This window comes from Fringilla coelebs, assembly GCF_963513975.1.
Source record: "Fringilla coelebs genome assembly, chromosome: 1".
In the NCBI taxonomy this organism is placed as follows: Eukaryota; Metazoa; Chordata; class Aves; order Passeriformes; family Fringillidae; genus Fringilla; species Fringilla coelebs.
This window is the reverse complement of record NC_140028.1, coordinates 8513410-8767401: the sequence shown is the minus strand read 5'-3', so window position 1 is coordinate 8767401 and position 253992 is coordinate 8513410. Positions and strand designations below refer to the sequence as shown.

Genomic DNA, 253992 nt, shown 5'->3' with positions numbered 1-253992 from the left:
AAACCAACCAAAAACAAAACCAAAAAAACCCACACAGATCTATACTAAAAGCTGTCTGACTCAATTTTATAAAGGATGACAAAAGTTCATGAGTCAGCACACTGCAGTGTCTGCTGTGACTACAAGCAGCCAGGGCAGCATCAACTGTTGGCCACTTGTGCTCAAGCAGCATCTGATTTGCAGAGAATAGAAATATTAATGCACAGATCAGTGGTCTGAGCAAAGGATGAGTGGGAACAGGTTTGAGGTGATGTATGAGTGGTGTACACACATGGTTCCTAAGCTCGCAGGCCATCACACTTCTAGCACACATCTACATTTTCGGACACACAGACTGAGAGGGAAAGGACAGGGAGGGGTAGGACAGCATGGGGACAACGTTGGCTCTCAGCTCTAAATGTTAAAACCCATCACTATGTGACCAACCCAGGGACAACCCATAAGAGATGGAGAAGACTCAATTGCCCATACTCCTGTCTCCCATGTCACTGTAGTTAGTGCTGGACACACCACCTGCACAGCAGCACCTGGGTGTTTAAAAGCTGAACAGGCCACATAGATACACACAGCTTTAGGGACCTGCTCTAACTAGACACATAAAATCTCATCTTTGGTTGGGGGTTTTCTTGTGACATTTTGAGTCCGAAAATAAAAATTAATATTCCTCTGGAGGTGGCCAGGCACTGCTGCCCACTGTACCTGGGAACCTGGGTGGTTTCTGTGACAGCCCTGATGAGATCTACATGGAACAGATCACACTGTACTGATGTACAGTAAAGACTTTTGGCCAACAAATGATTGTAAAGAATCATAACATGCTTTATATATACTGAAAATCTGTAGCTGAGAGATGTTGGTCTCACTGGTTCCTGAGACAACAGTAGTGGCAAAATACTGATCATTCTGGTGTCATGGTCATTTCTATAATAAATCCTGCTGAGTGAGGCATAAATGAAGACTAGTAACAACTGAAGTGGTACTCTAATAATGTTCTTTAAAATGCTTGCTCTTTACACAGCAACCTTATCAGTTGTCTCTCTATAGTCTGACACTGACTGAGCCCCTTTCTGCCTGTATACCAGTATTTAAACAAAGTCTAAATTTGTGAGGTTTATACTGATAATCCCCAGGCCTTTCTGGTATTGTTTGCAATTTTTCCAGCCTTGCCCATGCCCAACTCACATTTCCAGCTAGATCCAAAATGATGTCCTGGACTACTTCAATGGCTAGGGAGAGGCAACAGCTCAGACAGCCTCCAGTATCCAGTGGAAAATCATGCACACAAGAGGCAGAATGGTTTTACAGCCTGGATATTACCCAGCATTGCATAAAGATCAGGGATTTAAATGTGGTCTGCAAGGCAATTAAGGACAGAGAGCAGAACTCTGATAGCCTTCCAGGAACATGCCCATGTGACACCAGCACAGACCCAATGGCCAAGTACCAAGAAACAAGTGACTCCTACAATGAGCACGTGCTCCTGTGAACAAATGCATTACAGGCATTTTACAGACAGGGCTGGGCACAAAGGGCTAATCTCACAATCAACAACCATCCTTCAATGCTGAGGACACCCCAGTTTACATGGGACCACAGAGGAGACAGGAAAGTATCACACTAGTTTTACAAAGTGATTGGTATTGCCTGCTGACAGAAGTGATGTGTATTTTTCATTCTCACTCCACCAGGTTGGACATGTAATTTTTGGAATACTGTTTTCCTTCACACAAATTGCAAATTCTGCCCACCCAGAGGTCAGCTCTTAGAAATGCAGACCATGAAAATCTTCCCACTGGGATATGTTTGTTAGTCAAATGCTCTGTTGATCCACCAGAAAGTGTATGCTGCATTTCAGTCTCATATGGAAATAATCTAAGAAATCAGTGCATAGAGCAGGTATTATTACTACAGCTTTTGTTCAACACTGCTCTCATCAAGGCTTTAAAGGAAAATTCAGTAACATATTTACTGATGTATTCCAGTCTACAGAATCTCCTCTAAAACCAAAACACTATTCAACACATATGGCTGCAATATGAAAGGCAGAAGTATGTGACACATTGCACAGCACTATTTCTGAGGCAAAAGCACAATTACATCTCAAGAGGTCTAACATTCACGGCAAAACAATATTCATAGTGTGGTGAATGTTCCTTGTGCCCTCAATAAATATCAAATGATACAGAGAAAGTGGTTTTGTGAGGCTGTAACATGACACAGCAGAGCTGCCTGCAATCCAAAACAGGGAGCTGCTCCCTCCCAGCCATGCAGAGCATCAGGAGGTACCACTCTAGTGAGCAGCAACTTCTGCCTCAAGGCTTTCCTTTAACCCCATCAAATGCCAGTGTTTGCTCTTTCTTCTCTTTCTTTGTGTGGATTTGGGACTCTTGCACTAATGTCAGAACTACCTGCTAAATGCAAATTTCATTACCCACCTGGATTTACCAGGTCTCACTCCTTAGCACTCTCACCTTACTGCACTTCACCTTAAAATACTGCAGTATTTTAATCCAGCAGGGAGCCTTACTTCTGCTTTACAGCTTTATGCCACCTCTCCAGCAACGCAGTGAAACACAGCACCTGTGGGCAAACAGGCAGTTCTCTGAGAGAAACCACTGACAGAATTAAAGGCACTCTGCAAAGAAACAGTGAGCAATTCAGTAAAAATGTCCAGTTTCTCTGTCTTTCAAAACTAGAAAAAGATGGGGTTGATGTCCCAAACTTACAGGGTTACTATTTTGTATGGTGTCCATGGCAATGGCTGTTAGTGACTTTCTTTTTTCATACAAGGCCAGATGCTTCAAAAATCATTCACTTTAGGGTATTTCCCAGCATCTGGAAAATTTAGGACTTTAAAAGGGAAAGAGAAGTGTTCGGTGAGATAATGGAAATCTTCACAGAAGGAGGGAGGAATTTCTGGAGAGGAGGGAGTTTCTGGGATGAAAGAAGAAGGGCAGAGAAACTGAAGAGAGGGCCATAACAGCTTGATGTCAGATATGGAGCCAAAATAGACCAAGGAAGTGGCAGGAGAAGGACAGATGATGACAGAACAGAGCCAGGCCCCATGCAAGCTGCCTGTGCAGATGGATAGAGCAGGGCAGAGGTGCTGCTGCACATTTGCCAGACTGAGGCTGTGCAGACACCATTTGAATACAAGCACCAGCAGTAATTTTAAATATACCTCTCTATTATAATAAGGGTAAAAACAACAATGAATTTTTATTCTATTGACTGTCACCTCACAATTGCAATATCTGACATTTAAAGAAGTTCTTTCATGACCTAACCCAATCGCCCACAAGAAAAAAACAAATGGCAAAATAAACAAACTGATGTCTGGGTTTCTCACCATAATATCTTTCTTTTCCCAGGTGTTTGATCATTCTCCCAGACCTTTCCTGAACCCTTCCCATTTTTGGATGGGTTTTCTGAACAGTCACTTATTTTAATAACAACGTACTGGTGCCAAGTGCAGCGATAATGTCACCTCTCTACTCCTACTCTATGTTTCCATGTGCATGTGCTTTGCAAAGACTGCATTAGTCTTTTCAGCATCAACAGCACATCATGAGCTCATGCTCAGCTGATTATGAAATCCTCTCTCCCCCTCTCCAAGTCTCAGTGAGTCACTGACTGGCAATATAAAATCTCCTATCCAGTTTGGTTTCCAATTTATGGCCTGTATATTCATGACGAAGCCGAAGACATGCTTCGTGACAAGATTAAACACCAAATTGTGTGAGGAGCAGAAATATTGAAATCTCTTTTCCTGCATCTCTGTCTTGTCATGCTCTGGTGTCTGAAGGAAAATAGTCACTGAGTCTTTCCATCGTGGAGAGGTTGACTCAGTGACCCTCCCCTGTCCAGTTGAGCATTTTAACAGAAAAGTTGGAATAATATGATGTGTTTCTTTCTATGTCAAGCTTGAAGTAAGACAGAAGTTTTAGGAGTAAGTGAAGAAAGGGAAAATAGAAGGCAGACAGGCAATGCAGCCATGTAGATCTTATTTTCCTAGAAGACAAAACTAAATATCAGATATGGTTTTGTGATAAAAGAATATAAAAAATGTCTTTACCTAAACTGCTCCTTGCTGGCTTTATGGTAGAATAGTGTAACTGAAATGGGGTCCTGGGCCATGGGCAGAGCTAGGGAGGCACTGGGATAGGCAAGTCAGGGCCAGCAGGGGCTGTGAGTGCCTGTAGGCTACAGCAGGGCAGGGATGGGTATACATGGAAAGGTAGCGAAGAAATGGAGACAGTGACCGGGGCTCCTTGTTCTCCTAAATGTTTTGATAATAGTGCAAGGACATGTTGCCCTGTGCTGCTGGACCACAAGTGGACTTCTGCTGTTCTGAAAGCAGTGTCATGGCACCCTGCATCAAGTGTCCTTTCCGCCAAGATTTTAATTTGGTTCCCACCTGCCATTTGTCACTGTGCTCCTCTGAGCTTGAGGAAATGGGCCTTTGGTGGGCTGATTGCTCCTGGGAGCTGCCAGGGCTGGGGATTTTATGGGCTTGTTCTCCTGTGCTCTTCTGTGTTTGCACATGTGCTTTTAGTCCATACTAATCAATACAAGGGGCTTGCTGTGCCTCTGCCACCTCGTGCCAGCTCTGCCTCCATCTCAACAGCTTCAGCAGCAAAGAAATGGGGTGCCACACACTGTTCTGAGCCCATCCCATGCCATGGCATAACTCAGCCTTCAGCAGTGAAGAGCATGATTCAGTGACTCCCATGTACCCAGCTCCATCCTCATAGCTTTTTATCTTCCCCCATTCTGTCTCCTTGGACAGAAGCACCTCCACTTTACTAATTATCCTGATGCTGCACATTCTTTGCCACTCAAAGAGAGCCCATTCCTTACACAACAACCTTCACTATCCTGTGGCAAACCCTCTAAACCAAAGATTGTATCAAAACTACACCAAGAGTAGAGCTTACTAGAGCTGGAGAATTCAAATAAATGCAATGGCAACTTCTTTTCTTAAAAAAAAAGAAAAATCCTTCCCTTCCCTTCCCTTCCCTTCCCTTCCCTTCCCTTCCCTTCCCTTCCCTTCCCTTCCCTTCCCTTCCCTTCCCTTCCCTTCCCTTCCCTTCCCTTCCCTTCCCTTCCCTTCCCTTCCCTTCCCTTCCCTTCCCTTCCCTTCCCTTCCCTTCCCTTCCCTTCCCTTCCCTTCCCTTCCCCTCCCTCTTTGTTTTATTTTGTTTCCTTTGTTTTCTTCAAGCCTCCTTCTTCCTTCAGTCTCTTCTGTTTGCCACCATCTTCCAGAAAATGGTAACAAGGGAAAATCTAAGGAGGAAAAAAAATATCATAGCAAATACTCTAAAATATCCTACTGAACATTATGTCTATAAAGACTCCTCAAGTGGGAGGCAGCCTCCTGGGGACTAAATGAAGCAGATGGATTGACCTTGAACAGCAGCCAAACGCCCACACAGCCACTCGCTCACTCCCCCAGCAGTGGCATAGGGAAGGGAATGGGAAGAACAAGTGAGAATCATAGAATCATTAAGGTTGGAAAAGAACTCTAAGACAATTGAGTCCAACCATTAACCAGCACCATTCTGTTAACCACTAACCCATGCCTCCCACTGCCACATCCACGTTTGTTTTTGAACACTTTGAGGAATGGTGATTCCACCACTTCCTTGTGCAGCCTGTTCCAATGCCTGATCACTTTTTTCGTCATATCCAATCTAAACATCCCCTGGCACACCTTGAGGCCTTTTCCAAGTCCTATCACTTGTTGCCTGGGGAAAAGACCAACCCCACCTGGCTACAGCCTCCTTTCAGGCAGTTGCAGAGAGTGATAAGGTCCTCCCTGAGCCTCCTTTTCTCCAGGCTGAACACCCCCAGCTCCCTCAGCTGCTCCTCATCAGACTTGCGCTCCAGCCCCTTCCCCAGCTCCTCTGCCACTCTCTGGACACATTCCAGCAACTCAATGTCTTTCTTGTAGTGAGGGGCCCAAAACTGAGCATAGGATTCAAGATACAGCCTCACCAGTGCTGAGTACAGAGGGACAATCTCATTCCCTAGTCCTGCTGGCCACACTATTTCTCATACAAGCCAGGATGCCATTGCTCTCCTTGGCACACTGCTGGCTCTTTCAGTTGCTGTCAACCAGCACCCCCAGAAATGTTTGCAGATCTGGATAAGGACAGTTTAATAAATGAAGGAAAGCAAAAACCCCAAAACTAAACAACACAACCCCAAAAAACCCCCAAGCAATTCAAAGGCAAGGACTCAGCACTTCCCACCAGCAGACCTATATCCCTCCATCTCCCAGCAATGGTCACTCTGGAAGAAAATGTCCCAACAGTCTTCTTCTTCTGCCCCAGATTTGCTTGCTGAGGTAAATGTTTTATGGCATGGAATATCCCTTTGGCCAGTTTGGGTCAACTGTCCTAGTTCTGCCCCTCCCAGTCTCTTGCCCACCCCTTGCCTGCTTCCTGGGGAAGATGAGTGGGGAAAAAAAAGTGAGCCCTAACACTGTGGAAGTGTAATTCAGCAGCAGCCACCACACTGGTGTGTTATCAACATCACCATCAATCATGATCCCCCTCCTTGTCCAGTGATATATGCACAGATGTCATTCCCTTAGTCTGTGGAACATCCCCCAGACATCCATACAAGTGCAATCAATTACTTTGGTCCATGACTTGTGCTCCACCCAGCAGCTTTCCACATCAGATGGTTTTGCATCACACAACAGGAAACATTGGTAAACAGAGCATATTGACTTTCACTTTCTGCTGTTTATTATACTTTTGGGCTTGAGCCACCTCCTCAGATGATGCTCTGAAATCTCTGCCTCCTGGCTCAATGGTGACCTCTTTCAGCATTCAGGGGCACCGGGAGTTCCTCATCTGAGCCCATTTGTGATCAATCCTACCCCCTTATTCCATGTACCTTCAGTTGCATTATGTGTACGGGTTCCCCTTCCTATGACCATCTGGTACACCTCAGAGCCTTTATACCCTCAGCTCCAGAATCCCAAAGGTCAACCTTGGGTCTTTCCAGGTGTTTTCTGCCAGAGGCTCCAGGTAAGCACAGAGGAGGTTTCTCACCTCTGGACAGGTCCAAGGGCTACCATACAAACTGTCCTGTCTGTCCTGCTGTTGTTTAGTGACCTTGTCTGCACACAAGGTGCCCAGCAAAGCCACTCTGACACCGGCCTCCCCAAATGGACAGGGGAGAGTAAATATAACAAAACGCTTCTAGGGCAAGAGGAGAGGTCAGTCCTAAGGATCACTCCTGAGATCACTCACCAGTTACCATCTGAGGCAAAACATTGTTACTGCTAGCCTGAGCATTGGCCAGGGGTCAATCTGTCTTAGACCCAGTTGGCTTTAGCTCTGGTGGACAGGGGGGAAGCTTCTGGCAGCTTCTCACAGACCCCCCCCCACTACCAAAGTCTTGCCACACAAACTCAATACACTCAAAAAAGTTCTTAAAGGTCACTTAATGGAAAGGACTCACAAGCTGACTGTGATCCAGAATGTGCAGTTTCCAGAAATACACTATGCCTTTTTATTACTTGGTGGAAACTTGAAATTTATTTTACTGATCACATCCATGGGGATGTGATGATGCTGATCCTGCCATTACAACCTTGGGAACATCTGTCCTGAAGAAGAATAGAAGGAAAGACTACATGAGATTGCTCCCTGAGCACTGGGATGGCAGCAATGCAGGGGCCAAATGCCAGACTTGGCTCATGGTCATTGCCTTTATCATAGGTCTCTCAGGCAGAGCAGAACCCAGTGATAAGCAGCACAGCAGTCACCACAACACTGGGCGTCACAAGGACAGCAGTGGGCTGTTCACCAGCTGCCAAGCACCCACCCAGCTCTCAGCAGCATGGGGGGAGGTTGAGATGAATAACAGCAAGAAAATCTGTGGGTCAGATAAAGCTGGTTTCATGGGTAAAAAACAGAGGCAAAGACAGGCCACTGTGAAGCTGCTGCTTGGCTGGGGCTGTCCTGTGGCCACCAGCCACAGGCTGTGGCACCTCCAGGACCATCTCAGTGACTGCCCTGAGTCTCTTTCTCCCTGTCACAGAATTACACATCCCAGAGTGACAGAACTGGTCAGACTGGAAGGGACAGCAGTGGGTCACTTGGTCCAACCCTCTTGCTTAAGCAGGGTCATTCTAGAACACAGGATTGTGTCCACTTGAATTAGTGGAAGGACTCCACACCTCTTTAGGCACTGTTTCAGTGTATGGTCACTGCACACTCAAGTCATTCCTATTCAGCTGAAACTCCCTGTGCATCTGCCCGTTCCTCTTGCACTTGGCACCACCGAGCAGAGCCTGAACCATCCTCCTGACCCCTCCCTTGGACACTCCTGGACGAGGTCCCCTCTCAGCCGCCTCCTCTGGGGGCTGAGCAGCCTCAACTCCCTCAGCCTTTGCCAAGAGGAGAAACGCTCCAGTGCCTTGATTAAACACCTTCCTTTCCCTCCGCTGGACAGCACCCTCCGCTGCCCGCTGTTCGTGTGGCGGGGGCTGGTGGTGTGAGGCGGTGCCGGTGTGAGGCGGTGACGAGCCCCCACTGTCGCCGTCCCAGGCCGGGGCCGCCGCTCTTTGTCTCGCTCTCCCCCGCCCCTGCGCAGTCACGTGCCGGGGGCGGGGCGCGTCGCGCGGCGGTGACGCGAGCGGGGCGCGGGCAGGATGGGGCGGTGAGGGGCGGCCGTGCCGGACAGCCCGCGGCAGCCGCGCCGGGCCCCGAGCGAGCCGAGCGGGCGGTAAGGGGCGGCACCGCGGGGGTAGCGAGGAGGGAATGCGGAGGGAGCGCGGGCGGCCGGACTCCGGCGCCCCCCGCACGCCGACCGGGCCTGGCGGGGCGGCGCCCGCGGCTCTGCTCCCGCCGGGCCCCGCCCGCGGCCGGGGGTCCGGCGGGGCCTCCCCGGCTGTGCCGAGCGCTGCGGCCCCGGCGGGCCGCGGCCCTCCCGCTCCCGGGCCGGCTGCGCCGCGCCCTTCGCCTCTCCGCGCTGGCGGCGCTTGCAGGGGAGCCCCGCTGGAGAACGGGGGCCCGGGTGCCGCTCCCCCCGCAGTGCGGGGCTGGGAGGCTCCGACCCCGCATCCCGGCACTCCCGCTGGGCAAGTGGGCTTGGGGTGGTGCAGGGAGCACCGCAGAAAGATAGCGACAGTATTTGCACAGAGAGGTTTTTGGTTTTTTTTTTTTTCTTTTTGATAGTGACTGAGCTGCAAAATAAAATTAGAAACCAGTTGTGACTGTAACTCAGTGCTATGAATGCCACTATGAGTACAGAGAAATACTCAAGATGGGGTTTTGTTTAGTTTTTGTTTGTGCTAATTTAATCTTACTTGTCCTTTAGGCAATGTTTATCTGTTCTTGGTAAGGTAAGTTTTTCTTGATTTGCCTTTTCTTCTCCCGAGAAGAGCACACATGTTAGCTATAGGTAAATTGAAGTTTTGCTTAAAAATGATGTGAAGGAATTACAGTCTAGTACAGTTCCAGAGATGAGCACTATGGGTTTTTCTTATTATTTTTTGACTTAAGGTTGATGACAGATATTTTTGAAGGGAAAGAAATCTGAATAAAAGTATGTATGAAGTTTTTTATGCCTTTTTTTTTGGGCCCTGACTGTATTTCTGTAAGCTAAGCAGTTAATACAAAGTCAGGATCAAAATTTTACATCTTTTCACCCTCTGGAATATATTTGCTGTCAATGACACATTTGAAATGACGTAATGTGTTTTAATGCAACTTTTTTCCTTCCTTCCAAGGTGGTGAAAAAGACAATATCAAGATGAGTAAAAAGCCTCCAAATCGTCCTGGAATCACATTTGAGATTGGTGCTCGTTTGGAGGCACTGGACTATTTGCAAAAATGGTATGGAAGACATTGGGTAGTGTTTGCTGAGAGCATAATTGTTTTGTGTAGTTTGTGTGCTTTGATAATTGATTATAAAAAAACAGTGCATCTATTAATTGACAATTTCCACACGTGAGCTTTATGAATTTCCACCTAAATCCGTTAAAAGTGTTAGCTTTTAGGAAAACATTCTCACTTCAGAAATCGAGCTAAACTTTCCTATGGGTTTGTGTTTATTTGCTCTTGGTGGCTTGTGCAGCTGTAGGAAGCAAAGAGCCTTTCTGGAGTAGTGTGGAATTCAGTGTCATGGCTGAGGTGATCGGTGTGTCAATGAGGCAAACTTCATGATCAAAGACTTCTTTTGTCTTCATTTGAAGGCATGCAAGGGGAGTTGTTTTGTGTTCAGTTGTCACACTTGACAGGTTCACAAAACTGATTCTAAAAAAAAACCAAACCCACATCCTGAATTGGAGTTCATGGGATAGGCAGATGCAGTTGTGTTTTTATTAAACAGCTGGAGGAATTAAGTGCTTAAAACTGTGACTCTGCAACCACCCAGGCGTATTGTGAATTCAGAGACTATAAAATGGAAATTGTGGGCACAAGGACTATGCTGCACAGCATGTGTATTGTGGATGGAGCTGTTCTGATGGAAAAAAAATTGTTAGTAAAAATTTTATTAAAGCAAGTGAGCTAATGTGTTGATGTGTGCTAGCCATGCTAGTTGAGTTTGAAAAATCTGTGGTTTTGTTAAAGTAGGTGACAGAAGTAGTTGATGCTTCTACTTAGAAGGTTTTTCCTAGCTGCTCTCTGATTTATTAGGGCTGGGAAGTTTAGAGGTGTGTAGCTGCTTTTCTGTTGCATTCTTGGAGAGCTCAGCAAGTTCCTGTAAATATCTGATCCTGTTAACTCTGAGTGATGTGAGAGAGAAGTCTGTGTATTATTGACATGTCTGCTCCAGTGTTTATGTGCTCTGTATGAAAAGTTGGGTCAAACTTTTTATTTGTAGAGCTTTGATTTTAATTATAGGAAGAGTGTTTGTCTTAATAAATGGACTCTAAAAGACTTGATTTACAGAACTATTCTTGTTCTTACCTGTTGCTGTAGACTGGGTTTTCAGCATACTGATTCTGTAACTGAATGGCAGGATAAGGAAAACATCCAAAATAGAGCAATAAAACTTTTTATAGCATCTTCTGTGGCTAGAGATAATTGGTTATGTAATCAGATAACAAAAATTAATATGTTAAAATAGCTTAATAGTATGAAAAAAATAATCCCTGAATATCCAGTGTATAGTTTGTGTCAGACCTGCCCAGCTTTTTCCAGGGAAGGGTTGCATGTCAGTGCTGGAGTTCTTGTCTAGGTTTGGATTGTCAGGCGTGGCCATGTCACAAGCTCTGCAGCTGAGTTGCTGGACATTTTCAGGAAGAATAGAATTTATCCTGAACTTTCCAGGATTTGGTTTATTATCTGTACACCAGGTAGACCCAGGTCAAGTTTAAATTCATGTAGACTTTTGTGCTGCCATATACAGAAGAAAGTTATATCAAAATTTAGCAGTTACAGTAACAAGGAAAACAGGACTGTATTTCAAGGGAACTAGTAATACAAAATGAACTAATAATACAAACCCAAATACCTTGTGACAGAAAATCTACTGCTGTGCTATTATTAGGGTGTCAAGGGTTGTAATGATAGTCTATGGGATTTTTTTTTTTTAGTTGGCTTTCTGTTGCATAAGGGGGTGGTGGATGTTTTTAAAATTCTTTCTATATATAATCTGTATGCATTCTGCTCATTTGCATGCACAAATACATACTTCAAAGAAAATAAACTTGCTGAACTTACATGAAATCTCTTTATTATTTTTTGACAAAAGCCAAATTGAAGAGCATTGCTATTGCTTAGCTCAGTCTTTCTGCAAGTGACAAATTGAAAACACTTGCTGAGAAATAGCCTTTAAAAGGATTTTAATTTTTTTCTCCATTTTTCTGAAAGCTTGCTGTCATCTAATGGTCGTGACTAGTTAAAATGTTAATCAAGAAAGGCTTCTAGAGGATGTAAGAAAAAATACAGTAAAGTGTGTTTTTGTTTTCTGAGGTACTTTTGCAGGTCGTCAATTTTCACCTGTGTAGTAGTTGATGAAATTGAACTCCTGGCATCTGGTGTTTCATTTATGTTCTGTAAACTTTTGAGACATTATGAGTGTACCTTGACTACTTATTGCTTTGATGCCCTGTAGTTTTAAATGAAGTTTTTGCAGAGGGTGTTTGGATCACTGGTGTCATTTGTCATGTACTGTGACAAAGTAGAAGAAAGCCTGGTCAAACTGGTCAGCAAAGACAAGACAGGCTGTCAGTGAGCTTGTTTAGTTTTGCTTTATTGCTCTTTTATCAAGTACAGCAGTTACGCTGTTGCAGGGGATCATTTTGCATAAAGAACTTGTACCACTTGTTCCATTTAAATTCACTGAAGCAAGCTATGAACTGAGCTCTAATCAAAACTGATCATCTGTCAGCAGATAATAAATGAGATGGGATTGAAAATTATTAAGTATGTGAAACGATCAGGCTGGAGGAGTGTATGACCTATAAAGAGAGAGTGAGGAAATGACTTCTTTAGCTTGGAAAAGGCTTCAGAAATCCCACTCTCAGCCTTCCAATACCTACAGGGCTGTCATGAACCAGCCTTATCCAAACCCTACAGGTAGTTAGAGAACAAAACAACCGAGACAACAGGCACAAACTGAAATGAGATATTCAGACTAGGTTCAAGGAGAATCTTTTTCCTGTTGGGACAGTCAAGCAGTGGATCAGGTTGCCTAAAGTTTGTGGAGTCTCCATTAAGGGAGTTTTTCAAGACTGGGATGGATAAAACACTGGAAAACCTGGCCTGTTGCAATAGCTGACCCTGCTTTGAGTGGGAGGTTGGGCTAGAGGCTTTCTGAGGTTGCTTTCTGTTTGAATTCTGCTGTGGTCTCATACAAAAACTGATACATGTACATACACCCTCTTCTGACTCTCTTTGCTGACAGAGCAAATGAATAAGCAGTAGAGCTGCACTTGCCTGCAAGTGCATGTGTGTGTATAAGACAGTTCTTGAGCTGTCAGTTCCCACAAGTAGGACACTGTCCCTGCAAAGCTGATGTATTTAAAGATGCATCTCTTCCTTTTTTTAATATTTTTGTGTGGGTTTTTTTGGCTGTAGCTCTCTACTGGCTGTCCTGTAAGCAGCAGATACTGATTGGAAAAAACCCTGTTGTTTTTCTGAGACCACAGTCATTAGTAATTTGCTCAATCTAAACTCTTAGGTTAGGTAATGAAGTACAGATAGATGGCCCTGCTTTCTGGAATGGAAACAGCCTTCTAAAATAGGTTAGTTCTTGGAACAACAGTACTACCTCTTGGTATATTTGATTATCTGGATAGATTTCCACACCCCCCCCACCCCTCAGTATGGAGAAAGTTTTTTCCCTGAAAGACTTTGAGAAATCTTACTTGATACAGTCCTTGCTTTGGATTTCAGTTGACTGGGTTACCTGGCAGGTGTTTGAAAGGGAAATGAAATCTGCTTTATATTTAATACAATATATGTATAATGAATGTGGGGACCTAGAAATAGGTGTTTGCAGATTTTGCAGACACTAGAACAATATTTGTAAGAAGTCAGTATGGAGGGTATTTGGTTTTATATCCTCTATGAGGTGGAAGGAAGCACTTTTTAAACCAGTGTTGCAAAGGCAGGAAGTATGAGTGTGTTTGTAGACTTTGTAGGTACAGACTTAGGCAAATTTAGTAATGTTTTTGTATTATTTTTTACAGTTTGAAATGCCTATTGTCCCATTTCACAAGGCAATTCACCACTTTTTGGTCACTTTTGAAGGGTTAAAAGGATGATGTAAAAAAAAATGCTGTCTGTGTGGTTGTTAATGTGTGTTGAGTGAATTGGAAAAAATGTTCAGTGGTTTGTTTTTTTACACTGTAAAGAAGCAAAGTGGGAAGTTTTCAATTATTTTTTATTGTGTAAATTTTAGAACACTGTTGTTGCCTGACCAGGGCTTCATAGTACTAGCTTTTAAGCCATATCAAATTCTGAGGCTTTCCAAAAATATTGCATAATTCTAATGGGTTGGAAATGCCAAGATTGGAACCTGAGAATGGAGGGCATGCAATGTGTAAACTGGGCAGGTAAATTCAGCTAACAGCAGTTCTCTTGTTCCCGCTTGGAAAAGCAAGGGCAAACCCCCCTGAAATTTGGATGAAACTTCAGTTGTGATTACTATATACTCTTTCCAACTCCTTTTTGAAAAAGCACACCTAAAATTTGCAGAATATTGTTTCTTCCCATAAAAGAAACTCCTTGGTTATTGAGTTTCAGTGTGCTGGTCTGAGGTTTTTTTGGTTTTTTTTTTTTTTGAAAAGTGAAGACTTTTCCCTCAATTTTTTTTCTGGTTTGTGCTGCTGAAGTGTTGTCAGATCCAGCTGTATATCAGTTTCACTGTGATGACTTAATGTGGCTTACTTGCTGGGGAATTAACCTGACTGGAAAGTTGTTTTGGCCATAGATATTATTATTCTTTGGTAGTGTAAAGAATTATATTTGTGTCTCCCTTTGCAGTATTTCTTCAAATGCCTACTTGTAACTTTGTGATGGAAGGAACTTCCCCATAAATGTTCTGAAGTGTAAGAGGTGTAATCATCTTCATATTAATCTTTTTAATTCATGAAATTGATTCTTTTCAGTTAAAAGTACAAAATCACCAGAAAGATCTTTTTGTGCAGGGGATAATTTACAAGAGTAAGTTCTGCAATACATATGTTCTGATCTTTTCCACTGTGGGATCAGTATTGTGAAATATTACTGTTTGTACATATTTGTGGCACAATGTGTGGCTAAGTTTAGTGGATATTGAGGATAATAGTTTGTTGCTAAATACAGAGTTGTGTTTGAGTTACCTAATAACCAATTGCATATGGCTTGAGCAGTTCCGTGTCTAAGGACATATCATGGATTTTTAGAAAGATGTTGATAGCAGAAATTGTATTTAGCAAAGAGAAATTAACCTATAAATACCTTGAGCTTCATGCCTCATCTGAAGTGATCTCTAATGAGAATTCAAATTTTGCTTATCTTCTTTTATTAACTGATGCTAACTTTTTCTCTTTTGATTTTGTATATAAATGTCTTGATTCTTTGCTTGCTGAATTTTCTTTATAATTATCTTAATTTTAAAATATTTGTTTCTAAACTCTGCTCTGCATTTTATTTTCCCCTCTTACGTGGTTTGCTCTTTCCATGTCAGTGCTGTATTTTCCCAATTTGTCCCTCCTGCTGTCTTCTCACTGAGTGCTTGGCATACTGTCTTGACTGCTTCTGAGCAGAGAAAGCTCCTGGCCATAGCAAGGGAACTGGTATAGGGATGCACCATAGTGGGAGCAGAGTGTTTGCATTGGAGATGTGTAGGAAAAGGAGAATTCTCTTTCAGCTGATTGGCCCTGAATTTTGTGAAACAACCATAGTTTTGCATCACTGGTGGCTGGCATGCAATAAACCTAAAATTTCAAACTGTACTGGGAAAGGGCATCACTGTTCTTGGCTTCCATTTCTGATTGCAGCAAAATGAACTTTCTCTCCTGTTGCTTTTCTGGTGGTTTTCCTCCTTTCCCTCTGTTAAATATCTGCTGTGTCGTCTTCTACTTGGAAGTCATTTAGGTAACATTGTTTCTCACACCCTTGCTGTTGCAACAGTAACTTTTTCCTCTGCTTTGCTCCTCTTCCGGCTTATTCTGGTGTTTTAGTGTCAAGTTCTAAGTCTGAAACTGGAACTCTCCAGAAGATGGAAAAAAACCTAGAAACTTTATAATAATTTTTTTAATAATAAAATTTCCAAGTGTAACAGCATATGGACTTAAAAATAAAGTATAATCAGACGCAGGGCTTAGAAAAACCATCTCATGGCTGACTTATTTTCTTGAAGCCTTGTTCAGAGTTAAACCAAAATGTTGCTGCTGGGATACAGGTTTGACCCGAGAGTTTTACATTCTGTTTTAATGCAGTAGATCGTCAGTTTCACCTTTCTTGTTAGATTGTTGTTATTAGTCTACTTTAGAGGGGGAAGAGAGGCTGATCTTGTATCTTTGAAAGACTTGAAAAAGTGACTTGAAAAAGATTTTATTAGGGGAGTGGCAAATGAGAGGCTTCAGTTTTAGACTAAGATTTTGTGGGTTTTTTTGGAAGTTCAGCCAGGAAAAGATGGGGTCTTAAAGAACGGATATAAAAATATTTAGTGTTTCTGAAATATATGGATGAGAGAAATGCAACAAGAGCTTGGAGTGTCTCTGAATTCTGATGTGAGGGTGAAATGTGGCTGCAGTAGTAACCTAGAAAATCAGAGAGATTTTTCTTAATAAGTAGCTCCTGAGATACTGAAATCTTGGGAAGCTGTATACAACACTGTAGTTGAAGAAGTAGGACAGGAGAAAAGAAGGAGCAAATTGAGATTGACATCTTTTGTTTTAATGTGCAGTCCAGTTAGTAAGAAATAAGGAAAGCCTGAACTTCCTGATAAGTTATCTTTTAGTCAGAACATAGTGTTAGAGACTCCTTTAAGAGCACAATCAGTATTTTGGAGAGATTATATTCAAAATTGGTGATGTTGTCAGGTTCCCAATATATGTCAGCCGCCTTTCTAGCTAAAGAATTTGCTGTAGGATTGGAAATTGGTTGCTCAAGCTCTGCTCTTTTACTGTTGGTTCACAGTAGTACTTGGTTTGAAAAACTGCTTGTTGTTGTTTTTCAACTGAAGAAAGTTAAAGGCAGCTGTCTTTTTTCTGTGGTCGGTCTTTTCCATACACATTGTTAACTTTAGGGCAGCCCTAATATAAATGCTGATAAAAAAATCAGTGATGTAATTAGCTTCTTTATTTTGTAGGAGATTCTGTGCACTTTTGAATCTGTTTCGATACTTCTCTGAAGGGCAGGAGGAGCTGAATTCTGCTTGATTCCAATTTTCAATGTTGTTTATAGATTCTTGAACTAAATGTTATCCAATCATTTCAGTTACTTAGCCTTTTTCAGACTTAAGAGAGTTTTCAGTACAAAATGTTAATACAACTTTCTGGAAGGTCATGTAGGCACTATTGTATTTAAACCAAGACAGAAACCTTTGAAACTTACCAGTTGGTGTTTAATACTCAGGTATCCATCTCGAATTGAGAAGATAGATTATGAAGAGGGGAAGATGTTGGTGCATTTTGAACGCTGGAGCCATCGCTACGATGAGTGGATTTACTGGGACAGCAACAGGTTGAGACCTTTGGAGCGACCAGCTTTGAGGAAAGAGGGGCTAAAGGATGATGAAGAATTTGTTGTAAGTGGTACATTTATTTTGTCTTAGACTTTTGTAAACTGCTCTACTTGTTTTCCTTCATTAAATCTCTCTAGCACCTAATACTTAATTTTTAGGAAAAAAAATCTAAATTATTTAAATATTAATTACTAAATTTGTTTAAAATAGGATTTTAAACCTGGAGAAGAAGTCCTAGCTCGTTGGACAGACTGTCGATATTACCCTGCAAAGATTGAAGCCATTAATAAAGAGGGTATGTATTGCAATGCTCCATTGGTAAGGGCTGCTTGAAAGTGCTGTGCTGTAGATTTAGTCTGCTTAAAAAAGTGATATCGCTATTAAGTTTTCCTCTCTACCCCAATGTTAAGTGAAAATGTTTTTATATATCAAATTTAGTAAAATATTTGTCTTTTATCTGTATCAAATTTGAAAACTGAAATTCCTCCTAGAAGGCAAAAGGCTTTTTTAAATGTTTTTACTGTTTCAGTGATCAGAAGCTCCTGTGCACAGTGTTAGGACAATTTTGTACTATTGTTGATTTGAGTTAATGTTCAATTTAAATTTTCATAATTGTTTTAGTTCTCTTTGAAAGAAAAACTCTTTGAAGAAAAACTATGGAAATAGGAAAATAAAGGAACACAGATTAAATACTTCACAATGATGCTATTTCTAATGAACTTAAGAAATTGACATTTATACTGTAGTTTAGAGCAAATAAGGACTTTGATGTAAGGTGAACTGTTTCCCTAGTGTGCCATCTTAAATATTACATTGTTGTTTCAATGAATTATGAGCAGAAGTGACTCAATAGCTTAAACATACTTGTAATTGCCCAGATGGACAAAGAGTAACAGTATTAAAGCAGGGTTTCAGTGAGGCCCTCATTTATGTTTTTTTGTACCTCTCTTGAGCCTATCTAGTGGTAACACCTGGTTACTCTTGTCATACAAAGTAACATGCAAAACATAAAGCTTTCATAGTAACAAAGTGTGTTTGTTTCTTAACTCCTCATGGTGATTCCATCAATCATTTCTAGGAACATTCACAGTGCAATTCTATGATGGTGTCATTCGATGTCTTAAAAGGATGCATATCAAATCTATGCCAGAGGATGCAAAAGGGCAGGTAAGAATACTTAAAGCAATTGCTTTGTTAGGTTTTGTGTAGTTGTTTGGGTTTTTATTGTTTTGTTTGTTTGTTTTTTATATCATAAGACAGTAGAAGTGTCAGTAGCATAACTAGATTTGGATTAGTCTTTCTCTGGGCACTGCACTGCCTTGCTTCACCGGTTTATGGATGATGCCTCAGAGTGTGCTGTTGAAGTGGCCTTGCCTCACTCAAATGTCTGGCTGTTGGATGCTCCATTGCCAACTAATCTCTTCACAAAGCCTTGTCTTACAGAGTTTACAAAACCAGGGGCATCCAATGACTTTTCCCTCTGGTGTCTCTTCAGGAAAAAGGCCTTAGTTTGTCAGCAGTCTGTGCTGCTGATTTTTTTTTTTTTTTAAATTTTATTTCCCCACCCTCTGCCCATGTCTTTTGTTTGCTACTATGAGAGCTTTTTGTCCACGTGTTCTTACAAACATGACTTTGGGGTTTTTCCCCCGTATCAGAACTTTGGGGCAATCAGACAGATAATTATTTCTTGTCTCTTACAACATCCAGTTGCTGTTAAAGAAGAGATTCTGAATAGAAGCTGAGGGAGACTATGAAGTAGAGGACTTGATTTAGTCACCAGGCCTATCTTTACTTGTGAAAAGGAAACATCATTGAAAACTCTTATGTGCTTTCAGTGCAAATGCCATTGCATTTATTTTGCATGGTAACTATGTTTAATATTTAATGAGAAATTACTCCACTGAAACTATTTGAGACAAAATCTGTGAAAACTGGTCTTTGCTCTTAGTTTTCTTCAGAATACTTCTAACTTTGCAGACTTCAAATATTTCTTAATTACCATTGTAGCCATCCATATTGTGACCAGGGCAGATGGATAATTGAATTGGCTTGAAAGCATCTCCACATCCTGGCCTCCAGGGTAAAGGTAGCTGTATGGTAGAGTTGATCCACTATGCAGAGGACACTGGAACTTAGTGCAGACACCACTGCATTATTTAAAAGATGTTTCCTGAAGGAGATTAAACTGAAATCTATAGTCACACTAACCCTGGCTTCTTGCTGCAGTCTTAGAGTAACTCTGTTGAACCAGTGTGTAGTATTTCAAGGAATACTGTCATTATGACAGTAAGTTAGGAAGCTTGAGTGTTCCTTTTTACTTACAAAAAGCAAAACTTGGGTAATGTGATTGTGACCAAAAAGAAATAAGCCTTTTGTGACAGTGGAAAGAGCTCCCTGATTCTGTCCTGTGCTTTTCCTAGGGAGCAATATTGTGTCTAATTCTGAGTTACTACTCTTTAGGCCACAGGCAATGTCAGCTTTAAAAAAAATAGTAAATCCATTACTTCACAACCATTATGTTGTCCAGACTTTGTTTGGTGGCAGTCCAGCTCATCTGTTATTTCTAATTTTTCTCAGTAGTTCAGAGTTATGGTGCCACTTATGCATCTTGGGCGTTGAATGTAGGCTGCTTCAGTGAAATCTTGAGAAGGAATTGGGGGCACAAATTTACCCTTTCTGAGATGGATTTAGAATTTTAAGTTGTCTGGATACAAGAACACATCCAACTCTGCTTTCTGCAATTCTGCTTGATACTAGTTGTAGCATTTAATCCTGCAAAATAAGAAATAAGCACCAAAGCCTGTAGCTTTCAAAGGCAAAGATATAATTTTTCTTGCAACTTCTTTTGCATATAATGCAATGGAAAAATGTTTGTTTTTCTGAGTGTTTTTGTTATTTCAGAATAAAAACATAAACTAAAATGAAAATAAATAAATTGAAAATAAATATATTAAAAATCAGTTACCTGAGACTGAGCTTTGCTTAAGCCTCAAACTCCCATGGATGTTTTTGTTCTTTTGCATTATGTGTTTTGTAAGAAAATATTTACTAAAATTGAGTATAGGTTACAAAAACTCCAAGACTGTAAACTGATTTGAAAAATTAAGTAGAGTTGTCAGATGCAACACTTCATGCTTCATTTAAACTTACAGCTTGTCTTTTCTGTGTATCCAAACTAAAAAATAAATTTCCAGAGATGAGTGTAAGCTTAAGATGCTTCAAGTTCTAGTACATCAATAAATTTAACAAATTTTAAGATCTTTGTGGAAGGTGTGTGCTAAGCATGCAGAATTCAAATTACTTGGAGGGAGATAGAGATTAGTTAATACTTTGATTTGAGCTTAGTGTGACTTGAAGGAAAAGACTCTAGGTGCTGTAGCACTCAAACTATTTCTGAGTTGCAGCAGATGTGTGTTTTAATAAAATTCAGTAATGAGGATGGAAAGGCAAAATTTTTAAAGAGTGAAAAATATTTGTCTCAGTGCAATGAGTCTTGAGGCTCAGGTGTGGTTCAGATAAGCACAAATTACTCAAAATCACACAGATCTGTGACTAACATAGTACAGAGAGGGGAAAAAGGGATATTGAGACTGCCCTTGTGAGAGCACATATGAAGTATTTGGATAACTTACTTTTTCTGTTTCATGTTTTTTGTTTTATCTTCGATGTAATCAGGCGCGCGAGAGGGAGCAGATAGCGCCGGAGCTGAGATTAGTGACGGAAATCGAACCAAAAGAAGTGAGTTTTGAGGAGGGATTTGAAGGAGAGGGAGGGGACTTGGCACACAGGAAGAGGAAGCTGAGGAAAAAGCATGGATTTGCGAATGGGCCAGAGGAAAAAAGAAGATGTGACAGGAGACAATGTGAGCCGAGATGTAGGTGGGGCAGACTGTGTAGAATTGAAAGGTGAGGGTAAGGAATCCAGGCTTGATGTGGAATCAGCCAGTCAATAGATTCATGTTTTATGTATGTGTATGTATGAACGTGTGGGAGTTGGAAGTTATGGTGTGACAGAAAAAGGAAAAAGCAGCAGAATCTTTAGTACTGTGGAGAAGCAAAAAGGTGGTGGTTGTAGGCAGGTGAAGGGAGAGCGATGTATGTGTGAATTCTGCTACTGACGCAAGGGTTGGAATTTGGAAATTCTTCTGGTTTTGCCTTCCCACTTTTGCAGGATTATGGTTACACAAGGAATATTTTAAAACACAAGTTTTTTAGTCAATTGATGTGTAAGGCCGTTAAGTAATTTCTGCTGATGTATTTCTTGATCGTGCAATTTCCTGTGTTTTGATTTAGTGAATCTAATTAGCATAATGACAGTTTTCCTCAGTAGTCATAAAGTAATGCTTTGTTTTCTAACTGTTGTGGGCCATTACTATTCTCCTGTCAATTTTCTCAGCTTACTGGAAAGCTGAATTTTAGTAAGAAAGAAAAAGAAGGAAATACACATTTTGGGTGTATTTTATTTTCTATTTTTTTAAAGTTACATATGTAAATGAGAAGCTCACTGAGGTGAGATACTGAGGGAAGTGGGAAATCAGGCTGGACGATGCAGAGTAGCTGGTTTAGAGTTACACAACTACTTCCAATAGAGAGACAATGTCAGGAAATGAAAGAAAAGTAGGGAAAACTTCTCTTAGAAGGATTTTGCTTTTACTCTATTAATTTTAAATGTGTTCATATTTGGGCCCTTGGCTTTGTATGATCTGGGAAATTGTCCTACTATTAAAATTTGTTGCTAGTTTCTGTGGTTTCTATGATATTTAGTGTCCTGCTATTATGGTTGATAGAATAGATTACATACTATTAGCCTGAGGCAGACTTCAGAATTTATTGTTTTAGGATCCCACTATTGTTCTTCAATTATTTTGTTAATTTCTTGGTAAAAATTCTGAAAAAGACACAAATGTGTCCTTTTGAAGGAGGAATTCCTGTGCTCTACAAAAGAAATATAGTCACCTTAGCATCTTAGATGCTAAATAATTCTCACATGTCAAGAGCTGTGCTGCTGAGTAATCACTCAGCAGTAATTCAAGGTAAAAAAACAGGCATTAACTGTCACTTTATTGATGTAGGCTGTGCCAGGGAGCCTGAAGTTTGACAAAAGAGTTGCTTTATGTTTACTCCAGAGCCAAAACAAAAATCGACCCACAGAGTTTCTGAACAATTCAAAATAGTTTTAAGTTGGAAGGAATCTCTTGTCATAATCTTGTCCATCTCAGCTGCTTCAGGTTCTCTTCACTGAGTTTTAATTTACATTTTAATCTTGGAAAAAAGTATAACTGTCACCGTATGAATGTGTCTCTTCTCTGGTTTCTGAGTGTTCAACCTTTGTTTGCTTCATTGTTATGTGTCCTGCTACTGTAAACTCCATGTTGTAAGAACAGTATCCAAACAGTGAAATGAAATACAAAGAAAACCACAAAACTCCTTTCCATGTAGTACCAGCTGCCCTTAGACCAGTATACTTGGTTCAGCATCAACTTTTGAAGCTTGGTATCTTCTGAAAGCTTTTGATTCCAGGGTGCTTAGCTTGGCTGAAAATTAGGATGCTCTTTAGAAGCTGTTTTGACACAGGCTGCACTACTTCCCCTTCCCACTTTTATCAAATGATCTAATCTCCAGCCATGTTACTGATCCTCTTCATCCCTTAGCCAGGGTACAGTGTAAGACTTCTACTCTCAGGTCTCCTAATTCCTTACCACCCATCTGTCCTGGTAGATGGGCAAGGCTCTGGATGGACTGGAGCTAGTAGGTGTGCTCATTTTGGCTGGCCAAAAGAGAGGTTTTTGTGCTTTTGACTGACTATGCAGCTGGCAGTTAGACACGCTCGTTTGTGCTGGCATGTCACCAAGTGGCCTCAGTAGTTGCCTGTTGTGTGAGCATTTCCAAAGTGCTTCCAGACTTGGCTGCTGGCTAGTGTGTGTCTGCATCTTGCACTGACAGTGTGGACATGGAACACTTTATCTTAGAGGAATCAAAACTGTTGCTGTTTCTAAGTACGTAAGTTGGTGCAAAAAAGAAGCATAACCCATGTAAAGCAGTGATTTAAAACTACTGAACAATGGAAAAGGAAAAGCATAATGCAAGGAGAATTAACTCTTTTTTTGTTATGATTTCCTCATATGTCAAAGAAGGCAAAGAACAGAAACTTGCAAGGCTTATAATATGTAATGAGTGGGGAAAAGGTTGCATTGAAACAAGATCTGTAAAATCAAGCTACTTTAGGTATCTTGTATGATGACATAACAACAAGGAGATATTCCAGAATAAAATAGTCTGTATGCAGTTGGAAAAAAAGTACTATTTATGAAGCATTCATGGGTAACTAGACAAAAAGTCTTTTTCATATTTTTTTTTTGTGTGTGGTAGTACTTGTAATTCAGAGCACTCAGATGCTTCATTCTGACTGGTTGATAATTTCTACTGCCTTCTATATTGCACATAACTTCTCCATGGAAGAATTATGTACCTCAATGTTATAGAAAATTCAAAAAAATACTTCGGTCAAAAAGATCAAGTTACAGTTTTGGCAGTCAGATTGAACCCTGACATTCAGGAGACTTAAGGCTGGAGTCTCATTGCTCTAAACTAGTGGAAAAAGCTTGGCTCAGCCTAGGAGGTTCTCTCCATTGCCTTGTAGGGTGGCTTGACTTGGTCTAAATGCCATAAAGTAGATTAGAGTGGGATGTATTGTTCACCCCTTGAATGTTTCTGTATGGTACAAATAAGCAATTATGCAAAATGACAGTTAATTACCTTAAATATAGATGGTGAAATTCAGTCATATTGTAGAGTACTTTATTGAAGTTAATGAGGGGAACCTGTAATATGCAATACAAAAAGAGCAAAAGAGTCTGTAGCTGCTCTAGAAACAAAGGTGTAATGAGATAGAGTTATCCCTGGTTTATCAATTTCGTTCAGGAGGAATTCCATGCAGCTGGACACTGCTTTGAGGCGGTTGTAGCTTTGCATAATAGGTCAACAACTATGGAATTGTGTGTTTCAGAGCCAGAAGGGTAAGAAAAATGTCAGTCTTCTGGGACTGGGAGCTCCTGGGTTTCTAAAGCAATGACACAAAACGTAATTTAACAGGGAATGTGTACAGCCAGATTTTTATATACAGTGGTTTTTTTTGGAAGATTTTTTTTCTTTTTATTCACATGGCATACTGATAATGCTTCAAGTTTATTTGGAAATTTGGGAAGGTCAATTTTACCACTCTTTGAGTAGTAACTATAAAAATAAATTGAATTTCATTTGAACATTACTAGATAAAGTTCACTGGGTTTGCGAGTATTTTCTGTTTGAGTCTTAGGCACTTTATAATACTTACTCACCATTTTTTCCTTTTTGGAGGATTGGATAGCTTTGGTCAAAGCTGCTGCTGCTGCAGCAGCCAAGAACAAAGCAGGAAGTAAACCTAGAACCAGTGCAAACAGCAATAAAGATAAAGAGGACAGAAAATGGCTAAAAGTCCCTTCAAAAAAGGAAGAAACCTCAACCTCTACAATCATGCAGGAAGTCCAAAAAAAGGAAGAGGAGCCTACATCTAGTGACACATTTGGTAAAAGCACATTCTATAAGCACAAAATGGGTTTTTCTGTCGTGTTGAACTCCTGTTGCTAATTTTGCAGTTAAGTAATAACCAATATTTTTAGGGGAAAATGTCGCATTTGCTGTTATGATAACCTTCTGATACATAATAGTAATCGGTTCAGAAACTATTTTTATCAGATAAATCTAGTTCAGTCAGCATTTACTGCTTGTGCTAAACTTCTGACTAACTTAATCAAGAGCAGAATATAGATTTTTATTAATGATTTCATTGTACAATTTGGTTGATATTCCTGGATATTCTCTTCCCTGTGAGATAATCCCTGACCTTGTTTTAAGAAAAAAAAAAAACTCCAATATGCATGATATATCCATGTTCAGGGTGTTTGAAACTGTATCTGAGTTGATAACATTTGTTCATGTTAAGTCTTTAATTCTTATTTCTCATAACATTCAGTAAAAATTACAAATTTTTAGATAATCTCTATGTATTGTTTCAGTGTGTAATTCTAGATCTTCAGAATGTATAATTTTCCTTTTCTATAAACATTTAAAGTTTCTTTACTTCACTATTCTATTAGCAGTTCTGAAATATTTAAGTATTTTGGGTGTTATGCATTTATGAAATGTGAGTTAATGAGATTTTTCTTGTGTTTAGAAGTAGGATTTCCTGTAGTGGATGTTCCAAAGATGGCCTTTGTGCAGGCAGAGAGCACGTTATCACACAAGAGGAAAAGTAATCTAGGCAACTCATTTCAGGCAAAGAGAGCTCGCCTAAACAAGATCACTGGTAAAAGACTTTTTTTGTTGTTGGCTTTGTTCCTTTTTCATGTAGTGAAATATTCATGCTTGTAAAGAAGGTGCTGAAGTGGATTGCATAAAGCACATTCTTGAGGCAGATGGTCACTGCAGTCACTACATGTTTAGAATTTTAAAGGAAGTCATAAATAGTAAAATCTACCTGGTTCATAAATTGGTCGCAGACTGTACTTGGTCTTTTTAGTTTTTTAGTATAGTAACCATCCAAAATTGATGAATTTCTTGAGCATATTTTACCTCCAGCTGTATAATTTTCTTCATTATTGGGTGATATTGAGTTTATACAACTTGTTAAGAATGTCATGAATTGCATACTACTGTAAATTAAAGCTAGGGTTAGCTGTGGAGAAACAGAAAATATTTTTTCCTGAAGTGAAGTTGTTGCTAAAAAGAGTTTCTCATTTAGAGATAAACATCCCTACAAATTGAAGTTATGAAGATCTGATTTTTTTTTTCTAAGCATTAATTCCCTTTATTGCTCAAAGATATTAATGGAAAACAGAGATATTACTACAGAATACATTCTATACAACAGGAAATTAAATAATTGGTCTTATCTTTAAAAGCTGAGAAAGGCATTTATTCCAGAATTTAATAGAAATTTACTTACCTGTGAAAAAAATATTTCAATTTATAGTCCTCCAAATAAGAAAGCTGTGTTGCTAGCTTTGATCCTGTCAATATTTAGGACAAAGTCTTGTGTTTGCACGTATACTAGGAAAGTATCAGATGCATTTCAAAAGCTGGATTGAAAAAAGTTGTGAAGTCCCTCCTTTAACAGAGGAGCCCTTGGACACACTCTGAGATAGAAATTAATTCCACTCATTATTCTAGTCAATAGTATTTCATGTGATGGTTAGTAAACTTTTCTGTGCTACAAGTGAAGGGGTTTTTTTTGGTGTTTATTTTTTTTTTTTTTTTTTTTTTAAGCTAGATAAAAATTCTTACGTGTTACTGTAAAACAAAAATAACCTAATTTGCTGAACTGCCCAGTGAGACTTTTTTTCATACTTGTTTTGGCTTATCCAGTCTTTCATTTGTCTGCAGTGGAGGATGTTTAGTCAGTTTTCTTATGAGAGTGGTTCTGTTTCAGTGTCTCAATCAGTAAAAATAAAATGGTACAAATCATGGAATGGTTTGGTTTGGAAGGGACCTTAAAGTTCACCAATTTCAAACCTTGCTGCCATGAGCAGGGACACCTTCCACTAGACCTGGTTGCTCAAAGCCCCATCCAGCCTGGCCTTGCACACTTCCAGGGATGGAGCATCCACATCTTCTCTGGGCAACCTGTGCCTCACCATCCTTGTAGGAAAGAATTTTCTCCTTCTATCTAATCTAAACTTACTCTCTTTAGGTTTGAGTCTATTCCCTTTTGTCCTATCACAACATGCCCCTCTAAATCTTCAGCTCTCTTTAGGCCCTCTTTAGGCACTGGTCTATAAGGTCTCCCTGGAGCCTTCTCTTCTCCAAGCTGTACAATCTCAGTTCCCTCAGCCTTTGCTCACAGGAGAGGTGCTCCAGCCCTCTGACCATCTCTGGTTCCCCCCTCCAGACTCACTCCAGCACGTCCATGTCCTTCCTGTGCTGGGACCCAGGAGCTGGACACAGCACTGCAGGTGGGGTCTGAGCAAAGCAGAGGGGCAGAATCACCTCCCTCCTCCTGCTGCCCACAGTGCTTTTGATGCAGCCCAACCAGTGTTGGCAGCTCATGTCCAGCTTTTCATCCAAGAAAGGATGAAAAGGATCTGTTCTTTTTGTACAAAGGAAGCAATCTTTGGAAAAACCCATCTTTGCCTCCAGGATTGTCATTCCTGGAAGGCTCCTTCTTTGGTTCCAAGTTTTGTTAATGGATGTTAGATTTATCAGCCCCATTTCTCTTCTCCTTTCCCATGCTACGTACATTTTCAGTTAAGTTCCAATTTAATTGCTGCCATGAGCAGTAGTAGTAGTAGATGTAGAGACTGGAGATGTATATTGACAGAGCCCTGTTAATTTCTTTCCAATAGCAATTAGTAGCAATAGATACCAAAACCAGCTGAAAAACCTTTACCTTTAGAAATCATATTTGCCTGTGCTTGTGGATAGATTCTTATTACCTCAGGAGCATTAGGAGAATCATACTAGTGACACAGGTTCATTGAGACTGAACTGAATAATCAAACCATGATTTTGCAGCCATTGACTGTTATCATTTTAAAAACAGTGTGTCTGTCTCCACAAGACATACTTGGCTAGCAGAGGATATGTTACCTTTCAGTGAAAATTTATTAATCCTTTAACTGCAAGAAATTTGTCTTGCCTTGTAGATACTTCGTGTATCTGTTCTCAAATTTAACACATTTCTGCAGTTCATAGCATAGTAGGTCTTTTATACCAGTACATTTTGAAAATGTGACTGCTAATGAGCAAATTTTTTTATTGGCACATGTTTCTTTCTCATGTATTAAATGCTTGTATATACAATATACAATATATTGTATATCAGTGTACACTTGCATTGTGACATTTTTGTCTCCAGCACAAGCTTTTAGATTTGAAGGAAGGTTGGGAATATAATGCTGGTGCACCCACTGGAGTGATTACAAAATAATAAAAGAATTGTAGCTGTTAGAACAACATTTACCAGGTGTTTATGGCTGTGTTGGGGAAATAGTGCAAAACACTATTGCCAGAAGCTCTATGAAGGGGACTGTTCCCTGGATTTCAGCATTTGATGGAGAAGGGTCTTCTTGTCTGCCACAAGGCCCACAGCTTCATCAGGTGTTCTTTGCTCATCATTCAACAAAATAAAGTTGCTTCTTTTGCTCTTTCTTTTGCTGCTAGCACTGGTAGCAATTACATTTCCCAAAAGTGAAGAAGATTCCCTGCTAAGAACATATTAATGTTATCTTCCCATCAGTTTTTTCCTCTGTTGGAATGTTTGCTTCCACGTCTTCTCCTGCTGTGTTGGTACCTAAAACCAGATAGTAGCTGCAGTGAGCCTGCAGAACAAAACATTCCTGGTTCACTGTGCCACTCCCTGCCTTTGCTTTGTTAGGTGCTCTTACAGACAGGGTGGTGAACCTGTTGTCCTGGTTTGCAGTAGCTTGTGAAGATACTTTTTCCTACAGGCATGGTGCCTGGTTAGAAAAATACTTCATGGTGTAGAGAAAAAAAAAATAATAAGGGTTATGTAGTGACAGATCTGACTCTAGATTGATTTACTAGCTTGAATTTCTGAGCAGGGATCACCTAACTAAAACTAAAAATCAGAGAATCTGAGAATAGTCTGGGCTGGAAGGGAACTTAAAGGTCATCTAATTCCAGCATTATCCACTAGACCAGCTTTCTCTAAGCCCCATCCAGACTGGCCTTGAACTCCCCTAGGGATGGGGCACTCTTCTCTGGGCAGCCTGTGGCTTACAGAACCACAAACGCTTCCTCATAAACTGAAGCTTGTTTGTCTTTTGTATTTAAAACTCAACTTGACTTGACTTTGAAAATGATTTTACACTTTTTGATATAAACACATGATTGCAAAGACAAAGAACACTGCGATCTTTGAAACTTGATTTAAATAGGATAAGTTGAGTTTAAAATGTTTATTTAAGTCCATAAAACATAAATCTTTTATGTAATCCAATGCAGAATTAAAATCTTACCTAATAATCTCATTTTTATCTAATAGGACTAAATAAGTTTCTGCTTTTCAGTTAACCTAAACTAAAGCATAACTTAATCTAACATAAATAGTAAATGAGATAAACCACTTGGTGTTTATTGTTGAATGCTGAAATTTTTTTGTTTTGTTTTAATGTCTGGAATAGTTCCTGAGAGCCTAGGCTTCACCAATTTGTAATTCCTTGGACATTGTGAACCTTAAATTAATTTTGGCCATATCTCATTTTTATGGAATGCAATAGCAATTCCCTCTGAATTTGTCAAGTTAATGTTGAGGACTTTAACTCCTCACTCCTAATATTGATGTTCCCAGAGATCATAATAGAAATTTTTATTCAGATTTGTTTTTTAGGTTTTATCAGTTCCGTATTTTCTTAAAGGTGTAGAACTTGTTCTGTCTCTGCATTGTTAGGCAATTAAAGTTACTGTGTGAGGTACAACTGAAGCTATTGCCATATTTCACTAACAGAAAGCTTTCTTGTATTTATATTCCCCTTGTCTTTACAGATTCTTTGTAGTAATGATATTTTACATAAGTTGGTGAATGAAGCTACATATTCTAATATATTATTTGCTCCCAATATGGTAATTTTATTGAGGTAATTTGGGAGCTCCACTGCTGAGAATATTTGTGTGGAAATTAAATCTCTGGTTCTATTATGTCTAAGAAAGGTTAGCATGTGTTATAATTAAGAAGTGGTAATACAAATTCTGGTGTGAATTTCTCAAAGACTGGAAAGGGGAGAGAGTTTTGTAAATAATTCTGATTTCAAAATTAACTTGTATATCATACATTTGGTTTTAAAGCTCAAGTGCTTGGGCTTTGGAAGAATGGCAAGGCCTCATTTTAGAATTGATAATTTGATTTTCTTCTTGTCCGTAAATATGCCAAAAAAATGCTTCCTATGTAAGCATGCCATTGTTGAGATGTCCTTTAACTTTTTGTTTGTTCTAATTCAAAGTGTTCAGCTTTGTGTGGAGCCATTTCAGAAAGACTCATGTTGTAGATTTGTGCAGTTCATATTTCTTGTCTGAATATTTTACTTCTTTCTCTAAGAATTCTTGTTGCAAGGTACTTCTAACTAAAAATATCTGCAACTTTTCTCCTAAGGTTTATTGGCATCCAAAGCTGTTGTTGCAGATGGTGCTGAAAAAAAGGAAGGCAACAAAGAAACAGCTCCAGTCCTGGAGCAGGTATGAAATGGTAGAGTTTGATTCTTTTGCAAAGTTCCCACTGGAGTGTGCCATGGAGATGTAGTACCTACAACATAAAAATTTTCCCCTTCAGATATAACAGGGAACTGAAAATTTATCTTATGTTTACATTTCTGGCAGAGCCAGAAGTATGGAATTTAATTGTCTCTAAACACAGTGTTAACTCGAATTTCAATAATGAGCTTTTGTGTTAGAAAACTAACAGAAAACAAAATAAAGTCTCCATTCAACAAATATGAGGAGACCAGTGTCCCAAGGTCCAGTTTTATAGCTGGAATGATGACTGGCTTAGAAACAGGCCCTTACACAAATTTGATTTGTGTTTGAAACAGGGTTTTTGACATCACTTAGAACTTCTTTTAAAAGAAGTTTCTTTTATATTGTAAGAATTTGGTGTTGTAGGCTTGTATGTGTTTTATGAACTGCTCAATGAGCCATACATTTTGCAAGAGTGTGTATTTTAATAAATACAAAAAAGAAACTTTTAAATAATGTTAAGGATCTGATTTTTAAACCTGCATATTGGCAGGATCTGGAGGCTGCCATTTTGTCTTTGGCTTATTGCACTGTGTTCAGGCATTGCTTGACTCCGAGTTGTGCATTATCTTGCATTTTAAAAGGGCTGAATGCCTGAGCATGGTAAAGCAAGCTAAGGATGAACAGTAGTCTTGATTCAGGACATCTTTGTTTTCCAATTATTTAAATCAGAGCCTTAATGTATCTTTAATACAGCTTTTTTGTATGCATTTTCATTCTTTAACAGCAGCATTTGAACCAAGTAGCCTTGCTGCCTGCAATTCTTTAACAAGCACTTCTGTTCTTTAGCCCCGGCACACTCTATGAACAGTCCCTCCCCCAAACCTGATTTGATATTTTGGTTGTACTGGTTCTTTAGAGCTGATATATTAATTGCATTGCTCTGGTTTTTCCATTGATGCTGCATTGGATGAGAGTCAATGGAACCTGATTTTCTGTTTTTGATGCTGTCACTGTCAGGGCTGGTGGAGCCACTGCGGTGCCGATGCATTGACCGATATTTTGCATAAAGGTTTACAGTGTACTGACATGACATTCCATTTCTCAAATTTTTGCATATTAAAGATGCTATGATTTTCTTGCTACTGTGTGTGATATTTTCAATGTGCAAAAAACTGTGAAATGGCTTACAGCATGTTGTTTTTGGGAGAATCATTACAATGTAAATCTTGCCATGCAGAATCCCATTGCGGTGAATGGGACTTTGTGGTTTACATAGACTGTGTATGCAACAGTATAAACTGCAGTGCATATTTACTATAACCTTTTTGTTATTTCTCAGACTTAGTAACTCGGCTGTTCCTGTTTTATTGATCAGATACGAAAAATGAGATGTCTCTGTCATTGTTTACATGCTAATGGTCTGAAAAACCTCATTTTTTGGAAATAATAGTTAAGCTCTTTTAAAGAGGCATCTAAAATCCCAAATTGTCCTATTCTTTTGTGTTTAACCAAACCAGAAACCTCACAAACATTTAAACGATTGACTGTGGGGAGGAAAGTTTTTGAGCTTAAAGCTTTTTTCACTGAGTTCCTGTGCGAAGTGAAATTAAAATGGCCGAGTTATAACCCTCCCCAAAAGGTTTTCTGATAGTGAAGCTGACATTCCTTAGAGGCTTTGTCTGCTACTGCTACAAAATTGAATGGATAAAATATCTTGTAGGTTTTTTTAATAATGTAATGCAGAATATGGTAGAAATATTCAGGCCAATAGCCGAAAACTGACTCTGTTGATGCAAGTTTTTGTTGGTATTTATACATTTTTAGTTTACAGTTGTCTTAAACCCAAAACCTCAGATGATTAGTTACAGATACAGTAGTTTATTTAATTGTATTAGGGTATGTCATGTTATATTTCCTTTTGACCAAGACCTGAGTAGATGGATAACATTAATTCATTAAGGTTTTTAATGTTAATTTGTCCTGTTAAGAGGTTAAGCACCTTATCAAAATCTTAATTTAATTTTTTTAATCTTGTTTAAATAACTTTGTAATTTGAAAGTAATGGATGCTGTAGTATGTCTTTCACATCTGTGAAGATGAACAATAAAATTGTTTATTTACAAGTTACGACTCTAATTAATTTCTGGTAATGCCTCTCATAACCAGCATAGGTATACTCTACAATTCATGGAATATTTTATTTAAATGAATAAACTGCACTTAGTATGTGTGTAATGGAGTTATGCAAGGTAGAACTGATGTCTGCTGAACGGGATGTTTTGCACTGCATCTTTACAGGATACTCCCAGCGAGCCATTCATTTAGCATTCAGGGGCACCCTTTTACAGTCATAGAATGTGCACTTGTGGGGTTTTGTTGTGCCTTTTTTTTTTTTTTTTTGGGTTTTCCTCCATTGGAACATGGAAAGTTCTAGTGGAAAATAAAACTGCAATTTATAACAAAACTCAATAATATCCTCAAATCACCAGATGTTTCTAGTTTGGATAAAGTGGTGCACATGTTCTAGAAGTACCTCTCTGCTTTGTTAGTTATGGTTTTATTAGATGGTACTATGCTGTATGATGTAACTGGGATGAGAAGGGAGACAGGCCTAAGAAATTATATTCAGATATTGCCTTATTAGGCAAGTTGTAACACATGCACAGTTTTGGTAATGTAGGAAGAACTTCCAGTGAAAAATTTCAAGTGCTAATGTCTGTCAATGCATGCTAATAGTCTAATAATAGTACTGTTTGTGTTAAGAAGGATGAAAATTGAGGAATTTGGAAAGATGTGTTATATGTTGACTTCTTTTCCTTCAAAAACTGTTTTAACTCTTCATCTGCCAGTTTTCCTCTGACAGTTAGCAATCTGTCTAACCCTGTGGTGCTAGAAGCTGTGATTTCTTCATGTTTGCACAAACATATAATGTGGTGAAATCCAGACTCCCAGCACTGAAAGGGGTTGTGGGAGAGTGTATTGGAAAATTTCTCATTGTTTCAGACATTCCTTAAAGGAGCATTATCAACTTTTTCAGTTTCTCAAAAATCAAAAATACAAATTCCTTGTTAAATATAGTTTTCCTAGTTTTCCTGAGGAACTGCCTTTGGTTTTTTTGGGTTTTTTTTTGTTTTTTGGGGTTTTTTTGCCTCTGGTTGGGGAAATGACTGTGTAGGGAATCCTTCTGAGGAAGGATTATTTGCTCAAAACAGTGCCAGAGTTCAAGGAGTGTCTAGATAACACTCCCAGTCATGATTCAGCAGCAGGCATCCCTGTGAGGAGCAGAGAGGAGGACTTGAGGATCCTTCTGGGTCCCTTCCAGCGTGAGATGCTCTGTGATGGTGCATCAGTGTGTGTGTTCTGGCTGGGAACAGATGCTCTCCAAGTTCTGCTTGGAGACTGAACTGACAGTGAAGATGAAAGAGAAAACTAAAAATACTTTATTGCATTTTTAAATTGGGAATAGAGGAAAAATGTTTTATTTTCAGTTCTGTTGCAGGTATTCAAATAGTAAGAATTGAGTATTCTGAATACTGAAAAAAATTGGTAGTGCTCCTTTTTAAAAAGCAAAATTTAATGTGATGCATTTTAAATAATTTTCATTTGTACTTAAAATAATGTTGCTTTATTATATGTTTGAGTACTAAAATTGTTTTTAAAAAGATCAAAATAGAATACAAGAACTACAACGAAGAAACTGAAATAAAAGTATCAATTTTTTATTATTTATTCAGGAGATTTCACCTAAACCACAAAGTCAGAAAAAAAATGAAGCTGATATTAGCAGTTCTGCCAACATTCAGAAACCTGCACTGTTATCCTCAACTTTGTCTTCAGGAAAGGCTCGCAGCAAGAAATGCAAACAAGAATCTGGAGATTCTTCCGGGTGTATAAAGCCCCCTAAATCACCACTTTCCCCAGAATTAATACAAGTCGAGGATTTGACGCTGGTCTCTCAGCTTCCTTCTGCTGTGATAAATAAAACTAGTGAGCACAGACATTTTAAAAAAAATTCCGTAACTACTTCTAAGAGATATACAGAAATTTTCTTTGGTTGTAAATGGCTATTGCTTTTAAAAATGAATCTGCTTTAAATAAAATGTCCAAGCGGGAGAATTAGGGGTAGCTCACTATTTTAAAAGTCAAGTCACATAATAAGGCATTTGAAATACTCTATCAGAAATAATACATTTAAATAATATGTTGATATTTTAAGGGTTGGATTTCCCTCTAGTTTAAATCTCCACGCTAGCATTAACAGTTATACAGGAAAAATCAAACCTCCCTTCTGAAAAGGGCCTGATTCATTAAAAAGAAAAGACGTACACTTTGGTGTGGATCTTTCCTTCTCTGAGAACCTTCACCTTCAGCAGGCTGATGTTCTGTACCTGTTGGCTGTGGCATTCGTCACTTTATGTGATATTTCCTCCAAACACGATGTGAAAGAGAAGATGGGCTCAAGACCTGTGCTGGAGAAATGTTAAAAATTGTGTTTCCTTGTCCCAGAAAAATTCCATGGTGTTCAGCTTCTTAATGTGTAACTGATTTGCCAAACATGAAAATACTGTTTATCAGAAGAATAGGGAAAGCTTTATGCTGCATGCTTGAATATGCTATTTTTTGTGAATATTAAGGTATTTCTATGGGGTTTTTTTTGAGATTACATTAGATTTTTAGTGTTGCTTAGTGCCAGATTCTTTGCCTAAAGAATATTAAATGCTGAGGCCAAAGGCTAACATAAATGCAGGTTTCAATAAGTCAAAAGCTGCATTTTTTTTTTCCACTTTAGTATAGAGATTGAGGATGGAAGACTCAACCTGCATCATGTGTTCCCCTCAACCTTGATTTTGTATTTTCACTTATGAGATAAGTTTCTTTTTAATCTTTGCTCATAGATAACTTTAAATGAGTGGGAGAGGGAGGAGTGCAAATTCAGCCTTCTTTATTCAGGACACATTGGTAAAAATTGAATTTTGTCCCCACAAAATGTTAGCAGTCATCCTCATTGTAATACGCCTTCCATCCCCACCCCTAGAGCAATGGTAAGTAGCTTTCCTGAAGCATGCTTTTATTTTGGATTAAGTTGGACATCTCTGTAGCAATATTTTTTAAAACCAGCAAATTTAAATCTTGGTTACTTAGTAGCTTAGATCTTGTTAGTGTGGTCTTTAATCTTTGGCTTTCAACTTTTTTCTCCCTCTAGTGGAAAGTTAGTTTTGCTGTGTCTTAATTTTAAAATCTGTATATCTGACTCTAAAAACTGCTTACAAAAAGGAGAGAACAGTGATTTACTCTGTAATAGTAACTTAAATGTTTTTCTAAGGCAAAATTTTGTGGAACTGGATAATATTGAAGAGAAGTAGGGGAATGTGGGTTTTTTGTTTTTAATGAATCAGGCCTATATTAACCTATATCAGTCCTCCTCCCCCATTTGTTTGGGTTTTTTTAAGTATTACGTTCTGAAGCCTTCTTACTGTGCCATGCATTGGCAGTGTGTGTTAGAATTTTTCAGTTGGGGTATTGATATCAGGTTATCAGAAGTCAGGAGGTAGGATATAAAATTAAACACTGTTTTCGAGTATTTTTTTAAGTTGTATGTTAACACTATCCTTGACTTTTTAGATCTTTAACTGTAATAATTTGTTCTGCTTATTGTTAAATCCTTTTACCCCCCTTCCATTATAAGTAACCTGCTGCCTGGGTTTTATGGGGAGGGTTGCTTAGTGTAAATACACAAAACAACAACCTTTACCAGTGGGGAAGTAGGTGCCCTAGTAATTTATAATAAGCAAAACCCAGAATCATGTCTTGAGCATAAATCTTAATTTGCTCCTGGTAGTCACAGTTCTGTAATTACTTTTACCAGTTTGGCTGTGATTACCAGCTTTGCAAATAAGAGCTATTAAAAGCCCTCCCCCTTTTTAGATCTCAAATGCTGCGGTAAGATGATGGTGTATCTCTCTGCTTCATGAACATTGAAAGATCTCTTTTTAGGTCCATCACAGCCAGTGAATTCCCCTAGATCCTACAAACATAGCCAACGGAGAAGAAGATCACAGCGTTTAGCCACTTGCTCCTTGCCTGATGATTCTGTAGAAAAAGTTTCTTCTCCCTCTTCAGTTACTGATGGAAAAGTGTTCTCCATCAGTGGTCAAAACCAACAGTCATCAAAATTGGAGGGTAATGTATCTTAATCTAATAAAGAACTGCCCAAGAGAAATTGAATCATAAAAGTTAGATCTTTCATGGTTTTCAACTAATGGGATATTTTGAACTGCTGTAGCTAAAGCTGATTGCTGTTCCTATGTTATGTAACGCTGCAATCCAGACTGTTGATTGTTGGACCCATGTGTCTTTTTTAATATGACATTTTTTCTTTTATGTAGTACCTGATGTTGATCATGTGTCACTTGAGAAGCGTGGACCATGTCTCCCTCTTGATTTAAGCCGTAGTTCGGAAGTTACAGCACCATTATCTGCAGAATCCACTTTCCGTAATGAATATTCCAGTAAAGACAAGGAAGATATTCAGATGATTACATATCTTCCTTCCAAAGCAGTAACTGATGGAAGAGTAGCTACAACAGTGTCAGGTAAAGAGATTCAGTATACAACCAGAAAGATTTATAGTTGTAGGCTTAAAATGTGTGTGTATTCAATCCCACAGAAAGAGGGGATACTTTTTTTCTTCACACTCAAAAACCTGCCTCTCTTCTGGACTCCACTCATCTGCATATTCTTTGTCTTCACTGGCTTAGAGCTGCTTTGGCTCTTCTAACATGATTTAAGGAGAATGTGAGAGTGTGAAATGTAGTAAGCAGTATTTCAAAAATATTTTTGCTATTGCTAAAGGTTGTAAAAATAATTAACGAAGTGAAGTCTTTACTAACATACTAATTTGTGGCTTCAGCTTTAAAACAATGGTGTTCTCAAAGACAGCATTCTTCTGCTTCCTGTGTCTTTGCAATGGAAATTCTGTCCTTCACTTGCTACAAAATGTTACTTAAAAATATTTCTGAAAAATCCTCAAAAACTTTGTCATAGACTTGGTCACCCTCAGCACAGAGTCTAGTGCTGCAGCTCTGGGCTGCCTCTCCCTTTGTAAGAGTTTACTGACTACTGTGCTTTACATGAAGCACTTGGATAGAAGTAACTGAGAGATTTGGGGAAGGATTTACACAGTGTTTTGCAGACCCTTAGAGTGGGATGTTTTCATCCAGTGTAAGCTAGGTGTCCATATAATTTTTTTATAAGACTCGTATGAGGGTATCCTACCATTTTTAACTGGCTTCCAAGAAAGAATTCTTTTGAAGCCTTTTTTTTGTTTTGTTTTGTTTCATGAGAAAATTGTTCAGAAAAGTAAGAAGAGGGGGAAAAAAAATCAAATTGTTATATTATGCTCGGAAAGTTTTTGATAAATGTGATTGATAGTAAGGGAGGACAGCATGACCTTAAAAGATAGAGTTATGACAGTTAAACTGTATCTTGGTCTATTAATCTATGAATTTCTTAAACTGATTTGTCAAAATAAGGGTTATGGGTGTCTCTCTTGAGCCACCACTTAAGCTTTTTAAAATATTAAAATACTACTTAATTACTTGAGTGAAACCATGTCACAGTCTTCATTTGCCCTTCATACATGCCATAGCAGCAGAATTAGAGATTCCTGGGAAAATTACTTCTATAAAAGTCTTTTTTATGTCATGTCTTTTGCCACTAAGAGAAGTGCTTTTGGGAGTTTTGTATTTGCCCACTCATTGAACAGGATCATAAAAGAAATCAACAGCTTTCAACAGCCATCTGTTTCCTGTTTGGTAAAACTCATTTCAGTTACTAGAAATTTAACTTCTGGCTTTTCTGATATATTTTCTCGCTCATTTTATGTATAGTTGGTAATGCTGGAAGTTGCCTGCTCCTGTCATGGACCTGGCTGGGGACAGAGTGATCTGGTTCTAAACCCAGCACTCAGGAGTGCACTTTGGACATGTTGATTGAGCTGAGTCTCGGTCTTGGCCACAGGTGAAGCAATAAAAGAAAAAATAAGTTTCATTTAGAACCGCCTTGATTTAATGACTCAGAATTATGTGACATGTCCATACAGTTTGTGTCAGAGAAAAATGCCATGATAACATGATCTGTTGTTACTACTGAGTCCCTAGTGGGAAGCCAGAAGTGCTTGCAACCTCTACCAGACAATAGAGTTTATACCGTATATAACGCTTAATGAGTCTTTTTTCATATCTATATAATTTTAAGTTATAAGCTCTTAAGGAACTGATCTGCCAGCTACATTTCTTGTCTTATGAGTTTTTGCCTTCCAGGCTTATGTGTTTTGTTTCTAATTTTCATGTATTACAGTTTTCCATCATGCAATAAATGGAACTGTGTCTTGAGCTTTCATACTGACTTTTTGTCCAAATGTTAGAAGTCTTCAGTAGGTTGCAGCATGTAGCCCAACAGCTTCTTGAGTATCAGCTTTGTGACCTGAAAGACTAAACTAAGCAGTTTGGTATCTTTAATTCACAGATGTCATTGCAGGTTTTGGAGCTATCTGCCTCTGTCAGTGGTATCATTAGGACTCTATAAGTAAAATTCATATGTGTTTGGGGTTTATCCCAGTCTTCTAACTCTGATGGAGCATGTTTATCCTCATAATCTTAGAAGAAAAAGAAAAATGTAAATTTAAAGTTTAGGTTTGAAGCCTCTGGAATTAGTCTACACTATTGAATAAATTTGTTGTGTTCTCTGCCTTAGAAGGCATCATGTTGCCTTTGAAACAGAACAGGTTCTCAAGTCACATTCCTGAAGCACACATAATTACACCAAGTTCTTGCATACTTCAGGAAAATTAATAGGATTCACTCTATCAGTACTTTCTTCATTATCTGTTTAAACAATAGCAAGCAAATATATACAGGAGAGGTGCCCAAAGCTTTCCTTTCTCATTCCTGTCAATTCTTGAAATAATTGAGAGAAGTTAATTTGCATTATGCGGAAACATCTACCTAAGTGCAGTTTAATGCACTGAGTTGTTTAAATGTATGCATTGTGACCCTATCCATTACAAATTGAGAACTTTGGTGTAAAAGCCAAACTATTATGTAATTGTGTTTTCTTGATCTGAAAGAACTATTATAAATCTGCATCTCTTTATGGTATTTCTGCTGCTAAGACTTTATTAACACAGTCAGGACATATTTGGAGTTCTACATTTTGACATCACTGCAGGTTGTCTTAAGTGCACTCAAGTTAGATCTGCTGTCTTTGTAATCACTGAAGTAGATAACTGTGAATAGTTTCAGAGATACCTCACAATGGTATTTAGCCTGGAACAGCCTGGTCTGATCTCTGATCCTTCTGTAACAGAGCTAAGCTGGTTTAAGCCCAGAGATTTGTGATGTTGTACATTGTGACTTCTGATGGAGGCTATCAGTTGAGTCAATTGAAAAAATTATTTGGTATTGTTAAAATTATGCATTTTAGTGACTTTATTCAGAAGGTACTGACATGGTGTTTTCAGAGGAGAGACTAGGTGCACTGACGTGCAGATGCATAAATGTCAACTCTCAGTATTAGCACACAGATTTCAAATTCATTGCTCAAAATGAACACCTTAACATTTTGTAGAGGCAAAACAAAAGCTCTGTGTTAATTCCTTCAATCCAAAGGCTCCTTGGAAGTACTTTGTACTTTGCACTTTGGTAGAGACCTGTACACTACCCATTAGTTATTGAACAGAGGTACTTTACTGCTTTACTAAACTGTTGTGAGGTCCTACTTGTGATCACCTGATACTGCACGCACATAACTTAGAGTCTTTGCTTTTATTTGCTAAATTGCTTAAAATGCAGATAACTGGCATTTGATCACTTTAGCATTTCAAAGATTTTAAATCCACAGTCAATCAGAATACTTGCAAAGCACAGTAGTTTTGCCTTTCTGAATATATGAAGTTCAAGTCTTTCTGTAGTTGTGCTTCTCTTTAAATTTGTGATCTTTTCTCTTGGCTTCTGTAACCCTGAACCATGTTACTTTAACTGTTAAATATTGAGCAAACATAATTTCAGCAAGCAGTCTGAGTTTTGAAGTTTAAGTAAAAGGAAAATATTGTTACACTTTCTAATCTAACAATGTAATATTTGTAATGCTGATATAACAATATTATCACTAGCTGTTATTTTCTATTCTAACACCAACAGATGATTTTGCTGGTCGGGTAACATTAGGTTAACTATATGGGAGAAATTTGAATTTAAGACTAAAAGAAAAAAAAACATTGCATACTTATATATAATTTCCTTGGTAACAGTTTACTGCAGCAGGAACAAGAAACAGCTGATGTACAAAATTTTCGGAAAATGAGATTGGTCGCTTTTTAAAAACTCTTGCCAGTGTTTCTGGTCTACCTTGCTTTTAAGAGGGATGAACTATTATTCATCTTGTTACTTTCTCATGTTACTTTGTGGCTGTTTGTTTTACTTCAACCATCTATTAACAGTCTAATTTACTCCCTAATTTGAATGACTACCATTCTAATCTCTGCCCTGAAGTTCCCAGTTTGGGCTGGTCATGAGGCAAGCAAGAACTGTTTTATCAGCTTATTCTTCCTAAAGACATCATTTTGGGCAGGCTCCAGTGTTAATCTGTGATATGCAATTAAAAGTCTGTTTAAATATAAAATTGATCTATGCACTGGAAATTAAAAGCACTAAATTACACATGACCAGCATGATTGATGTTTCTATTGCAATATGATTTAAGTTGTTTATTATTGCAGATAATGATATTTATGATATTATTTTAAACATGGGAAGCCATGAAATAGAATACCACTCAACAAAATAAGTTGCTTCAGATTGCTACAATTCATTTGAACTAGATGAATTGCAGTAGGCAGTACCACTGCAAGCCCAGTTGTGCTGTTGCACTTGTGGCACAACATCCTGTCCTGTGCCTGTACTTGCATGAGGGGGCTTGGGTCACTTCTCTGTTCTGTAACAGGAGAACTAGAACAGGAAGCATGTTATAAACTGGACTGGGAATGCTGTGGTTTGCATTTCTTTTTAATCTGAAATTAGTCTTCTAGTGATAAAATTGATTCTGGAATGGTGACAAAATCAGTAGTTTACCAAGTCTAATCTCTGGTTGTCTTTCTCTGTGCTGAGTGTTAACTGCAGACCTCCCACGTTCTCTGTGTGGGAGGTGGCTGGCTAGACTCCTTAACAGGAATAAATTGCAATTAAAAGTAACACTTCAAAAAAAAAAAAAAAAAAAGTAGTATTTCCATAAAGGAACTAATATTTCCTGGTTGTATTTGTTACTTGCCCTTCTGACTGACCACCTTGTCCAATTTTGTGGTTATGTGTAAGTCATAGTGATTACACAGTTGAAAAGCAGACTTTGCAAGCTTTGACACTTTATGTAGGATTTGAGAATTTAAGATTCTTTATCTAAAATGATTTTCAATTAAGAAAAGTAAAAGCCAAGAATAACATTGCAATGTATACAGGCATAATAGCAGTTTCTATTTTCGATTTACTATAGAAAGGCAATTTGGGGTGTTCTGACAGCAAGATGGGTATTTGCTTGACTGGAGAGATTTCTGCCCAATATAAGTGTTCCCTCAAGCAGTTACTAATCACTTTGTCAGTTGTGCTTGTGTTGAAAATTATTGAGATACCAACATTTGTTGTGTTGTGACTGTTGGTATTAAATTATATTTGGATGTCAGGTCAGGATTTCTTCTCAATAATAAAGTTTAAATATTACTAATTCATCCAACATTGAGACTAAATTTCTCTTGAGATTGTTTGGATGGAGTGTTCTCACATCTTTTCATCAAAATGGCAGTGACCTAAATGAATTACGTGCATTTGGGTGATCCTTTTGAGCTCTTTTTAGAAATGAGACAAGACGTTGATAGCATGATGATGTGGGAAAGTGTCACTTTTTTCTTTTAGTAATGTGCTAAAATATACTTATTGCTCTACAGATGGCAGAGCAGTTCAGTCCTGTAACAGAGACAAATGGCAATTAGGAAACCTAAGAAAGGAATAATTTGGGTAGTGTTTTGTGTCAATGATAAGTATTCCAGCAAGCTAAATGCACTTGAAATACAGACATAGGCAAGAGCCCGAATCAGTCTTAAAAGGATTATGGTCTTAGGTGAGATGATTGATTTGGCAGCTGGAAGGACTCAGATAGCCCCAAGTGTGGCTGTGCAGGTCGTGCTGTGTGGTGGGAGCCAGTACACAGAGCTGAGCAGCTGCTGCTGCCTGGGTTGCAGAGCTCAGGGTTGTCCTGCAGCTGGGGACACTTGGCATTTAGAAGTGCTGTGTGCTGTGAGAGGTGGTGCACCACTTTCTATTGTTCTTGCTGGCCCTTCAGCTTTCCAACTAGTGGCATTGTGTTCTCAGGAAGGCTCAGCAGTGGGAGCAGGTGTAGTGTGAGCTGTGTTCTATCCCAGTAGAATTGGGTTGGTCTGTCCCTGTTGGGAAGGCTTGATGTGTTTTTGCCTTTTCCCCAGAATCTTTCTGTGACTGATGAATTTACTAAATTATCTTAATGCAACTTGTTTAATGCATTCCAGATCAGCTCCATATTTTGTCTTGTTGAATATATTGGCCAATAGCAGGTATTTTTCAGGACTTTTTTTTTACATGCTTATGCTTTTCTGGGGCTTTTCTGTTGAGAGACACCAAAGCTAACTGGTGCCTCCAAGATTTTACAACTGGCATGGAAAAACCTGAGCCCTTTGTGACTTCACAGAGCTGCATTTCTGTACAGTATGTTGTTGGCATGGTCCTAAAATATGGACCAAGGGTCTGATGAAAATTAGGCTTTCCTAATTATATTTTTATGAATCTTGAAGCTCTAACAATATTGATGGGCATAGTAATAGAGAGTTTTGAATTAGTTCAATAGTGTTCTTTATAAAATAATTTTATTCTAGTTTGATTATTTAAAAATGATTATAAATATTAGCAGTGAAAATTGTAATTTCAGTTTTGCTTTGTTTACAGTTTGTTAGTTTCTAACTTGCATCAGATAAAGAGCTAAAATAACAACTAAATATTTCACTGAATAAACTTTTCTAAATAGTACAAGAAAAGAATTGTCAGTATATGATGGTGAATTCTGACAAGTCACGGTACTTTTACATGTTATTTAAATGTGGATTAATGAAAGAAAGTGAGTTATTTAAATATTATTAAATGAGCAGAAATGTTTTATACATAGGACTACAAATATGGTACCAGAGCTTAATTTCTGTTAACATAATGTAGAATTAACTTAAATGCTACTGACAGTGTCAGCACCTTTAACTGTTACTCTTGTCATGGGTTCCTATTACAGTGAGCAAAAAAAAAGGAAACAAAAAGTCTGAAAAGTGTCAGCAAAAGTACATTTTAACCAGTACAGGTAGTTTAAAAGTGAATGCAAATTCCAAAACATAGAAGGAAAGCTTCTGTGGCATGTATTGTCTTGTATGTAGGACTAAGATCTAGGCATTCATGTGCAGTAATGACCTGTTAAATGTGATGATGGTATGACCAGTATTGAGATTTCAGTGATCTGACCCAGCCCTGGCTGGCTGCAATCCTTCTGGAATGCCGAGTAAATCCATCTTCTTGTTTTCAGCACCCTCGTCCCATGTACATGCCTTGCATCTGGAAATGCCTTTAACCAATAGTCTCAAGTTATCCAAAGGGAATAGTAAAAAAAAGAGGTCTTCCACATCAGTGAGCTCTGAAGGGACAGAGATACAGTGCTCTGTGCCCGTAAAGGAGAAATGTTTTGAGAGTCTGAAGGAGAAAATATTAAAGAACGTGATTGAGAAGGACAAGCATTCAGAAGTTGGTAAACTACAATACTTTTTGTTTCCAGTGCTTTAGACAATAAAAATAATTGTAAAATGACATTAAAAATAATTATTTTATTTGTATGTTTCTTAATATTGTGTGCCGTTAGGATGTTTTACAGTCTAATGACTTTTACAAGAAATTAGGTCATCAGTCATTAGCCTTATGTGATACATTCTTCAATTTGCAGGTGCAGCTAGAATGGAAAGAAAAGGAAAAGTGGAAGAGAAGAGTTCTTCAGCATATGGTATGTAGAGAGCAATATTATTTTTACAAAAAAAAAAAGAAAAATTCTCTAACACTTCCTGTCTCTGAAGAGCAAATGTGAAAGCATAAAATATTTCCTGGGCCCAGCTGCAGTTTTTGTTTGTTAAGGTCCTAAAAAGGGTTTTTGTGCATATGACAGGTTTGTAACAGAAAATAATTTATAAGATAAAATGAAAGTGCCCGTGGCAAGAAGTTGAAGGATCCTAAGGTATCTATGAAAGGCCCACTGCCTCTGGGTTTTCATTTGATTGGGGTTTTTCTTAGTGGAATGAGTAATGCTGGCTGCTTCATTGTACTGTCAGATTTGAGATGAGAACAGCAAACAAGGGTTACTAGCAAAACATGTGGCAATTCATGAAATAAAGTGCAGATTAAGAGGACTCTGTTTTTATCCTGTTTCAAAATAAAATAAGTTATTAGGGACTGGCAAGAATTGAGAAGTGATTCTACCTTGTTTTTCCAGGAGATAAAAGCTTTGTCTCTGTGTTCCCCAAGAAGATAAGACTGCTCCAGTTTGTGTGCAGGAAACAATCCTGGCTTTCAGGCTTATTTTTTGTAACAAGTTAATTTCCTTGTTATTTTTCTCACTGCTGATAACTTAAAAAGTTATTGTGGAGTGAAAATGGGGCATGTATTTTGTCTACGGAGAATTAACAGGATGAAAAAATTCTTTCAAAGTCAAAGTGCTTGTCCTTTTATATACCAGCAGTGGTTAAAAGTGAAGTGCAGCATAAAAAATGTGTCAAATTCGAGTCAGAATCAGTTTTCTGTGAGGATGCCACTGTATAGTGCAGAGTGCTGACAGCAGCACTCTGATACTGAAATTTCCTTCAAATGTCTTTCTGTAGGCCTAATATGTGTTTCTAGGACAATGTAACCTTTATAATTGGGAATTTTGCCCTTGTGAGAGCTTTTTCTCTTGTCCAAATGTTTTTGTTGTAAACTGTGAGTAAAATAAAAGTTGCAAGCTATTTATGTGATGCTACATATTTTGTGTACTTTGCTGTATTTTTTCTGCCTTGATATCTTACTTGGAAATACTTAAATGATAAAATATTATTTGTCAAATGAGATTTCTTTGAACTATTATACCAGCAATTAATAAGAGGTGTGTCCAAGATATCAAGTAAATTAACTGAGTCATTTTGATCTGACTAGACAACTAGAGCACTTAATTTTGAATGCCTTGTTTAGGCTAAGCTGCTTTAAATTGTTTACTTTTTATTTCAGGTAAAAAGAAAGAAAAAGAAAAGGAGAAAAAGGAAAAAAAGGAAAAAGATCATAAACCAAAACAGAAAAAGAAGAAGAAAAAAAAGAAGAAATCAAAACAGCATGGTAAGTTCAATTTATATTTTTTTAACGTAAGTAAAACCACACAGTGTATTTCTATCATTAAATAGTAAAACTTGTTTGTAAACAGTATGAATGTAAAATTCTAGAAATGTCCAAGAGTAATTTTTAGCCTTAAATATGAAAAGGACACTTGGGACTTCTTTTATTTCTTGCATTTATAGCCTGTCTCTCTCTATGTGATTGACACACATATTTCACAGCTTTTTTTTCCTTCTTCAAAAAGATATGCTTATTGTTTTCATGTCTTTAAATTCTTCATTTGAAGCTCTGTATACATGTCATACCTATTTTGCTTGGACAGTAAAATCATTCTAGTGTCTAGTTTGTTGCTGCATTTCAGTGGATTGCTGTATGCAATGCACTCCCTCTTTAACAGTTAACCCTTCACAGTTGAGGTTGGTGTCTCTGTTATAACAGCCTTGTCTGTTGCCTTGGCAAATGGGGATTATATTTTGTGGGTTATTTGTTTCTCTGTCCAAAATTTGTGCTATAACATGAAAATGCTTCCAGATCATGCAGTGCTTTAGTGTGAAGTGCAGTATTGTAGGTTTTGTGTACTTCATCATCCTTATACTGGAGTAATATAATTTTAAGCTATAAACTTCAAATGCTTATCTACTTAAAAATCATTGGGAGCTTCTTACTTGCACTCAGAAGGCATCTAAGTATTTGCAAGAAGACACTAGGTAACAACATGATAGTAACATGAAAATGCTAGGTATGTGTCCAGTATTGTTCTTTGGTTTTATCTTTTTGGGGTCATAAGGTGGTTTGTTGTGGGCTGGGGTTTTCTATTTCTTTTTTTGTCTTTTTATTCCTTTGGTCTTTTTGCCAGCTTGTCTTGAAACTAAGAAGCTTAGCAGAGGTACCGTGATTAGGTTCCAATTTCTAGGAGCCTTATCCAGTGTTTGTAAATATGAGAAGAAAATATGCCCAGTGTCTCAACAAATAGAAATCTTAAATCCAGATGCAAAAAGCAGTTCGCATAAAATTTTAATGTTTTATTCTTTGCAAATTCATCTTGTGAAAATCCGGGTTTAACAATCCAAACATATTCAGTTTGGACTTTTTTTAACTGGGGAAAAAATTTGAAATACTCCAGTGGATTCTGACTCCTGAAAAAGCCCATCTGTCAAAAGAAATAGGACTCTCTCCAGGACTAGGTCACTCTACTCCAGATGTGGACAAAAGTGTAAAGGTGTGAGGCAGTCTCCTTTTGTTTCAAATAAAGAAGAGGGATCAGGTACATTGTGTGCCCCAGGTAAGTTTTGAACAAGGCTTTAAGACAGAACAAAAACCCCAGCAAAGACTGGTTTTGTTCTCCAAGTGTGTGCATGGCTTGTGATGGCATAAAGCCCATGTGTAACAGAAAGTAGCAGTGCCTGTTATTCTTGCTGCTCTGTTGCAGGGAGGTTGACAGCCATGCAGGTGAAGTAATCAACTCAGCTGCTCCTTGAGTTCACTACAGTGCATACACTTGGGAAATGCTGGAGTTGCTGTGCTTTGGACAGAGACAGTAAAGAGGAAGGTGGCTTCATGGAAGATGATCTAGGAGAGAAGAACCCATAGCAGGAAAACTAGTGATAGGTGGGAGCAGGAATGCTTCCTACAGAAGGATGGAAGTGCAGTAATCTGATCACTTGATTATATTTGAAGTACTAATTTTTCAGAGTAGTAAATGGGTAGCTACTCCTAATTACTGATTGAAGCCATGGGCATGCTTGGTTAGGTCCAGAGAAAGGCCACAATGATGATCAGAGGGGTGGAAAACTTCCCCTGAGAGAAGAGGCTGAGAGCCTGTTTAGGCTCTCTTATACAAAAGAGAATGCTGGGGAAAGACCTTATAGCAGACTTGTAGTATTTTGCAGGAGACCTACAGAAGGGTTTGGGAAGGACTCCTGAGCAGGGAGTGTGGTGGTAGGACAAGGGGTAGCAGTTTTAAACTGAAAGAGGGTAGATGTAAATTAGTTTAGATTAGATATTCAGAAGAAATTCTTTTCTGTGGAGGTGGTGAGCCACTGGAATGGGTTGCCCAGGAATTGTCTATGTCCCATCCTGGGAAGTGTTGAAAGCCCGATTGAATGGGCCTCTGAAAAACCTGGTCCACTGGAAGGTGGGGCGGGAACAGGATGATCTTTAAGGTCCCTTCCAATCCTAACTGTTCAATGATTTGCAATTACATGACTTTCCTAGGACAGTCTCTTCGGTCATTATGATTAGGGACAGTCAAATGTGTTTGTAATGTGTTAGAGTGTTGCAATTTGCATCTTTTCCTCTAACAAACTATGCTGGTTATCAAGACAAATGTCAGTACCGCTGTGTGACCAGAAGGCAGAAACACATGATGTTGTCTGTGCTTGTGTGTGTGCTGTGACAGCCTCACCCTGCTTGTCTCTCTGGCTGAGCAGGAAGATAATACAGAGGTGTGTAAGTACAGTGGGGATTTCTGCAGCAGGTGGGCTCAGACACTGTCTGCCCAGTAGCTCCTCTGGATCCCAGTGTTTCCAATTTCTGTGCCTGCAGATATGAGCTCATGGAGCAGCAGCCCCACTGCAGTACAGACAGTCTCACTTCCATGTGCATTCTCACATCCTCCCAGTGTTGGCCATGACTCCCTGGGTCCCTAGAGCCCCCCAACCCAGCTTTCCTGCTTAGATCAGACACTTGGACTAGCTACAGGTGCTGTAGCATGAGCTCATGGGCCTCTGTGACCAGAGATCCATGGCATGGAGCACTGTTGTCACTGCAGTCTCTCTTGAGTGCTGGCACCACAGACACGTGGACCCTTCGACCTGCAGGGCTACTCCATTTGCTGGCACACAGAACATGTACTTGAACCCTGAATGGAGAGCCCCTTCCCTAGGTAAGAGATGGAAATGAGGTTTAATAAAAGGTACAGAATAGTTGGGGTTGGAAGAGACCTCTGGAGGTGCTGTGGTCAAACCCCCTTGTCCTGGTTGCCCAGGGTTATATCCAGACAGCTTTTCAGTGGCTCCAAGGAGGGAGACTTAAAAACCTCTGCCAGCAGAGGCTGGATGCAGGGCCTGGCCATGCAAGTGTACTGACCACAAAACTTTATGCATATGTGGCTTTTTTTAGTCCTGTTATTCCCGTGTTCTGTCCATAATTGTTCCCCAAATCACTTCAGTCCATCCGTTTTCCCCACCTTTATTTTCTTCTCCAAATATTTCATAAAGTCATTCATAAACCCAAAATTATTTTCCCCCATATCCCATAGTGTCCTCCATTGGTGACCCCCAGGCTGCAACTGCGCTTAGTCCAGGAAATGATCCAGAGAGCTGCCATGGGTAACACATCCTGATGGGTTTCATGCAGTGGAGGTGATGGCACTGCAGGGAAAGTCTGAGAGGGGCCTGGCCAGGGGGTGTTTGTTGTTTGCCTGCTCATCCTCCCCCTTTGGCCTGTGTATGTATACTCTTCTGGGATGCTCCCTATCCCATCCCAGGACCTGCTGGCCCATTGCTGTCTCCTGACACAGGCCTGGGAACATACAAAGACAATTTCCGTTGGGCTCCCTGTGCTCCTCTGCAGGGGTGCTGACAAGCTTTCTTCACTTGAAGTGGCAGGGTCATCTGTGGTTGCTTCTAGGTAGCAATGCTGGTAGTGCTGCAAGCAGACTTAAGGTGAAAGGGAGGCCAGCCACCAGCAGCATCTCTAAGGATAGCAGATGGTGCAGGATGAATTGTGGAAAAAAGAAGACTGCATTAATATTCTAAGAAAAATTACTTTTCTGTACATTCAGAGATGGTGGAGTTGCAATTGGTGATGCTTATCTATCAAACCTGATTGTTTCTTACTGGAAATTTTCTAATACAATGTTACAAAGAGCTTTTGCTATTTCTTATTTACAGTTTCATCATCCTGATACATCAGCATCGATAGTCTTTGCTTGTCAACATAATGCTGCAGTAAAATCTAAACACTTGGCTTTTTTTTGCATTTGTTATAAATTTTACTTTTGTAAGAATGACTTCTTTCAACATTTCAGATTACTCAGATTATGAAGACAGCTCTGTTGAATTCCTGGACCGGTGCTCCTCTCCCTTAACGCGCTCCTCGGGCAGCTCTCTGACCTTGCGCAGTATGTTCTCAGAGAAGAACACCTCATACCAGTATCCAAGAGCCATCCTGTCTGTTGACCTTAGTGGAGAAAGTAGGTTGAATGAACAGCAAATTTCAGTTAAGAAAGAGAATTTCAAAGGAAATAATGTGGTTTATGTTTGGGATTGTAGCTATAAATATGGTGACTGATTTATCCTTCATCTATTTAAATCAAAAAGCTTGCACTCCTCAAGCTGTTCTACATTGCGCTTTGGTTAAGTGTTGCTACTCTGCATCTGAGGAGAGCATGTTAAAGGTAATTTGCAGAATTCATCTTGAAATCTCATGTATCAGCAGTGTGTTTGAGAGTGATTTTTGTTGCTAGTGCAGATTAAGATTTTTACCTGTTGAAGCTCCCTGTATTTCTTTCCATTATTATGTCTCTCCACACACAGTTTCACATGTATTTATTTCTATTAGACCTTTCAGATGTGGAGTTCTTGGATGATTCTTCCACAGAGAGTTTGTTACTTAGTGGTGATGAATACAATCAGGATTTTGATTCAACTAACTTTGAAGAGTCTCAGGATGAAGATGATGCTCTCAATGAAATTGTTAGATGCATTTGTGAACTTGATGAAGAAAATGGCTTTATGATTCAGGTAAAGAAGTTTGGTGTGTGGAGTTACATTTTCCATGTGAATGTTTTGCTTGTGAAGGTGCCCTTTTGATGTGTCACAGACTGGAATTATGTAGAGAGCTGTACATAAGTGAACAAGAACAAAATATTTCTTGGTTCTGCACTTGGTTTGGCTCTGTTCAGTGGATGCAGAGATGTTTCTCTAGGATGGGGTTTCTGTAGCAATTTGATACATAGGACAAATTGCTGGGTAACCTTTTTCTTTATAGCCAGTTGATAAATTTGGAATAAAGTATCCTCAGCTACACACAAACCATTCTGCTTCTGTTCCCCAGACCATCCTGATTTTATGAGCCCTCCTGGTTTGGCCCTTGTGCTTTGCAGTACCACTTGTAGAAACCTCTCTGCTCACTGTAAATGTCCCTCCTCTGTGTGCAGCATGTCTCCTCTGCAGACTCTAAATACTCTCAGTACTGTGAGGTGGGTTTCATCTTTAGAACAGCACTTCTCACACTGGGCATTACTACTAGGTTTTAGAAACTGCTGAGAATTTACATCTCAACTTGGTATAGATAAAAGGGAAGAAGAGTATACTGTGTCTGCACAGCATTCAGGTGTTGATAGATTGCAGCTCCTGCTGCTTATTACTTTGTAGTCCAATGAGAGGAGTGCATTTCCCATCTATGAGTAATTTCAAGTATTTTTTCTCAAGCAATTTATAATGCAGTGATTAAATCAGATGCAAGAAACAGTAAGGAAGAACTCAGTTGTCAACAACTTTAAAAAGGTCATGAACCTCCTGTGTTTTTTACCCCCATTCAAAATCAGGTTTGTATTCAATTTCTACTGTGGTACAGTTCCAGCTGATAGTATGGAGCTCTTTAGTCAAGATTTAAAGGAAACAAGTAGAGCTGTCATGTGTTAGTGGACTCACTGTTCTGGAACTGACAGAGCCCTGGAAATGAAGGGCACACAGGCTGTCCTGGGGAGCAGACTAACAGGCTGTGCTGTGCTGGAGGAACTGAGCAGTTCAGCTGTGGTAACAATGTGGAAAAATGGACTGGTGTAACACTCTTTTGAGACAGGAGGGGACACGGTGGCTGTAGTGACAGGAGAAAAGGTGACTTCAGTGTCTTGAACAGGTTGGTGCTCAAAGGCATGTCAAAGCAAAGAAGAAAGATTTTCAGCAGTCAGACAGCAGATATTTAAAACACTGGCAAGCACAGAGTTGAGAAAGGGAAGTATCTTTATAAGAGGCAGTTTTTGCCTGTTTTTGAAGTCCAGTGGCAGCCTGGTTTTTCCTCTTCATGCTTGTCTCACTGAGAGCAACCAGTTTGCTGTTTCTAGGCTCTCATGTCTTATCACTTCTATTTTGCTCTCCTATTCTCTTGTTTCTCCTCTTTCATTTTCTCTTAATTTTCTTTTTCTTTTAGATTTTCCATTGGTGCGATATTAAAAGCACATCTTTCTAGCGCACTGGAGAGATGCTTTGTAAATATAAATAATTAAACTGAAGAGTTTTCTACTTTTCACTGTTATGCTGTAATGTATTACATTATCTTTCTACTTTACTATAATATTATACTCCTGTCTTATGTTTCACTACTAAATATGTAGGTGCTAAAATACTGAATGTTGCAATAAAATACTATTTAATATTACATCTTCAGTTTCTTTTTTTTTTCTTCAGTCTGGAGTTTGTGGTTGAGGTAACTTTCAGATCTAGAACTCTTTTTTTTTAGCTTGATGTCTTTGTCTACCCAAACACAAATTGCCCAACTAAAATAATCTTGCTCAAGCCAGCTATTTAAATTAAAGTGCTGTTCTCTGCATTTTGATGATTCAAGAAGTAGCTTCTGGGTTTTTGCATCTACTTGTCTCAGTTTTAGTTTTGCTTTTGTTGTGTTTTTTTCTGATGTCAGTGTGAAGAATGCTTGTGTTGGCAGCACAGTGTATGCATGGGACTGTTGGAGGACAGCATTCCAGAGCAGTACATCTGTTACATCTGCAGAGATCCACCAGGTATGGATAAACCACCTTTATCTGCAGCCCTGCTTGGGATTTTTGAGCAAAGATGTTATGAATTTGCTTAAATTGTTCAAGCTTTGTCTGTTTTGTGTTACATGTGATGCTTCTTTGGGGCAAGTGATTCTAAGTTTGGCTCTGAGCAGAAACTCTGCTTTTGTCTTAGTAGCATCATGGTCAGCTATGCTAGATCTTACCCATGAACACAGTTACCATTGTTTTATTTGCTGAAACTTAATTTCCCCTAAACCTTAGCACTTTTTTATGTCAGTGTAGTCTGGAAAGCCTTTCTAAAGAAATAATTTTTGTTCAGGGATCTGTTTTGCCAATACTTGGAATCACATTTGTTCATTTAAATATTTTCTTAGAGGAAAAGGACTCAGTACCACAGTACACTCAAACATGCTGTGAATGGCATTTCATAGTAATTGCAATTTTATAATGTTTTCATTAGCCCAGAACTGTGTAAAAGTGTGGAACTGAATTTTTAAAATACAGAAAATCCATTCCATCTTATAGTAAACAATAGTGCACAAACAGCATGTGTTGAATTTCAGATAGATCAAATTCATAAGAACTATGAAAACTTTACTTTTAAACTGAATACATTTGATTAGGAAGATGTTGATTTAAAAATTATTCTGTGATTAAACCCATTTTTCTTAACAGTTATATGGAGAAAAAGTAAAGAATTTTGAAGTTAGTTTTTTGTATTTTCTTCTGACAGTTGATACAAATGCACATACCTGTCCTGTGGTGAAATATCCAGCACTCCAGCTGTTTCAAAAGGGCAATGAGACTACAACCTCAAATTTACTGTCATTCTAAATTTAAGAAATGAAATATGAAAATTGTTTGCAGAGATTTTATTAGCTATTTTTGAGATGAAATATTAGGAAAGTAGAGCTGGTTCCATATGTCCCAGTGTGAATCAAAACTGGTGGTAGAGAGTCTTGTCTGATAGTTCTGTGTGGTGTCTCTTTGAGCAGCCCAGCTTCTTCTTACTAAACCCAGCTAATTTGTCTTGTGCTCTTTCCCTGCACTGTATTAGGTACTTCGTTTTCCCCTGCTATGCAGAGTCTGTGTCCCTAATTTTTATCTTCTCTCCCTTCCTAACCATTACTTCTTTTCTTTCTATGTCAGGAGAAAAAAGTCATTCTCAATGTCAGTATTTTAAAGTGTATTGGGATAATGGGCAAAAAGGAGATAGACAGGGTATTCTCCTGAAAGGTATGAAGGGCTTCCATCAACCCGTTCTTTGTTCTGTCTATGATGATAGTATGATTTGAAATCGACTGTAAGATATTGTCAGTCCGTCTGGGTGCCTTGTTGTAAACAATAACATTGCAATAATTAGCATTATGCATTTCTAGTTTTGGGTGGGCATTTTGGTTTTGTTTTGTTATGGATTTTTTTTAAAATTTGTTTGGGATTTTTAGTAGTTATTTAGCCACTGTAGAAGCCTTAGCTAAATACTCATTCCTGCTGGATGGATTAAGACATAGCAGGGGAGACCTGAGGCCCACATACATCAATGCCTTCTCTACAAGTCTGGTGAAAGGCACCTCAAAGGGGAGTGTAAGAGCTCTGCTGTCAGATAACTTTGAAATATCTGCTTTTCCTGAAGCCTTTTCTTGGCTACTAATAAATGGATAATGACTTCCGTTTTGAAGCAAAACATTTGTCTTTTAGAAACAAACTGAGTGTTTTGGATATATCCATATAAAATCCACTCTAATATTTCTCTTGATAACTTAGGCTTGCTTTTTTTTTTTTTAAATGTAAGTTTGACTGCTTAGCTAAATAAAATGTCAATGTAATTTTTTTTTGTGATTTTTATTTTGATAACAGCATAGATCTTAATATCATATAGTTTGATTGCAAAAGTGATTAGATTTTAATTTCAAATGCCATTTAGAGGGGTCTTGAGGTTTCAGGCTGATTTTCTTTCTCATAAGTTTTGACTTTCTTCTTAATCCACAAAAAATAAATTCGTATATTTTAAGAGCAAAATCCTGAGTCATCCTTTCATGGATGTTAGGAGATATTTAGGCAAGTACAGCACATAAATATAGCACTCTAGTTGTAAACATATTTCTGCTGTGGCTTTAGATGTCCCTCAATTTCTTTATTGCTTACCCCAGGACAGAGGTGGAGTGCCAAATATCTTTATGACAAAGAGTGGCTGAACAATGGACACATGTGTGGATTATCATTTTTGAAAGAGAACTACTCTCATCTTAATGCCAAAAAGATCGTGTCAACACATCACCTACTGGCAGATGTATATGGGGTAACTGAAATTCTGCATGGACTGCAGCTGAAGATTGGGATACTGAAGTAGGTATCACTCCAGGCTTTATTTTCCAGCTGTATATATTCAGGTAGCAAAGACTACCATTATTCCATTTGCATTTTTCTCTCACATTAAAGTTCTTTCTTGTATAATATTTTAAATAATTCAAGTGCAAGATGTGCAGTACTCTCAGCTTCAGCAGGAGCTAGGTGTTCAGCACCCAGGCAGCTCTGGTCTGTTGAGATTATTGGTGATTTTTTTGGTAAATTTTGTGTTAAAGGGACATTTTGGATTGATCTTAAATTGATGAATAACTTAGGAATTCTTTTAGTTTGAAAATGGTGCTTTTCAGTAGTTAATATCTAGGAGAATTGGATGCTTAATAGTTCAGTCCTCTAAGTGCACTAAGTTCTCTATAACTTGCTTTTTTTCCTCCCCTTCATTGCAGAAATAAACATCACCCAGACCTTCATCTCTGGGCTTATTCAGGGATGAGAAAAGAACAAGAACAAAGAACTCTTGGGGTAGAGAAAAAGTTAGTGACTTTGCAGGATGCTGTTAATCCAGCTGAAAGGACGTGTCATAGTCAAAACCATAAAGAGCCACCCAGTATACCCCAGAAGATGGAAGAAACATACATCACAAGTGAGCACAGTTACCAAAAACCACAGAGTTTTAGTCATGACTACAAAGCAGTCACTGACCCTATGAGCTCAGATGATGAAGACACAAGTAGCTTTGAGGAAGATCAGGAATATCACACAGAGAATAAAAACTGTTTACAATATTCTTTTAAAGATGGTGGCATGAATGAGCAGGTAAGTATCATTCTTCATCTGGGAAATTTTATTTGGAAAAGTACGTTCAGTTTTATCAGACTGAAGTACATACAGGTATTTAAAAATCTTTATTGCTGTAAGTCAACATATTTATTAAATAAGTCATTAGAAGTCACTAGAAGCAAACTTGGATCACTGAAATTGTTCCAGGTGAAGGATGTTCACATCAGCTGGTGTATGAAATAGAAGGTATGGTTTAAGGTATTGCATATACTAAACAAGCCTTCTCAATCCAATGTTTTGAGAGAAAGGAAACCCCATTCTTAAAATGCAGGGTCTTGGAACAGAATTGACATGGTTTTTACAAGGTGAGGAGAATGGGACAGGTTTCCCTTTTCTCTCAGTTTGGTTATCTACATGTGTTAGACGGTTTTGGTTATTGTTTTTTAAACCAAGGCTTTTTTAGTAGTGTTTATTTTTGTGCTGTATTCTTCTTTTAATAGCAGTGCTACCTAGAATGCCATCCATTTACTGACCAACTAATTTCACCTCATGTGCAACTGCTTTTCAGTCTTCTATATTGCATATTTCTTCTAATGAAATATTTTTAGTCAGGATTATATTTGCTGTTTAAACATCTCTCATTTTTACATTAATTGTTTGAATCCATTATTTGGTAGAAAAGGTCTGAAACTTGTTCATCTGGTTGTAGTGAACAGTTCTCAGAGCAAAAACCAAAGAGAACCAAACCCTTCTGTTTTCTGCAATACCAGCTGTGTGAGTAGAAATCACCCAACTGATCCCCCTTTAGAAGTACAGTTTCTGGTGTGGAAGAAATGAGTATGATACATATTTTTTCTTTTTAATTTTAGTTCTAAATGTGGCATGTAAGCTCTATAGTCTGAATGGGGAATTTTAGGCTCATTCTAATTAAAAATACCTGTTTCTCTGCTAAATTTGCTACATTGCAAACTATATTCAGATTTCTAGTAAGGAGACATGCAGCAGTGTCAAATACTTTTGCCTTCCAAGAGTAGTTTAAATTGTCATTTAGTTTAAACAGTATAAAAAATATAAAGATATTTAGAATTAAAGAAAAATATGCATGAGCAGTTAAACAAAACTAATATTTCCTTCAGAGGTTCAAACATATATCTAAAAAGCTGGGTGCTCTCTGTTTGGCACTGGCCCAAACAGATCTCTTCTTGGTTTAAGAGTGTTCTTTCCTTTGGGGACACCTTGATCACCTTTCCAGTAGTCAGCCTTGATACTAAAGTAAGGCCTTCTGCCTGAACATGGTAGGCATGGAAAAGGTCTTCTTGGTTTCTCCATAAACCTGTTTGCACTTACCTTAGAACTGACATCAAAGGACCATTTTTGAATCATCTGACTTCTCTCTAAGGTGCCTTTTCTCCTTTCCTTGTCAGAGTTTGATTGGGGCTTTGAATCTTCCTTTCTAGCATCTTTCAGAGCCTTTTAATATTCTGGTTTTTGACACTGTTTTGTTTTACCCTAATCTTCAGTTCTGCTACATAATTCCATTTCTCTTACAAACCGTGTTTGGATAAACTGTTTTTAAGTCCCTTTTTGGGCCATGCTTTATCTTTAAAATTGTATTTAGTTTCCTTGGTTTTGCTTCTGAAAGCACAAGACTTCCCCACCTGAACCTCCTGTTATTTCTTGTCCATGAGCTGCATCCTTAACTCTTCTCTTGACATCCCTGCCTGGTTACCTACATTGATCTCATAGGTTAGAGGAGAACCTGTTGGATTTTGTGGGTTTTTTTCAAGGAGCCATTTGAATAAATATAGAGGTCATTAGAAGGAAAAAAACAAACCAACATTTATGATGTTATTTAGATATTCAGTTCCTTAGCTTTGAAATTTTCTCTATCTTGCTGAAGCAGGCTGAAAGATGATTTTGCTTTTAGAATTATGGACTTGGATCCTTTTACAGCAAGGGAAAAATTACATTCCTGTAGTTTTGGAAAGGGTCTGAAAATTATAAGGAATACATAATTTCTTACTTATATTGGAAATATTTTTCATAAGATTATGAAAAGTTTGATTACTGAAAACACTGTGGAAGCAAACCTGATGCCTTCAGAGAAGGGATTTTAAATATCATAAAGGCATCAAAACTCTCATACCTTTTAAATAAAATCTATATCTGATACATAATTTTAACTTCTTTATTGAACATTATGAATATTAACAGTGCTTGTCCCATCTGAGTTGCTGATAAAGCTGCCTGCTGGTCAGTCAGAGTTTTATTGGTTTGGTTGGTGTTTTTTAATTGATTTTAAGTCTTATAATGAAAGTTGGGTTTTTTTGCTTAAGTTGTATCATAAAACCCTTCAGTTCTTGTTTTCTTCTTTTACCTCTCTTCTCATGCTTCCTATACTTGACTGGAGAAAAAATATCTTAATAGCAGACCTAACACCATTTGTTTTCTTATGTGGAAAATTAGCTGAGCTCTTCACAGAAGTGTGTTAATACAATTAAAGTCATTCTTTGCTCTGGCATTTGGCATGAACTGACACTGGGTGAGCACATCTATCTGGCATTCTAGTCCTTAAAGTAAAATCTTCAATAGTGAAAGAACTTCATTGGGTAGGAAGTCATAGTGGATATAAAATGGAAGCTGTTAATCATCCTAATTACCTGAGATGCTGAGTATTTTCAACTCATAAAATCTGATCTTCTTCCACTCAGTAGCTGAAACATCAAATATAGAAAGATTAGGAGCTTGTGTATTAACTCTGGCATGCTGTGAAGGTACTAATTATATTGCAGAAGTCAATCTTCCTCAGATACTCAGATGTTTGCATAACTCCACATGTTACTATAACTGTCCTAAACATGTTCAGTTCTACCCCAGACTTGTGCCTGGAAGGTAGGTGGGGTAATAGCAGGTAGGAAGTTTTGTCTTAATCAGCCAGCAGAACAGATTGCTCAGAGAGGATGTGAAGTCTCTCCCCTCACTGGAAATACTCCAGAACCATCTGGACACAGTCCTGTGCCATGTGCTCTGGGATGACCCTCTGGGACGAGGTGATCCACTGTGGTCCCTTCCAAGCTGACCCATTCTGGAATTCTGTGAAATAGGATGTCCAGCTTATTTGTGCACAGTAGTGACTGTTGACATCTTAGATACTTCTGCATTGTGGAGAATTTTCCATGGAAACAAACCTTAGGATTTTGCTCATTCTTGGTGGCAGTAGACCCATGCAGTTCAGCACTCTATGATTTAAGTTGCTATTTACATAAAAAGGGCACATAAGTACAATCTGTTTTACTGCATTGAAGAAAGCATTTGAACTGGTAAGCTTCAGTGTTAGGGAAATGAGGCAAAAGGTATAGATGCTTACTTATGTGGAATCTGCATTTTGTTTAGGTTAGTCTATTGGTGTGTCATAGTATGTGGCTTTCTGAGTAAGCTTTTTGTTGTGTATACAGAAGTACAATTTTAAGCCAGCAGAGTTTATCATGTGACTCAAATGTTGAAATCAACACCAGAAATTAAAACAAAGAAAAAAAATCTTAAATGGCAATTTTTTTCTTTCTGTTGCCCCTGTGAAGAATTCTGCTGAAGGAAACACTGTGTTTGTTTGTAATGAAAGAAAAGGCTCAGAAGAACAAGTGGACACACATCTTCAATGGCAGCTAAATCTCCTCACCCATATAGAGAATGTACAGAATGAAGTCACCAGCAGAATGGACCTGATTGAAAAAGAAGTTGATGGTAACTGCATTGCCAGATTACTTATTGATGTACCTGTAGCAGCATCTCTCTTAACTAATGTGTTCAAAGTGATCTGAGGCACTGAGGATGGATTTTTAAGTATTGTGTTCAAATTTGGGTCCCAGAATTATAAGCAGAGCTTGTACCCTTGGTCTCCTCAACCCCCTTCCTCAAGTTTTCAATGCCCAATAAAGTACATTAAACACTCAGGCTCAGACTTCAGAAAGCTTAGATAACTTGTCTAGTCTTTGTCCAAATATCCTAAAGTTGATGGCTTTTTCTACACCTGGAGTGGTTTTTGCCTGATTGTTCTAGTAATTGACAATATGTAGGGGGAAAAAAAGGTGTTTATTGTGCCTTCAACTTTTTTTTTTCCTTATTAGTAAGCAAGTGGTTTTATGAAGACAATTCAGTCTTCATGGGACAACTTGAATGAAATTGTATTGTATGAGAATATTGTAGCACACAAGTGTCTGTGACTTGCCAGTCATAGAAACTAGTAATTAAGGGAGCTTGTAGTCTAATTCTAGGGCTCCTTAATTAGTCTTTTAACAAATAAAGTTGTCTTATTTCTATTTGCAGTTTTACTTCCAGTATCGCTGCTTTTCCTAGATTCAGTGTTTCTAAACTAATAGGATTGACCTTTTCCCTACTCTGTTTCTACAAGCAGAGAAATTCCTCAAAAACATTTGTTAAAGATTGGAAAACCATTCTGTGATCTGGACCTTGTCCACAGGAGCCTGTTAAAGTGGCAGAAGCAAATCTTGTGTTTAAGGGTTGCATTTTCTGTTTCAGAACTTTAAGAGTAGACCATGAACTGAAGTTGCTTTTATGTGTTGAGAGGGTAAATTGTGAGCCAAGGGTAAAATTTACTCCCAGATACCTTCAATCAAATCAGAAGTTTGGATTTTTCAAGAGAAATATGGGATTAGTTGGTGTTTTCCTAACAAAATTTCTTCTCTTGAGTAAAAATCACAGCCTCAGTGTATTTTCCCTTTTTTTGAAAGACAAAGTAAGAAAGAAAAGTTTAATTTTTATGGAAACTGTTTCTCAAAGAGTTACTCTAATCAACTTCTTCCTTTCCCTTCTGTAGTTTTAGAAAGCTGGCTTGATTTCACTGGAGAACTGGAACCACCAGATCCTCTGGCAAGATTGCCTCAGCTCAAGCGACGTATCAAACAGCTCTTAATCGACATGGGAAAAGTACAGCAAATAGCAACACTTTGCTCTGTATGACAAAAGGAAGAATATAGAAGTAAAAATAGGCTCTTTACAATGAATTTTCTTATTAGCCACAAGACTGACAGGAAGACAGCAAAAAGCTGAGCATTTATCTGGTTCTTTGCTGATTACATTAATAGGCTGAAGCTTTAGAAAGAAGAGAGGAAGTTTAGAGTCAGGAATCTGTTTTATTGAGAATATGAATATTCAATGTCCGGGCTTCAAAATTTATATATATATACTTAGACATGTCAATTTCTCAGGATTTTGACATGTTGAACAAGTAAATCCCCAGATACGAGAAAATCCCACAAACAAAAACTCTTCGAAGAGCAGTGCTACTATTTTGAAAACATTTCTAAATTAGCAAAATTCAGCCGACTAAAAATGCAATCCTCTTATCTTGCTAGTGAAAGATAGATACAGAGAGAGCTGTATCTTCTCTACAAGGAAGGTTTTTAGATTGTTTCTTTCTCTTACAAGTGTTCAGGAAAACAAACATACTAGCTTTGATTTTTGAAAAAAATTACTTGTCATGGTCTCCCTTTTAAAGTATTTTTTTAAAATAGAAATCCCTAGAACAGCACCCCTAGGCTCCTTTAAAACAGAAGTGGAAAATAGTGGTCAGATGTGCCAAATAATATTAAAATCACTGGGATGAGTTTAATTATGACTTAGGCGAAGGTTCTTTCCAAAGTCCTACTTGGTGCCAGCAGTCCATCCAAAATTGTATCTATATTTTTTTATGTTCTATAGCAGTGTTCAGGAATCAAGGTACAATTTTTGTCCTGGGTAGCTCTATTCTGATGTTGGCCCTCTGAAAACTTCACCATCCTCAGTGGGGATGAGGAATGACAAGAGCAGCAAAACTGCTTGTGGCTGTGGAAATTCTAAACCATTAGAGGCAAAAATCACAAGATACCTTATCCAAGTTGTTTTTATAAAATTTTTCAGCTTCAGTGAATGAAATGTCATGAAACCAAAGGCAACCTACTTGCTCTGTTAGCTCTTGCTGGATTTTGAGGCCAGGACTTCTCCTGTGCTGATAAGTTGCCGCTGTACCCAGTGCTACATCCGTGTCTGTGTGTGTATGTATATGTGCATAGCTATGTGTACATATATACATGCCATACACATTTCTATCCACACGTCTAGTTTTATTACCATAAACAACAAGAACTGGTGGTTCATATTACCTTTTAACAAGCAGTTTCTAAAATTGAAAATAATGTATGTACAGGTTTTGAAATTTGTAAAATATGACTGTTAAAAGGAGGCTATTTAACTGAGGACATTAAGATACTTGAACATTTTATGCCTCGTGTCTGTTTATCAGTTCTAGTTATCTGTATAAATGCATTTTAGAACCGATAGACAGTAAACTTGAATTTACCTTTTGATAAGAGTACAAGCCACTGTACATTCAAAAATTATTTAAATTTGCAAACACACTGTTCTATATGTAAGGTACTGTATGTAAAACTCTTTATTAAAACTATTCTGCATACTCTACATTTTCCACTTTTCTTCCTGATCTACATACAAATGTAAAAAAGAAGTGATTGTTATTATGTACAGACCATCAAAAAATCTTGGAATGCCTTTTAAGGACGCATACAACTGAAAAATGTGCCAAAGATGGATTATCTGGGAAAGACTTTGCAACCAGTGCATTGAACTTTCATGATAAAACCATTATTGAGAAAGAAAGCAGCGTGGCTGGTTCATTGCTAAAATAAACCTACCCTGACCTTTCCTCTCTGTCTGTCATACCTGAAGTGAGTTATCACTCCTGATGGCCAAAGCAAAATGTAAACCCCTTTTACAGAGTGATTGCTACCTAAAAAAGTCTTCCCACATCAAGCTTGTAGGAGACATCACAGAGATGCATGAAAACATGGAATTATGGAATGGTTGGCAACTCCATAATGCAGAAAGAACATTAGAGCTGTGGAGTTGTTGACATTTTATAGCAACTGTTAATAAATACTCTGTGTTATATAGATGATGCTTAAATAACTGCTTCAAACATGAATAGTTGAGTGACCTACTTGCTTTTGGATATGTGAGACGTTTCTATAGACTATTCACTTGCTGCATATCCTTGAATGTGGTACTGTGTGTACTGTATAAGAGAAGTGTAAATCCAGATGAATTACTTTGAAACAAAGTGGAGTGTATTTACAGAATTTATACAGCATACACTGTAGCAATATTATGCAATGTGTGTGCATGTGTGTGATGTAATATAATTGTAAATGTTACTGAAGGTGGAGGTGGACTTGGAGAGTTCAGGGGGGAGGACAGAGGTTTTATTCTTACTACAGAGATGGAGGAATGGTATCCTGAAAAGGAAATCCTAAGGTCAAAGTTGAAGTTGCCCTTGCAGCTTTAATGTGTCTTCTGTTTGTATGTGTAATAGCCTCTTAATTTACACAAAAATGTAATTTTACCCCTCAAAATCCTGCCTTGTTCAGGATGGACTGTGCTTACAAAAACAATCTGTTCAGTATTTTTTTTAATGTTCATTGTGTAGTCATGTATTATAAAAACTCTCCTGCAATCATTCATATCTTCTAAGAAATACAATCTCAGTGTCCGTACGGACCATGCTATGTATGCTACATCGTGTCCTGCTCCAGTGTTTGACAGACTTGTCTGAGTTTGCTTTCTCAAGTTGTGGTGCTGGTCTGTAACATGTGGACATTAGTTTCTGACCCCAGTTTCTCAAGTATTCAAAAGTTTGGGATGCTTTTGAAGTTTTTCTTTTAAACACAAGTCAAGTGCCATAAAAATGCTGTGTTTTGCACAGAATGTAGCCTACAGTTGATTGCTTTGCTCATGTACCAGTCAATCCCAGTGTGATCTGGCTCTTACCAGTATTTCTTCCTAGTTGGCCTTATCAAGAGAATCTTATTTCTGTAGGCATATTTTTCCATCTGTCTTCCTGCTTCCTCTCTAAATAAGCCAGGGATGTACACTCAGTCCATTTGCAGCATCATTTATCAGGGTGTGAATTGTGACTGCATTGTTTTGATGAAGGGGACAGACCCTCTCTGAGGGAAAAGTAGTAGATGGCAATGTAAGGACTGTTTGGTACGTGTGCACAGAAAGGCAAAATGTTTAAAATTGAAGCCGTCTGTCACTGAATAGGAGTTCTAAATAGTAGTAGACAAAAGGGAAACGCCATATTACAGAAGCCTCTTGTGATTTCACAGAGCTAAATGGCAAACTTTTGGAGCCTTTGAATGCCCAGCTTTTTGTCTGAGGTTTAGTTAGGGGTTTGCCTGTTTGCTTTTTTAATGGAGGTATCAGGGTGATTTCATTTCAAAGGCTGCTCCTACTTGTGACCATACCAGAGGCATCTACATCAGGAATTGTGTTTCAGTTGCAGTGATGGCAGGACAGCAGTATTGCAGTCATAAATGAGATGTGGTGTTGGTGCTGTGATCTGGTATGACATGATGGGGCTGCCACATTCTGGTTACAAAACAGACATACTTCAGGTCATATTGCAGGGAATATTGCTTCCTGATAACCCTTTTCTTGGGTAGCTGTAGGTTGAATAGTGCCCATATTTTGGATATTCTGGCCTTAGATGCATAGATCTTTGTTCAGCTGTGTAGTGATTTACAGTGGTAGAAGCCTGTCATTTTCTCTCAAATAGACAAAGAAGATGGGTTGCAATTTTCTGATAGATTTCCTGGGTTTTTGCTGGGTGGCAAAGAATTGAAACTGTTCTTCCAAGGGTGCAGTAATATTGTATGGCTGACAGCCACCTGTCTCTTTTAATTTTATCTCTGAGCTTCTACATGTGTTCATTATTCATTCTGCAGCTTGCATCTTTTTCTCCTTTCATTCTTCAGCTTTCTGCACTCTGGCTTCTGAGGTGCCTGGAGGGTGTCACTCCTTTGTTCTCATGCCCAGTTCTTCCTGGCTGCTGTGGGAAGCAGTCATGGGGAAAGGCCTCTTTGGCTCTTCTGTCCACAGCCTCGAGAGCATCCTGGGACTTGTGTACAGTTGGAGTGTGTGCACCATAATCAAAATCTCCAGGTGTTTTTGATGCCTTTCTTAAGTAAGCCTCCTCTGTCTTGTGCAATTGGTGATCTTCCTCTACTCCCATCTGGCTTCTAACTTAAATAGGCTTAAATTAATATTACAGCAAAACCCCTCTGGCACTGCTGGGCTCCAGCACTCCTTACCTAACTGAGGGCTGGGATGCAAAGGAGTCAGTCAAACATTACAGTAAAATTATAAAAGTATTTGATGTTGTAAACCACACTATTTTTCCTTTGTATTTAAAGGGAAGCTGTAACCATTTTTCTTCACTGGAGCTCTAAAGGCACAAAACAGATCCTGAACTGAACTGGAGCTTGGTGTAAAAATCAGCAAGTGGAGGATGGGCAGGACTCTGCAGGCAGGGGCTTCACAGCCAAAAGAGCAGTCAGGCTGTCCCAGCTGCCTTGCCCTGTTGTAGCTCTGAGGAGGTGCTGGTGTGGAAAGGGGGTGTGTGCAATGATGGCATTCATTTGCAAGCAGGATTGTTTAGAACACTGGAACTATAGGTTTTTGCTCTACTGCTTAAAAATGTTTCAGTATATGCACCTTAATTTTGGAGTGCTTATTAAAGTCAGAGGCTTAATCACTTTTGAAATACCTGTTGCTATTCTCACATTTTATTAGCTCACATTTTTTTTTCTATTGTACTGATTGCATATGGCTTGAGGTGAGGATTTTGCAGAGGCTGTTTGAAATGCTTCAGTAATGGTTTCTATTATACTTTGTTATGTCTTGGGCACTGGGTGTGGGGGGTCTGTCTTTAGCAATAAATATTATACACTATGTGTATATCTGTTTGTATATGGAAAACAAATACAGAGCATGTAACGATGGTGAAAATACACTGCACCGAGTGCAGACTGTGCATTTGGCAGCCATTCTGCACCACCCTGAACAACCCAAATGAAAAATTGGAGACCACATGGAGAAAATGAACTAGCATGAAAAATCATTCAGGACAGAAGTTCCCTTCCCTTACTCTGTGGGTGGGATAACTAAAGCTAGTTCAATTGCTGTTTGCTTCAAACAGCTGTCTTCCTTTCCTGAAAACTGGCCGAGCCTCCTGTGTTCAGCTGTAGCCACGTGCATCAGTGTATTGTCACTAAAGACTCTGAGAGGCAGCACTGCACTATGATTAAATCTTCTGTGAGAGAAGCAAAATACTTCCTTCTGTGATTTGTTTTTTATAATAGCAATAATGTTGACTGCATTCTAATACTCACAATAAAGGTCTGTTGAGATTGTTACGTGCCTGGGCTCCCTTTCCATGGACTTCTCTTCTGGTGAGCTAGTGATTGTTTGCATGTGTTTTAAAGCATTAGGGAATCTTCAGTTGGATGTTTAGCCTGTAGTCCTTGGGTTATGTGCAGTCATTGGTACTCACCTTTCTCCATTGCAAGGCTTGAGGGAATCTTCAGTTGTATTTTAGCCTGTAGGCAAATGATACAATCAGTAAATTATTCACAGTACTGAATTACCTAATGTATGTGGCAAAGTAATTAGAAGATATCTCTGTTCTTGGACTGTTTTGGTGTTTTAACAATTTCAGGGTTTGAGTTTTGCAATACACTTTATTCTTTACAAGTCATTGTCTTTCAACAATGTGTTCACAGTGATGGAATCTCTTCTTGTGGGCAGACATGTGCCTGTGTACAATGTCATTACAAAGTAACTTTAATTTGCTTTTAGTCATTTATTTTAATATCATCCACAAGTTGTTCAAGACATTACTGTGGTAGAAAACAAATGAGCTAACAATGCTGAGCAAGTTCTTTTCTTAGACATCCTGTGGACAAGGGCACATATGATCAGCAGCAGATGAATGAAATTGGGCAGAATTTCAGTAAGTTACTGACATAGAAAAACTTTTTCATTCACAGAAAAAGTAGATACGACAATAAATAATAAACTTAAACATTTTAATTCTGAAACATTTTAATCATTGTTGAAGGGACAGTCTCGAAGCAGGCTCTCAAACAAGATACAAGACCAGATTGAGGCTTGGAGCAACATACTAAAACACTTTTTTGAATTAGCAGACTTTCTGAAGAAGAATTTTCCTGAGTTAGACCAACCATCTGGCCAGCCCAGGGTGTTGTCTGCAGTAGAAATAGGATATTAGATCTGTATGAACATACTATGAAATATTTGTGCAAGTTGCCTTTTCCTGAATGTGTCTTTCACTTCTGACAAACTGAGGATTCCTTTACCAAAATTTTTAGGTCCATTAGTTGTATCAGTCACTTGACAGAGATGGACTCCTCAAGTTTAATCCATCTTTTTCATTGGTGGCTTATGGAATTCACAGCTTTGTTGTGTGGCAGAAGCTGTGTTTGTCCTTGAACTTCCTTTCTGACTCCACTGGCTCTGTACCGTTGCCTTTAGTTCAGAGAAGGTTAAATATTGCAGTATTGGAAAGACCCAAAGCAGTTTTGTCCCACCAACACCAAGAGTTTGGCACCCTGTTGCTGTCCTTATGTGACTGGTGGTGACTTTTCTCATTGCCTCAGCTTTTTTTTGTCAAATACTGAATTGATTCAAGTTGCAAATCCTGTGTGTCACTGTGGTTGCAGACCTGGGTCCTACCTGGGGTTTCAAACCAATCTGCATTCCTGGTGTTGTGAGAATAAAATACCTATTTTTCTACCTGGAATCACTGTGGTATTATTGGATAGAGGAAAACTCTGTTATTTTCAATAAATAAGTAAGAAAAAAAAAAGTCATTTTATTTGTCCTAGAAATGGTCAATTCCTGCAGGGACAAATGCAAATTCAAGTATTCTTATATGGGCTTCTTTAGGTTCTGTCACCAAAGGCACTTTTCCAAATGGAAGGTTATAATTTAAGATTTGACAAGTCCTGTGCCCACTTTGCTGATCTTGCCAAGTTTAGCATGGGAATGACTAAAACTTCCCTATTGTTCTTTAAATTTGAAGACTATGTCACATATAAAGTGAATACACTGAAAAGTGAATTATCTAGGGCTGTCATCTGGTTGTCTTTTGCATCACATCAGGTCTTAATCAGAGATGATACAGATGCAGATTAGTGCTTCACAAGATCTCGGAAAGAAATGTGCTGCTTAGTTCTATAAGTATAACAAACGGTGTTAACCTTTTTTAATGTAGCTTTCTTAAAATATGTGAGAGGATTATCCAACATTGGTGCTTTATGTAACACAGAAAAACAATTTATTGTTTGAAATGAATGAAGTGGTTGATGTAAGCGTAATTTCACAATGTTTTCCTAACACTTTTGCTTCCAATTTGCTGCCTCATTTGGGAAGCTCCCTCCAGTTCTTTTTTTAAAACCAAGGTTGACTTTTCAGGCTCAAATTTGATTGGGGTAAGAGTAACTTTTCTGTGGGTACAGATGTCTGTGCATTTATATATATGAATCTTTTATCCCTGGGCCTTTCAATATGTAAAATTGCAGTTGCACAAACTGTCTCTTCTGCTAAGAAAGTGTATGCAAAACTGGAACAATGAATAAATTCTTCTTCTTCTTTGAGGTTTGTGATTTCAGTGTCTTATCCCACTGACCTTTATCTTTGCCCCAGCAGTTGTAGTTTGTAGTATAGATTGAGTAGCTTTTGCCAGTAGTCACAACAGAAAAAAACCCTCATTTCCAGCACTAGAGCAATGATTTTGAAGACATGATAATTGTAAGGCCATACTGGCCACAGGGACCCTTTCCACTACTTTTCTGCTCTTCATTGGTGAGCTAATTTAAGATGTTACTCCATCTTTTCTCAGGTCCTAAAAATAGAGGTCAATACCATTGTCCTTTCACTGAAGGTTATGCAAGGCTTTTCTTACTTTGTATTTGATCAGCCATAGATAGACAAGTGCCTCTTTTCTCTGATGGATGTGAATTCCACACGTTGCTTTGTAAACAACTTTTTTCCTTTTTAATCCATGGGCTCTTGCATCCCCTCGAACGTTCACATACCAAGATGCCCACCTTGGTTTGACGCACATCTAGAAGTGGTTTGAGTGATGCCAATTGCCAAAATTCCTTTTCTCACTTAGTTTTTTAAGAGACTTTTAAGACTTGGCTGTGCTTCCCAGCTTGAGTAGTTCATAGGTTGTTTTTTTAGTGTTTCTAAAGGAAATAAACATCATCTTGGCAATCAGCAAAACATAGATATTGTGAGTTTGTGCTTCTTTCTGATAATAATAGTCCTTTGGTACTTTGTGCTTTCCTGTCTGCCTTCCTCCATTATCAGCCTTTTATAGCAAAGAATAAAGAAGGAAAGTGAATAGCAACCTTAATAAGCTCCTTTCCCCATTTGCTGTGCAAGGAACCTGAAAACACTTTTCTAACAACTTTAGAAAACTGGGCTAAATCAGTATCACACACAGACCCCAACACACTCTGGAGATGTTTTGTTGGCTTGAGCACATCACAGGACCCTGCCAGCACCGAGCTGCTGCCCCTGCAGAGCCTGTCTGTGGCACTGGGCTGAGCTCTCTCTTGTTGCTCTCCCGTGTCTGCCCCACTGTGTGGGGCTCAGACACAAACCGGAGGCTCTTGAAGTGTCCTTGGGTCAGAAATATATGTATGGTCAAACTTTTTTTCTTTCCTGATTTAGCCATGCTGGTGTTAATACTGGTTATTTAGTCTGATTCTTTCCCTCTTCGTGGATGTTTCCCTACAAATGCTGTGCTAATCCAGAAATTTGGGTTTTTTCTGTCCCTACTTATCAGGGCTCTTACAGGATTTGTCATCTTTATGCCTCTAGGTGTTGCCTTTTTTTGGTCTGTCATCTATGCTGGACATGTTCTTCATTTTTTCTTAGCTTGATCTTTCTGTAGACTGTTGACTTTGAAGTTTACATTCAAGCAATCTATTCTGGACTTGAGCAAATACAGTCCTGCTAATTTTTAAAAGCCTAGTCATGCTAAAGCAAGCTTGTGCTGTTCTTGGAGATCATATTTACCATAGCCATCAAAGGCCATGGCATGGCAGTGGTGTACAGACAGCAGAGAAGGATGCTTGGATCACTGCTGTCGTGATCTTAGTCTGTGGGACAGTATCAGCAGAGTTGTTTCTAGGCTGTCTAGTACCCATGAATCACAAACAGGAGTGATGCTCTCACTTTTTCTTGAAATCAAGTTAAATCCAGCTTCAAACATGTGCTGTTATTATTTAAGTAATGACTTAGGGCTTACTTATCCAACCACCTTTGTTACAAGTGAGGGTGAGTTCTCATAATTCCTGGTGCAAGTAAATGCTGACTCACAGTTACAAGAGGTGGCCAATTAACAGGTGAAATTCTGGAAGCAAGGAACTAATATTTCTCATATGTTTTATGTATTGCATGTAGTTAGTACCAAAAAGCTTAACCTAAGAAGCTTCATGGTCATACTGATCTTACAGCTGGAGGATGAAGCCCAAGCTGTGCCTGTCAGATACTTGCCTGTGTTAAAGTGCATGGTGCAAGTGGAAGTGAAAACAAAAGATAGAATGTAATTGAGTCTGATCCTCAATTCACTTTAGCCAGTGAGTGCATCCATCCTGTTCTTCACTTGGTAAAAAAGCACATTATGAGTTATATTCAGTCCTGATGTGCAGTACCCAGAGGTCTCAGGTCTGTCCCTCAGCAGGCTCAGCTCTGGGAATGCAAAATGTACAATTCCACTAGGGAGCACAGAGCCTGGCTGCACCCTGGGGCAGGTGAGAGCCAGGGCTCTGCCCAGGGTCACTCCAGTATCCCCAATTTACTTGCTGGAATAACTGAGCCCCCTGCCCCCTGCTGTGCCTGCTGCCCCTTGGCTCAGCTGTGCTCCCTGGAGCAGGGATGAGAGCTGCCTGAGGGCAGCCAGGAGGGCAGTTCCAGCTGAAGGAAACTCTTGAGTTCGCTCAGAAGCCTCGTGTGCGTCACTCCCCCAATTGTGTGCCCAGCCAGCAGCACTGAAGTGAACCCATCCCCACGCTGGGCGCTATAAAAGGGCAGCAAAGGCTCTGTGGGGTGAACAGAGCTGCCTCAGGACAGAAGGGGATGGGGCTCCCCCACTGCAAGATGGGCTCCATCCCATTTTGCACCCTCTGTTGCTTTATTAGCATAGCAACAGCCAATATATTTGGTAAGTACACTTGTCTTTTTCCTCTGCCTGTGTCCAAGGGTGACTGATCTTTGTGCTGCTCTGTGTGTTGTCCTGATGAAGTATATAATGGTCTTGAATCTTGCACTCTGAAAATTTAGCAGTTTATTGTGTGCTGTGCAAACTAAGGCTGGGCTCCTGGTTGAATACTAAACTATCAGGATCTTTAAGTGGTCAGGCTTACCTGAGTTTGTACACCTAAATTTTAGGTGCAAAAAACCGGTTTTCTCAAGGGCTAGAGAAGGAACACAGGTAAGAAAAGGTGCTGCTGGAGGGTTGTGAAGTTCCTCAATCACATCTACTTGTAGGTGCCATCATCTGATTTAGGCTTGAAGCTAAAGATACTGGATAGTCTGAGTGCTGCCCCCAGTTTTTTGGCCTGAGTTTGATAGCCCTGCACGCCCAGTGATTTGAATCACTGAATTCATTAATCATTTAACTCAGATGTCTTGGTAGGCCCTCTCTAGCACTGTACAAAGGGATCTCCACACATCCCAGAGCAAGTGATGCTTGAGGTGAAAAGGGGGAGCTTTGCCTATGTGACATTGTCTATAGATGAGATCACCTGAAATTTTGCAATCTCATGAAAATTTTCACATGGTTTTAAGGGGACACAGTAAAAACTCAAGAAACAGATGTGATTGAGAAGCATTAGAAGTACAGGAATGGTCTGCAGCTGTAGAAGCTCCATGAGTTGCAAATTATTTCAGGCTGAAAAGCATTCAGGATGCTTATGATGTCTTTGCACTACAGTGTATGATCATGATCAGACCAAATACTGGCTTAAGCAAACATTTGGACTAAATTGCTGTGGGTTTGTTTGCTGAATTTTTATAAACTAATCCGTGGTATTAAGAGCGTGACATTCATCAGATTTTAAAGGATGAGCAAAGTGTCAGATCAACTAATCTGCTCTGTAAAAGAGAACTTTTGATTTCATCATTCTACATTCTACATCTAAAACAAGTAACTAGTGCAGCTTTGAATGCATTAAAATTTTGCTAGGTGGCTTCAGTAGTTGATCATTTGCCCCATTGAAAACTGAGAGTGCTCCTAATATGAATTAGGCTGATGCTACTGCTTGAAATTGATTATTTAGTATCTTTTATGAGATTAAGAAGAAATACCTCTCCTTTTGGTGAAATAGTGAGTGACTTAGCTTCAGTAAAGAATAATTACTCAGAAAATTTGATAGTGGTGTGTGTGGTTATGCAAAGGGCTCTTTTGTGGTGATAGGCACAAGTAAGTAAAGAACCCTAGTCAGGCCAGGACAGAACAGAGCTGAGACTAACTAAACACAAGCCTGGCAAAGGGTTTCATGATCATCTCCACCATGTGCTCATCCTGCAGCTGGCGGAGCAGCGGGTTTGTTCAGTACCTCTCTGTGCATGGAAATGCACACAGGGAGCAATGGGAAAACAGCCAGAGAGGACCCCCAAACCTGTTCCCCTGCAGCACTGGCACTAACAGGGTTTTGATAAGAATGGGTTTGTGGTGAGACCACCCTTAGGTGTTTATCTCCTTGCTGTTTTCAGAGTATCAGACCGACTCCCAGCCGTTGCGTCCGTGTGAGCTTCAGAGGGAAAAGGCTTTTTCAGCAGGAGAAGCCTACGTTCCTCAGTGCTCAGAGGATGGCCAGTTCAGGTAATTAATCCCTGCCATTAATGTGCCACCACATGATGTGACCTTTCATTGCTAATGAGAGTTTAACCTGTCCTGAAGAGCCACTGCATCAGTGGACTGGAGGATGAGGGGTGCAGGAGACTTGAAGGGACTTCACTGAGCCATGTTGCAGATTCAGCCTCTCCCAAATGAATTCCTTGTTATGGGAAGTAATCTCTGAGTTAAGATGTCTATCTAAGATTAACAGGCCAATCTTGGCAGCATTATTTGCATGTCAAATAGCTGGTGCAGTTTGCAATGTGGTGCAGTTTGCTGTCTTCCTACAGGTGCTCACGGGTGAATGTGTGTGCCAGCAGGCACAGCTCAGCCAAGTGACTGAGAACTTATCCACCCTGGTCAATGGCACAGTCAGGTTTCCTTCTAAAGGCAGTGAAGGAACTAAAAAGCACACAGAGAACAGTGATTTAGAGGGTAGCATGTTGCTTGAAGGTGCAAGAAGCTAACAAGTTAAAGCTGAGGCTGAGTACAGATTCTAATTTCTCTGTTATCTTTTTTTTTTGCCAGTGGTTGCAGCTCTGACCATTCTAGATTTTACTTTGAAACTGTCTCAAAATGTTTGGTGAATTTCAGATAATGAGAATTAGGGTTCTGTCCAACCTGCTTGCTTCCTCAATGACTTCAATTCACATGTCTGCAATTCCTGAAGAGTTCAGAAAATTACTGTAATTAAGAGTTTCCACTGATCAGAGTCACCAGAAATGAAGCTCTTGCCAGTTCCATTATTTGTGATTTTGATGTATTTGATGTGGTTTGTTTCGCTCTATGTTTTTTTTTTATGTCTGACTGAGAACTCTACCCACACAAAATAAAATGTTACTTGTGATCTTCTTCAGGACAGTCCAGTGCAGTAGGAATGGCCTTTCCTGTTGGTGTGTAGATGAGAATGGTGTTGAGGTTCCTGGCAGCAAACAGAATGGATATCCCATATCTTGTAAGTAAAGAGTTTCTATCTTTGCTCAGATTGAGTAAAGAACCATTTAAATCTGCATTTGAGCTGCTAATCAAGAAACAACTGAAATCAAGAAAAGGCTAGCCCCAGACTTCAATGGACTCTAGTTTGTGATAATTTGCTAGGTCTTCTATTGAAAGTTCTGGAGTTTCTTCAAGACTTATCATGGAAACCTGATACACCTGGATGTCTGTATTTATGAAGGTCCCAGTAAGACAAATTGTGAATGAAAGATTGATTTAGTGTAATGGCTGTTGAGTTGGAGAGCTTCAACTCCATCTGTGGTGGGCTTCTCTATACCCATTTTCATAACCTCAAGTCCAGCAATGCCCTCATGCCACCTGGGTGGCAGACTTAGAAACATGTAATTCTGAGAAGACTCAGATGTTGCCTCAATTAAGGCCTCAGTCCCCAACAAGAACCTCCCTCTAACAGTGCCCCTCTCTGGTACCACAGGCTTGTCCTTTTGCCAGCTGCAAAAGCAGAGGATCTTGGTGAGCCGATACATCAATGGCAGCAGCATCTCCTACATCCCTCAGTGCCTGGATTCAGGGGCTTTCGACCAGGTGCAGTGTGACACAGAGCTGGGGCAGTGCTGGTGTGTAGATCCAGAGGGAATGGAGATTTATGGCACCAGACAAAGAGGAAAGCCAGCACGGTGTAAGTGATATTCAACAAAATGATGGGGTTTGTGGGTTTGAAAGGCTTGGTGTGAATAGGGATTGATAAGATTATTGAGTCCAACTCCCTGCTCTTCATAAAAAGAAGATGATGTACCTCAGTGTCCCTGCTCAATGTAACCCCCTTTTAAACAACAGGGTGGCCATTCAGCTATTTGGGGAAAGTTAATACACAAATAAAAACATTATCTCTTTTCTCGTTAGGTCCAGGGAACTGTGAGATCCGAGACCGTCGCATCCTGCACGGGTTTGGGGAGAAGAGCCCACCACAGTGCTCAGCAGATGGAGAGTTTCTGCCTGTCCAGTGCAAGTTTGTCAACACAACAGACATGAGTGTTTTTGATCTTGTTCACAGTTACAACAGGTAAGAGCTTAGGCTTCTGAATCAAGAATGTGATCCTGCATACCCCTTCAAGGCACCATCTGACTGCTTTTTTTGTGATTTTTGCTGCATGCAGCCCTTATCTGTAATTGCACATTATGATATTTTCTATTAAAGAATGGACCAAGTGAAAAATTCTTCTTCTGAATCAAATCTGCTGATTAAAAAAAAAAAAAATTATATTCCATCCCTGCAGTCTAATTGGTGTGTCCTCACGCACATTGTGATCTGTAGTTAGAAAGGTAGCCAGGGTTCCTTTTGAGACAGACAACAGCAAGTGAGATAAATGCAGAAGGAACTGAGGAATTTGGATGTATATATGAGGTAGGAAAGACAATTCCATATGAGAGACAAGAATAGATGAACAAGTGATAACATGCAAAGATGAAGTTCCATCTGATGATGAGAACCTCTTACCTACCTATATATTAGGCAGTGCCAGGGCTGCTCACATGGGAGAACGAGCAAATGATGAACAGCTGTGCTGGTGCATAGCTGGCTTCAAGTGGTTGCAGAGGGCTGGGGAATCCAGGACACTGGATCAAATCCTTGTCTGTGGGGGCAGGAAGCAGTTCCCCTGTGGAGGAGCTGGGAATTAACACTGTGGTGGAGTCACAGGGATGGGCAAGGGGAGCTGACAGGAGAGGAGTCTGTTTTGGTGCAGATGCTCAGACTCTCCAGAGGAACCTTTCAGTGTCTCATGAAGTGCCACTGACTTGGCTCCTCAGTCAGCATCAGTTTCCCTGGTGGAGGGCAGAGCACTAAACATAACATCTCATTGTGACCTGGCTCCGTAGCAGTAAAGATGTTCTAGTGTAAATGTCAGTTTTGCTGTGTGGAGGGGTTTCTTTTTTTTTAATTTAAGTAAAACTGAAAGACAGGTCTGAATGCACAGTGCAAATTTGTCAGAGCTTCAAGAGAGGTTATTTTGGTGAGAGCAAAATAATCTGGCTCTTTTTTTTGTTGGTGTTGAAATGCTAAAAAGCAACCTACAGTGGAGAAATCAATGCTTTAAATTGACATTTTTTTCCTCCCACTGGGAGATTTGCTTGCAAAGACCTGTGAGATTGGATTTATTTTCTGTCCGTGTAATGTAATTAATCACAGCAGGATCATTTCAGTCCCAGCTGTCTACCTTCTAATTATGGCATTGGCTTAACCTATTGCCATCATATCTGGGTATTTCAGGTTAGTAATATATTTATTTTCACACTACTCCTGTCTGAAATGTCATTATTCCTTCCCCAAACCAGGGCAGAATGTGGAGTTGAAGGGATGAGTTACACAGCAAAGGGCTGTAGCTCAACAGGGATTTTAACCCATATTTTATGTTTATATGGAACCAGTGGAGAAACTTTCTTTGGTTCCATAGAATGATTTTTAAAATGTAGGCATATCATCCTACCTCTCTTTCCAAACAGTTTCCCTAGACCTTTATAAATATTCCAGAAAAAGCCAGTATGTTAAACCACCTCTCCCAAATTAAAAAATGGGGAAACTCAGAAGTTTAGAGCTGAGACTTTTCCCAAACAAAAGACTTCCAAAAAGAAAGGTGAACCTAAATTTCCTGCCTCACCTGCAGGGCTTGGCTGCTGTTTCTTTTTCTGCATGAATTTGTCCATGTCCTGCCTGGATAGGCAGCCATATAGAACACCCTGTAGCAGATTGATGGGAATTATCAAAAAGTCAAAAGCCAAGGAAGATTTTTTTTTACTTTCTTGCTATAATCAATAATGAGTTGTCTTAGCTGGAAGCCAAGAACAGAGACTCATATTTTGAAGGCCAACAACTTCACATTTATTTATTTCCCTGTATTTTTTGAGTGTGAGCATTATTGTTGAAATACATAGAAACTAGAAATTTATCCATAACTTAAATGTAGTCACAGTTGGTTTGAACTGGCTCTGAAAAATGAGGAATTCTGTGTTAATGCTACTCATCTCGATGGCTGTGGTTAAAGAGTCTGAGAAAATAAAAAATGTGGTAAGAATTGTGTTTTCCACATAAGGTGAGAAGAGTTCTGCCCTCTTGTTTGTGTGGGCCTAATTTATATCTGTTTGTAATTTATTTAGCTTTACTTGGAACAAAAATAACCAGAATGACAAGATGTAACTGCACATCTGCCCCATATAAAGTAGTGTGTGTGACTTTTTAATGTTGAAAATGAAAGAAAGCAGGATGCAAATTTTGCCATTGAATCCTGTGTCACTCAGAGGTTGAGATACTGAGGTGATGAGCTCCAAGAACATGAGCAGTGCAGAAAAAAGATCATATTCCTGACTGGGCAGGGGACACTGCATGATAATCCAGGGCAGCTGAAAGGTCTTAAAATACTCCAAGCTGTTTATGCCTGTGTGCACATTGAACACTATAGAAATATGCTATTTATATGTTTATACCTTAAATTGTATTGTTTTCATGCTGCCAGAAGTCCCTCTGTGCTCTGAAATGACATTTTGATCTCTCTCAGCATGCCAGTGTCAGCAGTGCAGCAGGATTTGACAATCCAAAGTGGAGGGGGTCAGTGGACTTTGAATTTGTAGATGTAGAAGGGCGCCAGAGCAAAGCAGCACTACACAAGGATGTACAAATTCTGAGACAGGAGCCCTGCTGGGTAACCCTGGGACAACAGTGAGGTTACAGCCCCTTCCTCTGACAGAGCTGCTCTTGCTTTGGGCATTCCCAAGGCTGTGCTTTGATGTCCTGTGGAAGCAGAAACATCTCCAGCTCTCCTGACAGGAGGTGGTGGAGCTCCCAGGAGTCACCTCTCCTGTGAAGACAGGCTGAGGGAGTCCACCCTGGAGAAGAGAAGGCTCTTGAGAGACTTTATAGCACCTTTCAATATCTAAAGGGGGCTACAAGAGAGGTGGAGAAGGACTTTTAACAAATGCAGTAGTGTTAGAACAAAGAGGCATGGCTTTGGACTGAAAGAGGGTGGGTTTAGATTTAGATATTAGAAAGAAATTCTTTCCTGTGAGAGTGCTGAAGCACTGGCACAGGTTACCTACAGAAAATGTGGATGCCTCATCATTAGAAGTGTTGGAGGCCAAGGCTGGATGGGACCCTGAACAACTTGGTCTAGTGGAAGCAGCCCCTGCCCATGGCAGGGGGGTTGGAACTAGATAGTCTCCAAGGTTCCTTCCAACCCAGAATATTCTATGATTCAGGCAAAGTCTTGGAGGTGGCAAAGACCCCTTGCTCTGCTCAGCTGAGCACCAGCTCTGAGCCAGACAAGCATTTCACTGCTGTTCTCAGGCTACACGTTCTAGAGCATTCCTGAGGTTGCTGGAGGGTGGCACTGAATTGAGCCTGGTCACAGTTTCACAGGGAGGCTGTGAACTGCTTTTCCCCAGTTAATCAGTGCCTAATCCACCAATATTCTTATTGCTGAGTGTCCATCCTTGGTAAAAACCTAATTTGTGTGACTCTCTGGAGGTGTTGAGCAGAAAATCCCACTTCCTTGTGGCTAGGTTTTTCCAAATAAGCCCCACACCTTTATAGTATTTCAGAGAAAAGGGATGTGTCCATAAAATAATATGATTGTTTTAGAACTTGGCACTTTGAAACTAGAACGTGAAACTTATCTTTTGCTTGGAGAAACCCTAGGATGACTGTCAGTTAAGACCACATTTATTATGGTTTTTCTAACTTGGACCCTATTAAGTTTCTTTCTTAAATAATTGCTTTGCTGGAAGCTGGCTGTTGTCACTCCTAGAATATTACACTAGGAATCATCTCTTTGATCTCCAGAAGCCAAAGTCAGTCTTGTTTCATATTAAAATCCCTTTCTCCTTAATCTGTTGAGCCATGCCTTGAAAATCAAAGATATTAACGAGGTTTCTATCTGCTTTTGTACTTAATTCAGTGCAGAAATTGTATGTGGCATGTAAGGAAGGGGAAGCAACCTGTTTTTTTGGGCATTCTGCCATCTCATGCAGATTTGTGGAAGGAGCTAATGAATGGGTGTTGTAGTAACATTGAGACAACGCCCGTCCATTTTACACTCTTTGACAGGCTTCTGAAGATGAGAATAAAATTGAAAGTGAGTTAGATGCTGGGTAAATGCTTAGGAGGACTCAGAGACATGTTTGAAGGGAGATTATCCACTGTTTGTTTAGAAAAATGGCATTTAGCAGAGTTGTTATCCTGCTGAAACAGCACTCTGGATCATGTCAGAGCCTGGTTGCCAAAAGAAGACCAAAGCCTTTTGTAATGGTCTTGTGCTCTGCAGGCATCCTTCTCCTATGAAATCAGGAAGGAAACAGCTGATTCTTTGTTGTGGTTGATGGGCCTCCCTGGGCTCTTCACAGCAAATTACTTTTTATTCCAGGCTTCCAAGGGCTTTCCAAAAATTCAGCTCGGTGAGGGAAGCGTTCCCGGAGATCTCTGGGTACTGTTACTGCGTGGACAGCCTGGGGAGGGAGTTAGCAGACACAGGTGAGTGCCTTCCAGCATCTCATCCTCTGATCTGGGGGGTGTTGAATTCCCAAGGGAAAGGACAAATAACAACTACCAGTCTTCAGATTCATTTGGAAGTTCAATTTCACTCTTACAAGGGGTAAGACCAATGTGACCAATGTAACGCCCATGGGAAGGGCTGGAGCTCACTAATGGAATCCCACCCTTTTGAGCAGAGCTTCAGTCAGCAATGAGTGGAGTTGGTGCCTGGGAGCTGATTCTGTCCTCTTTGGGATGTGGAATGGGATTTCTGAATGTCCACTTTCTGCCCACACTAGGAAGCTGTGTCATATTTGATATGTCTTATTAGCAAATCCAGGGGAATATAAAGGGCCTGAAGAGTGAACTTGTTTCTTCTTGCTTAGGTAGAATCTAGAATTGTTTGGGTTGGAAAAGACCTTTAAAGAACATCTAGTCCAACCTGTCTACAATGGGTAGGGACATCCTCTTCTCTCATAACCTCAGGATTTAGGCATGTTAATAGTTGATGGGATGCTTTAGAAGAAAGAATGTTCTTTTTTCAGCAGGAGGAATGAGGAGGTTGAGAACTTCCAGACCTTCGTTACATACTGTGGTTTTAATTTTCAATTTTTTTTTAAGGTGAAAAATACAAAGCACAATAGCTTGAAATTTAGATGATAGACAAAAACTTCAACATTTAATTCCCAGAGAAGAACAAGTTCTCAAAAAATCTGTGCACTCAGAGAAACTACTAAATGTCTTGGTTTTTAGTATGCAACCAAAATGACTTGTAGTTGGTTTTGGTAGCATCTGTTTCCAAAATTCCATCAATTTCTGTACTGCAGGCTGAACCTAACAAAACTACAGCCTATAGCCAGGTATGGGATGTTTCTCCTGCTTGTTTTGGTAGAGGTCAAAGCATAAAGGTGGGCACCCAGCCCTGGGTGCAGGGTGTGGTGCATTAGGGTTATGCAGTATAACTTCATATTTGACTTGTTTAGAGAACTGGATTTATTTTTCCTGAGAATCTCCCAGCTTTGTTCTTCTGAGGTAAGGGTGACTTCTGTCTTAAAAGCAGACCCTGTGCTAAAAGTCTGTCTTTCTCAGGCCTGGAGCTGCTGCTGGATGAAGTTTACGACACAATTTTCTCAGGGCCGGAGCCTGCCCGCACGTTCACGGAGAGCAGCATCCATCGGATCCTGCAGAGGCGATTCCTGGCGGTCCAGCTGGCCACCTCTGGCAAGTTCAGGTGTAAGTAGCACCCAGGAGATGCCCTGTAAATCAGGTGGCAGTTCTGGAGCTTTTATGTGACAGCTGCTGTTTGGGAGAGTTGTTCTAGGAGTTTTTTCCTCTAAAAACATTTAATATCACAGTTCCAATGCAAGAATCAAGGTCCCTGAATTGCAGATGGCTTTTATCCTCTGCACTGTACATTCTTTACCAGCAGATTGTCCCTTTCCTCTGATCAGTGCTTTCCCAGATGCCTGCAGATCACATTGTTTGAAATCCCATGAACTCTCGTATCTCTTGCCCTGAGATTATAGAGATGGATTTGTTGATTTATTAAATTAAAAGCCCGAGAAAATAGTCCCTAATTTATGTTGGTAAACTCAGAAACAGGAAGGACTTTACACTGACCACAACACACTCCATTCCCAAGAGGCCACACAAAAGTTTGTAGAGCCTTGGCCAGCAAGGCTGAACTTTTGGATCTGCCCTTGGGCCCATTCCTTCCCTGGTCAGGGCAGGCATGTGGTGGGGGGAGAGAGTTTCTCCACCTGCAGTCAATGAACTCTGCAGGACAGGAGGTCAGGTACCTCCTCCCTCCTAGACCAGAGCCCAAAGCAAACTGCCTTGGCTGGGGAGAGTTTGAATCTTCTGTGTGATACTTCATCCTCCCATCCACAGACCCAAACTCCTCCGACATTGCTTTCTGACCCTTGCTAGGGAGTTGCATCACCAGAAATATGAAGCAGATACTGATGTCAGTCTTTTGGCCATAGAGTCACACAGTTTTCCTGGCTTTAGGACAAGCTGATCTTTCTGGGGAATCTTGAAGACTTCTTCCCTCTGCACTGCACAGTGGTTCTGGCTTAGCTCTGGCTGGGGCTGCAGCAGCTGTCAGCGCAGATGAAGCTGTACCAGCCACAAGATGGAGATGTGACCTTGTTCATCAGCCACTGAGGGGGATGCTCTGGTGACTTAGTGACTCTCTCACTGTCACCTGAATCCACTCAAGCTGGGGAAGTTGTCAGAGTTCCCTGGATGAACAGGTTGCTCTGACATGGTGCTCTCACTGCCTCAGAGAGGTAGCTGGGTGTAGCTGGAAACTTCTTGAAGGTGAAAAGTGTTTAGGCTGTAGGATTGCAGGTTAATATAAACAAGAAAAATTTCTGTTCAGAGAGTGGAGTCTTGTATTGGAGAGACCATATCCCAGAAAAATTACTTGCTGAATTTTTGCCCTCTCTGTCTTTAAGGCCAGTTTGACAGGAATAGGATCTTCAGATCGTTGCAGAGGGAAATGGAAAAATGGGGAGAAATGGAGAAATTCTCAGCCCAAATTTCCACAGTCAGGTGCAGATCTGTTTGCAGGAGCAATGCCTCATTCTCTTCAGAAACATTGATGTTTGCCTTCAAATCAGTCCCCCAGGCTGTACATCTGTCTCTGTTGAACAACTTTGCTTTTGCACTAAGGTCTAGAGCTCCCCCAGCCTCCAGCATGGTTCCCTGGGAGAAATGTGTACTACGGGTACATTATTTACCATAACTTCCCAATACCTATCATCTATGTTAGACAGTGAGTTTCTACTCTAAACCAATCTAAAAACGCCAACATCACCCAGAAGATGGAGGAAGAAGAAGGAAAAAGGACAAGGCACGCCCAAATTCCTCCATCTTGGGACCCTGAGCCCTCATTCTAAAAAACACAGAAATCTATTTTTCACCCCATGATAAACTAACTATTATTCTACTTAAACTTTCTTGACTTGTAATTCTTCATATAGAGGTTGGAAATTGTTTTTCCATGGGACAAGATCAAAGGCACAGGGGTCTTGAGCTCTGTGCCAAGGTCTCCGAGCCCCCTGTTGGCGTCTCGAGTCCTCCAGGGCAGCCAGAGAGGAATTCCCTGGGTTCCAACCCCCAAACAGGCAAACAAGGGGATCAAACAGAGGTGGCTCTGAAGCTTTGAGCTTTCCGTGCCTAACGCTGGCTGTTTTCCCTCAGGCCCGTCGCGCTGCGAGGCGGAGCGCTCGGCCGCGCTGCGTTTCCAGGAGCCGCTGGTGCCGTCCTGCGTGGCCGGCGGGGCCTACGCGGCCCGGCAGTGCCCGCGGCAGGGCCCGTGCTGGTGCGCCGACGGCCGCGGCCGGGAACTGCCGGGCACACGGCGGCGAGGCCAGCCCCCGGCCTGTGGTACGTATGAGACTGGCCCAGGGAAAACCCCTCAGTGTCTTCAGATGGGAACTGAGCAGAGCAGCTCCTGTCTCGGCTCTGACGTACTCTGGTGGTCAAAGGTCCTGAAACCTCCCCCGGGTTAGGGGTCACATTCTAAGGAATTATTGTTATAAATGATCAAATCTGCAGCCAAATTATAAAAAAAATTAACAAAGATTTATTAGATCAATGACAAAATGTAATTTTGAAAAACCCAAGGCAGCGTCAATTCTGGAATTTGGCGCTGGGTGAACCTGGATCCGACTGTCAGAGTGCCAGCGTCTCCCCGGTGGTTCACCCTGACTGTCTCATACAGACAGCTTATATCCCGTGTGTTCTGCCTGGGCCAGAAATGACAGAATGTCCTTTTGTGTCCCTTCACATGGAGAACTGGGGCCATATAGATACAAAGCCAGTCCAGGTGTCCCAATGGCTGTCTGAGTTTCTCCAGAATAGCCTTCTTTCACATGTACAACTGGGACCATACGGATACAAAAGCCAGTCCAGGTGTCCGGATGGCTGTCTGAATTTCCTCTGAATTTCCTTCTTTCACATGTAACTGAGTGGTGCCAGTATTCGAGATGGTAGATGCAATCTGCTCCAGGTGCAGGTCCTCGTGAAAGGCTCAGGCATTCCTGGGAAGCTCATGGTCGGGGAAGCCTTCATTCTGAAGCTAAAGGACTTGATATTATCTTTAACATTGTCTGGGAACTAATTGAATAGAAATAGGCCTCTGCTCCCAGCCAGGGTGGTTAAAGACATGAATTGGATTTTTACAATATTTTATATACATGTATATATATAAATAGCATGAATTAACTCTCTCTATATAACATTATTAAATTTCATACTGTTTTTATCTTCTGTTGTGATCTTTTAGTTTTGCATGCAACAAGGCTTTTCTTTGCAGCTCTGATATCTGGATATCATCTCCACTTGCACAAAGCCCCTTTGCCAGCCAGACTCCTGATCTAGAAACCACCCTTAGTGAAGCCATCCCAGGGATGTTCCCGTCCAGGGAACTGGCTCGAGTGGCACTGCAATTTACTGCTAATCCAAAGCATTTCCAAGAAAACCTCTTTGGAGGAAGGTTCTTGAAGAACTTGATCCAGTTTAACTTCACAGGGATCCTTGGCACTAATGGGAAGTACAGCATTGGCCAGTTTTTCCTGCAGGAGGATCTGTTTGAGATAGATAATGGCCAAGGCCCTCTGGAGTCAGCTGAGGCATTTTCACTGGACTCCAGGAACTGAGGTGTTAAGTGAGAATAACTAGGGTAATATAAGGAAGCAAGTGATGATGACTTTGTGTTTTACCTCCTTCCTTTGCTGAAATGCTGTGGAATTTCATCTCCCATTCTGACTGTTTTTTTTTTCCAACTCTGTCACTGAATGTTTTGCCATGAAAACTGCCAAGTCCTGTAAAAAACCACCCAACAAACAATTCAGAAAAGGTGTATGGGTTAGGGCTTTGAGAGATTCCACAGAGAATACACCATCAAATCAGTGCTCCAAATGGAAATGACAGCAAAAATGTCCAGGGGCTGGAGGGGAGGAGGCAAGTTTAAAAACCTTTGCTCTGAAATGCATTACCTAACTATTCAGGATTGTGCTGGAGGGCTGGGGTACAGGGTCTTAATGCGGGGGCTGCCTTGGGGGAAGGCAGTTGCTGTGTCTGTGAGACACACACAGCTTCCCATGCAGCTGAAAAAGGAGGAATCTGCCCTAGGTGTCACAGCTCCAAGTGCTCAGAGCTCTCTGGGCACACACAGGCTTGCTGTGAAATGAAAACTTCAGCATGCCTTCAAGGCTGATCACCAAGGATATTACAAGGGAACCTCTGAGAGGCCTTGCCATATGTTGGAGCTGGTTGTTTTCTCTTTGAGCATGCTTTGTTGAGCCCTCCTGATAATTTTTTTTTTGGGGTGGGGTGAAGAAAGGGGGGCAATGACTTCAGGCTGCTTGCGGCTTTTTTTGGCAGACTCAGGAAATTTAAGCAGAGAAAAATTTCTGCAGAGGTTTCACAGATTAACTCCTGAGAAGGTATTTCATGAAGTTATGGCTGAAGTCTTCAGACAGCTACATGCCATGTGTGTGTCTCCAGTTCTCCTCTGTTTTATTTAGTGTTCAAAACCCATGTAGATGTGGTACTTAGGGACACAGTTTAGTGGCGGGCCTGGCAGTGCTGGATTAGTGATTGGACTCAATAACCTTACAGGTCTCTTCAAACTTAATGATTCTGTGATTGTTTAATGTCTTTGGCTCTCACACTCAGCAGTGTTAACACTGGAGGAGTCAGAGAACCAGGCAGTCCTGATGGGGACGTGCTTCTTTTCAGACCTTCTGCAGTAGATTCAATCCAGCAGTGCCTTTGGTGTTTATTCTTTCTTCCTCTGTTTTGATTTGATTCAACAGTGGGTAGGAGGGGAGAGTGTTTATGACCCGTGATCCTACATTTGTTTCATATTACTGTTCTTGTGGAATTGTGGTTTACACTAAGTTATTGGTCCTCTGAGGAATGTTCTTCATCCCTCCAACCACCAAGAGCCAGCATTGAAAACAGAAGGGGCCCATCCTACAGAAAGTTCTTTTTCAAAGGAACTTCTGGGAAGGGGCCCTGACTCCTGTCAGGAACTGCAGAGCATGACAAGGGTGCAAAAGCAGGAGTGAGAACGACATCAATCACAGAACATCAGATTACTTGCTTAGCTTTTTAGCAGCTTTTTAGGTTTCCAGCTTTTATCCTTATTGTTAACAGGATTTGTGACTGCTTTATCATATTGCTTGTGCCTGGAATAAATGGAGTGGGGAGCCCAGGAGAGCTGGTGCTGGAGCAGACTAAAGCTGCTTATCCATCTTGTCCCCTACAGGGACAGCAGTTGTGCTGAGTAAGAAAGGCTGAGAAACATAGAAAATGCACATAACTTCCAAATATCCTCCTGCAGGTGGGAGACACCCCAAATTGGAGTCTGAGTCCAGATCATTGTGTTCAGCCCTCCCCTATGGAGTTATCTGCTAGGGATTTGCCTAATTGCCCTCTAACCTTTTATCCTTCCTAGCACTCTCTGGCAATAAATTTCATGATCATAATTATGTGCTCTACATCTGGACTTCTCTGTACTGTGAGAAATACTGAATAATAATTGTCTATTGTGAATTGATGTGATGAATCCTGTTTTCTAAAAGGCCTTTTTCATATCCTTTTTTTCCAGGCTGAATGTTCTCTCATACTGGAAAAGCTGTTCTGTCCTCAAAATATTTTTGTCTCCCCTTCTCTATAGTTCTGCTACTTTTGCCTCCCTTCTCTATAATTCTACTTTCCAAGGACAGGTAACTGTGTGGTGTGTGAGTTAAGCTGCTGTGTGTGTTCCTGAGATGCAGTCAGTGCCATAACTATGCTGTCTGATTCTTGGTGTCTTTATATTTACCAAGTCTTTCCTTATTTGCTGTCTTTTGAGGCCTAAGCTGTGTCCTTTTTCACTGATGTGTTGCATCCTAACTTGTAGCTGTTGCTCCCTGTGTATCAGTGCACAGATGGGGCTGGATGCAGCTACACCTGTGACACGGCCAACCAGGATATGGGTGCCCAGGGCTACTGTCAGTACCCTCAGTATGCTGACATTTGACTATTTTTTTTTTAAATTCAGCCATTTTTTCCCTTAGAGCTCATTCATTAATACCATCTGGTCCTTACCACTCTATTACTGCTAATTTTAAAAATTCACTTTCAAACCTCTTGCAATAAACCCTTCACTATGAAACTGAAGATCTAGTAAGGAAACTTCCATAAATTCCTCATTGGTGGATATTGCTTAAAATAACTTTGTGTTCTTCCACAATCTATTTCTCCTTTTTAGGTTGCCACATTTCAACCTGGGTCGTTGGAGGTTTTTATTAGCAGCAGGGATCCTACTAGAGAGATAAAATATTTGGAAGAGACATTTTTCATTCTTTAGCCATGGGAACAGGGATGAGAATTTCCATTGGGAAGCAACAAAACTAGTAAAAGAACACAGAGCAGAGAACTCAGCAGTGGGGAAGGAATGCTTCCTTTCATTTTGGGTCTTGACTGGAGAATTTTATTTGTAGACCATAGGCACTAACATTTCCAATCCCTTAACAATGTGTATGATGCATAGTTGAGAAGCAGGTTTATCTATACTTTAGTGTTATTTTTGCCCCAGCTGCTTGAAAGTGAGCAATAGAATTCCAGGTTCTGGAGGTGCCAAAATGTATTTTTTTTCTTTTTTAAAACTTTCTCTAGGTGAGGAGCAATCGTGCGTCTCCGAGCGGCGACGGGCCTTGTCGAGGCTCCTCTATGGCCCTGCTGGCTACTTCAGTCAGTCCAGTTTGTTTTCCACACCAGATAAGCAGTCAGACAAAACGGATGGCTTTTCAAGGCCCTGCCCTCCCTCTTTCAAGGAGCTGTTTCTGGACTCTGGATTGTCATCTCCACTTGCACAAAGCCCCTTTGCCAGCCAGACTCTTGATCTAGAAACCACCCTTAGTGAAGCCATCCCAGGGATGTTCCCGTCCAGGGAACTGGCTCGAGTGGCACTGCAATTTACTGCTAATCCAAAGCGTTTCCAAGAAAACCTCTTTGGAGGAAGGTTCTTGAAGAACTTGATCCAGTTTAACTTCACAGGGATCCTTGGCACTAATGGGAAGTACAGCATTGGCCAGTTTTTCCCGCAGGAGGATCTGTCAGAGATGGATAATGGCCAAGGCCCTCTGGAGTCAGCTGAGGCATTTTCACTGGAGGTATCAGAGGGGAGTTCCATTTTGAGTAAACCTCTTGTGAGCACCTTTGGCCGCACAGTAACTCTGCAGGACAATCAGAATCGGATGAAATTCCTTTCTTCTGTCCTGGAACTACCAGAGTTCTTTACTTTTCTTCAGCAAGTGATTTCTGTCCCCGAAAGTGTTGCTGAAGATTTAGGTGAAGTAGTGAAACTAGCACTGGGATCTAGAGACTGTGGTGAGGAGCCAAGGGACCTGTTTGTTCCAACATGCACCAAGGAGGGGGGGTATGAGGAGGTTCAGTGCTATGCAGGAGAGTGCTGGTGTTTGGACACTTTGGGTAAGGAGGTTCCAGGCTCAAGACGTCGAGGCAGGCGCCCAAGGTGCCCCACTGAGTGTGAGAAGCAAAGGAGAAACCTGAAAAACCTGAAGCAAAGCCTGCCTGCAGGATCAGATCTCTTTATTCCCTCTTGTACTGAGGATGGAGACTTTCTGCCACTCCAGTGTTATGGAACAAATTGCTTCTGTGTTGATTTGAATGGCAAGACTATTCCAGGAATCAGGGGGAAGGCTGGAAATCCAATGCAATGTAAGTCTTAGGGACTGGGAATTTTAAGATGCTCTCTTTTTTTATTGGAATTTCATTGTTCTTTCTTCGTATCTGATTACATCTGGAAATAAATGGATGATATATGCAAATGTCTCCTAAGAGGAAAGCAAGCCAGCTTTACAGGGTGTGTCAGTCTTGATATCCCAAGTCCTAAAGGTGGTCAGGGTGTAGGGTGGGCACACTCAAAGCAGAGGAGCCTGAGGTCTTGCCTGGTTACTGAATGTGTTGTTGGCATGTCTCTACCTCTGTGTGCAGCTGGGATGTGTAACATTCATGATGCCCAGGAGACCTGGAGATCTGTGGAACTGAATGTTACCCTGCCTAGTGAAAAAGCCCTTTTACTTCCAGACAAAGGCACCTGGCCATGGTCACAGGCTCATCTTTTTATTAGAATTTAAGATTTTCAGTGCCTTGAACTATGAACTTGATGTAGTCTTTTTAGCTCAAGAATATATCCTCAAATTGATAAGATATGACAGGACTCCAGACGTAGGAGGGGGATTTAATGGCTGGTAGGTTTTTCATAAGTCACAAAGTCAGGCCAAAAAGGTGAGCTGCAAATGACTTCTGACATCAGGTGGATAGACTATGAACTGCCTCTACTTGCCCTTTTTAAAAATGGAATATGAAGAAAGAAGGAAGCACAAAGGCAGTGAGTATTTGTCTTTCAAGTTTCTGTGAACTGACAAGAGCACAGAATAGACCAAGAGGAGAGTCTGCTTCTCATTTTATGAGAAGTAGCAGTGTCCAGCAGTTGAGAGTGGTGCATAGTGGGGGAGCTCCTTTAAATAGCAGTTTGCAGAAGTAGTGGGGAGTTAGTTGTCATGATCTGAATTGAGAGGGGATTTATGTCTAACAACCAATCTGTAGTGCAATCCAAAATTAAAAGGTTCAGAATTCTCTGGTGCTCAAAATAAGATGAGCTCCCATGGTTTTCTGGATTTGCTGAGCTGCTTGGTGGCAAAGCAAAATTTGGCTCTGGAGATGGCAGAAAAGGCTTCCAAACCAAACTCACTCCAGTATTTTGAGGGATGTTATTTTTATATTCAGCAGCAATGTTCAGTAGAGTATGGGAATAGAGGACACACAGTATTAAGATTCGGGTTCAGTCCAAGGGGAAATAAAATTATCCCACTATTCAGATGGTTGCTTTTGCAGTGATTGGCTGAATAACAAGTAACAACCTGATTACCAAGTATATCTGAAAATACCTGATCTATGTAAACAGATTCAGGAGGGCATTTAGTGACACCTCGCCCCTCAGTAAGAACTACAAGTACCTAATGTACTCACAAATTAAAAAAAAAACATATCTGCATTCATCTTGGGGGGCTCACATCCCTTTGGAAATCTTACCCTGGTTCAGCATGGGACCTTAATAATGCTGAGCCCTGTTAGTAACAGGCCAGGAATGCTTTTGTTATTATTGGGCTGAGGCACCAATTTTTAGTAGTGGTGTTTATTGTGCTAGAGGATAGGGGTATTGTATATCTTCAGTGCATTCAGAAGATGTGCATGTTTTTCTTTTCCCAGGCCCAAGTGCTTGCCAAGTCACAGCTGGTCAGGAGTTTCTCAGGGCTGTGAAGCTGCTGTTGTCAGATCCAAGAGCTGTGTCCCAGCTGTCCAGCCTTCACCTCCCTCAGTGTGATGCTGAGGGTGGCTGGAGGCAGGTGCAATGCAGTGGCCCCCCTGAGCAAGCCTTCGAGTGGTACCAAAGGTGGATTGCAGAGAACAACGAGGGCAAGCCCCTGCCCGTCCCTGACCTATTGGACATAATAGCTGGGTATAAAGAGGCAGCCTCTGGGGACTTTTCAGTTTTTGTGAAAGCTTTGTATGAGGCTGGGCACCAGAATGTTTTCCCCACGTTCTCCATGTATTCCTCCTTCACGGATCTCCCACCTCAAGTGCTGAAGGGAAACGTGACCAGTGCATCTGAGAACATTTTGCTGGACCCATATATATTCTGGCAGCTTCTGAGTGACCAGCTCAGCTACTACCCAGGACCCTACACTGACTTCAGTGCTCCTTTAGGCCACTTTGAACTTCGTGATTGTTGGTGTGTTGACAGCAAAGGAGGAGAGCTGGAAGGAACAAAGGCAGGAGTGAACCAGGTTCCAGCATGTAAGTAACAATTTATGGCATGTAAGTAGGAGTGTTTTCTGGTCTTTTATGTTATGCCACAGGAGAGGCATAACATTTACAATTGCTGTAAAGTAGCCAACAATAACTTGTCAGAAAGATCATCAGCACTGCCAGTATCATTGGATGTCAGAAGTAGGGTGACTCTTTTCCAGTAAATAAGTGATGGCTGAGCTCTGGGAATAAGGAAAAATAAAGTTCCATATCAAGTTTGAGTAGATTTTATAATTTGGAGTTTGGACATAAAATGCTTTTGCAGAAGATACTTACCCAGGTGGTAAAGGATATTAGAATGTGTGAAGAGTTGTATGGAAAAATCAGCATTCCACTGTAATGTAAATGGCTTTCAAGAATGCCTTAAAATGAAGCAAGAGGGATTTTCTTTACTGTTTTTTATTTTGTGATCAAGAGTAACAGCTACCCTCTAGAAGTCACTAGGAGGAGAGTGAGGCCAGCACTGAAGTTCAGTAAACTCTGTCTAGACACCTCCAAAGGTGCTGGGCCCTCTTGGGATTACTCCAGCAGATGACCTGTATTATAAATGCCATCACTGAAATTGTTCTCATCACACAGTTTTTTTTCCAGCTGTGAAGAAGAGGCAGGACAATGAACTGATGGAGATTCCAGTGGGCAAGTGGGGAATAAAGGGAAAGAAGCAGATTAACAGAGTTATTTTGGAGGAGCAGTTTTCATGGAGCTGGTTTGGTGCATTGAAGTGCCCTTTCTGGGTCAGTAGATGTGTGGAGCAGACAGGCCAAGTGCCACCTGCCACTCCAGACCCAAAGGATGGACCTTCATTTTCCTTTCTGACTCTCACTTCTGATTATCCACATTTTTAATGGCAGCAACTGAAGGGATGTTCTGTAGAAACATATTAACTCAGTTTGTAACCGATAAGGACTCAAAAACATCAAGCCTTTGGCTCAGGACATGGAGAATGTTTGTGTGACTTATGGCGCTCTAAGACTTTTGCTGTTAAACAGCTGAGCACAGACAAGACTCCTCTGCTTGCTTCATTATGCAATTCAACACCAATTTCAGAGGGAAACAGGCAGTGCTAATTAAAGACCAGTTATCTTTCATATGCAAATATTTACTGGATTTGGATGAAAGTCATTAATACACTCTTCATGTATTCATTTTTTATACAGGCCCTGGTATATGTGAAGGTGTGAAGCAAGAAGCCATGAAATTTATGGAGGAGGCAGAGCAGCTCATCCTGGCCTCAAATGGGTCCCAGTTTGCCTTTGGAGAGAGCTTTCTGCTGGCAAAGGGGGTCCAGCTCACGGACAGGGACCTCCTGCGCTCTGCTGGGCCCGACGGGCTGGGGGCAGCGATCTCCCAGAAGCTGCTGTCAGGCAGTGACTCTGCTCTCCAGCTGGCTGCATGGTCAGGTGGGTGGGAGGGAGGGGAGGGCTGAACTGAATGGAGTCACTCCCCGAATCTGTGCAAGAGCACTTGATGTCAAATGCATCTTTGCTGAAAAGCAGGTGGGACTCAGCAGGTGTAATTAGTCAGGGTCATTAAGCTGCCACACCAAGAACTGATTTCAGTTGTCTCATATGCATGACACAATACAAATATAAAATCTGGGCACTTACTGGCCTTTATGTACTTTAAAAATTTATTAATTTGTCTTCTGAAGTACAGGGAACATTCGGATTTTTGCAAATATGTGCATTTTATATATCCTGTATGGGCACTAGAGCTTTCTTTTACTTCTCTTTTATAGTCCTTCACTTCTACTGGCAGAGGCACTTTACTTCAAAGAGTTCTGCTGGGGAAGCAGCACAGCTGGGATTTTTCCCTTACATCCCTCAGTGTGATGGCCTGGGAAACTGGGAGCCAACTCAGTGCTATGAGAGCACAGGTGAGCAATTCCTAACGAGACACTCTGGGCTGTCTGAACAAAAAAAAACCCAAAACAGCCCAAACAAAACAAAAACCTAAGAATTCTAATTAAAAGATAGAAAACCAGTAGTAGTGAGAGTGGAGGAAGGTGATGTGGTCTTCAAGATGCGTGTAAATTGGCTGGACTCGAGTGGTTGCTGACTGGGGCTCAAAAATCGGTCGATATTCAGTAGATATTGCTGCTAGTTGTTTTCCTTGGGGGTTGGTCCAGGGGCTGGTATTGCTTAATGCCTTCTCTCATGACCAGGATGATGAGATGGAGCACACCCTCAGCCAGTTTGTGCATGATGCCAAGTTTCTGGGAGGAGGTGATAGGGCTGCAGTGGGGGAGTGGCACCAGAGCTGCTACATTTCCATTTGTACCACTGCTCTCAGGTGTGGTCTACTTACCCCTGGATAGCTGTGACTTGGATTTACTGGTCCCTTTTTGCAGAGCTGCTGAGGGTGAAAATCTTCCTAGCATGCAATAAAGCACACTGCAGTACCACATCTGAAATAAAGCTGCTTTTCTTCCCTGGCCAGGTCATTGCTGGTGCGTGGATGAGAGAGGTCGTTATGTCATGGATTCCTTGGTCTCCCGCTCGGCAGAACTTCCCAAATGTCAGTTGGGTTTTCTTTCTAAACATTTGTCTTAACCTGTTCTTGCAAATTTTAATATCTATTGGAAATTCTAATATGATATGCATGAAGTAAAGCTTGCTTCTAACCATTCCAAGAAAAGTAAAAATAATGATATTTTTATTTTGCTAATTCATTTAATTTCATTGTATGTGATTTTGGCTTGCATGATTTGAGAGTGGACCCTCTACTGTTGGTGGCCCTGCCTCAGACTGTAGCAGTGCCTAATGCAGATGTGTGAGGTGTGTGAGGAAGCTGGTGATGTAACTCTTTCTCTTGCTTGGGCCTGAAACTTGATTTTATTTTAAAAATGTTTTCCCTCTGACAGGCCGGACTTCATGTCAGCAATCTCGAGCCAATGCCCTCATTTCCAGCTGGAGACAGAGCAGTGCAAAGCTGGACGCCTCTACAGCTGATCTGTTCATCCCCAGCTGCCTTGAGGTGATTTGACATGACTGAGGAGGAACCAGTTTTGCTTACACCATGCACACACACTTTCTGTCCATGCTCCTTAAGCACCCCTTCTGCATTTCCATTAACCTGAAAGAAAAGACAAAACTAACAGCTGGTGTTGCCCTGCAGAAGGCAGAATTTAAATAACTTTGAGATGGAGACTGGGGATTGGGAGCTCTGTGCCTGCCCACGCTTCCCTCCCACAGGCTGGCTCTGCCTGGTGCTCTTGTAGAGCTGTGCTTTAAAGGCACATCTTAATTGACTGACATTTGGGGGCTCTTTCTTCCTGATCTGTGAGAGAATGACAATGTGAGGGGGAGCTGGGTGCAGATATCCCAAAAAAAACGGGTCTGTGATGCGCTGCAACATGTGGCAGTGAGCGAGAGACGGGCAAGGAATAGACATGTCATGTAATGTAGCCATTATCATATAGAATCAAGTAATCATTTAGGTTGGAAAAGACTGCAAAGATCAAGTCCAACTATTACCCCAGTATTGCTGAGTCCATCACTGAATCATATCTTGAAGCACCACATCTACACATCTTTTGAAAACATTTCAAGCTAGGATTTTATCAGAAGTTTATCTCAATGGACTTCTAGTCTACATCCTGCTTAATGGTTGGACTCAGTGATCTTAGAGGTCTTTTCCAACCTAAATGATTCTTGATTCTCTCAGAGACTGGTCTGTCTATTAAATTAGTTAGACTGTATTTTGTGTTTCTTTTCAATATGTTTTAATAATGGACAAGTGTAAATATAATAAAGCATTTTAACCAGTCTTTGGGGTATGGATTTCAGTGTGTCTGTATAAAACACATTGCTCTGCAATGACTGCTCCTTGATTTTTGTAGACAGGAGAATACACTGTGCTGCAGAGATCTGACACAGATATTTGGTGTGTGGATCCTGCGTCAGGAGAAATATTCCAGCGTGGCAGCAAAGACTTGGATGGCAATCCTGAGTGTGAGTAATGCTCTGCCCCCTGCCTGTGATCCCTCATGCTTTGCAGCATATGCACTTTCCTTTTCAGAATGCTGCCTGGGAAACATGGCAGGCTCATAGTTTAATTCCTCAGTGATAAGATGCATACAGAGCACAGTAGCATTGGAAGGGTATCTGAGAATTGTTACCCTTTACTTTCATAACACCACAAATAAAACAGTCTAAACAAACTTACGAATGAACTCCTATGCCTTTTTAAATCTTTGATTTCTTACCACAATTTTAACTATTTAAATTTGCAAATGATCATATAATTACATTTAAAATAACCTTGATAAAAAATTTTTGCAAAAAGCTAAACTTTTCTATCTTGATTTTTTTTGTCTCCTAAGCAGGAGCCACTAAATGATGCATCATCACATTTGTAAAAAAAAATAAATATATAAATGAAAAATAAGTAACAGCATTTTTTCAACTATTTTTCTAAACCAGTACCACTTGCACTTTAATCTTTAACAGAAAATGTGGGGTTTTTTTCTAGTAGAGGTAAATTCCCCATTTCTATAATCAAACAAATTACTTGTTTTCGAGGTCACTTGTCTTTCTACTGACAAAACAGGCTGGAAGCACTGCTGGTCAAGTCTTCAGGTCAATTTGTTGTCTTCTATTGTGTATCTTGCAAAGAATCTCTCTCTTTGAAGGTCCCAGTTTCTGTAACCTGCTGAAGTCCAAAGTGGTTTCACGAGAAGCTGCCAGAGGAGACATCCCCCAGTGTGAAGGGGACAGGGGGAGTTTCTCCCCTGTGCAGTGCAGCCAGGAGCAGGAGAGCTGCTGGTGCGTCTTTGGCAATGGAGAAGAGGTGCCAGGGACACGAGTGAGCGGGGCAAGACCGGAATGTGCAAGTGAGTTCTTGCTTCAAGCATCTTGTGAGCAAATCCAGGCCTGAAATTAACCCAGATCCTAAATTTTTCCACTCCCTAGCTGAATTTAATTTCATTTCTTCAGATCTTGAGAGATTTTTTCTCAAGAAGCATGCTTATCTTTGTGTTACAGCAGATTTCACACCTGCCAGGGGATGCTGTCTGGTTTTCTTTAGGTGCTTTGTGAGGGAAAAAGGAGAATGGAATGGATCCTTGACTTTTTGTAATTCATAAAATTGGTTGAATCAAACCATTTGAGCTATGAAACCCAGCTATAAGGCCAATATGAAAAGCTTGCTGCAAACTTGAACCTGCTCCAGTGTGAGCTGGCTGTGGGATTAAAAACCATTCAGCTGACTAAAATAAAATTTGAAAAATGTATGCTTCTGCCATTCTGACTCTTGGCTTGTGACCAGAATTGTGAAAAAGATGTGCCAAAACATTGCATATTCACAGAGTATTTCCTGAATGACCAGAGCTGTGAAGCACTGGAATTCACTCATGGTTTCCAGTGAGACATCCAAATGGGAGACATTTGGATAAATTTAATTTGCAATGTCCTTTATGCATTTTCCCATCACTGAAGTGAGGCAAAATTAATTAAACTTTCTACAAGGCTATGCTTCGAAATGTAATGATTAGTGGGAAGTAAAGATGTAAAAAGAAAATCTTCAACAGTTGTCTGCAGGGCACTGCTGTTTTCAGGTTTTTTTTTTGGTGTTTTTTTTTTTTTGTTTGTTTTGGGGAAGAGGGTTGAAAAAAAAATTAGGGAAACGACCACATAATTATCTTCAGTTTCCTTTTGTGAGTCTGCTGTATAAAGATCAACACAGGCTTGTGCTCACTGACCAAATAGAAGATGTGACAATTGAGGAGATGGTTTAGTGGTGGAGCTGACAGCGCTGGGCTAGTTGCTGGACTCAATGATCATACAGGTCATTTCCAAACTTAATGATTCTACAATTCTCTTGTAAAATACCTGAATGTATCAACCCAATTGCCTGCAAGGTTTTTATCAACTAGGTAACTGCTCAGCCAACTGGGAAATAATTTTCTTTGCACTCTATTGTATCAATAGAGAGTTCCGAGGATGGGATTTTATGAGAAGCCAGAAGGAGACCCCATGGCTGTTTCTGTCCCATGCTTATGGTGTTGTTTGAAGATGCCAACTGAGCTCTGAGGAGATAAGCTCCAAAGTAGGGTGGTGTAGTAACCTGAATGTAGCCATCCAAGGCAGGTTTTTAGCTCTTCAGAGAAGCAGAGCTGGCCATAAATACAGTGCTGCTGCCATCCTGTACTTTTCCTAGAGAAAATAATAGTGGTTCATGACCTTTCTTTTTTAAAATACTGAGCTGAGAAGGAGAGCTGCTTTGAAAGTATAGTGGAAATCTGGTTTTACTGAAAGCTATTTGTTTTTTTCTGCATAAAGATTGAAATAATGGTTTCCCTGGATTTTGAAAGAGCGATGGAACTTTTCATGATACACAACTTAGTTACTGTGTAAAAAAAAAAGAATCAAAAGTTAGTTTTCTCCTCCGTCTACCCAGCCTTATGCCTCTAGTCCTGGGAATTACTAATAATTGTTCAGGAAAAAGGCGTACTATAGTGCTACTCTGGAGATCTTGCCTCTCAGCAAAATAAGCTGTTGTGGTGGGAAAATATGATAAATTTCTCCTCCTGCATCAGAACAGACAGCTGTAAACAGAAAGTAATGACTAAGAGTGCCTAGTACATGCCAGGAGGTTTTCATTAGTTTAATCATTCCCATCAGAGGTAGAATCCAGCTCCTTCTAGCTGGCATGCACTGGAGAGACGATGCCAAGTACCCCAGCAGTCCTCATGCATCTCCCATCCTCATGCCCACTTCCCATAACTCTGAGTAGAGACAGAGGAGAGAGGTTTCCAGAGAAGGTCCTGGAGATGTTAATTGCCTTGTGAAAATCTTTGGAAACACCTATGAAAGGAGTGTCAGTATTCAGCTGGATTCTGATTCACTCCTACAGGACCAAGAAACAGGACAATGACAAAATGGTACAGGCTTAGTAAATAGTAGATGAAGTGTAATATCTAGGGGGATAAATGAGCAAGTTACTGATGGTGAATTGAAACCTCTGAACCACACCAGGAAACCATTGCTCACTTCTGTTTTGGGGGCTGGGTATTTCCCTGGTTCACACACCAAATCTCAATGGAAAAGGCAGTAAGAGATTGTAGCCCCATTCAGCTGAGACTGGATATGACTTGATGGACAAAGAAATGTGTTAGAGCAATTAAGAAACCACAGACTGATTTTTACATGCTCTGTATAAAGATTATATTATTGTAATTTAACAGCCAGGATGAGTATTACTATCTCTTTTTCAGAGATGCCTTCTGGTCCTGAAACCTTGGGAGATTTATTTGAAGTTTTTTAAGCAAGGATTCCAGGTTTCCACCTTTACTGACAGAGTCTGGCTACAGAGTCAATGAGTGAAGAGAAGGAATGCAGTGGCCCCATTTAGACAGTTATTGCAAAAAAGTTGCTATAAAGGAGACTTGGATAAAAATATGCAATTGGCAATTCAGAGAGGCAGATATGAAAGCTTTTTTTTTTTTTGTTGGCATTGACATGCTCAGAGTTGGAAAACAAAGATGTACTGCACACACTGGATTCCATATTCATCCTGAAGTGTTTTAATACTTTAAAGGAAAGTTTAATATACGTTTTTTAATACTTTAAATGAAATGGCTACTTAGGTATGTAAATAATCTCCATCAGAAGGGGAGAGGGAGGGTGCTCAGATCTGATCTAACATCAATGTTTGCCTCCCTTCAATGATCAGGAAGTTTAGGACTGATCTGAGTACTGAAATTTGGAAAATGACCTATATATACACCAAGCAAGTGAATTGTAGGGTATCATAACATCTTTTTCTTTGTATTTATTTATAAGTGAGGAAGTTGTTTTTTTCTTCTTATGTTTTTTAGCTCTGGAACTAATAAGTGTTTAACTATTACTGTACGTATTTAGTAATTAAGTTGGTATTTGGCTAATATTGAGTGAAGTAGTTGGCTTGTACTGATTAGTAAAAATTAATTATCACTGTAATTAGTCTGCTAGAGTGGGCTAGCAGTGTTTGAATGAATGCACTAATGCTGAGTGAGTTGATAGGGAAAATTGTGCTCCAACTCTAGAGCTGTATACTACTGTTTTTATATATATATATGTGTGTGTGTGTGTGTCTATATATATATATATAATGTATATTCTGTCCTACTGGTCACTACATACATCTTGGTGGTGCTGAAGACACCACAGTCATGAGTTTCTGATCTCAAACCTTTCAAACTTCAGTCTAAGGGGAACTGAGGTTTATTTGGCCCTGCCTGTTTCCTCTAGATATCTTCTATAAAGGTTTGTTCTGCTGTTGGTTAGAAATCTCCTTCTCATTTCCTGCTGAAATTTATTCATGGCTGTTCAAAATGTATCTGTTCCTAGAAACCACGCACGTCCCTTTCTGGGCCTGATGCATTACCCATCACAGTCAATATGTGTCTTTCCATCAGCTTCAGTAAACTGAACCAGGCTGCCCTCAGACCAGGTCAAAGCTGATGAGTGGGAAGGGCACAGGGTGCTGTGCAGGTTCCAATCTGTGGATGTGAGGGGTTTATGGACTTTGTCCTAGAAGTCATCGTAGCCCCTGACGCATTTCCCCTTTCTCCCACGCCTGCAGGTCCGCAGTGTGCTCTGCCATTCGGTGCCTCAGCAGTTGCCAATGGGGCTGTACTTTGTGAAAACATCCCTGGACAAGCTCCAAGCATCCAGCAGTGCCAGCTTGTGTGTCGCCAGGGCTTCCACAGTGCCACCCCCAGCACCTCATCCCAGTGTGACGCGCGGCAGCGGCGCTGGGTCTCGGCTGCCCCTCTGCTCCAGGCCTGCCAGAGTATGTCTGATCTGATCTGATCTGATCTGATCTGATCTGCTATCCTCTGATCTGGTCTCATCTCATCTGCCAGGGCCTGGGAGGGCTCAGAGCAGTGTAAACAGTGCAAAAATCAGCTTTTATCACACAACTACTGTGAATAACAACTATAAGTTCTAGGGGAGTGGCTAAGCTGAGGTGCAGAAGATGTGTTCTGTCTTCTTCCATCTTCACCTCTGGCTCTTGGTTGGCCCCTGTGCCAGAAACTGTCCCTCTTGCCTGTAATAATAGAGCTATAAATAGCTATTCAATCTATATGCAGATTTTTCTTGTTAGTTAAAAGATGCTGGCACCATAAGTGATTCTGATGGAACTACTTAGCCCTGGAAGAACAGATGAGTGCCAGATGTTTGAATTTGGCAGAACTTGACTGTTTATTTGCATAATCAAGTCACTGTTACTTCTGCATCTTTTTTGCAGCAGTCTGTTCTTAAGGATTATTGTTGTATTTTTTGGCCGACTTCTGGTATTTTTCAAAACATTTTGCTTTCAAGAAAAAAATAGCACTTTAAATCTTGGAAGAATTGGATGTCCATTCAGAGCTTATGTAATTGGATATTTATGTTGGCCTTTTCAATTATTTTAAAAAGACATACATTCTCATCAAACTGGCAATTTGTAGCAGTGCAGAACTTTGAGAAATGCAGGTGTTCCTGCCAAATTTGCAGCTACTTTTCACTTCCAGAATAGGTTACACCCATAAATCATCAAAATGGGTTAAACTCTTCTATTCCAAATGCAAAACTTTTAATTTCAGACTGAAACTTTTGTCTGTTTGTGATGGTGTTTGTGAGGTTTCTGTAGCATGTTATGAAATAACTTCCATGTTTGCCTGATGGTAGTGGGATAACTTTGTAGGGACAGAGGGGAGTGTGTGGCAATCTGCTATAAAGTTTACTGTAGGCCAAGAACTTCCCCCAGTAATTTGTGTTTGGAATAGAGCATGGTTTAAGGAGAAAGAAAAAAATCCTGACACATGAGAAGGTGATTGAACAAACTTCACAATAATGTAGAATTCACCAAAACACTTATAAATTTGTTCCAATGGATAATTACCCTCACTCTCAAAAATCATGTTTCCTGTTCTTTCTGTGCACATCTAGAGACTGTGGTTAAATCAGCTCTTTAAATACTCTCTGAGACACTGAGCAGAGAGAGAGCTTTGTGCCTTGCAGGAAGAAGCAGGGGTTTGTGTCCATCTGCCATTCTCCTTGGAAGCTCTCCAGGCTTTCTCATGCTCATTTTTGGGGTGAGGGATGAGGAATTGTGCTCCAGCAGTGACACCTGTATGTGATTCAGGGAGGGCCTGCAGAGGAGCTGAATGAGGGAGAGCTCTGCTACTTGTCTAGCTTGGTGGGATAAGAGCCAGCTCCACTTGGAGGTGAAATGACAGCATGACTGTTGTGCTGAACCTGAGATAACAAACCTTCCATGGGGCCTGGGATCAGTGTTACTCCAGGGGAGACAAAAAAATTTACATTTTTTTCTTGTTAAAAACTGAATAAATAGATTTTGATTTTCTGACTGATGAGCTCACAGATTTGTCATCAATTTGTGTGATTAGCATCACTTGGGTTTGCTATAAAAATCCAGAAAGCACTTGTAGACATCCCTGGCAATGCCATTATTCTGCAAATTTATTCTCTCCTAAATCTTTCTCCCAGTTAGTTTGACAAGCTGGGTTTCCAAAAGCCCATTTACATTAGTATTAATTACTTTCATAATTTAATTCCTTTTTTAATTGAAATGTTTTCATGATTGCCTGTAAGAGAAGTGAAAATCGACAGGTCAATAATTCTTGTCTTTCTGATTCTTTTTGAAGTATTGGCATAATGTCAGCTTTCAAGTAGTTCTCTGGAACTTCCTATTTGCTAAGGCTTAAGAAAAATTATCAGTAATCATCCAGATTGTCCTTATCCTTCTGTGAGCTAGTGCTCCAGTGTAAAATAGCTCTTCATTATTGTCTAAGTGTATCACTTGTTTTTTTCTCTAATGCACAACATTTATATTTTTCAAGCTTGTCTCTTGCTGCTTGTTATTTACTATTGACAGCTCTACTGCTTTCATCTAAAAGTGGGGAGATGTTTTTGATGCAACATGAGAATGTCAGATCAATGTTGTCTTTTCTCAAAGTAACTCTGAAGGTCAGGTTCCTCATTAGTGAGGTTACTAAATGCCCTCTCTGCTTCATTTTTAGAGCTGCAATTATTTCAGACGGTCCAAGCTCAAACACACTTTCAACTACGCCTGCCTCCCGAGAAGACATGTAGTTCTGACTACTCTGGATTACTCCAAGCATTCCAGATATTTATTTTAGATGAACTGAAGGCTCGTGGTTTATGTCACCTCCAGGTAATTTAAATTCCTATTGGTGGATTTTGTTTGTTTGGTTCGTTTTTGTTTTCTTTGGTTGGGTTTTGTGTTGCATTAAAAAAATAATTTAAAAAAAAAGTGAAACACAACATAGACTTTTGCCTGTTTGAGAAATGTGGAAGAATGGAATATACCATTGAAATATGTCAGGATTTGCAGCACTCTCATAGGGGCGAGTGGGAAAATAGGTTTAGTCTCACACCACATCATCAGATCAGTTTAGTTCCAGCCATAAAAGTCATATCACGCCTGCCCAATATTTGTTAAAAAATTGTTTCAATGGAAGAGAATATTTTGACTATTCTTACAGTGAGTATATGGCTTGCTAAAATTATATTTTCTCGCTTCTGTTTTTACAGCCCCTTTTGACAGTGTTACTTCAAGTTTAGTACAGTGCAAATGAATAGGGCAAGGCAGGAATAAGAAAGTTCTCAGGTTGTCTAACTGTGATTTCACTTAATTCTGAATTCAAGGTAAATGCATTTGGAACAACTGGCTCAGTTTCCATGTGTGATGATTCCACTGTCTATGTCGAGTGCCTGAGCGTGGATCGCCTGGGAGTGAACATCACGTGGAGGACTCAGCTGGAAAACATCCCCACAGCTTCTCTCCCTGACTTACATGATATTGGTAATTTTTCTTTCTCTGTTTGTTCTGTGGATTAAACCTGATTTGCTTTTAATCATTTTGCTTCCCTGTCTTTATAACGGTGGTGTTGTGTTTTTGAGCTTTCAGTGTTGATATATTTCCCCTCTTGGGCTGTGACCACACAGTGGAAAGAAGCTATAATTGAATGTTTCTTTCAGATAGGACTGCAGCTGCCCTAACTAGGATTGCAAATTACTTTATCAGGCATGAGCTGAACTATCCCAGATGTTAATTTCCATTGGACAAGTCCTTAGTGGTGGAAAACTGTTTATATTCATTATACTCAGAGAAACACAATTCACACATTGTCAAAAACTGAACTAATTTCTTCTAAGTTATTTTTTTCTTTTTCCCCCCCTTTTCCCTCTTTTTCTTTTAGTTGCATTGCCTTTGACACTAAAGAATGATCCTTCCTTCTGACACCCTAGAGCAACTATACAGAGACCACTGACTGGCAGATGTTTGCTGTGGTTTCCATGAGAGTTAGGGGTTGTGTAAGGAACTTCTTTCATAGCAGTCAGTATTTTCCTTCAATATAAAATATATTAAAAATATATCCCGAGTTCAAATGCTCTCTGTGGGCATATCAAGGATAGTGGCCTGTATCAAGAATAATGTGACCAGCAGGACCAGGGCAGTGATTGACCCCCAGCACTGCTGAGGCCACACCTCAAATCCTGTGTTCATTTTTGGGCCCTTCACTTCAAAAAAGGACGTTGAGGTTCTAGAGCATGATCAGAGAAGGGCAAAGGAGCTGGAGAAGGGTCTGAAGCTCAAGTCTGATGTGGAGCTGTTGGGGGAGCTGGGGCTGTTTACCCTGGAGAAAAGGGGAGATCTTATTGCTCTCTACAGCTGCCTGAAAGGAGGTGGGAGTCATACTCTTCCCCCAGGTCTCAAGTGACAGGACAAGAGGAAATGGGCTCAGGTAGTCCCAGGGGAGGTTCAGATTAGATATTAGAAATTTTTTAATTGAGAGAATGGTCAGGCATTAGAATAAGCTGGCCAGACAAGTGGTGGAGTCACCATCTCTGCCAATGTTCAAGGGGCATCTGGATGTAGGGGTGATTATGGTGCTGCTGGGTTGGTGGTTGGACTAAATTATCTTGAAGGTCTCTCCCAACCTTGGTGTGACCATTCCTCCAGTTTTACTGCTTTGGAAAGCACTAAAAAGAAATAGCTCTGTCTGCATGTATTCTTCCTTCTAACTTTGGGGCTTGGAGATATGTGTCCTACAGCAATTTTGCTTGACCAGAACTGAATTCAAAATCCTTCAGGACACAGATGGCAGCTGCAGTGGTCTTGTAACTCCTGGCTCTACATTTTGATATTGTTTACATTCATCCAGTTGTTCCATATTCTAAGAGAAACACAAAACACAGAATGATAGAGTGGTTTGGCTTGGAAGGGACCTTTAAAAGTCATCTAGTCCAACACCTCTGCCATGGGGAGGGACAACATCAACTCAGTCAGGTTCCTCAGAGTCCCTTCCAGTCTGACCTTGAACATTTCCAGGGGTAGGGTAGTGCCTCTCTGGGCAACTTGGTCAAGTGTTTCACCACCATCACTGTAAAAAAACTTCTTCCTTTTATCTAATATAGATTATATCTAATCTGAATTATATTTTATCTAATGTTCCATTGCCCCTGGGAATATTCAAGCAGTTTGCAGAAAGTGAATCAAAGTATAAGTGCATTTGGTTTTATATTAAACTTTTCTTTTGAAAGTGTTCCTCTTTGAGAGAATTCTCTTTTTGACCCTCTCCACACTAAAAATTCCCTGTAATACAAAAATAGCTTTTTGAGGGAATGATTTTATGGTTTCAGGAGAAACAGAGCAGAACCTGCTCTCTTTGTATGGTCATGGCACCATCCTGTCCCATTAAGTTCCAACTTCCATTACCTGTTAAGGAAGCTTTGGGGCCTTCTGTTTGAGGTGGTTTTGGGTGTATTTAAACAGAGCAAAGACTGTAATTTTATAGATGCTGTACTGATTAATTAGGGCCTGCTGTTTGTTAACATGCTTGTATTTCTGCATCTGCCTCTGTTTTTGACTTCAACCCATCAGTTTCTGTGTGGTTATCCATTCCTGTACTACAGAAATGTCTTTCATGCTCTTTTGTTGTATTTTTTTTCCTTCTTTAGAAAATGCAATTGTTGGGGAAAGTCTAATTGGAGCATTTATAAAGGAGATTAAGGATGGTGCTTTTCTGCTGCTTTTGGATTCCAAGCAGTTCCTAGCAGATTCTGTCATTGATTTTCCCCGGGATGAAGAGTTTGATCTGTCTCCTCGTGTGCAGCTCGGATGTAGAAGTGGGTTTAGAAGAATTTCATCTCCTGGGAAAGCAGGCCCTAATTCACAAGGATGTGGTAGGTCTCATTTTTAGCTTTCCATTCTTAGATGTTGTCAGGAATCAATATAAAGCTGAAATTAGAAAGTCATCAGTGAACTTGTGTTGAAGGTTCATATTTGAAAAGTGTGAGGCACCAATGTGGATGGGAGAGATGGGATTTAGTACTTTGCTTCCTGTTCATTCCTTGTGTTGAACCAATGGTTTGGAAATAGGTATCATAGCACTGACATTGTGTAGAGAGTTTTGTTAACATTTTTGAGATTTTTGTAAACATTTTAGATATGTCTGGTAATAGAAGGTCATTCTGTAATGCACATGACCCTTAATAAGAGGATTTCACAGAGATAATGTAGCCAGAGCTTCAGATCATGATCCATTACCTGGAATAGAAACCTAGAGGCAGAAATGCCAAAAGTCCTGAGATTGTGAATTCCTGGGCCGAATTCCAGCCAGCTAAGATGGAAGCTTTCTTTGATGCTGGCCAACACCCAGACCTAACTGTACTTCTGCCCTCTTTTCTTCTTTCCTTCTGTTTAGTCTGCTTCCCTGGAACAGGCTGCCTTTCTGCCAGCATCCTGCTTAGGGCTGCCAAACCAGCCTTTTTCACAGCTCCCCGTGGCTGTGCCAACCTCTCCTTGGTACCAGGCCATGCTGCCAAGGTGTCTTTGCCTTACCAGCCCCACTCTTGCTTCTGTCAACACCAACCTTCCTTCAGATCCTGGTTGTTCTTGTTGGCCAGTTGTCCTCAATGAGTCCATGTCTCATTTATGCCACTTTGGGATTTATTCACTGTCTCTAGCCTTTTTTAATCTAGGAAACAGAGGAGAGATGTACCACTTGTAGGTATGAGATAACAGAGGTAGGTTTTGGATAAGTTTTCTAATGGAAATGTTTTCAGATATTCATCACTTCATTGCTATGAAGCTCATCAGAATATGTGAGAAAAACTCATCTCCGTGCTTGGTGTGGTGTTTCTGTTTAAGTTCAGAGAGTATCCTAATGCCTGGGTGAGGTAATCAAGTGCTGAACACTTTTGAACTGCTGCAGTTTCCAGCCTGGACCTTTAAGGGTAAATTGTCTGCAGGTTCAGTTCCTCTCCACAGTCTGAAACAATTTAGATATGGGTTATTCAAACACATGCAGAAAAAAATATTAATTCCTGCTGAGTCCAGAGTCCATAGCAACTTGCAGCTACCTAACAAGATATAGTGTTGTATTGCTTAAAGGTATCATTATTTTTTAAGTAGAATTCATCACTTGGAGCAGAAATTAGAAAGAATTGGATCTTTCTGCCAAGTACTGCCTGCCAGGCATAAAGGCCTCTAGGAAGCAGTGAATTAACTTGCCTTGTGAGTTAATTCATAAATATTTGAACCAGCCAGCTGTAGAAAATGTCACTCAGTAAAACAGACATCACAGAAATGTGGAAAGGAGACAATTCTGCTCCAGCCTTTGACAGAGATTTCATACTCTAAGCTGTCATAGTGTTCCTGCTGCTGGACACTGGTTTGTGTTGCAGGACTGCTTATTTTATTCTGAACAGGGAAGTTAGGAATCCAGGTTCTGGTTCTTCTACTAGATATAGATAGATATAGATATAGATATAGATGTAGATATAGATATAGATATAGATATAGATATAGATATAGATATAGATATAGATATAGATATAGATATAGATATAGATATAGATATAGATGTAGATGTAGATATAGATATAGGTATGCTCATTCATCCTGTCTGGATACTAATAATAATGACAATTAGTAAGAAGCATCACATGTAACAGCAGAAAACGAAATTGTGGGAGGGTGGCAGAGATTCTTTATTCTCTTCTCTTTCCTGTTCTGGCTTGTTCTTGAAATAAAAACTGTGTTTTCAGATCCTGGCCCTTTTGATTTGTTTGGTTTTATTTCATTGTCAGTGTCATTGCTTTTCCTTCAGGAAGCTCAGTAGCAGCAGGTTTCTGGTGTTCTCAATAAGCTTAATACATTCATTAATACATGAACATACAACTTACATGGATCTGCCTCTTTTTCTCTTCTATTTTCCTTACAGTCATCTGTTTATTTGCATACATTGTTGTGTTGTTTCATGTTTTCCTGCTTGTCAAATGGGTAACATTTATCATATATTAATTTTTCTGATATGACATTTTTTCTTAGTCTCAGCCTTACACTGAGCTATGTTAAGTCACAGGTATTTATGAATACAATTCCTTAAGAGTTGGAGGTAACAATATTATTTTAGCTAAATTTTACAAGCAGAAAAGACACTTCTTTTGCTAATGTATGAGTTAAAACTAAGAGAGTTAGAAACTGTCCAGGGAGACTTTAGGAGCATAACCCTTCTCCCCTGTTTATTTCAGGTGAAAACCTAAAGGCTGTCTGTAAATAAGCTTTGCCTTATTATTCATTTTTTATGCTAGTTCTTTCTATTTAAAATGCTTGATGATTTACTTTAAACATACTATAACCCAAATGAAAGGGCTAGATTTATAGCTGATTGACTGCTGAAGACTTAATTTCTAATAGTCTGTATCAAGAATCTGATATCCCAAAGTTTTCCAGTATCGCTGGAGGGAAGAAGGAGCAGGGCAAGCATTGGACAATGATCAGCTGGGACAGTTTTTGAAGTTGCTCAGTGTAGTGAGAGCTGAGGCTCTAGTGAAGGGCAGTATTCCTGTGGAATCACTTCAGTGAGCTGCTCCTCAGCCTGGATTTTGCAGCTTGTTCCCCTGGTACACAGAAGCCCAAGTCCAGTTAGAAGTGAGACCAAATTGTTCCAAATTGCATGTGCAGGAGAAAGGGGTTAATTTTTTTTTATTCCTTATATTTTAATTTTTTTTTCCTGTTTTGGGCTTACGCAGTTTGGTCCCACTGGTAACACTTGGCTCTGATATTTTGGTTGAAAGTTTCTTATGGTGTTAAAATGTATAAATGTCAATGCTTGACAGAAGTACAATATTGTGGTTTGTCTCATGTGTAGGGTCAAACTGAACCTACATGTGACTGTATTAGCATGGCCTGTAGCTGAACTGATAGGTCCCTCCAGGAGTTAAAGAGTCTAGAAAATGTGATTCTGCACCAACATTTTTTACTGTTCTTTGTGCCCTTTTGTCAATCCAACATGTGAAATGAAAGGCAATTTTTCCTGCTCAAAATGTGATAGGAGGTACATTTCTTTCACCTTGTGACTAAAACTACAAAAAAAAAAAAAAAAGCAAATGCTTTGAAAAGCTTAATTTGTTTCTTTTTAAACTTTAATTGCTGAATTAGCCTCTTCATTCATTGGGTAACATTTATCATATATTGATAATATCATATATTGATTATTTGACATTTTTTCTTAGTCTCAGCCTTACACTGAGCTATGTTATGTCACAGGAATCTATGAATACAATTCCTTAAGAGTTGGAGGTAACAATATTATTTTAGCTTCAATTTAGGCATGGATTTCTCATTTCACTTTAGTTTCTACAATTGTTCAATGAGTTTATGCTTTTTGCATGTGTTGGAAATTGTCTTTAAAACATACCAGACACTTGTGTATTAGATGATGGGTTTTTGAAAGGAGAATTCTGACTGATCCAGGATTATTTTCATTCTGTAATTGATTTTAGATATGTGTTCTAGCCAGAGTAATTGCCTTGATGCGTACTAGGAGGAAAATTTCAGTCTCACAGTTGAATCCTCCCAGAACTTCCCACTGGACTATTTACAGATGATGAAGGAAGATATGATAATTTTCCTACTAGCTGTCTTTTTAGTCTATTATAATTTAGGTGGACCCATGAGCTAAATCAATTTACATTCTGGTGTGTTGGCCAGAACAGCAATTCATCATATGGGTTGTAGTGAGAATGGCCAATATTCCATTGCTGTTTCTCTCTCATGGAAGCTTAAAATTCTGTCAGCATGCAGGGCAAGAACAGAAATAAAGTTTTGCACCTTGTCAAAGTCCCAAAATATACATTTGATTGTGTTTTGAAGGAAATCTACATCTGGGAAGCAGCTGTGAAATAAGAAGCAGGGGTATTGTCCTGCAAATATGTCTGTGACTCTTCTGCTTTAATGTTCAGTTGAATGCTCTGGAGGGAAAGACAGTATTCCATGATATCCCAGAAGACAAAGAATTTTCTCTGTAATATGCAACAGGTCAGCTGGAAATATTGCTCCTGATTGTATTGAAAATTATGTAGATACAGACCAAGAACATCACTGAGAACACCTTTTTGTTTTGTGTTTGGTTGTCATGTGCACAGCTAGTGGCTTTTAATCCAGCCCTTACTATTTAGTTTGGAAGCGCTTAACAAAAATTTCTTTACCAGGAATTCTGAATAAAAGTGTTACCATATGGTGGATTTTCTGTTTGATGGTTTTGGAGTTTCTGCTCCTCAGAACCTTCCTGTTTCTGTTTGTAGTGGTAGAAGTTACTATTTTTGTAGCTTGTCTTCCTTTGTTTTCTTTCACAACTATCCACCTGCATTATCTTATTACAAATGGATTTGACAGTTGGGAATCAGGCCTGGACTTGGCATTTCCAAGGAGCTTCATGTGCTCTAATTCAAGAAGAGGTTTTGGGTGATCTGAGAAAACATATCACAGCCTATTTCCTGTCATTGATGAGTTTAATGATCACTTAAAGGGTGTTTACTTTGTTATACCACTTAGAAATACATATATGAAGACCTTGAAGCCTATGGCAAATCTACCAGCATTTTTATATATATATACATATATACATTATGCACATATATATTTATATTTATGTTTTTTATATATATATATATATATATATATATATATACACCCACACATGTGTGCAAATGCCAGAACTGGTTGAATTCCAAAGGAGTAATAAGGTGACTGTTCTCTTTGCAGTTGTTTGTCCTCCAGGCAGTTATTTCCAGAAGGATGAATGCATTCCCTGCCCTCTTGGCTACTATCAGTCTCAGACAGGACATTCCTTCTGTATCAAGTGTCCTGTGGGCAAAACTACCAACTCCTATGGGGCAATCAGTGCTGATCACTGTAAGTTGAACTCATTTTTTCCATATCCTTTATTTTCTGGCTTCAAATATCGAATGGTTTTTTTTATTCATCTCTAAGTTTTTTTTTAAAAATTAATCCTCCCTCCGGGGGTTTTTGGATGGATATGATCCCTTCTGCATACATTCAAAAAAAGCATTTTACGAAGTACAAACTGTCTGGTTTTTTGACCAAAAATGCATGAGAAACAAGTGGTCAGTCTCATCCAGGACGTTGTGGTTCCTCTAGACATGTTCATTGTCCTCAGGAATGATATCTGGGTGTTCAGTATCAGTAAGAAACTTCTTATGAAGTTAATTTATTGTCATTTCCATGAACACTGAAATATCTTGTTTTGTGCAGCTCTTATCCCTGCAAACACAAACACTTCTCACAAAGAAACTGTTGAAATGTTCACTAAAGCTGGTGAATTCAGCTTAAATGATTTGGTTTTTTCATGCAGTTCTATACAGAAAATCAGTTATTAGGTCCAAATTCAGTTTTGTCTACAGAATTATATAAAATAAGATATAAATAAGAGTAACAAGATTGGGCTTCTTGGGAGTGTCATTAAGTATATGGTCTACTTTGTTCTCTTTCAACCTATTTGTTCTCTTAGGTGGGATAAACCTCCCATCTTTATTGTAATGTACTCCAACATCAATTAGCTTTTGTCTATGGCTGTCATTCTTCTTTTGTATGTGTGCTCCCTGGGTAGGTATTGGACTTGTGTCCTTAAGAGTTTGCTCCTAAGGATTTAAAAACTTGCACTTGCAAATTTCTTTACTAAACCTATTCCCTGCCTGGTTTCCACTTTACCTTTGTGCTGCTCCTAAATTCCAGCCCTCTCCAAAAGGCCATGCTGCACATTACCTTCCTCCTTTCTTCCAGCCCCTGCTGTCTCCTTGCAGAGTCTTCTGAATTTAAAAAAAAGTTATTCTGAATTTATTGGTGTGATAACTCTTCTTGTTGCTCACAACATTCCACAGATCCACTGCAGCAGTCACTGAACAAACCTGTATGAAAGTACAGATCCTTCTCCTCACTTTGCTTTGCAGTACTGGAAATACAGCCACAGACATTTGATGCATGACAGAGAATCCAAAAAGTATTTGAAACACAAATTGAAGTAGCAACAAAGCAGTGAGACTCCATGCTTCAGAGTGTGCAAATACTGTGCAAATCTTAGCTTAATTTTCAGTGAAGTCTCTGCTGTGCTAAGGAGACCTTTGTCCCACAGCTCTGAAATACTGTCCTACTGCATTGGCAGGACCAGTGGCTGCACAGGAGGTTCCCTCTGAACATCAGAAAATGTTTTTTTTGCTGTGAGGACAACCGAGGTGTCACTCTCAGGTTGCCCAGGGAGGCTGTGGAGTCCTTGGAGATGGGTGAAAGCCATCTGCAGAGGGTCCTGGGCAGCCAGCTCTAGGTGGCCCTGCACAAGCAGGGGGCTCTGACCTTACAACCTCCAGAGGTCTTGTCCAGTGTCTGAACTCTGTGAAACCCAGTGTCAGCATTATCTAAGAGCCTTTTTTCCTTCTCCTGCCAGGTGTCACCCCCTGCCAGAGCAGAGAGCAGGGCCTGCAGTGTGATGAAGATGGCCAGTACAGACCTTCCCAGCAGGACCCTGCCACCAAGAAATCCCTCTGTGTGGACAGCTCTGGGGCAGCCCTGGGCTGGACTGAAACAGAGGATGTCCTGACAGATGAGCAGTGCTTGGGTAAGTGGCAGAAGGATATTTTGGATGTGCTTTGACCCCACAGAGGTGAAACTTCCTTATGAAGAGACTAAGGACTCCAAATTGGCATTCACTGTCCCATAGTTATTCACTTTCCCATACTTGTGGCCTCTGCATTAAGCCCCATTCCTCCTTAGTTTTGTATTTTTTGACTACACTGGGGAAGTTATTTCTGGTAAGGGGAGAGTAGCAGGTTTCCTGCACTCTTAGATGGCTGCCAGCTTTTGATGTGTGCTGACCTTGTGCTCTCTGCTTGAAAACCCAAAAGAATAATGAGAAGGCTAATGAGAAAGAAGCAGAATTATTAATTTCTTTGTAAAATTATCCCTCATCTGTGTATTCATGGGAAATAGAATATTTTCAGCAATGACCTCACAGACACAACATAACATCACCCTCTGGGCCCCTGCTGTAAAGTATCTGGCTTGGGGAACGCATCCTAGCAGGCTGGAGGAGGTTACTTCTGCTTGAATACAGCTGCAAAATGCTTGTTTTCAGGGATGAAAAACTTGACAAAACAAAGAAAGTCATCTGTCAAACAGTCCCCAGACTGCCTGCAGTAAGGTCTAATTACACCTCTCAGCCTCAAAGCTTTTGCTTTTCCCCAGAAGTTTTTATATGCTCATCATATGATTGGTGTTGAATTTAATGGAATATTCTGTTTAGAAACGGATGTCACGGTGTGCTTTGAATTAGACAATGTCTCATGACAAGTGTGATCAGTGGAAGGAGTGTGGAAAGTAAAGTCCTCAGTTGTGAAGAGGTTGCAAAACTATCTCCAGTTAAAATAACTTTTTTTCCTCTGAGCATACTCAGAGACTGATCACAGTTGTGAACATGAGTGAAAGCCTCTGTTGCTCTGAGTCATGGGGTTGGGATGTTGCTCTGCAGAGAGGACTCAGGATCTTAATTCTTCTGTTTCCATGAGCCTTTCTGCTTGGGCATTTCTGACTGTGCAGGATGGAGCAGTTGTAGATATTTGTGCTTGGTTGTGACAGTGATCACAAGGGTCCCAGGATGAGGGAAGAGATGAGAATCTTGACTCCATGTTTCAGAAGGCTTGATTTATTATTTTATGATATATATGATATTAGGAACTATACTAAAAGAATAGAAGAAAGGATTTCATCAGAAGGCTGGCTAAGAATAGAAAAGGAATGAATAACAAGGCTCAGACTGACTGAAACAGCCCGAGCCAGCTGGACTGTGATTGGCCATTAATGAGAAACAACCACATGAGACCAATCCCAGACTCACCTGTTACATTCCACAGCAGCAAATAATCATAGCTTACATTTTGTTCCTGAGGCCTCTCAGCTTCTCAGGAGGAAAAATCCTAAGGAAAGGATTTTTCATAAAACATGTCGGTGACACTTGGTTTTGTGGGTCATGCTAGAAGATGTCACTCCAAATATTTATGACTGTTGAAAATTCATTTATGACTGTTTATAAGCACAGCAATGTGTCATGGAATCACAGAATGGCTTGGGTTGGATGGGATCTTAAAGATCCTCTACTTCCAAGCCCCTGCCATGGGATAATGTGCTGTGCTCTCTCAGATGTACTGGTGCATCAACCTGTGGTGCATCACACTGTGACCAACCCCTGTCTGGGCACAGCCAGGGCCAAACCCTCTGGAGCCTGGATTAGATTCCTCACCCCATTTAGTGATCTCTGGGGTTTGCATCTCTAGACCCTGTGAGCTTTTCCCAGTGTGTGAACAGTGCTGCTTGTCAGACTCCTGACACATGGGCAGGTCCAGTGCAGAGGGAGCAGGTAAAAGGGTTTGGTCAGTAAAGTGACAGGCAGGTGTGAAAAGTGGAATGGAGGAGTAATAAAGCAGCATGTAAGACCTACTGTCTTGGATACAGCCTTGGGCCTGAAGACAGGGAGTGTGTTGGGAAGTTTTCTCTTTTCACAAACAGAATGGCACTGCTGGGGTACATTCCTGAGCTTTTATTGCAGCATCAGCCTCATTACGTGGTTGAGACAACAGAAAGATGACAAAAGCTCACTTACTGCTAGCAACAGCTAAAGATTTATTTGTTACAGAGCATTTTAAAAACTTTCTAGCCAATAGCATATCACTAAAGCTTACAGACAGTTGTTCTAGCCAATCACTAAAAGCACATGTACACCTGCTTCACACGATATTTGCCTGTCTCCTTTCTGTTATATTTCATTATTAAGCTTAAAACCTTCTACTGTCTTGCTAAGCATATTTTTCTGCAGTCTTAAGGTCTATCTTAGCCAAGCCTAAAGCTCAAGCTATTGTTTCATGTCTTGCTTGCTGTACTATTGTAACTTTTTCTACTTTCAAACTTAGCAGCTACAGCTAGTTCTAATTCTCTGCTCTTTCTGTTTCTGAGGCCTGCTTTCTGAAAATCTTCTTACCTTTACTGTTTCCCACAGTTGAGATCAGACTGTTGTGTTTCTGGATTTCCTGTCTAACCAAGGGCTGCTGGAGCTGGCTCTTGTTTCTGGGACTGATTTGGAGAAAGTTGGTTCCCCCTTTGACTCAATAGTTGGTTCAATGCCATGAACAAGTAATGAGAGATGGCAGGTCTGCTGCTGCAAGAGAAGCCTCACTGGAAAGTAAAATCACAGCCCACTCCTGGCTAAATGGTTTTTAAAACATCTTGTGACACTTTTTATTTCAAAGCAGAAATTCTACCCTCCTGCCAGCTGTCTCCTGAATTGTCTGTGAGGTTATGGTGCATCATTTAATGAGCAAAGCTCTTTCCCCACAGAATTCTTCAAGCTGAATTTCTACCTAAAGTCTTTTTTTGCAGCATGGGAACTGATAATACTACTTGGTTGGTTTTTTTTTTTTTTTTGTCTTTGTTTTAGTGCTCAGAAAATTTGAAAGAGTTCCTGCCTCCAACCTGATTTATGGATCAGAAGAAGCTCAAATTCTTCAGTCTCAGTCCTTTGGGGGAGACCTGCAAAGCACATATTTTCAGTGCATTTCAGGTGAGAAAACTGAGAAAAGCTGTAGAGGCAACACTAAGAATTGTGGAAAATAATAATATTTTCATGTGAGTTTATTGTTAAGTTCCTGGATGAAAGATGTGTTCTGCAGTTTGGCACTAATTCCCTGCACGATATTTACAGCTTTTGGTGACCTTGGTTCATGGAAGAGTTTGATGTGTTTTTCAGAAAGAAGTCTTCTGACTTTACTACTTCAGACAAGTCATCTGCATTTAAAGCCAGTTGATGTAGTTTGCAATACGAATGAGAACTGAGATTTAAACCAGGAAACATTCATCAGACTGTGCAGATGTGCAGATAAAAGAAGAATTAGGTGTTCAGAACATATGAAAAGCCAGCTTTTACCTCTTCACAAATTACCTGATTGGCACATAAAAGAGGAATAATCATCCTTGCTTACATCAGAAGGGCATTATAAGGGTTCAGAGATATTCCTCTGCCAAGTCTTGCAGTTTATATACTATACTGCATCTGGTTCAGTTGGTTCAGAATCACCTAGAACCCAGAGGAAGCACCACACTGCTTTCAGGGTGCTTTGAGTCAGCCTCACCTTGTGTCTCCTAAAGCTCAGGCTGCAAAAGGAGGCAGAGGGATAGGTTCAAAGGAAAAACTCTTTGTAGTAACAGACATTTCCAAAATTCTGACAAATCAGTGGCTTTGTGTCACGTGCCACAGTTTAGGTGGAGCAATCACCTCTCATGCTGAGAACTGAATACGTGAAACCTTTTATTACTAGAATGATTTTCTGCACAAGCTCATCCTGGCTCTATACTGTAAGATTTATTGTACCTTCCCCTGAAAATGGAGGTCTTCAAAAGCAAGACACTGAACTGAGAGAGCCTGAGAACAAACCTGGGGAGAAAATCATGCCCCTTTGCCAACCAGTCTCATTCCATCTCTCTCATAGCTGTATTTTCTTTATAAGCTATGTAAGCAAATGGCAGCACAACTCCAAAATATTATTGCTGAAGTTCTCATTGAGGGGTGAGGGTTAATCTTTCACTCCCTAAGTCCCTGTAAGGTCAGATAGCTCAGCTTGCATTTCAGCAGATGTTTTGATCTAAGTTGGTTAATTTTATACTAAAGATTTGGAAAGTGTTTCACCTGGGTAGGAGCAGAGTTGTGGGAGTAAGTTAATGGTGAATGTGTAAGGGCAGAGGGATCTTCAGCCCCTCCTAAATCTGGAAGGGATGGCTTTTTCTCCCTTACAGTGACCAGGGGATTGCTGCAAGGGCAGCCAGCATGATTGAAGAATTTGGAATTTGATGTTTCCCTCCTTCCTATCACTCTGATATTTTTCACAACCTCCTTGCCATGGGGTTACTGTATCAGGCAGATGTGATGTGCTGACAAAGTGGTTCATGAGAGTCCTGCCTCAGGCAAAATTATCCAGCAAACATTAAATATTTGGGTGTGTGGTCAGATCTGTCTCAGCTATTTATATCATCAGGTGATGAACAACTTTCTGCATTAATTTAATTCAATTTAAAATCTTTAAATCTCTACTAAAGTAGTTGAGTGCTAAAGTTCATTTGGCTAATTAAATTCATGTCTGATAGACATAGCGAAATCTACATAAGTAGCAGTGAGCAGTTGAATTTGTAGCAACCATTTTGCATATGAAGTGCTTGGAAACCAAAAATTTCCTTCCTGTTTTTCAGGCTGTGAGAGGGAAGATGCCTGTGGCTTTGCAACTTTAACTCCTGCTGGTACTGAAGTGCTCTGTGAGTTATACAGTGCTGCTGAAGCCAACTTCAACTGCACCACCTCTGGATTGGTAAGAATGATCATATTTAAAAATGTATGTTTGTCCCAGTGCTGTGTGTTCAGTGTAAGTAGACAAGATCACAGAAGAAAGGCAGGCTGTCACCTGACCCCTTGGACATTGCTCTTCCCCAGGGCAGTGATAAATGCCTGCAAGCTGGTAAAGAAGCTACACCCAGATGTTTCCAAAAAGGACATCTGAATACCTCAGTGTTTGAAACATCACACAGCACTGTTGTCTCTAAAACATGCTGAGCATCTGCAGATAGGATATCAGATTAGTTTAAAAAGAGGGTAAATATGGATAGTCCAAACTAGAAGTAGCCAGGTTGGTAATCAGGCCACCTGAAACAATCCTACTTTGAGTCCCTTCCTCTAGCCCAGGGTTTGAATTGTGTGCTCTTTATCTCTGTGCTATTTTCCTATTCACCACTTTAAAACCCAGTGTGGCATTGAGGAGCTGAGATCTCAGTTTGATAATGTAAAAATTGTCTGTATGAGAAAGAATAAAAAATGTCCCTGTGGAGTTGTGCTCTGATAACCTTTGTGTTGCTCATTGTTCCCCATGAGTTTCTTAATAAAGAAAATGTATTTTAGGAGAGGAAATCCATCAGTTGTATTTATTTCTCTTGCCTGTTCTCTGTCTCAGGTGCAAGGTGTCTTGGGGAACCCTGCTGCCACTAGCATCAGTGGTCTCAGCTGCTTGCTGCATGTCAGGAACTCAGAGGGAGATGCACTGATGGCCTTTTTGAAGAGAGGTACCAGATGTGAATGCCTCCCTTAAATCTAACTCTCTGTCCAAGCTGGTAGTTACTTCTGTAGAGGATCATGACTAAATTTGGGAACATCTTTGTTTAAGAAGACACAATACTTTAAAGAGATCAACATTTAGTGGCAGTCCAGAAGCTTCAACAAATCTTTCTTTCATATCTTGTTCCCTAGAAATTAGGAATAATTTTGTAAGCCATTTTGATGCTTTTGCCAGCAACTAGTCCCATAAAAACTCAAAATCTAAATGACTTCTCTTAACTAAGCAGTTTGTTATTTGAATACATAAGGCATTATTAATGACCAGCCTGTACATAATTTAATTTCACTTTGCTTTTGATTGTGAATTGTTCTAGCAATATACCAGCCAAGAAGTAAACTGCTCTCCATTAATCCCAAAACATTTCAGCTGAACTAGTAAATGCGTGAGACAAACTTTATTTATTTATTTATTTATTTATTTATTTATTTATTTATTTATTTATGGCCTGAGTGTGGCTGATAGCACCACATCCATTGTGTGTCCAGCTTTATTTGTCATTCCAAACTGGAAGCAAGATAACCAAATCTGCAGAGTTTGAGTCAAAATTCTCTGGTTTTACCATGTTCTTGGTACAAACCTCTGAGGCACTATTTATTAATATTGATAAAAATAGAAGATCTAAGTCTCACCCAAAAATAAGTCAAGGCCCTTGAGCTAGTTGTGATTGGTATAATCTTTTAAAGACCAGATCTATTCTAGTTTTCTAAATCCAAAATTCTATGAATGATGCCCTCCTAGTTAGCAGAAGTCTTAATTGCAGATGCAGTTATGCTGGCCAAATGACATATTTTACTTTTAAAATTAGATAAATTTGTTTCATTTTTTTCTGGGAGTTACTAACAGTGTAACTGAGTTCTTGAGGGTGAAATATTACCAACCTTACTGCATATATCAGTTTAGGAGCTCTTTGCTAGCAGTGCATTACAACCAGCTACTCAGGAATAACGGCACCACATCATTTGATGATCTTATCTTGCTTCTGAAACTGAAAATCCAGAAAAAGACTTTTAAAACTGAGTTTTGATCATAAAACTTTCAACCAGCTCCAGTCTGCAGGCAATTCAAAAACATTCCTTGAGCTCCCCTTGAACTCCTTTCCTTTTCTGTCTCCCCAGGACAGGAATTCAGCTCCTCTGGACTGAAGGCCTTTGAGAGGACTGGCTTCCAGAACGTTCTGTCGGGCGTGTACCGCTCCCTGGTGCTCCCGGCAGCCACCACATCCCAGACTGATGCTCAGCTGCTCTGCAGGCAGGAGTGCAGCCAGGACTCCTGCTGTGATGGGTTCATCCTGAGCCAGCTCCTGCTGGATGCAGGTACTGCCTGCCTGCCCAGGAAAGAGTCCTGCAGCTAAAACCAGTGCTAAATGAATAGGAGTCACTGCTGGACACAGTACACCCACCTTTACATCATACCTGTGTGAGCAGCCTGTCTCCACATCACTGACTTTTCTTTGGTGTTGGAAAGGTTTGAGTAATGCCCAAGACCTGAGGCAGCAACCTGTTCTTGGAGCAAAATGGGCATTTTGAAGGGAAAAGCCTGACAGAGTTCCAGCAGTGTTTGGGCAATGCTTTTGGGAGCATGGTGTGACTCTGTGCAGGGCCAGGGATTGGACTCAGGGGTCCTTGTGGGTCTCTTCCAACTCAACCTGTTCTCTGTGTGTGTGACATCTCCATCTGGATGAGACAAATTGTTCAGAAAACACCTCTCTCCATACATAGACAGCTTGGTCACCAGAAGCTGGTGCCTTTCAGCTGATGCAGGAACTTAGAAGGTGCTTCCAGACAGAGTTCTTGTGGTGCAAATGAAAATCAGCTTCCTTTTAAGAGCAGGAAAAAAAGGATGCTTGACAGAATTGTGTTATTGCACGTAGAAATGCAAAAATCTCCCAGGTCTGGACGTCTGTCTAGGAGAGCAAGTGGTAGTGGGATGGATGGAGTCTGGCAGAGGTGGGACTTTGGCACAACCAGATTTTTGCCAACAAGTTCAAGCACTTTATGCCAGTGCTTAATTTTGCAGTTTAGTTTCAAACTCACATAGTATTGACTTTCCTCCTGGAGGTGCATTTCCTGTAGGAAATGTGGAGTTTTAAATGGCATGCCTCAAGGATTTAAAGACAAGCTCTGTCAACAGCCAGGAGTTGGACTTGATGATTCTTGTGGGTCTCTTCCAACTCAGCACATTCTGTGATTCTGTGAAATCCAGGCATGTGCTAGTGGCTGATATGTGACAAGTACTTTTCCAGTTTGGACTGGAAACTGATCCTAGTTTTAAGAAAATCTGTGAAAATCTGTCACAAATTAACTGTGAAAGTTTTCAAGAAAATATTTCCAGAAAATTATTCTCAGTTTTGGCATCTCTTTTTTCCTTTCTTTTTCCTTTTTGCATCACAGAATTCTAGATGATCTTGTAAAGTCCATTTCTCTATGCACTTACAATCAAATTTTGGGTTCTCTCTACTAGTGAGTGTAGAAGGTGAATATCTCTTTGGTTGGGGTGACTATTTGGATCAGTTCTACAGGTAAATGTATTAGCTGGACTGGCATTTTGCTTAAAAAGAAAGAAAAAAGAAGGAAAAGGTAACATATTCAATATCTTGTGTACCCAGTCCATAAAAACAAATGAGAGAGGGCATTGTAAAGCCTTAGAAACGCCTGAGCTGTGACACCAAGTGCAAAGCAAGAGCTGAGTATTGTCTAGAAGTTATGGTAACAGATTGATGCCAGAACATGTGGCCTTAAACACTCTGGTCCCCCAACTGACATCACAGTGCTGGGGACACTCAGGCCTGGGATCACTGAAATCAGGCACCAGTTCAGGAAACCATTGCAGTAAGAATATGTAAGTGCTTTATTTTTGGTTCAGAACCTGAGATTTTAGGGCCATCAAAGGATTGGATGTGTCTCTGTGGTGCTAAGCAGTGCTGAGAACATTGTTGGGTACTATCAGATAGCAGTAATATTTTATTAGGTGATAATAGTATGTGCCTGAAACCCCTAAAAAACAGGCTGTGAATGTTTAGTTTGGGTATAAGTAGCTAACCTTAGCACTCAGATTTGAACATATGATTCTAATTTGCTTATTTAGTTTTTTGGGGTTTTTTTGGGTATTAGTACTGAAGGGTACCTCTCAGTAACACAGGTTCATTTGGAACTTAGAGAAAGTATTGGAGGGCTTGGGTAGGTGCAAAGCCTCAGTGCAGCAATGCAGCTGTGTCTTTTCCTGCCCCCAGGTACCATTCTGTGCAGTTTGCTGAGCTCCCCAGATGTGCTGATCTGCAATGCCAAAGGCTGGAGTCCAACACCAACCTCAGCCATAGGGGAGGTGTGTAAAGGTGTGAGCTATGATGAGGAGGAGAAGAGGTTTTCCTTCACCCTGGGAGGACAAGTGTTCAGTGGAGGTAAGTGAATTACCTCAATTTACATCAATTCTCCTTAACTGTTGTTTAGACACTGTCTTATTCACCAGCCTGCCCTTGTACTCCAATGCTTTTTTCAAGTAAATCCATATCACAAAAGAATAAGAATTCTCTGGCTGGGTGTATTGCTGGAGAGATGGACCTCTCACATTTTGCCACATGAATTTTAATGAGACTATGTTTCATATGTCACTCTGTAATTCCTACAGCATTTAATTCAGGCAGATCCAAGCCAGTAATCTGAAAGAAAGGTAAAGTCTGTAGCAAAGATAAAAAGGGAGATGTTCAGACCTACATGGCAAAAGCAATGATAGGAAATTGAGTAAAGTTTGGCACTCTGGATCCAGACTAGCCCATGACACCTGGGACCTTTTTCCTTAAACTTTTGTTCTGTAATGAAGGTGATGCATAGTTTAGTGATGTGTTTTCTGTGCAATTTCTGAGCATTGAAAACACATGGTTAATTTAAACAGCTGTTCTAACATAATTTTTTCATTATTAGCTTCTCAGTTGATGGAAGAGGCAGAAAGAAATTTCACTACCTTTCAGGAAATTTACCTGTGGAGAGGTAAGTTATCTCACAGAATTTCTTACAAAAACTTATGATGAACTGGAGGGTGTGGCAGATGTCAGTTCTATAATGGAAATGCCATTGTCACATTTCAAGCTATCCAAATTAAGACACAACTCAGAAGGCTATTTGGGCAGGGATGTGTAATCTGCAGTAATTCTACTGCCAGTTTCATGAAATTTGGGTAAAGTCTTGTGTCTGAGAACATAATTTACAACTTTTAGTACCTTTGAAAACAGTGTCATGAAGACACCTGCCTTTGTCCCGTCAGTGTTCAAGTACCATAATAATTTAGCATTTTATGCCTAATTACAGGGGTTATGTTTATTTACAAAATAGTTGTATTTTTTTCTTTCTGAATCTCACCATGTACATGGCAGGACTTGCACAAATGATTTGTAATAATAATTTGTGCTTTGTAAGTGCACAAAGCCTTCAGAAGGCTGATGCTGAATACAGAGTGGCTGTGGATATGGTATTTATTTTTGTCATCCAAACAATGCATTTTGGTTTAGGTGTTCCCCAGAGCTATACAGAGATGGTTTAACTCATTCTTGATTCAACATTTGGAGGAACTACCAAAGGAATTTTCCTAAGTGGTGCACTTTATATATTTGTTCAGTTTTGGGAGCTGAGGATTATTTTGTCTTGTGAAAGAAACATAAAGGGAATTACTCTGCTCTTTGATTCCTGTTTCATTCCAGACTCTGATATGGCCACCCGGATGAAAACCTCTCTGTGTGAGGCTGCTGCTTTGGAGACAAAGGATGACTTGGTGTTATCAGGTATTAGAGCAATAGCAGACAGAGCAGGCAACAGAAGAGAGCAGGGAGGTGGTGCAGAATTTAACCAGAAAATATCATATATCGCTATATATATGTTCATTATGGTATAGGTATTGTAAAGTCCAGAGGATTTCCCTGAAGCAGGATGTCTGATACAGGTTTTGAGAAAGATGTTCAACATGTAAGCCTGGCTTTATGATTCTTACCTTGGCTGGACAGGCTGCAAATTAAAGTGTTAAAGTTTTCAATGTGAAACTTGTTCTTTCAGACTTACTGAGCTGAAGAGGTACAGGAAATATCATTTGACTGAGAAAAATATTTCACATAAGCCGAGGAATGAAATCCTGGGCCTGGATACCTGGGCATCTTTACTGCTCCTGACAGTATGATTGTAAATACAGGGCATGGAGAAACCCAGGATGAAATGCAATCTCAAGTGTTTCTTCCATGCATGATGACAGTGAGGGACTTGTGAACTTCTCTTAGCTCCTTTGTTATTCCAGGGTTTGCTCTTTGTTTTATGAAGTCATGTATAGGTCCAAAATAATTTGTAGGAAGTTTCTGGAGTTCATTTGGGCCTTCAGCATCATAATCCTAAGAGAAACTGAGTAATGGAGTTTGCTGAGAGCACCTTGATTTATTTTTAATTAATTATAATTTTTGTTGAGGAATCTTGATGAATGTCTGGGCACATGATTTAATATGTGCAACATCCTAAAAGGAAGTGAATTGCTTATGGTATTTGAAAGGAAACTAAACTAAACTAATTAAAAACCCAAAAACCACCCATTTACCTAGCAGAGCTCCTTTACAGTTAGGAGACTTAAAAAGTGAGAGAAAAAAGTGCACTTACTATGGTGGTTGAAATTTCTTGCATTTACCTGCCAAGGCATGAGTGCAGCCCTCAGGGTTCTCCATTTACCTTGCTGGGGCTGATGATACCATTAAAACCTGCAGTTATGCAAGGAATGCAGTTTTTACTTCCATCCTTAAATCTTAGTCTTGGCACCAGCTGTTCAAGAGAAACTGAAGGTTGAAGTCATGACTTGAGAGGTAACAGGAATTATAGGTTGCCTTTTTTGGGAAGTCATGAATGCATCTGGGAAAATGTCTACAGAGCTGTTATCACTTGATAATCATTTGTAAAACACAGGGTAACAAATCTTTTCCAGTTGCTTTTTCTAGTTTCTGTTAGAAGATTCAAAGCTGCAGTGCATTTTCAGCATGTCAGTAGGTGCTTCAGCACTTGACAGAATCATCAGCATTTCTTTCCTTCTTGTTTTCATTTTGGGCTGATTATTTCACTGCATGTAAGAATAAGTAATATAATGTCTCACAATGTTGGAACTGGGGATGAGATCTGCTGATGATATTGTGTTAATGAAGAAATTTTTAAGAGGTCAGAGAAGAGCGTCCATTTCTTTTAATACTGGACCCTTTTTTAAGGGGATGAATTTGGGAACAAGAAAATAGCTGTGATTGATTGTTTCAGAGGGAGCTCAGGAGATGTAAATCACTGCATACATGTCTAAAGGTCACAAGCAGGTGACAGAAATGAGTTATTTAATGTGGTCTGTGGGAGCATAAATTCAGAGAAATTAGCTTAAATGCCTGCAACAGGTATTAAGCTTGTCAAGAAAGCTGAGAGGTGTAAAAGCCTTTCAAGGGAATATAAGGAAACTGCTCTACAAAATATCAATTAAGGAATTACAAACATCCTTTGAATCCTCATACTTCACTGATAGGATATTTGTTGCATGACAGAGTAGAGCAAACCCTCTCATTTCTAGGAGCAGGAATTTTCATCTAGTTTTTGGATGTTGGAAATACTCAGGCAGTGCTATTTTGTGCAGTGCAGCTCAGTGAGGAGGGACTGCCTACAGGAGAGGCACTGTGGGTGGACGATTCTGTTATTAAAAGCAGGCTTTGGTATATTCTAGCCCTAGAAAATGATTGCAGCTGTTTTACTGAGAAAGGCAGAATTTTATATATAAATAAATTTAATTCATTCCAGAGCATAGTTAATTTTTTGGGGGATTCTTTGTTTGTTTGTATCTCAGATTCCACAAAGGATCTTTTCTACCTAATGGACAACAGCCAGATACAAAGTGACCAGAACTACTCCCTCCCTTACCAGCAGTATTGGGTCTTCAGGCAGAAGTACTCAGCTGAGGAAGCTCTGCTTTGGTGTCTCACACGTAAGGTCCCATGGAGACTGTTATTCTGTAGGGGATAATAACTAACTAAAATCTTTTAACAGGTGTTATAATAATGATGAGTAGAAACTTTAGACTTGGAGATATTTTTTTTGCAGACAACTCCGACAATTTTCATGGAAATTGCCAGTGGGGCCACCTTTTTATTCCTTACAGTCTTTGCCTGCCATGGCAGAAAGGGTGCCCATAATTCACCATCAGGGTGCCCCTGTCTTGGGCAAGAGAAGTCAAAGGTACAGCTTGGGCTATGCCCTGCTGTTCTTGAAGGGTACCACTCCAAATAGGGAGGTGGAATAGTGGTAAAAGAAGGTAAAATGCAGATAATTTGGGTTAGTGATAAATTGCATTTTAATGCAGTAAACAGAGTTTCCAGCTCTACCAGGACGTCAGAACTAAGAGTACTAAACAGTGCACAAACAGCACTGTAAGAGGTCAGTAGAGCTATTCCTGTTTAAAATTAAGCATTGACACAGATGTTTACAGGAGCTATTGACTGGTAATTAAGTAATGGGTCTGACAGCTTTGGTTCTTTTCTGAAGGTATGCTCTTACCCTGGGACAAACTTCAGAACAAATTTCTATGAGCAAATGTCTTGAACAGTTGGTTCTAGGAAAGTTGTGTTTAATTTTGTGTGATGCTTGAATGCTTCAGAAATATTTTTTGTAAAAACTTACTGAGACGTAGACATTATTGTCCTTTTTATTTGTTAGAGACCACGACTGATGCAGAGTTCTCTTATGATTATACAATTTGTATGTAAGTTTACTAAAAAAGAAAGAGATATTTATGAATTAAAATATTAAAGAGGGACCAATACACTGGAGAAATGCTTGTCACAGCTGGGGAATTTATCTTCCCAATTAGCTGTGTGGGAGCTCCTTTACTGTGCTCTCCAGGTAAACCTGCTCTTCAGTGCCACTGGGGACAGAATGTGTCCCTCTTTCTCTTTCATTTTTAATTATTAAATTAATTAATTTGCAGATTAGTAGGATTATATTGAAATTCTCCCTTTTGGTTGTTTGCTGATGGATAGCTTTGCTCTGAAAACATGAAGGAGAGCAGAGAGAGAAAGGAACTATCATGTGTATAACTGTTCATGACTTTGCTTCCCAGGTTGTGCCCAAGAGGAAGAGTTCTGTCGAATTGCAGATCTGCAAAGTGCCACAGACAAATACTTTGTGTGTACCCTCTATCCAGAGGCACAGATTTGTGACAGCAGCATCAACCAAATACCAGGAAACTGTGCAACTGTGCTCCCCTGGCAGCCACAGACGCTGTACCATAAAATAGGCAAGTTTTGGGATTTGGATGTATAATGTCTGCTCTAACCCTGGGAATGCAAGCCAGTATTTTGGCTTTGGTTCTGAGATAAAAGTCTGCATGTATAAATGAGTCTTGGGATGGGATGGTGCAAGGGACAGTCAGGCTGTCTGGGATATGGTTTTTCATTTTCAGTTCAGAATGGAAAGATATCAACCATGAATTTCACTCTGTCCACCTCAGCCATTCCCAAGTCAGAGAGGCCACATGGATCTCATATTTGTATATCAGTTTTTAGCCCTTTTTATAATTTGGGTGAAATAGGAATGTCATTGGAATATCACAATCTACTATTAAATTGCTATGGTAGCTAAATAATGCAAAAATTGAAAGCAGTGAGTGTAGTTTTTATTTTGCTTTAAGTATTTTTTAGCAAATGCGGAGCTGTAGATGTGAATTTTAACTTTTGCTCTTTGGATACATGAAAAGTTCAATGTTTTTCTCATAGGGCACATGTAGGGAAGCTGGACAAACAAACCTGTTTTCACTGTTCAGGAACATGTAATTTTGCTGTGGCAAATGTAAAGGTCCACTGAACTGAGCTGTTCAATCTTGTCATTTTGGGGAGCCCAAAGGGCAGCATGGGCTGAATAATGCATGAGCATACTGGAGCCTTCCAATCTGGAGCTCTGCCCCAGTTTAAGGCCTCGTGGAAGAGGTAGCATCAATACAGGTCTCAGAAACAAAAGGCCTGGCTGGAAGTCCTTCCTTGGTGATGTAATTTGCTAAGCTTTCAGAGCCTTTGCTTGGTGAATTTTTATTCATCTTCAGGTTTAACAATCAAAATTTTCTGTGATAGCATAAAGTCATCTTTAATCAACCAGAGCTCAGCATAAAAGCACACACTGGAGCCCTACCATCTGATTACTTGGCCAGTATTTGTATACGACAAAGTTAAACAGATTATTCCAATTTTGTTTTTCTTTTTCCTTCCAGTGACTCTTAAAAGTTCTGTGAAGAGCTTCTACACACGTGTACCATTCCAGAAAGTAACAGAAGTCTCAGTGAGGAATAAGACTGACATGAGCAGAAAAGCTGTTTCAGATGGGTAGGACATGAATGTTCCGTTGTTCTCCTTGGAATTTTAACCATGTCTGGAATTCCGAGGCTGTGTTATGCAGATACAGGAAATCAGATTTATTGATCCAAGAATTGCATTGTTTGAGAATATTTAATGAAGAAAAGATAACATATGGTTTAAAGGAGATTTGTAATTGAGTTATAAATAAAAATATATATAATTATGAATTATAGACAAGAAAATTGTTACTTATAACACTACTAATTACCAGTTTGTCTGTTCAATCTCTTACCAGTAATACACCAAATCAATTTAGGGTGATATTTTTAGGGCAGATATCAAAATAATCATCTAAATTAATAGATGAAGTCTGATGAGTATACTAATCAAGCACAATTTCATCTACATATGGAAAATGTATGGATGTGTGTGTGTATACTGGTTCTTCAGCCTAATTGTGAAAGGCATCTCTACAGGTTCTCAGTGTCCAATGACAGCTTGGATAATGTTTTTCTTTTCCCAGGTTTTTTGAGTGTGAGCGTTGGTGTGATGCTGACCCCTGTTGCACAGGATTTGGCTTTTTTAATGACTCACAGCTGTCAGGTATTTCCCCCCTGTTTTTGTTTTTAAAATAACTTGTCTTTCTTCAATATTAAGATTCACCTTTTTGGGTAACCATAACCATTTCTAGAGTTCAGCCTAATGACACATTCCACATTTCAGAAATTATTAAGAAAACTTAATGAGTCCTTAATAGGCAGCAATTCCAATAGCATAAAATTCAAACTGATAAAACTCCAGTTTTTTCTCATTCCTCAACCTCTCTTCAAAAGTGTTGCTTGGTTTCTTTTAGTGATTTTTTTTGGCTTTTATGTTGTTTCAGTTTTTAAAGCCTAAATGACTTTGAAACCTAAATATTATTGAAATTAGGTGCATGCAAGCACATGATGTCTGTGGATATACTAGGACAGTTTAGCCTTTTGGCTTGCTTGGTTGTCTGACCTTCTCTGCTCCCAAATTTTAGTCTTTTACTTGAGGAAGAAAGTCTTCAGCTGGTGTTTGAAATTGGATACCACCCAGCTCAAAGTCAATGAAAAGGATTTTAATATGTTATTACAAATTCAGATTTAGGCCACTGAAATGTGTAACTTTGTTTTTGGTGGAGTTGTGTGCTAATCAGCTCTCCCTGAGGTCATTAAATGGGCTGGTTTTATAATGTATTTTGGAATTTGAAACAGTTCAGAAATACATATTTTTGATTCCTTTTTTTTTTTGTTGAGCAGATAAAGTTTTCACTTGGTCAAAAGTGAGTGGCTTAGAAAATAATCCAGTGTATTTTAGATAAGAATTAATATGCAAATAAAAATAATTGGTAGTTTTCATGCCTCCTTATGATCACATGAAATTTGAGGTCTTAACTAAATATGACTTTGAGTTTCTTTAAATACTTCTAAAATAAATAGAAAATGCTAAGGCACCCAACATGCAAAATGGACCCATTTTTAGTTTATCTGATTAGTATTTAATATCTGTGATATTTCAGACATCCAGTCTTGGCACTCATATAGTCAAGAGAACTAGTAGTGATTTTAACATGAGCTGAAATCTTCAAGGAAACTGTTTCAAACACTCTATATTTTTCAGGAACAAAATTATTTACACTGGGGCTTTGAAAGAATTTTTATTTTGATGCAATTAGGGGACATGTTCAATATACATGAAGATTTTTAACTGCATTAGCATGAAAGGGCTCCTTGCTCAGACTTGTGACCTTTGCTCAGTGAAATTCTCTGTGATTTTGATTATAATGGATTCTAATGCTGGTACTCACCTTCCCTCACAATGAATTCAGTGGGATAATTCAGCAATAGTTTTAATCACTTGGCTCATTTCAGGTATTTCCTTTCCTTTGACTTCTAAGTGAGTTGAATTTCACTTAACACTCAGTGGAGCCATGATGAGTTCTTTTTCCTCACAACACTATCTAGAAAAGGAAAATTTTCCTCCTTATTTCTATAACACGTGCATCCTTGGCAGGTGGGAAGATCATGTGCGTGACTCTGAACAGCCTTGGAATCCAGACCTGTGCTGAGGAGACAAGAAGTGCTTGGCACATTTCAAATTGCACTTCACCAGATGCTGAAGTCAAAATACACCCATTTGGCTGGTATCAAAAGCCTGGTAAGTGATGCAGGACACATGACCTTCCTAATGGATTTCTGCACTTTGAAGTTTATTATTTGGCTTCAGTGTGTAAAAATTCCAGCTTCCAGCTGTAGCACCCATTTGCAAGGACCTCAAGTAGACAAGGCAAACAAGTATGTGCAAAGGAAAGAAAGGTGCAGTATAATGTCCATTTTAACAGAAAAGGAATATCAAAGATGCATAATTTAATTTCTTATATTCTATCAGAAACTTTTGGCCAATGTCAGAATTCAAATATATTTTGCCTCACTGCACAGTCCTGATCAGGAAATCATTCTTTGTTTCTCATTCCTGGGCTTATGGTTTTACCCTCCATGTGGATGCATAACCTCGAAAGGTTTGGATTTGCTACAGAATTTAAAATTCCCTTCTGCTTGTTTTGGTAAAGAAAGGACCAAGACCAAATTCCAAAGTGGACCTGTGTTTTTCAAGCAGCAAGAATCCATCAAGTGTTTAAACAGAAGAGCAGTTATGAGATGTTGTGTTGTTTCCTGGGGAGGAATCAAAACCACTCCTAGTCAAGATGGATTTTATTTTATGTGGAGAAACAAAAGCTTCATTGCTTTGTCAAAAACTTTAAATGGGTTTCCCGTTTGTCACACCTCTTTTTGGGCAGGTCTAGTTCTACTTTGTTAAGCTCTGATTTCATATGACTGAAAGAATAGGGAAAACAATGGCTCACCTGAGTTTGTCTCCCTTTATGGGAGGACAGCCTGTTTCTTGGTCCCACAGACACAACTCCTGAGCAGAAAGCCCCCATGGGGGCAGGTCTGGTGATGTTGACAGAATCAGAGAAAATTTTTGAATAAGGAATACTTTTTTTCTGCTTTTATACTGGATAATACCCCTAGATCTTGCTGAGTAGAGAAGGGCTGATAGCAGAGAGGGGGACACAGAGCATGGGTGTAAATTGTCCAGAAAACATGATAGAAAGATAATCCAGTTAAAGCTGTGTAGAGATAGATCAGATATTGTGAGAATACATTGTATTTTACAGTGTTGATAAATAAAACCTTTCACACTCTAAGTGTCTGAAATGTGAACTCAATGTTGAGCTTTTCAAGCCTTGTGCTGTCCCTATGCCCACAGAACCATCCATGTCCTCTTGTGGGACAGTCCTTGTTAAAGGGTAGAGACAGCACAGAAACATTTTGGAAGCTGGGAAGGGATGGGCTGAGGGTCTGGCACTGAGAGGAAGGGAACAGCACCCTGATAAAGCAATGGCAGCATCCTGGTGGCAGGGGGAGTTGAGATGCAGACAGGGGTAAGAGTGAAGGAAAGAAAATTGGAACAAAGAGGGACAGCACAGGTGTAGATACGCTTCTGTTTCTTGGAATTGTTTTCCCCTTGTTGGCAAAGGACCAACAGAAAATAAAAGCTGTTTCTCACATGCCAGACAGAGGGATGATGAAGAGGAGCCCTGGTGTATGCAGAGAGAGACAGTGGCATTTCCTTATGCAGTGAGGGAGCTACAGATGTGTTTCCACCATAACGCACAGCAGGGCACAGATGTTTATGCAAATGGTGATATTTACAGAAAAAAATTTGTATCGGTTCTGCTGGTGTGTTGAGGGCCTGAGAACCAGGAAAAGGAACAAAAATGTTCTGAGGCTAAAAAGGAAAATGAGTAAAATCTGAAGGAGTGATTTACTGTAGGCAGTGGGATATTAGCATGATGCAGGGTCTGTGGCTGTATTCCACAGTTTGGTTTGAGGAAGGTGCTTCTGTCTGTGTTTCATAACAGGCTAAGTTGATGTGTGATGTTTGCTGCACAGCCCTGTTCGTGAGCTATTTGATTTTGTACAGTGAGAGCTCCAGCTCAGTCAAAAAGGAATACAGAGCAGCATTTCAAAGACTTTTGGATAGGCCCAATCCTTCACTGCTGTGAATGGGTTAACCTCTGAGTTTTCAGAAACATCTGTTGGTTACATGCGTGGGAAATACATACTGGAAGAAGTTAACAGAAAATCTGATCTGTCTTCATTTTCTGTAGGGATGGTCATTTATTGTCTTAGTGGAGAATTTATAAGTGGTTTGACTAGCCAAAGTGTTCTACAAAATATGAATGCACAGGGAAAGCTTCATTTTTATTATTTGTGATTACAAAATATTTATGGGAAGTATTAGCAAATGAGAAGTTTTTTGTATGGAAATGAATATGAAGCTGTGTGTATGATGAATTCTTATTTTAACTTCAATTTAGAAAGTGTTGTGCTAGAAACTGCCTCATTTCTAATTCATATTTCTGAGAAATTCCAGTTTGCTGGAAGTAGAGATAATCTGGTGTCTCTCCTGGTACACAAACTCGAATACAGAGAGGGACATAAAAAAACCAGAGAAATACTGAAATGAGTTTTTTATAACTGCATCTCAAAAAGCATTTGTAGAAATGTTTATAAATACAGAAATTTAGGAAATCCGGTTTCATGTACAAGCTCAAAAGGATTAGATAGCAAAGCAGCCTTTCATCCTTACTCTTGGTGTTTTTGGGGAGATGCATCATCCAGGTCTGAGAAGTAATGCTGGAAATATTGAGTATCAATTGCATTTTAAATCTTTAAGTATTATTGTTTTCAATTGTGTTGTTGTTTTTCTGCTTTTAGCTGACTTGAAGAGCACCATTCCCAACCTGTGTCCACCTGTTAATTTACCTTTCAGGCCAGAAAGTGGTAAGTATATTTATGTATTGAACAAAAACAAAATCAAGCACCTTCCCCCCACTTCCCCCACCAAAAAAAACCCAACCAGTAAAAATCCCTCCATCCTCTATTTTGCTCATATTGCTGAAAGATTGCACTATAATGAAAGCATTCCACATGAGGTCACTCATTTAGGTGTTTACTCATTTTCATTAATTATGTATCATTTAATACAACAAGACCTGTCAGGTCGACAGTGCTGACCTAATTTCTCACTCGCTGCCACATGAGACAAAATATTTGGCTGGACTGATGAAAAAAATTTATTTAGGAGTGTGGGTGTTGCTTCACTTTTCAGATACAATGAATCTTATGGCACTTGCATGTCTTATTTTAAAAGTGGGTGGATCTTCTTAGTAAATGAAACTTAGCTGCTCTCTTTCAGGGCTTTGTGTCTACTGACCCCTAAAAATATATGCAAATTGTCAGCAGCTACAGGCTTCCCTGAAGTGTCCTTTCCAGAAACACACTGCATAGCTGCAAAATGCTGTGTGTAACAGAAAGGGAGTGGACTGCTTATTAGAAAACTCAATTTAACACTCCAGTTATACTGAAATTGAGAAGTCACTTCCATCTTTGCCTTTGATTTTCTGGTTGATCTGAACAAATATTTAGTCTGATTGAGCCTTTCTTTAAACCTTATGCAACTGAGCATGCAGGAGACTTGATATTTGCAAAGACTTTTCAATACTCAGTTTAGAATTTGTTATGATCTGTCTTATCATGATATCCATAACCACCAGTCATGATCAAGTTTGGTGTATTTTTTAGTAGAATTTGTGCTTTTTAAATAATCATTTTAATGCAATAGAAGGATAACTCCTATCTTTGTAGGTAAGCAGTAATAATTTTTGTGTGAAACATTTGAGGAGGTGGTGGGGTAGTAGGGTAGGCCTGGTGTGTAAGTTGGGCAGCTCAACTCCTTTGCCAACTGGTTTTCCCAAGGGATGTGGAAAACAGCTTCACTAAGGCTTTCTTCCTCCCAGAGTGAAGCTTGGTAGTAATTTTGTCATTTTCCTTTTATGTTCTTCTTGCTTGCTTAAATCTAGGAAAACAGTGCCCTAAGCAGCACTTAAGAAAATCAGGAAATTAGGTCTTTCTGCTGTTTGCTTTTGACTCTAAGGCTGCCCAGAACAGCAGCCCCAGCAAGTGAGGTGCTCATCCTTTGTAACAGCCCTGATCTATCACACCCATTTCCAGGCCATCTTTCCAAATGCAGAGCAACTCAGGATATCACTGGTTTGCAGAGATCTGGTTAAGCAGCCCAAGCCAGCAGAGCTTCCCACAAGGATGCAGGATTCTGGCTCAGAGTGTTTGTCCTGGGGACTGATGGTGGTTAGGAGAAGTCACTCAATTACAGAGCACAACAAGGCTGGAAGTCAAATTAGCACTGATTTCCTGGACACTTTGGGGCTCTGACACCGCTGGAGCAACACATTCAAAATTCTCCTGGACACCTTCTGTCCTTATGTTCTGCCTCATTTTGATAGTAAAAGTACCAGACTGCTTATTTTGGTCAGATTATTAACTGGGCTGTGTTGTTGGAGGTTTTAGAAAATATTCAAAACATTTTTTCCAAACACTTTATGATTGTATGTTATATTAATATGTGCCATAGAAAACGAATTGTTTTAGAGCTGGGCATCATACAAAAGCTAGCATTTGCTGAATTTTGTACATTGTGGTAATGTTTATATGTGGGGATAAAAAATTATTGTGGCTGCTCTGTGGTAGCCAGATGGTGAATGTGAGAAAATGTCAGTGATTAAAGGGCACTGCCATGAGTAGATATGTGTGTGTGTGTGAATTTAAGTGTATCTATACTTATAAAAATAGAAATTTTCCATTGAAAGATCAGAAAAATATTTAAATTTGCATGCTTTGCCAGAAGGCTCTGTGAAATTGTGAATTAATGTTATGTCCAATCTAGAGCCTGAGTTAACTGGAGCTCTATTAGGGCTTACATTTCATTGAAAGTTAATGCACTGACTGACTCATTTCTGAGTCAGCCAGTTTGCAGTGCTCAGGACAGAGTGCCCAGCACTTTGCTTCCTCCCATTTGCAGTCAGGATATTGCTCCATTCAAAATCTGTGATGTTTGCACCCCCAATGTGCTGTGAAGAAACCCAGATGAGCAGACTTATTTTCAGAATGGTGGGAAGTAGATACTTTGCCTGTTTTACTCATTGTTCTTCTCAACAGAGAGGGTGGAGGCATTGTAGGACCATAAAACAACAGGAAGATGTCAACAGGTTTTTACAAGCGCGTGGATAGCAAAAGGCAGGGTAGGGAAAGTGGGGGGCTGCTGAATGGGGCAGGAGACCTGATGAGAAAGGAGATGGAAAAGGAATAGGTGCCTTTTCACCTCAGTCTTTCCTGGCAAGTCCAGCCTTCAGGACATTCAGACGAGGGGGAAGAATGCAGCAAGGAAGTTTTAGCCTTAGAGAAGGAGGATCAGGTCAGGCACCAAGCTGGACATACAAATCCAGGATTGCAGAGGGAGCTGGTTAATGTCATTCTGAGGCCACTCTCAAATACCTTTGAAGGTGATGGGGGAGATATTTATTTTCCTTCTGTTCACTGGTCTGGGCTTTTGAAGAAGTTCCTCAGCAGTAATCAACATAAAATGTCTAGACCTTTGAATCTTCAATGACAAAAATAATTTTCAGAGCAACTTCTTTTCATGTCTTGTCCTGGAGCAGCCTGCAGCCCCTAGGAAGCTGCAAGAAAAGACTCTATGTAAGGCCAAGAAAAGACCCTATGTAAGGCCAGTCCTGGGAGAGACACAGCAAAAGGAGAGGGTCAGGGTTCTTCCTGTTCTTTGTCTCGCACCAGAATGTTCATCCAGCAGCCCATTGCAGCCCTGTGATTTCTCTCAAAAGCCTGAGGCTCCAGTGGGCTTTTCCCAAATCATTGCCCCTACAAACACCACTGCTGTGTGTTTCTAACATTCACTAGATACCCCATTAGCCTGTGGAAAAGAGGAATTAGTGCTCTGTAGTGCCTGTAGCCCACTACTCTCTAGCAGGAGGGAGGTGAACTGCACCATGGCTGTCACCTGAATTCTCACTGATTTGTTGTTGCCTCAGCAAGTTTTGCAAAAGCCTTTCTGCTACAAGGCTGAAGTCTCCAAGTCATCTCCAGGCTGTAATGTGTTTAACTCAATGCATGGTTTTCATCTTTAACTGAATGAACACTTCCATTTCCTTCTGTGCATGGAGCAGAGCAGGCTTCTGCTGGTCTGTTGTGATTTCCTCATCGTTTCTGTGATCTCACAAGTGGTGCTTGAAAAATTGATAGCCTGAACTGACTGGGAAAGTCCAGCTTGTTAGGTTTGGAGCATTTTTTCCCCTGTAGAAGTTCATGTGCTGTGATGACACTGAGTATGGAACCATCTGTGGGGGGTTTCAGGTACAATCTGTGACCTTTAACAATGGGAGAACAGATGTTATTTTAAGACTGCCCATGCTGAAAATGCTCATATGTCATCCTGCAGTCTTGGTTTACTTAGGCTGGTATTTAAACAACTCTGCTCAGTTGTGTGAACATCTTGGACTGTCTTATAAAGAGAAAACAGCCAAGTCTCATAATTAGGTTTGAGAAGGAGCTTCCTGCAGCCAGCTGTAAGCTAGGGAAGATAAAAAAATGGGGTTTTTAATTATAATTTTCCAAATATGCAATGCTGTTATTCAAGCAGTTTATGCACAAGGGTTTGAGTTTTGGAAATTTTTATGTGTTTGCAAATTAGTCTGAAAGGAGCAAAACATATTACCTGAATTGCTAGAAGGAATACTTGTGGTCAGAGCACACTGAAGAGCCTGAAAGCACTCTCGTGTATGTGGGAGGAACAACCTTGGTGACTTTTGACTTTGTTACGAAATTTATTAATTGTATACAATAATTATCTAAACTTTAATGAATATTTTTGTCTTCAGTTCTAACTGGATCATGTCTATCTATCTTAGATTTGGCAGCTGTTAGGAGGCAGTGGCCCTTACAGGGTGGCTCCTGCACGGCCCTGTGGATTACAGACAGATCCTGTGGGCTCTGTTCCCACTCCATGCAAATCAAGTAATTAACTGAGAAACCACCCAGACATGTGGGTGTAATGATCTCAGGCCCTTCCTGTTCCTGCCTCCTATGATCCCCTGGTGATTTATAGTCATTCCCTTGAGGCAGCACTGAGCAGAGCTACAGGATATTCCAACATGGGAGTAAATTTCCCATTGGGCTGTGTCTGCCCATGGGGTATTTCCATTCTCAGGAGAGATGCTAATGGTAGTACAAATGCTGATGTAGCTGACTTTGGTGATTAATAGCATCATTTATCTTCCTGTTTTCCCATAATGTTGAGTATTTATCAGAAACATCCTTAGTGTGAAACAAAACCTTATTTTACCCATTTTTGGGAATTGATTTATCATGCTCCCATGCAGCAAATTTGATCTCTGATATGGAATTATTCTATCTTTGGTCTTAAGTTTGATTTTTTTTTGTTTGTAAATAAGAGGATTTTAGCCTTTTGAAAATTGCTTATTTTAAACCTGGGTAAATACCTAGTACATTTTTAATATCCCCTTACTATATCATTTGCTATAATTGGCACCCCTAGAGGAGAAAGAAAGCTTGTATTTAACAGGAACATAGCAAGATTGCTCCCTGCTAAAGGCCATAAATACACAGTTGTTATTTTTGAGACTTGTCTGAGGTGTGATTACAGTTATTATGCAGCAGTTTAAAGAAAATAATTATTTTTGAGTTATACAAATCTCAATGGATCAACAAAAATAAGAAGTAGTTCTGTTTTAGGAAGAGTATATTTTCTGCAGCTCCACTCTGAGTTGATGATTTGCTGGCTTTGAAGATTGTTGGTACACAGACAGGTTAGCAGGCTGTGGAAAAACCTCTGAAAACCAGGAATATAAAGCACTGAGTTCAGTCTGTAAGCATGTTTTGGGTTTGAGTCAGGGGTACTAAATATGGCTCACAAATTTCAGAATTAAGATCAGAATTTGTTTTTCAAACATAAATCATGCATACTGAACCCAGAAGTCTGATTTATGTACCTCCTTAACCTCATATTGACCTTCTCAACTTCACAAGTTTTCTTTTAAATGGAACTTGTTATTTTAATGCACTTCAGTATCTCTGTTTCCTTAGATCAAGTGTTAAATTTTGGAGCAAACTCATAATTGATGCCTCTTTTCTTCCACTGAAGTCAGTGATGAAACTTTTGTTGATTTTATGGCAAGGATTTTTTAACCTCTTTGCCAGAAAATCTATTCCAGTCTTGTGATCTTGTGACTGCAGTGGGAGCAGAGTAGGGCCAGTGTGAGTCTTTTTGCAAATCCAGTCTTAAACCTTAAACCAAACAAGAACATCTGGAAGAGAGAGGCTCTCTATATGGGACATCTATAATTTTGAAATAAGTGTTACAGGGATGGCTGGATTCAGAGGGCTGTAATTATCCAATGAAAGCCTTTGCCAAAATGTGGGTTGGAAGGTCAGCTCTTAACCTATTTATAAACCAGAAATGTCTTCCAGCCCATCAGGTGCACAGTGCATTGCCAGGAGCACAGGGCCAGTCTGCAGCTCTGCCTTGTGAGAGCAGTTTCTGCATGAGGCAAGTTGAGATCAGCCCTGGAAAGTTGTGTTTTGCTCCCAGAATGAAGTGGGTGTCATGGCTGTGAGTGTTGCTGGATCTGCTTTCAGGAGAAGGGCAGAACCAGTATCCCAAATCAAGGGCAGAACCAGTATCCCAAATCTCTTTAGCAGCTCACTGCTGGCTGTCAGTGTCCACAGTGGTGCCATCCACGGCTCTGGGTTAAAGAGTTTTGCTCTGTTGTTAAAATCAGCATTAATGTTTCTGTGTCTCTCTGCATCTGGGGTCAGCTGGGCAGAAAAAGGGGAAAAGAAAAAAACTGTGAGTCTCAGCATTTAAATCTGAGATCATGAATACTTTATCCAGGATGGAGGATGAAAAAAACCCACCCAAACCAACTCAAAGATCCTCCCATGTGGGAGATGGCAAGGGTCACTTCTGTGAGATTTGGGGCAATGAATGATCAGTTTAGACAGGAATGTATGAGCTGTGGATATTTGCAGCATGAGTGGTCACTCTTGCATGCCTAGCACAGGCTGCAAAGTGCCTAGTGTGCCTTATATGTATATAAAACTTATGCTCCTGACTTGACTCTATCTCACATAAAGGAACAAAAGAAATTTCTAATGTAGAATGGAAAGTTTAATTTGTGAAATTAGGTATAGGAGGCAAAATTCAAGTGTCAGAGGTGTAAATCCAAAAAGTTTATTTTGTTTTTTGCGGATTCATTTTGAATTTCCTTCCTGAGAGAGCAAGGACCCCTCTGAATGTTTGGCCTGTGGGAAATGGAGGCAAATGAGGATGGTGAAACTTGCCTGAGGTCACTTGGTGAGTCTGGGAAGCGACTCTGGGGAAATGTCTTCCAAAACCTCTGGTGCACCCAGACTTTCTGTGTTACAGGGGAATCCAGACAAGGCTCTCTTTTGAAAGAGCCAAAGCTGGTAATTTGAAGCTTTGTGTTTGAACCTAGAGAGATTTTGCTTGTTCCAGTAGTAGGACCTCAGCTGCTGGTACTGTAGACAGCACAGGATGGCAACATTGCTCTTAGGTAAAAACAAACTTTAAGTCATATTGATAAAAGAAGCCTTTTCTTGTTCTTCAAAAAGAAAAAAAAAAAACCCAAACAAAACACAAACTGGAAGCATAAATTTGTAAAATTCAATCTGGAAAAGAAAGAGCTGGGGGATCTAGTAATGCAGGCAGAAAATCTCTGGAGAGGATGTAATGGTTAGTTCTACATCACTTAAAATTGATGGTTATTTTTAAGTATCTTTCTAAATAGGTGCCACAAACTGTCACCCTAGATGTAGAGGCTGAAGTTTTCTAACATAGGTTATGCAACAGCTCATAGTGGATGTTTTTAAAAAGAGAAACCATTGACAGTACGGAAAATAGTCATTTCCACATTGCTAAAATATCTCTGTTCCTCTAAAATAATTGAGTAGTCAGTCCTTAAAGGGAAGAAAAAAATCCAGTACAGTGAGTCTGTCACACAAGTCAGGCTGTGACTGCAGGGTCACTGCCCCTGATCTGTTCAGATCCCCTCTGATGTAGCTCTGGTGATGGCTTTGCCTCTCTGTGACTCAAGTAAGCTTGTGGTGTTAAGATAACACAGTGCAACACCACATTAACCCTCATTTCATGTTGAGTGCTGTGGGCAAACTGTCTTTGTGGGAGGGGGAGAAAGGAAACTTTGGCCATCTTTGTCAGTCACTGATTTCTCAGTAGAATAAAAGAAATGTTTAATGAAATTACAGGTCATGACTTTTGCATCTGTGTGGGTGAATAAACTCAAGGACAAGACCTGCTTGCTGGGAATAGCAAAGGAGCAGCTGACTCTGCTCTGTCCTCACCCTGCAATTACATGGACAGGGCAACACCAAGCTACTCTTTGGGACTCAGTGGCCACAGCAGAACCTTTTGCTTTTAAAACATATTGAGCTTCTGAAAGGAGCTAAGATAATTAAAGGCCCATTCTGTCCCAAAACTTCTGTTTTGTCTTCTGTGTGCAAAATTGAGAGTTCTCAGATATTTTTATCTGTTTGTGTATGAGAAAAGAATGTTTGTGGTAATTTTTAAAAAATAGTTTGAGACAGAAGGACAGTCCTGGAGGAATACCAGAGTTAGTACATATGTGTGTGCATATATGCATGCTCACACAAGTACATGGATGTTAAATGTATATATGGGAATATACATATATGTAATACACATGATTATATTTGCACATATGCATATATTTGTGTATATGTATGCCTGTGAAATTGTGTGAAATCTTAATTATGTAGAATTTACATGACATTAAAACTGTTCATAGAATTTAATATAATTCTTTCCACCAAATCAAATTAAAATACTCAAACTAACCTCCATTTACTTTCCAAGAATTTAGTGGCTGTATCTTTTCAGGAACTTGTGTGAAAGCATTAGAACCCATGCCCTTCAATGTAATTAGGGCTGTTCAGAAATCTTTTATTTAAATAAGTGGGATTTACCTTCAGACCTGGATAAATCTGCTCTGGATGTACCTGTTTCTTTACTAAACACCCTTGTAAGCCAATTAATATCTGACCTCTGAACACGGGAACGGACCTTCAAGTCAATTAAAGGCCTTTAAATATTTAATTTATTCTCAGTTGATGCAAAGGAAGATGACACTTGTTCATTGAGGAACTCCCCAATGCATTTAACTCTGTATTAGGTTCCTCTGAAATTTTTTCTTCTCCTTCTAGTCATATTATTTTTTATGGTTCATTTTACAGAGTATATGGATGCATGGCAACCCCTAAATGTGTCGTCTGTTCTCCTGGATTCATCCATCTCCCACTTTGAAGTTGTGCATGTTAGCAGAGATCTCTCTAATGACTTCTCCACTGCCAGAGATTTTTGCCTATCTGGTAAGAAATGGTCATTCACATCTTTACAGAAAATACTGACTTGTGTGCCTGAAAACCAAGAACAGCTTTCCCACTTCTGACATAGATACACTGATTTTACTTGTCTTGAAAGACTATCCCAGTGTTTCCTAGTCTGAGAGAGGGGATCTGAAGTAGTTTAGAGAGAGAGGCAATAGATATAAATGCTGTAGTATAATACAGTAATTAGGTCATTTTGACACCTCTTGGGCACAGAGATCTCTTACTTCTCTAGGCATTGTACAGCTGGGAGAATATTATAGCAAATAATTAAAGCAATGATGTCTTGTTTTTCTAAAGAACCTCTGCCATTTGCTAACCCCACCTGCCAACACCTAAAGCAACCTGTGGCAGTGGTGTGAGAGGAAGGGTTAACTGAGGGCTGGGAGGAAGCAGAGATTGAGCTGCAGTGACAACAGAGAATTGCTTTAGTCTACAGCCTGACCAGACAGAAGAGTCCTTTAATTTCACATGACTGGGAAATCTTCAATGCCACAGAGCGGTAGAAATTAGAGAAAGCTCCCACTTACTCACTGGGGACTGTTAGAATTCAGATGAGGTTATCAGCACTTTACTAGATTATGTTTTTCTCCTTCTAAAACCTGTGCTAATAGCTCTTTTGCTGCATTATTCCATTTTAAAGCCAATATAAGCTTCTGTCCTTTGGATACTTTGGAGAACGTTAGGGCCATTTGGGACATTTATGTCCCATTACTCTAAATTACATCATATCCTTGTTGCCTCATCTGTTGTCAAACCTTTCTTTTAGCAACAGTGTAACACTGTCATGCAAAATGTGAGAACATTTTTTACCTGCTCTTTTCTTCATGCTTCACCTCACAGCTTGTTCAAAGAACCAGTCATGTTCAGTGGTTACACTGGAATTCCAGCCTTCAGCCATAAGGTGCATTTTCTACCCTGACACACAGATGTGTGCACATGGCCTGCAAGGGCAGAGCTGCTGGGTGTTACTGAAAGAACCTGCTGCCTACATCTATAGGAGACAAGGTAAGAACAGGTCAGAGCTGTGGAGGAGGGACCTCAACTGTGGTGCTCAATTCTTGTGAAGGGAGGACTGAGGAACTCCTCACCTCATAAAGCAGCAAGGATGTTTGCCAGACACTTGTCCATGGCTGTTTCAGAGCAGTTGCAGCCAAGAGGATGGGAAAAATGTCCCCAAGTACTGTTTTAAAAATACATGAAATTTTATTAAAGGTAATCAGAACCCAGGCAACAATAAGAGGGAAAGGAAGAAAATTTTCCTTTTCACTGAAATTCTGTGAAGTCAATGAGAACCTTCTAGGTTGAAACTCAATGAAAGAAAAATCAGTTTATCATTGCCAAGTGAAACAAAATCAGAAACTGACACACAAAAGTAGACTTCTGTGTTTATTGTTCATTACAGGTTTGGTTTTAATCCCATGACTTTGAATTTTGTTCCTGTCTATCAAATACATTGTTTTAGGAGAAAAATAGCAGGAGGTGTCACTTCACTGCGTTTTAATGAACTGTTTTATAGGAAAACAGTAACAGTAAACAGTAAATGAACATGTGTTTCATTTAAAGAAGAGAATTTGAAATGTAACAGAGTTACAAGAGTTTTAAATGTAACAGTTTAAAACTATGGGAAATGGGACTAATTTTTATTTCTGAAATCATCCTAACTTGAAAAAACGAGTTATTTTTCCTCTGTTCACCCTCTGACAGATTTACCCCAGCTCATTTCTGAATCGGATTCAACCCCGAGAGTGTACATCCCATCCCACGGGTACCTGATGGGCAAATCCCAGGTGATCCACGTGGGCTCAGGATGGAGGAGCATCAGGCAGTTCCTGGGTGTCCCCTACGCTGCCCCTCCCCTGGGCGAGCGGCGCTTCAGCCCCCCGGAGCCGTTCGCCTGGCTGGAGAGCTGGAACGCCACGGTGCCTCGGTGAGGAACCCTGGGCACCTGCACTTATTTTACAGCATCAGCCTCATTACATGGCTATGACACTGGGAAGATGCCAGCAGCTCACATCCCAGGCAGCAGACCAAAAACTTAATGTTACAACTTACTTTAAAAGTCTTCTGACCAATCACACAAAGCAAAAGCACATTGACAGTAGTTCCATCCAATCACTATAGGCACACGTACCTTCGGTTAAAACAAGGCTTGCTTATTTCAAATACCACACCTGTTTGTAAGCCTTAAAACACAATGCACAGAGCTCCGTTATTAAGCTTAGAACTTCCTAACATCTCTCTAGATATACTTTTCTGTAGCTTAGGGAGTTATTCTAGACAAGCGTTGATACACAGACTCTCGGATTTTCTGTGGTTGAAATGGCTCCCAAGGTACTAAAGAGTCTTTTTTCCCAGCCCCATGACTGAAGAGCAAGTTGAGATTCATTGGTTCTGCTTTTCATGGTTGTTTATTTTCTCTTATCTAATACATTCTTTCTCTGACCTGCTGAGATCTGTCTGGCAGGTCTGTTTGTGGCACACTGACCACCCTTGGGGTGGTGTTAGCTTTTCATACTAAGAACTATGTGTGCTTTATTTACAATAACTTTCCAATACCTATCACCTATGTTAGACAGTCTGTCTCTACCCTGAACCAATCCAGAAGTGCCACCATCACAACAGAAGGTGGAGGACAAGAAGAAGAAGGACAGGACATGCCCAGATTCCTCCATCTTGTCTCTTGAACCCCCATTCTAAATCCCAAAAATTCTACTTTTTCACCCTGTGACAAATTAACTATTATTCTCCTCAAACTCTTGTAGCTTGTAAATCTTCACACAGAGTTGATAATTTTTTCCATGGGCTAAAATCGAGGGCACATTTGTTTTTGACTTTGTGCCAAGGTCTCTGAGCCCCTTGCCAGGGTCTCGTGTCATCCAGGAGAGCCAGAGGAATGTCCTGGGTTCTGACAACAGACCATTGTTCTCTTTGTCCTTACTTTTTCACTTCTTACATAATTTTTCTGCTCACCAATCTTATGGCTACTGCTTAGCTCTAATCAGTTCTGCTATCTCTGAGGCCTGCCTTTTGCAGCTTTCCCAAAACCCTTTGATTTTATTGATTCCCACATGCAGGAGTGCTGGTCCAGCCAGGACTGGGAAAACTGCTGGAGTGATGACAACAATATTCATGTCCTTTCTTGCAAAGCAGCCTACAGAGTACAGATAGTTACTTTGAATAGCAAAGAGAATAATTTCTCCATCTATATGTTAAAGAATGCAAGCACCTCAAAAGGCAAATTCCTCTACACTCTGTTGAATCTCTGCATAACTCCCCACCAACTGTCTGCTGTCAGTCCATTTTCACTCTGAATAGTATTTATACAGGTATTTATTATATTTATACAAATAGTTTTGCTCCTGCTGAGCCGTACATTTTTACACATTTAGTCCAAGAGGGGCACTTCAACACTGATGTAACCAGAAGCTGTGGGCCTCATATAGAAATTCTCTGCCTGCTAGTGTCCAAGAGATCAGGTTGAAGGGCCCAGAAAATCAATCTCTTCTGTCCAAAACCAATTGAAAGGCAAATACCTGGGGAGTTGAAAGTGTATTTGGCTTTGGTTATCCCATCCTTCAGGATGCTCCTGAGCTGTGGAGGTGAAGCCACAGCCTCCAGTACATTGCAAGGGATCTGGTGGTGTGTGACATTTTGTTTCCCAAGGTGCTCAGTGGTGTTATTTTAGCACACACCACACCAGCTCTTGGTTTCTGAGCCATTGTGAGTTGTCTTGTAGGGCTTAGTTAGACCCACCTTCCTGTGATTCTCCTTGAAGACCCAGGGTTTCAATGAGCAGCCTGGCTGGGATTTTCAAAACAGTTTGGGGACAATCTGTTCCTTTATTTTGAATCCACAGTTCTTGCTTAGTCCAATGAAGAATTTGGTCATTATCTTCTATTATTCATTTAAGGTTGAAAAACCAATTATTTGAGTTTACTCATGGGGAATTGGAGAGGCTTCATTTTATGTATAGAAACTGTTGATTCTTTTTAGGATTCTATATATTCTATATTGATGCTGCTAAATATTTATATACAAGAAATTCACATTAGCACAGTGCCATTACTGATGGAAGAGATATATTTATTTATCATCTTGGACTTGATAAAAGACTTAAAAAACTTGAAAAAAACAACCCAAACCAACCCAACCCAACCAAAACCACTAGCCAGCTTTTGGAGTCTCCAGCTTCTGTGCTTCAGCAGGTGGCAGCCTTTCTCCTGGGAGCTGGAGAAAAGAAGCTGTGAGCACAGGTGATGATCTGTGCTGCCCTGTGGAAAGCTGTATGATTAATAATGTAATACCTATTGTCCTGGCAGGTTTCCTACCTGGGAATTTGTATTGTTTCTGCCAAAAGTGGCTTCAGCATTTTTTTTATTTGCTCCACTATGTCAGTGTGAAAGTTGTTGAGTGACATCCCTGTCCTAGATGAATCTCCCCCTTATGGAAAAAAAATTGTAGAATTCCATTAAGTCTGGTCCTTTTCCTAGCAGTTTTCTAATAATTTCTTTACACCTTTAGGACAAAATTTTACAAGGGCATTAAAAATGATAGTTTAGAAATAATTCTCTGAGCTATTACCATATTTTCTAAAGTTTTTCTGGCTTCTTCAGTAATAAATTTGAGTTTTTTCCTAATTCATTGTGTGCTATGGATAAAACTGTGAAACAGAGGAACTGGTTTCAAAGTAGGTTATCACTGATCAGCAAAAATCATCCACTTGATTCAAGCTTGATAAGCTTGAGCAGATTAATCTCATTCAGATGATGGCCAGAAAATAATTTTCTCTTTGTGGTTGGCTACTGAATTCTTATTGAAAGAGTAATTTTAACATTAATTGGTGCTGTTAATGGTCTGCTATGATGCTTAGAACAAAGAGATTTTAAAAATGCATGAAATTTTTGAAGTTACCAAATTTTCCCACAGACCATTAGAAATTAAATTGAACACAATGAAATGTAGCCCACAGACCACTGGGAGATAAATCAAAATGTACACAGCCCACGGATTATTAGAAATTTAAATAAAATAACCAGAATTTCAGCAAAGCAATGGATTTTGTAGGTGTGCAGGGGAGACTGCCTGTGAGCCTCAGCCCTGCTCTCTTTACAGCTGGTGCAAATTTTGTGTACTTTATGTTAAGTGTGGGGTTTTTGAAAGCATATTTTTAAGATTTAAGGTTTTTAAAATGAGGCAGGTTTTCTGAGGACAGATTCTAGGCACACAAATGCAAGGCATTGTGTGCAGGTGTACAAACCAACATAGCTGTTGTTAACTTATAGGTGGGCACAGTTTTAAATGAGATCAAGATTTACAGATTTAAAGATTTTATTAACTAATGCATCAAAATATAAGGAAGTAGCAGCAGTGGAAGAAGAGTAAAAGCCTTTTTTATTGTGACTTTCTCAATCTGTGTCTCTAGGGCAGCATGTTGGCAGCCAGGAGATGGAGAGCCCCCACCACAGTCTGTCAGTGAAGACTGTCTGTATCTGCACATCTTTGTCCCTGACACCACTGTAAGTATGAGATGTAATTAAAATCAATTTTTTTTTGTAGCTGAGGACTGTGCATTTAATTGGCATGAGTGGCTGTTTTGCCTGTGTTGTCCACAAAGCCAAAGTGCATTCTGTTGTCTTTACTGGTACAAGAGTATTCCCTACAGGCTTTGTGTGAGCTGTGCTGGGTGACTAGGAGGACAGCAGACTAAAAAGCTAGAAGTAAGAGAGAGACAGAGAGGGAAACAAAACACCAGGAGAAGGTGACAGCAGAGGAGGAGAAATCAAGGACAGAGATGGCAGTGCTCCTGCAAGCAGACCATCTGTCCAGGAGACAAGAATGCAACACAATGCATCAACATTTGTCTCCAGACAGGGGGCTGCTGATGGTTTTTTCCACCCTCCTCTTTACTGTTCCCCTGTTGACATCTGTGGGAGTCTGCTGGGAAATGAGAGTGGCAAGCAGTGCTAGATATGTGGCCAGCTCACAGAGCTTAAAAGTAGGTGTTTCCAAAAATGGCTGGGCCACTGGTACAGTGAGATGAATTGTCATTGGAAAGTTCTTGGTTTTCTCATTCTAAAAAGATATAAAAGAAAGCTGCAAGTTAAAGCCAAGCTAAAATGATTGGCCAGCCCCTGGAGGCTTGGGGTGAAGATGCTGGATAACCTGTGAATCCCATTGAGGAGTGGGCCAGAGACAGGAACTTTTTTTTCCACAGTACTGGCAATTTTTCAGAAGGTGGTGGTAGTTGTAATAGAAATTTATGAATCTGTCATGCTGCATGTCTGGAAAGAGCTGGTTTAGCAATCTGACAGCATCACAGAGAGTCCCTTGCAGGCCCATTTTAATAATCAGAAAGACCAGCAGTCTGTCTTCTCCCTGCAGCATGAGGCTGTCATTTTGCCTTAAGTGCAGTCACCATTTATTGAAAACATCAGGTCACTGTCCCAGGCAGTTTGCCATCTGTGCTTAAGAGCCGCTTTCAGGATTTTTGAAATTTTGATATTTGAAAATATTGTATTTTCCACCTAAATAGGCTGTGTATTCTCCTTCTCAGTCCTATGACCTTAATCTCTCCTGTCTTTTGTAAAATTGTAAAGTAGAAGTAGGTTCAACCAAGAAAATCAGTTTTACATGCATAAGTCTAGTCCAGGAGAGAACTAAAATTTCTGGTTTTGCAGAAGTAACTGGGAACAGAAGGCATTGAATTTTCCTGTCTCTTTTTGTGGCAAGCTCTATTTTTTACTCACATGCAGATAGAAAGTTATATATTTTCAGCCTGTGGCAAGTTAAATTAGCTAGTAAATATGGAATATAAAATCTCCCAGAGAGCAGTGAATGCAGAGGTCATTCAGGAGCATTTTGAGCCTCAAAAAGAGCACAGTGCAGGGACTGCTGCCTGTCACCAAAGGACTCTCAAAGTGTCAAGCACTGAAGAAGGTGAATGACATCATTTTGCTTCCATAGCTACATGTACCACAGTTAAACTGGCACTTCTGACTTTTTTCCACCTATAATCATCACCACCTGTCACACTAGCTCAGCAAAGCTGTGCTTTGCCTTTATTTAGAAAGGGTTTAATTGTAAGATCAAGACTTCAAAATCTCCATTAAATAGGAATAGAAACCCTCTCCTTACTCCATTTCCTGCACATTCCCATCCTTATTGTGTCATCCCCATTGCACTTAATTCTTTACAGAGCAATATTGTACAGTAGTGAAAGAACTGAAGGTTTCCTTAGTTGGTTGCATTTAAATCTGTTCCTGTCAAATAGCTTATCAAGTGTTTTACAGAAGGATGAGCAGGGAGGTTGGACCAGATGGCCCCAACAGTGTTCCCTTCCAAGGTTAACCTTTCTGTCACTCTGCGATGGAGAAGATGCTTGTGAATATTCTGAAGCTTCTCAGACTTCCAGCTGAGCTGCAGCATCCTGGTGGCTGCTGAACTTCATTCATCCCCATTAGGGATTGCATGTGGGACCTAAGCCCCTGCTCATAGTCCCCATGAGACCATGATGGAGCTGCTGGGCTTCCCGTTGCTTGATGCAGAGAAAGAAATGGGAATGCTGCATCCAGACACTTGGCTCTGTGCACAGTCCCAGTGCTAAATCTTCCCCTGAATTACTCCATATCTGTTGCAGCTGTTGTAAATGGCTTTACTTTGCAATTTCCATATTTTTCTGCCCATCTTTGCCCTTTGTAAGCTTTTTGTTGTGTAAAGTCACTCAGAATAATGTAGTATGCAATTTACAGGGCAGCTGGAGGTCATGGTGCTGCGGAGACTGTGGACATGTGGGAAATGCTTAGTATGAGCCTCAGGGTTAACCATGCTGAGCTGAGGAGATGGAGCAGGCTAAATATAACTGTTAATACCATTTTAGCTGACAGAACTTGATGTGGTTGTATTTCAGAATGAATTTCCATGTGAAAACAGATGATTTCATTTTCTTCCCCCCATCTCTCTCTGTGTTGCATGCAGTGCAGAAATGGGAACCAGGGACAAGGCACTGCAAGTTAGGCAGTTTCAGTTCAAGAGAACTTCATGAGAAAAAACAACTGTCTCAGTGCTTGTAATGTCTTGAACTTGTGTTTTCTTGGCAACATTGTTATGTTCACAAGAAGCCCCTGAACTGATTCATCAGAGAGATAAGTGAGGAGTGCACACAGATATCTGTAATTTTGCAGGATGCTGCAGCCATCACTGCTCTGCTGCTTCTCCCATACAGCCATTTGTGTTTTTGCTGGAGACATTCTTTGCCAGAACAGATGGGACTGCTGTGTTTAGCTAGGCTCCATCCAGAAAATAACAGCAGCAGAGCCCATTGCCCTCTAGGTGCAGGGAAAACCAGCCCCAGATGTACTTTGATGCTGCTACAGGAAAGGGAAAAACCAAACCAACCTCCCCCCTTATGTTCACTGAAGGATGTTTCTATTGAGTGTCTGTAACCTGCTGGTGAGTGCTGAGGTGTCCTGGGGCTGTTCTGCCTTTTTCCTGTTGCTGCAGCAGCAGCCTGGCTGCAGCCCTGCTGTGTGTGCAGAGAGGGTCCACACCTGGTGCTGCTTTGGGGAAAAGCTTCTGTTTCTGTGCAAAATCATGTAGCTCTGCCAGGAGTGTTAACATGGGTGCAGATGGGCGCTCCCTGCCATCCCAGGAAGTCTGCTGGGCTGTTTGAGGCAGAGTCCATCTGTGCTTTGTGAGATATGGGTCTCTCCTCTGCAGAGACAACGTCCTCTCTGCAGGATCCCTCTATTCATCTGGTAGGAGAAAAATTCCATGGGCACTGAAAGAGCATGGAGTGTTATCAATATCAAGAGACAAGAGACTGGGCAGTGTTTGAGTGCTGAAGACTTGAGAGCAGGAAGCAGCTGTGCACAGCTGTGAGTTAGTCTTACTCAAGATGGAGCAGCCCAACAGGCCTTTTCCTTCTGTTTTCCACTTGTTTGAACTTTTCCTGCATGTTTGTGTAAAGCAGATGTGCTCAAGCAAAGACAAGCACACCACGTGCTCAGTGGCCAAGGCAGCAAGAGCTGGCCTAGAGGAGATTTTGGCTGGTGGAATACTGTGGAACTGTTAGATCTACTTTACACTGGAGATAGTGCCCTCTTTGTGATATACCGGTCATTGCAGACAATTTGTGGACAATTGTGGACAGCACCCTTTAAATTCCAGACACATAGGCAGGTATTCCCTCTTTTTGGTCACTCATAAAAAGCTAAAAATAGCTTAGATAATGTTCATGAGGAAGCTGCTTGTGTTCTTATCAGTGACCTACCAAAGCAGTTGACAACAGGAATATTAATCTGGTCATTGTCATGGCAGGTCAGAAACATGTCAGTGTTGCTGTTCTTCCACAATGGAGGGAGTTACAATGCTGAGGAGGGAAAGACAGCCCTGGATGGGTCCTACCTGGCTGCCATTGGTAACGTCATCGTCGTGATGGCAAACTACCGGGTCGGCGTCTTTGGCTTCCTGAGCACTGGTAAGTCATGGGTTTCCAGAGCAAACACAGTTATGCATTCTTTAGCTCTTCTGTTTCTGATTTTTATTTTTTCAAGTTATTTTTTAACTCAAGTAATCTCTATCTTTCACAGATTTTTTTTCTAAATTATTGTGGGAAAAAAATGGCCAAGTAGTGGAGATTTGATCTAAAGAGAAAGGGGAAAAGCTGGGGGAACAGGGACAGCAACAAACCAAACCCAATATCTATATCAAAGCACTGGCTAGACTTGTGCTTGCAGATTAGTTTCTGGATATTGAGTTTTGCAGATGCATGTGAAGATAGGTTAGTACCAAAATTCTTTCTAATTCCAATGGCCTATCATTGTGGGTAGAGTTTTCAATGATTCCAGCTTCCAGCCTGTTCCATCCATGAAATGTTGCTGATGCTCTCCTGTGCCCATGTCAGAGTGGGGAAGAGGCAGAGATAGATAACTGCAGGTTCATGGTAAGAAGGATGTGAGAGGATGGAAAGTAAGGCACAAAGGTAGTTGGTTGGTTCCCTAACAATTGAGCCTGACTTCTCTGAAGGACTTGCCACATTTAATCTGAATCTGCACTGGCCTGGATGTGACTGAACATTTGCATGCTCTGTGTTGCAACCCTTCCCCATGTTCCAATGTAAAGGATTTCTTGCTCTCCTAATGCCAATCATCATTAAAAATTATTCAAATTCCCATTACAAACAGGATTTTGTCTTGTATAAAGAGGTATGAAAACACACATTCAATCTCCCTAAATCTTTGGGGTAGTGCCATCTGGTCTTGGGGATTATTTTCTTCATTTTGCCTTTTTTTTAGCCTTGCCTTTTTAAGCAAGTGGGGAACACCTTTCTACTATCTTTCACTTCTGCCTGGGGCAGGGGAACTTAAGGTCAAGAGCCATTGAGAGAAAATGCAACAGCTGCAAGTGAAGCTCTGTTTCAGTCTGGTGGCAATCCTTGTTCTCTTTAGTGGGCATTTTAATACACTTACAACTTTTAGGATGTCATATTTGCCATGTTTGCAAATATCTGACCTACATACTTGGCCTCATGATCCTTTTGAGTGTTCAATGCTAGTGATGTTGGGTGGATTTTGCCTGGTTTGAGATTACAGCTGTAGTTGTTGGTTATTTTTTCCCTTCTCTGTTTATTGTCTTGTCAAAAGCTCACTCACAGCAAAGTCTCTTTTATTCTGTAAATAGAGAACTGTCACTACAAGATCCTTACTTATTTACATAAGAATCTGGTTATGGGCGTATCAAGAGGAAAAAAAAAATCACTGTTTTCATGAGTGTAAACCCAATTTTTATGAAAGTGATGGAATAATTTCATTTTGTTTAGAGCCAAATGCAGTGTGGATATGAGCTGTGGGAGCTTCCAGGACAAGCACTGCCCACACCACCCTCCTCAGCCCTGTGAACCTCACCTAGGTTTCCTCCCAAGTGGAAAATGCTGGTTGGGCTGAATATGATGCAGCAGTATTTCTATGATGATGAATAATTTAGGAAAATTATTTGGTCTCTGTTTCACAGGGTTCTGCCTGCATGTCCCAAAATGTCAATACATGGCCTTGGTGTGCATGGTTGGCATTCCTGCAAACCTTCAGATAGAGGTGGTTCATTACATGACTTTTTGGGGACCTTCTCCTGCTCTCTGTACTGTGGAGCTGTGGTCAGGGAAAAGTTCCATCTTTCCTGGCCTCTTCCTCTTTGGGAAGACCATGGTGTGGATTTGGGGAAATTGTAGTCTTAGAATCACAAAATATTTGAAGTTGAAAAGGATTCACAAGAATCATTGAAGTCCAGTTCTTGGCCCTGTACAGGACACCCCAGGAATCCCACCATATGCCTGAGAAAGTTGTCCAAACACACCTTGAACTCTGTCAGGCTTGGTGCTGTGACAACAAATGGGTGGTTATTTATATCATTAACCATAAACATTCCAGTCTCCTGCACCTGGTCCTTTGGAACTTTTGCCATGGGTTTCAAAGGGAGCAGGAGTTCACCCTCAGGGCTTCACAGCAGGGCTGTTAGAAGGCCCTACAGTTAGAAATAAAAGTTATGAACTTGTGAGTAATATTACTTTGATTGTCCAAGTAAGCAAAGTCCTGAATTCTCTCAAGTTGATTTGCTATAAATTACAAAACAAATTAGAAAGGAAGGAGTTAAATGGATTTTTAAGGAATTGAAGGGTAGTGAAAACAAAAGATTTTCTTTTGTTTGGATGGAGTTTTTGTTAGTTCTATAGTTCTTCTGGTCTCTCAGTGGCAGGGCTTTTGCAAAAAATAAAAGAGCTCTCTTTCTTCTAAACATAAAAGATATTTAATTAAATTTGCTATCACCCATTAATGTTGCAAAAAGTGACGCTTATTCTTACTAATGCCTTCACTTCTTCTTACTAATGCCTTCACTTCTTCCTTTGTGTCCAGAAAAATAAGGGTGAGTTTCCTGTGATATGGATTGCAAGAGTTTGGAGAAGACAGTCATGTTTTTAGGTTTTATTCTTTAAAGATTCCATGAAGTCATATAAACCAGAATGATTTTCATGCTTTAATTTAGCATTATTGTTCTTCTTCTGTTTAGTAATAACAGAAGGAAGCACACAAGGACTCTGGTTTCTTTTCAGCGTCCTGTGGTCCTCAGGAATGTGATCTTTTCTTACAAAAAGGCAGTGGAAAAGATTCCTGGCAGACATGTTTGTTTCAGTCTAACTCCTCTGAAGGTCCATGCATGCATCTGTTCTCCAGTGTGGTACATTTCACAACCCAGCTGTGGTTTTTGCCAGGGAGAAAGGAACTGGTTATATTTCCCTCTTTGGTCTTTTTGTTTAGTATAGTGAAAGCAAGGCAGATTGTGTGGCTAAAACATTTACATGGACCTGCACATAAAAATTTCTTCACCAAAGGGATTGTAAAACATTGGAACAGGCTGCCCAGGGCAGTGGTTCAGTCACCATCCCTGGAAATATTTAAAAAGATGTAGATGTGGCACTTGGGGACATGGTTTAGTGGTGAATTTGACAGTGCTGGGTTAGCAGTTGGACTCAATGGTTTAAGGGTCCCTTCCAACCTGACTGACTATGATTTCACTTCCTTTGGAGTGGACTCAATGGGGATGGAGCAAGTCCTTAAAATGAGATTTCCTTTTTAAAGAGTGGGTTTATTGCTGGATTGAGAGCTCTGGGAACTGGTCATGGTATGGGGGACAAACTAAAAAAAAACCCAGAAAGCAAAGAAAAACTAAGAAAACAAATCACAAAACTAAAAGAAAAGTAAGAAAAGAAAAACTAAGAAAAAAAATCACAAAAGTAAAAACAAACCAGGGGAACTATTTCCTCCATTGCTTCACTGGTTTGGCTTAGACTGACCATCTGAAACACTGGCTATAGGTCATAGCTTCTTGGGTCATTGAGTTTTTGGCTGCCCTACTGAAAGGCTGTTCCTAACAATGGCTATTGTAGTGTGGGCACCTCTCAGATCTGCAAGGTTACCATTAATCTGTTCTCCTCTGTGTTTATTCTGCTGTGCAAACTGGTGTGTTTGTTACCTCAGGTATTCACTACAGGATGTACACTTAAACTGCTCCTTGCCTAAGACCTGTCCCCAAAGCAGCATCTTGCTATTCCACTCTCTGTTAATTTTAATTCACTAGTTTCTGAACCTACCCTTATTTTAAACTTGTACTATTTGGTCTTGGCAGTGGAAGAAACAAATAGTTTCAGCTGTGTTTCTATTCACAGCTTTTCTGTTTTATCCTGTGGGGTTTTGGTTTTTTCCAAGTTTTAAATGTGAAGAATTTTAAAACTTTGAAAATGAATGGCTCATTGTGGATTAAAAAGAAGCAGACAGTGAATAATAATTTTCTGTTCCTTTTTTTACAAACCATGGAGGAATTACTTTTTTCTGCTTTTGTTGACATAAAATCAAGCTTACCTACATTCTTGCATCATTAGATGCTTTCAGCATTAGTTTCTTATTAAGAAAAATATCAAGTTGCCACTTTCTGGTATTGAAAAGTAGGTGGTCATACTCAGGTATGAGAAGAACATGATTATTTGTTTGTTTTTATGTTTACCATATATATTTATATAATATTTGTATTTGATAGTCATAGGACAATCTCAAAGAATATAGACAGAAATATTAAAAATTTTAAAATAATATCTGGAAGAGTGTAAAGAAATTCAAGATGTTGTAATTTATGATTGGTCAGGCAGGGCAAGTGTAAGAGGTATGTAGGAAGGAAACATGCAATCAGGTGTACTCCAGGAAAACAGTAATTCTTATAGATCCCTTCCAGCTTGAGAGCTTGGCACACACACAGATTTCTTTTGTTTGTTTTTAATTCATTTTAAGATTGAGCTACTTATGTAGAAAAAGAAACCTATGTCTAAATGTATGGATACTTGAGCCTGGAGTCATCTCCTGCCATGATGGGTTCTAATGAAGCTTAGAAGTTCATGTGTTATTTTTCTATCCCTGGGGCAAACCAGCCCCCCCAGGACCACCCTGTGGAGTGGTAAAAACTGAAATGGAGTCACTGTATAAAGTGATTACCTTGGAAGAGACCACCTCAGACTTTTAAACCCTGGTATCAGTTTTGCCAAGTTTCATCTGCAAGAGCTGAGAAAAATTTAACATTTACCCAAACTTCAATGTTTCTAGCTTTCTTTTCAGCCGTGCTTTGTCTCCTCCACCAGGCTCTGCTGAGGCCAGAGGGAACGCTGGCCTTTGGGACCAGCTGGCAGCTCTGAGCTGGGTGCAGCAGAACATCGCCAGCTTCGGGGGCGACCCCGGCCGCGTCTCCCTGGGCGCCGCGCGCGGCGGGGCCGACGTCGCCAGCGCCCACCTGCTCACGGACACGGCGGGCACAGAGCTCTTCAGGAGGCTGCTGCTGATGGTGAGTTCACTCCTGCTTCAGCCTCACCTGCACATCCTGGGAAAGGATGTTGCTGCAGAGATGAGGATGCTGCAGCGCGTGGGTGCTGGTTTTATTTCATCCATACCCTGCCAGGGCTGTTGTTGCTGTAGTTATTTTTCATCTCACCTGTGACTGTTATCTTCAGGAGCTGGATGCTTCGCCAGGATGTACAAGAGATGTGCTTTGGGGTTTGGTTTACTCATAGTAAGAATCCAGTTTTCGTCACTGTGGTTTTTTGTGTGTTTTATAAATAACCTTGTTTCGTAATCTGGAGGTACAACAGCTTAGTTTCCATTCCATACATTTGATGTTGGTCAGCAGCTTTCAGACCCTGAAAGTGATGAGCCAAGCTCCCACATGTTAAAGTATCCAGTCTTTTTATCAAATCTTAAGACAGATTTCATTTAAAAGAAAAAAACAAGTTTCAGAGAGTAAACATCAGTTTACAGATGGGCTTGTTTCCTGTCAGCTTAGACCATTTCCTCAGTCATTCCAAGTGATCCATATCCTTACAGCCTTTCCTGTGTTGAGTCTCAGGACTCTGATATCAGTTTTGTCAGCATCAATACTGCCATTTATCTTCACAGCCTCAGTGTGCTCTGAAATGAGGCTTAATCACCAGAGGAAGTTTATATATCCATCATAAATGGTACTTGGACAAAATGAGCTCTACTAGCAGTGCTGCCTTGGAACAGTGAGCAGTGGCATAGAATTCTTGGTTCAGGAAGCTGGGGGCCCAATTAAATAAAATGCTGCCTTGAATATAGTGCCATCTTAATTCAGTACCTAATTGTTGTTCACTCTGTCCTGGCTTCAGGAAACATAACTTGCTTTTGTATCCCTGTGGCTCAACAAGTTTATTTTAGTTGCATGGCTCTACTGGGGAAGACAAAGGAAGTTTTTGAAAATTGCTGCTTATTAATTGTTTTTTTCTGTCATTATCAGATAATTCCTCACACAGTTCCTAGATTTTTAGTCAGCTCTTGACATGGAATTTAATTTTCTAGAAGACCCAGAGTACTTTTCTCTCTGTTTCCTCCTACTCTGAAGTCACAAACCTCTTACTGACATGGCTGAGGATGGGACCCTGTGAAAACTGTGCACAGTGCAATTTAACAGCTGAGCCACTTAGGGAAGGGAAATGCAAGGACCTCTTTGCTTATTGTTGCTTCTGGAGAGTATGTTATGTATTTTCTTTTATAAGTTTAAACTCATTCTTTATCCTACAGCAGAACACTGATTAATGGGAAACAGTGGCAAATGCAATGAGCAGACAGGTACACCAATTCTTCCCACTTTTCTATTGTTTATATCATTTTTTTCCTGGGACTGTGCAGACCACTGTCTTGGCAAAAGCAGCATCTCCACTGAGTTCAGGGTAGTGTTAATTTTGAGATTTCAGAGTAGTGTTAATTATTTATCCTGACAGCCTCAGAGTGGATTTAGTTTTTTTGTGAAATACACTGACAAAATGAAAAGCAAGCAACAGTAGAAGTAGCTGGTAGCTTAAAAACATACTTGATTTTTTTTAAAAGTGGTGCCAAAGTTGGTTTTTCACTTATATCTCCTGTAGACGGATGTGTCTTGTTTTTGTTCAAAGACACTAAAATCATTGAGTACTTTTAATTTTACTGTAAAAAAGGAGGTGCACACAGACTAGAATCACGAAACTGAGAATATATACCAGATATACATTTCCTGAGGGAAAATGCCTCAATAGAGCTCTTCTGCAAAAGTCAGCCTTGTGCTCCTTGTTTCTGTATTTGTTATGCATCGTGCTGTTCCTGAGCATGCAGAGAGGAGTGGTGCATGAAACTTTCTTTACTAGAAAATGTGCACCTGAAATAGCAAAATGCTTTTGAGTTTTCTGTGTCTACCCTATAATAGCTTTTGCTTGGAACAAATCTGAAAACAGATTGAACAAAATCAGTGCAAAGCTATCATGGGGATTTTTTTAGAATTTATTTAATCTTTCAGTGGTAGGATTAGAAATAAGTGTTATCTGTAATTCTGGTCTTATTTTAAATGGTTTAAGAGCATTAGCCTGGCATTTGACTTCATTTTTTGATCACTCAATTAATTTACCAGTGTAATTTTGATGTAGGTGACTGGATCAATGGTATGGATGGCAGGGAGCTGCAGAGGGCAGCTGTGTTGGGTGTCCTCTCCAGGCATTCCTGGTGGGTGCCAAGGGCAGCTTCCAGCCTTCTTCAAGGGAAGACACCAGGTCCCTCCTGGCCATGGAAGCAGATCAGACAATGGTCCAAAGAGAAGGTTTATTGCTCTTCTACTGCAGTCAGGTGCAGGGCTCTCTGACATGGACCCTAAATATCCCTGATCCTGGTAAATTAGCTGCTCGACTCCCTTTCTTCCCTCTTTCCCTAATCCTGGTAAAGTAGCTGCTTTTTAGTGTCCCTTTTCCCATCTCCTTTTTCTCTCCCTTTACCAGTCTCATTCCCACTCACACAAACCAAACACCTCTCTTGGTTACTTTTTTTCATGATACCATTTCATAGGTAGTGTCAGATTTGTATAAAATCACCTGGGGGCTGTCATCCCTTGCAAGCTCCCGTTTCCCAAAAGGTCCCCAGTAAAGTCTTTCAATTAACTGTAAAAATGGCCAGACCTCACAGAATTTCCCCATAACCATCTGTGAAATCCAGCCATTCCTATGGCACATTTAATTACTTTTTGTCCCTTTATCATGTCATTACTGTGAGGATGACAGTGTCTGCACAGGTCACCCAGGGAGGTTGTGAAGTCTCCATCTCTGGAGGCATTCCCAAGCCACCTGGGCATGGTCCTGGGCAAATGGCTCAAGGTGGCCCTGGTGGAGCAGGGAGGGGTTGGATTAGAGGATGCTGGGGATCCTTTCCACACTGAACTGGTCCATGATTGTTGAACCTGTCAATGTCAGAACATTTATCCCCTTCTCACAGAGAGTGTCTGGGTGCTGCCAATTGTGTGGGCTCTGGAATTCTTTTGTCACCTTCCATCCAAGATACCTTCTGGCACTGGCATTGCAAGGCTGGCTGATTGTACTAGTTGCACACCAGGTTTCCCATTTTTTAAAAGCAGCACAAAGTAACTACTGAATATTATTTTAATGAATAAATACAAGTCATGACTTAGAAATCTGAAATGCTCCCCATACACATTTCATGGATAAAATGCAGTCACCATAATGTATTGATTATCAGTAACAGTAATCAGATTGTACAAATGCCTAGAGTTCCTGAGTGTGTTTTGCCTTTTGGAGTTCAATGTTTACCAGCCAAATTATATTAATCATTTAAGTCCTGAAAAAAGTTTAAACAGACTGTGAAATATTTTGATCTCTGAACCTTTCTTGCTAGTGCAAATGACCTGATACAAGGTCTAAAGAGCACCTACATTTGTCTAAAAGCTGTTTAGAGATTAAATATATATGTGTGTGTATATACATATGACCTCTCCAGTTCTCTATTTCTCCAAACCTTCATTATTCAAATCTGTGGAAAAAAGTACAAGAGAATATTGGATTGAAACTAGCTCAGCTTGAGAGCATAGGTTGCAGCACTTTACACACTCAATCAAGAGTGATTGCTTGGTTTAGAAAGCAATCACAAGCAGGTTCAAAGGAAAGTACTGGAATGGCCTGCCCAGGGAAGTGGTGGAGTCACCATCCCTGGGTGTGTTTAAAAAAAGCCTGGATGTGGCACTCGGTGCCATGGTTTAGTTGAGGTGTTGGGACATATGTTAGACTTGATGATCTTGAAGGTCTCTTCCAACCTAGTGATTCTGTGAATTCTGTGAAAATGCTGCATGCTCTTTTATGACTTAGAAAAGGGTACATACCAGTACAAAAAATAAATGAAACTTCAGAACACCCTCTAATCCTTAAGTGATTTGATGGAAAGTGTAATTGCTATTTGACATAACTCTTGTCAGACAAGAAATTAGAAAAAATCTAACATTCACTGTTACTGATTTGTTCCCTTAGTTTAATTATTTTAAAAGCTGCTATTAATATAAATATTATACATAAATATGTGGCTGACTTCAGAAGTCAAAGTTAAAATATCTCCCTGTACACATAAAAGGTCACACCTTTGCAAGCCAACCTTTGCAGTTAGGTACAACATCATCACATCTTACTTTTCAATTAAACCCCACTTTGTTCTCTGTTTATCTGCTTTACTATGAGCAGCTGAATTACATGTTTGGATATGCCTGAACTCCCATCTCTGGTATAAGTAGGAACTGCTTTTCTCAGTGAATTAAGCCTGTTCTTAATTTTGTGACTATTTTATGACACCGCGGGTCATTGCCAGCAAGTGAGTTAAATGCTACTTGTAAAGTCAGTGATTTTAAGTTTTTCTCCTAAAAGATAAGTATGGAGTCACTATAATCAGGTGTTTCTTGGATGCTGGATGTTAGATACTTTCTTGGGGTTATTGTTGTCTCTCTGACCCATTCTCAACGACAATGGATAAGTCTATCTTGAAAAGAAAAATGCTTCTTTTTTCAGTGTACATAGGTTCTGCAAAGAAGGCTTTCAGCCTTGTGGAGAACACCAGTCAGACATAAGTTCTTGAGCTGCAGTTAATTCTCCCCTAGGCAGTCACCTCTGTACAATGCTGGGCATCGCCCCTGCTGAAGAGTCACCTGCACCACTTGGCTTGTGGCTTAGAGTCTATCTCAGTTTATCCTGCTTGTGAACCAGTTCTGGTGCCCTGGGGACATTCCCAGCACATGCTGTGGCTGTGATAGCACCCTTGAGAAGATCTTCAGAAGAGGAAATGCAGAAGCACTGCGGGTGTTTGGTCACCAGTTTAGCAGATTGTATTTCCCAGCTGTTGAAGGATGGCAGGACCACAGGATGCTCTGGTTTCTGTCCTAGCTCGTCAGTTTGGGGCTCTTTCCTGTTTGTCTTGTATTTAGTTGTCATAGTATCTAGGTGGCAAGTGAAGGGCACTCTTATTCTTGTTCCCTGTGTATATGAGAGACTGAGATTTCTTCTTTCTGGCACTTGCAAAAGAAGCATTGTCATCCTCAGTTAGGGAGAGGTAGGAAGCGATGCTTTCCCTCAGGCCATAGCTGAGGCAAGAGTCATCCATTGCTGCCAGGGGGCTTTCGGTATCTTCAGTCACCTCCAGCCTTTAAAAGAACAAAATTTTGTTACCATTTCAGCTACTTGGACTGAGCCTCTTGGGATAATATTAACAGTTGTTAAACCTACTAATGTTATTTTTGTTGTATAAAAACATTTCTGCCTCATAAATCACCGAGCATTTCTGTCGCTTAGCATTTCTCAAAAAAACAGTACAACAGTAATATATAAATATTTTTTGGCACTTGGGAAAGAAGTATCATCTATATTCTCTTCTTAATCTATAGGAAAAATGACCTCAATACTGCACAAAATTTTCTTGCCTTCATAAGCACATGAATATTTTGTGAAGAAAGCAGTGAAGGGAAACTTACCCTTCAAAAGTAAAAGGTGCTTTTGTTTCTGAGGGTGGCTGTTTCCCCAGCTTCTGAAACCTGACCTACTTTCTCTTGTGGCAGTTGTGATATTAGAAATCTCATGAATTGGGCTGTGTGTCGAGAGAGACACAACAGGAAAGGTTTATTCTTAGACAATGTGTTCATTACACCTGTGCTGTTTCCTGGATGTGTGAAGAGAGGGGAACCACTTCTGCCTGCCAGGCTCCCCCGTGAGCCCCTGCACATCAGTGGGGATGGATCAGCAGTGGTGGATGTCACTGGGCTTTGTGGCCCAGCTCTCACTCCTGCCCCTTGGTGAAAGGACTCAGGAGTCCCAAAGGGACTGAACACATGGATAGCTGGATAGGAGAAATGATTGGATGTTAACAATGCTTCTTTCAAAGTTAAAACCTAGATTATCAGTTAGAGAGCTAGGCATTCAGTTTTCATGGGTTAGCTTGATGTCAGATTGTCCAAGCTTTAAAACAGCTTTTTTATTTCCTTTAGAAGGAAATAAATAGCTATGTGTTCTGTGTTGCAAATACAAGTATACACATGGCTGGGAGCAGCCCTGTTGTTTCTGGCAGCCTGTGCTGTATGTGGTACCTGTGAATGTTTCTCCAGTTGAAATTTTTATTCCGCATCACCACAGGAGGAACTGGATTCATCACGGTGTTGTTGTTAGTGCACTGGGTGAGACAGGGTGTTGTAAGGACACAGCAGAGACCATCAGCAACTTCTGAACAGGAAAATGAACACACAGACAGTTAATCTTTGCTTACTGTTTTCTTTCCCTGGTGCATGCTCAAATAAACAGTTTTGGACTCAGCAGCAGCAGTGAAAAGTTGTGTGTGTCCTTCTCAGCAAGGACACAGTAACACGGCTTAATTTTTCCTTTCCTCATACCTTTGCCTTTTAATTTTTCATTGGGTGTATTTCATACAGTACAAGTGAGGAACTGAGACACAGAAAGACAATGTGACTTGCTCAAAGACTAGAAGGAATTTTTTAACAGAGCAGAAAACTAAACCCAGTTTTTCTGAGCCCTCAGTGAGTTCTGCTTTGCTTCCTATTGTCTCAGCCATGCAAACAGAGTGTAAAAAAGATCAGATTGGATTGTGTGAACACCCACTCTTCTGTGGAACATGAGTGTGAAATGAATTTGGGTTCACGTATTACCTTCATCAATGTTTCCGTGCTCTACCCTCTTCTTGCTCCGCTAGGAACATCACAGGTATTGTTCTGTGCAAGTATAGAACATCACAGCTAAATGCTGGTGTTCTACAACTCTGAGTCTTATTTCAGAGTGAGATTTTGTATCTTCTCATGGTGAGGGAAGGAGGAGACCTAAATCTTACTATGTCTCCTCTTACACCTATAACTCAAGTAAAACTGAGTAAGTTGTTACAAGTTTTGAGTTCTGCCCCAGCCCAGATTTTAGGTTTCAATTGTTTCCTTCTTTCTAAATGGTGAAAGGTGTCAACTAGCTAACATGTTAATGCACATCTATCTCCTGTCCAAATTCTTACTCTCTTTATGTCATTGGACTTGAAAGTTTCATTTGCTTGTTCTGAATGTGAATGATTCTTCTCCTCAGTTTATCAGTGTAGTCTTTGGCCATCATACTTTTTCTTTCACTTGTGAAATACTTAGGTATGGTAACTTCACATTTTTAAAATTACAGAGTACCCTTGCTTGTTAAAGCACAGAACCTATTGTTCTCTTGTAACTTTTAGGCAATTAGTTCTTTGCAATTTCCTTCCTCGTTTTAGAACACTCTCATTATGGTACATAGTAACTGTGCCACTTAACTGTGTTGTTTGTCAAGTTACCTTTCTGACACAGGTTAAATTCCCATAAATCTGGAAAACTGTCATTGAAAAAGTCTCATCCACGGGACTGATATTAGTAATAGTGACAGCTGACTCTGCAATTGAGCTAACAGCTTGAGCCTCTTGATACAAGCCCTGCTGATAAATTCCTGCCATGCACTTCTGCTACAGTGATAGGGAAGAAGCTTAAAACGTTTCTGAAAATTTTCTACTGCAGATAAGGTTATGTGCTGGAGTGGTTCTTTAGGAAAATGTGGATAGAGAACCTGGTGTTGCATGCCCTGAAGCTAGCTGCCTGCCTAAATGGCAAATAAATGAATGGTACACATCTCCGTGTTGACAAACAGAGTCAGCCAGGAGTTGCAATCTGTCTCTGGAACCCAGATCTACAGGTACATGGCTTCTGTACAGCTGAACATTTTTGTATGCTCACACTTTGACTTTAGGTGTGCTCTGGGAGGGTCTGGGAATCCCTGACCTGTGCTGACCTCCAAACTGCATTTGGAAGTTCTTTAGGGAACCCCTAGACCCTGGTGTTTGGCTCAAACAGTGCTATTGACATGGCTATACAATATCCTACAAAACACTAATACAGACAGAGCCTATCTGGCCTTATTTAGCTGAGTTCTTGTATTGATTTTAGTTATACTCTTAAGGGCAGCATATTTTTATTTAGGAGGAAAAATGAAGTAAAATGTATAAACCAAAACTTTTTCCATTGCTTGTTCTGTGAAGGTATTTGCAAGTCTTGGACATAAGCAAAACTGATTGTTCTGGACCTTTGATAGATAGTTTTACAGTTGCCAGTGGAAAATATGATTTTTCTGCACTTATTTTTACCTGAGTAGTGATTGACAAGGTCTTCAAGGCACTGGAAGGTTTGTCGTGGAGAGATGTAGTACCAGTTATTGGGGAGGCGGAAGATCCTGTAATGTTTCACTTGCCTGTGCCTCACTGACAAGGAATATAACCCTGGAGAGAGAGAAGAACTAATTACACCAAAGTAGGGCTGCCTGGGTATCTGTAGCAGAATAGAGTATCTGTAAGTTGTGGTGACATTAATCAAAACATCTCAGAAATAGCTGAAAAAACCTAAGTGGCCATCTTGTATTTCTTATTATACTTTATAGATATACATAAATATAACATGACCTGAGATTTGGGTTGAATTTAATTTCAACAACATTAAATTCAACCAAATTTCTGGTGTGCTTTTCCTTTATAATTGCTGGCATGGGATCTTTTGAAATGGCATAAAGGAAATAATAGGCCTTCACAGAGTTGTTTGCCTTGCACTGAACAGGGAGATCAGACTCACAGGCTGGTACTCTTCTGTGTACAGCTTTGAGTAATGCAGTAGCTGAGACCTGGTACTGCAGTCATGGCAGGAGAAGGCCGCTTGGATTTTTCTGTTTCTTTGCTTAGAGTTGTTCTGCAGCATTTATTGGCAAGGACTAAATGCCAATCCTAAATTTCTTTGAATTTACAATTGATATTAAGAAAGTAATTGGCCTGTGGCCTGTGGTATGCAAGAGGTCAGAAGAGATGATGTGTTATTCCCTTTTATCTTTATATGGTATTAGAATGTGTTCTGGTGCTTCAGTAAAGGAAGACAGTGTGTTGCACATGGGAGATTTGTTCTGCCTGGAGAAGAGCAGACTGAGGGGAAACCTTATTGCTTATTGTGTTCAGCTTCCTCAGCAGGGCAGCAGAGGGGCAGACACTGATCTCTTTGGTGACCGGTGGCAGGACCTGGGGGCATGGCCTAAAGTTGTGTCAGGGGAGGTTCAGGTTGCATAGCAGGAAAAGGTTCTTCTCCCAGAGGGTTTTTGGGCCCTGGAACTGTCTCCCCAGGGGAGTGGTCACAGAACCAGCCCAAGAGAGTTCAAGAAGGGCTTGGACAATGCTCTCAGGCACACGGTGGGATTCTTGGAGTGGTCCTGTGCAGGGTCAAGGGCTGGACTCAGTGATCCCTGTAGGGCCCTTCCAAGACAGGACATTCTATGATTCTGTTTCTGTGTCCCCATTGAAGAAAATAATAGTATAAAGTTGGTACAGTATAATTCCCATGTAGCAAAAGAAAGAAAATAAAATTGAAGGCCAGTCATTTTTTTGAATAAATAAAAGACCTCCCTCATTTATACAGTAAACACTTATCCAGCCCCCCGTCTACTTGGTGCGCATTTCACACCTTCTTGAATCAATCCTTTGTGGACAAAGGCAAAATTGTGACTTTTCCTTCATTGAAAGTCCCACTGTCTCATCAGGTTTGCATGCAACCAAAGTAAATAATAGTGTTTAAACAAGTGTGTCTTGTTTGTGCTGATTCCTGTGGAACTTTCCATGGTCATCAATAACCCTGTTTCCAGTAGGTGAAAGGCTGGCACACTGCACTGGGTGCCTTCACCTTCCCATTATGTACCTTTTCTGGTTTTGGACTGGTCCATATGAAAAAGGACAGGAACTGAATTAAAGAGCTCTAAAACTGTTAATGCCTGAGATCCAGAGGGAAAAAATCTGTATTGTCTCACCTTTTCTAGTTTCACTCTCTCTGATCATGAAGGAGCCGACCTTGGTGTTGGGCAGCTGTAGAAGTTCCTCTGCTTTTTCTCTTCCCAGCCCTTCAAATAACCAGCTGTGAAGCAGGAAAAAACAAATTCTGAAATTTGGACACCAGTGAAACAGTGAGCAGCATGTGGCTGTGAAAGTGCTGCATTAGCCAGGAAAAGTGACTGCAAAAATAACACTGTGGCTTCTATAGTTATTCTCTCATCTATATTCAGGCATATTTCCCCAGTTTATGGAGAAAATTTTGCTGGTTTTGAGTTCCATTGACCTTTGTGAGGTTAAGAGAAGAGTAATAATGTTTGGACTTATTAGGGAAAACAAAGCTTTTGGAGCTGCTTTGATCTGTATTGCTGGGGACAGATTCATGTGGTATATTGATGACATCTGTGGTATTAGTTAAATCTCTCTTTTTCATTTAAACCACTTTTGTTAAACCCAAATTTCATCATAAATAAACCCCAAATAGGCTGCAATTATTTTGCTTCTTCTAGGGAACAGTCCAACCATTTAAGTTAATGGGCTTTGTGGATAAGGGAAAGTGGAATTAGTCCTACAAATTTCCCCCATAACTTGGTGCAGCGCTGTGTTTTGCCACAGCCAGTGTCTTGCCGTGCACCTGGGCTTGCTCAGCTGTTCTAGACTTATGGAACAGAATGGAATTCTATTTTAAAGTTGTTCTCATGTGTTTGATCCAGTCTGCTGTCACTGAAGTTTCAGACAGTAGCTTCCATTACCCCACATCTGTGCCCTGCCTTTGGGAAAGCATTGCTGTTTCAGGAGGATGTAAAAGCATGTTAAAATTGAAGCACTTGCATAGTTTGCAGTGACATTAACAGTTCATATCCTTAAAATTAAACAGATATTAAAACATTTCCCAGAAAGCTTTTAAGTCTGTGCTTAAATGTTTTTGTTTGTTTGTTTGTTTGTTTTTGTTGGGTTTTTTTCCCCTCCTGAGTGGTGTCTATGGCAACAAGAAATCTCTGAAATTTCTTTAGTTCATCCAGTGAAAAAGTTCACATTCTTGAATGACTTATTAGCATTTCTATTTGTTCTTTTTGGCCTGCTTTCCATGAGCAAACCTAGCTAAAATTTTACTCTATGTAAATATTAAAAATCCATTCTAAATAGGCTCTCTTCATCAATGTCTTTAAGTTAGAGATCAGTCCATGCAACAGATGCATATTAAGTATCTTATATGTGATTTTTGGTGGTTTTGGCTCTTTCCAGCATTTAAAAGAAGGATTTTCCTTTTCACTTAGTTTAAATTTATATGTGGATTTAAGGTTCTCAATTTTCAAAAGATGTCTTTTAGACTGTCAATAAATAAAATTTCTGTCTGCCAAGTCACTATTGGCATTTTTTGGACTATGACTCACAGTAATCAGAGGAGAATATGTAAAAATGTGGTGATGAAAGGCTATAGAAATGCATTTACTCACCCATGATAAACCTTTGCTACGTATTTTCCTGGAATATAATTTTCTCGACCTGTTGTAAGGGAATGGACTCTCCACCAGCCTCCTTCACTGTGTGAAAGCAAGAGAAGGGAAATTTTCAGATGTATTTTCAGAGCTTCTCATCATGTGGAAGTTAGTGGAGTTACACAGACTAGCCTGCAACCTTCTGTGTGTGCTTCTGAAACTGTGTATTCAGAAAGGAACCCTCTTTGGTTTCATTTAGAGTAGTTCCATTTCTAAACCTTCTTGAGAATTAAATGTGGACACAGAAATAAGCTACTTTGTTCCATTTAAATTACGTAAGTAATAAAAAATTTTTCTGCAGTTGAAAGAAGAAGGATAAATACTCAGTGGTTAAACCATGCTGTGCTCTGCCTTCCCACAGCTAGACTTGTACTGGTGTCCAAGATATTCAGTTTACAGCTGAGTGTGTTGTGTCTGGACAGCCCTGTAACACCAGGAGAGAGGATCTGGGAAATGGAGCCTGTCTGCTTGGGAACAGGCTGTCAGTCCAACTGAACCTGCTTTGTGGTTTGCTCTTTTCCTTGTCTTCCACGAGCTGCAGACCAGACTCCAATCAAATAGACCTTGTAGCTGAAGCTGCAGGCATAGGTATTTCCCCAATAAATCTTTAGTTAGTGCTGTGATACTGAATTCCGAATTTTACTCTTGAATCCCTTCAACAATAAAGGGTACCAAGAATTTTCACAGGGATGCTGCAAAGCTTCAGTTGTAGCGCAAGGGTCCTGATGACTGTTGGGTTCTTTTCACCTTCACTTCAAGAGTTTGAATCCAAGGAACTGTGTCTTGTTTGAATGCTGGTTTTGTGGATATTCATATAAATGCTCCCAAAATAATGTCTACAATGTAGATCAGAATCTCAGTGTGTGTCAGCACAGCTGAGTTGAAATCACTTAGGTTAAATGTCATGAGTTATGGCTTCTGGGACCATGGTCCAGAATGTCTGTGCTGAGGAAAAAAGGGGAAGTTTTGGGTTTGGTTTTCCAGATGAAATGAATTTATCTCTAGGAATTTTAGATTGTTTTGGTCCTTTTTTTCCCAGAACTCCCCTAGAGAGAACCAAGAATTGCAATAAGAAAAAAAACCCCAAAACTGAGAGAGTTGTCATCTCTCTCCCTCCAAACTTTAATATTACTAACCCTGAAAAATCCCAATGATGATTTAAAATCCCAAAGCAGCTCATCTCTCCTTCTGAAGGAGCTACAGAAATTATGTATATTGGGGTCAGTCTTGGAGGACATTTGGTTTGACTGCTGCCAGACAAATGCAGTTCATCTGGTAATGAAAGGTGCCCAACCAGTGTGGAGAGTGAGAAAGAGTGCCAGTGGTGCTTATAGAAATCTGCCAACCCAGAGCAGTCACAAATATCTGTGAGGAATTGCATTTCCTATGGAGGTGCCATATGTCCTGTTCCTGGCAGGGCTGGTGGGGCTGATTGCCACTACACATTATTACTTTGGTAGAAGGCTGAAAAGCTGCTGCTATAAAAGAAACTGAAAAGCTGCTGCTTGTGCTGACTCCTCTGTGGTGACTGCTCATCACTTGTGCTCTGGTCACAGCTTCTTTTTTACTGACTTTTACTTTGAATGGTTTCAGAAAAAGAATTGCTGCTTATGAGCAGGAAGAGGTGCAGGCAAACAGTTCCTACTGACATCAGCATGTACCCCAGCAGGGGAGAACAGGTCCTTCATCAGGACACTGAGGTTTGCATAGAGCTTTGGTCTGTCTTGTTATCTGTGAACAAGCTCATGATTCAAACTAAGAGGAAAGTTCCCATCAAGGTTTGCTTTGGATCTAATTTGTCCATCAGGAGAAGCCCTTGTTCACTGCACAACAGACAAACATATAAAAAACTTCTGCTGCCAAAGCCTATTCTTTCAGAAGTTGTTCCTGCAGTAGATTTTACTTTGCAGCATATGTGTACATACAATATGCCGCACATATAATTCCCATTGATGTGGGCATAGGCAGTCCTGTGGTGTGTGAGGGCCTGTAGCTGATGAAACCTGAGAGTGAGGCTTTGAGCTGGAATTTCCAAGCTAAAGCAGTTGTTGTACCATGTTATGTATGTTCTGCAAACTGCAGCAAGGTTTATACTACTAGAAGCTGGCAGAGAAGAATCCCCTTGGTTTAGAGGAGCTCTCCATCAGCAGAAAATTTATCTGGTGGTATTGTCTGAGTCTTGGGACCCTTAGGTTCAGGGAGGAAAAGAAAGCACTATGTCAGCAGAACATAAGTGCAGCCATTCCGGGTCAGACCAAAGGTCCTCTAAGGCCTGTGTCTTGTGGATGACAAAGGCCACTGCAGGTCATGGTGGCCTGGAGAAGAGTCTGAGAATTCATCAGTCATCTTTGATGCTTCTCTTGACTACTTATCTCCTCCAGCCATCTCACTATTTGGTTGAGTTTTTTAAATTATTTTAGAAGTCCTCCAAGGATTCCTCTGATATCAATGTGTCTGCTCTCCCATTGAATCCATCTGCTCGACCAGCTGCAAAAACGAAACCTTTCCTTTCATTTTGAGCAGTGCAAGTAGTGACTGTGGGGCCAAGTAACTTCCAGGAGGTCACTGTGTGCTGATACAGGCTGTGTCTAGAAGAACCTCAGGGCTGCTGGCTTCCATTTTTTGTTCATGTGCTCCTTCTTGTGTCTGGCAATACTGCACTAAGGTTAAGGTCAGTCTGAGCTAGTGCTCCAAAGCTTCCTTACTTCTGGGGCTCTTAAACTTTTTGAGCGGAACTGGTTGAGAAATCTCTCTTTTTTTTCCCTCACTAAGAAAATGCAGAATCCATTAAAAAACAGAAAAAGAAACCCCCCCACACACTTTTTAAACATTTTTTTTAACAATTGCCTTAAATTGGGATGAAATTCTAAGACTTAATCATGATGGAGTTGTTGGATTAAAAAGGGTGAGAGAGAAAATGACGCACACTTGACATAAAGAAATTCAGGGTGATTTTCCTTTTCTATGTGATTCAAACTATTTTGGCTCTTACTCTGTTTTCCATTACATTTATATATGTATATAATTGTTTTGCAAAGCAGAATTGTTCTGAGTCTTATTTTAGTATAGAGTCTGAATCCAGCTTGAGAAACCTAAGAGAAATGTATAGATCAAAGGACCATATGTAATCCCAAATCCTTAAACTACATGGAAATTTACACTATGGCTAAGCATCCTTGCTTGAAAATTCCAAACTCAGTCCATTTTGCTGAATTGCGTCCAGTTTGGGCCAGGTGCACAAAACAGAGCTTTGTTTCAGTTGTAAAAAAACCCTAATTTAAAAAGAAATTGATCAACTTACTCTGATAGCACACGTAGTTTTTCCCCTACATGAAATATAGGTTGGCTTATGTCTGCTGAAGGATAGTCATAGAGAACAGCAAGGAAGTCACTCTCCTGACCTGTGGAAGAAGAAAGAAAAGGTCACTTAAAACAAGGTAGTGCTCGGAGTCAAAAATGGATTTTTCTTTAAGTATGATAGATTTTATGTAGTAGGTCAAATGGGGGAAAAAAATCTCTGAAATGTCACTTAATAAACATAATGAGCTAAAGAAAAATCTATAGATTTATTAAAGGACTTTGAAGATACTAGAAATGAAAAGCCATGTGGTTAATTGTAAGCAACTAAATTTAGAACACTTTTTCTAGCAATTACCGTATTTAAAGGACATATTCAGTTTGAAACTAAAAAACTACTTATTATTTATAGTATTAGGAAGTAACCCAGTTTGATTAATGTCACTGTTTCTAATTGCCTCCAGCTACAGCTTTGTAGCATTAGATTTAAGAAAAGATGCATGTTGAATTGTTTCATAATTTTACACCACTGATACTTTTCAGTGGTAGTTTAGATCAGGGTAAACGAGAGTGGGGTCGTTGTTGCCCATTTCCATCACTTTTTAAAGGAGCTTGATGATCAGCCAGTGCACTTTGTTCTCACCATTGCATGGAGACTATGCAAGAGTTTCAGTGACAGAAAACAGGCACAGGGGTGTTTAAGTTGGAACCATTGTAAAATGGCAATTTGCAGAGCTGAGGTCAGCAAAGAGATGAGAAGACCTTTTACATCAGCTGGGATGAATCTGAAACTTGCACCCTGTGTAGGACATGCTGAGTCTTCTGGGTTTCTGAAGGGTAGAGCACTACACACAAGACTGGGATCTTCAAACATGAAATCATCCTGCTGGAATTTGTGGTGCCCAGTAAATGCTGACAGCTGGGAGGTTCAGAAATGGGTCACACTGTGTGTTTTGAGCTCTTTGTCACAAGTCCTGGCAAGAGGGATAGTGCTATACACTGCCTGCACTTCTCCTGGAAGCAGTTCCCTCCTCTGCACATCTCCATACCCTCCATGATCTCACAGGGAGACGAACTTCCCTCTCCCTCCACCGGGATCAGCACCCCGGTCCTTAGGAGCACCATCTAGCACTATATTTGCAGAGGTTGTTTGATCTCCATACTTCCCACTCTCTGCAGCCCAACATGTGCAAAAGTGGGTGTGAATTCAGGGTAGGAAAGAAAGAAATTGATAGAGAGATAGAAACACTTCTGTATCTTGTTAGTTTTTTCTCATTTAATTTAGATTTGTTGCCAACTTCTCTTTAAGAAAGACAGCTTTTGAGAGAAAGGTAGGTGCAACACACTGAATGAATGCTCTGTGTTTTTAGCTATTGTCTCAGGGTCTTAGAAACAACTCATAAAGATAACTGTAAAAGGCTGAAAGAAACATGAAGGAAAGAAACACAACAGGTTACCCAGAGAAGTTATGGATGCCCCATCCCTGGAAGTGTTCAAGGCCAGGTTAGATGGGGTCTGAGCAATTTGATCTAGTGGATGGCAACCCTGCTCATGGCAGTGAGAATGGTATTAGATGATCTTTAAGATCTCTTCCAACCTAAACCATTCTATGATTATTTTGAGAGCATGTTTAATATTGATATTGCCATGTTTTTCTTAGTTGATTAACACCACTGAATTAAACAGGACTAGTCCAGTACAGCCAACCACTGTGATTAGTCAAATATAACTTATCATACACATAGTTTAATCCTATTGAAGAAATTCTGTGCTAAGCCTTTGATGGATTCCTTATTCTTCACAGAAAATCTAGTGGCACCTTCCTTTCTATGAAGCTACTTAGAACCTGAGGCTAATAACACTTAAGCATTGGCACTGAGTCTTTTCTGTCAAAACAAAATCTTTACCCAGGACTACTAGAAGAAATGCAGGCCAGAAGGTGCGTTTTAAAAATAGCAAAATGAGGATAAAGTGCCATCACTTAATTTCTCATTGCAGGTTATAAAACATCATGTAATGCTACATTGAACATAATTATTTTTAGCTTAATGACTTTAGCAATGCTTTTAAAAAAAATGATGCGGTGTATTTATAAATATTCTGCTTCCATAGTGAAAGAGTGGAAAACAAGTGCTTTTCTACTCTCCTTCCTTTGCACTGTCATTTGCATTTCATTATGCACTGTGGGGAAGGTGACTTTTTGTCTACTCTAGCAAGACCTGTGTTACTTTGCTTACACTTTCATATTTATATTAATTTTTGTTTCAATTTTGCATGTAATTTTTAGTTCTGAAAAGGAAGGGATATATCAGTGTTATCTTCCACGTCCATGCAAATGTTACCTCTTAAACTACATACAATTATATTAAAGTGAAAGGAAAGGAGTGAGCCCCCTCCTTCTTCTCTTTGTTTTGATTGGTATTTAAGTCAAACCTCACTGGGTTTTTTGGTCATGCAAAATGCTCCACCACGCTGTACAACATTTCACAGAACCCATGCCAGCTCCTTGCAAACACAAAGGCCTGGAAACAGGAACGAAACAAATTACACGCTTTCTCCACACCTGAATTTCACAGTGATCAAACAGATTTCATCTGATGAGCTCCCCACACTTTCAAGATGTAAAAGAAAAAAGATTTGCCTGAGTTTATCTAACACAAACTCTCCTCCACAGGGCAAGTGTAGGTTACATCTGAACTGGAACAACTCAAAAGTTAGAGCGGAAAGATCGAAGCACAACCGTTTCCACTGCATCAGGTGTTAATTCTGGGTGGTTTTTTAAGGAATAGGAAATGAATGTGAAATACATGCTAATTTTAGATGTCTTCACACCCACGTCTTGCAAAGTGTGAGACTGAATATTGTATCCTTCAAATTATTCATTGGGAATGGAGAGTGAAGCATTATTAGAGAGTAGGGAGAGCATAGGCAGAGCATCCAGATCCAGGTCATTGCCCTTAAAAATCTGCTGTGCTGAACACTGATGTGGTCCATGTCTGGAGTGGGAATGAACTCTTTGGAGTTCAGCTCCAGGCATCATCCAGCTTCACTGGCCAGCAGAAATATGATTTATGGCACAGGGTGCACCAGAGAGGGTGAAGGAGGGCACTCATCTGGGAAACTGTGCAGCACCACAAGGTGTGGCTGCAGAGTCACACTTTGGTACCCAAGCTTGGGAACTGAGATTTGTGCAGGTGCAGCCCAAAAGGATTAACCCTTGATTCAGGGTGTCAAAGGAGGACATAGAGAGGCTCACAGCCCTTGATGACTCCTTGCTGCTCTGCTCATTCTGCCATCAGTCCCTGGGTTGTGCCAGGAATGCCTGTGCAGTGTGCGGGCAGATGGGGTGCAGTTACCTTTGGGGTCCAAATCCTCCTTGGGAAATGCAGGTTATGCACTATTCCCTTTCTCAGGGCCAAGACTGGCACACTGGTGCTCAGGAAAGCACAAGGTTTTGCTTTCAGAGCACAAGGGGCTCATAGGGGTCTGATTGAGCACTGCAGACCAAGTCTGCAGACTGCAGTTATCTATTTTCTTCCCCCTTTTTGTTGCAAACTCTTTCATTCTTTCCCTTCTGTTTCAGTCCTTCATTTTATTCAGTCTTCCTGAAATGAGCCACTGTCAAACCTACTTCTCCTAATAACTATTTCAAATTGAATATCCATGGATTTGATCCTCCACCTCATTTAAATCAGGTCTCTTCCTGGCTTGGTGGAATGTTTTGTGATGTGATTTGGAGTTTGATCTGCTCAGGAAGGCAAACAGATACAAACTCGCTGGATGAACCCCAACACACACTTTGGTACCAGGTTCATTTTTTCATTGGATTTGGATGACAGTACTGATGTTTGTATTCCCAGCTTTCATTAGCAACATCTAAGCCATTATGAAACATACTGGTCTGATCCCGACTAAGAGATGGATGGATCCAAAGAGCTATTCAGGCTGATAAGCCTGGAATCATGGAGTAGTTTGTGTTGGAAGGGACCTTTAAAGGTCATCTAGTCCAACCTTCTGAAGTGACTGGGGACATCTTCAACTGGATCAAGTTGCTCAGAGCTCCGACCTTGCATCCTTGAAAGTTCCTAGAGATGGGGCATCTACAACCTCTGTGGGCAACCTGGTCTAGTATTGTACCATCCCTATTATAAGAATTTTTTTCCTTATATTGAGTCTAAATCTATCCTATCTTAGCTTAAAACCATTATCATTTGTTGTATCACAGGAAGCCCTACTGAAAAGTCCATCCCCATCTTTCTTATAAGACCACTTTAAGTGCTGAGAGCTGCAACAAGGTCTCCTGGAGTCTTCTCTTCTCTAGGCTGAATAACCCCAGCTCTCTCAACTTTTTCTCATAGGAGAGGTGTTCTATCACTGATCATTTTTTCATTTTTGTGACACACCCCCCCCCCCCCCCCCCCCCCCGCCTTTGGATGATTAAACATGGGTATCTGGTGCAATTTCAGTTGTGAGAGTGTCTGAAACATCCCTACAGCCTTGGCAAGTGCCACTGCAACTGCAAGAGGTTTTTTCTCTCCCCAGGTGGTAGCAGGAGGTCAGGTAGGACTAACAACACCCCTTTCTAGATGTGCTAGATGTGTAGGAAAGTTCAAGTAGACTGAGTCCTGAACTCCTAAATGGATATTTCCCTGTTGATACCGCTGTGCTATCAATGTTTGTGGAGGTATGTTTTAGGGCTATGTTATATTTCCATCACAGAAAGGGTTGCAGTTGTTTTAAGCCCTTCTAAATCCTAATGGATTTAGGATCTAGCCAGGACAAACTTGGTCACAGCCATGGCCTGCTCATCAGCAAGGTCCTGCTTTGAGTGAATGCCTGTCTCTGTTTTGGTGCTCATATGTGGTATTTGTCAACAGTTGTTGGGAATATCAGCATAAGGCATTTTTCTTCACAAAAAAAGCAAAAAAAAAACAACAAAAAAAGAGAAATTAGCAATTTGCTGAGTAGATTTTGGCCTCTTCCATGTTCTATGTTATGACCTAGGGCTGCAAGGCTGCCCATCTCAGTGAGTTCCTAGCCATACTAAGAGCAGGGCTGGGTTTCCTTGCAGCAAAAATCAAACCAGGCTGATTCCCTATCCCTATAATAATGAGGAGCCCAATTGGAAAATCTTTGATGGAAAAACCCCAAAATTACAACAAAACAAAACAAAACACAAACAAAACAAACAAACAAAAAAACCTACTTAAAAAGCCCACCCCAAACCCAAAGGAAGAAAACCAAGACTGCTTTCTCCTCTTCAACTTTGGGGAGTGATTTCTTGCAGCTCTAGTGCCAGCCGCCTGTATTAGTGCACCATGAGGGCTGAGGCACTACTGGCTCTCCACCCACTCACTCACAGCTTGTAGTAGCTGATCACCAAATCCCTCTTCCTTTCCCCCTCCAGTGCATGACCTCTACCAGCCTTCAAAAGGGCAGGGAGGGATTTGCAACCTGATTTGTTCACATGTGGATTCAGAGGGCAGATGTGTGCTACTTCTAATGCAGTTATCTGAGAGTGGATGGACATAAGGTTCAATGCAATACATCATTAAAACTTTTAACCTTAAATGAAGGAACCCCAAATTTCAAGTATAAATTTGTATAAAATATCACATGCAATTATGTCAAAACACAGCATTCCTGGTTTCTGAAGTGGTGTTTCAGTGCTTTCTGATTTGGAAGGAATGTCTTTCAAGGAGCACCAGCAAATAATACGTTTAACATTTGGGGTTTTTAATTAAAGTGCTTCTTGGTAAATGAGCTAAAATGTCGCTAAATATAAGCACTGTCTGGTGGATGCCCTCCTTCTGCCACAGCAGCCAGGCACTCGCCTGCTCCTGTCAGGCGGGTGAGGAGCGACACATGGCTGAGTCTATCGCGAACCGCGAGCGGCTTTTTCTCCTGAAGGAATGAAAGGAGTTCTTACCCGTTTGGCTCGGCGTGTTTGTTTCCTCAGATGCTCTTGGAGTTTTCACAGTGTTTCCCATTGCGCTCGCTAATTCCGTCAGAGTTCTTCGGAACTAAATCAAAGCAGACATTGAAATTTAGCATCACAATAACACCTGCTGTGCCAACAGATGAGAAATGACCTAGTTTGGGCGTCTCCAATTTCGTACAGTTTTGCTTTTGAGAACTCTGGTGTCAAATTCATGCAAGAGTTTTACATACTTGCTAAACTCTCACCACTTTTGTGCTTTTATCAGGGGAATAGCAGAAAACCACAGCTAGGGAAGTTGCTCAGAAGAACATGATGTAGTAAAAGTTTCCATTACCCGTACCTCAGCACAATAGGAAGTAGCAGCAGAGCTGTGCCTATATGGGCATTTCATATACAAAATGTTTCTTCAGCATTTGGGGTTCTGAGGCTACAAAGGATCTAATTAGACTGATGTCCCTTGTTTTCAACACTGTGTGTATATTTTGCTGGTTTACTACTGATCACAAAGAACACAGTTTGGTAGGTTTGGGCTTTTTTCTGACGCAATTGTGCCCTCAGGAAATGTGGGCAATTTTTTTTTAAGTAACACCTTGCCTAAAAAAATGTTTGATTTCAAATCAGTCCTCCTGCGTAAAGCCAGTAGTGCAAATTCTTCAGATACCTGTATTAAAAAGTTTTGGTGGATGTACAAGAAACAGTGTCAGACAATTGTGGAACTAAATAGTGTGAGAGGAGCAGTTCCTTCTCATAGCTTTACTGCAGCCATCCTAATTCTCTCTGATGGAGTACAGAGAGATAAATATTTTGAATGTGGAAAGTGTATCATGCTATGGTATATTTTCAGAGGCAGAAGACAAAAAGCTATATCTCTTTAAAAACTGTTCATTAAAGAAAAATAACACCACAAGCTGATGGTAATTACTTTTTAAGACTGTATTTCGATCCATTGCCCTGTGAAAATGATAACAGGAGCTCCAGCAGCATTGCGTGAGTATTCTGCATCTCGTGGCCTTTTCTAGCTTAAATATTTCAATGATTACTGATTTTGGTGTGCTGCTCTTCACTTACACATGCTAGAGACTTATGAGGGTCAGTCAGGTGGAGAGATGTCCAACTTGAGAAGTAGAACCATTGACATCAGCAAGACTTTATTGCTAATTGTCTTTCAGAATAAGATTGGCAGAATTCCAGTATGTTGATTAATACAGTAAATTTTTAACATCTTACAGACAGTTTAGGAAGACATCCTACAGAATAAAATGCCGTTCAAAGGAAAGAAAATTCATCCCTTACCAAATGCAAGGAGCTCAGCGCTAGAACAGATGGTAGTGCACAGTTTGATTCCACCTCATCTGCTTTCCAAGCTTCTTAGTGCTGTTCCCAAAGGCTCTTTGCTAGAATTCTCTATTTCACTGGCCAAATGGAACATTACCCCTTCTCTTTATGTACTCAGAACTGGCTCGTGGCACATCTGGAGGGTGCAGCTGTGCCAGTGTCTTTCTGACAAGCATCTGAAACCTACTTTCACAAGAACAAAAATGTGTTGCCTGATAGGAGAAGTCTAGAAGTGGAATAAAACAGTACCCCTAAATTTAAACTACTTGTGTATTCACATTTTAAAAATAGGTGTCTTTATAGAAAATAAAACAAAAAAATCTTTCTCCATGTAAATGCACCTAACTAAACCTGAAACCAGAATTCATTTTGTCAGGCAATGTCTGCCTTCAAGATCATAATTTTCTGATCTAATTATGAGTATTTTTCGGCAAGACCCAACTTAAGTTGTTAAACATTTTTCTTATTTGTATCCCATAAAGACAAAGAGGTAAACCCATAGGAGTAGTACAGCCAGTGTTTTGGCTACAGATATTATAGATGTTCATGGCTCATCTTCAAATTAGCCAGAAAAATTTCCTGGGAACAGCAATAGAGAGCTCAACAGGGCTGAAAATGTCAGCCAAGAGAGTGAGATAAATACCTGGGCTGATAAACTCTGCTGGGCTCTGTAGATGCATTTTTGCAGTAATTTAAAAGGGAGGCTCAAATCTTGCTCAGTGTATAGAATTTAAGCTACAGTTACCAAAATGTTGACAATTCCAGGTAGATGGCAAGAATGACTGCATAAACATCTGATGTCCATCTATAATTTTGACATGTGCAATTGATATTTAGATGAGAAATGCTTGAATTTTGTGTCCCAAAAGTCTGGGGAAAAAAAATAAATCCTACCTCTAAGTACCATTTTATCCTGGGTTTTGTTGTTTGAGGGCTGAGAGAGCAAATCATCCTGCAAGTGTCAAGCTTGTGACCAGTGGCCTTTTTCCTACTCCTAATTTCAGGTATGCCTGAGTCTTTGGAAAGTGATATGTAGCATGTCTGTGTGGTGGAAAGACTTCTGAAAAAATTTACTTCAGGCTTTCTAAAAGGACAGCACATTTCACCAAGACACATTTTTCTAGATGGTGTTAAAGGATCTAAATTCTAAATGCTGCTTTAGAAATACCTGAAGTGTTTCTGCAGGGTTGCTTATACATCATTTGCAATTAAACCACAGAGGAAATCAATATTGGACAACATGGAAGTTCCTACTTTGTATTTTTGCAGAGCAGAGCCTGGTTCCCTTCTGCTGTACCAGGCATTGCTACTCTCAAAGGACCTCTGGTCATCAGGGCACAATGTGCAGCTCTGTGCTGCTGCCTTAGGTATGGAATAATCTGGCTTGTGGAAAATGCAAAGGTTATAAAGTGCTTTATGTGCAGTGAGGAGCAGTGATGTCTCGGGCTTTGCCATCATTAACGTGGCACTTTGCCGTTTCTCATTGCATTTTCCGTGCTCTTTTACTGTCACTACCACTCGTAGCATAAAGTCCTGAAAGGGACAGAGCGTTCAAGATGCTCTCCAGATTCAGAGCAGAAGTGCTCAGTGAAAACTAAAAAAATTAAAAGCTCTGACTCTTACTGTTAATTCACTTAGCAAACATGACTAAAAGGAAAATGAGACATTGGACTAGGTTTTACTACTAAAGCCACTTGTCAGTAGGCACATGGGCAGAGTAAAGGTTCCTATAGTCCAGTCAAAGGCGGTGGAGTGAATGTTCTGAGGTATGAATCAACCTTCAGATGCTGAAAATGGGACATGGAAGTTTTGTTTGAAATAGGGAGGCAAAAAGTGTTTCTACTTGTTTGCTGGCAATGGCATATCACTAGAGTAAGAATGTACAAAGTAGTATCACTGTTTCTAGAGTAAGAATTTACAAATTAGTCATATTTTTAAAGTAATGGTGTGCTTTGCTCTCAAGTGAGTGCTAGAACTTGATGGCTTAAGTAGTTTGTGCTTGTATTGAGTTATTGTCAGTGCAATACAAATCCATTCCATTGCTGCATGATAAATTCTTTTGTGGTTCTCTGAAATTTTGAGACACTCTGCAAAACCAGACTTACTGGAAGCTTTAAAGGTGTCATGAACCAATTCTTTTCGTTGAAATCGATAGAAGAACAGTAACAGTTTTAGAGATTATAATCTTCTTAAATAGAAAATTTGCTACAGGCGCTGCATCTCACTTGACCTTATTGAATCATAGAATAATTTGGGTTGGAAGGGAGATATAAAGACACCTTAGTCCAGCTCTCCCTCCACGGACAGGGACATTTGCAACTAGATCAGGTTGCTCAGAGCCCTGTCCAACCTGGCTTTGAATGTTTACAAGGATGGGGCATCTAACAACCTGTGTAAAAACTTTGTTCCTTATATCTAAACTTGATGACAGAATTTGGGATACAAGTAGAAGCGCCATCCTTCCTTTACAGAAGCAGACAGGCTAGATCCAAAGGAAATAATTCCCTGAGGATGATGTAGGAAGAGCTAAAGAGAAATGATAGATTCTAAACTCACTGTGTCTTATCTACCCCAAGTCCACTGGGCTGCTGGGAACCAAAATCTACCTGCAGCTTGCCTGCTCACCAGCCACCTCCTCGGGCTTGCATGAAAATTTGGTTTTAACTGTTAAGATCACATTTGCAGTGTTCCAAGCACCGGTCCTTCCTCCTCTCCCCTTTCCACTTGTGCACAGTGTCAGGGAAGGGTGATCACAGGGCTGTTTGCACACACAGCTGTTAGGGCTTAGGGATCTTTGCTGCCAAAAGGAACATGAGGAAATATCTGCAGTCCCAGACCTGCTCTGTGCTCTATTTGTCAGAACTCTCAGCAGGTATGAATTCTTCACCTATCAAGACTGGAATCCCACTGACCTACATCGTGTGACCCCAAAACCTGTGGTTCAATTTTCCCCTTCCGTTCCTGTGTGCAGCACATGTAGCAATAACTTCCTTTTGCAGAATTTGTTCTCTAAGAAAATGTGCTTCTGCAGCAGGTAAATAGCATGGAACATATGAAATTCTGCTCCTTGGTGAAAACTTTTTCAAATTTATATTTAATATGATTGAGAATTAGTTAATATAAAGAAATGAAAGTAATGAGAGGAATAAAAAGACAAGATAAGCACATGAATAAAGCCCTCCTACAAGTAATACCGCAGACTAGTAAAATTTGAACATTTATCATCTCTGGGATGCTATACCGCATTTTATTTTTGTTTCCTGATATTCACATCTATATTGCCAAGATCTTACAATTTATTTCTCAATAAAGTTCACAGGTAATGTCTGAATCTCATTTAACTTGAAAATGAAAGCACTGGCATCCTGTTATTTTTCATGTGTGGAAAGAAAAAGAAAAACAACTTGGATTTCAGAAACTGTATATTTTTTTGGTGTATTTCCTTTAATTTATCATTAATCAAAATGAACATCCTTACAGCTTTGAGGCAGTTGTACCTTTGCACTTGGAAAGAATAACAAAATGCTCTCATCAAAGTAATTCAGAGACACATGCAAACATGAAACAACACAGAAATACCACACTATCCACATTTCTAACACTTTGAATAAAAAGCCCACTAATCTGTGGGCTCCTATTTTGGTTATAGTGAAATGCAGTTTGCTTTAGCACAAGGTTTTGAGCATCTGTCTTACTCTTAGGTTTCAGTAGAAATACTCCTTGTCCTGTCTATCTTTAGTACCACTCCTTATGAAAAGGATCAAGGCAGACTCTTCTATTTCTGCCTTTGGTGGTACTTGAAATCCCCGGTCTGAATACTGTCATTGTTAATGAAATAGAACACCCTTGTATATAAATAAAATTGAAACATTTGGTCTCGTACGCAGCTAATGTAAAATATATCACAGCAGTGATTACCTTTAAATGCTGGGCATGGCATTCCAGGTTGCAGTATTCCTGAGAAAAGCCGTAGTCATAGCACTGCTCTCACGCTGCCAGCAAGGTTTAGCTGATCAAGTCGAGGAGCAGCCGGTCGAATGAGAGTGTTGTGAAGTTCACGCTGTCATGTAGAGCAGCATTTGCCAAACAGGCCACATACTTCCTCTCTGAGAAATAAGGAAGGCTCAAAGTGTTTGCAACAGATGAGGTTCCTGTTGCAAGTCACTACTGAAGGCACATTTTATCTATGGGCTGAGAAAAACAGGGAGGTTTTCAATGTATTGCATTAGGGCTGGTTTCAGCAGATATAAAAAATGAGGGAAATAACCCAGTTTGTGTTAGTTACACAGAAAGGGTTCATTTTCTTTTCTACTTCTTCCAAATTTATTTATCCAGTAATGCTCATTTCCCAACTGTTTTCTTTTATGCAGTTTTGCTTTTTTTTTTTCCCTGACAGACAGGAAGAGGCACAAAACATTTTTTTCTTTCTTATTGAGTCTGAATAGGAATGCAGCCTTTGCTTTATGCTTCATTCTGTACACCAAATACCTCTGTCTGCAAATAATTGAAGCTTAAGATCAGCAATGAAGAAATATGGATTGAAAGCCAGTCTGTGAAGCCCATTTTCACATTAGTTGTAAAAAGTGCAGAAGCCTCAGGACCTTCCTCATCTCAGTGTCTGAGATGGAGGAACCAAGATACTGAGCTGTTGAATAACCTGACTAAAGGCACTGAAGACTATTGTACTGTGGATATGAATGTAGAAGTCAGAGAGATTTATTAAGGTTTGCCCTTTGCTTTTATAATCAAGATGGGATCTGAAAAACTCCCTAACATAATGCAGGAAAATATTAAAAAACTCTTAACAAATCCAAAGAAAACAAAATAACCCAGCAAACCCTAGCAGATTTCCTACTTTGCACCAGAGCAGCTCCAAGTAGGTGCTTCTGTGGGAGCTATTGTGTAACTGTTATTGAAACCAGGAAACACTCATCAAATCCTCAAAGCTATGCCAAAAATTGGTGATTTGGTAATTTCAAGAGAATATTCTTTCTCTTTGATGGGCTGTAGCAGCAGTCTTCAGTATGAAGGGTCAGGAAAGCCCTAGGGAGCTTGATAAGCTAATCAGTCTAAAGCACAGTCATATTTTATTGCTTAGGACCTTCTTGCTTTCTTCAGATCACAAGGATGGGACATGCATGTCCGTTAATGGCATTCAGTGAGTTGATGAACAGTGTCTCTGGAACTACTGAAATATCACAGCTTAGGGGATGTCTGCAGGTGGGAAGGCAGAGCCTTTTCCCAATCCTCTCAATCTTGAGCCTTAGGCTGCCTCTGACAGTCTTTGTGCCTTTACAAGAAATATAGTTACATCCTATGTGCACTTGGGAATGGGACAGGTCTCGGACTTAGCAGGAAAGATTGGTCATACTTAAGGAGAAGCTGGATTTGCTTGATAGAACATGATCTGCTGGAAACACAGTAAATCTCAGACACTGTTTGTATCGTACTTGTAGAGGAACAGATGAGTTTGCAGTGGAAGGTGGTGGATAGAATTCTCCATTTCCGTGTCATTTCTGCCTGTTGCTGGTGGCTGGCTGCTGCTGTGCAAGGATGGGAGCTGATTTACCCTTTCTGTGCATTTAGCTAATGCCTTGTGTCAAATAGGATAATTGATAATTAGTGTTTGCATCTACATGGAAGAAAGTGCTTGTATGAATTAAGTAGGACTTTTTATGTCATCTTAGAAACATTCATATCCTGTTATTCAAGTCACTAACCTGACACAGACACTCTGTGAGTCACTTGTGAGAGGAACATTGTCCTTGCAGTGTTGCCTCTGATGTCAGCAAAGAGGGGTTTGCAAAGGCTGATATATGAAAAGAAATTTTCCTTCTTCAAAATGTTATTTTTGATATAAGAGAGAGAATCCTTGCCTTCCCCCCCATTTTTATATGGAAATTACAGTCTAGTAGACAATAATGGAGGGTAAGATGTTTCTTTTTCACTCCCCCCTTCCATTGCTAGACTGACCTGACCATTCCCTGTTACACTCCCTGTGCTGGTGATTGCCAGGTGTCTGCCAAATGTCTTCTTAGCTGTGACAGAGACTCCCTCAGCTGTTCCCAAAGCTTTCCACTTCTCCAGGCTCTTGAAGCCAGGCTTCATGAAAGCCTGGAAGAATGACATTAATGTCATCACAAAGAGCCCTGCAGCCTTGGTGTCCTGTCAGCACTGGTCACTATGCAGAATTGGTTATCTAAGGAAAAACAATGAAGGACACTGAAAAACAACCCTGCAAGAAAGAAGTAAATAGGGTCCAAATTGAAAACAACTTCTGAAAATAGTTTAAATCCAGTCTGTTAAAGAATAATATCCTGAACTCATTGGGAAAGTGAGTCAGTGGTTGTTTAGTTGCAGCTTGCTTATATTTGCAGGAAGAAAAAACAGGATTTAAACACTGTCTTTTATCTGGCATTAACTGAAACCGAAGGCACCCTCAAAAAGAAATAAGGTTCTGTTGCCTGTCCATGGAGTAATTATCCTTAGGCACCAAGTACCAAGGAGAAGGCTGTGGTATCCGTTTCTCTGTGTCTCTGAGCCCAGCTTAAATGCATCATGCAAGATCAAACACAAGCCATGTTTTAAAGGATAGGAAGCACTTGAGCTCAGCAGTCAGGAAATGGAAGAGCCCTGGCTATCCTGAAGGTCAGACCAGATGGTCTGACAGATACTTCTGGCTGGGAACTGTGTGCATCTGAGCCTGGAGAGTGCCTATTTTTAACAAATAAAATATTGCTGTACAGCTGGCTCTTTTGGGAAAGTAGAATTCTCAGGACATTTCCTTGCTCTGACTGTTTGCATTAGATGTCTTTTGATCTCATTTTTGGGTGGTGTTACTGCAATTGCTGTTTCCATTGCTTAAAGCATGGTTCAGGGCACACAGAAAGCCTGCTCTGGCTGCAGCCATCAGAGAAACCCCATGCACTTGCAGGGAGTGTGTGTGTTGAGGAGACAAGAAAGAATTTCATTTTCAAGTCAGTTTGGGAAAAAACAAGAGATCGTGATGTGAGGAGAGGAAGCTGCATTTGGGTTTGCAGAGTGTGGGTGATAAAATCTAGTTCCTGTGAAGTTTCTAATCATTAGATGTGTTCTGAATAATTTTTGAAAGATTTTGCAGAAGTGAGCTTCCAAACTAAATGAGGAATCAAAAGTCATTCAGCACTGCAGCTTATATGGCAATTGTCTTTTCCAGCTATGTTGTGAAACAGGTACAGAGTGCAGTGATAGCACTGTGGTGGGTTGACTCTGGCTGGATACCAGCTGCTCACTAAACCTCCTCTGCCCTCCTCAGCTGGCTAGGGAGAGAAAATAAAATAAAAATCTCATGGATCAAGATAAGCACAGGGAGAAATCACCCACTGGTTACCAGCACAGACAGGGAAATTAAACTAATTTATTTTAATTAGTTTAATTTATTACCAATTAAACAGAGCAGGATACTGAGAAGTAAAGCATAATTATGACCATCTGGGATTTTCCATTCTCACTCTTCCTCACAACACTGCAATTATTTCATTTAGACTTCCTCGCTAGCAAAACATGGCCACACAAACCAAACAGAGGTCTGTATATTCTTTTTTGTCATCTCATCAGAACAGTAGCAAGAGCTTGTGGAGGAAGAAGTGGGATGGCCAGGATAGCACCAATGAGTCTGTTGAGCTCTGATGTCTCAAAAGAAAAGTTTGCAAGAGGCACCAGCCCCAGATCAGCTGGTCACAGCCTGATAACCAAGTGAGAATTCACCTTCATATAATACTGATTCATCAGCTTCTCACCATTGTGAACTCCAGCATTTCCTGGTATCTGAATTTCTACTGTGTATCTGAACCTCTAATATTGCAAAGAGAAATTAAGAAATGCTGGCAATGCTCCTGGTCCCTGAACTAAATAGTACCCAAGGCTTTGACTCTCGTTTTTAATGCCATCACATGTTGCAGTAGGTGCTATTGCTCCACACTGTAAAGTTCCTCCTTTTCCTATGAATTTTGGAGAGCAGTGTAACAATGCTGTTGTGGATTGTGTAAAACAGCTGCTACTCCTTCTTCTTTCAAACACTTTTGACTGGGTTGGTGTCAAAAATGTCAATGGAACTTCCTCTGTCTTCCCCTTCCCCCTTGTTGTGGGTCTGTCTGTAAGGACAGCTAAAACAAGAAGTGTGTGTGGCTTCAGTTCCCTGTAAATCACTTCTAAATGATGCCCCAGTGATGACAAAGTGACTAATGACTACAATTTTATTGTATATGTCATTTTTTAGAGGTTCACTTTCAAAAAACAACTCTGCTGGAACAGCAAAGATTTCACTTGTTAGTTTTAAAAGTGAATTTTTTAGCTCTTGTGTTCATTGGTGCAGGAGAATTCTTGGAGAATTAAAAACCAGAGGTCTAACAAAAAGAACACAGTGTTTGTTATTCTTGAGCTGATCTCATGATTTTTGGTTTTCTGATTCATGATTCTGTCATGTTGATGGTAATATGGGTGTCATGTAATGGAAACAAACAGGCCCTCCACTATTTCTGCTTCTGCCTAAGTAGTACTATTTTTTAAAGTACACAAGTCCTCCATTATTGGTTTCTGGGACAAATCACACAAATAAATTATAGTTTTATAGGAAAAGAGGGAACTGCTAAGTGCAGATCTGTTATTCTCTCTGTCCTGAGCCCAACCTGTAATGTGAATTCAGAGTTTAGGGAAGATTTCTGTTTAATGTGAAAACTGCAAGCTCAAAAAAAGGAAAGAAAATTAGTTCTAGGCAATACCAGCTTCTATGCTCACTTATTTGTTCCAGAAGGTTTTTTGGGGTTTTTTTACAATAATGAAGAAACAGACCCTGAATTCTGATGTGCATTTGTAAAGCAGAGAACTGGTAGAGTTTTGCTTGCATAACTTCTGTCCTAAGAGAAGTCATGTTTCTAGAGCCTGGAACAAATTTTGGATGCACCTTGAAAGGAAACATAATAGTATTGTTTCTAAATACTCTTTGAATGATGCCTCGTGTTTTTCTATCCCCTGCTTCCAGTCCTAGCAAAAATTAAACATGATTAAAAGTAGTAGATTCCACATCTCTTTGAAACCTCAAAGATTTGGTCTCTTTCAAACCCCAGATGCAAGACTTGCTTCCTGAATATGGGTGTTGCCAAAAAAGCAAACTGAGGAAGTGGCCATTTAGGTGGAAAATGGAAGAAAAAGTACAGAATAAAGAGCAAACAAACCTGTTGTAGCCACTCACAGAAAGAAGAGAAAATATCCACAGCCAGATTGAGGCTCCATCAAGCTCTTCGTCCCTCAGAAAAGTATTTGTAGAAGTTTAGGGGTTTTGTTTTACTCATTGAGCTTTGACTATATCTACTGCCAGCCCATACACATCCCTTGCTGTGACAGGAAGATTTGCCTGCCCAAGCTCTTAGATCTGCCCCTGCAGTAGAGAACTTGGGGACACTTCTATTCAGAACCTTTTGCAGTCTTTGTTTTGCTCAGTACATGACCTCAGGGCAATCTTTCAGGTTGTAGAAATCTGAGACAGGGAAACTGCACAGCTTTTAAAATCTCCAGGAGGAAATGTGTTCAAAATCAAGCACACACAAGGATATTTTACTTGGTCCCAGTGAATTTTTGGATTCTATATATCATCTGATTTCAGTACTCTTTCCCTACTAAACTTGGTCTTTTAAGATGGCAACTTCAGAATTTCCACAAAAACTGACACTTTCAAAATTTGTGAAACTTTTGGAGTTTGGGTAACTGAAATCCTTTAAATTTTTATTATTTTGTTTTAAATGAATACCATTTGGAGGTACTGTATACTTGATAAAGCATGCTGAGCATGTTCAGATCTGATGTGGAAGAATATGTTTGCCAGATTAGTGCATAAATATTGTACAGTCCTGGATTTAATTTTTCTGCTGTATTGAGGGGGTTTATAATTCCTTACTCCTCATGAAACACAAGGCAGCTCCTTTTCTGAGGGAAGCTGACATGGTGTGTTACCCCTTTTCTGGTCTCACTCATCATAGCTCTGATGAACATGCTCTTCCAAAGGCCAGGTTCTCACTCCATGTGCTGGGAACCCACCCACAGACGAGATACTCCCATCAAAGATATTTTTCCTTCTCTCTCATGACCAGCTGAGTCAGTGCACCTAGTCAGCAGCTGGCAAATGTCATGCCTTACAAAATAGACCACTGCAACTATATGAGAGAATAAAGCCCTTTGCTCACTCAGGTAAATTGAGTGCTGAAGTGAGGAATAAGACCAAGTGGTGTTTATTTCTTCTTCTCTACTTCTCCCACTCTCTTAAAACTCAAGATGGCTCTTACAGGGGCCCAGACTGAAAAATTAGATTGTTCCTTTGCTTATCTGCAACCATTGTCATCTCAATCATTTAGTAATAACAGTGCTTGTTTTCCAGATCAGCTGAAAAAGAAGAGAAACCGTTCAGGATGGTAGTATCACTGGAAATTCTGCATGCAGTGAACTAAAAAGATTGTCTCTACACACAAACCTAAATTACCTCTTTCTCACTATTTTTGGAAATCAATTTCTCCAGTTGTGAGCAATGGAATCCCATTAGTATCAATGGCTCTGTTTATCTGAAATATAAAAAATGTTGTGGGTGCTGGTCAGGGCTTCACAGGTTCTTAGGGCTCAGAGGTTTGAGACAGTTTCAATTTAAAGATTTGCAATTGGTTTTTGTTTCTTTTTAACTTGTTTTTCAAGACTTGTAGTTATGCTTTGAGCAAACTCAGTAAGAAGTATGTTAATCAGTTCAATACATCGGGGTCTATCGTATCATGCATCTGGGTTGTGGGTTTTTTTAGAGGACAGAGCTAATTTTAGCAGCTGTTATCAGTAAACTGATGCAAATGTTTGGAAATTAGTCATTTGAACCATGTCAGAGCTATTCCAACCTTTCTCTTCTAGGTCAGAACTTATCAGATTTAAACTAATTTATCTGCATTTGCAACAACTAGTTTTCATGTTTACTCAAAAACGTTGTGCCATCCTTTCTTGTGAAGAACATTTGCACAGCTGTAACAAGAATACAAAGAGTCTGGGGTAGAGACTGGAGCCTGTGCCCTGGTTTTGATCTTCATGATCTGGTTAATCTTCTGCAGTTTCCTTTAGTCATTTGTTCCTGCTTCTTCAGTTCATAGCACTTCCAGACCCTCCCTGCTCCCTGTGCTAGTTATCTTTGGTTCTAGCTGAAGCTGATTTACAGTCAATGTGATTGCTTAGTGCTCATTTGTCCTTGTACCAGCATTGTCCCAAGGTAGAAATAGCTTTTCTCTATGGACGTCACACCTGCTCTCAGTCCTTATTTATCAGAGCTTTGATAAAACTCCATTTAGTCTCCTCTGTCAGTAGGATGGCCTCTCCATTCCCTCACAGAATCTTTATATCTGCTCCAGTCTCAATGTTTCTCCTTCCACCAAAGTTTTCGGAATGAGTTGTGATTTGGTTAGAGACATAATTTAGATACTTAGAGCTTTTTCAAAATTACTGTGGCAGAGCTGGAAACAGCCTTACTGACCCTTCACCCCTTTGCTTTGAACTTTAGAACTTGTTTATTTTAATTTAAAAGCCAGGGTTTTACATTCTTCAGGTGGAAATATTTTTCTTGCCATCTTTTTTACCTGCACTAGGGAGCGAGGTGCTCTGACAACATATATTTAGATATTTTGGGTTTTTTTTCTAGGGAGGCTCAGCTTTTTCTCCAGCATCCATAATTACTACCAGGAGGGCACAGACCCAAGCAGCAGCCCTGGCTGAAGATGTGGGGTGCCCTTCATCCACCAGTGAGGAAATTGTAGCCTGCCTTCGCCAGTTGCCTGCCCGTGTCCTCAATGATGCTCAAACTAAGGTACGACATAGCAAAGCATATGCCATTGGCAAGAAGTCAGAAAGTTTCCATTCACACAAAGTTGTGAGAGAGAAACCTTAAAAAATAATTTAATCTGAATCCTTGTGAAAGAGGAACTGGACTATTTTTGGTGGAAGGAAGTTTTTGTCCATGACATCCAGCTCTGAGCTATGAATACTCACAATTTGATTCTCTTTTAGACTAAATTCCTTTTACACTTCTTTAATCATGTCTGCTGAAATGACTCCAAAAATTGTTTTTTCCCTCCTTTCAGTTCCCTCTTGCCTGCCCCTGGGTGTTACTCTAGAGGAGAGTCAAATGTCTGCAGCTTTAATAACAGAACTTATGCAGAAAATGAAGCAGGATGGGATGTCAGCGTTCAGTATTTGAAGTGGGAGGCTTGTGAAAGCTGCAGTATAAATAAATCTAGAGATGAATCCTTTACCCACAAATTAAAACACCCACCTGCAATAAATTTTCCAATGAGGACCAGCATGGAGTCAATCCCTAGTTTAAACCAACATTTTTATGACTATAAGACCAGAATTTCTCTTGGCCTCTTCAGTTTGTTTCATCTACTGAGACTGTCAGCAAAATCACTGTTCCCTGCCAATGATGAGTTTGCACTTATATTACCTGGTCACCTGTTCACTTGAAGGGAATCAATCAGTTGAATTAAGCATAAATAAAATAGAATGTAAAGGCTAACTATATTAACTGCACAGTTCCTGCTCTTTTTTTTTTTTTTTAACACAGCTGCTAGCTATAAGTGGCCCATTCCAGTACTGGGGTCCAGTGATGGATGGAATTTACCTCCAGGAACCTTTGGCTAAAGCCCTGCAGCGCCCTCGGCTTCGGAAAATAGATCTGCTCATTGGAAGTGCTCAACAAGATGCTCTCATCAGCAGAGCCAAGGCAATTAAGGTAGGAAGACACTCACTGTTAATGAACTGAAGGCATCACAGTGATTACAGTAATGACTGTAATCACATGCACCCTGGAGAGATGCTTCTTGATTTCTACAAGTTGTGAATTATGCTCCACAGAAATATGCAAATGCATTGTCCTTCTCCAGCCAGTCTTGGTCAGGATGACTAATGACATAATAATATGTGTTTAATATGTGTTGATTAATATTTCTGTGGGAGATAAAAAGTAGTAAGAGACCAGAAGTGATTTAGCATTTATGTTCTACTGCCTTTAAAACCCTATTTATATTTCAATCTCAGTAGTATCTCACAAAGATGAAAGCAACTTTATACATTTCTTCACTGTGCAGCAGGATTAAATTAGCATTTTGTGGTTTTTTTAGCAACCTTTTCCTCTTGTCTTTAGCAACCTTTTCCCTTTTGTCCCCTAGAAGGACATTTTCTTGTAAAGATGATTCTGAGTATGGACTGGCTGTTATAAGGAAGAGCGCTGGCCTGTGTGGTCTCAGGTTTCTGGACAGAAACTGGTGAAAACAAAAATAATTTCATCCATGCTGTACTGTCTGTTGCTATCTTGCAACAGGATTGTTGCAAGATTTCACCTCTTAGAAGGCACTGAAATGTCTCAGCTTCTCTTTGCTGGTAGCCAAAAGCACATAGACCAATTTAATTCAGAATTAATATCTCACCTGAATTAAAGTTCATATTACTTGTTTACTCTCTATCAGAAATTTCTTGCTCTTTTTAAATTTCTTTTCCTCTTTTGGAGTCAATTTCAAGAGGAAGTCATAGGAGAAAGGTACAGAAGATATAGTGTGATGCTGGAGGCCTGCAGATAATGATCCAGACCCTCTGAGAGTGGAATAAACCTCAGCAACCTCATTACAAGTCCTGTGACGAAGACTAGGAAGTGAAATTCTTTCCTTTACCACTGTTTCTGCATATGACAGTTGTCTGCAAAATTGAGATGAATTCCATGTTGTATTAAAAATTTTGCAACAAATCATGGTGTTGATGAAAGGCACAAGAGCTAAATCCCAGCACTGTCAGATGGAAATGAAAAGAAGAACACTTGCAATTGAGAGTTCAGTAGAAAAATGTTGCCTATCCCAAAATAAAACTGGAAATATCTTTTTTATTTAAAAGCTTGCAGAAAATAGGATTGGAAGGGAACTCAGTAAGTTGGTGCAACTCAGCTGTAAGAAAGGATCATATCTACTGATGGTTTTTAAAAATTTCCCTCTATTTCTATTTTCCTGTGGATTCAGGCTTTTAGGACTTGAGGGAATATGAATGCCTTGACCAGTCTCTATTCCTGATTGGGTTGTTTTCTTAAAGACCTGCTGCAAGGTTGAAGTTTCCTGATTTCTCCCTTGTCGACACAGTTAGGGTACTAATTTTTGGGAAAATGTAATGGACCTTCCATCACTGAGCTACTTATGAAGATGCAATCTCCAGGTCCTCAGCAGCATTTCTGTGTGCTAGCCATGACCATATATGGTTGCAGTCAATCTGATTATGAAGTCCTGAATAAGCCACAGACGTATTTAGCTACAGTGACAAAATCTAGTGCAGATGGTGCTTGTTACTTGGAAATCTGTACCCCATTTCCTCTGTCATAAATGTCATAAGAGATCTTTAACCTGTGCTAAATATCCTCTCTCCATAAAGACCTCAAAGAGGGATTTGAGACAATCCACCCTGTATCCTGATCATCTACATAATTAATGTTAACGTTCCTTTGAGGTGAATCTCACTTGCACCTCTCTAGGAATAGCCAAAGCTGGTTTTACTGGTACACTAAGGAGTGTGGGAAGGCTTAGCTGATGGACAGAGCGCTGAGCTGAACTTGGGAAAGCAAGGCATAATTACTAGTTTGCCTTTGACTACACCCAAAGTATTTCATCTGGTCTAAAAAGAGGGAAGCAAACCTCCCTGGGGTGAAAATTCACCTATGGCTGTGTTCCTGCTCTGCAGAGAGAAGATCTATGGATGTATTTCAGTGAACAAACACAGCTGAAAGGTGCTCTGGCAAGCCTGTGGAATTGGCAAAGTCCTAATTTCTATCTTCTTTAGGATGGCTATGTCAGTGTAGACAGGGCAAAATGTAAGGGGTAAAAACATTTGACCCCCGACTGGCTTGCTCCGCCAGTTCCTGGGAATAACTGTGCTGGGCAGTTCTGTCAAGACTTGTCCTATTAATCCTGATTTCTCTTAGTACTGATCCTGTAAATGGTAAGGAGGCACTTAGAGCCATTTGGATGTAAGCAAGCTTGAGACATGATGAGTCTGAAGCTGCATGTAGGTGTTATAAACTCTTTGCACTCTTCACATAGAAGTGACAGTGAAACTCTAGGCTGCAACCAGACCAGAAAGTGGAAAATCCAGTTGGCACCATGTTGTTCTGTGCGATCTTACTGGCCTTGGGTTGCTCTGGGTGTCTCTCTACTCCCACTGCAACACTGTGCTTGTGCCTATTAAGGTCTATGAAAAATGGAACACAAAGACAGAAGGCACCACTTATGTGCTAGCAAAACATTTATGTTCAATTTGCTTACAATTAAAGGCTGAGGTCTCTCAGTGATGTTTGCAGCAGAGAGTATGCTCATGAAATGTCCATTTTATGGCATTCACTGAAATGCTTATTCATGTGAACTGAGCCAGATTCATCACTTCCTAGTCATCCCCAGTGCAGGAATCACAAGGTTGAAACTAAGTGGGAAACAAAGCAGTTTGTTAAGGGAATGGCAAGTGGTACCATAATGCACTATTATGTGACATGGAGTGGTTAAGCCTGAACCCATTCACTGCAATTCCCATGGCACACCTTCAGACAATATTAGGTTTGAGCAGTCATAGATAAGAGCAGCTGAGCAGAAACCTCTAGAAATGTTGATTTCAATTCCCAACTGGACAAAAATTTTATCCCTGTCCTATATGTGTTGGTCAGGTGGGAGGACCTAATGGCATTAAATTTATGGATTCACTCATGCTGTTCTATATCTGTGTTTATCTCTATCTTCATGGAGGTCAGTATAGCCCAGTCTGTGTCCTCCACATGTTAAGTACCTGCTATGTAATCTCCACATTGCAAGGATTTAGTTGAAAGACTGAGTTTGTATATCATGTGTTTCCTTTCTTTTTCTTTCCCTCCTTAGTACAATCTAGTTGGATGCTAAACCCAAAATCCAGGAGATAGGGGAGGGGTTGAAAAAAATCTAGTTTATTTACCTCATGTAAGCAAATGGATCTGTGCAGAACAGAACTACCATCCTGCATTTTATTACAGCCAGTTAATTTCTTTATGGAAAAAGGTATTCAGCAATATACAACAGGTGGTCAATATGTGTATATTTGTTGTAATGACCAGGGAGAAGTGTCTCCATAAATGCCATCAGTGAGGAGAGTGGGCTAAACTCTTTACTTCATATTGAAACTAGTTAGTAATCTTGGAAGGCTCTACTGAATGGTGTCAGGTCTTTCACCATCTTTTGTGACAGTGCTTGTTAAAAGCCATTTAAGGCCTAAGGTCTGTCCATACACTGTTAGCATTATCACTGTTTCAGTTTGCCAAAAAAGTACATTTTTCCCCTTGGAAGATGTAAATATTTGGTCTACCTACTGCTACAATTTCTTTTGAAGTAAAACACTGGGCCAGTTCTACTCATATGCTCCATAAGCTGTTCTGCAGCACCAAGAACAGTAAGCAGTATTTAATTCATTATTTAGGCAATGTTTATGATGTTTTTGAATCATCAGAAAGGAGTATATGTGCTGCCTTTAAATATTTTCTTAAATAATTTCTTAGAAAACTTGACTATAACTCTGAGCCAATTCCTAATGCGTCTTTAAAGGTTGGAAAAATGTAAATTATTTTACATGATGTGCAGCTGTTTCTATTAATCTGGTAGCAGCTGTTGTATCTACTATGATTTGAAAATTGTTCTTTGGTCATATATTTTCTAATGGGAACATATGTTGGACATGGAAAACTGGTTGAATTGAATCAGTTTCTGAGAAGTTAAAATATTTTGTCTTTTTCATGTTTAATAAATTTTATTTGTAACATATTGCTTTGGTTTTGGCTATCATGTTTAAGTCAGATGTTTAAATTATACTGTAGCCAAAGCAATGCTTGAGAAATTGTTTCAGGTTGTGCTATTTTAGTGTTGTTTGAGGGATGAAAATTCTTACCATCTTACAATTGCTAGTTCTGTTTATCATCCATCTCTGCCTGTTGAGCCTTCTTTCATCTGAGTCAACACATCTTGAGGGCCCCACAATATTATAAATTACTGCTGAGAAAACTCTGAAAATTGCACAGTTTTGGGACATTTTGAAGACCACAGAAACCTGTACACAGGCACAGTGAAACACAGAATTGTAGAACAGAGTCATAGAATACACTGAGTTGGAAGGGAGCCTTCAAGATCATTGAGTCCAGCTTGTGTCCCTGCACAGGGCAGCCCAAGAATCACACCACGTGCCTGAGAGCATTGTGCAAACACTTCTTGAAATCAGACAGGCTTCCCTGGGGATCCTGTTCCAATGCCCAACCATCCTCTGAGTGAAGAACCTTTCCCTGACATTTAACCTAATCCTCCCCTGACACAACTCCAGGCATTCCCTTGAGTCCTGTCACTGTTCACAAGAGTGAAAAGATCAGTGCCTGCCTTCCTATTCCCCGCACAAGGAAATTGTAACTGCAGTGAGGTCTCCCCTCAGTCTCCTTTTCTCCAGGCTGAAGAGACCAAGTGACCTCAGCTGCTCCTCATATGCCTTCCCCTCCAGACCCTTCACCATCCTTGTGACCCTCCTTTGAATGCTCTCTTGAAGCTTAATGTCTTTTTTATATTGTGGTGCCCAAAACTGCACAAAGTCTTTGAGGTGAGGCTGCCCCAGTGCAGAGCAGAGGACCATCCCCTCTCTTGCCCTGGCAGTTTAGTGTCACTGGCAGACTTCATTTGAGTTCTGTGCCCAAGTCATTAATGAAGATGCTGAAAAGAGCTGGGCCGAGGGAGGAGCCCTGTGGACCCCACTAGGGACCAGTCCCCAGGCTGCTGTCACCCCATCCCACATCCTGCTGGGTGCCTGACCCGTGACTCAGATGCTCCCCAGCCGTGTATCACAGCTATTCAGGTGAAAGCTGGACGTTTTGTCCAGAAGGATTTTGTGAGAGACAGTATCAAAAGCTTTGCTGAAATCCAAAGAGATTACATCTACTGGCTTGCCCAGATCAGCTAGGTGGGTTGCCTTGTCATAAAAGGAAATCAGGTTTAATATGCAGGGCTTTCCCCTCCTCAAGCTGTGCTGACTGAGACCAATGACTGTGCTGTCTTTCAGGTGTTTTTCAATGCCTCACAGAATAATCTTCTCTATAACTTTACCAAGCACTAAAGTGAGATTGTCAGACCTGTAGTTTCCCTGGTCTTCCTTGTCCTTCTTGAAAACTGGGACAATGTTCACCATCTTCCAGTTAGCTGGGGCCTCTCCTGATTCCCAAGACTGCTCAAAAATCATCAAGGGAGGCTTTGGAATGACATGAGCCAGCTCATTGAGGATTCTCAGCTGAATCCCATCAGGCCCTGGAGAGTTCCAGGGATCCAGCTGGAGCACAGATCCCACACAATTTCAGAGTCAACTGGGAAATGATCATTCTCACAGTCATGGTCTTCCAGCTCAGGGCACTGAGGCCCTCATGGCCCATCATCAGTTTGGAAGTCAGAGGTAAAAAATGTTTTGAACATCTCTGCCTTGTCCATGTCCCTGTGGGGGAACTGACCATCTTTATTCAGGGAAGGGTCCATGTTATTCCTACACTGCCTTTTTTCATTGATATATTTGAAAAAAAGCTTTTTATTGCCCCTCACATTCCTGGTAGCTTCACCTCCACTTGAGCTTTGGCCAAATGAATTCTCTCCCGACAGTGGAAAGCAGCATTTTTGTATTCTTCCCATGTCACCTGACCTTGCTTCAGCTGTGCCTACACCTTCCTTTTTTGCCTTATTTCCAAGATAAGGTCCCTGTCCAGCCAAGCCAGCCTTCTGCCTCTTCTCCTTGACTTCTGACATTAAATACCCAAGGCCAACCACACTGAGTCAGGTCAAAGGGCTGTTCAGCACAAAGTGCTGTTTTCAGCAGTGGTTAAAAGAAGCTGCTTGTAAGATTCGGGTAAGCAAATCTGATACTTCTTGTAAAAGCTCCCCAAACTTCTAGCACTTCACAGCTCTTTCTATCCTGAACTGATCTTTCTGTATTTAATATCTATCAAATTATTTTGGTTTTAATTTTTTTTTTAATTCAAAAATCATTCATTTTCACCATTTTTTTTGGCATTTACAAAAACACTTGGCAGGGAGTTTGTCACCTTAAACATATGTTGGTGTATGATGATCCATCTCCTTTTCTGTGGTTTTCAACCATAACCTTTATTTGATACTTGACCACTGATGAGAGAGTGATGGATAAATTCCTAGGTTACATAATCAATACCCTAAGGTTTTTTCACTTTGTTTCTCTCTGGTTTAAGTATCCATGACAAGAGTAGAACAAGTTAAAAAATCTCTTTTTTTAAAACCAACAAAATGAAAGCACTGCATGAAAGTTGCCTGTATGGGTTGATTTATACACAAGAGATTGGGCTTTCCTCTGCTACAGAACAGTATCTTTTCTTACACACAACTGCTAACCTCAGTCTTCAAATGAGAGATTCTTAATTAAACAAAGCAATGTTTCTGCTGGTTGGTATGAACCCAAAGTGGTGCGTGCCAAAGCTGTGATGGAAAATTTGCTTTTGAATTCAGTGAACTTGCAGTCAGGTCTTCAGTGAACATTTCTATTTTTTGCAGAAGAATATGTGTCCTTGCTGGTTTTAAGCTAAATGATTTTGCAGGCAAGAGTGCTGTGCAGTTTCCTATGTGGCATTTGTGCACATGAGGTGACGTGTCAGGAGTGAGCTCCCCATCTTTTTTGGAGTACAGCTGTATTACTAAAGCTGGCACCACATGACTCTTTCACATTGCATGGGCCAAAATCCAGCAAAAGAAGAATCTATTAAAAATGCAAGGCAAATTGTCAAGGTCTTCCTGGACCCTGGGATACTTGGTAGAGTTTTCAAATCCCTCAAAGTCACTTATTCAAAATGCACAGGGTGTTAGAATACTAAGGACAACCTCACCCTCAGCACATGGGAACTTATTTTCCATCTTTAATTTCTGTGACTTTACTGAAAAGGTATAATTCCATCTGTTCTTCTGTATAGGGTTGTGGAAAGACCTTCTAGCAGCATGATGAAAACCAGCTGTGGGCCATCAAAATAATATATTAAGTAAAGCATCTAGAGTAACTAAACTGGGCAGACACTGGCCTAGTTTGCATCAGACTGACTGCCCAAAATAATAGAGGTGGTTTGTTAGATCTTTTTATCTGGAGTTCTTATCCAAGTTTCAACCAATATGCATCTGTATAGTGCCCTCGTTAGAAAGGACTTGATGCATGGAAAAGTTCAGGGTAGATTTTTTTTTCATGAAGTTGTTTTCTTTCTGAAATAAGTTTTTTAAAAAAGGGAAAAGTTTCAATGGATAGCATAAAAAACTTCCTCAAATAAAAATGTGTTGAAAAATTCCAGCAGCATTTAGCTTTGGTAAAAATATGTTTGGGTACACGGTTTGACACAGAAGGTGGTCCTTGTGACATGGGCACTTTGGGGAACTTGCCTTTATGTTAGGAAAGGTCACAGATCTCAGGAAAAAGGGCATTTCCCTGTTGGTTTCTCTGAAAGGCTCTAAGGGTTACAAAGTTTGAAGATCATGGCTGTTCCCTGTACTGGGAGTTGAAGGAATGTAATTCTTCTTCCAGGTCTATGGCAGATATTATTCCAGAAGGGACCCAAATACAGAACCTGGAGCGGCCATCTTCCTTTGTAGGTGTTCCCAGAAAAGGCAAAGTGACATAGCCATGAAATGGCCTACACATGTTTGCTTTCTGGAATTTTCAAAGGAAAAGAGCAGTAACTCCCTCTCTCCCCTCTAGTTTTCCTTCATGGAGATCATCAGAAAGGCAGCACTGGACACACATGCAGTGGAGGACTGTCCCTGGGAACCCCTTCTTGTGGGAGCCAAGATTTCTGTACTATTGAAGATCCCCTGGCACAGCTTGGTACCTGTGATTTGGACCTACTAGATCAGGGCTTCTGTACTATTGTGTGTCCAGAGGAAGCCAATATTTCTCACTGGTGACAGTTTTGGGAAAGCAAAAGTAGGACTGTCCCCTACTCAATCCCCCAGGAATCAGAGATCACAGCAGAGAGGACTTGTTCCAGCAGAGGGAGATCTGAGCCTACATTGTTCCTAAAAAATTTGTCTTTTGGTTTTGTTTCTGAATTCCATGTATGCACTTTTTTCTCAGAAATTTGAAGAAAGTCAAGGAAGAGCCAACAGCAAAACAGCCTTTTATCAGGCTCTGCAAAATTCTCTAGGAGGAGAAGAGTCCAACTCGTTCATTGAAGATGCAGCTACATGGTATTACTCCCTGGAACACTCAACTGATGATTATTCGTCCTTTTCCAGGGCATTGGAAAATGCCACCCGGTAAGAAAGTCATCGTAGTACAACTGTGTGATTGGAGTTGAGCAAGGCTGGTTTTGCTTATCTAAAGTGTGTATTTATATTCTGAGAAACTTGAGAAATTCTTATGCCAATGAACAGAAAATAGGGAATGTGATTTAATTTTCTGTGATGTTTCTAATGTCATTGGTAAACAGAAACTGAACTGATTTTTTTGCCTTGTGAAAAGTTTGACATGTCATTCTAGAACTGGATATTGAGTTCAGACTACTAATACTTCTGTTTGCATTTTCATGTCATAGATGTCTGGGTTGCTTGCACCCTGTGCATCAACAGTTCCTTGAGTTGTGTCATCCTTGTGACAGTAGAATTAATAGTCTGCCTTTTATTCCCCATCTCCTAATTGTACAGTCAGATAATTTTTCCTGATGGTAAAATTGGAAAACTTTTACTTCAGCAATTACAATAATTTTTTTTTAATTATGAAACCTGCAAAATACATTTATTCACAATGTCAGGCATGACTTGAAGCCATTTCCTTTTGCTTGTTACTTTGGAGAAGACACTAACAATCACCTCACTACAACTCATTTCAGGTAGTTGTAAAGAGCAATAAAGTTCCCCTTGAGCCTTTTTCTTCTCCAGGCTGAACGCCCCCAGCTCCTTCAGCTGCTCCTCATCAGACTTATGCTCCAGCCCCTTCTCCATTCCATTGCCCTGCTCTGCACGGGCACCAGCACCTCATGCATGTCAGCAGAGCAATGAGCAACTTGCCTGCAGTAAATGCAATCCCATCCTTTGCATTGAAACATTGCATGGACCTTTGGGAGGTGGAAGTTGAAAACTTCCTGTTTTCTGTCCCTGAGCAAATTCAGGGGCTGCATGTGTAAGTGGAACAGAATTTTCCAGAAATGAATCGAAAAATTATTTCCCTATTCCTGTCACTGCTTTATGAGCAGATTAATTGTGAAAACTCTTTACTTTTCTAATGGGATGTAGGCTCTAAACTGGGGAGTTGAATCCTAATGGGCCTGTCCAAGATGTTCCACCTGTGTTCTGAACAGAGACATCATAGCTACAGGCTCCTGGTGTCTGCACTCAGTGTTTTCTGTCCCACTGTGAGCCTCTCCACAACACCTCAGAGACAGGATTTTCCTTTTATTCCTCCTCATCAGAGCTGCAGAACATTGCTCCGGGGGAGCCTTAGGGAGCAGGAGAGGAACAGGAGCCAAGATTCTCTGGGAAACATCTGATTCTAAAAGAAGACAGTCCTTTCTGGGTGGTCCAGGTGTGCTGGTGCACTGAGGTCATGGAGAAAACAAGCCAGAGGATTGTGGGCTGAGCTTTGTGCCATTTATCAACTCATGCATCTTGCCACATTTGTCCTCCTTTGCAGCCTGTCCCAGGGATGGGCCTCCCATCACCATGACGCTGGGGCCTTTGCCTGCAGTACATGCAGAAGCACTGTGGTTCATGGGCATCAGAGCCAGGACTTGTCTTCAGTCTTCTTCCATCACCACTGTTAGCCTGGGAGGAATATTCTTTACATCAGTGAGGTTTTAAACCATAATAAACCACTGTAGGACTTACATTTTAAGCATTCTTCCCACCCAGAGAACCCTCTATAAGGAGCTGCTATAACACAGGTCTGTCACATTTGATCACTGGCATTCAGCCCAGGGCTCAGTGTGGTGCAAACACTGATTTTGCAGAGCTGCAAGGGCTGGCACACCACCCATTTCCAGCAGGAATGGGATACACCCCCCATTTCCAGCAGCTCTTCAGTCTCAGCAGCCTCCTGGGTATAAGGATTACTTGCTCCTTTATGATATGAGGCAAATACCTTGGCTAAGGAAAGAAGTGAATTGTTTATTCCTGGCCAAACAAAAGGATGAGTAGTGAGGCAAGGGCATCTGATGATACTTTGCTTCACTTTGGAAATTACTCCAGCTACAGCAGAAAGTGAGGTGAAACAGCAGGCACAGAATGAGAGTCACCTATATCAGCATCACATGTATGGTGGAGAAAACAGGTTTTTTGGGTTCTTTGATGTTTGGTTGGTTGGTTTGGTTTTGGGTTTTTTCTCCTTAGTTTTGTTTCTTTATAACAAAAAACTTACCATCAGCATAGATGTGTAAGCCAAGAAAATTTTTATGTAAGGAATTAACTGCTAAAGTTTTAATAGGATTACAAAGTGTGATAAAGCAACATAAGTGGTTATAAACTATATACATTGTGCATATTTTGTAGTTTAAAAATAATTCTGCTTTTATATTTGTTTTAGCTGCAATTTTCAGGTATTTTTTCCCCATGTGTAAAATTAGTTTAATTTTCTTTTTCTTTCCTTTTTTTTTTTTTTCCTTTTTAAAACTCTGGTATTCCATGCTTGTAAGAGACAGGAATTTCATTTTTGTGGTTACTATGCATTTAGGGTTTTTTTCTACTTCCTCAGAATAGCTGACTTTTTTCCCACCCACAGAACCGACTGAGAATCCATTTTAAATGGTGAAATGTAACTCAAAGCATTTCTTGAGAGCTATTGCCCTCCCCAGACTCCCTGGTTCTCAAAGACCATCTGCTCCTCTAAAGCCCCATGCTGGTAGGCATGTGAAGAGCAGTAATTTTTGTTTCATTTGGGTGTTGTCAACCATAACTGTCAAAGAGCCCTGTGGTCAGTGAGCCCAAAGCTTGTGGTCTCACAGATGAACTTAAAATAAACTCTGCTGAACCAAGATAGCCAAACTGTGCCTTTCATAACCATGCCAGTTAAAAATAGCAACATGTTTTCATGCTTCTCTGATGCCGTTCGTTCTTGCACCAGTGCATTTTTTTGCGTTTTTTTTTGTTTTTTTAAACCTACCAAGTCTGAAGGAGAAGCTGCTGTTTCAGATTCACTAAACTGAGAATTGAAACCTCCCAGTTCCTCAGCAGAAATGTTTGTGTGCACTCACCTAGCTAAAGGTGCATAAACACACAAAGCATGTGCCGAGTGCTCAGGCACAGGAAGAACGGGGAGTGGGGGTGCATGTCCATACAAGATTGCCTTGAGAAATCACAGTGAGAGATATTGTAAGGTCTCTTCTCTTCTACCTGTGCCTCTTGAACCACTCATGTTTCTTCCAGCTACTGCTCACCCCACCTTCCAGTCCCCCTTCTTGGGGCAAAGAAAGTTTTGGAAGGTTTGGATACATTTGCTTCACTTGTACCTTTTCGACCTGGTGTTAAATTGACCATTTGACTTCCTCATTGCACTCTTATTGGTTAATCTTTCTCTCCTTCACAAGTTGCACAGGAATTTCATGTTGATGAGCCCTGCAGGTTATCTTCAAAAGTGGTCTCTTATCTCTTCCAGTTCTGGAAACTCTACCCAAGAAATCCCACAGATACAAATTCAGAAATTATATTATTCATTCTTAACCCAGGAAATACATAAGACCTCTTATTAGATGCCATCACAACCCAGTGGTGCCAGAAAGAACTTTAAACTATTATAAGCATGATCCCTTATAAACTACTCTAAAGTGGGATTGGAGTTTTTTTTGCCAGGATATTTCTTATGTGTCACATCTGGGTAGTTTGCTATCATTGTTCAGCACTCCATAAAACAGCACTTCTAGTGATTTCTAAGTAGTATTAGTCTTGTAGAGGGTGAATGTTGTTTCCTTCAGTCGATTTGAAGACAGAGATATGATTATCTGGTTTGGAAAATTGAAGTAAACTATTGAGATAGAGAAAGGTCTGTTGCTTGTGGGAGTTCTTCCCTTTTTTCCTTTACGCAAACTGTGTCTGTTCTCTGCTCCTCCTTTTTCATCAGTGACCAGTTTATCACATGTCCCATCATAAACATGGCGAGTTACTGGGCTGCTGCCTCTCAAGGAAATGTCTTCATGTACCACGTACCTGAGAGCTCCTCACAGAGCAGGTAAGGAGATGCATTTTATTTTGTTTCTTGGATTTAGAGTTTGTAAAACCAGGGCTGACTGTTTGGGCATGCTGTGGAATAAATGAATAGATGTAGGTGTGTCAAATAAACGGTCCAGATGAGCAAAGGAGGGATTGGTCTCTAATAAATTCTTTAACTTTACAGGAATGCTTTTTCTGAACTGAGGCACTTCCCATTAGATACCTGAATTGAGTTTCCCCTTTCCAATTTACCTACCCTGACCAGTTCCAAAGCTAGCCTTTCAGATTCCTACTCTGCACCTGATAAACCTCCCACAAAGAATTAGAATTTGGTCCAAGTCATTGGGAGTCCACAGCTCTCAAGATAAATGGGGTGTCATTTTCTAATTACTCAACATTAATTCAACACTGCCCTTTTTTGAGGTCAGTGCAGTTGTACTCCAGTTGTACTGACTGGCTTTCAGTGTGGATGGGCTCAGGGATTTATTCCTGTGCCAGCACTGTGACTGGTGTTCTGCTGACAGACTGTCTCATGGGAAGAAAAATATTTTTGCACACAAGCATCGGTGGACTCAGGCTCTGTGTCATCCTTCATTTTAGAAGCTTACTTGAGATATTGTCTGCAGGACAAGCTGTATTATATTTTAGGCAGAAAGGCCTAAATGGCTGTGGGAGATGCAATGTCTTGTTGGGCACAGAACAATCTGGTTGGCAGAGGCATTTAAGGCCCCAGCCCAAGACTTGGGATAAGGATCTGCCACCAACGACACTGAATAGACAAACACTGCCAACATCCTCCCTAAATAAACCACGACAAGCACCAAAGACACAAAGCCACCTTCCCTGGCTTTATTTTAGACCCAGCCCTTCACAGAAGTCAGGAAGAGGTGCTGATGTTTGCAGGCAGTGGTCAGCACTTTGGGCTGCCCTGTGACTCACCAGAGTGCCTCCTGCTCTCAAAGGCTTGGTGACCAGAAACTGCAGCCGCGGTCGTCCCTTCTGTTCCTTGAATCTCCACACCAGGGCAGGAAAGCACACAGGGATGCTTATCCTCATACTGTTTCCTTATGAGGAAGCCATGCTTGTTCCCAGCCCCCTGAAATGCCCCTCACCTCACTCCAGGAAGGCTTTTTGAAACCTTTTCCTTGTTCTCAGGCTTCCTCCAAAAGGGCTCAGGGGAAGGATGGTGGATTCCTACTGGCACCATTTGATCCTGTGAAGTTCCCTGCAAACTGCCCGGGTTTTTTCCCTTCCTGATAGCATAGTGAAAAAGCATTTGAAAGAAGCCAGCTCAGATCTAGGTTACAGATGAAGGCCATTATGCTGTGGTAACACAGGCTTGCTTTCTTTTTAACTGAGAAGTTAATCCTCAGGGAGCCGTTATTTCTCTGGCAGCTCCAGCGGGAATGTTCACAGTGTTCCATTTGGCTACTGATAGGCCCAGATAAGTGATTTTTACAAGGCTCCAAACAGGGCTGAGCTATGGTATGCCAAAAATCCAGCCACACAAAAAGAAAAGATGTGTTCTCAAATGAGCCAGCAAGTTTTTTCTTGCTTTGGAGAATGATAGTGACCCAGCCATCTACGATTAGATCTTATTTGTAAGTAGATTAAATAGTACTTATACAGCTTAGACTCACTGGCTTTGAGGCAGTGATTTTGAATTGATAAGAATTTTCTCTTCTATCCAGCCCTATTTAAGATTTCTCTTGTGCTGATGTTATTTAGCTCTCCTCACACTCTTCCGTGCAGCAATAGTTTACATAGCATGCAGCTACATATTGTAATCATATTTATGTTGACACTGGAGTTCTAGGCTAATTACTTTAACTTTAGTGCAAAAGTTATTGGTTTGCTTCTTCATAACCCTCTTTAAAAAAACAAATAAGGCCAGAATGCTGTCTGAAACTTGCAGAAACGTGAGGCAGAGGCTCAATTGCCTTAAGTTAAGCCACTTGCAAGGAGAAATGGCCCAACTTGATATGTTGCATCACATTCTTACTCCTTTCATCTTAATTATCCTTAAGTGGCATTAAAATAAATGCTGAAAAAAATGCTTGAAAGGAAGCACTTTAACAGAAGTTACAGAATTCAGCTTGTCTGTGTGTGAGAGGATCTCATACTGTTTGTCACTACAACATGTCTATTTATGAAGTGATACCCTCGTTTTCCCAAGGGACCCCACACTAGGTCCTCTGCTGAAAACACTGCAAGTATTTTGTTTAAATATTGTCTGTCATTCATTCATTCATTCATTCATTCATTCATTCCTAAATTAATTTTCCTTTATTCTTTATCCCACTTTTGCCATGTCACCCTCTCTGGAGCATTTCCCCCTCCATGCAATGGAGGTGCATTGCAGCCCCGCTCATGCCAGTGCTGTGATGATGTTGAGGGAAGGAGCTTCAAATGGGAGAGTGGCTTTGACTCCTAAAAATGGGAAACCATCAAGAATCTAGAGCAAACAAAACAGTTCTTGGGAATATTATCAGCAATTTATCTTACCAGACTAAAACCAGTGATATCCATGAAACGGCCTTCAAGTAGAATATATAAACTAGTCTTGGGGAAAGGTCTGGCAACCATGTCCCCAACTTCCAAGAGACTTCTGTAACCACTAGAACTGAGTCCTAACAGTTCTCAAGTTCTTTGAAAACTGTGACTCCTAGAGGGGGAGGCAGAGGCATGTACTCTCCCAGACGCCTCAGACTGGAAGGCAGGACTTGTGGGTGTGAACTTGCTCAGCAGAAGTGAGAATTGAACCTGCATACATTCTGTTAAAGGCCTGAACAGCAGAACCCTGTTACAGCCATTTCTTTGTGTTAATGAATGCAATGGCCAAAGAATGATTTACACATGGTAGTCACATACAGGGCATTCTTTGAGTGCACACACTAAATCAGATCCCCTCATTCCTTGTAGCTGGGGAAAACCTCATTAGACATCCCTGATCACTCATAGGCTTTTGATAGAATAATGATTTCTCAACCAGTTTGCTGAGATATAAACATTCATTCTAAAAATGGTAATTTTTATAGTGTTATGTCCATAGGATAACATAAAAGATAAAATAATGAGGGTTTTTTACTTTGGTGTCTAAAATGTTCCTAAGAAGTCAGTTTACACAGGAGATGGACCTTCTCTCTTTGTGTTTGCAATCTGTATCATAAAGATGATGGTAATATCATCATATATAATCCATAATAATTGCTAATGGTTACCTCACAGAAGGATTGGAAAGACTACATTATAATAATATTTAGATAATTACAACAGTGGAAAACTATTCACTCTTGGACAAAATATTCTGTCTGGGGAAATAGCCATTCACTAATTAGATAAGGCACAGTATAGCAACACATTCTTCAATTTCTACTTTGTCACCTCTCTCCTACTTTGTGTGTCTCCCAAAATGTAACAGAAAAGAGAGTTAAAATGCAGGGATGAAAAAAGTACTGGTATTTCCCTTTGTTTCACTTAATAACTAACAGCAAAATAAACAAAAGGGAGGGAGAAGTCAGCCAGTAAAGACAGATTCAACCACAATGATGCAAAGTAGACAAAAAATTATTAAACAGGGAGAAATTTTTGCCAGTAAAAGTAAATTAGCCAAAGTTTGTCTCTCAGCTGGATGTTTCTAAAATATATACACCTACACTCACACATTCAAGCTTGTGTAGATACAAGGGTATAGTTGAAAGCCTGCTCCATGTTGATGTCTATGACATATGTGGAAAATCACATAAAACCATGAACTGACAGTTTTTGCATAAATGAATGGATCTTGCAGAGAGCAAAATATCTCCTTCCACGTGGTAGCATTCTCCTGATCTTGGCATGACACCATGTCTGCTTTAGTCTTCAGTTCCCATTTGAATGAGGAGCCAACTCCCACATTAATAATCTGTGGTAAAAATATATACATGACCCAGCTGCTATTTTCTCACTCTCTCTTTGAGAACACTTAGGCCTTGGAGTAAACATTTATTCTAAACAATGTAGGAGGAATGTGGCTGCTCAGCACTGCCTAGGATTAGTGGGAGAACTGGAGGATAGCTTTAGGTATGGTAAAGAAATGTGTGATAGGAGAAGTATGTTTTGACAAGGATAATATTATTAACTGTACAAAGATTTGCCTTTTTAACTCTTCAAGAGGTTTCTGGGTCATTTTTGTGTATTATATTGAAGAAGCACCTCTTGCCATGTCAGCAGTTTCCAACTCGCATTGTGGTGCTAAATGTTCTGTCTTAAAGATGGTTAAAATTCAGTCCTCTGCCCACTGAGGAGGGTTGATCATCATCAGCAGCAGGATGGAAAAGCATCAAACTGAGACCTAATGAGGCTTTATCTTGTAGTCATTAACATGACCATAATAATAATCATTAAAGCTTTTCTTGATTTTGCATGGGACAGATTCAGCCAAGGTTAATGAGCTGCTGCCTTTTTTGAGTAGTTTTGGTTGGGGCTGTCTTTGCCTCCTGGCCATGCACTCTGGTGTACATTAGTGTGAGTTGTTAAAAGGCTGCTGTGTGCCAAGGCTCACATACTTGGCTGGGTTTAGGTGACATTTCTTAAGATTACTGTAACTGAAGGCGAGAACTCCTGACTGATAAAACAAAAAATGTTTGTGTATAAACCCATTCAACTATGTGAAGTATTCTTGATTTCTGTTTATTATGGATGCAGCAGGAATTGTGGCTATATTTAATATCTCTTTAATTAAAGGAGATTTTTCTACTATTTTCATTTCGCAACAGTTATATCATCTTCTGGTCCTTTAATCCATCCACTACTTGCTGTCCACTTGATGCTCTCCCATGTGAGATGATGTGGGTACCAGTACCCCACAGGCTGGGGACACAGTCTAAACTGGGTGCTGTGCAGGCAGACAGGAGATTGCCTCTGGGCTTCAAATAAATGATCCAAAAACAGAAAGCAAATAAATTACCAGTGGGGTGATGACAAAATGCATGCTGCTCCATAGCTGGGCAAACACCACAATTGCCTATGTCCACTTGCTGCAACAACAGCTTGTCATTGGGCTCTAAATGCCAGTCTCTACTCCCAGGCATCCCCTAAAAGTTGTTGTTTTGGAAGTGCCTCTCATGCCTTTGGTCTTATCCATTGCTTTATGCCAGCTGCAGCTATGAAAACACTGTCCCACTGATACAGCCACATCATCCTATTCTCAACTCTTTGCAAAGTTTCTCTGCTTCTAAAGTCTTGGGGTCTGGAAAATTTGTTTTTTCTTCCTGTGAAGTAGTTTACAGGCCTTTGTAGTTCAGTAGATTTTTCAGATCTTTTAAATTAACAATAAATATGCAAAGGCAAAGTGGCCAGCTCAGAAAAAGCAGAAAACCTCTTTAAATGAACCAAAATTCAACTAAAAGACTCAGGAAAAGACAAAGCAATTTTGGAGCTCTGTGTGCTGCAGTGGCAGTTTGTGTATCTACAAGATAAGCACAAAGTGGATCCATGTTGAGCATCATGTTCTCCTTAGTGCTCTGGGGTCTTTAGACATACACATCACCTTTTTCTGGAAATTCATCCATTCATTCCACTTAAGAGTAGCCATACTGAACAAATATATGATTTTCCATCTCCCAAAAGTCCAATGAAGTGTCAGCATGCCTATTACTAGATCTTAAATACAGTAATTCCCTGACAGATTTGTGTAATCTATGTTCGTTAGGAGTTCTGACCAGTTGATAAAAGTGCTTTCTTTCTTCCTGCCTTAAGATCTATGATATTTTTTTTCAATTAGTGTGAGCTTTCAGGCTCTTGAATTTACTGTCTGCTATTTCAGTTTTATTTTCTTTAATTGGCACAGCTATAATGCAGAGTGGAACATTGTATGTGTTGGGAGTCATTCAAGTGGAAAAGACACAGCAAACTCTAGAATACTTTTGCAAATCACATGTATCTATAGGGCTTTTTTGGTACAAAGGTGGATAAACTTGGCAGTTTAATCCTGTTAGGAGTTAAGCTTTTTCCATATGTCCTGATTTTCCTGAAAAGAAGAAAGCAAAATGTTCATCTGTTTTTCACATCCTTTCCCCCATTTGTTTGGCAGGAGTTCATGATGAGAGGAGACACAATGAGCCAAATGCATCCCTAGAACTGCTGAGGTCACACCAGGCCTCATATTGAATTTCTATAAATATCCAGCTATCCTTTGATTATTTTTTTTCTCCCTGCAATCACATACCATTTCCTTTCATAAAATGTGTGGTTGTATATAATTTTTACAATTATTTTTGTTTGGCATAAAAATGAACATTTCAGTTCAAGCAAAGAGCAGGGTTGGTAGGCTGCTCCTCTCCCATGACATGGATGAGACAATGGCTGTTCAGGATACTGAATATGCAAATATTCTTTGCAAAAATCTGCTGGGATTAATGTGAAGATAATGCAGATGGGTGTAATTTTAATTACACATTTAAGCGCACTTAATATTTCCAATAATCCTTACAAAAATATTTTTAAATGCATTTGCTGAAAATAAAAACCAGAATGGGGGCAGAAGAGCACACAGGCAGTGGAGCATTTTCTGTAAATCAGATCCTCTTCTCCTGGGACAGAGTTGTTATGAAATCCTATTTCAACTTAAATCAGCAGGAGATTTATTACCAACCTTTGAGTCTGGGTTTCACCTGTGCTGTACAACTCACTCAGGATGTGAATAATCTCTTCTCAGCAAAGCCAAGTGACGCTGAAGAGGTGGGGATTTTTACTTTCCCAGTGACAGGCATGTCCTTGCAAATGGGATACAGAACAGGGCCTTGATTGTGAGGCTGGGAACTGAAAGCCATGATCTCTCCTCTGACACAAAATCTTTCACAGAATTGTTAGAAGGAGAAGTTATTCTCACAAAAGTTTACATTAAAGGACAAATGGTTTTCTTACCTCAGCAATCTGTCACAGGCTGCTAACATCTGCTTTATTTGATGACTGACATGAGTTTGAGCACAATGTTTCTTCTGCATTTCTCAGATGATCACTGGTAATTCTAGCTGAACTCTAGCTAGTTATATCTATCTTGTTATTTTAAAATTTATATGATTGAGTAGCAGTGGGAAGTTTGGTGTTTTGATATCATATCATTAGAATTTTGAGCTCATTTACATTGGCTTCTGTCTGTGTGTGGAGGTTTAAAAAAGAACCAAAAACTACATTAAGGCAACTAAGAATAGAAGCTGTGACTCAAAATGCTTTGAGATTAATTGATATTAGTTGGAACAGAGAGGAAGGACTATTTTTAAATGAAAGAAAAAGGAGAAATATTAGGCTAGAGTAAGTCATTAATCATTAAAATGAGTTTTTCATACATTAGCCAGACCTAGAACAAGGACAAGGTTGAAAATGAGATCTATGTCCTAATTTACTATGGATCCCACTGTGAGGTCCCTGCAGCCCCAGCTCTGAGTTGTGCATTCAGTCCTAACATAGCAGGGTAGTCTGCCAGATCATATTCTGTTCTGACTGCCCTGATTATGGATTGCCAGTAATGACAATTCCATTTTGCAAACAAAGTTTTTGAGGATTTCTGAATTGGGGTGGTGGTGGTGAGGCACTTTAGTTTCTGGGGGTATTTTGTCTGGTTTTATTTGTTAGTTGTTGATTTGGCTTGTTTTTTTTTCTGTGCCAAAAGCTTGTGATAAAATTTTTTATTTCAGCCCTTGGACATGGGGGCTTATATCTATGCTCTGTTTGATTTGGAACCAGAATTTAAACCAAATCAACCATAACTGGGCTGTTTTTGTTCCAAATTTAATCTTCCCTGTTGAAGCTGTCCTTTGTGTGTGAAAGTAGCCACAGCTCTGTCGAGAGAGAAGTAGAGTATCTGTTGGCTGAGTAATCTCTTTCTGTCTTTCCTACTTGGAAATTTAAATGGAAAATCCATCTTAGGTTTAAGGAAAATTTTCTCAGAACCTATACCTTCCCAATTAAATGGCTTGGCACTGGATAATAAAAAATTCCCAGCAAATGATATTTCAGGGTCTGCTGTTAAATGGTTGGTTATGAATGTCACAAAGTTTCTGACTTTACCATCTATTTTTCTGTAAACTGAACTCCAGCAGCACTTCACTTCTGAGGTGAAGTAAGAATTCCCCATGGAGACCTCGCTGTAGTGTGAACAAAGTTGTAGGAACTGGCTTCTGTCTTCCCCATGGCTTAATTTACTGGTCTGCCAAATAAAAAGAGCTGTGAATCTGAAAAATATTGACATCTTAAAAAGCAGAGCTATACAGAGAAGATCTGAAGAGCCACCTTTGCACAAAATACTAGTCCTGTAAAGTCACCAAAGCCAAGATTTCATCCTTACACATAATTACATTCACTGCTGTCTTTAAAATAATAGAACTGTTCCTTGAAAAGGGACTTCTTTAGAGGAAGTTACTTGCTATTTGGTTTCCTTAAAAACTCCTTTTGCCCTTGTCTCTGCAGTCCTCCCTTTCGTCAAATTGTCCTCTGAAGTTTAACAGTTGTGGGGCCTTCATATCCCCATTTAGAGCTGCTGCTCTTGAGCACATGCTCGGGAGTGCAGTTTGGAGCAGTTCAGGAAATAAAAACCTCCCTTCAGAGCTGGCAGTGTCCAGCAGAAAAGCTATAAATACTTATTTCTCTCTCTCTCTCACTCCACTTTTCCAGTGCAAAGTGTCACTACCTGCTGTTACCTTTAGTATGCTCAGAGCTCCTACTTGACTCCAAAATCCTTGTTTGGGTATTTCTGAGCATTTTTCACTTCCCTCTGGTGCCTTCTGACCCAAACCATTCTATGGTTCTGTTATTCTGATTCTGTGATTCTGTGATCATGATTCTATGATTCTATGATCAGAGTTTGAGGAAGGAGACTGAAATATTCTCCTGATATTTCCCATCCAGCTGCCATCTAGATGTTTCCCAGTTGTCTTTCCTACTCTTCTGTGCATTTATGTATGTGCCTCTTTTTGCTCTTAACCTTACAGGGATTTTCTCATCCTCATGTTTTCCTTCTCATCAACGAGAAATATTGAAAGCAGATTGTGAAATTGTAGGGTTTTGTACCACTTTATGTCTCTGTATCAAAGCAAGTACAGTCATACAAATAATTTCAAATCAAATGAATTCTCTATTTATGAGATTAGTCTGGACTGTGACCTTAACAGTTTTCATCTCTAGAAACATGAGGTCAAAGAACAAAATCTCATTTAGGGGGAAACCCCCAGTCCCAGCTTACTTGTTTTAGCTTCACAGCTAAGTTCACCTCTGCTGTGCAGTCCCTAAATGGGTAGATTTGTCTCTCCATTGCACCTCAACTAATTTCATGTCCTCTAATCTAATCAAAAGTGACTCTTCTTTGCCAAGAAAATTGCCTTTTTAAGTATATCTTACCTTTGCTGCAATACTGACACTAGAAATTGCTGTTATGTACTGGGCCAAGCAAATTATTTTTAAGGCAAAATTATTAAACTATGATCTTGCTTAATTCTTCTATAAATATTTAGGGAAGAAAAATATGCTTTAATGTTGTTTCAGTTCTACATTTTTTTGGTGAATAATCTGTGAATAATTCACTTTCCAGATGCAAAGTATTACTGAGGTATTATGATAAGACTAAAGAAAACACAACCAAGATGTATTTCATTTAGAGGGCTGTGTGCTTTTCAAAATAGAGGCTTTGGTGCCACCCCTCATAAAATGTAAAGCAGTCATCTTGCTTTTAGACCACTTGCCCATGATGGTGGTGGAACACTCCTTGTTCCATTGGAGGCAGTATCAGGGTCACACCAGTGCTGCTGCATTTCATGTCCAAAGATAAAATAGTTTCAGTTGTGCTACCTTTTGACAAATGCCACTGCAGATGAAATCTTGTTGAGTGGATCTGGGATTTGTTTATTCTTGCCTCACAGACATCTGTTCCTTGTCCCAGGTCCCCTGATGCTGTCTGCCTTCATGCAGTATTAAACCAAGTCAATAAACCCTTTGTCCAAATGTGGAGATATGGAAAATGCAATTGGACCAGGCCAGAAATATCTCTCCCTGAGCTGTGGTTCAAAGCTATGTGTAGTTTAGTTATAATTTTATTAGTAGAAGTTGGCCACTGTTTTTCTGCAGGACTTGACAATGTTGAAATTTTTGCAATTAGGTCCTGCAAGTCTTACCTGGCCAATCTTGTCTCTGAAATGCTGAAATATTCCTTATAATAAGTTATAAGTACTACGTGGAACTACGCAGCAGTTGTCCTTTCTTAAATCTTATCTAGGGGATTATTTCAAGCTGTTTTGACTTGTCTGCCATATAAAACTTGGGATGAACAGAGTGTATGAACCAAAACCACTCAGTCTGCAGAGAAATTAGATTAAAACTATGTCTAAGAGAAATCTTCATAAACATCTCCTCTTACATCTTTTCTTATCCAGAATCCTGGCCGCAATGAAGTCAATGGAAAAACTCCAGTTGCTGCTGAGAAAGGCCAGAATTTTATTCCAAGTCTGTGAAATAAGCCATAATTAACCTTCCGTTGTGGCTGCCAGAATCCATGTCACCACTTGCTTCCACTTTCTGAATTTAATTTTAGTGAAAATCTGTCCAAAACTTAAGAGGCATTTTAAGGAATAGCCAAGCGACTTTCTCCCTCTATCACTCTCCCTTCTACACCCAGTTAATTTAGAAAATGTGCCCTAATGCCTTCCACAGTTTCCTTTTGCAACAAATGGAAAATTCTCCTTTTTATTGCTTGCTCTTCATTTATGTTTTGGATTGAAGAAGTCCCACAGCTCACCACCCTCTAATTAATGGTCATTAATTATTTACAACATTGCTTTATTCTCTGAAGTAATTTATTTCTCTTTCTTCCACAAATAAATAAATGATGGTTTTAATTACTTTTCTATAAATATTTGGTTTAGCTCAGGTCAGGAGTTCCTGCTGGATGTTCAGTATGCTTTTGGTCTACCCTTTTACCCGAAGTATGAAGTACAATTTACTGATGAAGAAAAGGGCCTTTCCTTGCAAATTATGCAGTATATCTCCAATTTCATAAACTCTGGGTAAGTGGGAGACATTTAAGAATTGCTGTGACTGGGGAGATGGGGAGAAGTAGAGGGAGTGTTGTCAGTCCAGCCCCTGCCCTCAATTAGTCATTCTCCACTTCCTCTACAGCTTGTAAGCCTACAGTGGGATTTGGTCCACACTGTTGGAAAGTCATGGCCAAGTTACCAGCCAGAGCAGCCACCAAAGGTTTAGAGTATGAGACATAGCTTGGAGGAATAGACATTTTATCTCCATTGACCAGCTGCAAATCCTGCTAAAGTACATGCAGGTTTCAAAGACCTTGGTCTTGTCTCCAGAGCTTAGTTCTAGGCCCCAATTCTTAAACTTCTTGGCTAAGAGTTCTCTTTTTCTCATAAGAAAAGGGAAAACAAGAGAAGACACAGTGCACCCTTTACTAGTTACTCTGTAAACATCATTCTGTGCTATTGTGCTGTGGCCATGCTTGATAATGAGGAGTATCTCTGGAAGCCTAGTGTGGAAATGGTGGGAACACTGACTTAATGTGCTTTTTCCATTACCTTGGGTTGGGCTGGGATTGAGGGCTGTTGAGGGTGTTCATAAGCCTGTGTCTATACAGGTTCTGTGTACCTCTTCTTAGGAGGTGAACCAGACTAAAAAGGTGCTGTCAGATGAGGCACTGTGAATGACTCACCAGTCTGGACTGAATCTGAACTCTGCTGGTCAGAGGGACTGGATGCACATTTCCCTGACCTAGCCAATCTTCTTATCATTTTACTGCTCATGTTATTCTTTTCTAATGATAATGTCTCCCACTCCCTTAGAAATCCAAACTACCTGCACAGTTTCTCAAGAAGAATGTTGGGGGTGCTGCCTGCCTGGCCTATGTATCTGTCAAGTGATGGTGGTGATAACTACAAGGAATTTACTGTTTCTTTGCCCACTCTCAAAGGACTGAAAAAAGCAGACTGTTCCTTTTGGTCTGACTATATCAGAAGGCTGAAAGCATCCACAGGTGAGAAGATTGTTTTCTCACATTAAGTAGACCCTAAATTCTCTGCTAAATGTATTTGTCTGACTATAGTGCTGCTACATTGCTGTAGAAAAACACTTTTTGCAAATTGCAATGTCATTGCATCTGGCAATGTCCAGGGTATATAGTTAGAATGTAACACTAAACAAATTTACTTTATAGTAGATAATGTGTAATAAAGTTTAATTGTCCTGGAGTTTAACTAGCTAGAGAAATATTCTTGTTATGGTTCTAGAAGATGTGATGAAGCCATATAGACAGCTTGCTCCCTGTTTACAGTCATAATATAGACTCTGGGTAAACTGGAAGGCTGTGTATACAGGCCTCTTTGTGTACTGGAAACACCTAACATAAAAATGTTGGCACTCCTATGGATTAGGAGGAGCACAAATCATTTCCATCCACTGTAAAATTGCAGCTGAGTCTTTATATCTTATTATGGTTCCTGCATGCTTTGACTTCTCACCAGATTAGTTTATTCGACTTTTTTTATAGCTACGGTGATTATGCCTCTTGCATGTGTCCTTTTATATTTGCCATAAATTTTAATGCAGCTATGAGAGCCCTTCAATTTTTTCTTACTGCTTAGGACAGTAAAACCAACTCTCCTTAGATTTCAATCTGCTGCCTGTCCTGAATTTATTCTAGTAAATAAACTCCCCTTCATATCTGTGTATCTTGTAAATAAATATGGATAGCCTCAAGCAAACCAAACAAAACCATCCCTTTTTGGCAGGCAGAGATGTTTTGAATTGTTCTTGGAGGCCTGCAAGTTTTGCATGTGGTTTTTATGTCCTAAGGATTCATCTTCACAGTGAAGACAGTTCAGGCTTGCTCTGCTTTGGGGGCTGTTGAATTTCTGAGAACAAAATGTACTTTCCAAGACACTGAGCTACCCAGGCTATCTGTGCCTGACATGAGACCTCAGATGGGCTGAGGCTGATGTTTGAGTCACTCAAAACTAAAATGTCTCAGAACCATCAAGCTGGTGCATCAATTCTCTCATTCAATAGATAACCTCAGTCTTTACTCATGGTCTTTCTTCCAAAGTGGAGCCAAAATATTGTTGTCAGCCTTTTCATCAGTTTCCCGGTATCCCTCAATGTCTCTCAGGGTCAGAGGGGATACTTTGGTCTCTCCAATGGCTTTGTGCTGACTGAGATATTGCTAATTTTCACAGCTTTATTCTGAGGTTTAAACAGTCCTGGCAACAACTCTTAGATCTTTTTGAACCTCATCTCACAGCACTGTGGCTGTGTAATGCCAGACTGGGCTGAAGTCACAGCTCGGGTAGAGTGACTGCTGACCAAGCACCACGGACAGAGACTGTTCCGTGCACCTATGGAAGTTCCCCAAAAAGTGGGAAAATATCCACCAGGGCATGTTGTTTTTGACATAGACAAGATTTAAAACTATTCAAACTGGCATAGTAACACAAAATTCATGGATGGGTTAGTCCAATGATCTGTCTAACTCAATATCCTGCTCTTGTCCATGGCCAAAGCCAAATACTTGCGTGTTAGACATAAAAATACAGAGAGCGAGAGAAAAACATACTTGAAGAGTTCACAAAGTTGAGTAAAATTTTTGAAAATAAGCCATAAAGTGTGAAATTTATGGAGTATGGATTGTCAAGAAAATGTTTCATAAAAACATGTCAAAAGTGCATGTTAATCTTCAAGCAGAACTGAGTACACCCAGCTGGATCTCTAAGCCAGTATTTGCTTGGCCTCAGCACCATGGTAATGCAGTTACAAAGCTGATTTCTGATAAATTCCATCTCACAGAAATGTGGGCTTGACACTTTGCTTTGATAGTCATTTTTAATCTGTTCTCTCTCTTGGAAACTAAACTTTTTCATACACTTTAAATAGACATCTCCTCAAACCCTTTTCTGCTACAGACCCCTTAGCCTGGGGTGGTTACTTACAGAGACACTTGTGAGTCTCTTGATAACAATCTGAGCCCAGGTCATTGTGAGAAAAGATTCATAATGTTCATCAGTTCAGTTAGAAAGACTCCAAAAAACTCAGATGGTGATGGCTGAACCTTAATTTATTTTTTAAAGGATTTTGTGCTGAAATTCCTGCCAAAGCAGTGTCAGTCTACCAGAACAAGTTCATCACCTGCATGGCTCCCAAAAATTAGATTCTGCAGGAATTGAGTCCCTATACATTATTTTTTTATCTTGTTGATGTGTGTCCTTGTACCCAATTTGCTGTACCTGCCTTCAAAACTGAAGCCCTGCACCTTTGTTGTTCCCTGACTGCTCCAGCCTCTGCTCCTGGAGTGCTGTCAGGCTGTCCTGTGGGACCTTGGCATATGCTGAACACCAGATTTGAGACAACAACACTGCAAATCATTTTTGGATGTTGTACCTTGTACTCCTTCCTGAGGGGGATCTATTTGTCTGTCAGCTACCCTGAGATCCAATCTAACACTTTTCTGCCTTTCAAAAATTATAAATGTTCATGACTGCATTCTTGGAGTGCTATTGTGAGTTGCAGTTTGTGGCCTCATGCCAAGTAGATGGAATTTACAAGTGTGCCAGTGAGAAGCATGGGTAACAAAACATTCCAGTCTTCACATCTAAGTACAAAGGTGTACAGGATCTAGTATGACGCAATCTCAACCAGCTGTGATGAATCCTGTTTTGTTCACCTCATCTTTTCCTTGAAATCAATATTTTTCCAGCTTCATATACCATCTGGAATCTATAAGCAAAAAAATCCCCGATATATTTCAATAAAATGGAGAAGAACTGGACAAGCCAATGATCATAAAATATAGCTGGAACTGGCATTTAAAAATTTTTTCTTAATCCTTTGTGTACTGCCATGGGAAATGTCTTGACTTGGAAATGTCAAATTAGGGATGACTAAAGGCTCAAAGCTCAATATCTCTGTCCAAAAGGAAACAGGTATTCCTTGCTGTGGTTTAAGCTAAACTCATAAATTTCAGCTTCTGGAATAAAATCTCTCATATTAAGAATCTGAGATGTCTTTTAGGTTATTCACTGCTGAATATAGTACTGTTTATCTTAACTGTTACCTGTAATTTTCTTTCCATTTATTAAAAAATTGTCCAAGTTGGTGTTTCATTTTGTGATCAGACCAAAATATTTAATGACAGAATGTATCATTTGTCCCTGGCACATAATTAGAACGTATGTTGTTGTATTTGAAGATGGTTTTTAAAAATCCATGTAATAAATGTAATGATTCATCATAATGTTTGCTGGCAGTGCCTTTACAAACTATGGAGGGAACTTGAAATCTGTTTCATTGCCAATGAACTAACAGTCTCGAAGTTTTGTTTGAGGCCAGTTTGTAAAGTTGGCATTTTGAAGAACAGGTTGCTTGGGGAATTATGAAAGTGATGGTGCTTGAAGAGGTTTGGAGCTCCCATGGTTGCATTTCAAAGATGTGCTTTATATTTTGAATTATGACGGTTTCCATGGGAAACATCAAACTGAGAAACAAGAAGAGTGGCAATTGTGGAAAAAAGCAGCTGTGGATGGCTTTTTCCAGGGAATGTGTTAATAACTTGAAACTCAGTTAGAAATTCAGTGCAAAACAGGAGCTGCAGAATGTTTATATATATTCAGACAGATGTCTGGATGCTAACATTCCTGTTACATAGTGTGGTGGACTGTGTGTGTCTAACAGTGAGTCCCTTTGTAAGGGGCCTCTCACTGCATCCCAAACAGGTGGAGCTGGATCCAGTCTGCATCTCTCACTCCTCTAGCTGGTATCTAAACAGAACCAATCCTCCTAAAGCAAGTGCCTCTGCAAGCAGTCTTGCAGCTGGAGAGAAAGAAATACCTTTATTGTCTCACAGTGAAATCTTTTCTACCTAACTCATGTGCCTAAATTTTGACTTTTGACTTTTAGGCATATTTCCCATGCCCAAGTTAGCCAGGTTGGACTTTGTCTGTAGAAAATTCAACAGGTAGCAAAGCTGGAGCTTTCTCCATGAGCTCTGGGATGCCATGTAAGCCAAACAAGAGTCCAAACAAAGTAAGAATGCTCAGACTTCAGACTTTAATCATAACTGAATCAGGAATGTTGTTGTTAGCATTCATCTTTTATTCTTTCTAGTCACACCTTCTTCTTTGGAAATCTCAAATAGAAAACATTCCCTTAGTATGAGGGATATGTGTGCAGCAATGAGAGCTCTCTGGCTATCAGGCATTAAATAAACACCCTCAGTGCACTTTCTTGACAGAACTTGGTGGTGTTGAGGCAACTGCATCACTGAAATAGGGTTGAAGACTGAAATCATAGAAGTTAAAAGATAACAAAGAAAAGATTTGTTGGAGGTGAGTGTTTGGGGATTTTTGTATTACAGACAGACAAAAAATTAATTTTGCCCACACTTCCCACCTGGCAAGGAATTTTAAGGAGATAAGAGGAAAATAAAGCCTTGCATGAGTGGAGAAAAAACTATTATGTATTCCAATGGCAGTTATTTAAAGGACAATACTTAATTACCATGAGGTGATCTGCCATTACTCTAAAGCATTTTGCAAATGGATTGCCAACTGAAAAAAACAGTTTCTTGAACATTTATAGGTGCATGAAAGGTTTTTAGGTGTGACTGACAAAATGTGTACCTTGTAGCTTGCTGCCTCAACAATATGACATCTGTTTTAATCTTGTATTGTCCTTTCAGGAAGTGAGAGTGGTGGAGACCCCTCTGCAGAAAAGAGCTCTGGTGAAACTCCAAGTGAAGTTACCTCCCTGGAGAGCCAGCCCCTGGGGGATGAGGTGGCTTACAGCAGATAGGGAATCACAGGGCTGCAGGGTGGCTTTGTCACACAACTGTGCATCCACACAATCATCTCACCCCAGATGAACAATACTTCCTTTAGTTAACTTTCTCAGCAAGTTAGTTAGACTTTTCAATAAAGTAGTTTTCAAGAATATTGATGAATATGGCACAAAATAAGCACTAAAGCTATTAAGTCAAAAGAGACTGTAATTTGAAAAAAAAATAAAGTATCAATAAAAACTGCAAAACCAAAACAAATTCACTTGGTCTTTATTTCTTGCAACTACACAAATGCCAGCATATTCTAGTACCACCAGCCAGAAAAGGACAGATATTAAAACACTCAGAAGCCCCTCACTGATGAGACTCAGATTTGTTAAATGTCATATCTGTATTGCCCTTTTTTATTACTCATCCCATCACAGGCTGCTGATAGGAGAGAGAGCCTGGTTTGGCATTCTGGAGAAAACTGAAGAAGTCTAAAATAGGAAGAAAGAGCAATTAAGAAGAGTATGCATTGAGTGTGTTCACATGAAGTCATGCACATGCTATATTCATGATCCCCTGTGAAATTATTTGAAGACTATTTGGATAAGGCAGAGTACACAGAAGAGATAATGCAAAGAATATGTTTATTAAAGCTTAGATCATGCCATCCCTGGGACATCTATCTTTTTAAAGAAAAAGGTGAGATACACAATAGTTTTGGAAGCATAAGGAAAATCATAGGATACCTCTAATGACTCTGAAGGTATTTTGGATTAGGCTGTTAATGTATTGCTGGGATCGTTTGGCAACAGAGAGCCTTCAGTTGACTGTATATCACACACATGTCCATGAGACTTACAAAAATTAAAATCAAGGTTGCCCAATAGGACACAAATTTCTTGTGCAGTGTTGAAATAATTTAGCAAAACAACTCCAAAGGTTTTGTTTGCTGCTTGAGCCCTTTGACAGCACATGAGCTGTTCCTGCTGCCTGCCATGTATCCAGGTTCCAAAGGTCTTACCAAGATAGAAGAGAAACCATGTAACATTCCCAGTTCTTACACTTACATCTTGCTCGATAAACAGTAAAAACATTGGAAGAATCAAGAAGCTTGCTAACTGGTTAAATATAAAAAAGCAAACATGGAGAACCCAAACTCTGTTTTCCATCATTAGCTATACCTAAACGAGCTTACTCTAAAGGAAAAAAAAACACCAAAAAAACCCAAACCAAACCAAACCAAACCCCAAATTATTTATGAGCTTTTTAAAAAGCCCAGATATTAAACGTCTATCTCAACAGAGAATGCTTTCTTTGCAGTAACCATAGATACAGCAGCTCTGATTCCTTGGCAAGACTGGGCTTATTTTTGCCCTATTTGAGGACTAATTTTTGGTCACAGCAACTCCAGTATTATTCTGCTCCCCACAGAACAGGTAAACAGACAAAAAGATTTAAAAGGATTCAGTATTGACTTATGTTAATGATAGATAAATATATAATCTTTTCCCACTCACTATTCAGCTCCACCTTGAGTTCAGAGATATCTCAGGAATCTGAGAAAAGATTTTAATTTTCAGCTAGGAATGCAGCCACTTAGCCTTGTAGGCTCCTAATTATAGTCTTGGCCATCTGGTAGGACTGGGCTTTTCGGTCACCCCTCCTGAGATATCCAGCTCAACTGCCAATTTGGTAAAAGAGACTCTTGAAGTGTGGATTTTTTGTAAAACATCTTCATTTCATGACTGATTTCCCCCCACACACCCTGTTATAGTGGATGCAGCTCTTTAGACTGTTCTGTCTCTCTCCAGGTTTCCTAGAAGTGTTTTTTCTACAGCCCAGAGTTGGTTTCCTCCTTTAAAAAAGCATGAATATATTCTTCCCCAGTTCTCTGCACCCTCCTCTTTTGCTAGTCCTGCTCACTCTCCATGCTCCTTTAAACTTGCTTCTGTCAAGGCACATTTTGATGCTGACAAATGCAGTCCCATGCTCCCTTGTGTTCCTGTAATTCCACATTTCCTCATCTTCCCACATCTTCCATCCCATATCCTTAAGCTCAAACATCTTTGAATTCCAAGATAACTTTTGCATTAGCACAAGTGATTCAGTCTTTTTGGCTGTGAGTCTCGTCACCTTCCTGACTTTACTCCTCTTTCTTATAGGGAATCACACTGTTAGAAATATCCTGGTCAAATCCAACAGGAGATTTAATTAGAAAAGCACACATATGGACTGACTGACAGAGGTCAGGAAACTTTAGCCTTGGTGATACTGAGAGGCCAAGTCTGCTCCCACATATAATTCCTAGTAAGAAAAATACATTCCCAGACTATTTAGGTCATTGAGCTCTAAACTGAAATACCAAAGACTGAAGTGATCTGGTGCTGAAGCAATGCACAGAAGCACAACTAGAGCCATGCTTTCCTCCTTCCTGCTGGAAATGGCTAGAATATTTTAAAAGGGCAGCATTTTTTAAAACTTCCCGTGAGCATGCACACAGAGAACTCAAGTTAATGCCATTTAAGTTATTTAATCTGAATTTATTTGAAAGACAAGCCATCAGAACCTTTCTGTATGTGTTGCTTTTAATACTTTAATATCTAACCTACAGCATTTTTGTGACTTTTTCACACAGGAGATATTAGGCAACAGAGAAAAAATGTGGAGTATTAGAAATATTTTACCATGCAGAGCTGGAAAGAAAACAACTGACTTAATGGCAATGCTGGAACGTTGATTGTTTGGATAAGTTCTTGACACAAAGAGCTGGAACATCACAGTTGTCATCCTGCTATTCCCCACATCATATAATTCCCTTGGCTAAAATTAGGGACTCAGTCTTTCACCATAGCAGCATCATAGTCAATGTTATGTATCACATAAAGACTCACATTCCCTCTGACTTGCTCCAAATACACTGCTCTACAGCAGTGGCTTGTATAGTAGTAATTAGGTACTTATGGACCATTGCTTCTCCCTATGTGAGGCATAAAAAAATAAACAAAGCAAAAGATCCTCCACATGGTTCTCATTTGGTCTTTGAAACACTGACCCCAGCCTGGCTAGGATTTTATTGAAGTTTCAGGTGTGAGAGAATTTGGTTAATCAGAAGTGTGATAGCCAGGGCTTACAACATTTTCTATTTTTTTTTTTTTCTGTTTCTATATGAGGCTGGTCTGGCCCAATGCTGAGGGTTGCTACTTCCTGCTCCTGCAGATGTGAATCCTCTAGCATGGCCTTTGGTCATGATGATGTTTGCTCCTTCTCCTGCTTTTCCAGCTGCCCAGGGAAGACCCTTTGAATCCAGCACTGGCTAAAACTCAGTGAACCCCAGCTGAGAGCTCCTGTGCCCTCAAGGACAACTAAGACAGTTTTGCATCAGGATTCCTGACAAATCTACTCACTCTTTGAGAGGCTGGTGTATGACTGGGTGTGGAGAATGCTGTGTTCCACAGCACAGATTTTGGATCATTACAAAAGCTATTATTTTCTCGTTTTAAGGAAACCTCTTTTTCCTTCCTGTTGTTGTTCCTCATGTATTCTGCTATCACAGCACAAGAGGCAATGCCTCAGGAATTTATCTTTCCTGCTTCTTACACAGTCACTCTACAGGCAGTCTCAAGTCAAGAACTCAAGTCTCAGAACTCAAGTCAATCTAACTTTTAGTATCTTCTAGGCCTCTGACTGGAGTCAGATGGGACTGGATATCTTTGAACATTACAGCTGTTTTTCAAAGCTGACTAAGGAACTCTGTAAGTCAGCTCCCACTAACCTGTAGGGAATTTGGATTCCTGGTTCCCATTATGGCTTTGGAAACCCCACCCACCATCTGTGCAATGGTCAGTGCTCATTTAAGAACCTTTTCCCTTTCATGATGAGTGGATGGCCACTGACAAAAGCACCATTGCAATTGGCAGCAGTTCATTGACTCACAAAGGGAAAATTTAGCTTGTTGTTTAGCTTCCCTGGTTCAGACTGAGATCTTCAGCAGGACAGACCAAAAAAAGCTTGCTTATTTTTGTTTCATCCAAATAAGACAGCAGCCAGTTTTCAGGGGCAGCCAGCATGTTCATGACCATGATTAGCATACAGGTACTGTCTCACACAGAGAAATAATGCACACCTCCAAAGGGACTCACATATCCCTGTTTTAAACTCAGGAAAGAATTCAGAGGAGTCACAATCAGTTTACTGCAGCTTTTTATACATACCACTGAAAAAAGTCATCTGCTCTGCATGTGTCAGCTTAAGTGAAATGAGAGCCCGAGTTCAAGAGCAGAGACTTGGTGTTCTACCTTATGCAATCACAATTGCTCAGATATATCAATTTTAAATAATACAAGGAGGATTTTTCAGTGAAAAGTCTTTTGTTTAAAAGATTTTGGCTGGATACTTCAAAAACAGGATACCTAGGTAAGAGAAGGACTTATTCTGGCTCTGAAGAATTTACTCAGTATTTGTATCCTAAAACAGAGGGAATACAACCATGAATTGATAGCTGCTCTTTGGAGTGGCAATTCATAAGTCAGTGGCTGGATGCTGGCTACCTGGGAGATTCAGCTCTAAAGTAAAGGCCATGTTAAGGTGACAGATCACTCAAATAACTAACAACTGACTGCTTGGTTTATTGTAGGAAGAGGCCAAAGCAGCATCATTTAAATTCAGCATCTCAGATCAGCCTAAAGTGCAAAAAAAATTCATGATGGGTGTTCATTCAAAATGCTGCCTTATAGCAGAGGAAGGTGTAGGGCAGTTCCACAAGTCAGATCCTGTTTTACAGGGTGCAGATCAGCCTGGGATGATGACCAGCAGCGCTTGGTGCAGAAGCAGGAGAGATGTTTCCAGCAATGTTAACCACAGGGGAAGGATGGACCTCAGCCTGACTCTTCCTTTCATCCCAAAAGGAAGCAGTCCCTTCCCACCACGTGCTGAAGAGAGCCCTCTGTCATCTCCCCATTCTCTCCAAATTCACAAAGCTATTTAGGCACCTAGCTTAGCACTGGGTGCTAGCTAAGCCTAACACCTGCAGTCCTACCCTTCATTATTGTCCATAACTCCTACAAGATGTGGGTATGGAATGAGGCTTTCCAGAACAGCCAGAGCTGTGCCTGACAGCCTGGTTTCTGTGGCTCCAAAGCTCTGTTTTCTCACAGTTTCTGTTGCAGCCTCCTGGGTGTCAGAAGTTGTGGCTGTGAGATGAAGGTTGATCTCTTGGACGTGATGGTGCGAGGGCTGCCTGCCCACCCAAGGGACTCCTCAGGGACAAGCACTCTCAGGAGACAGGCTCCCATGTCTGTTAAATCATCATCCTGGAAAGCTGTTTCTGGCCCAGCCAACACAGTGAAAAACCCCATCACAAGCCTGACTGCTTGCAGGGACAGCAGCTGGCTGGCAGGAGAGAAGGCAAACTCTGACAGTGTTTGCTCCAGATTGCTTCCATGGCACTTTGCTCCTTTCACGCCTGGTAATAAACGCCTCAACAAGGGCCGAGGCACTTGAATTTGGCAGCAAAGCCATGGGCCTGCCTTTCAGTTGAAGTCAAAAATGTCATCAGAGCCAGAGGCTGCAAGCTGCCCTGATTCAGAGCAGTGGCACTCAGAGTGGTGACTGTGTTTATGAGGGAATGGATTTTTCCTTTGCCAAGATGCCACAAGTGCTCCAGAAGGAGCACTCTCTCTGAGAAGCCATTTTTCATCAAGCCCCTCCCCACAATATTCCATCCTGGAGTCCAGCTGCAGATTTACACCTTTTTTATCACCTTTTTTGGAACATTTCAGCATGCTAAGAATAGATCCCTTGAGCTATGCTTAGCTCTCGGTAAGGCCATTGTCTCACAGACTAGAGCTCAATGAAGCTTGATGGAAGATTAGAAAGCTAAATTGTGAGTGTGATTCCCAGGGATCAGGTACTTGGGATCTGCCCAGAGAAATCTCACACACTCCTTTAATCCACCACTGCTTCTTTTGGGTGAAATTTGCCTTTCCTGTCATTATTCTCATTCCTTTCCATTGCATGCAGTTCTGCACAGGTGACCAGGCTGTTCTGGTGAAGGACCTCATGCTCCCCTTTGTGTGTACCTGTCAGTGACCCAAAGCTGGTGACAGAGCTTCAGCTTCATTTCAGCGCCTATGAAATGCTGGCTGTGCCAATGTAAGCCCCCAAACACACCCAAATGGGTTTCTTTTATTTTTTTTTTGAATCCACTTTTTCTGTCACCTTGTGAGGGCTGCAGGATGGGGCTGCAGAGGAAGGGAAGGTAGATTTTAAGGTACACAGTGTAAGAAATTGCCCTCAGGAAAAGGTAAATTACAGGAGACCAGATTCCTACCCTGCTCATGATGCTGCCATAGGTCAGGTTTGTGTGAGAAAAATGTCTTGTCTGTGAGGAGACTGGAACTGGGGCAGTTATTCCAGACAGGTCCTTCTGCACAAATCAGTTTACACTAGTGGAGAAGTCCTACTGTTTGTGAAACTCCAAAAAAGAAGCACTTTTCATCTACAATGGTGATGCTTTTGCCAGCACAGAAGCATATCAAGAAATCCACATTCCCCAACTGATTTTGGTTTCATCACAGCCCCTGAGCCAGCAGGAAATGCTGTCCTGGAAGAGTCCTGCTCCATATCCACAGCCCTCCCTGGGCTGCTGAGCCTGAGCTTGCCAGCACTCAGCTTTTTCCTGACCACTCTTCCTCCTGCCCTCTGCAGCTGCTTTTGCTCTTCTCTTTAAACCCTAATTATTGATTTCCACTCCATCCCATTTCTTCTCATGTCTATATTGGTTTCAGACAACTATTCTCCCTCATCTTCAAGCTGAGCCCCAGCAAAACCAAAAGCTGGGATGCACTGCAGAGGTCCAGCCAGGTGTCCCTTTGCTCTCCAGGTGAGAGTCCCCACTTAGCAAGGACTCCAGCCCCTGCCTGTCCTGGTTTCTGTGCTGTGACTCTGTCCTTAACTGCAGAAAACCCTAAGAGAAGTTTTTCTTTAACCTTCTATGAGTAAAAGATTTTTGTGCTTCTGCTGTGGGGAACTCAGACCTCTACTTCTACTTTTTCTGAGATTTACTTAAAATTTCATGGTGATTGTGAATGAAAAAGGAAATAGAGGGAGGAAGAAAATTTAAAATAATATAGTGTTTTAATGTTAAAAGGTGCTTGGGGACTTAGATTAGTGCTGATTAAAGGAATGGAGCTCTGCAGAAAGCAGATGATTCACAGCCCCTAAGAGCAACATTTCGGGGTAGTAGATAAAATCTAATGGTAATAGTATAAGGGAAAAAAAAATAATAAATTCAAACTGCACTGCAGTGCTGCCTGAGACACAACTTCTTTAATTCCCACTCAGCATTTTCACTCAACCACCACAGTAAATAGGTCTGTGAATGAAAGTCTGCTGAGATAAAAGAACCTGCATAACAGCTGACATCAAAAGAGAAGCCTTTTTTTTGTCTAATACATTGGGGACATTGTTTTCAACTAGAACAATTCATCCAAGTGAAATTCTGGCCACTTGTACTGCAGCCAGATCAGGAACACTTCCTGCAACTGGCCAAGAAAGTGTCTGGCCCTGGAAGCAGCCTGAAGTTCTTAGTACTTTGAAAAAAGCCAGAAAGTCAAATAGAGCTGAGGTCCTCTCCCAGTGAAGCCCAGAGCTAAAATCTCTCTGGCTTCAAATCTGTCTTCCCTGATGACAGCAATGGTCAGGGAAGAGCAAAACAAACTTGCTGACCCTGCATGGCCACCAAGCCCAGCCTTGGAAAGGAGGAGTGCTGCAGGGCTGAGCCTGGTCCATGGATAATTTAGAAACAGCTGGGGCAAAATTCCAACTCCCCCAACAGCCTGTGGGGTGCAGTGCAGACAGAACCAGGGCAAGAGATAAAAACAGCAAACATCAGATCATGATATTTGATTGCTAATTTAGGTGTTGGCTTTTTGCTAGAAGGACCAGAGATGTGCAGGGACAATGAGAGGGGGACAGATGTCCCCACTCAGAGCACGTGTCAGAGCATCAGCTGGTGCTGCTGGGGAGAACGAGGAGAAGGAGGGCCAGGGTTAAGCAGGGTGAACAGTTGAACACAAAATGTTCCCTCTGTCTGTGCAAGTCTCCTTCCAGAGGTGTGCATCATGAGACAAACCAGAGACTCCATTCAACTGAAGTATTGCTAGGATTACACAGGGAGATGTGAATAATGAGCTATTTGCTAAGTCTTCCTCCAAGTGCAATGTGCAACAGGCATGTTCCATGCTACACGTTAGTAGCTTTTAAACCAAAGCCCAAGGCAAACCATTTTCAGCAATTCCTAGGCAGGAATGGTGTGCTAGTCCCTGTTAGGACACAGTACATTTTCTATACATACACATACCCCAGTATGTTGTCACCCTACTAAGGTACATTGTTAATCCCTCCCCATTACTGCCAAGTCTTTACATCATTTTTAAATGCCCTGCTAACAGCCCAGAAACAAGATTTCCTGAAAGCTTTCTCTTGTGCATCACCATCTCCTCATCTCCCACAATGCCAGCCCATCTAATTTACTCTCATGTATTTGTTTTGCCCCAGTGGCTGCAGCCTTCACTGGGCCCTGCTCTTTCTGCCTGTGGTCTGAACCTGTGGAGTTGGTGGCATGTGAAGGACATTCATTTTTGTTACAGCTCTGGGTCAATCCCTGTAGACAGGCAGCAAATATGATGAATACAGAAATAAATTGCTGATGCTGAGAGCTGCATCAAGACCTCTTATCTTAAATTCCCAAGTACAGAGTACCATTTGTAGCTGAAGGGAAACTTTAAAAACATTTAGCAGTGCCAGGTTTCTCTGTCACTCTTCTAGACAACACCACCCTACTTGCTAATGCCTGTGGAAATTGCAGATATCACAGAAATTCATAAATCCACAGCAAAATCCCAGTGAAGGAGCTGGGAGGTTGTGCACCAGTATTGGGGTGAGCTGAAAAGGGCTTTGGAGACAGATATCCTTCCACAGGGACCTGATGGGTTTTCTTATGACTTTCCAGAGTCTTCTTGTGAACCACTTTATTAAATGAATGTGTTAAGTTACATAAAAATAAGCAACAGAGTTGTGACAAAAGCCTGGACAGACAAGGTTGTTGGCAGTCTCAAAAAAGCATGTATCATCTCACTTATTAATGGCCAAAACTGTCAGGAGAATTTAAAACCTTCCAAATTGTCATCCAGTAGCTGGTGAGTCAGACACAGCCTTCAGTTGAAGAGCTGAAGTTTTCTTTCATTTTTTCTCCTCTGCTGAAGGAATCCAAACATTCAAAACTCTGAAAAGGCTCAGGCTACCATTTAGGGTTCCTTTGGGATAAAAGGTTGATCCTCAATGAAGAAAAATGAAGTGTTGATAGAACCAACTGCTGCACAAAATGCAAAAAGAGAGAAAAGAGGAAGGATATGGCAGTGTATTCAATTCTTCCATAAGGCCTTGGCTGTTTGGGGAGATTTTGTTGGGGAGGATGCAGTCACTTTTCCACCACAAAGACCAAGGCAGAAATTTTCAGTCTTCAGGGTATTGATTTGAAATAGTAGAGTATTTTCTGTATTCTCTTCCAAAGACTAAAAAGAACAATAGAAAATGTGAGTTTCTCTTTTTTTGTTTCTTTAATTGACTGAGGAAAAATGTCTGTCCAGCCAACAGGAGTCCCTGTATTATTTGCTTTTGCAAACTACTCAAAGGCCCTCATTTCATCATCCCTCAAGAAATCATCAGTCTGGGGCCAGATGTTTCACTGCTTCTCCAAATGTCTGGGTGACTTCAATCCTTTCTGATCTTCATCGACAGAGTAATTTGAAATGTTTTGTCCTGACCAAAAAACATTTATCTTGTCTCTTCCTGTGTTCCCTGATATTATTTATTATCTCTCAGAATGATCTTTCTGAAAAGGAGGATTATGTGAGGTGATGGTGACAATCCAGGGCCAGGAAGCACAGGAGAAATTCCCTGTCTTGCACAGAAGATTCGTCAGGGTGGGAGGTCAGAGGTAAGTTCCAGCTTTATTTAATTCATTAATAGGGCTGTAGCCACTGTAGATAATGGAAAGAAGTAACTACAGAAAACTACATCTTCTAATATTTACTAATAACACCTTGGGTTTTTCCCCTATAATTTACAAGATGTCAGGAGTAAGCTTTTCTGGAGCCTTTTGATGGGGATGACCACCCACAGGTGTTGGCTGAGGATGTGCCTCCAGCTCAGCAGGAGAGACAGAGCAGCCTCAGGCATGGTCTGAGGACTTCTCCCAGGGCTGATGCACCTCAAGGATCAGCAGTGTCATGGCTTAAAAATCTGATAACCCATCAGCAGCTACTAAGGGATTCTTTTGAGACATCCTAATCTGGCTTCAGAGATCTCACATGATTTCAAAATGTTCCTGTGAGCAGAGGACTTCCCAGGTCAGTTTGTCTCTCTTTTGGGATGAATTATCAAAATGAAATCCTAATAGTCCCATCTCCTGTATGGACTGTACACATTCCAGTCAAAATGTTACCTACCTCCAGTTCCCCCTTCCTTCACTCTCCTGAAGACAGAGATTTGAATACATATTGAATAAAAATTTGAAGTGACAGGTTGATCAGGATTTGATTCTTTCATCTTAGTCTTTTTTTTAATATGAAAAGTTATTTTTCCTTTGAGCTGTATCTGAGTGTCTGAGACAGACAAGGAGTTAGAAAGGGGCAAGGAATTGCAGAAAACACAGCTGAAAGATTAATTTCCTGCTCAGGCTTTCTCTTGAAGATCAGTATTGGACTCTCTTCTTCAGAATGAAGATTCTCTACTACCTGACTACCCTAGAGCTCAGAAACATCAGCCAGATATGAATGCATGATATCAAGGAGTTCTTGTTTTCTGTAGTTAATCTCTGTTTTCTATGCCTTGGAGAGGAGCCCTGGTTCCACACTGTTCTCAGCAGCACAGCAGCCTGCCCTGCTCTCTGAGCAGCTCCTCTGACCTCTCTCAGCCTGAGGACCTTCCTTGCCACAAGCATCCCAAACCCTCTCTCCTCAGCTAATGTGCTCCCATCAGGATTCCTGGCCTGAGGCATTTTGGCTCAATCACAGCTGCTAAGATTTCTTGGAAATTCAACCACAGTGTCATGATTCCAAGGCATGTGTTCATTTTTTCTTTCGTGTTGAGATGTGAAAACGTGGGTTTCTTGTCTGCTGTGATGGAAATTCCATTGTGCCGACGGCCATGTATTCCTTCTGTTCCCTAATCCTGAAAGTGCTGCATACTTTGTGGGCTTCTCATGTGATAAAAACAGATGTATTCTCAATTAAGTTCAGTGCCTGCATTAATGAAGAGATTTTAATTTCTTCCAGAGTTAACTTTGTAGTTTTGCAAGAAGGCATTTTGCTTCTAAGTGTTATTAATTCCAGTGTGACTAACATCACCTGGAACCTGGAAAATGGAACATTCCATTTACTCCAGTTTTTCACACAGCCAATTTCAGAGAAGCTTTTAGCAAAAAGGCATTTGGATGCTTCCCCTTGTCATCACGTCAGCAGTGCTGATGGCTGTGCCCAGTCACCCCTGGTAACAGGCGAGACACCAGAAATCCCATCCTGGCTGCAAAACCCTTCAGAACCTCATGTTGCTCTCAGATGGATTCAGTTGGGTGAATTGAGAAATAGTGCTCAGATTTGTCAGGGCAAAGAATTTTGGAACTGAATAACTTGCTGAGGATAGTTTACATGCCACTGCTGACCCATGTGGAAAGACACATTTCCTATAGATTGACAGACACTCTCTTCGTTCATTTATGCCAAGATATTATTTTTTGCATCCAAAATGTTTAAATAACACAATTTCCATTTATACATCAAATATAGAATCTCAGTTATAGGCTCTAAATCATTAAGCAAACTATGGTTTCAGGATGCCTGATAATTACCAAGGATGCAAGAAGGCTCAGCTCATTTTGCCATTGCTGAAAAAAACCCAGGAAATTAGACCGTAGACACATTTAAATGACTTTTTAAAGTTATTTTTCATATATTTTCTTTCCTTCAGAACCTGGAGTTTTATGGCAATCTCTATTTACTAAAGTTATGAATGTGAAGTCTGTAGCTATGTCTGCATCTTTGAACTGTCCTTTGTGAGGGGGAGAGGGAAGGGCTCCTGCAGGAAAATGAGACCTGTAGAGAGGAATTACAAGTTCCCCATTTGCAAGAGAGAAGGACACCTGGCACTTCTTCTTCAAAGCCTTTTCTAAGCTCTGAAGCATAGGATCATTGACATGATGAAAAATATGAAACAAGTGTCTACAGGAACCAGAGCCTGAACTTGGACTCCCTTCAATTCCACGTCTCAATTATAAAACAATCTTTATTTTCCAGGTTGTGGTTACACAAAAACACTTTCACAAGGCTCATTTGCCATCTTCACTCTTCTTGAATTTCCACCCACCTTGTTTGTGTTGCAGATTTTGTTTATAATCTCTTTGTCCAGCCAACATTCTTCTCCCCTGTCAATGCACAGATGGAGGATCTGCTCTCCTGGTGATTCGTGAGCTCTGGGATCTGGGATCCCCTGCCTGGAGGCTGCCCCTGGCTGCTGGCCAAGGGCTGTCTTTGGGCTGTGTCTGCACACATGGGTCAGAGTTCATGTTCATTTTGCAGGACTGTAATTAGCACAGCAGGTTCAGACAGGAAACTGCTCCCTCTAGACCCAATCTCAAGGCAATTAGGGTTGGGCTTTTTCACCATGGTGCTTCTGAGCTGGGCTCTGTCTGTCCCACAGCAAGAGTAACATGGGAAGCGCCCATTATTGTGTATTGTTGTGGCTTGGCATGAGGAGAGAAAGCACACATTCTATTTACAGCTCAGCATCAGACCAGGAGAGGTTGTGGTGAAGATTGTCAGTGGGTTTCTGTTTTCCAAAGATGTTGGCGTGTATATGTACTGCAAGCATGAGGAAAAAAGTCAATCCTCAGTTTTAGGAGGTGTTTCCATCATGGATACACTGCCCTTCCAGTACTGCTCCAGCACTGGACTCTTTTAAGGTGACCATGTGTTATAAGAGTAATTTTATAAGTGAAATATTTTAACCTCATTATCAGATCCCAGAGGGCCTTAACATCCAAAGTTCAGGAGCAGGACAGGAATGAGGTGGTGGAATTTGTCCTTGCACAGAGGACACACATTGTTTATGTCCACTTCAATGCTATTTTGGAGCACCCTTTCATGTATGGTGTCTGCTCTGGCCTTTAGCAAAGGCTGGCATTTTCTCAGAACATTTTTATGCTGAAAGGCACTCCACGACTTGTGAGGGCTCTGTTGAGGGCATATAGAATGTAATTAAGGTCACCTACAATAATTAGATTATGCATCTGTTATGCCTGTATTCCAAATGGTGAGCTACATGTCCTCTTCAGTCAACCCCAGGGGAAAATTGTTCTCATGCTAATATAAGTGTTTAAAATAAATTGGCTCAGTTCCCAATCCTTGTCTTCTTCTGGTGACTCTGGAATGTTGACACAGGATAATTATCTCAGCTCAGACATCTTAACTTTTATGTAGCCAGATTGATGAAGTCTGCCTTGATCTCCATCCTATGTCATATTTAGCAAGAGTGTAAGGACCAGACTGTCAGACTGGTGAGAACAGACCTGGAAGAACAATGATATCATTAAAAGACCCATAATTTTTGTTTTCCTTCAAAAGACAGCTTTGAGGTCATGTGATTTTGCAAGGCTTTGCCTGTTCTTTAAAATAAAAGTACATTTTTAAGCCTCATGGTTCTGTTGAAAAGGCAAATTTGTTTCTGTAGAAATGTGGCAGGTAAGTGAAAACAGCTGCAAATTCTGAGTGTGGAGCAATATTAATGTTAGACTTGTCCTGTAGTCTCAGAATCAGTGATGGAACTGGGATCACTGGGGAAGAACTAGCAGAAAAAGAATCTGTTTGCAGTAACATGCTTATCCTCCAGGCCATGATGAGATACTGTGTTATTAAAGATACTGTGATAATAAAGAACAGCACTTGGAGCATGGACAACAACACCAATTGCAGTCATATCTTCTTTTATTTTCTGCCTATATGTGATATTTAGCTAAGGGTGATTTTAATCCTAGTTCTTGAGCAAATTTTTGTGATTAATAAACATTCAGTGACAAAAGCTGTGAGATTCTGGAGTGGTTTTTTTTAGGAAAAATTTATATTCACTACACAGTAAAGAAGACAAAGGAAATACAGAAAATCTCTTCTGGAGCAACATGTTTATGGCATTAAAGCAAATATAATTAGTCACAGATGAATCATTTGCCCAAATAAACACAAATCCAAGAACAATAAATCATAGAATCATATATAAAAACTCTCCATCCTATTCCCTATAAGCAATGATCCAGAAACCAAAATAAAAAAGAGCACAAAAAATGTTTGCCCTTAGCTAGTCTTATAATGAGAAAACAAGAGATTGACCCTTGGGTGTTTCCCCTTGTCATCACAGCTGATGATTAGATCTTTCATGGTTTCAGTCTCTGATGGACTTCTCGTCCCATGACTGGGCTCGTGCTTTATTTTGGAAGCCATGAGCTGCTTTGGTTCCAGTAAACCCCCAAAGTTTTGTCTCAGAATTGCAAGTTGGCAACAGAGGTTCTACTTTTGAACTTCAAGTCTGTATTTCATTTCAGGACAAAAGCTTATTTTAGCCATCATGGGGCTTCAGTTGAGTAAAAAAACATTGCCTGCCTTCCCACCCTTGTTAAACACTTCCTAATCATCCACAGGTTAATTTTTTATTACATCCTGCCCTAAGAGAAGAGACATTCTAAACCCCAGAACACAAAATATTTCATCACAGTCTTTGTTGTGTGTTCACTCTGCAGGGACAGAGGGCATCTTGTGTGAGGAGTAGATGCTGAACATTTAAAGATGACAACTTACATAAAAGTTGCACCCCACACACCAATATTTAGCCAGCACAGTCCCCTGTTTCAATGTAACAGACATTCCATCATCCCACCAAGCATCCCAACCAGTGCTTTTTTTAGATCTATATGTTTTTAAGGAGGAAAGAGAAGGAAATATTTTGTAATTATGGAAGGAAAGTTAACTGTGGAAGGGGAACATAACTTATCTGTGCTGCTGAAGAACAGTCTTAGTTTTTTGTCTTGTGAGACATCTGTGATTCATACATGGAGGGGGAACAAACACATCCATTCCTGGCAAACCCACCTCTCTTTGTCTTATGTCCTGTAAAAATGTGAGCCTCAACTGCCATGAAGTAACACTGCCTCATGAAATAACAGGAGGTCTTAACAGAGTGTGACCCTCTGGAATTTGTAGTGTCTATTCTAACTTGCAGGCATTCATCAGGATTACGAACATCAAGCTGCATTCAGACTCCTTTGTGTGGCCACAGCTGGAGTGTTAAAACAGGGGAATAGACCTAAGTGAGCCAAGGTCATACCTAAAGTTTAATTGCCAGCACCAAAGCTATTCCAGTTTTGTCCCATGCCACCCAGCACTCCCCTCCAGGTGTTAGTAGCAGCCTGTTGATGGCCTAGGGGTAGGCTGGTTCATCTGCCTCAAAAAAGATTCCACATTAAACTCTGGGTTGTTGCTCCTTGTCCTAGTCAGTTTAAAGCACATCTCAATAATTACAGGCTTTGTGGTTGTCACTTGATGTAGACAGAGCTTACAGACCCCTTCAAAATGGAAATTAGCTTCAAAATTGAAATTATTTTCTAGAGTCAGTAGGTCTGTGGCAGGAAAAGTCACTCACTGAGGAAGCTGCCAGAACCAAGATTTGTAACTTGGTTATAATAATTGTTTATTACATTGGGTTCACCAGGGGCACAAATTTCTAGCAAAATGTGTACTCTCTGTACAAAGATGCCCTTGGTTTTGGGAACCCTCACAGGTATAGTGCTTTTCCCATAAGCAGTCTGTCTACAGGTCAGCAGCTTGGCTGGGTGTGCTTTGAGTTTCAGTGGTCTGGATGTAGAAGGGTTAATTCTCCGTGTCTCTCTGAGCCATGCTGTAGGACATGGGAAAAGAAAAACACTGTCTCTGTAAAAACAAATACAATTGTCAATAAAAGCTAAAATAGCAGCAAAGCAAATTTACAAATCCAAACATTTTACATTTAGATGGTATTTAATTTGCTATAAACTTGGGTTACCCTTAAAGTGTGCGTGTGGTAAATACCAATTTACAATGAGCAGCAGGATGTCAGTGGAGAAACTCCAATCTTGGACGAGGCCAGATGAACCAGGCACTGACAGGAACAGCAAGGGCAAAGCTTCAGCTCCTCTTCAGCTGTTCTGCTGTGCTTCTCTGGGATGTGCTGTCCACCATAACAGGATGGTCAGCCTGGAATCACGGAGCAGTGGGAGGTGGAAGGGAACAGAAGGATCTCCTTGTTCCAACCCCTCCTGCCTTGGGCAGGGACACCTCCCACTAGACCAGGTTGCTCAAGGTCCTGTCCAATCTGGTGTTGAACCCCTCCAGGGCTGGGGCATCCACAGCTTCCCTGGGCAACCTGTGCCAGTGCCTCACCACCCTCACAGTGGAGTTTCTTTGTAATTTCCAGTCAAAATTTGCCCTCTTTCAATTTAAACTGGTCTGAGCTCACACCCTATGAAAGTAATGCACACAGGCCAGGGAGAAGTGAACCCTCTGTGTGAGCTGCAGGACCAAATGCACATCGTGTCTTGCTTACAGGACTGCCCTGAGGCAGCTGAGCTACTCTGGATGCAGTGTCTCCTGATCTCTAGGGAATATTTTTTGCAATGCTCCCCATTACACAAAGGCAAATGTTCACCAGTTTCAGATCTGCTGCCTGGAGACAAATGCCCAAATATCTTTTATTTACTTTATTGCCTGGACTGAACTTCCTCAAGCAGGAAAACAGCTGGCCAAGGTTCCTGCAACTTTCAAAGAAGGCTGGTCACCTGGACAATCCTCATTAATGCCTAATGAGCTTCTCTCTGAAATCTTCTACTCCTTTTTTACTTTCTCTTTCTCATCCTCTGACAATGTAGGTAGCTTCAAATCAAAGTTAGTTGGGCTAAATGTGGACCTAAGTGATAGCTCAAAGTCACCTAAAAACCCTGTAAGAAAGTTCTGTCTCCTAAAACCTTTGTTCAGTGCTTTAGCTTTGTATGTTGTAGTGGTAGAAGGAAAAATCAAGCAGTAACCTTTAACAGCTCTCCTAACAACATTGCCATATTTGGGCTGCCCTTGAATTATTTGAATGTTATTGTAAAAGTTAGAGCCTACTACCCCAGACTGCAGTATTCAAATAACATTAAAGATCACTCAGAGCTAATAAAATACTTTCTGATTGACCCAAACTGCCTGGGTGTGGGGGGGTTCTTCAGTCCCTGAGGGATCTCACTGTGAGCACAACATGAGACACATCCTGTAATACTTGAGCAGTGTGGAGGGAATTAGGGGTAAACTGGAAACCTTAATTAGGCATTTTCATTACAGTCATGGGTTGCAGCCAGGCCTCCAATGTTATTTAAATGTAAGGTTTGTGGGTTTCTTTTCCATGACCTTTTTCCAAGGGAAGTGATGGGATTCAAGTAACAGAGGATGCTTCTTGCAGTGTGTAAAGAGTATGATGCATCTCAAATAGCATTCCCATTACACATTGTGAAAAAAAAACAGACTTTTTTTGTTGTTTGGATGGCTGTTGGGGATTCCAGGGTTCTTTCACCATTTATGGACACTGGTATATTCTATACTACTGGAAGTGGCTGCTTAGTGAAGATCAAGTGGGTTATTCGAGTGTGTTAGACATGGATTAAAATATGCTGTTTGGTTATTTCAACTTTTAAAATGTTTACTATGAATAATCTATGAAGAATTGAAAGATTAAATCTCTCCTAAGCCTAGAGAAGTAGACACAGAAGACTCAGATGGGAAGGCTTCATAAGTTGCATGGGCAAGGACATTTCAGGCTGCAGGTGCATTAAATATATCCATTATAGCCATTCCAGGGGGAATATGGGCCCAGAGACAAATGGTGCAGACACCTTGTGCCCACCTCAGTCAGTGCTGGCACTCTCTGGTTGTCACAGTGCTCAGCAGTGGGCACTGGTGTTTTCCTGGCATCAGCTGCTCTGTGCCTCTGAGGTATCACTGCCAGCTCCTGTGCTTTAGTTCTGCTTCAGCTGCTGGGAGCAGTTTGTGGACCCCTGTGTGGACCACCAGGGCTGTTTGGATGGAATTGGCCCCCAGACTCCATGACCTGCCTTGCAGGAATGCTTGTGTTGGAGGATGCTGCAGGGTTGGTGTGAGGGTTGGAGCTGTGTACATTGCAGATTTGTCCTGGTTAGTGGGAAGGACCTTGGAGCTGAATTGTGCTTCATGACAGGTTTTGTTTTCCAGGAAGAGACAGTTCACTCCAAAAGAAAGTATAAGTTACAATCAGTGTTAAGTCAAAGTGAATGAGCAGGGGACTGGACTTGAAGGTATATTTTGGGTGGTGTTATCTGACAGAGGGAAGGTATCCCCCAATATTCACTAAGGAAGAGTGGGAACAAAGTATCTCACTCAGGATTGGGGTCAGCCAATAGTCCATGTGGCTCTTCTGGTGTCATTCATATTTTGCATTGTGCAAGCTGAAATCATCAAAACAAGAATTTAGGTGTGGGACTAGTAAGTGGCCTCAGCAAAAAAATAAAAAACCAGAGAGACAAACACAGAACTTTAGGTTGATAACAGGTTGTTTGCAACTCTTAAAGAGAATTTCCAATAAAAACGTATTTTCCAACATCTTCAGAACCAGACCCATTTAAAAAAATTCTGAGGGCAGTAAGGAAATACAGCCATGAGTTTGAACTTCCTATACAAATGTTCAATCTGTAATTAATTTGAATGACTAAAGAAATCACATTTTCTAGTAGTTTCCTATAAAGTGTTCCAGAGTAGGAGAACACAGCTGGTGGCACTCAGCCCTTGAAAGATCAGCCAGTGAGAGCTTTATGGAGAGGAACATGCCCTGCCAGGAGTAATCCCATCATCTGTAAAGAAATCCTCCACAGATTTCAGTGGCCTCCTCTGCTCCCTGTGTCTCCTGCACTGCCTTCACAGCTGGTAGGTCACTGAATAAACGTGCTCAGCAACAGCCTCAGTGGTAATGCAGCATAAGATTTGAGCAATACAAATATTTAACTTAACCTTGTCATAGCACAGGGAGAGTTATAGAGACATTTGTCAGACTTCCTGCACTGTTCTAATCTTTCTGAGAAATGCAAGAAGAGCCTTTCTGTCTGCTGGCCTTAAAAGTTTCACTGCAAGGAAGGCCAGGGTTAAGAGATTTGCCTTTTTCTTTTACTATGTGGAATTCCAGATGTATTTGCCTTAGCTAAGCTTTAGTAATAAAACCAGCATTTTTCTGTCACAGGTGATTCTCAAGAAAAGTCTGTGAGCCTGTGAACAATGCTGGAACATGAATGTGTGGCCACATACATTCATGTTTCACACAGCATGTTCCGTGTCAGTAAAACCCCACTGACAGCAGTACAGAGACATAAAAGCAGGAGGCAAAAAAAGACAAGATCTCTGTGTAAACTCACCTGTGCCTACCACATCAGGCTCAGCAGCACAGCACTGCTCAACACCTGCAGGCTGTGGCTCAGAGGTTTCCTGCAAGGGTTTCAGACCAGCTCTGTCTCTGCTCTGGAGCTCCAGACACGGCTGGAGCTGTGCTGCTGCTGCTGAGTGAGGAGAACGCTGCAAAAACATTGTGGGATTCTTCCCTTACCACAAAAAAAAAAAGGAGAAATCCATGGGAGCAGCATATTAGAAAACCAAGCAAACAAACAGCAATGTATGAAAAGAAAGCTGCTTTCTTCCTTCAGTAAAAATACCCAAATTCCTGGGAAACTGCATATCAAAAGAGCAAACAAACAAGGGGAAATATGCAGATGAAAACTTTTTCATTGCTGGTTAAATCTTCAACAGTTAAGCACATCAGATTTGTGACTGCATCTGCAGTCTTCACTGAACTCTTCTTAAACATGATATTTATGATGCAGTTTATAAAATGTTATCTGTTCATTGTTAAAGGAAAAATGCAGAGGAAAAGTTGAAAGTGGTCACACAACCAGGTGGTGTCAGAGGTCAGCCAGTGGCCTAATTATCCCAATAATCAAACCAATACCCTGGGCACTGCTCTGATGCCTTCTGGTAGGTGCTTTAACAAAATCACCAATAGATTGCTTGTACTGATTTATATTTTTTAGTTATTATTTTTGGATGTTCCATGTGTCTGTATACTGGCAGTTTCCTCCTGAAGTTTCAAACTCTTTTTGTCACTTGTTCAGAATTTCTCATAGCAGAAATGGAAACAGTGAGGTTTGCCCATAAACTCAAGTATCACAACTAAAAATGCACAAGAAAGGAAAGCAAGAGTCATCAGGGATAGCAGCTGGACTTTATTGATAAAAATGGTGTTGAAACAGCAGAAAAGAAAAATACCCCACACTAGTTAGTTAGAAGTGCAATTGGCAAGTAAAAGCAGTAAGTGCAAACAATTAAAAAATAAAACAATATTCCAAATGAAAAGGTTGGGGATATGTTTTGGGATTCCTCTCTGATTAGGTGGTTGATAAGAGAAGCTGGACACTAACCAGAGTTTAAAGGGCCAAAGGCAATTAGAAGGAGGGGTTTTCTAAGTATATCAGGAACAACTCAAATGCCAGTAAAAACGAGGGTGGGATGCTTCCAGTCTGATTTGGGAGCCAGAAGGGTGACACACTGAGATCACATGAGGATGACAAACCACCTTCTGAGCCTCTAGTGGTTCAGAGAGCAAGAAACACAGCAGGCCTGGATAACTTTGACTGAGGCATCTGAAAGTGAAGATGGTGCTGTGTCTGGTTCCCTGATGTTTCCTTTTAGTCTCATAATACTGGGGAAACCACAAATGGCTGGAAAAATGTTCATTCTCTGCCAGTGTTTGTTGGAGACAAACAAGACAATGCAAAGATAGGCTTGAAGCCAACAAGTTATTTGTATTAAAAAGAGACATGTTCATAAATCAACAATAAGGCTCAAGGCTAGGACTGCAATTAATGACAGTTAATGACATCTTAATATGAAAATGGCTCTTCTTTAACAAAACTGATACTTTGCATATGGCAGTAAACTGCATAGCTTGAACATGCTCCAGATATTTTAGGATTTTAGTGCCACATAATTTTCTAAATAAACTATGATAAAATGTGCCCTGTAAAACACAGAAGCACAAATATTAACGGATTAAAGAACCACTTAACTGTCAGTTATTAATTTATTTAATTTTTTTAGTGAGTAGATTTTATCAAGCAATAGATCTTTTAGTGGATGCCACAGAGATTGGTCCAAAACCAAGTTTCTATGAGCAGCTTTGGGGTTGAAACTAGGCCTTCCTAACGGCATAAATCTTGTCAGACTCCTAAATTTTTCCTGTGTTTAGGCAATAAGAAAGAGATGGTGAAACATTTTGTAAATTAGGGCCATTCAAAGTAAATCCAAGTGGATAAAGATGGCAACTGAGTCCTAGAAGCACAGACAAAAGCAGACCTAAAGATGATGCTGGAAGCACAGGTGAATTTGAACCTACAGAATGATGCTGGGGGAAATGGCATTGATGTAGTCATCAGACTTACACAGGGGAGGAAAGTGAGTAAGAGAAGGGATGTGATTTTTACCTGGTTTTGTAGCAGCAGTGTGTACTGGAGTACCACACCTTGGCCTGATAACTGTTTTTAAAGGGATACTGAAAAAATGCACAGGAAGCAGAGAAAAGCCACAGAAAAACCCCCAAAACAATAGGGCAGCAAGAAAATACCTCAAAATGAAATAAGAAGTTATTTATTAGAAAATTTGGCTTCTAGGTAGTTGCTAAGTAAGAAGAGTGAGATGCTTCTTGGAGGCATGGAGAAAGCACCAAGAGAATACAAAAATTATCAGTGCAGAATACAAAAACTATCAGTTAACATGAGACAAGCTTAGGGTTGAGGTAAGATCATCCAGTCTCTGCAAAGGCAGACTGACTGGACTGCTGAAACAAGTCAGCGAGAGGAGTGGTGGCTGCTCAGTCTCCTGCTGTTTCCAGCCATGGCTGGAGGGTTTTCAAGGTAATCTTTTAGCATGATCTGATTCCAGGCAAGTGGGTGATATTCTGTGACTTAGAATTCACAGAAAGGTGGTCTTAAATCTGGTTAAAATGTCCCTTCTCTGAAATGTATATCTATACGTTACTGTACAGAGATTTCAGAGCCCACTTCATTCACATGTGTATCATAGGCATATCTTGGTTTTTAACACATTCATATGTGCCATAGGCATATCTTGGTTTTTAACAAAGGATTATGAAGCAGGATATATGAGTTCCCCAGATTTTCTCTGTTATTTTTGAACTATTTTTCTTCATTTACTGGCAAAAATCAAGCATGTCCAACCTGGCTGCTAGCTCAGATTCCCATGTATATATCTGGCATTGCATATCCACCAATGAGTCATTTCCACCACATAGCAAATTTCCTCATGGGAAAAAACCAAACAAATTCAAACCCCCAAACCCTTCAGTTCCATGGAAGGATGCCCTCTGGAGATTCCTGCAGAAGTGAGTGAGTAATTCTGAGATCAAATAGTGCACATCTCTGTGTGCGCCCAAACCAACGCAGGTTCCCTGTGTGGTCAAATTTTGGGCCACCTGGTCCAGTGGAAGATGTCCCTGCCCACAGCAGAGGGGTTGGAACTTGATGATCTTTGAGGTACCTTCCACCCACAACCATTCTGTGATTCTGGGACTGTGATTCCATGGACAACCAAGCAGTCATGTGGGGTTGAGGGAATGGTTCACCTTTATTGTATTTGCGGGGTGCCCCATGGCAGGAAGGAATGATGAATCTGACTCCATTTTCTCAGAAGGCTAATTTATTATTTTATGATACTATATTATATTAAAGAATGCTGTACTAAACCATACTAAAGAATACAGAAAGGATACTTACAGAAGGCTACAAGATAATAATAAAAAACTTGTGATTCCTTCCAGAGTCCAACACAGCTTTGCACTGGTTGGCCAATAAATCAAAACAATTCCCATGAAACCAACAAAACAACCACCTGTTGGGAAACAATATCCAAACACATTCCACATGTGAGCAAGACACAGGAGAAGCAAATGAGATAAGAATTTGTTCTCCTTTTTCTCTGAGGCTTCTCAGCTTCCCGGGAGAAAAATCCTGGGCGAAGGGATTTTTCAGAAAATGTGAATGTGACACACTTTCAGCAGTACACACCTGTGTGTGGGTGGATAACCTAGCCCATGAACTCCACTGGCTCAATGGGCTGTGACTGCAGAGCAGACAGCTCAGGTGAGCCTCCTACCATGGCAGATGTTATGAACGCACTTTTATTTGTCCTACAGACCTTCCCTATTGCCGAGGTTTTGATACGAGTACCATAAAAGGCCAAACTGAATGCATTGCTCTGGCCTCTGTTGCAATTACTCTTATTTCATATGGTAAAGGAAAATAGATGTCTCTGCTATTTTAGGATACAGCCAAGCAAATTACTTCAACACATGAATAAACTGCATGCAAAGAACTTCATTCCATAGAAACTTTAACCAAACTGGGAGAAGGTGACTTTATATCTCTACCACTGTAAAACTGTCTCAGATAAAAAAATTATTCTAAAAAATTGAACATTCTACTATGATGCAGCTCTACCTGTCCCTTGTTTCTTTCCCCTTTTTGCCCTTCTCTGATCCTGGAGTTAAGGAACAACTCCCAAAATTCTGGCTAACTGCACATGGTAATGTGATGATGTAATATCATTTTTTCTCCGTGGTCCATATGTGCTAAGACAGAGTCTATGCAGATATGCTGTACTTATAAGATAATGACAATATTTCCTAAAGCAGTGCAATTTTCTACTGCTTGTGCTGGGTTTCAAGTCATTACCACATCTTTCAAGCAGTATTTCCTTAACCTCATGATTAGTAGGGTGAGTGCAAGGAAATGCTGCAAGGAATTGCTAAAGATGAGAGCCATTTATACAAAAAGTCCTTTTTTTTTTTTTTGCTGTTTACAACAAGAGAATGTGGCAGTCACATAATGTAGAGTTGGCCTCAGATCAACGTGTGTGGAATGTCAGGGATATTCAGCCCTGCTACATGCACTCAAGCCCACTGGAAAGGCAAGGCAGCTCTCAATGGGGCACTGCTGTCTGCCTGCAGTGCAGCTGGAGGAAGGCTTGGCCTGGATCCCAAATGCAGGGCCACAGGGTCACAATCTTCCACATGGTGACAAGTCTGAATCCAGGTTCAAGTGCCAGGGGCTACTGGAAGAAGAGAGTTCTGCTGCTGTGTCCAGCGCTGGTTCCTGTCAGATGCTCCACAGCAGGCATGAAAACTGCACAGCCAACAGAAAGAGCAGGCTGAGGATCTGGTGTGCAGATCTCTTCTGAGAGCTTGGCCATTCTGCATGGGCAGGCACAAAGCTGTCTCCAGACACATATTGTATAAACACCTCCAGTTCATAAAAAGGTGTAAGCAAACATCATCAGCTGTAACCTGCCTCTTACCTTGAGCCCACCCCAGTGGGTAAAGTTGGACTGTATGATCTAAAATCCCTTTGACCATTGTGTCTATGATTTTAAGAGTTGAGCCTTTCATACAACAGAAAGTACTCTCTAAATGCTGGATTCTCCAGGGAGCTCCAACTGCTTTATGTTGCTTTGGGGAAGCAGAGCAATTAACTGCTTTAGCTTGCTTTACAGCTGCTCTGTGTCCCTGGGGCATTGCAAAGAGCTTTGATGCATTTTCTCCTGCAAAGCCCAGGTCTCCTGCTAATGGTGGGTGTAAGAACAGACATTCTCACCTGGGACAAGGCAACAGAAACAATCATGCCCAAGAACCTTCCAGAGACCTCAAGCACACTGAAGGGCACTGAGCTTAGCATTAGCTGAGGAAGCAGGAGAATACATTTTATGGAGTTTTCCAAATAATTTGCCAAAAGTCTCACTTCCAGCTAAGAATTGGTACAGAAAATGCTGCTGGATGTGCAAGAACTAGCACGTGTGTGGTTAAGGGATAAGCTGTGGAAAAAACTATATCATTGGGAGCTAGATTTGGGATTTATATGCCCATTACAACTCCTTGTTCCATGCTGTAATAATATTTGATTATCCCGCCAGCCTGCAGCCCAAGATCATGAAAAGTTCATGCATAAGAAACATCTGTTTTAGCATTCATGACAATAATTCAAACAGCAGATAATTTACTCCAGCACTTTCTGCACCACGCTCCTCCCCAGGAACGCAGTGGAAACAGCCATTCCTCAGCAAGTGCTTGCATCTCCCAGGGGAGCAGACACAAGAAATGCCAGATTTGGGCTTGTTAGTGAGGATGTGTTGCCATTCTGAGCAAAGGAGCAAAATTTTAAGAAAACATGGGAGAGGATTCATGCACAGGGAGGTGAGTTTGAGACCATTAAATACCCTATTTCTCTTCAAAATTCCAATGCCTCAGTTTCCAAGGAGAGTGTAAAAAAGAGACATCTATAATTGAATACAGAGGGTTGACACTTTCTGCCATTTGATGGCACAACTCTCTTAGGCACCTGCTTCTCAATCCAGTGCAATACTGAGGTTTGTCTTTACTCACAGAAGAGATGATCCCAGAATTTCTTCTTAGCAACCTCGTCCTGATGGAAATTATTTGGTAGAGGATCCTGGTTTCCCCCAGTCCCCAGCTTGGAGGTGAATCACAGCCTACACTGGTATAAACTGACAATTTCAGGCATCAGACAAATGCTCTATGAGGACATGCAAGTGGAAGCTAGGTCAGTTTACTAAAGATGACTATAAAAGAATTGCTGGTGCATATAGGGACAAAATCATGAAGGCCAAAGCACAAAATCAAACACAACTAGCAAGGGATGTGAAAGATAGAAAAGAGCTTCTTAATAATATTTCAGCAAAAGGAGGAAGATGAAGGAAGAAGCTGTTCCCTCACTTAGTGAGGAGGAAAAGCTGATACTGTGTGGAGGGCTGAAGTGGTTAATGCCTTTCACCTTTCAGCCTTCACCAAAACTGCAATGAGCCTGTAACTAACATGGTAATACCAGTGAGGGGGGAGGAGCAATTCAGCTGTCAGCAGGCAGAAGGCAGGCTAAGGGATTTCATTAAAAACACTGATTTTTTTTTGTTTTGTTTTGGTTCAAATTGCAAAACTGGCTAGCCACTCCCTTGAAGGATATGTGAGACCTAGGAGGGAGAGAAAAGGGCAGATATGGGTCTGATGTTCTGAAGGAAAGGGAGAGCTAGGGAATTATCAACCAATCTGCATACTGTCAACACCTAGAAAAAATACTGAAACAAGTGAAACAGATGATTTTGGAGCACTCTGAAAATCAAATAATTATATAACACCAAACTTGACAGATCTTGACGGTATGGGAGACAGAGTAGCACTGTAGAAGGGCATGAAGTTGCTGTGGGGTGATTTCACCTTGACTGTAGGAAGGTTTTGCCGCATGAAATTTGCTCAAGTGAATTGGAAATCTAATCCAGATTCCATCCTGTAGTGTCCATGACTCTCTTCAGCAAGGGTTATCTGTGCTGCCCTCTTGTCCTGGAGGAAAAGCTGGAGGGGGGCTTTGGAATTTAGGCTGGGGTCTTTCAAAATCTTTCTGTCTTGAACAGCAGCACATAAGGGGTACATCTGCTGATGATGCAAATCTAGGTTTGAAAATAAAAGCTCCCATGGAGATCCTATGAAGGAATTATTTCATAAAGGCATTGAGGAGGGCAGCAGGCATGGAGCTGCCTCAGGCTCCTCAGCTCTGTCAACCACACTGACAAGGGTGGTTATTTTCTCCAAGGGTGCATTAACAGGGATCATATTTATCATATGAAATCTAGCACAGGGGAAGAACAGAGATGGGGAGAAGTAAAGCCCTGCAGGTTACTTGTCCTGCTAGGGCAAACCTGAGGATGGCTGCTGATGCTGAGATTTTGTTGCTTTTGTCAACCATTTTATCCCAGCAGATTCCTTATAAATTTCCATATAATTCAAGTGGTGTTGCAGACATCCTCCCTCTTCCCCTGCAGTGGTGACCAGACTGGCTCTCCCAGATGTGAACAACAGGGTTGTGGCTGTACAGGTGATGCCTGTTTTGGCTTGGCAGTTATTGATCTCAGAGGGAACAACCACTACAGTGGGAATAGGTGCCTTCCTGCAGAAAGAGTCTAGGTCATGAAGAAGGAAGTGGGAAGTGAACTCTAGGAAAATTAGAGTGGATCTCTGTCTAGTCCTGTTGGAGCCCTGGATGCTGAGAATTTTGAACTTTCTGTGCTTAAAGGCACAGACCCTCAAGAGAACACTGCAGTTGCTCTGAGGCTGTGGAGAAGGCTTCCGAAATTAATTGATAACACCGGGATTACAGGTGTGTAGTTGGTTAGAAGTGTGTCATATCACAGATTAGAAAACTTAGAGTTTGTGGGTTTAGAATATAGAAATAAATATGAAGCAAGATGGAGGTTTTAGGGTAGAAACAGGTTGTTCTTCTTTACCTTCTTCTTCTTCTCCATGGGTCTGGGTGGTGTTTCGTAATTGGACAGAAAAGTCTGCATTGCGAGCTTTGAGGGATCAGCTATTGGGTTAAAAGGGAACATAATCTAGGTGTCATTTCTTAATTGGATAGTTTAGTCTTAAAAGACCTTGTAACAAGAGATAGTTAGCCATTTTGTGCCTTGCTAATGAAAGGCTGCAGATCTGATGGTTGTGAGGCTGTAGCACTGATAAGAAATAATAAACACCTGAGTCCGAACATGAACTACTGTCTCAAGTGCCTTCAGTGCAGACCTTGAGAAACTGATATAGTCCCAGTGCTAGCCCTGTTTGGGGCACCTCAAAGGAACAGACAGAAGGCTGAGGTGGATTTATGTGTGTTGTCTTTAAACTCATGAAATTCTTCAATGAAGATCAAAGAAAAGATTTTTTTTCCCAGTGTACCCAAGAAGCAGTGGACCTACACTGCAGCAAGAGAGATTTCAGGTAGAGACTGGGCTTAACTCTCTGAGGAGAAGAAAGGTCTGGAACAGGTTACTGCAGAGAAATTAGAGGGAAGGGGCTGTGCTCCCCACAGACAGGGTTAGACAAGCATCTGTCAGTGAGAGTTTGTTAATGCAGGCTGTGCCTTGGGGCAGGGGAGACATGAGAGGAACCCTTCAGTCTCTTCCAGCTCTCTGACTGTGTACTCAGATGTGCTCCCTTGCTTCCCTCTCCCTCCCATTTTTCCTCTTGATCTCTGGAGCCAGCTCACTCGAGGCTCAGGACCTTGGCCCTGCTCTCAGCCTTTATCCTTCCCTGTTCCACAAAATCTGCAGTCCTGAGGCAGGAGAGAGGTTGTGATGGCTCCCAGCTGAGGAGGTTCCCTGTCAGGAGCTGTGCTCCATCACTGGTACCCTGAAGGAACTCAGGCCACTTGTCCATCACCTATGTGGACACTTTCTCTGGGCACATTTCAGGAGCCCTGACCCATCACAAGGTGAATAAATAATGCTGAGAGGTTTTTAACACATGAAAACTCTCCTAACTTGGCCACCTTACTTGTAATCTCAGCAAATCTCTGCTTTAAGCCTCAGATGGGTCAGATATTTTTCTTTCTGAGTTTCCTTTGGGAGGTGACAGAAGACGAAGACAACAGTCCCCACTGTGCAAAGAAAATAGTGGTTTTCCTGGGGAAAAACAAACAAACAAATAAACAAACACCAGACACCATGCTGGCCACAATTTTTGCTCAATATGAGAATTACAAGCTTTTCCCTCTGGATATTTTTCTGGTGCTTAAGCCCAGGGATGATTAATGCAGCCTAACAAGTGCAGTGTTGTGGATCCCCTATGAGGTCTTGCATAGGGGGTGAGTGTCCCAAAATACAACTTCCCTGTCCAAATTTATTTTTGGAAGCCTGTCCTGGCTGAATATGTGCAGCCCAGCCATTCCTCAGGGACTCAAAAACTTCAGGTGAGATTAAAGGGAGGTGGACCAAAGCCATATTAAAAGGAAAGAAGTACTGCCAGAACCCAGGAGATCCTTTTTTCACTTGATGAAGAAGAAAGACATTTGCTGGATCAAGGCAGACATAACTGCACCAACCTTTCCCCTGAGCATGTGGGGTCAGTGCTTTGATGCAGCCTGATCTTCTCCTTTTCCCTCAGGTTGAATACAAGTCTGCATCATGTCTTCTGCTCCAAAAGGGTGATGGGAGAAGAGGAAGGAAAAATAAATCCAGAGGGAAACAGTGATCACTGTGTCTGTGTGTGGTGCCCTCAGACCAGGAGAAGGTGGAAAGTCTTATCACACTAGGCAGGGATGAAAAGTAGAACTGATGACAAGGATCAGAGCTCAGGGCAGTGATTCTGCTCTGGCACCCCAGGTGTGATACATCACCTCCTGTGCCCTGGTTCCCTTCTTGCATTGGGTTTGTTGTGTTGACAACAGTGTCCAAATAAAATTAGGAAACAAACTCATAATGCTCCCAATTTTGTAAAACTGACCTTGAATGCTAGCAGATATTGTGGTGAACACCTTCCAGGGCATGGAAATGTAGTTTATTATCTTCATTGTCATATTTTTAAATGCTTCAAATACAACTATCAATGGTAATAAAAATGTGTATATTCTGAATGCTCTCCTTTTAGACCTCCTGCTGCTGAGAGACTCAAAATTTATTCATCTTATTGAGACAGAACCACTCTATATCTACTGAAAAGTGACTGCATCTTTGCACTTAGAAAGCATCCAGGCAGGAATTTGGAATGGACTTAATGTTTTATTTCCTAAGGTAGTAGTGTGAAAATGGATACCTTTGTTTTCAACTCTTTTGCTTTTATAACCAAGATTGAATTAAGAACAAATATTGGTATGAGGTGAGGAAGAGGAAGCATAGAGTTCTGCTTGCAAGAAATAAAAAATAAAAATTTGAGAACTTGAAAGCACATGGACCATCTGTGTCTAAAGTAGCAGTATTTTGTGAGCATTACACCAATAAAAGCCACTTTCCCCACAGATTTGTGTCTGGTGGCTGACTGTAAACTCCAGCTGAAGGTGTTTTCCTGCAGACTGACAGGTCTCAGCTGTGTTGCTTCTCTGGCTCTAATAGTGTGTGAATAAACACCTCACTTTTCCCAAAAGGGTGATACCCCAGTGGCCTCTCTTATCTCCCTCAGTGTCTCCTCTCACAAAGTGCAGGGATGCCATCATCACTGAGATACCCATCTTTCTGACATAATTTGCCTTGGTTTTGCCCAAAAGGCTCAAAAATGACTGCAAAGGCACCCAGACAGACAGACAAACAGACATGAACACTCACAAAGTGATTGCATAAGATCCATTTCCCCAGGAAACACAGACTGAAAGCAGCTCTGTTGAAAGGAAAACCTTTACTAACCAAACGCCACAGGAAACTTTGAATAAAATGTTACCAGTTAGAATGCAGAATTTGGATACTTGGGCTATGGAGGGAAAATATTTGGTGCTCAAATATTTCATGTTTCAAGCAGGTTTGATCTCTTGGGAATTTATTCATGACTTTTCTAAACATCTCACAAGGTTTCATTATTATTTCCTTTAATAAGAAAACAGTATGATTCGTCTGCATTCATTAAAAAGTATTTTAAAAACAACACTTGGGCTGGAAGAGCAGACCTGGTTTCCAACAAAAAAACAAGGCCATCTCAGACAGGAGATGGTTCTGTTTTATAGACTTCATATACTTCTTGTACATTTAAGGCAATTTCATGGGCTCGTTTGGTTGGGTTTTTCCCAATCAAACATATGTGCAATCTAACCCAATCTTGGAAATTCACAGACATATCTACAGTGCTGGGAAGCCTCAGGGTGTGACTGAAAAGTTCAAAAGCTATTGTTCCCTGGAATAGAATTTCCAGGAGAACAGAGGAGATTTCCCTTCTCATGCAGCCAATCCCAGAGAATGCAGAATATTGCAGCACTAGTAGAAATACAAAAGGGGCAGATTAATGTACAGTTTTGCAGTTCTGTGGTCACTGATCTAGAGAATAGAATTGTCAGCATGTGGACATTATCTGCAGTGGGTGACATCATTTTTTGGAGCATGTAATAAAATTGCTTGTCCAGGAGACCATGATAATGAAGCTGACAAACCTACAAAGGGAGCAAGCTGTGCCATTTCAGGAATGGCACACTATTCCTGAATTTCAGGAATGTGTGTCCTAACAAAAATATTTGTTAGGATTCTTCATGCTTTCATAGCTTTTTAGCCTATATTTTTTCCTCTCTTTTAATGGGCAACAAGAAAAATATCTGCAGGGGGCAAGCCCAAAGATTAATTCTTCCCCTGCACTTCCTGCATTTGTTCAAATAGTTGAACTAATATTTATAAATAATGCATTGCACCCATGAATGCCACAAATCAATGCAACTCCAAGCACTTCATACTTAAACCAGCTGAGGCTCAGACTCAATATGTATTATTAAGCCAACTTCTTTTAATTATTAGTAAACATTATGTAAATATTTCTTTCCATAAAACTACTTTTCTACAGCAAGAAATTATTAGGACTTTGTGTTTCTGGCAGTTTCCTCATTCTTTATGGCCTGTTCATTTTGGTCATTAATTATTTTTAGAGCCTGGTATCTTACTTGTGTGATGGTTTTGTGTTTGATTTTTTTTTTTAAATTATTGTTATTAATTTTTATTCAAAGTTCCATTTGAAGGCTTTAATTAAGCAATTGGTGGGGATTTGAGTGCAGATATTAAGACAATTACTCAGGAAAAACACAGGATACCCCAGGGTATTCTTGTTGCTGTTACAAATGCCTGGTAGTGGTTCAAAACCATCAATGTGTGTTTTGCTCACATAAATGTCCATCATGAAATTAGGAGAATTTATGAATGGATGAACACAGTAGTGAGGACATTGCTATTGAGGGCAATGAAGAAAACACAATGTTGCTGTCATCAAGAACTGAAAATCTAATACAACACAGATTTGAAAAGTGATATAAAGTTCTCTAATCTTTTATATGGGAAACTAGAGTATTTCAATGACTTGTTTCTTAGCTACTGTCATTAGTGCATGTACATTTTTGCTCACAGTGGAGCAGCTCCGATGCTGCCAGCCAGATTAGTACTGCTGAATTCAAAGGAGTCACACAGACTGACACCAGCTGAAGACCTGTCCTAATAAATCTGACTTTATTTATGGGGAATGAAACCACAGTCATGTCTCCTCAAAGGCAACAGTCCTGCTCAAATGGTGGGAATAAATTATTTTGGCTGCATGAACGAATTAAATATTGAATGTTCCATTTTTTGAACTTGGCTGCTGCCTCACCTAAATCAGTGGAGCTGATTTACACCAGCTCTTTGGAGAAATGACCAGTTGGTCCTGGAGTGCTGACAGTCAGGCTCGTTTACCTGGAGCAGCTGATTTTCTGTTTAGCAGCTGGGTGTACGATCAGCCTCACAAATATTCTGGCACAAGGAGTTCAAGCCACACAGCATGGTGCATGCATACTCAGTAATGGAAACCTGGGCTGAGTAGCATTCCAAGGTAAATCCCTTCATCTGGCATCTTCTAAAGGACTGAGGGAATTCAGAGCTGGAATTACCCTCTTAGCTCCTGGTACCTTTTGCATCACTGTATCAGGGGACCCCAGGCTGAACAGCAGCAAAGGAGCACTCGGCTCTGTATCCACAGTGTGATTCCTGTCCATCTTCTTCTTTGCAAAGACTCTTTAGACAGCAAAAGAGTCAGTCTTCCTGCAGTATTGCAGCTTCTTTCACTCAGGTGTCAGGTCTCATCTGCAAAGGCCAGCAGCTCTGAAAATGGGATATTCACCTGTGCTGAAGTGGGGCTGGCTGAGTGTTGAGGTGCTCAATGTTGTCAAGAGTCAGCTAAAACAGAGGTTTACATGTTCTGGTTTGTAAAGCTTCTTTCATATTTCAAAGGCCCAGGCTGATGTAACTCTCCTTCCTACCACAAAAGTAGTGTAAAAAACCAACAATAATTGACGGTGCAGTTTGATTTCTCCACCTCCTTTTCCACCCTTTTCATTCCAGTATGTGCTTCCTAAATGCCAGTCTTTCTGCTGATTGAAAGGGATGTCACCTTCATCACAGAGAAAAGCAGAATAAAAAGCACCCTGATAGGAAGCTAGTGGTTTGGGTCATTTAAAACTTAGATTCATGACTCAGCCTTTACCTTTAATGAGTCAGGAAAGTCCAAGATGTTTGGTGTTCTTCTTTTTTTTTTCCCTTGGACTTGTAGGTAGACTCTCATCTCCCCCTCACCTATTTACAAAGGAAATCAGCTACAGACAAGGAGCTATTTCTGCCATGCATTTACAAGAGAAAACAGCACCCAGCCTCCCTGAGCTCTCTTTCTGTTCTTAGCAGTCCCTGTATTCTTTGGCTGGCTACAGCCTTCAGTGAAAGTGTCAGACAAATCAAACAGCATAAAATAAATCAATCTATTTCCCAGTTTATTTGTTCTAAGAAGACTGTAAAATGAAGTCAAGTTGAGAAACCTGCTTATGTGGCTGAGGGGCATAAGGGATGTATTGAGGAAGAAGTGATATTAAAGCATTAGCCTGACAGAATCAGAGTTAGGTTGAACTGGGACATGCTGTCTGTTTCCTGCTCACTGTGGATGGCTGTAGAGTGATGGATAAAGCCATGTGCATATATAATATCTGTGGAAAGGTAAAGAGGTAAAAATCATAAAACTATTACATTCAAGTTCCCAAAAACAAATTTGACACTGAGAATTAAAAGCAATGTGGCTTCCTTGTTTTATTGAGTCAGCAGTGATTTATGGAACCTTTGCATATTTATATGCAGGAAGAGAGTGCTGAATTCTCATCAGCCAAGCAGACATTGGCAGAAAGATGAAACCAGTAAACTCCGACTGAAATAAGGCACAAATGTTTAATAGTGAATGTAACTGAACTCATCAAAACATGAAGTGGATTTTCCATCATTTGAAGATCTTAAATTGAAGTCTTTGAATCAGGCAGAGAAGTATCTTTAGAGCCTTTATTTACAGGGTTCAGTACAAGAGTCCCCAGGACCAAGCCAGGGTGATGCAGGACTGCAGTGATCTCTTTTACCATTGTCACCCCTCAAGGGACCTGAGAGCTCATAGAAGGCCAGGTTTGGGCTGCTGCTGCCAAAGAGCTCAACAAGAGCCAAAATGTCCCTGTCATTTGGGATTTAAGGAAATACCATTACACCCAGACACACCTGTAAGTGCCCCAGTGTGCCATACCCACACAGGAATCACCATCAGAAGGCTGCTCAGGCACCTGGGTATCCCAGCACCCCTGCCCTGGGGCTGCAGAGCCAGTCCTTGAGCCCTGTCTCATCCAAGATAAGCCAGAGTGTCTGCTTTATGGTCACAGGACAGACTCTCACAAGCCAGCTGAGGTGGGCTGTGGAGCTTCAAACAGCCAGATGTCCACATCTCAGTGACTTCATCCTTGCTGACACACTTGACCACAGCATTTGCTAAGGAATTCACTGAGGCAATGAAATATGCTGGGGAAATAGCCAGAGTGGGAGATAACCAAATGTTTTTTGGGAAAAAACCCAAGCCGACACAATGCCATATTTATGTCATTTCTAAAGTGCTCTTTCCCTTGATGTTGTAGTCTGATACCACATGAGCTTTGAACTTTTGTTCCTCCTTCATTTGGAAAGTTATTTTTGCTAGACCTGCTATCGTGGCTCCTTTATCTCCAAGCCAGCAATCACAATCTGTATGAAATATTAGCTATCAGATTTACATCTGAGCCTTTTACCCTAGGCTAACCCAAATAGTTTCACTTTTTTTTAAAAAAAGAAGCCTTTTCACCTAGGTCAGAGGAACAGAACTCTCAAAATGCCACTTTCTCTTCACAAAGTGTTAGAGGTTTGGACCCCAAAGTCTGGCACTCAGTACTGTCCACATGCAGGTGAACACCACCTGGGTGATGCCAAGATTGGAGGGTTTGTGCTACATTCCCCTGCAGAATATCAAGAGTGTACAAGGAAGGATGTGCTGGTGACAGCAGGGTGAGAGAAAGATTGAAATAGAAAAAGCTGGAATGAACAGAGGAGGAAGTGAGGAAAAATGGGGAGGATATAGGGGAGGGAGAATAAACATAGTTCTGGAAGAACCTGACAGAAAACTTAATCCTGGTCTTCAGGGCTGAGCCCTGGGAAGGGGCTGTGGTAGGGGGGGAGGAGGAAGATGGTTTGTGGAACTCCCTTCAGTTTGATTTAATTCTGTTTGAATCATCTCCCAGAGCAGCTGTCTGTCCAGACAAACAAGCTGGTCTTCCCGAGCTCCCCGGTCCAGCTGGTGTGAGACCATGACTCTGCCCATGTCATGTCATACAGCATGGAGGGGTAGAAGCTGCTGTGTGACCAGAAGTCACTGGAGCAGATTTCTCACCCTCCCTACCCCAGACATTGTCAGCCCCAGCCTTGAGCACTCAGCTGTGCCAAATCTGCAGAGCAAACCCCACACAGCGCCAGACACCCAGCAGGGCTGGGATAGACCACAGAATAGTTTGGGTAGGAAGGGAATTTACAGATCAGCTCGTTCCAACCCCCCTCCTGCAGGCAGGGACATCTTCCACTAGACCAGGTTGGTCAGAGCCTCATCCAAGACCAGAGTCCCTAGCCTTGAACACTTCCAGGGATGAGAAATTCACTGTTTCTCAGGAGAACTTGTTCCAGTCTCTCACAATTCTCACAGAGAAGGTTTTCTTCCCAATATCTCATTTAAATCTAGCCTCTTTCAGCATAAAAATATTTCCCCTTGTCCAGTCACTACAGGAGAGGCCAAAGGACCCTCTCCTGCTCTCTTGGAGCCCCTTTGCCATTCTGGAAGGTGCTGTAAGACCTTCTTTTCTCCAGGCTGAACAACTCCAGCTCTCTCAGCCCTTCCTCACAGGAGAGGTATCCCATCCCTCTGATCATCTTAGTGACCTGCTCTGGACTCACTCCAACAGCTCCACATTCTTATGTTGGATGGCTGCTTAGGGTGAGGGGCTGGGAGTGGCTCACCCTAATCCAACCTGGCACCCCTGAGTTCCAGGTGGTAACCAAGGCAGAGCAGAAGTCAAGGAAACATCTCAGTTCTAGTGTGGCCATCGGAGTGATTCACCCACCCATCACTGCCCAGCCTGTCACATCAAGGAGAAAGGCTTGCCTACTTTTCAGTTTGTCTTGACACTTATTTTAGCCCATAAATAAACTCTTGCATTTAAGACCTGTGGAGCTGTGTAACACGGTTTCCCTTCTCTTGGCTAGCACCCATTTTCCTTGTAATAGTCTGTTTTAGTTTAAGGATGAAAGAGACTTCAAATTCTTTCAAAATCAGATTTAGAATGGCTGGGGGAAAACCTATATATGTGCCTAAGTAAAAGGAGAAAAATACATCAGACATTTCTCAGCTAAAATCAGGGCATACATTAGCAGGGATAAGGGTGATCAGAGAGTTTGGGGTGAGGTTTGAATTCAGGGTGGGGTTTGCACTC

The 253992-nt window shown here is 40.4% G+C and overlaps 3 protein-coding genes across 7 annotated transcripts; 2 read left to right on the top strand and 1 right to left on the bottom strand.

The window, feature by feature from the left end:
- Positions 1–8656: 8656 nt before the first annotated feature.
- On the top strand, positions 8657–66024 carry PHF20L1 (PHD finger protein 20 like 1; the record flags this gene model as incomplete). 5 transcript variants are annotated; one of them, XM_084220518.1, is made up of 22 exons in its annotated part: positions 8657–8745; positions 9752–9857; positions 17040–17211; positions 17359–17443; positions 18227–18315; positions 20824–20886; positions 24504–24711; positions 25360–25491; positions 30292–30374; positions 34109–34361; positions 36369–36554; positions 36761–36967; positions 44016–44234; positions 44427–44483; positions 45734–45838; positions 49866–50030; positions 50399–50580; positions 52481–52580; positions 54728–54923; positions 55328–55697; positions 59240–59402; positions 60496–66024. In XM_084220518.1, the coding sequence occupies exons 2-22, from the start codon at positions 9775–9777 to the stop codon at positions 60636–60638; spliced, it is 3261 nt and encodes a 1086-aa protein (XP_084076644.1). In that variant the 5' UTR covers positions 8657–8745; positions 9752–9774. The 5 variants fall into 5 exon arrangements, with proteins under 5 accessions (XP_084076644.1, XP_084076645.1, XP_084076646.1 ...); XM_084220519.1 differs by lacking the exon at positions 20824–20886; XM_084220520.1 differs by lacking the exon at positions 44016–44234.
- Positions 66025–70706: 4682 nt separating this feature from the next.
- On the top strand, positions 70707–217474 carry TG (thyroglobulin; the record flags this gene model as incomplete). The annotated part of the gene is made up of 48 exons (XM_084219567.1): positions 70707–70770; positions 72324–72432; positions 73305–73402; positions 73877–74080; positions 74305–74464; positions 78813–78919; positions 80009–80152; positions 82127–82312; positions 86597–87661; positions 89216–89803; positions 90973–91215; positions 91554–91691; positions 92255–92332; positions 92679–92791; positions 93657–93768; positions 94449–94649; positions 98381–98590; positions 100827–100981; positions 101476–101632; positions 103792–104016; positions 108884–109033; positions 110580–110750; positions 113619–113741; positions 115421–115536; positions 116173–116281; positions 117450–117647; positions 119564–119731; positions 120252–120317; positions 121025–121105; positions 123166–123303; positions 124435–124611; positions 125578–125689; positions 126186–126265; positions 127700–127843; positions 130471–130536; positions 138931–139065; positions 139927–140091; positions 140791–141013; positions 144509–144602; positions 148402–148561; positions 153260–153459; positions 187099–187263; positions 188020–188187; positions 196599–196780; positions 200571–200678; positions 211552–211692; positions 212479–212669; positions 217362–217474. 48 exons carry the CDS (start codon positions 70707–70709, stop codon positions 217472–217474), a joined length of 8301 nt encoding a protein of 2766 aa, XP_084075693.1.
- Positions 158311–174117, bottom strand: SLA (Src like adaptor; the record flags this gene model as incomplete). The annotated part of the gene is made up of 7 exons (XM_084201200.1): positions 158311–158619; positions 159556–159688; positions 161622–161753; positions 163313–163416; positions 164789–164875; positions 168132–168231; positions 174057–174117. 7 exons carry the CDS (start codon positions 174115–174117, stop codon positions 158400–158402), a joined length of 837 nt encoding a protein of 278 aa, XP_084057326.1. The 3' UTR covers positions 158311–158399.
- Positions 217475–253992: the final 36518 nt, after the last annotated feature.